Source organism: Tyto alba, unplaced genomic scaffold, assembly GCF_018691265.1.
Source record: "Tyto alba isolate M040663 unplaced genomic scaffold, T.alba_DEE_v4.0 Super-Scaffold_42, whole genome shotgun sequence".
In the NCBI taxonomy this organism is placed as follows: Eukaryota; Metazoa; Chordata; class Aves; order Strigiformes; family Tytonidae; genus Tyto; species Tyto alba.
In genome coordinates, this window is record NW_024881318.1 from 38,668,542 (window position 1) to 38,956,899 (window position 288,358).

The 288,358-nt window shown below is 38.6% G+C and overlaps 3 protein-coding genes across 6 annotated transcripts; 2 read left to right on the top strand and 1 right to left on the bottom strand.

Annotated features, from left to right (window-relative positions):
- Window positions 1–7,362: 7,362 nt before the first annotated feature.
- SNAPC3 (small nuclear RNA activating complex polypeptide 3) lies at window positions 7,363–31,039 on the top strand. The gene is made up of 9 exons (XM_042804894.1): window positions 7,363–7,709; window positions 14,152–14,229; window positions 15,406–15,490; window positions 17,031–17,135; window positions 17,653–17,802; window positions 24,048–24,130; window positions 25,460–25,624; window positions 26,710–26,817; window positions 28,558–31,039. Exons 1-9 carry the CDS (start codon window positions 7,504–7,506, stop codon window positions 28,703–28,705), a joined length of 1,128 nt encoding a protein of 375 aa, XP_042660828.1. The 5' UTR covers window positions 7,363–7,503; the 3' UTR covers window positions 28,706–31,039.
- A 3,363-nt stretch (window positions 31,040–34,402) lies between these two features.
- On the bottom strand, window positions 34,403–71,744 carry PSIP1 (PC4 and SFRS1 interacting protein 1). 4 transcript variants are annotated; one of them, XM_042804890.1, is made up of 17 exons: window positions 71,641–71,744; window positions 70,861–71,045; window positions 69,700–69,776; window positions 64,504–64,642; window positions 59,151–59,252; window positions 57,906–58,013; window positions 57,326–57,388; window positions 55,086–55,197; window positions 53,267–53,342; window positions 49,837–50,059; window positions 49,523–49,641; window positions 45,932–45,987; window positions 44,611–44,681; window positions 39,525–39,626; window positions 38,609–38,822; window positions 37,096–37,204; window positions 34,403–35,150 (listed from the first exon to the last, which is right to left on the bottom strand). In XM_042804890.1, the coding sequence occupies exons 2-17, from the start codon at window positions 70,930–70,932 to the stop codon at window positions 35,087–35,089; spliced, it is 1,707 nt and encodes a 568-aa protein (XP_042660824.1). In that variant the 5' UTR covers window positions 70,933–71,045; window positions 71,641–71,744; the 3' UTR covers window positions 34,403–35,086. The 4 variants fall into 4 exon arrangements, with proteins under 4 accessions (XP_042660824.1, XP_042660827.1, XP_042660825.1 ...); XM_042804893.1 differs by having other exon boundaries at window positions 70,861–71,042; window positions 71,641–71,717; XM_042804891.1 differs by lacking the exon at window positions 71,641–71,744 and adding an exon at window positions 71,512–71,620.
- A 12,867-nt stretch (window positions 71,745–84,611) lies between these two features.
- On the top strand, window positions 84,612–213,759 carry CCDC171 (coiled-coil domain containing 171). The gene is made up of 26 exons (XM_042804472.1): window positions 84,612–84,721; window positions 85,100–85,165; window positions 87,665–87,837; window positions 92,132–92,270; window positions 94,292–94,466; window positions 97,232–97,413; window positions 113,700–113,792; window positions 115,077–115,237; window positions 123,588–123,726; window positions 131,973–132,075; window positions 137,108–137,211; window positions 140,074–140,163; window positions 142,056–142,256; window positions 144,126–144,293; window positions 146,265–146,453; window positions 151,564–152,068; window positions 152,821–152,937; window positions 157,779–158,005; window positions 158,662–158,844; window positions 160,531–160,716; window positions 177,792–177,937; window positions 180,964–181,018; window positions 193,193–193,324; window positions 195,057–195,080; window positions 212,577–212,729; window positions 213,465–213,759. The coding sequence occupies exons 3-26, from the start codon at window positions 87,791–87,793 to the stop codon at window positions 213,591–213,593; spliced, it is 3,648 nt and encodes a 1,215-aa protein (XP_042660406.1). The 5' UTR covers window positions 84,612–84,721; window positions 85,100–85,165; window positions 87,665–87,790; the 3' UTR covers window positions 213,594–213,759.
- Window positions 213,760–288,358: the final 74,599 nt, after the last annotated feature.

Genomic DNA, 288,358 nt, shown 5'->3' on the forward strand with positions numbered 1-288,358 from the left:
GATGGTACATAGCGGAAGACGGGCACAAGACCCTCAGGTGCTGTCAAGAGCAACCATCATCAGGCTGGAATAGGGAGGGGGTCTTCAGTAGGACATCGCTGCTGGCAGCCTGGGCAGAACACTGTGTCACAGCTGTCTACTCATCCAAACAACTGCGGCCACGTTAATCCTGTCCTCTTTCCTCTCTTTGTTCTGTACATGGCAAAATGGGGTCCTTGCTCATGACTAAGGCTCTTTGGGGAAAAAAAATAAAATAAATTGTTTATCTGTCAGATGAAGAACATACCCTAAAATACCAACAAGGACTTCTATAGGTAGATTTGAGAGTCAGAAAAACAATAACCATAACATCGCCTATAGGCTATATCCATCTCCTTGAGTGGACACCCTGACCATAAAAGAACGACGAATTTATGATGTTACAACTCTTCTGGAGTCATGGGCGTATGTCCTCCAGTTCATTCTCTTCTCACTTGAAAAGGGAGCTGACAAACACTCACATCTTTTTTCAAGTCAGTCTCTGTTCAGGACTACTTTTTTCCTTTTCTTCCATTTTTTTATTGCTTTATTTTGTTGGGGTTTTGTTGTTGTTGGTTGATTGGTTGGTTTGTTTTGTTTTAAATTATGCCAAAGTGTACAGGTTAAGAGCTGGTGATTATAGCATAAAATGACTGTAGCAATTAGCCAATTGGCACACTGAGATACCTTTCTGAAGTCAAGGTGTTTCATAGATATAAGGACTTTATTTACTAATTCAAATTTCAAGGAAATTTAGCTGAAACCTGGCTCCTTTGCTGTAGGTTTCACAACTAAGCTATAGTTATTCAAAATGTTTTTCACATAATACAGTCTTGCATATTTCCAAGCCAGTGAAATTTACGCTGACATCAAATGCATCTGGCTTTTTTTGAAAGATATTAAAGAAAAAACAAGACTTCTTTTTCCCAGAGAAGTGTGCTCCTATGAACAGCCCTGAAAGCCTACAAAACAGAAATTAAAAATTCGATTAATGAATTGTAGTGTTGTGTGACAAGATTTCCTTCATATACTGTAAAGGAGAATTTACACATCATGCAAATGGAAGATTTGTATACTGAGTCTTCAGCCAAAGGGAGCTGATGGATCAGATGAGACATCTTGCAGAAGCTTGGCTATAGTCCTGCTTGGTGTCTCATAAAATCTTTGCATGCTTCAAGTAGAAAATACTTCTACTAGAAGGGAAAAAGTGCCTGGAAGAAGTTGATAGTTTCTTGGGTCTTAGTACAATCCCACTGGCATTTACACTGGCAAACTGCTAAGTAATTGTTGTAGCATTACCTACCCATACAAATCTAAGCTTTTCCTAATCTATTTCACCACCTTATGTACAACTGTACCAGTAAACGTTTTCTTAATCTTTTGTTAGATATGTGACAGAACTGGCAAAGGTTCCCGTGCCATAAGAAAGCTGTAGTTCGGCCTGAAAAAGTGAAGTCTTGTTGACTGACACTGAAACTCAGATCAAATTTTCTGGAAAGAAGACTCCTAAATTTCTTATGTATCTTTTAAATTATTTTTACGGCTATATCTAAGAAAAGAGATGCAGGTGGTCTGGTATGGAGTTTATAGTGTTAAGAACCAAACTCCTGCCTGTTAATAGTCTCAGCTGAAGTTGAAATGTGACACATTTTCATTACATGATTTCACAGAATCATTGCTCGTAAGACTGTATAAAGCATTTTGTAATAGTCCCCAGTCCACAGCTCTCTCTGGGATAAACAGCTTTTGGATCTTGATGATGGAAAAACCTTGGCAATAATTTCCTGAAAGAAGAACCAATATGATCAAAGACTAGTGTGAACCTCAAAAAGAGATCCCATCAAGGTGGATCAAGGACTTAATATATCCTATATCTTTATGTCACAATTCTTAAATTGTAAATGTTCCCATAGGCTGTATTATTCCCCTGATGCAAGAAGCAATTTATGTAACATCCTCTTCTGTTGACTAACATGCTTTTCATCCATTGTCCATGACAACATTCCTTCACAACTAAATCTGAAAACTCCATTAGTTTCACAAAAACTCAATTTTCACAAAATGAAATTGAATAGTGTATCTGGAGAGGGTTTGAGTCTCGGGTACTAGGGAATAAAACCAGAAGGTTTGCTGGTGTGTAGGTAACATGCAAATCATCTTCAATTAATAGAATTCCTTGTCCTACAAATATCACAAACATGTCATGTTTCCTTCTAGTGCATGCCCAAATCCAAGAATGATATCTGTGATGAATTTCCAGAGAAGCTTCTAGTGAAAAGAGCATCCATGATTTGCATTTTTGTATTGTTGAAGTGTTTAATTGTACAAACCACCTTTGAAATGAGAATGCTGGGAAATTACCACTGGAGTAAAAGTTTGGTACAAGTGCAGCAGCCTGAGCTTCTGACCAAAATTTTATTTATGGCTGTGCCCAGTTGTTGCAGTCGAGACAGACAAAACTACAGTTGAGATGGACAAAACTACAAGACAGATTATTCTTTAAAGCAAGTTAACACAAAAGCTAAAAGCCAAAAGCAAAAAGCCCTTATAGCTCTCCTCCTTTGTTCCTTTATACTTTTTCTACAGGGTGTACAGACTTTCCAGACCACCTACCAACACGCCCCTTCATGTATATGTTCATACATCGCATGTTCATGGAAATGAACCCTGGCTCTTGCCAGGACAGAGAAGTTAATATGCATAAGCTCATCACACAAGCGTAGTAAGATGAAAAGTTCAAAAGTTCAGGCTCCCAAGCTTTCTAGTATCTCTATCCACCTAAAACTACTTCCAGGTACAGGGTTATATCAGTCCTTCCGATGTGTTTCTTTTCCTAGTGGTTCAGAGTTGTTATGCTCTCTTACTGCAGTTGATAAGCTTGCTCATCTTGCAGCTCCTCCTGTTCTGGATTGCTCTCTCAGGGATAGTTTGGAATCCTTTCAAGGTCGAAGTCGTTCCTTCCCAGGGCCTCAGTCCAGCTGAGGTCCCAGATCCCCCTCACCTGCTCATGACTGAAAACAACATGTAATATGCTCCACAAATGTAGATGGTGTCCACTCCCTGATACTACTGCTGCTTTGTGTCTGACTTTGTTCCTTATGCCAGTAATATACCCAAATTCAGCAGAATGACTTGGGTCAGCAACATTCAAGGCCCAAAGACTGGACCTCTGTCTGGTCTGGTTTGTATTGTATGCACACCTGTCATCATATTTCTCTTAAGCTTGTTTTCCTCTTACATTTTCAGCTGCTTAAAAGGCAAGCAAGAACAAGCATTAGAGGTAGATGGAAACCCTTCAGGGAAATCATTCTGATTGCTCAACATTCATGAGATGAAAGCATCCTGCATACATTTGACTCACTTGGGTTATATAAAAGCAATATTCACCCATGAGGTAGTTCAGATATTACCAAACACAGGATGTTTTTAAAAATTGTTTCTGTGTACTTTGGATGATAGCAAAAGAACATGCTATCCTTGAGAAATGCTTTCACTTTTGGGGAGAAATGAAAAAATCAGTTTAACTTCTGACTTTGAACATAATTATATTACACAGCTCTCAAATTGCCTGCACAGCTTTTTATATGATGTTTAGACAGAAAGATCTATGCAGAGCCTTTATGAACATATTAACGTGCATTAATGTTTTACTTTATTGTAAAAATAATGTAAGCTACTTTTTGTCCCACCAGTAGCTACATTTTAGGAATTGATCATTCCTGTTCAGGTGCAATAGTGAAAGGTGCTAGTGGCTGCCCTGCCTTTAAGACTCTTTGATGCGAAGATTTTCACAACCCCAGACCAGTGTTCACTGGCATGGGAATTTTAGAAGCAGTGACAGGCAAGACACTGCTAGGCCTCCCTGTTCATTCCTACTCTTGGTGAACACCAGGCTGGCTGTACCGACGCAACCGTGTGTGAGATCATACTATAAACGCTATGGCTTAGCTTAGGTCAAGTTCAGAAGCGCTCCCACAGAAGGACTGGGGGGGCTGCTACTTTCAACTGGGTTTGATCAGTGCTTTGGGTGCTGCCATCCAGAAGACAGCTGCATCTTCAGCACTAAGGCCTACAGTACAGGGCATGGCAAAAAAAACAAACCCTGACAGCTGTTGAAGCCCCAACTCCTAAAATTAGAGCCCTGGAACCTTTCTGTAGATCTCTAATTGCTGTGCTGAGACGGTCTGTGCTTAAAAAACAGTGAAGATGTTCCTTGTCTGCCAAGGTACAGAGGTACCACAGAGCTCAAGACTGAGGTAATGAACAAGGATGGAGAGGATTCTAAAATACTGAATAAAAATAGTACTCAACACCAAGTCTCCAAAGTTTTTCCAAACTACCTACAAACATTAATTTCATCAGTCACATGACACTTCTGTTGGAACGTAAGTGATGATCGTGGTGATTTTTCTGGGTTGAAGCAGAAGCCCAGGGTACTTTAATTTACTTTTTAAAATTGTGATGTGAGCCAGGGCTGAGAATAGCATAAAAACTGATTTATGATTAGGTCACAAAACTACCCTTTCATAAACATTACCATGTCTTTATATTATGACTATGTCTGAGCAACTACTACTCAATACTGACATGGAATGCAATTAGCTTGACAAATATTTATGTATTTCTGAGGCTGGGGTGAATCAAGAAAGGAATGAAGGGTGTTTCTTGTGGTGAAAGACTAGCCTGGAACTAAGGGGTTTAATTAAGGTCTTTGCCTTAGACTTCCTGGACCATTTCAGACTGGCTTTTCAGAATCGTTATGTATTCATAGTGTTGACAGACTGTAGCTGGAGTTGTGCGCACAGGAGCTCTGAAAATCAGTCTCTCAAGCTCACAGAATACCACAGTACTACCAAATACTGATTACTTCAGTAGCACATTACTTACAACTTCTCTTTATTCCTCTTGCATGTAGGGTCCTTTTCTTTGTTTTCCAGTTGTCTTTTGTACTAGCTCCACTTCTCCTCTAACTCCAGTGGTCTTTCAATGCTCTTTGGATTTCAGCACTTTTGTCTTAAAGAATTCATCTTAATACCTGTCTGGTTTACACTGCTTGAGTTCCTCATACAACCTTAATTGCTTTAATGTTGAATTATTAAAGTCTCTCCAGCAAAGAAAGTAAGTATCTCTTGGAAACCTTGAAATGCCCACGTGCCTTGTGCCTAGTATATAATGGGCAGATTAATTCCAAGCTATAAAAATAAATAGCTCTCTTTGTTCTTAAAAGGATTTGGATTGAGCAGAGTTTCTTTCTAAGGATATGACTTCTTAGTATTGAAGTCTGAAAATGAAACAGAAAATACATTATCTACACATGGTTAAAAATTATCAACTTTGGTAGTCTCAATTTAGCTGCTCCTCGAGGTTCTATTTACCCAGTCTTCCTGCATGAGGTTTATGTACTTCATGTTAGGTTTTTTTAGCTAATACAGAAGAACTCCAAAATTAAACCTGTCATAGGGAGAAGAGAGGGCAGTGAGGAAACTTCATATACCTAACTGAACAGCTCAAGGGGATTATTCCAAGTAGCATGAATAATTACAGGACAGCAGTCTCTACCCCTCCCAAACCACACTCCCCTCTGTGATAGTGCTGTGGTTTGCAGTGACTGCCCTTGTGCTGGGGAATTCTGTGATGTTTTCACATGGTCTTACAAAAAATTCCAGCCCACTGATTTCTGCACAGCTTGGCTTGTTTGGTTTACCAGAGAAGGTTTTTAAAACTAGTATCTTATCTCCTTTCTATGAATACTAAAAATCTCCAATAGTTTTCTGGAAGAGTAGGGTTTAATCCTGCTATGCTTCGCCAAAATTCCTCCTACATGTTTATGTCAACGCTGCTCTTAGATCTATACAGCCCTGTCACTTCCACTCTAGATGTGGCTACATCAGATAAGTGATGGGGTGTTTTCAAATTTCAGGTAATGTTGCATGTACACTAAAGGGAAAGGTATGTTCATAACATAAACAGAGTGTAACAGAGATCACAACAAACACATAAAAAGGCAGGCATTGTTTTGGAAATTGTGATGAGAATCCCTGCTGGAACAACTGGTAGGTTTCAGGGAGGATACAACAGGAAGTGAGGGCAACAGCCCTTAATCAAGATCTTCTTTCCGAGTGGGAGATTGTCATGGTGTGCAAAGGTGACAGATGAAGAAAGAAGAGGGTGTACCTGAAGAAGGAAACACGGACTGTCAATAACTATGGTAAAAATGGGCTGAAGCTTAGCAAAACTTCCATAATGAGGAATAATAACTGCAATTAAGAGGTAGAGGTGAGTGAGAGCTAATAAAAGAATTCAGCACTGGAATGCAGTGCAAGTCTAAATATAACTGGGGGAGGTATATGGGCTTTAGACCATGTGGTTATTGCTAAATGAAGCAAAATATGCTGTTATGTCATATGGCTGTGCTATTATACTCTTACACACATACACACACACACTCTTAACTACTTTCCTTTGTGAAAATGGCAGGCAAATGTCATGATGTTCTTCTACTCTTGGCATGCTATCCCTTCCACGCAGCTTGCAAAGACCCAAATCTCCTTTCATTAATTTTTCCTGGTCTTATCTTCACTCTCTGCTCCAACAAACCACCTCTAACACACCTTCTTTTTGAGTATTATTTTCATACTCAAAGAAGTAATATTTTGTCTTGAAGTGAGAAGGCTGTGGTTCAGCTGCTACGTGCAACAGGTGTATCAGATTAGCTCAATCCAGAACTGCTTCTGCCTCCTTCTTAACAGGTTGTGCTCATGGACACTTTGTCACACTGTTCCAGTGGGGCATTCCCAGGTCTTCTCAGGGAAAGAATATTTTGCAGTTGTCTACTGTGGCATTCTTTATGTATTACCTAAAAAGCCGCTGCTGGAGCAACTGGAGTGCATCCTTAATCCCTCATGGCTAGGAAGGTGGAGGTCAACGGTTGTATTTTTTTAGAGTGATGGCGTAAGCAGTGCTAGTAAATTGCTACCCATCTCAGGAAGCCTATTCATTGTATTATTAAACACCCTAACGCTATAAAATAAAAGGTTGGCAAGCATGAAGTTTTCACTCTGGTAGGAGAAAATGCAATTTTTCAATAAAGTGTAATGAAAGACTTTGTACCGCTGTAAAACCGCGAACGCGGCGCATTTTTAACGACCCGAGGGTTTGGTTGGTTGGGGTTTTTTTTTTGTTTGTTTGTTGCTTTTTTGTTTGTTTTTTAACGAACGCTGGCAGGCGCTTCCCAGCACGACAGGAGGAGCTCTGCAGCCGCTGCCCACCCCCAGCCTGCCCTTCCGCCCGGCCCCCGCTCGCCGCCTCCCTCCCTCCCTCCCCTCCCTGCGGGCCGGTACCAGCCCGTCGGGCCGCGCCGCCTCCCCGCGCCCCGGCCTGCCTTCCCGCCGCCGCCCGGGCCCGCCTACGGCGCCGCGGAGCCCGAGGCGCCCGTGACGCGTTTTGGCGGCGGCGGCCTCCCAGGCCCCAGCGGGCCCGGCAGCCATGGCGACTGCCGCGCCCGACTACGAAGCGGCGGAGCTGTACACCCGCGCCTTCGGCGTGGGCGCCCTCGGCCGCTGCTGGCGGCAGGAGCTGGGGCCGCCCGACCTCTCGCTGGCGGTGGAGGGGGCGGCCGGGGCGGCCGCGGCCGTAGCGGCGGAGCTGGGCTGCGCGGCGGAGACGGCGGCCGAGCTGCGGGCCGTCTGCAGGTGGCTGCGGGGCTGGCGGCGGGCGGGCGATGGCGGGGGGAGGCGCGGCCCGCGGCGCCCGGCGGGGCTGCGCCCGCCCCAGGGAAGGGCCGACACCGCGGGCGCTCGCCAGCCGGGGGGACCCGCGGCCCCCATCCCCGCGGGAAGCTTTCGGCTGAGCTCGGCGCCGGAGCGGGGGGGTCCGCCGCGGCCTGGGGCTGGTGGCTGCTGGCGCTCAGGCGCTGCCCCGGTTCCTCGGGAGAGGCCGGAGGTGCCCGGGCGAAACAGCCCCTGAGCGGCCTTTTGCGGGGCTGTGGCATGGGGAGACTTTTGTCCCCCGGGTAAATCTGCGGCGGCGAAGGAAAATACCGTTTTTTCTAGAGCGTAGCGTTCCACTGGCGGAAACTTTATGTTATGGCCTCGAATTCACCAACAAACAGTTCAGCGCTTAAACGTTTCTTAAGTAAATACTTAACAGCATGTTACTAGTTAGGTAAAACTTAAGCTATCTGAATGTGCACGTGGTTTTAGGAGGCCCCAGTTGCAAAATGAAAGGCATGCCTCATTTGAAGAAAAAGAGCCAGGTGTCATTTAGGTGAGTGCTTATAACTGGCAACATACGTCAACTGTTCAGCTTGTTTGGGCCCATGGCCTCTACTAACTTCTGTCAGGGCTAGTGGTGAAGTAAAAGCTGTGCAGGATAGTGCTGTTTGACCAAGCCGCCTGGGTGGCACTCGGGCAGGGAGAGAAAAATCGTTGTTCTGTGCTTGTAGCTTCACTCCTAGTTGCGGACTGTGAGTGAATCACAAACTAGCGTTGAAAGACAGGGGAGAACCACCTAGGGGTTGAAGCAATGGGATCTAACATGCTAAAACTGGAAAGCTTTCGGGTCACATGAATAGCGAGAACCACCTCTCACCTGTAGGAAAGGCCTGATTTCAGGCAGTAATTCCTTCTGGAAGGATCCCAGTTGATGATTTGCCAGAGTTCTGTTGCTATCTGTATAGCTTTGTGGAAGTTCTGTCCTTCAGTTGCTGTTCCCTCAAAGGCACAGAAGTATTGACAAGCTATTTCAAATGCAGGATGGAGGTTGTTCACTTTCATGCACTGAATAGAATGAACATAGTCTCAGAAGTGATGCAGAAGGCAAAACTTGGTAAATGTAGCTAGAAATTGAGCTCTTGTTGATGTCTTTTCCTTCAGTGCAAGTGCAAGATGCAGATAAAGAAATGCAGGTTTTGTGTCATGAACATGTCCTTCTAATGTTCTCAGAGTTATACCCCAAATTATGGGGATAACATGACAGCAAAACCAAGATTAGTAACACTACTTGAGATGAAGTCATTATCTGGACAAAGTTAATTTGATAATTATAGTTCGTTTAAATGATGATGGAACCTCAGAGGAAGGTAGGAGCATTTGTTGCTTTAGTAAAAGGCAAGGAACAAACATAAAGTAAGAATAGGAGCACAGAGTTCAGTGTCTGAGCCAAAATATACCTGCATGAGTGTTGTGTGTGGTGATGAGAGCTCAGTAAGCCATTTGGAAGTCAAGACTTCTAGGGGCATTTTTATTCAGGAAGAAGTCAACACTTACTGAATTATATTTTGCATTGCCAACACAAGAAATTTGCCAGGCATTCTCAGTTTTTCTAATGCCAGTTTAACTAAAACAGTGCGTTACTTCAGCTGTCATAGTTCTGGTGACTAGAACAATTTTTTTACCATTACTAGGCTTAGTAAAGGTAGGGGCTGCTGTTAGTGTTTGAAACAATTCATGTGTTCTGGTGTGGCAGCAACTGTGAGAATTACTCTGTAAGCTTTCCCAGTGCAGATGTAGTCTCTGACTGCTCCAATGCCATGGCATTTTCTCCACAGTGACCCTGTTTCTCCAGCCTCTCTATTGCTATTTTCACTTGAATTCCAAGCAGATTTTTTAATGCTTTCTTTATTTTTCCCTTAATTCATTCTGCTTTTTCTTTTGTTCTGCTTTCTTCAATCTATGACTGCTACGTTTCATCTGCTGTCTGAATTTGTTGGTGTTACAGAGCAGTACTGTCTGTTTCCTGCTGGGTACTGTAGAAAGTAAGTGGTGCTGTGTAGTGGAAAGGTTTGGGAAAGAAAAGAGAAGAAGAGAACGGATTATCTGGCAGCTGCTTGTTGGCTTTGCAGGAGAATGAAGATAAACCTGCACATCCTGGTGTGACCTTTCCCCCATGCAGTCTGGAAATCCCAGTCCCTAATCTCTGTGTGCTTTTGGTTTTAAATTAAATAGTCCTAGCCTCTTGAGTCTCTCCTTGACATTGGCTAACCTCAGATTGCTGCCTCTGATCACTTTCACTTGCCTGCTCTAAGCTACTTGTATTCTTCGCTTGAGAAGAAATGAAAACACTGGACTACATCAAGATATGTTCTGTGGTGTCTTGGGGTCACATTTATTATTAATATAAATACAGTTTCTAGACACTGAAATGAACATATCCTGGATATAAACACATATTTTTCTGACTGTGAACTACTTGTAAGGGAACTTCTGGCAAGATAAGGAGGTTTTCCTTGGGAAGAAGAGAGATGGGAAGATGTGGATACTCCTCCTATATCTATTTTTGAAACAGTAATAGGCTAAGAGAATCCCTCATAGACTCAGGTTGAAGTTTTTCAGTATCCATAGTTAAATCTTTTTTAGAATAAAGTGACATAGTATGTGTTTAAGTATTCTTGCCAATTTAGACTCTAATTGTGAGGAGAAGTGGTATAATGTTTAAATGCTGTTTAGCTTTTTGTGCATCTCAGTGTGTTGTGGCTGATTTTTAATTTTTTTTTTTTTCCTTCTGTTTTCTTCTGGTAAGACATTGCTGCAAACTGAATTCAGGAAAAAAATTCCATCATTACTCACTTGAATTTGACTCCGTAAGAATGCTTTACATGCTGCTCAGGTGGTATGCACACAATCACAGAGATTGCTTGGGATTTCATCAGATTTTAAACACCTGTAAAATTCTGTCCTTAGCTAGGAGATTCCATCAGTACTTCTCTTAAGTAACCAAGGTGTTGGGAGGGTAAAGTTTTAACTTTTGTTCAAATGCCTTAGTGGTTTGTGAGCAAAGAGGTTTAGCTTGGGATTCATTATTGGTGTCTGAGCAATTGAAGTTCTTGAATATTGGAGATGCTAAACTATGTTATACAGTTATGCCTTCCAGGTGATTTGTTGTGTAGATGGAGGGCAAGCTAAGACTCAAATCAATGTGGATTTTAGGTAGGTCAAGGGAGGTGAGGCTTAAAGTCACCTTATTCCACCTCAACCCTAATTCACCTTGTTTTATTAGAAGGGGTAGTTGTAAATATCTCTAGGGACTTGTTATAAAGCTTTATTAATCTAGCATTAGCATCTTAATGTATTAGTATTTAGCGTCTTGTAGCATTAGTGTCTCAAATGTGATGAAAGTACTGCCTTTAAAATATATACGATAGAAGGAGTAATATAAACACGGTATCTGCTTACTACAAAAATATCAGGCAAAATACTAAAGCATCTTCTAATTTCTGAAACTGAGAAAGCTTGTTGTGCGGCCAGAATAATCTGAGAAAAGTAAAGTCATGGTGATTAAAAACTTCACTGATAGTCTATTTACATGTCCAAATTTCCACAGACTTGCCTTTAGCCTTTTTATTTCTAGCTGCCTTAAAATGTCTTTCTAGGGGACATAAATTTCACCTAACACTTTGCATGCTTTTTTCAAGTGAGACCTTCAACTGTTATTCCTTGTCATTCTCCTACAGTTCACTTCAGCATCCATTAAGCAGTATGGCCAGTGTTTTCCCCTCTACCATAACTGAGTGCATGGAGTGTATTTGTCTTGCGTGCAGGGAATATTCTGCGTGGGGACACAGTGGAATCCCATGCTTGTTACTGTCAGGAGTGAGGTGTGCCTGGTGCAAACTTTGTATTGCCTTCACTTTTGTCTGTTAGGGGTATGACACTGACTACTTAGCCTTAATTTCTGGAGGGATTAGCATATACTTTCTATTTGTAAAGCCTTATTTCATCAGAACCATGAACCAGATATTAGTGATGTGGTTCCACTGGCTGCAGTGGAATTACCCAGGAGAAACTCCAGCATGGCCTGTGTAAAAGAGCAAAGCCTTTCAAGGCTTCAGTAGATGTAATTCAATGACATATGTAATGAATTACTAGACTGAAAAACATGTTCTGCATGCAACATTACTTCTAGAAATTGAGGGTTTCCGACATTCCAGGAGTCAGAAATGATAGTATCTGGTCTTGCAAGGATCCACAGAACCTGTCAGGGATTCAGTAGCAGTTTCTCTTTGTGCTGGCTACTTTTCTGTCCTTACAAAGAAAAAGAGGAAGAAGGTTGCATGCCAGCTATTTTACATGGTGTCTGCTTGGAGCTGCTTTCTAGGGAGTGTTAGTTTTTTCCTGCACCAGGTGATCAGTTGGCGTGGTGTGGATACCACAGCCAGAGATCCCTGGCCTAGACCCGCAGGAAGGAAGGAAAGCACAAGTGTTGGTGGTGAGTTCTGGAGTCATATGTATGCATAGAAGGGAGATTGGAAACTGTCGCCTTTCATGAAGGTGAAACTTCACAGTGGTAGGGAATAGAAGTTTTCAGATCCTGCAAAGAACACGTGTGGTGTTTAAACAACAAAATACACAGTAATTTCTTCAAAATGGCAGGTCTTCCAGGTGACTGGGGGCTTTCTAGTGAGTGGGGTCACTGATTCCTGTGCAGGAAGACTTAGTCTGGGCATGCTGGTGGGATGTCAGTTCCACGGAAGTGTCAGTTATGAATTGCTTTACTTGTCAGGGTCTATACATGGCTATTGTGGGCTATTCATAACACTAATCAATATTGAGTGGAGAACAACCCCATCTGTTTAAGGTCCCTTACAAATGAAACCATTATGTGATTGTATGATACAATACTGACTTTATTGGGTCATCAGAACTGGGCTGCCTACCCATAACCAAAATTTTGTCTTGGACTTCTGTTTACAGTCAGCTGATATCATTTGCTTTCAGACTTCCATTTCTCCATCACTATATATGCCTATGCAGTTCCACTCTAAATACTTATTCATTACTGCAGTGATGGTATTACCTAGCTTAGTATTGTTGACATGGGGGACATAATAAAGTTATGGGGAACATAAGATTATAATGAAAAATAATATAATCAAATAATAAATTATATTAAGAATAAATGGTACACCTCAGAAATTTTTCCTTTACTTCACCAATGATTTGTTTGTCCCATGAAGAGATGGGTTTGCACAAGAGTTTGCTGGGATTCAAACTGCATACAGTCTTAGGCAGTGGTATAAGCCCTGCTTTTATATAGTCTGGAAATAGTAGAGAGACAAAAGAGATCAAGTCTGATTCGAAGCAGGTGATATTTCTGTTTTAAATAATACTTTCCTGAACTATTTTTAAATTGGATAAAATTATTTTGTGAGTAATATAAAAATATTACTGTCTTTGAGTCAGCATCATTCTGTATGTGTCTAGAAAGGGAATTCTTACTATTATGGTATCCAATCTGAAGACTTCAGGTGGATTGTTTGGTCTGTGGAATGGTGTGGAGGAACCTTATGGTATAAAACTGTGGCAGGGTAGCAGATATGGTATCCCACAGGATTCACTTTTTTGTGGTGTCTTTATGAAAAATTCCATCCTCATTTATGTTACGTTATGAAAACCTAATGTTTGTTTGGTCAGTTTAAGTCGTTGCTTCAGCCAAAAGCAGTTACACTTTTCCTTTCCACATCCTGCAGTGATTTGCACTACAGCAAAAACCAGTTAGCTATACTTTGGATTCTGTGCAAAGACAAGAAGAGTGAGGGTGAAAAGGGTCTGAGGAAGGGAAGAAGGATACAGGGAAAAGTGGACCTGTTACTTCTGGCAGAAGTGTTGTCTTATTCCCACTGGAACAAATGTGGTATAAATTAATGCCTTAATACAGCAATGTCATCTCATGTAAATGTGTTGGCTTGCCTGTGTTTGTACCTGAGGGGGCTGTTAGCTTTACTATACAGGCTGATGTTCCTTTTCATTGAACGTTTTGCCATATGTCATCAGAAAATCAGAGTGAGCAGATGAAATTTGAAAAAGTAAAGTGGCATTTTTAGCTTATAAAATGTATTGGACACACATTTTGAATGTTGCTTGTTAAACCTCTCAGACAGATACGCTCAATTAGTCAGAATACAAAATAAAGATAAAATTTATCCAATCTCTGTGAAAGTCAGATATGAACCCCAGGACTCTTTGTCACTTGGTTATCTTAACCGTACTGCCCTTTTGACCTGATTTAGACTATACAAGCTATATCTCGTTTATACACATTTTGCTGTCTTTGTTCCTTTTAAGAATAGCTTAACTGATTTTTGTTGGAAGTAAGTATGAAAAAAATGTATAATAGTTATTTCTTTTATTGTCCTAGCATTGATATGTTAATGTCTTCTGATAAAGACAAGGACCCAGATGTTATTCCTGAAGATAGCAGTCTGCTAACTCTTCGGTATGTCATTACGGTACACTCACAGTACTCTGATATGGGGAGGGGTGAAAAACAATCACAAAAGCATGTCTGGCTCCTTGTTCCCTTTCCAGACAGTGGTGGACTTTCTAAAGCAGTGTCCAGAAATACTCTAAGGGCAGAAACAGTAGTTTATGATAGGATAATTGTTATGAGCCTTCTGATTGAATGTTACGTAGGAATTTTTTATTAAGATATACAGAATAAGTCATTGGAAGAACATAGCATTTCTGGCACTAGGTACTTCTAAACTAGCACCTAAATTTGGAGTGTGCAGGAGACTTATTATTATGTGCCAGAGGTTTCTCCAAGGCTTAGTGAGGTAAATCTGTAGCTCTTACCTCTAGTAACCCACAGTCACATTGTAACACCCAAAGCATAAGTACTGAAGTTGTAGCCAGATGCCTCTGTATCTGAACCCAGTCTTTGTAGAATTCATTGGTACTACTGGTGCATTTCAGAGGTTGAGCAATATATGTTATGTTTCTATTAGTTAGTGACCTTTGAACTCGTACTTGGCCAGTTCAGGCCTTTGCTGTACTTGAATTTCAGTTTGCACTGGTACTAATGTAAAGAACTGTGTAAAGGTTGTGATCAATGTTAAGTCTGTTACTGAAAACCTTCAGGAGGGTTAATAGTCTTGTCCTGGATGTTAGAAGGGAATTGGTGTTCATGCAGTGATTAAATACATGTATCATACATAGAGTATCTACTAAAATACAATTTGTTCTACAAAGGATAGAAAATTATCTTAGAAAAGTCATGGGGTTGAGAATATTTGTGGCTTTTATCTTGTTTTTCACTTGCACATGGATTGAAGTTCTCTGAAGTAAGGGGGAATAGTTGAAACAGCTTCCTCTTCAGACAACATTTTGATGTTTTTTCTCATAAGTGTAAAACTGCCCACAAACAAGCTGTAATTTGCACATAAGTGGAAAGAAAAAACCAAGCTGAAATCCACAAGCTGGCCTGTGTACTACCAGGTTTTATAGGAGTCAGGAGGCAAGAGTATTTTAAGTTGGTTTGTTGTACTAAGACAGCCAGAAATCCTTGTCTTTGAAAGCTGCACTGTAGTAGCTTGTGGCATTTAAAATTATACCTAGAAATTCTGCATGGAAGTTGTTGAATTAAATTTTGTCCTGTGTTCCTGCCCCTCAGAATTAGAAAGAAGGCATTAGAAAGGAGAGACGAAACAATTATTGTGGATCGGGCTTGCAGACAAGAAACTCTTGCCTATGAGATGGTAAGTTCCCTGTCATCTTGTAGGACCTTAAGACAGCGCAGCACAGCCAAAATCCAACTTCTGGTGGAAGACAGTAGGAGCACAGTGGCAACAAGTTCCTAATTCTGAGCTTTGTAACCCAGGTTTCTCATCCATTCTGAGCTGTAAGGAACCAGGAGTGTAGTGATCAGCCCCTCCAAATCCATCTTGTAATTCTTTTAACTGTGCTTAGTACCTCTTTTTTTAAGACATCTTCACAACCATTAAAGTCACAGGAAAAGTTAAGTTGTTAAATTTTGCAGTGCTGGAGTCTGTGGCTTGAACAAGCATGAACTACTGTAAAAATTAGGGAAGGAGGTGTAGAGAGGAAGGAGTGTCACTTGTGACTATTGAACATCATCTCCCCTTGAGGTTTCCCAGTCTATCATGAGGGATCTTGTTTCAGCTGTTCCACACACAGGCACATGATGTAAACATGTATCAGGAGATGCAACAACCTTTTTGGGCTCCTAGCCTAGGGCATATCTAAGAAAATATTTGCAATAGAAATCTTCATAAAGGTTTCCAGTGAGTGATGTCTTATATCTATTTCTGAAGAATGAGCACGCGATCAGTTAGTGCATCCTTTAACCAAGCTGTGGTAACTGGTTTGCGTGTCAGAGCTGGTTGGAACCACAGTGTCCTAGAACAGGATTAGAGCAATAAGAATTGTGAGTTTCAAATGTGTCACATGAGGAAGAGAGATGCAATGGATGGAACACAAGTATTTCTGAACTGAAGTCTTAGAACAGTACACGGTCCTGTTATTAAATCTGAAGAACACTTCGTGCTGGTTGGAAGTGTTTCTGCAGTCAGTATTCTCTCTTGATTTGTTGAAAAAGGAGGAAACTAACTGCCACAGAAAAGTGCTTTCCCTCATTATCACAGCTGGGCTATATCTTAAAGTAGGATGGAAATGTGGAAATGCTTTCACTTCTTTTCTAAAACATAGTAAAGTGGCAAGGGCAGTGCTGGATTTTGGTTTTGGATTTTGGAGAAATTGAGACTTCCAGCTATGTCAAGCTTCCCTAATAAGATGAACTGTTGCACTAATTTTTATTTTCATACATCTCATCCTGTGGCTAGTTTCTAGGTCAGTCTTTCTCAAGTTGAGGGCTGCAGTCCCCCTTCACATTTGAAAGCATTCAAAGAGAATTTCAAAGCATTAAGTGATAGAAGTTAGTAGCAGCTGGGTTCCATGAGGGCAGAGTGGCAACAGGCTTTAATTCCCTTTATGCAGGGACTCTCTGTAGCCAAGAAGTTGTCAGCTATCTGAAATTGCCAGCAATTGCTGAAAGCAGCTCGGCTTCTCCAGTGCTGAGGAATGAAGGAAGATGCTTGAAATGGGTAATCACAGCAGTTTCTCACCTTTCTATCTTGGAAGAACTTGGCTGTTATCAGTTCAGAAGGCTACACAGTCAAAAATGAGTTGCAATTAGAGCAGCATTTCTCAAGATTTTTATCCAGGGGCTATGATATATAAGTGGTTACCATTATTATAATTGTATCTTTGTTTTTCCAGGAATCACATGCAGTTGGAAAGAGGCCAGACAATCCAACAGATCTAATTGAGGAGGGAGAACTACTTTTAACTCTGAACATCTTCTATCCTGTCATAGTTCAGAAGGTTGGTGCAGAATTCTCTAGGTTGTATTCTGGTGTCTCTTCCCTACTTAGGTAATATCTTGCTTTCCCAAGCAGTTAAAATGAGTGAGTCCATGGAGGGAGTGTGGTCAACCCTTCAACTGTGGTAACTTCTTAAGGCTATTTCAGAATCTGGCTTTCATTCTGTTAATGGTTTACAGAAGGAAAGTTTTATGATAATTACTCAGCAGTTAATTGATTTCACAGAAAGCTCAAAATCTGAAACTAAATACATGAAAACTAGAGTATTTCTTGATTTGGGATGTGTGCTGAGACTTTCTTTACTGCACTTTTTGGTGGGGAATGTGACTTCTGGGTTTTTGAATAAAACTAATAAATGACACCCTTAGGAGGGGCTGAGGCAAGATTCTGTTTAAAATCTTGTACAGAGAGCTTATGTACCATATGCTGCCATTAATGACCTCAAGATGTTAACTGAAGAGCAGTACTGATGCTGACAAGTGATATTTATTTGAAGCCATATGCTGTTTTCTTCATAGCATAAAGAACGCAAACCTTATCAGACAGTCCTTGTACTGGGCAGTCAGAAGCTCACTGAACTGAGAGACTCAATTTCCTGCGTCAGTGACTTCCAGATAGGTGGTGAGTTCAGCAGTCAGCCAGATCAAGTACCAGAGCACATCAGCAAGGTAAAACCTTCCATGTGGAATCCTCTATGTGTGTAGGAACTTTGAAAATATACAGGAGAGAGGGAGGCAGAGTTTTGTTTTGGTTTTTCTTCAACAATAAATTCAGCTGCACTGCTTATGCCTGTGGGTTGCACTGCAAGTAAATACTTTCTGGTGGCATTACCAAGTTGACCTGTTTTGTGTGATGTTAAGAAAAACATCATTAATGCTACCGCTGGGAAGCAGTAACACTGGCCATGAGTTCTTGCATAGATGTATCCCCATGGACTGACTTTGAGTTATATTCTAGAACACCAGAGGTAATAGAAAGCTAAATACAGACCATCCCCTTCTGAACTTACATGGTTTGGTATTTGCAACTGGGTGCTGATCAAAAGTAGGACTGAAGATTATTCCCCTCTCCCACAGTTGCCAGGTGTTATCTGTGGATGTGCAAAAGGGGTCAATAAATAAAAAGTATTCTGATTTAAAATACTGAAATAATTTTGATAATATATCACTTATAATACATATCACAGAACGGTTGAGGTTGGAAGGGACCTCTGGAGGTCATCCGGTCCAACCCCCCTGCTCAAGCAAGGCTACCCACAGCCAGCTGTCAAGGACTGTGTCCAGATTGCTTTTGGATATCTCTAGGGATGGAGATTCCACAACCTCCCAGAACAACCTGTGCCAGTGATTGGTCATCCTCAAAATGAAAAGTGTTTTCTGATGCTCAGAGGGAACCTCCTGGGTTTCAGTTTATGCCACTTGCCTCTGTCCTGTCACAAGACACCACTGAAAAGAGCCTGGCTCTTGTCTTTGCACCTTTCCTCGAGGAATTTATATATATTAATAAGATCTGTGCTGAACCTTCTTTTCTCCAGGCTGAACAGTCCTACTTGTCTCAGCCTCTCCTCGTAGGAGAGATGCTCCAGTCCCTTCATCTTCATGGACACAGTACTCCAGATGTGGCCTCACCAGTGCTGAGGAGAGGGGAAGGATCACCTCCCTCGACTTGCTGGCGATACTTTGTTGAATGCAGTATAGGATCCCATTTGCCTTCTTGTTGCAACAGCACATCCATAGAGTCACAGAATGGTTTGGGACGGAAGGGACCTTAAAGACCATCTAGTTCCAACCCCCCTGCCACAGGCAGGAACACCTTCCACTAGACCAGGTTGCTCAAAACCCCGACCAACCTGGCCTTGAACCCTTCCAGGGAGGGGGCAGCCACAGCCTCTCTGGGCAACTGGTTCCAGTGCCTCACCCCCCGCACAGTGAAGAATTTCTTGTCGTGGTTTGAGCCTGGTTAGCGGCTAAACACCATGCAGCTGCTCACCCACCCTCCCCCACTTGGGAATGAGGAGGGAATCAGAGGGGCAAAGGGAGACTTGGAGGTTGAGATAGAAAGAGTTTAATAATGGTAATATAATAATACGGTGACAGTATCAACGGGTAACGTACAACACAATTGCTCACCACCTGTCAGCCAACACCCACCTGCTCCCAGCTGGCGATCCCGAACACAAGGTGCCACGTCCACGCTCCTGGGAGTGAGAGCCCCTCCCAGCCCACTCCCGCCTTTATATAGTGAGCACAATGTCACATGACATGGAATATCGGCCAATCCAGGCCCAGCACTCCAGCTGTGCTCCCCCCGCCCCCACACACAGGCAGGGCACATGGAGCTGGAGAGTCCTTGAGATCTCAGTGTGCTTCAGCATTCCTCCAGCTACCAAAATGAACAAGAACTCTATTCCAGCCTGAACCAGGACATTTCTTCATATATCTAAACTAAATCCACGCTCTTTCAGTTTAAAACCATTACCCCTTCTCCTATTGCTGTACTTGCTGACAGAGAATCCCTCCTTATCCTTCCTGAAGGCCCCATGTAAGCCCTGGAAGGCCACTATAAGGTGTCCTGGGACCCTTCTCTTCAGGCTGAAAGCCCCCAGCTCTCTCAGCCTGTCCCCATAAGGGATGTGCTCCAGCCCTCGACCATCCTCACAGCCCTCCTTTGGACCCGCTTGAGCAGGTCCATATATTTCTTATCCTGGGGTCCCCAGAGCTGGACACCGTATTCCGGGTGGGGTTTCGTGAGAGCAGAGTCGAGGGGAGAGTATCACCTCTCCCAACCTGCTGGCCACACTTCTCTCGATGCAGCCAAGGACACAGCTGGCTTTCCGGGCTGGGAGCACACACTGCTGGCTCACAGTCAGTTTTCCATCCGCTAATACCCCCAAGTCCTCCTCCGCAGGGCTGCTCTCAACCCACTTGTCGCCCAGCCTGTATTTGTGCGTGGGATTGCCCCCACCCGCGTGCAGGACCTTACACTTGGCCTCGCTGAACTTCATGAGGTTTGCACAGGCCCACCTCTCCAGCCTGTCCAGGTCCCTCTGGGTGGCATCCCTTCCCTCCAGCATGTCGACCGCACCGCACAGCTTGGTGGCATCGGCAAACGTGCCCAGGGTGCACTCAACCCCACTGTCCACATCTCCAGCAAAGATGTTAAACAGCGCTGGTCGCAGCACCGACCCCTGAGGAATGCTGCTCATCACTGCTCTCCACTTGGACATCGAGCCATTGACCGCAGCTATTTGGGTGTGACCATCCAGCCAATTCCTTATCCACCCCGTGGTCCATCTGTCAAATCCATGTCTCTCCAATTCAGAGACAAGGATGTTGTGCGGGACGGTGTCAGATGCTTTGCACAAGTCCAGGTAGATGACGTCAGTTTCTCTTCCCTTACCCAACAGCGTGGTAACACCATTGTAAAAGCCCACCGGATTTATCAGGCACAACTTGCCCTTAATGAAGCCGAGTTGGCTTTCACCAATCACCTCCTTATTTTCCATGTGCCCTAACATAGTTTCCAGGAGGATCACCTCCATGATCTTGCCTGGCACAGAGGTGAGAGTAACTGGCCTGTACTTACCAGGGTCTTTCTTTTTTCCCCTTTTTAAAAGTGGGGGTTATCTTTCCCCTTGTCCAGTCAGCGGGACCTTCACTGGACTGACACAACTTCTCAGATATGGATAGTGGCTTAGCCACTTCACCTACCAATTCCCTCAGGACGCATGGATGCATCTCATCAGGTCTTGTGGACTTGTGTATCTTCAGGTTCCTTCGATGGTCTCAAACTTGATCTTCCCCTACAGTGGCTGGTTCTTCATTCTCCCAGTCCCTGCATTTGTCTTCCGTGTCTTGGGCGGTGTGGCTGGAGCACTTACTGGTGAAGACTGAGGTAAAAAGGTCATTGAGTACCTCAGCCTTCTCTGTGTCCCAGGTGACCCAGTCTCTCATTTCCTTCCACAGAGGGCCCACATTTTCCCAAGTCTTCCTTTTATCAGTGACGTACCTGTAGAAGCTTTTTTGGTTGCCATTCATGTCCCTGGCCAGACGTAATTGTGTCAGGCCTTTGGCCTTCCTAACCTGATCTGTGGCTGCTTGTACGTTCTCTCTGTATCCCTCCCAGGCTACCTGTTCTTGCTTCTACCCTCTGTAGGGTTCCTTTTTGTGCTTGACCTCCTTGTTCCTGCAGGCCTCCTGGCGTTCTTACCTGACTTCTTCTCTGTCAGGGTGCATTACTCCTGAGCTTGGAGAAGGTGATCCTTGAATATTAACCAGCCTTCTTGGGCCACTCTTCCCTCCAGTGCTTTATCCCATGCTATTCCACCAAGCAGATCCCCAAAGAGGCCAAAGTACCCTCTCCTATTGTCCAGTGTAACGAGCTCGCTGTGTGCCCTCCTTGCTGCCCTCAGGGTCTTGAACCCCACCATTTCGTGGTAACTGCAGCCAAGGTTGGCCTTGAGCTTCACTTTCCCCACCAGCCCCTCCTTGTTGGTGAGAGCAAGGTCCAGCATAGCACCTCTCCTCGTTGTTTCCTCTATCACTTGGAGAAGGAAGTTACCATCAATGCATGCCAGGAACCTCCTGGGTTGCTTATGCCCTGCTGTGTTGTCCCTCCAACAGGTATCGGGGTGGTTGAAGTCCCCCATGAGGACCAGGGCTTGTGAATGTGAGGCTGCTCCTAGCTGTCTATAGAGGGCCACATCCACTCAGTCTTCCTGGTCGTGTGGCCTGTAGCAGACCCCCACTATAACATCTGTCCCTGCCTTCCATTTAATCCTGACCCACAAGCTGTCAGTCAGCTTCTCATCCATCCGCAGGCAGAGCTTCCCCACACTTCAGCTGGTTGTTGACATAAAGGATGACACACCATCCTTGTCTGTCCTTTCTAAAGAGCCTGTATCCTTCCATGCCAACACTCCAGTCATAGGAGACATCCTACCACATCTCTGTGTTGCCAGTGAGATCATAGCCCTGCAGGTGTGCATGCCTCTAGCTCCTCTTTTTTATTCCCCATGCTACAGCACTAAAGGCATTTAACTTAGGCCCCCAATGAAGCTGATTTATTGGCTGGAATTCCTTTGTGCTGCTTTTCAGGTGATCTCCTGCTGCTCTGTGATCCCTCTCCAGGCTCTTGGCATCTATTGCTGCCACTGGCATCAAACTGGTAGGAGTGTCATGGATTATGGTTTCCCTCTCCCAGCAACCTTTATTTAAAGCCCTGTTCGCCAGTTTGGCAAGCCTATAACTGAAGATGCTCTTCGCCTTTTCTGACAGATGTGCCCCATCAGTCCCCAGTAGACCAGGTTTCTCTGAGTGGGTTCCATCATCTAAGTAGCTGAATCCCTGGCTGTGGCACCAGCCAGAAGTTGGTAAAGAGCTGCCAGAGCATGGCACTACTTACACTTTGTGGTTGGAGAGCCAGTGAGGGTGACACTTGCAGAACCAAAACAAACTGAAGGTAAAACACATTCCTAATGCTGTGCCTTTGTGCAGGTCATCTCCAGTCATGAGTCCCATCTCTGGTCCCACTGTCTGCATTTCCTATCTTTTGCCAGAGTTAATAGCTTAAGAAGACCACAGGGCACAAATGAGCATTCATTTGTTCTCTCTTAATAAAGACATATAAGACTGGTCTGGGGATCTAGAGTGCCTAGTTGTCCATGGCTTTCCCATTTGATTCTTACTTAGTCTGGTTATGCCTCTGTACAGTTTTACAGGTTATTCTGAGTCCCCAGAAGTGAGGTGATTGAACCTCCCAAAATTGCTTATCTGTCTTGTTTATATAGATGTGACCAGGGACTGCTCCCATGTGATTGTCATGTGTGTGTGTGTGTGTACGCATGCATGTGTAGTGTACAGGACTGCAATAATTCTCTATCGTTTCAGCAAAAAGTATTTTTTGTTGTGGTCTGTCCTGATCTGGTGTATTGGGTCTGGCTGGGATGGAGTTGATGTTCCTTACAGCAGCCCATGTAGTGCAGTGCTTTGCATTTTTGGCCAGGAAGGGTTGATAACACACCAGTGTTTTGGCTGTTGATGAGCAGTGGTTGCACAGCCTTAAAGCTATCTCTCCAGATCCCCCCAGGGACAGTGCACTTGTGATGGGCAAGAGACTGGGGGGGGGTGTAGCTGGGAGACCTGACCCAAACTGGCCAAAGGGATATCCCATGCCATATGATGTTGTGCTCAGCAATAAAATCTGGAGGAGGGGAGTAAGAGGATCATTCATGGTTAAGACATTTGTCTTCCAAAGCAACCACTACGCATGGTGAGGCCCTGCTTCCCAGGAAGTGGTTGGACATTGCCTGCTCATGGGAGGTGGATAATAAATCTCTTTTTGCTTTGCTTCTACACGCAGCCCTTGCTTTTCTCATTAAACTGCCTTAATCTCAACCCACAAGCTTGCCCATCTTATTTTCTTTCCACTGTCCTGCTGAGGAGGGGGAGTGAGAAAACAACTGGGTGGGGGGACTTGAAGCCAGCCAAGGCCAACCCACTACATCTTGCTAGTTTTTTAAAATCTTATTAGTCTTCTTTTAAGTCAGTGCTGTGCAGTTACTTGATTTGTGCACTTTGTTCAATGATGCTTTTGTTCTTGTTCTGTGTTTTTGTAGAAATCTGTAACTTGTTTGGTGATGTGGATAGAAATAAGAGAAGAGCACTGACATAACCCGTGGTCGTTTGAGAATACTATCAGCAGAGCAGCTGCATAGCTGATAATCATATAAGCATTGTTGTCACATCAGCATCTAAAACCAATGCAAAGCTTTTCTTAGAAACTTGTAGAATGAGGTCTCTTAATATAATTTAGATACCTAAAATGCTTGGATTTTGACATGTTCTTGTTTAACGTGTTTAATCTTTTATAACACTAGTGCAGACTTATCTCTTTCTTTCTCTCTCTCTCTTAGGATCTCTACAAATCTGCTTTCTTCTATTTTGAAGGCATCTTTTATAATGATAAAAGATACCCAGAGTGCAGAGATCTAAGCAGGTACAGTATTTGTAGATGTTGGCCAAGGAACACCTTAAGAGACAGAAAATTTATTTCATTTTGCTTATGATTTGTGGTGTTTTAAAGACTAGAATGTCTAGTGTATGAAGCTATAATATACTTTCTGTACTATTTTTTCACACTGAATTGATTTTTACATAGATGTTTAAATTTACTTACTCATTCCTTCCACTCACTTCCCTTCTGAAAAGGGGATGAATGTATTTTTTGTCCCCATGAATCCTGTTTTGCTCTGTTGGGATGGGATCACTGTGGAAGGTGACAGGTGTCTGTACTGGCTTTTTAAGTGCCCTCCCTACTTGTGATGACCACCAAAAGACTTGCCTGTGATGTAGAAGGGGGATCAGAAAGACAACAAGCTCAGCTCTGTGGAATTCAGTTTTTCTGCTCAGACTTGGAAATATACTGAATATCTTCATGGTAAAGTCAATAAGGGGACTGTGTGTCTGTTGGGAAAAGAAATCTGAGATGACATTGCCAGGAGTCTCAGGTATCTCTTGTTTGGAACTATACCTAACACTGGTTGAGCACAAGTCATACCCATTTAAACTATACATAGTAGTTCATTTTAAGGAAGTGCGGGCTTGCTGACAAACTAGTGAGATTTAGGACATCAAGATGTTAAAATGGATGATATGGAAGAGCTGTGAATTTGAACTCTGTTCTTGTTATGCCAGACCTGGTGTGTCAATTCTGAGAAATTAATTATTTTTCTCCTTCTCTTTCTGTCTGTGAGCAACAATGATCTTCATGAAAGGGCTTGTGATAACATGCAGTTTGTGGAAATTAAATGCCTTGTATGTAGGAGTGTGCTGAAGAGCCAAGAAATAATTGCAAGAATAACCAGTGCTCCTCCAGTGTTAAAGCTTGGAAATGTAACTGCAGTTCTCATCTTTGTGTTTCTCCTTGGCAAAACCAAAAAAAGCATTTTAATACTTTAAAACAAAGTTATTGACCAAGGAAGCAAAAATTAACTGCTGGTAACTTGAATTATTGGAATACTTGAGAAGTGTTGTGCTGCAAACAGCCTGACCTGGATGGGTGCTATCAGGAGCATACACTGACTAGAAATCCTTGGAAAGCTGCCTGGTGGGGATTTAAAGGCAGGTGTTCCTCAAGAACAGTGCATAGTTCTGTGGGGTTGTGGTATTGCTGTGAAATTACCTTAAATTATTACAAAATGTGAGCTGTTTTGATTTCTGTCTTTTTAACTGTGTCTCAGTGTCAGCTTCTCATGTCCCCAAACTCCTTCCTTTTCTGTACATTCGCAGTTTATAGCATTGCTATGCTGGTCACCTTTCTTTTCAGAACAGTTATTGAGTGGTCAGAATCTCATGACAGAGGCTATGGAAATCTTCAGTCTGTCAGAATGGAGGACTACACATTTAATGATTTGTCCCTCAAAATTGGCTTTCCATACCTCTTCTGCCACCAAGGGAACTGTGAGCACATCATTATCATCACAGATGTAAGGTAAGTTACTGCTTTTTGGGAGTCCTTAGGCAGTTGGAAGCAAGCCTTCCATGGACAGACTTCAGACACTAAATGCTGAACATTTGTTAGACTAACTTTAAGATTATTCTGTTGCCTTCTTCAGGGTTTATTTAAGATTTTATTACATATATACATATTCCACATATTTATGTGACTACCACTGCAAGGAAGAAAGTAATCTCCCTTGCTATTTTTTTTTTTTTTTGGTAATATTTTGTCTGCATAAAATCTTTCTAACTTTATTTCTAGCTCTCTAACCAGTGTGAGATGATTGTAGTATGGGAGGAATGGTACCCACAGTGAAAAGCTCTTTCTTTGCAGAGCCAACGTGTGGCTGATTTACATACTGATTCTGGAGCACCAGGGAGCAGAATGCTGTTAATGGCTCTGGCTGGAGTCAACTGGACTTGCTACTTTAGACTTAGTGCTATGGGGAAGGAATTGGAAAGAGAACAGAGGAATGGAAATAGTGGGCTGAGGTGGACAGGGAATGAAGAGATGGAGGAGATGGTAGTGGCTTTGAGGTGGCAACCACATCAACAGTAGCACTATTGTGTATGTCCCACTCAGTGCAGAGAGGGCACTCTCTGATTGTCTGTAGTGGGTGACAGATTATTTTCAGTTCCCTGAAGCCTGATGAACCTACGCATTAGTAACAAATGGTGCTTCCCAAGAGGAATACAACCCAAAGAATGGCATAGATGCTGCAACTAGCTGATCTCAGGATTATGAGCCTCTAAACATTCACCTGGTGATGTTTTTGCCTGTTAGTCTATGTAGGAGATCAAAGCTTTAAAAAAGACCATCTAAAGTAGATAGTCTGGAGACTCCTGAGTTACTACACAAACTGAATTTACTCCTGGCCATAAAATCCACAGCTGGTGCAACTAGCAGTCTATCTCCCAGTCTTCATCTGTGTTAAGAAATGCTAAGCAGAAGTCTAGTCATAGTTTACACAGAAATTTAAATCATGCCTTTTCTTCAGTGTCCATGCTTATGTTCAGATAAATTACAATGTGACAGAGTCTTTATTGTATTTTATGTATTTATTTATTTCCCTCAAGGCTCATTCATCATGATGACTGCCTGGACAGGAACCTCTATCCCTTGCTAATCAAGAAACACTGGTTATGTACCAGAAAATGCTTTGTGTGCAAAATGTATACAGCCAGGTATGCACATTCTCAATCCTCTCAAGTTGTTTTCTTAAATAAGTCTTCCTAGGTGCTGCTAGTAACTTTAAAAAAAAATAAAAAATCAAAGCTCTGTATGTATTTGGTAATGTGTGTGAATAATCTTCATGCAAATATTCAGAAATCTTATTCTTCAGGCAGTTGGAGGAGATGATTCAGGATGATCAAAAGAACTGAATGATGAAAAGGTTAATTATTTGGCTCAGGTTCTTTTGCATACATAGAACTCAGCTCTCAGTCAATTACTTTTGAAAATCTTGCTTTTTGGGGAAAAGGCTGCGTTTTGCCCCTGTGACAAGTGATTCAGATTAATTTGTCAGAAGTTGTACAGAGCTTTCATTAAATCTAGCATCTAAGTAGAGGAAAACATGGAGCTGTCCAACTTTAATATAGTAAAATCTAGAGATTTTTAAAAGGCATGTAGCTTACCCCACAGGTGAACTTCTAACCTCTACCTGAAAACTGCTGTGCAGCTGCACTTGAAGGAACCTTTGGTGATGCACAGATTGTCTGCAGTTAAGACAGCAGAATGTGAATTTGGTGCTCTTCATACACTTCAGTGCTGTTTACTTGGGACATGAGAAAGCCTTTCAGTAGACACAGTAGAAATTTGTCTAACGGAGTTCTACAGACTAGGCTAGGCTCCTTGATTTTCTAAGTCTAGATGATTTAATTACCAAAACACCCACTGCCTTTTTTTCCCCCCAGGGCAGTTTACACTCTCAGTCTCAGGGCTCAGAGTCCAGCTCAGCAGCTGTGTCCTTGTTATCTTGCTTGTTTTGTCTTAGACTTCCCTGGAATCAAGCAAAGAGCCCATTACCTTTGTGGTAAGAGCCCATCTAGTGCTCCTAGCAGAGCCCCTAGAGTGCCTTCAGAAGTGGCTATAATCTGTGAGGCATTTGGCCATAAGGGGAGGTGGAGCCAAAGGGTCAATATGGGGGAAAGATGGGATGGGGAGGGCATTACCAGAGGTGATGTAAATGCATTAAATTAAAACCAGGATTAAGCACTAAGCTTAAGTGGGGAGATGCTAAACCATGGATAGCAGAGCTGCTTTGTCTGGCTGTCCTGCATGTTCTAATCTGTGCAAATAGCATCTTTAATCACTAGAGGCCTTGAGCTGTCATGGTCTCTGAGTGCTACCAAAAATTAATTGCTTGGTGACATGGCAGGGCCTCCTTGTACTGGCAGCTGTGTTCACGTTAACTTCAGTGTTAGCTAGAATTTGCAGCAATCCTGTCCTTGTCTTCTCTGCATCATCCGGGCCCTTCTTTTAGACCTATAAATGGGTTTGATTATTACTCAGAGTACTTTGGGTCAGTCACGTGTCTGCTCTGTATCATAGTTTCTTATCTTAAGGGAAAACAGATTTAACTTTCATGACTTAAATGGACATAGGGTGGACAGAAGATTCCTGTTAATTTTTTTTTTTTTTTTTTTTGTTATGCACTCACTTTACTAGCTACAGGTTTGAGGAGTTCCTTAGGAAATGCTGCTGTAGCAGTGTAAGGTAACAGCTGGGATTGACATTGAATGGGTGCGGAGTTTGGAAAACAGCTATATACCTGGAGCGGGAGATAGGCAATATAGGTAGTACCTGGTCAATATAACATTATTACTGATCGTTGCTGTCATCCTCAACTCTGAGTAAAATGTTGAGATGTTTGTCACAAATGTGTTGAACTCACATGGAAAACACTTGTATTTTGTAACGTGCAGGTGGGTAACGAATGAAGACAGTTTGGCACCAGAGGATCCTTGTTTCTTCTGTGATATCTGTTTTCGGATGCTCCATTATGATGCAGAAGGCAATAAACTGGGGGAGTTTCTTGCATATCCTTATGTTGATCCTGGGATTTTCAACTGAAACTGACATGACCCAGAACTCTGTGAACTGTGTTGGTGAATCTGTTGCTCTGGCTACTAAAAACACCAGACAGCTTGAGTTTTGAGCATATTCCTGGGTTTTGGGTTAGGTTTATAATACTCTCCCCTGAGATGGAAGGAGCCCTTTACACTTGAAGTCTTTCTGGTTTGTTTTTCTGAGTAAGTATGGTTTAAAAGGTAAGTTAAAATTGAAAAATACACTTGGACACTACTTTACTTTACTCAGTTTATTAAAAACTTTGACAACAGTACAGTAGTTTGGAGACTGTGGACTCTAAAAATACAGATTTTTAAAGAGAGAATACCTTGCAAAAACAGATGTGATTTTTGAGAAGTTCTGTGCATCCAAGGCTCTGTTAACCACAAAGGATGAACATTGTCTTTTGGCATCTTAGCTTGAAAACTGTGTCAGTTGTCATCTCTGAATAAAGCACTGAATAGTGAATAGCACTGAATTTGTGGGGAAGAGAATGGTGTCTGAGACAGAAGCTCACAGTGCTTGTTAACTTCTAAGATCTTTCCTGCAAACAGAGGAGTGCTTGCATCTGTAAGCCGCTGCTGTCCTTGCATTCTGACTCTGAGTACTGAATCTGTGAAGAGTAAACTACATTTCACCTATTACTGAATTGTAGCCTGCCTTTCAAATAACTTTGTTAACTGTTTACAGTGTGTGCGGTTTTAATGCTTCATAGTGTTCATTGTGCACTTCTTTTTGTAGTACCATTCTGTTATTTTAAGTATTGTTGGTTTTCATTGAGGTGTGGCCAATTTGTACTTGTTAGTCTGATGTTGAAACTCTACTTGCCAAGACAGAATATACTTACCTAGTGCCTTGCTTTTTAAAGTCATGTGGAATTCAGAGGATTTTAGTGGAGATCTTTGCTGTTTAGGAAAGCTAGTAGTGCTAGCTGCTTTTCTTTTGAAAGCTTCAGCTAGTTCTCAAAAAAAAAATCTATTTCTAGTTGGTGTAAAAGACAGCCAACTTTGATAACCTGATACAGAGATGTATCTGACAAATCTAATTCTATTCAGGTGATGTGGCTGCAGATTTTGCAAGTGCTTATTTGAGTATCTTAGATGTCTTCAAACAAAAGTGTCTTAAGCATTTGCAGGACTCCATTCATCAGTCACATATTTGACTGCTTTCTGATGGTGTATTAGGTCATGTGGATATAAATCTGTGCTTTTTTTTAGGACAAAAACCAAAAGGTGATTTTTTTTTTTGTCTTTTAAGTCTGCCAGCTGTTGACCTGTGTATTTTGAAAATGGAGTAGTGAAGGAAGGATTTTTAACAGCAGGTGGTGATAGTTCTCTTATCCTTCAGGAATGTGCAGAAGAGGGAGTGCTCTGCCCACTGTAATTGTCACCAGTTAAACTGCTAGGACTGGACTGCTTTGTGGTGCTGTGGCAGCTGCTTCAAAGATCTCCCACAGGACACCTCTGGTTGCACCTTCAGTATTTGCCTCTTAAGTTGTTACTCTTCATCTTTCCCCAATCTCATCCTCTGTCAGCTGTCTCCTGGTAACATAGGAGCTTCCCAGTCCTCTTCAGTATTGGAACTGAAATCATGTAGACAGCTGGTATAATTTCTAAAGATACTGTATGTTTGTTTGTTTGCTGGCTCCTTATGCTGAATTCTAAGGTGGCAATCAGTAGTGTTTTTGTGGTGGTTTTTCTTTTTTTTCTTTTTTTTTTTTTTTCTTTAGCAGGAAGGAGAAGGGAGTGGCCAAAATGTGAATTTGTTCTTTCATTAAACTCATTCTGCTTTGATATGCTATCTTACACCCAACCCATTTACCTACTTCGCAGTAAAAAGTTATGGTCAAATATATTTCAAAATTGCTGTCCCTGCAGATTAAGGAATTTGGTAGGGCTAGTCCCATATTTCCAGCTAGGCAAAGAGAAGCTGGCCACAATCTGGGTGTGAGTTGAGTGCATCCTACAAAACAGAAAAGATCTCGTGTCAGGAGCTGCTGTTTGTGTGCTCTGGTCCTATTTAATATTGAATGATTCAACTTAAATGATGAATGGAACAAAAAGGTTGCACTAAATCATAGTTTGTAGAGATACTTTACTTCCCAAGAGCTGTCATAGGACAGCTGGGTCTGGTCTTGATTTAATACGTCTTTCTGAATGAATCCTCTGAGTGAAATCCAGCATTGTACCCAGCTGCCAATTTGTAGTTAAATTTCTGTAACACCAGTTGGATATTTGTATTTGGGCTATTTGCTAAATGCTGTTAGTGTTTCAGTGATCAAAACTTCCAAGCAGATTTATTACTTAATGATGAAAAATGAGAAAATTTTTTTAATAATCCCTTGTCTGTGTGTTCTTTTTTTTTTTTTTTTTTTTTTTTTTTTGTTAAAGCAAGACAATCAGCATTTTTTTTCTTATGAATCCTTGTTATAGTAAACTGGATATAAGGGTGTGGAACGTGAAGATGATTTGAGTTATATTTAAATGAAAATTTAAAGGCCCTGCCTGCTGACATGTTAAGACTTTTGCCTGTACTTACTGAGGAAAGCAAAAAGGCTGCAGTATTAAAAACTGTAGTTGAATCTGTTGAATCGAAAGAGCATTAACCTGAATCTGTGGTTGGCTTTTTGCTTTGATCTTTTTAAAATACTTCGTGATTTGGCAGTATGAACCATTATAACTTATTTCAAACTTCCAAAATGTCTTGGAGATTCTCTCCCTAATGAAAGTTTTTGCTTTGCGGACAAGATGGTGATACAGAATGTGGTTTCTAGTGTTGAGGAAGAAGAGAGGCCCCTCTGATTTTACTGTTAGTGTAAAGTACCAAAGCAATATGGAATTCATAGATGGTCACTTTCCACTGGTATCTGGGCACTTGTAACACTATCACAACAGCGCCCTGTGTGCTTGAATGATGACCAACTCAACAGGGCTACACAATATTTTAAGCTGTAGTAAACTTGACACTTGAAGTAGGGATGCTACTGTCAAAGCTAACTCTGCTCTAAATTTTTGTGCATTAAAAGGTTTGTTTCCTTTCTGCAAAAAGAATCAGCCTTATTCCTTGGGAGACTTAAGTTTGACTGCCTAGTCAATTGTCACCTCAGAAATTATTATTGTATCATTCAAGAGACACAGTTTATGGACAGTCAGACATCTTAGAGGGTGACGTGACCATCTCTAGTCAGTGAGATTCTGTGAATTTAGGTTACTTGTGGTTTGTAAATGGGCGTTAACTTCAGGTAGTAGAAGCCCAAGCAGCCGAATGGATCAAGCATGACTTACTTCAGTGACTTCCAGCATACAATCAGGAGCTTCATCTCTGCATCCATCTCAGGTAACCCTTTGAAGTAGTGGCATGGTTGGCCAGCAGTTGTGAAAGACAGATGTGTGTTACCTAATCAACATTTGTCTGAAAACAAGGTGGATTTGGTGTACTTACTGAATACATAGTACCTTTTTTTTTTTTTTTTTTTTTTTTTTTTTGGTTTGAGGGGTTTTGGTACAAAGGAATGGTCAAAATCAGTAAGTGTCTATATGAGAATTCCCATTTTGAGTTAACATCTTTACAGAAACACTTTTGAGGGTGAAGGTGGAAGTTGTTTTAATTTCCTAAGGCAGTAAAGTACATCTACATGTACGTAGAAATATGCAAAATCCAGTGTACAGTAACTACCTGTATTTGGAAGCTGAATGAGAATGTTGCTGTCTGATGGTCTAGCTGTATGGCCATGTTAGTCTCTGCCCTTAACAGTTTGTTGTGAAGATTGCCGAAACTCAAGATCTGCGGAGGCCAAACATCATGGCCATCTGCTGAGGACAATTTCACACTGGGAGCTGCTATGGCTATTCATCTCATCTTCCAGGTTTAATTTGAGGTACTATTTTCAAAATTTAAAAGCTGTTAGGTTTTGGCCTATAAACACCTTCAATTTCATTACATGATTATGTACCCATTATGCCCATTGCTTTGCAAGCAATTTTAGCATTTAGTAACTACTTGCATGTTTTTACTTTTGTATGGGAGATTGCTATGTTCAAAACTTTAACTATACTGCTGCAAACTAGAACTTCTTTCCATGCTGAGTTTTAACTTAAGTAATCACAAAAGTGGATTGTGCTTTGTAAATACAGGCTTTGGTATTTAATCAAGCTTTCCAAATGCCTGTAGCTTGCTACTTTAATTTCCTCAGGCAGCCAGCATGTTACTACAATGTGCTACTGTAACTGATTGCTACTATGTTTTATGTGAAAATTCATTTATGAACTTGCTTTGAGCAGCAATGTGGAAGCCTTCCCCCAGTCACTCTTCACATTGGTCAAACTACTTCCCAGCAGGCAGAAGCAGAAGCTTAGGTGTAGTGACTACATGTACACAAACGGTCTTCGAGTGGTGTATTTATCAGTGAAAAAAAACATTCACTGTGTGATAGATTCTAAGAAAGTTACATAAAAAAATAACTAGAGCAAGCTAGCAAAGATGAGTGAATGGCAGTTTTGAACACAAACATAATACTGCTCGTGCAATGAGTGTCAGATACTGGAGTTGTAATTGGAGGCTTTTCATGCTTTTTTCTATGCCTCTGGTCATTAGTGAGGAGGGTTGTGTTGTTACTTAAACCATGCAAGTGAAGAGCAGGGGAGATTAGGGCTGTGATCCTAAAACTAGTATGTAGTTTATTACTCTAGTCTGTTAGAAGTAAGAAAAAAACCCTAAAGCCAGCAAAAAGGCAGTGCTAGGGAAAAAAACTTTTCATCTCTTCAAAATTAAGACACAGAATATGGAGGAATTACTTCAGAGTAGTGCATTATTTCAGTGAAAAAAAGCATTCTCAAGGTAAGTCTGTCACTTTCAGATTCTGGATAATGGGGAAGTTCAAAAGCAGTGCTGACATTACTGACCTTCACCTGGTTGTGATGTGTTGAATGTTGAAGTTGCATTTTCCTGTTACTGAGTAGCTGCTTAGCACTACTGAAGAGCATAACTGCAAACAAAAGTAAAGATTGTAGCAAGTTGAACCTGAAACAGGGAAAAGTTGTACACCTTGTTTTATATATTAGAAATCCATTTTCTCTATACTACCCTGGGTAAAAACAACACAGAAAACCAAGGTGGGCTGACTGAAGAAGCCATAACAGCAGTTTAGAAGGCATATAAACAAGAAATAATTTGACTTCTCAGTATTTGATACCATGCTGTTTTGGTCATGCTGCAGTACTGAAAACTCTTCCTTGTTGAATGGTGTGAGTTAAAGTTTCAGAAGTACTGGTCTCCACCTTGATGTAATCATGTTTTTCCATTGCTGCCCAGAAGGTCACAATACAAGGCAGTATGTATACCTGGAACACTATCACCTTCCCTAATATCCCCCTAACAAGTTTTACTAGGACTATAAAGCTCTAATTTCTAACCTGGCTGGCCTCTGTCAAATACCATTTTCCAGTCACATAGAAGTCATGCCTAGTTCTGATGTCAGGCAAAGTGTGTAAGGGAGTTTCTCAGAGGAGCTTGTAGCTGTTTCATTCCATCACACCTTTAGGCATTTTTCTTAAAATACTTTACCACCATTTCTGCTAAAATTCAAGTTAGAAATCTGCAAGCTAATACTAAGGCAATAAAATCAAAATAGTACTAAAACCAGACACTTGCTGTTTCTATGAATGTCTTCATCTATACATGTTAGTATTAAGAACAAGTCCATCAGTTTCAAATGCTTTAATTTCATTAATTTTTCAAGACAGTGTTTTCCAAACAGTGTTCATCAACGGGTTCTGTGAGAACAACACTATTCATTCTAGTATACTTAATTAAACCAAATGCATATCATAGAGTCACATTGCAGCAAATTGGCACAATGAGTTTTGCAAGAACAGAACTAAACTGATTAAGTATACTTGTACATTAGCATTTTAACAGCTATGAAAACACTGCTTCCATTCTTACAAAACACAAGTTAAAAGACATCCCCACAAGAGTTGAAAAACTATGCACAGAGGTCAGTATCCTAGGAAGAGAGCAGGCTTTATACAGATGAAGCATTTGGGCAGTTAAAAGTATTTACACTTTTTCCTGCAATCAGCTAGACAAACGTAACAGTAGTCAGGTAACAATATACTACAACTCTAAGTCCTGTGACATGAAAGCAGTTGTTTTCTAAGTGGAATTTTAATCTTTTGAAATGTGTTATCTGTTAATACTGGACCAAAACTATTGGCAAAAGTGTTTAAATACTTTGAAACCAAAATTAGAAGGGCTTTTATTCCACAAAATTTAACTTTACAATACTATGCTTATAAAATTATTTAGAACTTTCAGCAGTCTATAGATTTCAAATGCAAAACTTAGCCTCTTTTATTTGTATTTTAGAAAAAGACTCCAGTGGTATCATTTGCTTTCAAAGGCAGAATCTTTTGCTGGCTTCTCAAGCTCTCTCTCTTCACCATGTGTCCTAGAAACAAAATAAAGCAACATTAATGACCATATAAAAATGCAGAGAGCAAGACTTATTCCACATGAATTTGTGCAGTCTAGAGTAAGTAGAGTAAGTGATGCTGACATACATTCAGCAGTAGATGAAGTCTGGAGAACTGAAGCAGGTAGTGATGCCAGCTATCTATCTCCTCTTAGGCTGACTGCCCCCAAATGTAAAGCTAAGCTGGTGGTGATTAACATCACATTAATGTATATGACTAGTTGGGGGCAGAATGACTGCCATTCACAAGTAGCCATACAAGACTTTGTAAAGCAGGTTTATTTGTTTAGGCAAGTCAAAGAATGTGTTGGGAGTATAGAGTTCAAGCCCATAGCAAACACTGCATGTGATTAAAGAAATAAATGTCTATTAACAGAACATTGACACCCCACTAGCTCATTCATGGAAGATATATTTGCAAGTTTTACAGATACAATCACAATTACTGATGTATTCAAAATATAAATTGTCTCGCCTCAAAGTTGCTTTTTTGAGACACTCTTTATATTTGACAGCCTTTTTCAAGGCATGTTGTGCAACTGCCTAAAGTATCTGCCTTAAATTTCTTCTGACCAATGTCCATTGAAGTGTCATGCATGCACCCAACTATTCTTGTTCTTAATTCTTTTAATCACAAATATAAAGGGCAATCTGACTGAGATTGTCACTCTGCCACCCAAAAATCCAAGTGTTGTCAGGTTCTGCAGGAACAAGGAAAGGAGCTGGCCATGAAAAAAATTCTACCTTAGAGAACCAGTTTAGTAATCTTTTATTTTTAAATACTTGTCCAAGTATATTCTATTATTACTGAACTGTCTTGATATTAATTTCAAGTGACTCAGGTGTTGCACTTGGTTAGTACCATGCTGTGATTTGACCAAATTACCTATTTAAGCAGTGTGCTAAACTTTGTAACCTGTTAGGAACCTACACATGTGCCTTCACTATGTTCCGGTATTGTGCTGCTTACTCAGACCAAATGAGAATTTGGCATCACTGGCTGAAAAACTCCCAGATGTCACTTCTGAAAGCTGGGTAATCAGAAGCCAGTAGTTCTGAGGCTACCTCTCAGCACGTATCAAAATCATTTTCATCTTAAGTAGCTTTATGGTTTTGTTCTGTTTATCTTCCTGTAAGTAACAGTCAATATTCCACTCATTTGTACAATTTTAACTAGGCAGAGAGCTAAAAGAATGCCAAGTAACTGTCATTTCTCCTGGCCTGCATGAAGACAGTGATGAAAGGAAAGCTTGCCTCCGTACCTGCTGCTGGACAGAACGGACCCCTGAGCACAAGGTGCAGAAGTGCCCAGAGAAAACCAAGTGGTACTTAAACAGAACAACTCAGCTCAAGGACAGTTCTAGGCTTTTTCCTCATTGTTTACTAAATTCTACAAAGAAAGCAACTGCTGCTCGTTCTTGTTTATAAAACAGCATTTTTCAGTGAGGTTAAGGTTTAAATACTTACCTCCTTACAAATTCAAGCATTCTTACAGCTTCTTGTTTGAAGAAGGTAAATGCACTGACCTCTATAAAGCCTTCAGAGTTCTGAAATTTCACAGGTCTAAGTTCTATCCTGCAATTTACCTGCAACTGGGCAATTCTATAGCTACACTATAGAACACTAAAGTGGCTTGGCTGCTGATTAAGAGTACGTGATTTCACAAAAAACTTGATAAACACAGGACATCCTATAATTTTTTTCTTTGAGTCTCCACCACAGTAGTGAGTGAAGTAACTAAAAATGTTCATTCAAAACCAACAGAATATTTGCATGCTATTATTCTCTAAAGCTGACAGAAAACGCTGCAAAGAAAACAGTACTTCAGCATGGTTAGGTAACTTCAATCTACTGGTGTTCTATTTTACATCATTTTGCTAGAGCAGAATAGATCCTTAGCTCAGTAAGGTTAACAACTCACTTTTTCTTACTGACAGCTTGTCTAACTTTCTTCTCCTCAGAGTTCTCTCCATTGTGCTGTGACTGCTTGGTATCTTGAGCTTCAGACCCTCCATTCAGAACCTTTGAACCTTTAAAATGGTAGAATAAGAAAACAGTACTGCAGGCAGCAAAACTGCTATAAAAAGTCCCAGATAATTTCTTTACCTTCATCAACTCGAATGCTATGTTTTCCCCTTACCATGATACCCAGCAGCTGAAACACTACAAAAAGCAGTAACTTACACTGCTTCAACTTCTGAAAATTCCACACAATGAGCCTCATCCCATAATTTTAATAATGGGAAATGAACATTGTATATATATCTATTTTACGTGATTTCAAGATCTTCTTGTGCTTGCTAGGTGACACATAATAGGACTAATTCTTATTTATATTCTGAGCAGTGACAGAATATACTTCAGCAGTAAATTCAGTTTACCACTCTAACCTGGTCAGACAATTTGGGGAACTTCTGATACTGTAACTGGAGAAGTTACTAGTTCCTTGGATTCTCATTTACTCTCAACTCTAACAAATATGTATATAATTAAAATATGACAAACTATATATAAATAAAGTTTTTAGTTACAGCATGCAATTGTCAAGCAGAAAAACAAAGCACTAAGTAGAAACTGTATTTAGTGAAGTCAAAGCAGAAATATTTAACGTCTTTAAAATTTCTGTGATGAATACATGTTTTGCTCTGGTATTATAAGCCAGTGAATTTTGAGTGAATTGTTGAGGAATGTCACTTTAAGTCAGAATTGACAGTCCATTTTATTTGAAGTTTACTGAAAAACCTCTATTAAACTACTGTGCTACAGCAAGAAAAAAATACAAGACATTACTCATCTGAATACTTACAGGCTAAGAAATGCTAAAAAGCAGACAAGATTGTTTTAAGATGACATTCTAGTCGTTGATCTATTTAGATTTGCTCAGAATCAGTTCTGAACTGGAATGCCAATGGAAACTTCAATGAAACAATGAATGCTATAATGCTTTGTTACAAATTAGATACTCTGAAGCTGTACTTCAGCTGAAGTACAAACTGCTGTAAATGTCTGCTTCCTGAAGACAGTAAGAGTTCAGCAGTTCAGCTTTTAAGATGGCAGAAATACAAACCCAGGGAACCAGAATTTCTTTGTAGCAAATAAAAAAAAAAAAAAATCCACTTGCATGAAATTTCCCCCTACTCTGATAGAATCTCTTACCATTCTCCATCTGACTGGGCAACGACATGTGTTTCAGTGTGTTCTGCTGAAGTCTAGTGTTAGACTTCCCTGGAGTAGCTTCATTAGTCAGACTGTATAGGAGGTCTTTCAGTTTAGATTCTTTATTAAAGTATTAGCTGTGTTGATCACTGAGTTGCAGAAAGATCTGTGTGGAACCTCTACTACAACATACATTTTCTGATTTTTTGAAGCTTGCTCAGGAAGTGATGAAGGCTAGTTCTTTTGTATGACAAGAAACTAAAACCAAAGTAACTTACCTGTTTGGTCCTTTTCAGTTTTTTTGTTTGCTCCTTTCTTCCACTGTTCTTTGGGTTTGTTGGCTTCCTCGTGCTGCTTCTGCTCAGCAAGTGATTTATTTAATACTTGGGAAAGAACAGAATCTCCTTCCCCAACCAGAAACATGGTCTTGAACTTGTTATATAGCATTGTAGATTTCTCCATGATAACTTGGCTAACTTTGAATTTCCGTATCTGAAATCAAAGTAATCATCAATGAGGTCCACTTAGGTATTCAAATACCTACGGAATTTCATCATGTGCAAGATTAAATTTTCAATTCAACCTGAAATGGGATCATAGACGTTTACACTCTCTGAAATAGCACAGAACCACAGAATAGGCCAGGTTGGAAGGGACCCCTGAGAGACAGATAATCTGTCCAACCCTTTGTGTGAAAGGGAGCCTGGATGATATTATCAAGCATCCTGTCCAATTGCATCCTGAAAACCTCCAGTAATGGGGACTCCACTGCATCCCTGTGGAGGTTGTTCTAGGGAACAACTGTTCTCACTGTTAAAAAAAAATTTCTTTGTCAAGATAAAACCTCACCTGGTGTAACATGTACCCACTGCCCCTTGTTTTCTCTATGCACTTCCTTGTGAAGAAAGATCCTCCATCCTCTCTGTAGCTGCTCTTTAAGTGCTGGAATACTGTGATGTTTGCCCTGAGACTACTCCAGGAAGAAGAGACCTAACTCCAAGTCTTTCCTTACAGGGCAGGTTCTCCAACGCTTTGATCATCTTCATGGCTCTCCTGTGGACCCCCCCTCTAGTCTGTCCACATTGTTCTTGAATTGTGGGGACCAGAACTGGACACACTACTCCAGTAGTAAATAACACTGAGATCAACTTAAGAAAACACCCAAGCTACTTAAACTAACATTGCAGATCTCACCTTCTTTAGAGTCAGAATCATCTCTGTATGTTTCTGAGCTTGTTGCATTGTGACTTGAAGGGATGCAAGCTCATCGAGAGCCTCAATACACCTGTTCACATCCTGTATATAAACAAGAAATTAGTTTGAAGACATAACTTAAAGGTTAATAATCCTTACTTAGCCATACTAAATTAATTTCCATGCTCAGTGATACCTTCCCATATCATCTTTGGCTATGTACTTTAGAACATTTTATACAGTCAAACTTGCAAACAAAAATTACTCTCAGTTGCCTTTTAGCTACTTCCGTAACAAAAGGCTCATGCTATCTGAATAACAGTTTTTAATAGTAATACTATACTTTCAAAATACAAACTCAAGCTTTATGCCACTTTCAAAATTCTAGTACTTTGGTGCTTGAAGCTGTTCTCCATAGTCAGTCTTCTCCATACACAAATCTTCCCAAGTGACTTGTCACTGAGAAGTTAGCAAAGCTTCTTAAGTGGATGGCAGTTAACACACAGAACTATATCTTTGTAGATTTTTCAGTTAAAAGTTTGATCAAAGACACAGTATGGGGGACACCCAGAAGTAATGATGTGAACTTCTAATCAATTTTCAAAAAACACTGTAGTAAAGTCTCCTTCCCATGATACTTGGTTCTCAACTTCCCTATCTTCAGCTACTCTTGCTTATGTTACTTCCTATTTAGAACTAACAAGATTCATCACCAGCATAAGTCATAATAATATTCTGCATCTTGTATAGAGTTGTAGCTCCAGTTCTCAAGGGAAATTAGTAGTATTAAAAAAAAATAAACATATCAAGACCATGCTCATCAAAAATCTTATCAAGTTTACTTGATAAATACAAGTGTGATAAACCAAGTGTCCCTGCTGTAGCTCTACAATGTTCTTCCCAGTATTCTAAGATATTTGCTCCATTACACCTCTGAATCAAAGGTTTGGTGGGGTTTTGGGGCTTTTGATTCTTTTTTTTTTTTTTACTCATTTTTTTGAGGGGAATTTACTATCTGGCTCAAGACAGAGCAATTTACTTAAGCCAAACTATTATGCTATTATGCTGTGAAGTAAAAGCTTTCTAAATTTTATTTAAGGTGAACCATATTTCTGAGACAAAGTATTGGCATAGACTTAAATAATTTAAGAATAGGCCACACTGTAAATGAATGTTTCATATTGAACACTGTGGTGGGTTAGCCTCGGCCAGCAGGCAGCTGCCCATGCAGCCACTCCCCTCTCCCTCCTCAAAAGTGCAGGGGGACGAAATAGGACAAGAAAGCTTATGGGTCAAGATAAAGACAGGGAGGTTGCTTAGCAGCTACTGTTGTGGGCAAAACAGACTCTGTGTAGGGAAAATTAACTTATTACCAACTGAAATAGATTTGGGTCATGAGAAACAAAGACAAACATTAAATCAACACTTTTCCTTCACCTCTTCTCCCCTTCTCAACTCCACTCCAGACTCCTCTCCCCAGCCCGCCTCCAAGCAGGGCAGGGGGGAGCGGATAGTCAGTACATCACAGCTCCTCTCTGCAACTCCCTCCCTCCCGCTCTCCACTGCTCCAGCTTGGCCTCTCCCCACAGGCTGCAGTCCTTTGGAAGTCTCCCACATAGGCTCTCCACGGGCCAGTGTGAACATCTGCTCCTTCCTGGTCTCTTCCACTGACTGCAGGGAATACCTGCTGCAGCAAGATGGAACACCTCCTCCCTTCTCTGACCTTGATGTTCCCTCTGCTGTTTCTCACTCTTTCCTTCCCTCCTCCTCTCTCTGCCCACTGTGTTCTGCCCTGTCATAAATGTGTTCTCCCAGTGGCACCACCATCTTGGCTGAGGGGCTCAGCCAGGCCCTGCGGTGGGTCCACTGGAGCGGGCTGGAACCAGCTGTGTCCAGCACAGGGCAGCCCCCTGCCCCTACTACCAGAACCTTGCCACCAACACGACGCTGAGTTCCTGGGCTGGAGCAGCTTTCTACTTCTCACGCTACTGTACTTCTTCACTGACACTCATATTTTCTCACTATACAAATGGCACTCACAAAATGAAGATGCTAAGCCAAGGGCTGAATCTCTTTCAGCATCATCCATACAATGGTACTCTGAAAGTTAGGCAAAGTCCTCAAACTGATGTCACTCTTGCAGCTCTCCTTGGCCAGTTAATCATAGTGAGAATTTTCTTGTCTTCAGCAGTAGATAAAGACAGGGGTAGAACTAAGTCTTTTACTTGCCTTTTCAGTTGTGTAAATGGAAATGGATTTCTGAAGACTTGCATCCCCTCCAGGACTTCAGATAAGAGACTGGTAAAGTATTTTTGGTCTGGTCTCATGATTGCAGGTTTCAGTTAGAGAAAAAAACAAACCAAAACCAAAACAAACGCACAAATAGCCCTGAATTCAGAAAACCTGGTACTGTTCTAAAGCACCAAAGGCATAGACATTAAAAGAGGCTTAAAAAACCATACAGCTCTGGTCCTTCCTTACCTGTTTTGACTACCCAACCGTAATAGTAGATTCCAAGGTGTAAGAATTTAGATGAACATATGCAAGTGCTTGACAACCTGCACTGTAAAAGAGCTTTTTCTTATGTTTAAGCAGTATTTCCTGCAGTGGTATCAGTGTTCATTGCCTCTTGTCCTTTCACTCAGAAGAGTCTGCTTTGTCATCTTTCCACACGCCATTCTAGTATTGAAACACATTGAAATGATCCCCCTCTCAGCCTTCTCCAGGCTGAACACTCCCAGCTTTCTCAGCCTCTCCTTCTATGGCAGATGATCCAAGCCCTTAAATTCATTTTCGTGGCCCTTTATTGGGCTACCTACAGTATGGCCATGTCTCTGTTGTACTGGGGAGCCCAAAATGGGATCCAGTGCCATCACCTCCTTCCATGTTTTGGCATCTCTAACGCAGCCCAGGATGCTGTTGGGCACCTTTGCCACAACAGCACACTGCTGGCTCAAGGTAAGATTGGTATCTACCAGCACCCCGAGGTCATTTTGACAAGCTGCTTTCCAGCCACTCAGTCACTGGCCTGTGCTGATGCGTTCGGTTATTCCTCCTCAGGTGCAGAACTTGAATCTTTTTTGAACTTCATAAAGTTCCTGTTGGTCCATTTCTCCAGCTTATCTGAGTCCCTCTGGATGTCAGCACACCCATCAAATCTTTCCTTTCAGTTTTGTATCACCTGCAAGCTTGCTACAGGTGTGGTCTGTTCCATCATCCCAGTTATTAGTGAAGATGTTTTGACAGTATTGACTACTAGTGATTGGCCTTTACCTAGAGTCACTACCACTGATCGCAGTCATGCCCAGCAGTTCAGCCAGTTTTCAGTCCACCTTACTACCCACTTACTTCGTCTGGAGTTCAACAGTTTGTCTATGAGGCTGTTAGACAGTGTGGAAAGCCTTTTTTAAACTTAATACAGACAACATCCACTGCTCTCTCCCCAAGCCAGTCATCACACCGGAGGTCAGTTTGGTCAATCAGGATTTCTTCTTCACTAACATCCCTAAAAGTGAGACAGATGTCCTGGTCCCTTCTCTCCAGCATGGTCTCTCAGGAGAGACTTCCAAGCAGATCCCTGTGGAAGCGAAAGTCTGCTCTCCTGAGTCCACGGTTGTGATCCTTTTTTCCCTGCTCCTTCCTACCAGGATCCTGAACTCCACCATCTTAATCACTGCAGCCAGGGTTGCCCCTGACCAGATCTTCCCTATTTATAAGAATCAGGTGTGACAGAGTGTCATCCCTTGTCAGCTCCTTGATCACCTGTGTTTGGAGGTTATTACCTTCCAGAAGCTTCCTGAATTGCTGTATAACCCCCATGTTGTCTCTTAGCAGATACCAGGATGGTTAAAGTCTCCAATGAGGACCAGAGCCATCTCCCAATGGCCTTAAGATGACTTCATTCTCTACTTCTGCCTGATCAGGTGATCTGCAGTTGGCATCCTCAGGATGTCACCCATATTAGTCTGCCCACTAATCCTGACCCATAAGCTCTCAATTAGCTTATCCTCTGTACCATTGCAGATCTCCACACATTTCCACTAGTCTCTCACACAAAGACTTATCCCACACCCCACTAAATCTGTGATGCCAATGAAATCATAGCTCTGCAACTGCAGGTGGATGTCCAGTTCCTCTGGTTTGTTCATCATGCGGTATGGATTAGTGTACAGCCACTTCAAAGAGGCACCTAGTTGTGCTGACTTTCCAGAAGGGTTATGAGAGCCTTCCTCACCATGCTGCACTGCCAGCACTTCCTCATTTCTGTGCATATGCTTGTGGTGATGCCATTTCAGTCCTGTTCTGTTGAAGAATTCTGTTGATTACAAGGCTACTTATGTTTACATCACACCTTGCATCATTTGATTGCCATCCTGATCCACCACTTCCTCACCTTCTCCTCTGCTACTGCTCCTAGTTTAAAGCTCTTTCACCAGGTCGGCCAGACTTTTGGCAGCAGTACTTTTGAGTGGATCCTGCCATCTCCTAGCAGATCCATTCCTTTGTAAGTCCTTTCCTCAAGAAAGAGACCACCATCTGGGTCCCCATACCTTGACCACAACCCTCAGAGTCCCAGAGTGATGCTTTGCAGGACTCCCTTGACCCTGTCATTGGTGTCCAACATAGAAGAGCAGCAGCAGTTAATAACTAGTCTTAAGGCCAGACGACCCTCAACCATCTGTCAGTCGTGTTCCAAACCTGAGCCCCCAGCAAGCAGCGGACTTCCATTGGCAATGAGTGGGGTCAGCACGTGGGGGTCTCCATCCCTTGCATCAGGGAGTCTGACACGATCCCACTCACTGTGTCCTTCTGGCGATTCTGCACAGCTCAGGCTGAGCTGTCACAGATGCTTCATTTGACAGAATTCTGTCTGAATGCTACCAGTAAATAAATTGTGAAGGACACTCAAACAAAACCAATTTTACTTGCTGACATTGATCTTTTAATGTCCACAGTAGCTGCTGTTATCTTTCAAACTGGAAAAGCGTAATTCTCTCTCAGAACATGAATTAAAAACAAGCACACATGCCAAGTATTTCCTACTGGTATTATACATATAAATCAGTCTTAAAAAAAGAATACTTACAAGATTATCAATTTTCAGGGAGTTCTTGATTTCTGCATGTATCCTTTGAAGCCTAGAATCCACTGATGTTTCTGAAGATTAAAAATAGTATGCATCAATATTTGATAATCATTTTAGGTTTGTTTTTGTAGAAACCTTTCTATACATCTGAACTTCACACAGAGTGCATAACATGGACAGGCACTCCATATAAGATAATGATCCAGGTGCACATAAATATACCACAGGGCTTTATCAGAAATAAAGTACACAGCTTTTTAAAACTGGACACTATTAGCAACCTCTCCTAAGGAGTTACAAACTGAAAACAATTTGCTCTTTCGATAGGCAGCTATCACCTTCTACTTGTGGGCCAGGTTAAAAAGAAGTTTCAATAAATACTAAGAGTTACACAGCTGGAAAACCTTTAATGACAGGACACCTAGACATTGATGGTTTTGTTTTCAATAAATTGGAAATGATTCAAGTTCCAGTCCAAATCCATCCAAATAAAATGCTCCTCATACACATGCTCCAGCAGGTGTGCAAGAAGAATGAACACGCCTGTCTCTAACTCATGTGCTGAATGCCTGTTTGGATTTTTTCACACTGTGTATGTACTGTGCATGTTTTCTGAACAACACTGCAAGCAAACAGAGGTTCTTTCAAGTCTAATCTACCTTGAATGGGTTTGGGTAATTTTTTGTTGTAGCACCTGTCAACACTGGGTTGGTTGGAGTCCATGCCACTGGATCTGTACTATACTACATATTACAGCCAGTGGTTTGGATTGCCTTGAGAGATGGGAGTACTAAAAAAAGGAATGACTTATCCCTTTGAAGGACAGTTTGCAAGTATGCATTAGTAGACAAGACTACAGTAATCCAAATCTAAGCCTCTTGCTTAAGAAGAACAAGCCTCTTGCTTAGCAAGCCTCCTGTTTAGTAAGAGATAGTATCTAAGTACTTCACGATGTCCCAGACTATTGTGTTATGAGAAAATAGGAAGGAAAAAATGAAGAGATGAACTAAAGTGATTCAGTTCAAAGAATAAGACCTTCTGTTTGTTGTTCACAAACAGAAGGGATCATTGAGGCTTAAAAGCTCAAATGACAGTAAAATGGGAATAGCAAAGACCTGTTCTAACGTTCTAATGCACTGAAGAAAAGGCATAGAAGAACAAGAATGCACTGTTTCACAGACCTGAAGGCAGCAATCACGGATCAAACATCTTGGACCGAGACCCCACAGCCACCCTTAGCAGTAAATTACCTTATCCAGGCAGATAATTCTGTTCAAAAATTAAGATGACCAAAAATAGTGTTTAGCTTCTTTAAACCAACCTCTCTTCTTTTCCATCTTCTTAACTTCTGTTTTCTTGCCTTCTTCTTTACTATGCCTATCAAAAACATCATAAAGTGTTGTTAATATGTTGTAAAGTCTGTTTTTCTATCTTTTTTTATTTCTCATTTTTAGACGAGGTGCAAGGTTTTGGAGTTACTGTGTCAGTAAAACATTAGTATGCAAAAACCCCGAAGAGCCAAACTCTAGTTTTCAAAAACTGAAATAAATCAACAAAATTTGTTAGCTGAGATACTGCTGATAAATCTTTCATACTGACAGAAGGTTTTCCCCTGAGGCAGCAAATTAAAGGATTTTAAAAGTAAGTCACATTTCCAAACTGTATTTTGTTTTGTTTCCATGTACAAATTGGTAAAATGGCATTGTACAGAACTAACTTATGGAAAACTAAAGTATTTTTATTATGATGACAAAAAGATTAAAACTATTTAATGTTACCATGGGGGATTATGGAGAGATAAATTAGTCACAATCAGTTCCTATGTGACTTACTTTTCTCATGTAATTAATTATAACAGTGTAAATATCCTACAACTGACCATAAATATGTGAGTAATAATTTAAATATTCTTGAAGCAAACAGTAATAAAGGAAAAAGACTTATTACAAGTTAATTGAGATATCCTGGCTCTTTCTAATTGTATGACTAAAAATAAAGCTGGACTCAAAACCAACAAAAAAATCATCTCCATCTAAGTTACAGAATGAATACAGGCAGAAGCCTTTCAAACAAGCTTTTGAACTCTTCATTCAGAAAAGATCATGAACCCTGTTTAGCAAGTCCTTGGTCCTGTCTTACTAAGGGGGTGCCTCATTTTAGAATTTCCATATTTAAGCACATCATGATTAAAAGTTCTGTCACTAATTTTCTTCCCGTCATAGTAGTATGCATCCATAAAACAACTAGGCCTGCGTGTCTATCATCTTCCGCGTTCCTGTCATACACTACCCAGTTACAGATTCAAGAGTTTTAAAGTATATAAGACTATTTTACTGCAACTAGCAGTACAACCTCATGCCATTTAAACAGTATGTGTAAACTTTTTATATGTACAGAACAATGTACAAAGCACTGTTACTAGGCTTAAATAAGTATTAATGAAGTAGCTACAAAGACTAGAAAACGAAAACTATGCTGATGAGAAAAGTAACCAAAAAAAGATATCAGCCTATATTCAGTGTATCAGTAGAGGAACTTCAAGACAGATAGCATAAAAATAAGTCTTTTTTCTTTTTATCGATATTGATTTTTGTTGTATTAGCCATCAGCTATAATTAAATTAATTATACATTCATTAACTACTACTCCTTTATCTTACTGAAACAAAGCTCTGTCTATCCTCCAATGCATAAACTATGACAGCTCTTTAAAAGTAGAAGAGACTTTATTATTATAACCAAATCAATATATGACAGTTTGATTGCAGAAATCAGTCAGCATATGTCAGATTTAGATAATGATACATTAAGAGCTGCAAAGATGCTAAGGACAATTTAGTGTCTCAGGTTGGAAATGCTTCTATTTGCTACAGGCAAGTAATCAGATTATGTTTCCAGAAGCGTGACAGGAAGAAAAGGAGAAGAAAGGGCTAGAGGATAAAAGCCCCCAAACTAGATTCTTGTTAATGAACATGAAAAAGGTAGAATTATGTTGTTATAGATGAAGGGGACCATCATCATCCTCCTCCTTCCAAATTTTTGCCTTTTTCTTCTGCCTTCCCAGTAGCTGTGGTGTCCAGGGTTTGAATGGTGTTTTTTTTTTTTTTTTTTCAGTAGCAGGGGAGGGGGCTACAATGGTGGCCCCCTTGAAGAGCTTCTCAAAAGCTCCCCCAGCTCCAAGTCAGACCCACCTCTGCACCAAAGCCGAGCCAATCAGCTGCGCCTCTGTGATAGCATATTTAAGGCAGGGAACCTGGTGAGGAGGAGTTGAACTTGTGAGGAGTTGCAGCAGCTGCCTGAACACCAAGGTCAGTGAAAGAACAGAGAAGGAAAGGAGTGGGGAGGTGTGCCGGAGCAGAGACCCCCCTGTATCCTGTGGTGAGATGGCAGAGCGGCCCCCCCCGCCACCCATGGAGGTCTACAGTGCAGCAGAAACTGATTTATGGTCTGTTAGGGGCCTTGCGTGACCAATTAAGGGGGCTGCAAAGGAGGCCAGGATCTTGTGGGAAGAAGCAGCCCCTGCTGTTGTAGTTTGGTGCTGGGAGGATTGCAGCATGCGGGGGTGTCCCACGTTGGAGCAGTGCAGGAAGGGCTGCAGCCCATGGGAGGGAATCCAGTTGGAGAAAGTTGGTGTCCCACGCCAGAGCAGCGAGGGAAACACCGCGGCCTGTGGAAGGGACTTACATCGGAGAAAGTTTGTGGAGGACTGTCTCCTGTGAGAGGGGGACCACAATGGAGCAGGGGGAAGAAGTTCCAGAAGCTCCCCCCACCGAAGATGGAAGAAGAGGCAGCACTAGCTGCACCCCCCGTTCTCTGCCCCTGCGCCACTGTGGAGAGGAGGTAGAGATACCAGGAGCAGAGCTGAGCCTGGGAAGAAGGGAGGAGTCAGGGGAAGGTGTTCTCTAGATGTGGCAATGCTTCTCACTGTCCTACTCTGTTAAGTGGTGGTGGTGGTAGTATCTGTAATAAATTTATGTTATTTTTTTCTTTCCTAATGATTCTGCCTTTTGCCTGTGACCATAAAGGGTGATTTGCTCTTCCCTGTCCTATCTCAAATCCCAAGTCTGGCTTCTTTTCCCCTTCTCAGATCTGAGGGGGAAGGAAGGAGTGAGCGGCTGCATGGTGCTCAGTTGCCCTCTGAGCTCAAAACACAACATGTGGGAATAACATGTGGGAATAGGAACTTCCTACTCTCATGGTGGCAGCTTGTTCACCCATTTGCAGAATAGCTCTTGAGAATGAGTCAGATATCTTCTTATTGTCCCACCCACCCCAGGTTCTGGTAGGATCTTCTCTCCATTCTAATACTTCATTCATTTGTGATAAATTACCTTCCAAATGCAAAGTGTTCTTGGTATCACTCAACTGGCTTTGTGGTGCTAAGTAGAATTGTTAATTTTTCCCGTGTTCTGACAGTGTCTGCTCTAGCTGCCAAACATAAAAGGAAATGTTTTCCAGGTAACCCTATGCGTTCCACAACCTGACCAAAAATCCATAACCATGGATAAACAGGGCCTACCAGTTTTCAATCTAATATATCCAAAACAAAGAAAAAAATATATTGTTATCCTGACCAGTTTTTCCAGACTGATCCCTTTTCACATGGATATTCTTAGGTTACTTCTAAACAGAACCCACCAGCTGTTTTCTGCTATAAATTCTAAGTCACTGAAAAACTGACATCACTTAATTTCTAGGATCAACTCTTCCCACACTCCCATAACAGAACATAGTGGTTTAGAGAAGCTTTTTACTCTCTCTTTAAAAAGAAGTTGAAATAGACAAAGAAGGGGTGGGGGGAGAGAACAACAGAAAACAGTGCAAACCAGTTTGGAATTTTTTCAGGAATCGCCTCCTGTTTGTTTCAAAGCACTCCTACAACTTGTGGACACTGGATTTCAAAATATACTCACAATTCAGATTCTGTCTGTTCCTCGTGCTTACGCTTTCTTTCTGTTACTTCTCTCTCATGTTGGCCTTTTACAACGTTCCTCCTGTGTGCTGCCTGAAAGCCTCTTCCCCCTTTTTTCTTCTGTTTTTATTTAGGATTTTAGAATTGGAAAGAGAAAAGTAATATTATAAATTAGGTTCTGCAACTTTTGTTCTATATATCTGTATTAACCACCCACAGGTCTCCAACCTTTAAGATCTAGCATTAACTTCAAGAAAGATGTTCAGTGCTACAACTTTCCTCTATAATAAATATATCAAAAAAGCAAACTTATACCTTGCCACCTTCATGTTCTTCATCATCTTCAGTATCAGAAGCTGATACAGAACCCAATTTTGCAGCATTTTTCCTTTTTGGTTCAGACTCTTTCTTTGCTTCCTTTTTGTCAAACTCCTTCTTTAATTTATCTTCTTCCTTGTGACTTTCGTCATCTTTTTTCCCTTGCTTTTTCGGCTTTTCTTCGAGTCCTTTTTTCTTTGCTTTCTCCACCTCCTGAGTACTAAAACACAAATAAGCATCATAACCATTATTAGGAGTGCATTTAAAACACCACATTCTTCTAACTTAGCAAGTTGTTGTGTTTTTTTTTTTTAACCTCAGAACATGAAAAATGAGGAAGTTGATTCACTCTCAATTCATTTAATGACTCCTCAAAAAATACTCTGTATTTTTCTAAAATTGTAGCTGAGTGCCTAAGCAAAAAAAAAAAAAAAAGTCAGGACACCCTAATGAAGCTAACGTTAATATATGGGCATATATCCAAAATCAAGATAATGCTCCAAAGTTTGACACACATATGTATGTCTGTAGGACCAACACTGCGTGCAGTATAAACTAGTTTTATAAAGTATACTTATTTAAGGTGTGCATTGAATCAGGATTAAAGGGAAGGCAGGGACAGATGTTATAGTGGGGGTCTGCTACAGGCCACACAACCAGGAAGACTGAGTGGATGTGGCCCTCTATAGACAGCTAGGAGCAGCCTCACATTCACAAGCCCTGGTCCTCATGGGGGACTTCAACCACCCCGATACCTGTTGGAGGGACAACACAGCAGGGCATAAGCAACCCAGGAGGTTCCTGGCATGCATTGATGGTAACTTCCTTCTCCAAGTGATAGAGGAAACAATGAGGAGAGGTGCTATGCTGGACCTTGCTCTCACCAACAAGGAGGGGCTGGTGGGGAAAGTGAAGCTCAAGGCCAACCTTGGCTGCAGTTACCACGAAATGGTGGGGTTCAAGACCCTGAGGGCAGCAAGGAGGGCACACAGCGAGCTCGTTACACTGGACAATAGGAGAGGGTACTTTGGCCTCTTTGGGGATCTGCTTGGTGGAATAGCATGGGATAAAGCACTGGAGGGAAGAGTGGCCCAAGAAGGCTGGTTAATATTCAAGGATCACCTTCTCCAAGCTCAGGAGTAATGCACCCTGACAGAGAAGAAGTCAGGTAAGAACGCCAGGAGGCCTGCAGGAACAAGGAGGTCAAGCACAAAAAGGAACCCTACAGAGGGTAGAAGCAAGAACAGGTAGCCTGGGAGGGATACAGAGAGAACGTACAAGCAGCCACAGATCAGGTTAGGAAGGCCAAAGGCCTGACACAATTACGTCTGGCCAGGGACATGAATGGCAACCAAAAAAGCTTCTACAGGTACGTCACTGATAAAAGGAAGACTTGGGAAAATGTGGGCCCTCTGTGGAAGGAAATGAGAGACTGGGTCACCTGGGACACGGAGAAGGCTGAGGTACTCAATGACCTTTTTACTTCAGTCTTCACCAGTAAGTGCTCCAGCCACACCGCCCAAGACACGGAAGACAAATGCAGGGACTGGGAGAATGAAGAACCAGCCACTGTAGGGGAAGATCAAGTTTGAGACCATCGAAGGAACCTGAAGATACACAAGTCCACAAGACCTGATGAGATGCATCCATGCGTCCTGAGGGAATTGGTAGGTGAAGTGGCTAAGCCACTATCCATATCTGAGAAGTTGTGTCAGTCCAGTGAAGGTCCCGCTGACTGGACAAGGGGAAAGATAACCCCCACTTTTAAAAAGGGGAAAAAAGAAAGACCCTGGTAAGTACAGGCCAGTTACTCTCACCTCTGTGCCAGGCAAGATCATGGAGGTGATCCTCCTGGAAACTATGTTAGGGCACATGGAAAATAAGGAGGTGATTGGTGAAAGCCAACTCGGCTTCATTAAGGGCAAGTTGTGCCTGATAAATCCGGTGGGCTTTTACAATGGTGTTACCACGCTGTTGGGTAAGGGAAGAGAAACTGACGTCATCTACCTGGACTTGTGCAAAGCATCTGACACCGTCCCGCACAACATCCTTGTCTCTGAATTGGAGAGACATGGATTTGACAGATGGACCACGGGGTGGATAAGGAATTGGCTGGATGGTCACACCCAAATAGCTGCGGTCAATGGCTCGATGTCCAAGTGGAGAGCAGTGATGAGCAGCATTCCTCAGGGGTCGGTGCTGCGACCAGCGCTGTTTAACATCTTTGCTGGAGATGTGGACAGTGGGGTTGAGTGCACCCTGGGCACGTTTGCCGATGCCACCAAGCTGTGTGGTGCGGTCGACATGCTGGAGGGAAGGGATGCCACCCAGAGGGACCTGGACAGGCTGGAGAGGTGGGCCTGTGCAAACCTCATGAAGTTCAGCGAGGCCAAGTGTAAGGTCCTGCACGCGGGTGGGGGCAATCCCACGCACAAATACAGGCTGGGCGACAAGTGGGTTGAGAGCAGCCCTGCGGAGGAGGACTTGGGGGTATTAGCGGATGGAAAACTGACTGTGAGCCAGCAGTGTGTGCTCCCAGCCCGGAAAGCCAGCTGTGTCCTTGGCTGCATCGAGAGAAGTGTGGCCAGCAGGTTGGGAGAGGTGATACTCTCCCCTCGACTCTGCTCTCACGGAACCCCACCCGGAATACGGTGTCCAGCTCTGGGGACCCCAGGATAAGAAATATATGGACCTGCTCAAGCGGGTCCAAAGGAGGGCTGTGAGGATGGTCGAGGGCTGGAGCACATCCCTTATGGGGACAGGCTGAGAGAGCTGGGGGCTTTCAGCCTGAAGAGAAGGGTCCCAGGACACCTTATAGTGGCCTTCCAGTACTTAGAAGGGGGCCTACACAAAAGATGGGGAGGGGATCTCTACCAGGGAGTGTAGTGATAGGATGAGTGGTAATGGTTATAAACTAGAAGACAGTAGATTTAGAATAGATATAAGAAGGAAATCCTTTCCTGTGAGGGTGGTGAGACCCTGGCACAGGGTGCCCAGAGAAGCTGTGGCTGCCCCCTCCCTGGGAGGGTTCAAGGCCAGGTTGGACGGGGCTTGGAGCAACCTGGTCTAGTGGAAGGTGTCCCTGCCTGTGGCAGGGGCTTGGAACTAGATGATCTTTAAGGTCCCTTCCAACCAATACCATCCTATGATATGCGTAGAATCATATAATGAATTCTACACAGATTTTGCAAGTTAGGAAGTTTAAGATCTTCTGTCTCTTGTTCCAGAAATGTACGACCTTGAGCTGCTATGTATTAATTACCTGAGCTGTAAATAACAACATCAAAGCAAACAGTAACTCATGTGGAATACTAGAGGGGCAAAAACCTGTCAGGAACTCAGTACTAATTATGAAATCTTAACATAAGGAACAACATGTTTTACATTAAAGAAGCTTTATATTAAGAAACAAACCAGAACAACTTACAAGTCGGTCTCTGCAAGACAAGATGGTTTCACCAACTTGGGTCTCCCTCTTGGTTTTGGAACCTTTACTTCAGAAGCTAATATTTATACAGAAATAACAGGTTACTCCACAACCACCATCTGCTCCTTGTTTATGATGAAAGATTCTTACTCAACAGACAGAAGCTACCCTTAAGTGGAAATATATACCCTAACTTTGTAATTACACAAAGTTCAAGTGTTAAGTGAGTACCAAACTTTAATCAAGATCCCTTTGAAAAATTAAAGTGTTGATAGTTTTTTTTAGCTGACTGGTAAATTGAAAACTTTGGTGTTTTTTTAGCCACAGGTTCCAACTATCAATTCTTGTTGTTTTTGCACTCTGGTGCAGTTAGAATTTGTTTCACATTGCCTAACTAATATGAAAAAAATCTCAAATTACAGAAAGTATGAATTAGAGAATGGAATGAAGTCATTTAGTGTCCACATTTATACAGTCCATTTGCCATTATTTTTAGATATATCATGGGGCTCCCATCATTCTTCTTGATAACAAACCACTGTCAAGAAGTTCTACCACCATGCTACAGTACAGAGCATGGTGGCTTTGCATTTCCTCGATTTTACCATATTGCTAGGAGTAAGACAAATAGCATATATGCCTTCTTGGCATTTAAATCCTTCAAATGCTTGTCTGGTAACACAGTGAACATGTGGTTAGGAAACCTAATATTCAGTGTTTCAACTCTTGTTGGTGTTAGCACAGAGCACTGTTAAGCAAGAGATGCATGCATCATATCAACACCAGAAAAGGCTGCGTAGTACATATTATAAAAAGGTATTTTATAGAGGAGATGACAGCATCTCTAATAGATCCTTTCCTGCTATTAGACAGTAATTAGTAAAAAAACCCTGAAAATTTGTAAAGATAAATCCACATACAAATTTTTAAAATGTGTATTTAGTATATGTAATGAAATGGGGGGGAGGTGCAAGGGGGAAGGGAGCTGAAGTAACACTATTTCCTCACAGCTTCCAGGGAAAAAATAATTAAGTCCAGTTAAGTGTGGCTGTACTTTCTACAATTTTCATATTGTCAGCAGATACAGATGAGTATAAATTATCTTTTACTAGACTAGATACACACACAACGCTCTTAAACTGCTGCAAGAACTGTTTTCCAATGTAGTAGTTAATGATCAATTCAAGAGTATCTGCAAGCTTACCACAAAAATTCCAATAAATTAGACCACTGCTACTTTGAAAGAAACAATCAGTGAAGAATTATCACCAAATGGCTCTAACTATACATATAAAAAAAAGCAATTTTATCTTCTTTTCATTTACCTATCAATATACACAGACTGCCTTAAGCACCTTTTTAAGCAAGTTGATCCAGCTCTTTGTTTTTACTGTCCTCAGAGCCCCAACTGCAGGTTCTGTGTCCCCCCCAGTTCTCTTCCTTGTGTTTTATGGATATTCTAACACAGTTAAAGTATTTTATAGATCTTTAATGAATATAAACCTTTGTGGAGCAACAGTGCACAAAGAGCTATCATATATCTACATTTAGCAGCATTCTACAAAGAAGGCTTTTCTAAAAGTGATACTTGTACCCAAAACCAATGAGTCTTATTTAGAAGACTGAGCAATAATGCTAAGAATTTAAATCCATCTATATCTTAAATTTGTCAGTTTGAGATGAGATCTTCTCTCATTACAATCTGTTAGCAAAGATTGCCTTTAGCATGAGAAAATACTCTACTCTTTAGGGGAAAGAGACAACTCCACAAAGATATTTCTACAGTAAAAAAAAAAAAAAATCCTTCTTTTGAAGTTACCTGATGGTTTTCCTCTTTTGGGGCTTACTTTCGGAGACGCTGGCACAGGAGCTACTGCTGTCACTGCTGTTGCCGCCGCTGCTGCTTCCTCAGCTTCAACTTGTTTTTCAGCCTAATTTAAAGAATGAATTTCACAAGTGAGAAAGCACAGGGCACCAATATTAATTACTCTCTTAAGTTTTAAACTTCTAGAAATGCGTTATTATGGTATTGCTACTACACATGAAAAAAAGAAGTTTCCAAATTAGTAACATATTGTATTTAAATAGCACTAATGCCAGTCTTTCCACACCATCACTACCTGATATTGTAATATTTCATATAATTTCAACCAGCCCATTTGTTTTCAGAACAGTAAATGATCTTGGTCCAATAAATGAAAAAGATTATTTTTAACATCACCATAACAGCATGCTAAACCCCAGCTTTAAGCAGGTAAATTCAGGGGTTTTTCCTCCCATATAAAAATAATCTGCTTTTAGATGTAATCTCCCCTAGCTGCATCAAAGTATCAAGGCAGTAGATGGAGCTACTCAGAAAAACACTGGCTTCTAGCTCTGTAGCCAATTACTCAACAAAAAACCTGTACTGCACATAATGACCTTCATCTACATAGTCATTTTAGGGGGAATGTGTTATAAAGACAGATGGAACTTACAACAAAAGAATATATTGATAAAAGGATACGTATCTGCCTGCAGAAACATTCCATATCCATACATACAGATAAAAAGAATTAAGAAAAATCCCAACTGGAGAAAATATTCACATAATTTAGTGTCCTGGATACAAGAGCATCAGCTAGCAGCAACAGAAAAGTTATGGGCAAATATGTATTTATCTTAGTATTTTTTGTGGGCACTTACAACAAAAGACAATTTTAAAGAACAGAGACAAACTTAAATCAAGAACAGAGTAGAGGTACATCTCTCATTAAATGTGCTTTCCATCAGCCTACAGAAAGACTGTGACTGATGACAGCAAAATTCTTTTACAATCCCAGGGGAAAAAAAAACCACCATGTTTCTTAAGGCAAATAAGAAATGCATTCAGTCATATAACTGCATAGCTAAGCCTCTTCTCTGACCCACAAGCACACTCCACATCCCTTGAAGCACTATGTTTCTCTGTTCAGCAATGGCCTGTAGTAATGCACATTTCTGGTTAAACCCCTTGCCACACACAGCACACACCGACATAAATCTGTCAGCTAAAGCTAGTAAATGTGACAGAGGAAATTTTAGGCCTTATGATGTCAAAAAACCCCTCACCTCAAACAAAACAAAAGAAAAAACACTACAACCATGGGATTTGAGTGCTTTTTGAAAGAGCAAAGAACAATATCGTTTTGTGTGTCATCTGTGAGGCTTCTCTCCCATTTACAAGCTGAAATCACATGTATGAATAGTCAGACACTTTCAACTTCTTGCTGTTTCAGACTAGCAGCTTTCTTTGAATTTAAGTTTTTATAAAATACAGGTTTTTTTTTTTAAAAGTATTCTTTAAATTACAATTTTAAAATATTAAAATAATTTTTGTATGAGCATCCGAACTCCTATCTTTCTTTTTTGTGAAGCAAACAATACTCAGCATGATACTTACCTGTGACAACCATACTAAGGTCACAGTAACTTCACACTCATCCAATCCCTGCTGTCCGCACTAATATTACAAGCTAAATGGTTTCGAATTAAAACTAATCTTTGCCCCAGTTTAATCTAGTTTTGAGTTGGGTTAGTGCCCTGATCTGGCTTGCTGTATGACCACATGAACATTAAAGGATGTAGCATGCCGAGCAAGCAGCTGGTACTGCCTTTTTCAAAGCAACTCCAACTTTTCCTAGGTTGAAGATACCACAAAATCACAACCTCGTGAAAAGGGGGAGTATTTCAGGTGTTAGTGCAATGTGATGAAGAAGTTAAAAGAATTTTTTCAGAGCTTCAAAACAGACTATTTTATTAGCAGTCTAGTAACAGTTTATATAACAGCTTCTTACATGCAAGGGAATGTTTGGGAAAAGATGGGAACTCCCTACTCTACATTAAGTTTGAACAGAATTAAGACTTGTAAAACACCCTCTGGGAAAACTTTCATTCCTACACATCTTTCAGCCATTTGAAAAGGGGGAGAAGAGTGTCAAGCACTTAAATTTATGCATAATCTGTCATTAAAGACAGTAATATCCAGTATCATCACATCCAAAAATTCAAGTAAGGTGAAGTAATTAAACATATTGTTACCTTTCTTTTTCTTCCTCTTCTAGCAACTTTAAGAACAGAAGCATCACTTGTTTTCACCACATCCTGCGAAAATTAAAAATGGTGCTAAGGGGCTTAACAAAACAAAGATATATTTTAAATTATTCTAATTTTTTCCACAACTGAAGCCTCTGGCACATGATTTAAACAAGAATCCTGTAACACATATGAAGACACATCTGCTTTTAAATTACTGAAATCCTGATTAGCTGGTAATCAGTATAGTATGATTTTAGTCTGTTTGAATTGTTTTATCTAGTCATTTAAAAAAAGCACATTTACCGTACAGAGTAAATTATAAAAACCACACTGTTCCACCTATTTTAATGGATCTTATATAGAAGCCAGACTAAGTTTCCACTCTGATGAAAGCTTCAATTCCTGTTCACTTCAGTAAGTGGTATAAACACAAGTGAACACACAGAAAGTTTTATGTAATTGAGCAGCTCCCAAGACTGTCACAGTAGTAATAACTGTAACTTCGTAATACTCAGTAATAGATTTATATCAATCAGCATAATACTTGGATGTTCTTTGGTACATAGAAAAAGCATTCACATACTTCTTTACTATTTTTTTCAGAAGGTAGATCATCTTCCTTTGAAGTACCCATCCCCTTTTCTTTTGTTTCAGCTTCTGTAGGTACGTTATTATTCCCCTTTCGGGCTAACTGCAAAGCGAGTCAGAGAGTAAAAAAAGGCATAAAGAAGTATTTCATAGTGAAAAGAGAACAACATGCTAATAACCTTCAGGTTGCTTTTCACTTTAAATGGTTTAAATCTGTAGATACAATCCTTTCTTAGGTACACATTAAAAGCCTAAGGCAGGACCACTTTCTCCAGTACACAACTGGAGACAGTTGTCAGAATAGGTCAAAATACAGCAATGTACTATGGAGGAGTTTAAATTCCACTTCTGTTCATGATAACATAACTACACTTTTTCACTGTTTCACCAGTACATGAGTACTTCTAAGTGTTTGTGCCAACATTCAAGATTCATTAATATCACTGCTCATCTATTACATACAGAAGGATATCCAAGTCATAGACCACATTTAGCAAAGAGCCTCTTTCTATTAAATTAAGACTTCATGTAATAAACAGACAACAAACAAGTTGTTTTATCATGTGAGAGAGTAATGAGTGGTAACTGGTGTCATCTAATTTATGCCTTTTTTCCGATTTTGTTGGGGTTTTTTTAAACCTTAAAATACTAGTTTTCATTTTAGGTGAGCAGTTAAGACTTGAAAAATTGTTTCTAGTAATTTACTTGAAAATACCACACATTTTCTTGTAGTCTATGTATGTGCACATTTTTTAGATCTTCGGCTCATTCTCTCAACTTTAATGCTATTGCCTTGTACCATTTCCAAGCACCTTTTGTGAAATTCCCTTTTAAAGTAGCTGCAGCTTTTAGAATTTCAACATTGAACAAAGTAGCTCAGGCACAAGGCTATCATGCAATATTGCTAATTACTTGAAGACATGTTGTCGTGGTTTAACCCCAGCCAATAATTAAACACCATGCACCCACCCACTCACTCCTCCCCACTCCCAGTGGGATGGGAAGGAAAATAGAAGAAAAATGTAAAACTCCTGGGTTTAGGTAAGACCAGTTTAATAGCTACATAGAATAAAATATTGTAAAAATATTAATGAAAAGGACCTTAAGAGAAATACAGAAGGACAAAAGAAGCAAATGCAAGGCAGTTACAATGATAAACCACTGTTAGTTTAAAATATTTCAGTACAAACTTGGAAATACAGTTTTGACTGGTAGATCACACACAAATACCATCACTTACTTTTGAGACAGTCTTTCTTCTTTTGGCTCCTGTTTTTTCTCCACTCCCCTCACCAAGTTCCTGAACAGTTGATTTGCTAGGAGTGTTAATGGCTGGATGGGACTTCAAGATAAAAACATCAAAAATGAGATCTAAATCCCTTCCTGAACTACAGAGTAATGACAGTGAGAGGTGTTCTGAATAAAGCATCATGCTAAGGAACCCCTTATTAGAACTACAACAATATTAAACTACATCTTCCTTCATGAATATCCACACTTTTTCAGTTTAAATTGCATTTTCACTATCAAGCTTTCAAGCTCTAAAGCTGTAACAACTTATTTTCACAATAAAAATGCTGCAATGCAAGTTGGTTTTGTTTTTTTTTTTTTTTAATTATACATAAGGAGAAGTTTGGTCAAATACAACTTGTGATGCAACTGCATTTTTCAATGAGCTATCAATCTTAAGTGAACCAACTAACCACCTGTTCCTGAAAACATGAGCAGGAAAAAAAAATCATAATAAAGGCTAAAGAATGAAAATTAAACATGGAAACTGAGAAGGTGAATCCAAAATTATGTTTGTGGTTTTTTTTTTTTTTTTTTATTCATTCCATTCATTGTGGATAGCATTCTCACTCTTAAATATTAGCTCCTTAAAACAAAGCTGGCAAAACTCCCATCTCTTTAATTTTTTCCCCCACTGAGGAAGTGGTTTTGGATTTAAGCCCAAGCCACAATGTCCCTTCTGCCTTCCACCTCCCTTACTAACAGTTACAAGAAACATCTGCAAAGTATAAATACTGCTTTCAGAACATTCCAGCCCATTCTGGCAGTTAAGCAGAAAATGTGGCTCTCAGAAGAACTTACCAAGATAAAATATGCCAGTAAAAGGACCGAAAACAGGAAAAAAAAGCAAGTCAATCCCTCTATATGAATAGCTGACAAGTATGTCACTTTATCTTGTATCCAGAATAAAAGCTTGAGTTTGCCAGCATCTCCATGTGATTACCCACTCCCTTCTGACTTTACCCGCTGTGTGGCCAAACACAAAATTATCTACTCACCCTGAATTTTTAGGCTCTGCAACCAAACTGTGCTTCAGTAACTGTGCTCCAGTAACTGTGCTTCACTTAACTCTGAGAATCTTTTTTAAAATCAAGTAATTGTATGTAGAGCAAATATAGAGATCAAGAAATATCCTGAGATACATTCATTCACCTCCAAGACCCCAGCTAAAAAATGTGGCCATTCAACAATGTGTACTGAATACCAAAACATATCAATTGGCTATGATATACTGCTTTAAAAATATTGTTTGAAAAATAGTGTCTTTGCTTATCAATGAAGGTAACTTACGTTACCTTTACTCTCATAGTCTTCATAACCAACTACTTGTCTTTACTTTCAAGATCATTCACTGCCTACACTGATCCTCACACACACACTGCACTGGAGAAAACAGCTGGCACCAGCTGCCGGGAACCTGAGAGGGCAACCTGTGTGGAACCTGGTCTGGGACTGCCCGGGGCTGGTCACAGCACACCCCCCACTGGCCCGGCAACCAGCAAACTGCCCCGTCACACACACCAAACTGCACTGACTGGAAACGGAATGGTGCCTCCGCCAACATGGCTAGGGGAAGAGTTGCTGAGGAGAAGAGCAGCTGCCTGCAAAGGGCTGGAGATGCTGCACAAGGGGGACACTGGCAGACAGACAAGACACCCACGCAGGGCACAAAGGACAGAGAGGCAAAAGGTGCCAGGGCAGGAGGAACAGTGGAAAGGGAAGGCACACGAGGAGTCACACATGCCAGGCTCCAGCACAAAGGAGTTGCCTGAGCAGGGACAGAGAGGGGACAGAAGGGACAGCTCTGAGGGGACTGTGGCCCATGGAGCAGCCCATGCCGGAGCCAGTAAGAAGCAAGGAACAGCAAAAGTAAAGTAACCACCACACATCGGCCTCTGTCTCCTGCACCACCATCACCTCACCCAAGGGACTGACTACGATGTGTGGTGAGGGTACTGGAGACCACTGAGGCGAGAGCAGAGATGGCTGGAGGGAAGTTGAGGCGTGTTTCTCTATGCGTTTGTTTGCCTTTGTTTCTCATTATCAGAATCAGTAACAAAAAGCTTATGTCAATTGGCTAAATTGTGCCAAATTCCCCGACAAGTCTTTTGTTGCTGTACCATACCCCTCTTTGCCAAATATGGGAAGGTGGAGCCTCAGAAGCTGATTTCAACCACTCTGCTACCCTTAAATCAGGTATCAGCTTCCCTGTAAACTCCCAATAAAACCGCCTAAATATCTACATCAAGCACTCTTACACTTCCTTTCTTTCCCTGACTACAACATCCAGAAGCTCTACTCCTCAGAAAAACCTTAGCTGTTAATCAAGTGACACAGAGACTGTTATCAAGCAGATAAGCATCCTGCCCTTAGCACTATGAGCGAGAAACTGTACGCGTTTGTTTCTACAGCTTTGAGAATAGGATGCTAAGGCAACATCTTCATGAACAGGAAAGCTACAGTGAATGTAAAGGAATTAAGAACATGAAATAAGATTCCTCTGAAGTCTCATTGCTATGAACTGTATACTATCCTGCAAAATCCTGAAGAAATAAAGCTCATTTTAGCACATAAGCTGAAGCAAGTAAAACCAAAACCAAAAACAAAACATCACACTACAACTTTCTTATTCTTGGAAAAGTGGGATGTTCCACCATCGTATCTGTAGTCTTTGGCAGAACAGTGACATAATATTTCAATTCTAAGAATTAAATCCAAAAGGATTTTAAAAATTTTGTGAAAAACTTTGTGAAAAAAAACACGGAATATCCATGACTGATTGACTTGACATCAAAGATATTCAGAGAAACTGTCTCTGAGGCAGATCCTTACTGGCAGATTTATTTCAGATCAGGTAACACTTACTCTGCCTGTTTTACATCCTGATCTATTTTACAGAATGTAAAATCTAGTCAGACGTTTGCAGATCTATTCCTTTAGCACCAACAAGATCTGCCTGCAAGTAAAAGCAAGAGCTGCCTAAATCCTAAGGGCTTGATTTGCTCCAAATAAAACTTGCTTTTAACAATCCATAGCACAGGATAGAAAGAGAAGGCTATCAAAAGAAAGTCTTTCTAAAGTTAAGGTGTAAATTCAGAAGAAAATTTGTACAAGTCTACTGCATTACTTCATTAATTCTCTAATTCAGTCTGGTCCAACCCTCCTGCTTAAGCAGGGCCACCCAGAGCTGGCTGTCCAGGACCACATTCAGATGGCTTTTGAGCACCTCCAACAATGGAGACTCCACAGCCTCCCTGGGCAACCTGTGCCAGTGCCTGGTTACAGTCACACAAAAAAATGCTTCCTAATATTCAGAGGGAACCTGTGTTTCAGTTTGTGTCCCTTGACTCTGGTCCTGTCACTGGGCATCACTGAAAGGAGCCTGACTCCATCTCTTTGCACCCTCCCTTCAGGTATTTGCATACATTGAGGAGATCGCCCCTGAGCACCCTGGGGCTGAACAGTCCCACCTCTCACAGCCTTTCCTCACAGCAGAGATGCTCCAGTCCCTCATGTTCTGGGCCCTTCATGGGACTCTCTCTCCAGTATGTCCATGTCTCTCTTGTACTGAGTAGCCCAGAACTGGACACAGCACTCCAGTTAAAATACCCCTAACTAAGAAAAGTTTATTCTTCCAGACATTTTTAGGGTCACTTATAGAAACAGATTTTAAATACAACTTGGGGAAAGAAAAACTTGTTTTTTTATATAAATAAATAGTTGGGAAAAAAAATGACAAAGAATAACCCCGTGGCTCTAGACAGAACCAGAGCAGTTCACAGAAAGACCCTTTGAAAGAGCTTATCACCAAAGCTGAAGTGAAATATCTGAATGGAACTCAAAAGGTGGAAAGGACTACCCCACAGAAAAGCTGCTAGACTAAGATAACAGTCTGTATGTATCTCTTGGCAGCATGTTTTGTGTATTTCCAATTGGAAATGTATTTACGAATGTCTGAGATGCTATGAAAGCAACGCAGAGCACTGCTTAATTGAAGTTACTGACTCATTCTGTGAAACAAAAATATTAGACAAGCTTATTTGTGCTTATTGTTTATACCCAATTTTCACCTTGTTAGAATGTCTGGTAACATACACCTCAGATATGGTTCACAACTGCCTCAGCCATCCACCAAGTAGCTCTCCTAAACTGTCAAAGAAAACAGCGAGAAGGTGTACTGACTCACATTTTACGGTAGCAGAAAGAATCTGTCCCTTATTAATACAATCATATTTACACTGTGATGAGAGGATTAGCATCCTTCCATATCCCAGAGTAGAAAAAGTGTACATCTGGAGTACATCATCTTACCTCTCAACTCTACTTCAGAAACTCCTTAATTCTTTATCCATGTTCTCCTTCAAACTAGAAACACAGTAACTTGGGATATTTTATGAAGCAGGGATTAACTGGTGCTGAAATGGCAATCTGGCATGTTGTGCAAGAGCAGCAAATAATACCAAAATATACTGATTATTTATTATTACTGCAGCATTGCCTAGAAGACCCAGTATGTGATCACAGTCCAGTGTATGTCCAGTGTACATGGCAAAACCAAGAGGCTACAGAATGTGCAGAGCAAGCAGGCAAAGACAAAAATGAACAAGACAATTTATTTGTCTTCAGATTAAATTTGGATCTTTTTATTGGTAGCACTTTATAGCTCTAGTTTAAGCTTGGAATGTTTACCAAGAGGTCAAGAAACGAGGAACTACCGGTGGACAAAAACCTGAATCTAGCTAAAGTCATGTGACAGTTTAGGGCCAAAAGACAAGCTTCCCATTACTTCCAACCACTAGAAGAAAAATACTGTATGCTAAGAAAACACGTACTAAAATCTTAAAGATACTTGTGGAGAAAAGCACTTGAGCTTAGAGGACAGAAAGAAGTAACATGACTGAGTTTCCAAAAATTCTAACACTTTTCAAGCACAGCTGTACAGTTCCAAAAGTAAGTATCTTAGGAGTATATATAGTTATAAATAAGCATATACAGCTGTAAGTAAAACCTGATGTGTACTGTAAAAAGTGTCAAACATTTAGGCTTGTGCTCTGAAATTGTCAATATGTTCCCTTGTGAGCTTACTATAATTAACAGACATCCCTAGTTAAACAACACCCTCCCCATTTCTTTTATGCTATTAATACCAGAGATCAATTAAAAAAAAATGCTAAAAAAAAAAATTGGTTTCATCCGCAGGTAAACGACAACAATAATTCATTACCCTACAGCAGGGAGACACTCATTGCCTTTTTAACCCCAACAGTATTGTAATAAAGATTTGCAGACTCCACATAACTTACCTGATGATGAGAGAACTTCACTCTGGGATTGTTGTCGATTTCCCACAACCCTTCATTAAAACCCTTTCTTTTATTTGGTTTGCCATATTTCTCTTTATTTTCAGCATAAGGGAATATGTCCTTTGGTCCCAAAAATGCCCTTAAGGAGAGAAAGAACAAAAAGAACAAAATTTCGCATTTTAAATGGTTAGTCTTTTCAAAGAAGCACCAAATGTTGTTAAGATATGAAATTCATTACTACTGCAACTAATTCTGCTATATAAGCGTCTTTAGTTCTCTCAATTTTTGCCACCAAAAGTCCAAGTTTTCCATTACTACCACCATATGTACGGACCCAACTTCTACCCAGGGTGTTGAGTGTCTGTGCAAGAAACAGCCAGTGCTGCACCTTAAGATGGCAGCTGATAGGACAATCAGCCACGGTGAACCAGAGCAATTAAAAACTGAGTAGTTTGCAAAAAAACAGAAAAAGCAGTTCCTTCCTTAGGAAAAAAGATCAGGCTTAAATGTTAAGAATAAAAAAAAAAATCCTTGAATCTGGACAACATAAGGCAAGAGAACAATATAAAAGAGAAGGAATAGCTTCAAGCTAGCAAAACAAATCTTTCAAATTTATTAGATTAAAAATAAGCCAGTTAAAATACAAAATTTAAGAATTTTTAGTGTATTGAACACAAAGAAGCAGCACTTGCATACACTGACTGCCCAAATCTTTGTAAGAATGCTATGTAATTCAGCATTAGTTCAGTAGTTTTTCAGAGTGACAATGGGACCTTATAACTTGATTTACTAAACATAACCAATAAAAACTTTAAACTGTTCCTTATTGCAAGTTTCTCTTCCAATCCTTTTCTTGATGAAGTAAACAAAAATATTTGATTTTTCTTTAAGCTACTCTTTTAGTAGATGCCTGCATATCTTTACAAGACAGACAACGCTCCTGCATAGCACTACCCCTACTGTAAGCTGTGTAAGTAGCGCTTTTAGCCTAGTAGCTTCTCTCATATGTCAAAGTCACAGTGTCCACGCTATTAGCTTCTCTAAGTTAGACTTGAGAAAACTAGTTAACATAGTACTGACAACCAATATTTTGGTTTATGCCAAAGAACATCAAAGATTATTTAATTCCTGCTCTACTTGCATGACCTTTCAAGTTAGGATTTCACTGTAGCAATCCATATGCTGCTAACAGAAAAACACAACACCTTGGTGGTACATTCTTACTTTGACTCGTGTCTAGACACAGCTTTGTCTGTTTGCATATATGTTAGATCCAACTATTTGAAAAGTTGCAAATACTTGCTTTCTAAAGTGTCAGCTCATGGAAAAGTTAAATAGATACTTCTAAGCTCCACTGTCCTATTCTCCTCCTCATCTTTAAAACAGAGCTCTTAGAGACTTACACCCTACTGAACAAAATGAAACAAACAAGTAACATAGTATCATCTAGAAAGCTTAACCATTTCCTACTCCAGCAGTAAAACACTCACCTATGTGTACAAAGTATTAAGTAAGCCACTGTAACAGGTCAGACTGCAAATCAGCCCCCTCTTTGCAAGAGATGGTTGGAGAGGATTCAGCCATTGGGGGAAACATGCACCTGCAAAGCCTACTTAACCAGACCAAAAGGATTGGGAGGGAGACAAAGAGAAACTGGAAGACACAAAAATAGGAAACATTGCCTTCCTTCTTCCCTATGGCCTGAAGGGAAACATTTTTCCAGGGTCTGTAAACCTCTCATATTGCTCAGGCTTTGAAAAACACTAAACACCAGCTACTGTGAAAAGGTCATGTAGCTTACTGGGTTGCTGTAGTTAAATCCCCATGTATTAAAAGGAAAAACAAACAAGAAAAATGAATGAAGAGAGATTAATATATAGGGTTCGGAAACCAGAGTTCAATGTGACTGACTTTGTTACCATCCAAAATTTGCAAAAATACTGGCACAACAGATCCAAATAAAGCTTTTATTTAAAAAGTATCTATTTTATTACTCTCTTTTAGGATAGGGTTGCTACATTAAGACAGTATGGAAATAAACCAAACCTCAACCAAATTCCCAGAGAATATTTTAAGAAGCACGTACCTATTCACTACACACAGGCAACAACACATTTAGTTGTGTTTTGACAAAACTGAGCTAAAATCAACAATAGCAACCAAAGTACAAGTTTGTACTTGTTTACAATAATCTGCAAAACTGAATTAATAGTAGTCCTAAAAGTCAAGTAAGAATTATTCCCAAGCCAGTCTTGTTTTTGTTTTCCCCATGACTCCTCTTTTACAACTAAAACCATCCACACAGCTAGAAAATATCACCCTTTGTACAGAAGGACTTTAGTGTGATTAAACTTGTCATCTGGATTTTCAGAGTTGACAGTACTTACAGTAAGATAGGCTGTATACATACAGCCTACTGACATGCTGAAAGTACATAGTGTCTAACTTCACAGGCGTGTAACTCTGTGAGAAGTACAGCAGAGAACAAGTTTACCAAATCTATTTTGATTCACATGAAAAAGTACATTCCCGATGAATCACTAGGTCACTATTTACAGCTACAAACCTAAAGAAAATTACATGCTGCTGAAGAGCATTCTCATTTTTTACCTGATCTGCTCCTTACTATTCTCATAGATATCTGCTGTAAGCAACAATAAGAACAAACAAGAAGCACGGGAGTTTCACCTGTTACCACTTTATGGAACACAAGGTACATGACATGCTTAAAGAACAAATGCCATGACAGCTGGGTCATGGAACATCCTGTACTTTGCAATGGGTATGAAACAGATCAAGATGTTTCTCATACATTGTATGGAACTCTGAAACATAGCAGCCTTGAATCTACAGCCTAACAAAACCCAGATCACAGTAAACTTTGTTTTGCAATAAAATCAGAGTGAGGAATAGACATTTCAAATTTATCCATGTAAACTACAGGAAAAAAAGAAAACTTCCAGGTTATGTCTTAGGAGGCTAAGCTAAATTTAAAATTGGTCATGATGCTTCTCAAAATTTGCAAAGGTATTTTTAAAGCTTTAAATAAGGAGTTATTTCTGTCTCCATTATATTCAATCTGCACCCCTGAACTTATTTACTTACAACTGCACAAAACCCCAGTACAATCCATAACGACACACACATTACCAAGGGCAAGAGCAAAGCAATATTGTACTTTCAGCTGCCAAAAAAAAAACAAAACAAAAACAAAAACACTACAACAAAAAAAAACAAACAAACAAACAGCTAGGGAAAACATAAATTAAGAGAAATATAACCTGCTGTATTGTTTAAAATTATCATTTAAAAAATGGACAATATTCAAAACTTGCAACCCTGAATCAAATTACAGGAATGCCTCTTTACCCACAAAACTACACACACACAAAAATATAAATTAAAAAAAAAAAACAAACCAGCCATTGAAATGAGAACAGTCAAAGAAATGCATGGGTATATGAGCCAAGCATATAGAAGTCTTTTTCACAGGGAAATCACTTCTTAAAAAGGAACCCAGTAACAAGTAATATCAAAGAGAGTAGAAGATGCTTACTCTTTAATTCAACAGGGCAATGTATCTTGTCTTATCGTGGCTTACTAAAAGATAGATGTAAAGTACCAGATTAAAGCAATTTCAATAGATATTTAGTAAGATGAAGATAAAAAGCAAGGCCTTTCCACAAAATACATGAAAGTACTTGTATACACAAGTTTTCTATCTCTGATCTGCTTATGTACCAATTGCCATTTTATTAATAAAACCAGCAGAATTAAAAGCACACCATTATAGGTTTTGGTTCCCATATCCTGCTGACCCCACCACCACCCCCCCGCCCCACAACAAACAAATCAGACAACAAATGTAGCACTGAATTTGAAGTCTGTTGGGGTTTAACTTGAGCCAGCACCTAAGCACCACACAGCCACTTGTTCACTCCTCCCCCCTCCCAGTGGGATGCGCAGGAAATTTGAAAAAAGAAAAAAAAAAAGGTAAAACTCATGGGTTAGTATCAGCTTAACAACAAAACAAAAAATAACAAAAATAATAAAAAAGATAACAATAGTAATGATTAGTGGATTGAAAACAAATATAACAAAAAAAGAGAGAAACAAAACTCAAGAGAAGGCAAGTGATGCACAACCCAATAGCTTACCACCTGCTGACTGATACCTGAGCAGTGATCTGGCCCCCCTGACCAACTCCCCTCAGTCCATGCACTGAGCACGATGCTCTATGGCATGGCATATCCCTTTTGCTAGTTCAGGTCACCTGTACTGGCCATGCTCCCTCCCAGCTTCTTGTGCACTTGCTTGCTGGCAGGGCACAGGCAACTGAAAAAATACTTGATTTAGGATTAAGTGCTACTTAGCAACAACTAAAACATCAGTGTGTTATCAACATTACTCTCACACTAAATCCAAAACACAGCACTGTACCAGCTACTAGAAAGAAAATTAACTCCATCCCAGCCAAAACCAGGACAAAGTGTTAGAAATCTACACTAGGACAACCGGTCATGCTGTAAACATGATAATTTTCGAAAAGACTGAACTGCATAAAACCCAGAATATTTACAATCAAATTTAGAAGTGGAAGAAATACAGTCCCTCAAAGCAAATGCTGTATGACTGCCAGATGCTAGCATTGCTGAAACTATCTAAAGATAAGTATTTTGCAGGTTGACAGGTATAAAGCTAACTGCACTTCCTCATTTTTCTATCCAGGTCTTATAAAAAAACAACACCCACAACCACAAGACTCTCCAGAAAAAAAAACCCAAACCCCAATACATGATTATTTGTCTGCTTCTCAAATTTTGCCTATTTCATTGTTCTCAGCCTTATTTCACTTTCTTTGAGAACATATTGTTGGGAATTTTGAGGATACACAGGACTATAAAGTCCATTACTGAAGAAAGAAAAACCTATCAGTCATACCACTGTGGGTAGGAGTTTTTTTTTCTTTTGAGAAGGAAGGTGTACATGGTATGGTTATGATCTACCACTCCCCTGAATAGCTTAAGCAAATGTTAGAGAAGCATGTCTTCTCAAAATAGATTTACTTAGGAAGAGTTGGTCTGCTACTGAATACTATAGCTCAAAACACAGTACATTCCAGCAAGCTGTTAACTTCTTGTTATGGCATTCTGCAATGAAAAACAAAAAAATGACCCTCAAATATAAAGGACTTACGTCTCATGGGTGCCAAAAAAGAAAATAGGCAATTTATTTGCAGGAGACTTTACTGCTCCTTCGGGAACTTCATCCACCTAAGGAAAAGAAAGACTATAGTTTAAGTAACAGTTATGAACAGTCTAGGGAAAAATAAGTAAAAGTGTTAAATGTTAAAAAAAAAAAAAGCTACAGAGAAGTAAAGCAGGTCTCAATATCTCTTTTTAACTGTATGTTAAAAAATACAGCAGAATCAAAGACAGTATTAGCAACAACAGGAAATGACAATACTGCTTGTGCTACAGCCACACTTTCCACATAACCATTTTCTTCAAAAGGAGAGACATGATGTGCTACAGGTAAAAGGCACAATTCAATTCCATCCAAATATCGCCCCACCTTCAGCATAAGCAACAGCAAGATTTCCTACCCTTATGCTAAGCTGATAACTTGCCCAAGACCAAACGTCAAGTGCTACAAAAGTGAAAGGTCAGTGAACTTTAAAAAAAACAAACAAAAAAAACAAAACAAAAAAAAAACCCAAACAATTCTTAAGACTGCATCTTAGTTTTAGTCTTTTATCTACATTCCCACAACTGTCAAATGACCTACAAGAGTCACAGAACTTACCCTGTGTCTTCCAAGGGAGCAGGGAGAATGCAAAGGGGGACTGGACAACTTATCACATACACTTAGCTCACTCTGTAGGAAACACTCTTTAGGAATAGATGACTTTAAAAGTAAAGAGTAATCCTGCCATAACTTCGTGCTTCTCTGTTATCAGGAAAGAGCAGTTATCTAGGAAGAGTATTTTTGTACAGTGGGGTGCTTGCACAGCCTCACTCTACCACCCAGCGGTCTTCATTTCTAAAAGCTCAGTTATGCAAATTAGGACAGCTAACGGCTCCCGGAGAGGGCTGCTTGTTACAGCCGGAGCGACTTTTTCGGACACGCGTGAGGCAGCGGCACGCCAGAGCACGGGACCCTCGGTGCGATCCCGAAGGCTGCTCCCAAGAGGGGAGCGCCCCCCTGCCCGCCCTCCCACGGGAGGAGGGGGGCTGAAGGGCCAAGGCGGCTCAGCGGCACGGCTCCCCACAGGTGTTTGAGAGCACTTCTTGCAACACAAAGCCCGCACGCTGGGAGGGGAGGCGGGGGGGCACGGGGGAGGAGGGGGTGCCTTACCCTGGCCGGCCAATGGGGATAACCTTTCATCTTGGCGAAGATCAGGTCTCCGGGTTTGAAATCTCGGCTCATGGTTTCTCACCGACGGGACGCCTGTTGCCGCCAAGCGAACTGGGCCGAGGGGGAGAGGGCTGCAGCTCCGGCCCCCACCACCGACGCGCTGCCAGCCGCCCAAGGTCCCGCTGCTGGGATAAACACACCGGGACGGGAGAGCGGAGACAAGGTCAACACGGGGGAGGGTGGGGGGCGAGGGTGTGGGAACACAAGCGACATCAACAGCGCGCTCCGCAAGCGCGGGAAAGCCCCCCGACCGCTAGCCGGGGGGCACTGCGCCGCGCCTGCCCCTCACCCCCGCCGAGAGCCCTCGGGGGAGCCCAACGGCCGCGCCCGCAGCCCCCCACCCACCGCGCCTTCGCGACACCGACACCACACACATACCCACGCGGGCCAGGCCGGGGCCGGTCGCACGCATCCAGGGGGGCCCGCCCGCCCGCCTCCACGCACACGCGGGCCGGCCGGGCTCTCGCTTCGCCCGCTCGCCGCGGCCGGAGCCCCCCGCTTCTCCAGCCGGCACGACTCCCGCCACATGGACGCACCGCCCGCCCGCCCGCCCGCCCCCCCCCCCCCCCCCCCCCCCCCCGCCCCACATACAAGGCGCGATCGCGTGGAAGCGAAACTCCACACGCACGGCCACCGGCCCTCCCTGCTGCCCGCCGCCGCCACCCCCTCAGCGGCTTGGCGCCTCGCCCCCACCGGGCTGGCGCCCGGCCCGCAGCCCACCTCCACCTCCAGCAGCAGCAGCGGCCGCTGCCGCCGCCGCCGCCGCGGGTAATACGGCCGCGCTCCCCGCTCCCACCAGGAGGGGCGGTAACAACCGGCGCACCGCAACGGGGTGGCGGGGGAGGAAGGGGGTGTTGGGGAGCGGAGGAATCAGAGCGAACCCCGCCGAAAACGGAGGGCTTGGCTCCCGCCACCGCGTCTGAGGGAGAATGGGGGTACCCACGAGAAGGCGCCCGCCCTCCTCGAGGCGGGGAGGGAGAGAAAAAGGAATCGAGCCAACCTTAGGCACCCCCCTCTCCCCCCAGCCATGGAAGTGGTTCGTTCCACCTTCCGCGGGGGCGGGGCGGCCGCGGCGCGGCCGGGGCGGGGGGAGAGGAGGAGGAGGAGGCGGAGGCGGGGTCGGCGGGCCGCCCTCGGTCGCACCGGCGGCGGGGCGGGTGGGGGTTGCCCCGGGCGAGTCGGCCACACGGCTGTGTACCCCCCTGCGTCCTGCGCCGCACCGGGCGGCGGCCGGCCACGCGGGTTCAGCATGCTGCGCCGTGTCACGCCGGGGGCGGCGCTCGTCGCCGCGGCCCGCCCGGTGACAGGCCAGGCCCGGGGCCGCTCGCCGGGAGTCGTGTTCACCAGCGCTTAAGCCTGTGGCCATGCGCGGCGGCCCGTCCCAGCCGTGACTGCCGCCCCGTTCACGGGCTGGAAGTCGCCGGCACCACCCTCGTTTGTAAAGCGGTCGGGTGTGTCTGTCCCCGAGGGTGCTTTTGCGTTTCTGCCACCCCACGTGCCCGGTTACAGATGCTTGCCTTCCCCAGACTTACCCCGTGTCGCTGCCGGCTCCTGAGCCGTTCTGTTCCCCACGCACTCCCGCACTCCTCAACTACTTTTCTTGATGCTTTGATTTCCCGCAATGTCCAACAAACCACGGTTTCGGTCTCTTGAGTCTACAGAGTTCTTACTGTAACTTGGTCGCCATGAACTCCTGTTTTGGGTTGGGTCGGGTTGGGTTTGGTTTGGTTCATTATTTTGGTTTGTTGTTGTGCTTGTTGTTTGGGGTTCTGTTTTGTTTTCCTGGCATTACTGTTAATTCATACTTCACCATACTCCCCTTGTCCTCTCCATTCTCTCCTGGCTTGTTTACCTGTCAGTATTAAGCTCACCTGACACCTGCAAACTAAGACTATTAGAAAATACATATTTGTGGAATAGAATTATTAAGATCAATTTTTTTTTTTTTTACCATTTAACAATTGTGCTGCAGAACAAATACTGATCTTTTGAGGAATAGTTGGAATAACTGTAGGATAAGGCACTCATAAATAATCTTATCAGAGACGGTTTGGCCTTGTAGTGGCAGGTGCAAAGAAACATAAAGAAGCTGCAAATTAGCAACAAAACCAAACCAGGCCAGCCTTGAAGGACAAGATGTATGTGAACACAGGACTGAGTTTGCACAGAAGTAAGGGTCAGCTGGCAAACACAGTGAAGACGACTACCAGCCTTCATCTGAGGACCCCCAACGACCACCCGAAGACTCCAACAGACATGTGCAAGAGACATTAACATATGCTAAATGAGTTCCCAGAAAAGTTATGAATATGATAAAAATACAATGAATATATATGATTAAGGTAGTATAAATGGTTGTTGATTTCATTCTCACATACACACATTAGGAGGAGCTATACCCTGTGTGTCCGGAGCTGTAATAAAGAATGCCTGCTCTCTAAAACTCAAAAATGGATTCTTAGAGAGTGAATTAATTACCACTTTCTGGTAACACACCCATCTCTCAGCATTTCCACCACTGCACCCTCCTCTCCCGTTTCTGCCCGTCAGACAGGCTCCTTGCTGAGTGCATTGCGCACCTCCAGCCTCCTCATGCTGTTGTCCCAAACTCTGGCTTCTTTTACCCATTGTGCAATGAGCCAAAAAAACACAGCTGAAATATTTGTTTAATCCATATCTGCACACAGGGATGAGTGCCTGGTGGTAACTCCATAAAACTAGCACACCACAGATCGGCAAGTGACATATTTATACACTTCAAACTACACAAATATACATCTAATGTAATGACCTTTGGTTGGTTTCTTACCACTTTGTTCCTCATCGGCTAACAACAGGCCTGGTCTCGATTTAAAGTCACACTGTCTTTTTATTACTCTGAAGAAATTCAAAAGGTGCGAATCTTATCTGAGTAGGGGGCTTCTTCTCTTCAAGAGGTGTGGCTTCCACATTATAATGAGCTAAATTCATCTAAAAGACACATCTTGAGCATTCTTTATGGTATCTCTGAGCACATGAGCAAGGGAGGTTTTCTTATTCCTCAATTCATGGTTTCATCTGTTTTTCTCTCTTTGTTTTGAAAGGCTCTACTCTCCTTGAGCCAACTATCCCCTCCCAAGATGTCCTGTGAAATGTTTCTTTTTGTTTTAACCTTTAATCGCTCATCAACGCTTTCCCCCACAATTATCTTTCTTGAAACAGACGACCTCAGATCCAGATTTTAACTGAACATCTCTTTCTCCTCGCCTGCCTGTCCTGTGGGGTCTCATCCTAGTTCTTTTCCCTTTGCGTTGAAAATTAGCCAGCCTGCCAGCACTCTATGGCTTTGGCCTTATCTGATGGTCCCACACAGCACCACCTGCAAGTCACAGTGCTGTATATTTGTGCTAAGACAGGTGCCAAAACTGGCAAAAAGCTGTGAGAGTAGTGGCACACAAAGTTACTGCTTACACAATTACATTGTCCCACAGGGATAGACCTAACCATCTTCTGCTTGAATGTTCATCCTCTACGTGTGGCCTGATGCACAAGTTTTACAGGCTAGTTTACTGCCAGCTGCCTTCTGTGTTACTTGCACACAAAGATAAGCCTTTGTGCGAAGAACCATCTTACTGCTTTCAGTTTTGATACTGAAACTCAGTGTCAGGCCCAAAACACCCACTGCAGCTGCCACAGAGTAAGTTGTGCTTTGTTCTAGGCGCTCTGCTCAAAAGCAAAACAGTCATTTGTAAATGTTAACTGCAAAGCTTTACTCCATCTGTGCTGAGCAGGAACAAAGTGCAGTTTCTCAATGCCTTAAACCAGTCCAATTTGGTTGATTTTCTTGGAAGTAGTGAGTCTCATATCCCTGACATAAGTACCAAGTTTCTACAGGGATAGAAAAGAGCTCATCAGAAAAGACATCATCATCAACATATTAGACAGGGAAAACATTTCTTCCGATGCACAAATGGATGGCCAATTCAGGCAAAAGTTTTTTAAACAAATTAAGACTGAGGTAGACTGAACATCTAGAATTCTTTAGAGGAAGATAAAAGTTTGACAATGGTAGAAATTGTATCTGCATTGGCAGTTATGTAAGTCTTTTTTTTCTGCATTGAATCATCCCTATTTCAGCAATAGATAAAGTTTTATGTATCTTCCTAAATGAAAAAGTGTTGAATACTGCAAAACCTGTGTATGTTAATATTTTGTTATGCAGGAAATGACAACCTGCAGGTATTTCCTTAGCTAAATCACTACTGTGTTTAATCATATAGTTACGTTTGTCTTCCATATCAGATTAAATAAGTTCATATTTTAGTTTTGAAGCAATGTCTTTGGAGTCTCTTGACGCCATGATAATTTCCTCAGCCTTTGGAACCAGTCTTTTGAATCTGACATTTCTTAGGAATCAAAAGCTTTTCACCTTGTATTAAAATCAACAAAAAGCATCTGAATATACTTACTTTTTTCCTAATTAAAGAAACAATTTGAGATGACTTAGTTTCATACAAAAGCAGCGTGTTCTTCAAAAGAGACTAATGTGACTAAAGCATTTTAGAAAGGTAAACAAAGTAAAATGCGATTTAAAGAGTGAAAAATAAAACTGAACAAATCATATTTTGTGTGTAATTGGCCTCATTTGTACATGTTAAGTAAACATAAGATTGAAGACAAACTGTTCAACTACAGACACATCAAGAGGAAAAAAATGTGTATTTTGCAATCCAGACATTGTACTCCTACCACATGGACGCGTGATATGCCATACTGATGCTATATAAACTTTAAGGACCATATCAGCATTTTTAAGCAAATAGTTTAATTTTGAATGACAGATTCTGTAGAGCTTCAGCCAGACCTGCCACCTGATGATCAAGTAAGCAGTTAGTACACCAATACACATTAAGTTGTTACAAGCCATGAATGAACCTCAGAAGTGAAAAACAGTTTTTCCTGGGAGGAATTATGTGTTGTGAGCTTGCCTGTTTGAAACAGCTGTTCCAACTGATTTCCTGCAGGTCTGGATAGGTCCCATTGGGAAGAAGGGTGCTGGCATCCTGTCTACAAACGAAACAGTTGCTTCTTGCTCTGCCACGGCCAGACCCCCAATGAACCACCATGTTCTCCTTTTTCCTGAACATCAAGCACTCTTTCTAAACCCATCATGAAGAGGTTTCTCTGAACAGTGATAAATAAGATAACAAATAAGTTAACGTTGAATTCTATATGCTGGGTTTGTGTGGCAGAGTTTTTGGTAGCTGGGGAGGGGGCTATAGCGGTGGCCCCTGTGAGAAGCTTCTCAAAAGCTCCCCAGGCTCCATGTCAGACCCGCCTCCAGACAGGGCTAAGCCCATCAGCAGCGGTGGCTGTGCCTCTGTGAGAAGGTGCTGAATAAGGGGAACCTGGGAGGAGGAGTTGGAGTTATGAGGAGGATACCTATGTGAACACAGATGTTAGGGGAAGAAAGAGGGGGAGGTGCTCCAGAGCAGAGAGTCTCCTGCAGCCCATGGTGAGTCGGCAGAGCTGCCTCCCTTTCCACCATGGAGGTCCACGGTGGAGCAGATGCCTGCCTGTGGAGGACCCCCATACTGGAGCAGGCGTCTGTGCCCAAAGGAGGCTGGGACTCTGTGGGAAGTCCCCGTTATTGTAGTTGAGCACTGGGAGGACTGCAAAACGTGGGGGTGACCCATGCTGGAGCATCTTGGGAAGAGTTGCATCCCATGGGAAGGACTCATGTCAGAGAAAGCTTGTGGAGGACTGTCTCCCATGAGAGGGGAACCACGCTGGAGCAGGGGAGAATGCGAGGAGTGCCCCTGCGAGGAAGATGGTGTGCCAGACTGACTGTAACCCCCATTCCCTGTCCCCCTGAGCTGCTGTGGGGTAGGAGGTAGAGAGATCCAGAACAAAACTGAGCCCCAGAAGAAGGGAGGTGTGGGGAGAAGGTGTTTTTAAGATGTGGTAAAGCTTCTCACTATCCTGCTGTCTGTTAACTGTTGTTGTTGTCAATGTTTGATTGAAGTGATGTTCTTTTTTTCTTCCCCTAATAAGTCTGTCTTTTGCCCATAACTCATAATGGGCGAGTCACCTCTCCTTGTCCTTACCTTGATTCCGGAGCCTTTTGCTTTCCTTTCTCCTTTCCATTCCTGCGGGGGAAAGCGTGAGTGAAAGTCTGTATGGTGCTCAGTCGCTGTCTGGGCTCAAACACAACATGTGTGACACAATTCTGATTTGTTTCCACCTTTCCAAAAAAGCCCTCACATATCCTGAATATATGTAGGTTTTAGACCAAAATACTCCTTGAACTGTTAAGAAATGGCTAAGACAGCATATATATAAAATTTATTTTTCAGTGTGGAAGGAAGGAAAGGTGACTGTTTAGCTATATGCATATGGCAGCAGTATTGTGCCTAAAGTAATTTTCATTATTCAAGTTAAAAATGATACATGTGTTATTTTGGGCAGATTAATCTTATTGTTTCAGTATCTGGTAAACTGTTATGATGCCAAAACACATCAGAACCTGCAGATATGGTGTTGTATCTCTATGATTCTTTCCATATTATCCAATCATTTGTATTTCTTCATTAGCCAAGGCCATTTTTCATCATGTTCAATTTTTGACTACTCACCAGACAACAGCAGAGAGGTAGCCCTGTTAACTATTGTATTTTTGATCAGTAAAAAAAAAAAAAAAAAAAATGCCATGATGTTATTAAAAGAACTGCAGCATAATAAAATCTTCCAATTTTGTGCACCTGGGCAAATAACTTATTTCATTTGGCACAAGACATCTGAAATAACTGCATGATGTAGAAGCAAGAAAAACCACAGGTAAAAGCCAATTATACAGATCAGGTCACAAATGAGAAATGAAGTTTTGAGACTTCTATCTCAGAAGGTGTAAAATATTATGGAGCTTTTTGTGTCTTGGAATTAAAACCTCAATCTGTACCTTGAAGGACATCACTGTCAGGCTATGCTTCACCACACGTCTTGGAAAATCTTAGCCCAGGGTGGTATGTTTGCAGCTATAAGCAACAGGAAACAATTTTGGAATAAAAAGCAACAGGGCACCTTAAGTGTTATGACAGTACTTGCAATGAGGAAGTCAGTCATGCTGACCTGTAAGCTAAAGCAATTAGCTGTAATTACTTAATGAGCAATTAGCAATTCAGTATAAGTCTTTTTCTGCGTGAGTACCAACTGCAGCTCTGTGGTTAATATAAGCTGATTTTAACTTCATAAATAACTCTCTTTAGTGTAATTTTGCTCCTGTTGGGGAATTCCAACTAGAAGAAAAACCCCAATGATTTTTATGTGTTTTTATAAATATAAACTATATTTTAAGTTGCTAATAATATTTCTCTGTAGTGTTTTTGAAGTTATAAAGTCAGAGATTTTTATATTCAAAAGTCTGAATTAAAGAAAGGATAAGACTACATTCTGATAGATAAGACTACATTTCTGTTTCCAGTTGTTGCATCCCACTTAGTCACACTAAAGCTGAAGAGGGGGTTACCAGACCAAATACAACCTAGAAAACCTGGGAATAGGTAATGCAATACAGCTCCCTGTAGTGATAAGAAAACAGTACTTACATAATCAGCAGCCTGTCAGACTGATGGGTGCTGTGTATCCAGTGCTGAAGAAACACAGCACCTTACACAACTGAGTTGTATAACCTCACCGGAGTATTATATACCCAATCTTCATGGGTCTTCACCTATGATATTACTTGGGGTCAACTTTGATTATAGTTAAATTATGTAATCCCTTCTATAGACAAGGATAATTTAGTTTCCCACAGAAGATTTATTTTTTTCCTGTGCTTCCGTATCTGCCCATTCTCTGCACTATCCATCATTATATTATTGTCTAAGTGACTTGTTCATCTTCTGGCCTGTGTGTTCTCAGATAACTTGGTCATTTTTGGACTGAATATTTTCCAAGATTAACCTGGTCGTTTGTAGATTATATATTCTCCTAGATAACCTGGTATCTATGGACATCATGATTCATTTTTTTCTTCAGATGCATGCGGAGCCGCGGACGAACGACACGCCGAGACGGGTTCAGTGTGGGAGATAGAGCATCAATCAACGTGTGTGATTATTGGTCCAGGGTACATAGATTTATACAGACAATGATAATTATTATGCCTACTAGTCACTAGCTGATTGGCTTAAGCTCTAAAGGTCGTATTCGCATGGTCCACCTACTTGCAATTAGTTTACAGCACAAGCTTCTCATAACACTAAGTTTCTCATGCTACTTGTTTTCGATACACGACAGTACCGTAACACAATGTTTCTCAGACCACCGTTATCATAACACTAGGTTTCTCAGACCACTATTCCTAATTCCCCTTAACCTGTTTTCGACACACCACGGTACACAGGGCTGAAGCGTCCTTGACATTCCTCCTGTATCAGCAGCTGCGAGCAGCTGCAGGCAAACCCTAGTGAGGCTCAGCATCAGCAGCTAGAGCAGGCTCTGATCATACAATTGCTCGGTGGGCTCAGGACCCTTGTCTCTGAGCCATTCTCCAACAATTCCCCCTTTTTCTTTTTGTATGAGCAGAGCCTGCGCCAACGTTCGTTCAAAGATTTTCTTAATACATGACAAGGCACAACTTTAGCATGCAAGCTTACAATGTGTTGGCTAAAGGCACTTATCACGCACCTGGAAGTGCTGTGATAGGTCTGCATCGTTAGTACGCGTGAACAAACTAAATCTACTTTATGGTTAGTGCATCCAGGCATTCAAACAGGGAGGAAGCACTAGATTGACTTCCTCCTTCTTGCCCTTCCAGGTGACCCCAAGGGCAGGATTACCACGTGGCAGTTTTCTGCTCAGAGACCCAGCCTGGATTGTCCAAACCTTGTAGGATCAGTGCATAACCCTGATCCCCCCCCCAAAAATTCCTACCAGGTTTTCCCCCTTTTTCTTTTTTGGACAATCCAGACTCCTTTTAACGTTTGAATCATAGCATTCATAAAGCATTTCCACACAGACCCCAATATCATCATGACAATCATAATGACAATCAGCATTGCCAGTCTATGCATCAACAAAGCTTTCAGCCACCCAGTAATTTCCAAGTTTTGTAGATTTGCAACCATCATCAGTCCATTTTCCAAATTCCCAAGTCTCTTAACCAGTCTGTCAGTCCATGTTCTAATCTTATGCAGTCTTATGTAGCAAGAAAACCATCCTTACAGTTTTAAGAGTGTCAGCAATTGTAACAACAGAGTATGCAATACAGAATGTAATACAGGTTTCACCATGCTATGTTCTAAACATTGCAACGAACCCACAACATACAATGAACCTGACACTACATGAACAAGTTTTTGATACCAGTGTTGATGTTGAAACACCCAAATGACAGTTCAGAATTGTAAAGTTCGTAAGGAGTCTCCAGACCCCCCGAGGAGAATTTTGTGATCTTGAGTTCCCAGGTGTCCCCCATTCGTTGTCACTACCGGGCAGGCCAACGCTCCAGCAGCATGCCTGTCCACTTTTAACAAGGCATCACGAATCACCCCACTCCATCGGGACTGAGCTAAAAGCAGAGCTGGTTCTGATAAAGGTGATGGGAGTGGGTGTGGGGGGCTGCCGGCAGCGCTTCCTCTTCTTGTAATTGTAAATGCAGAGTTCTGTTCTGTAGCTCAACTTCTGTAATTTTCTTTCAAGTTCTTGGACTCTGTCCCTGTCCCTTACCGATGTGTGACCCTGTTGTTTTAATTCGGACAGAGCCGCCGCTTTTCTCTCTGAGCCAGACGCTGACGCGCTGTCAGGGGCGGAACAATCCGCAGGGCGGGGGGGCAGGCAGAGTTTATGGTGGCACGCCGCTCCACCCGGTACCCCCGCGCCGCCTGATTTCTCTGCCGCTTCTTGCGCGGTGGAGCAAACAGGAATACTTGGTGACATGCCCTTAATAGAGCAGAGCTGTTGATTACACCCGAAGAAGGTGGCTCATCGTGAGGGACGGTTGGTTTTGGCAGGGACCGGTGGAGATGGTACAGCGCCGACAGCCGCCATAGCAGCAGCAGTTACTTTCTTTTCTGCTGGCATCTCCCTCAGGGCTTTTACGGTCGTTCGCCAGACCACCCCTTGCTGTCGTGCTTCACTGCCTTTATTGCCTCCAGTGATAGTCTCGTCCCACAATAAATCACCTACTTCGCGCCACTCCTGTTGGCTACATATTAGCGAGGGGCCATCATCCCTCTGCCCCTCCGCCTCTGAGGTGGGGGGGGTGGGGGGGGGGCATGACTCTAAAGATACTGAGGGGGGGCTGGCCTCCGGACTTTCCCTATTCACATTAACTGTAACTGGCCCTCCTGTTGATGGTACAGGAATACGATCACTGTCAAAGAGCATAGATCCGGATGCCTCACTATCTGGGGTAACAGTGGAACTTTCCCCCCCCAACTTTGCAGTTGCCACAGCTGCAAGGTTCTTTTCAAGCTGACACCGCTTACTATTATTCACCACCTCCCGCCGTGGTTTCATCATTTTCCTTGCAGCTTTATCCTCATCAATTACCATATCCCATAAAACATCACCTAACCGTCTCCACTCGTCGACATCAAAAAGAGAATTAGGGTCCTGAAAACATCCTTTGACCCGTCCTAATGCTACTAAACCCGCGAGTGATTTTATGCAATCCACTCCCCGCTTTTCTAAAAAGCGCTGTAATAAATCCAGGGCTACCTCTTGTTCCATCTCGTCAACCTGGTGCTCCTTGGTTAAGGCACCTCCGGTCCTGTGCTCCCTGGATAAGGCACAGTACCGTTACTGCCGACCCACCCCTGATTAAGGCACCGTCGGCCCTTTGCTCCCTGCTTAAAGCAAAAAAATATTCCCGCCGGTTTGTGCTCCCTGTTTAAGGCACTAAAAAATACTCCCGCCGGCTTGTGCTCCCTGTTTAAGGCACTAAAAAATACTCCCGCCGGCTTGTGCTCCCTGTTTAAGGCACTAAAAAATACTCCTGCCGGCTTGTGCTCCCTGTTTAAGGCACTAAAAATACTCCCGCCGGCTTGTGCTCCCTGTTTAAGGCACTAAAAATACTCCCACCGGCTTGTGCTCCCTGTTTAAGGCACTAAAAAATACTCCCGCCGGCTTGTGCTCCCTGTTTAAGGCACTAAAAAATACTCCCTTTGATATGTTGCTGATGCTCCATGACTAAGGCACCAGGTGCAGCTCTTGCCAGCAGCCCTTGCAGAGAGCGACCCTCTATCTCGGTTCAGGTCCTCGGAATGACCTGTCGGAGGCCCACTGTGCGATCGTACTTGATTCGGCTAGACGCTGCTGTCTCTGATATTTCCCAGTGTTTGTTTCTGCCGCCGCTGTATGCAGCACCTTTCTGTGTCAGCTTCCGTCGCCCCTCTGCGTCAGTTCCGGCGCCCCCCCGCTTCCACTTCCGGGGCCACCCTGGGCTCGCCTCCAGCGCCCCCTCGCGTCCGCCCCCGGGGCCGCTCAGTGTCCACCTGTGGCGTCCCTTCGCGTCCACCCCCGGGGCTGCCGCAGTCGGCTCCTTACCACGTCAGCTCCGGTGTCTTTCTGCTTCCATTCGTGGGGCCACTCACTTCTGGTCTCGGGGCCGCTCTGCCTCCGCTCTCCGGGGCCGGTCACCTCCGTTCTGCGGGGCCGGTCTGCCTCTGCTCTGCGGGGCTGGTCACCTCCACTCTCAGGGCCACTCCACCTCGGCTCTCGGGGCCGGTCCAGCCGGCTTCTCTCCGCGTACTCCCCCGGGGCTGCTGGGGCTGCTGCCTCTCCGTCTCAGCTCGTGGACCCCGGACGCTGCTGTATTTGGTGTTTCTCCGGGTCCGTTCTCAAATTCCTCGGTCGTTGCTGTTTTTTTTTTTCTCTGGGTCCGCCACTCCATCTATGTTATTCTTCTATGCAGGTCCCTGTTCGGGAGCCATCTTGCGGAGCCGCGGACGAACGACACGCCGAGACGGGTTCAGTGTGGGAGATAGAGCATCAATCAACGTGTGTGATTATTGGTCCAGGGTACATAGATTTATACAGACAATGATAATTATTATGCCTACTAGTCACTAGCTGATTGGCTTAAGCTCTAAAGGTCGTATTCGCACGGTCCACCTACTTGCAATTAGTTTACAGCACAAGCTTCTCATAACACTAAGTTTCTCATGCTACTTGTTTTCGATACACGACAGTACCGTAACACAATGTTTCTCAGACCACCGTTATCATAACACTAGGTTTCTCAGACCACTATTCCTAATTCCCCTTAACCTGTTTTCAACACACCGCGGTACACAAGGCTGAAGCGTCCTTGACATTCCTCCTGTATCAGCAGCTGCGAGCAGCTGCAGGCAAACCCTAGTGAGGCTCAGCATCAGCAGCTAGAGCAGGCTCTGATCATACAATTGCTCGGTGGGCTCAGGACCCTTGTCTCTGAGCCATTCTCCAACAGATGCAGACCAATGTTCTTTTAAGACCATTTTACTAATGTTTTCCCAAGTGTATTTCATGATAGCTTTAATACAATCTTGCTCATGCAGGGGGACCCAGATTTCTGATGGTCTGTGGGAATTCAGGTCACATATCAACACTAAAAGAGTATATCTGAAATGTACCTTTCAAATTACTTTTTCAAAATATGTTCAAAATACTTGAATGATGTTAATTCAAAACTATGCTCAAATGTTCAAAATACTTGAACATCTTAGTGCGTACCTACTTATGACGTCAATGGTAGTTAGCGAATGTTAACTGAAAATTGTTTTAATCCCTTTCAGACTGTGACACACTTCCCAGAACACCTTGTCCACTTTCCTAGGATGCTGTAGAGTGGATTTTATTCAGACTCTTGTGCTGTTGTTATTTGACATCACATATACTTACATCTGGGGCTTAGTAATTTCTCAGTTGTTTTACAGGAACTTTTCCATTTGTGCAGTGACACACACAGAAGGGGATAGGTAACCTTGTTACCAGTCTCCTCCATTGACCCTGCTATGATTTTGTCCCACGGTCTTTCAAATTAAATTACCCGTTTTTTTTTTCATAATCTGGGTGAATGTGCCACCCTGTGTTTGAGGACATCCAAGCCTCAGCCTCTCTTTCACCTTAATTGGTTATTTTAATTTCCTCTACATACATTGTCCTTTACCTATTTTAGGGATTCAGATCCCTAACATACGGCTGGGGTTGCCCAGTGGCAAACACGTCCACATGCCAGCACGTCTAGGAAGGAGGGTACAGCCACCCTGCTGTCCACAAAGAGCAGTGTCTGGCAATTCCCCTCTGCACGGCCATTAACCGCCCCGTCACGACGTTCACAGGGGCGACCCCTCGGCAGGCCAACACCACAACCTGCGTTGGGTGCACCATGACGCATGCCCAACCCAATGCAGAGGGTGCGGCCTGGCTGGAGGCAACCCGCGCTGCCTGAGGCGACTTGCGCGCACCCTGCAGTCCCGGGTTGCCTCGGGGCAACTCCTAAATTGGATGAGGCGCAAGTCCTCAGGAGGGTGGCAGAAACCGCGGCGCCGGCCGCCGGGGCGATGGGGAACGGGCACCGCGCCACGGCTTCCCAGCGGCCTCCACCCCGCGCACGCGCAGCGCCCCGCCAGCGCCGAGCGCCGCCGTTGCCAGGGACCTCCGCGCGCTCGGCCGCGCGTCGCCCCCCCCGGCGTGGGCGGAGCCGCAGCGCCACCGCCGCCGGAAGACGCCGTTGAGAAGGCCCCTGCGCGCGGCGCGGCGTGGCGTGGCGTGGCGTGGCCCCATACATCTTCCCGGGCCCTTACTGCCGCGGGCGGCCGTGGGCCGCCGAGGAGAGGTGGGATGGGGTCGGCGTTGTCGTGGCTTGGGGGTCGCTTGGCGCGCGGCTCGGGAGCGCCCCGGGGGCCGCCGGCCGTCACGACGCGGCACCGGGGCCGTCCCTCCAGCAGCGGCAGCCTGGCGGCGCTGCGGAGGGGGGGTTGTGGGGGGCTTCGTCGCCGTTGCTTGGTGTCGGCAGTTTTTGCGTGGCTCCCCGCCGTTGAAGCCCTGTCCCGCCGTGCCGCCCGGCTCGCCCCCGGCGCCGCCGCCCCTTCGGCCGCCAGCACGCCGCGCTAAGATTTCGGCTTGCCCGGGGCACCGTCTGAGCGCCTGGTGCAGTCTGCGCTTAAACAAGTGGCAGCGCAGGAGAGTGATACTGTTGCTTTGTTTTTTTTAGTTCGCATAAAGTTTTTGGGCTACATAACCGAAAATCTAGGGATTCTGTCAGCTGAAACAACGGCTGGTGAGTTTTGATAGCTTCCAGTGCATGTATCTTAGTTACGCCTGACTTTGTATCTTTTCAAGTAATACATCTTAGGATCATGGTTAGATTTATTTTGAGTAGCCTCCGTCAGAGAACGGCTTGTGTTGGACCTTCGAAGACCATCTAGTTCCAACCCCTCTGCCAAGGGCAGGGACACCTTCCACTAGGTCAGGTTGCTCAAAGTCCGGTCTAGCCCAGTCTTCAGCACTTCCAGGGAGGGGGCAGCCACAACTTATTTGGGCAACCTGTTCCAGCGTCTCACCTCCTTCACTGGAAATAACATGCAGTCAAAATCAGTGGCCTCGCTGAAGTTAGTTAAACATAGTCAGAAACTAATGAGTAGAATATGACACAAGTTTTGTAGGTAACACCCATCAAATGAAGATGCTGTTTTGTTTCATTATGGGGCACCTGTGAGCCATTCCATGTCCTTTAAATGCTTTTTTTGATAAGCGAAACTGCATGTTTGTGGAGTATATCCATTTCTGGTACATATTTTAACGGAGGAATGTTGCATATTCAAAACAATAAGCATTCCCAGAAGACATTATTCAGATTTTTTTTTTCTTCTATGTGACTTCAGAGTAATTTCAGCAAGTTTTAAAACGGCAGAATGATGTGGATGTGACAGTACATTTTGGTTGCATTTTGACACTAAATTTTTTTTCACTGCAGCTATTGGTTGTTGGGTAGAGTTAATGAATTCTATTCCTGAGATGGAAAAACAGATTTCCAAGAAAGCCTTTTAGTTGTACTTTTTTTTTTTTTTTTTCTACTGTTTATGGTGATATTTTGGTGTAGGTTGCAATAAAGTTTAAAAGGGTGGTATGAAAAACTAGTTTCTCAGTTCCTCAGAGCTACATCTTAATGTGGAAATTGGGCACAATTAACAGAGGTATAGTTTCCCATACCCTGATATCACATTTTTTTTTTTTTTATCCAAGCAATTGATCTTTGTTATGTACTATACTACAAATGCTCTCTCAGGACTGTTCTCTTTTGTGAAGTTAGAGTTGTTTGCAAGTTACTAACGATTTAATGGACCTTTACATGTGACTAGCAATTTTACCACAGACTTGTCTATGCGTTGAAAATGAGGTGTTCAACTGTTTTCTCAACTGAGGTGGAAAGAAAGCTGCATTGCTTTCTCTAGGAGTGAGAGTGACCGTTGTGTGGTAATTACCTGTTGTGGAGCTTATGAACACATGTACTAAGGTGAATTCTGATGGGTAGGTCTTAAAAATCACAGATAATACATCTAGGTATTATTTAATAATAAACAGAAGCAAACTGTTGGCCTCCATTGTACTTTTCTTTCCATATTACTCCACTTGATTTTGAAGATACTCTGGACTAGCTGCATGTTTGAATGTAAAGCTTCATGATAACCCTGGACACCAGTTGTTATGGTTTTCTGTTTAAAAAAAAAACCCTTAGTTTTTGGAAATGATGGGCTTATTCTTGCTGGATGTTTTGTTAAAATTTTTGTTTGAGGCAGAAATGCATTTTTTTCTTCTCCATATTTCTAGTGCAGATTATTAGCTACTAGAATGAACAAAATCAGTTTATAGTTAATATATTGCACCCAGTACTTCTGTATTCAGTCCAACAGAAACAGATTGTGGCAAACGTGGCTGCAAGCCAGAGGTGGTAGAGATGGAGTCCAGTCTAGTTTCTTGCTTTGGACTTTAGTATGGTTGTCCATCCACTGTGGAGTTCAAACGCAAACATTCATGGCTCATTAATCTTGAAAGTTTCATACAGCTTATTCTTCATGTTACTTTGCTTTAATTAATAGAACTCATAAATGAGTTTGTTATTAAATTTGAAGTAAATATTGGAGGGTTTTTTAAAGTTCTGTGTTATAACTATATCATCTGCATTGATTTCTTTTTATCAGTAACACTAAATTAGTTCCTTCCCAAGGTGAGCTGAGTTACAGTTCAATTTTATGTTCTTCCTGTACGGTCCTAAATATTGCTGATATATCTAATACAATAAAAATACATTCAAGTATAAAATCCCAGGTTTATGAAACAGAAGGCTTGCAATGTTAATGTTTGCTCTTTGACAGTAAACCTTGGATATTGACCTACTTAAAAAATCATAGTACATGTATTTATCTCCCTTAGAATTATTTTGAAGAGGAGTTTGTGATCCAGTTAGAACAGAGAATGTAGGGGAACAGTTTACACGAACATAACATTTTGTATTGGCATCCTTCTGAAAACTCTGGCAGCAGATACTGTACAAAATGTATTTACTTTTTTCATCTGTGATATTCAAGCTCAGAGGACTAGCAGCACTTTGTTGACTAAACTCTTTGTTGACTAGTAACTCTTTGTTGACTAAACTGATGTCAAATTACTGTTGGTGGTAATTGTTCACATGACATAGTAGTAACACTGTTTGCTGTGAGACTTAACAAATGATTTTTCTGTTATGTTGCTAAATAAACTAAAGCATGTCTCTGTACAGGTTTTAATGTTTTTATGATGTGGAAGAAGAGTAATCTTTGAAGTTTGCCAAGTAAAAGTATATATGGTCAAAGATGATGTTCACTCTCTAGAGTTCATAGACTTGAAAAGCTGCATATAGGACATCATGAGTTTGTCCTCTCCAGTCAGCTGTGCTGTCATGGAAGCTGAATGGTAAGCTTCACTTCTTTATTTTTAAGTCTAGGAGTATGGTTCATGTGTTCGTGGTTTATTTTCTAGATCCCTGAAATTATGTAATTCAGACTGAAGAAGAACCAGATACGGTGTGATACATCCAAGCTGTGTCATGTCAATATAGTCATTAGATGCAAAGATCTACTTGAAGGTGTGCATACTGGCTGTCCTATGTGCAAGAATTCTCACACGAACATAGGAGATGTGACTTAGAGAAGAATGAGGTTCCTGTCTTGCAGTTACGAACGGTGACCTGGAGTTACAGAATGGTTTCTGCATTAGCTGAAGTGGTAGAGATCGGCTTTAAGTCTTGCACGCAGCTCTTATTTTTTTGTAACCTAATACATGTTTGATCTTTGGCACAATTAAAATAAGCATTAATTTGTTCCATTTATCTTAGCTGTGAGAGCTATTTATCACTATTTAAACTCTGATTATACAAAACTGCCAATTATATAGGAACAGCAGAATTCAGTCAGTATGAGCTGTGGTTTGGAAATTAGACTACAGACTACTCCTTCAGCTGGGGAAGTTTAGCAAAATTCCACTGCTGGGCAATAAATAAAAATAAATTTCTCTCTGTTACAAAATTACTATATGTTTTTTGCCAGATATGGAAGAAAGGCTAGTGAAATACTGGTTTTTTTTGTTGTTGTTGTTGTTGTTGTTTTTTTTTACAATATTCTATATTCACTGTAACTAGCTGACTTGTGAAGTGAATGTGAAATTAAAGTAATTAAAAAAAGTCATTCTGCAGTGTAAAACTCAAGCTGTTTCACCTGCTTATATGCTTTCTTGAAGAATATTCAAGTACTGCTAAAAATGGTGTCTTAGATAAAAGCTGTAGTTGCCAAAATACATATTTTAGTTAAAAACCAATGCTTAATGAACTACTAATATATGAAAATAGAAGTATAAAGCATTCTCTGAATTCCTGTTAGACTTCATATCATACATGCTGTGAAACTTCCCAGGGATTTTGTGTTGATTTGTCTTTTCTTTAAGCTTCCAAGAGCTTTATGCTTGTAGCACTTCTTGTAATATGAATACGGAAGGAAGAATCTCCTACAGTATGCAATATGAAGTTTTTATAAAGTACTGCATGTGCTGGCAACACTGTGATGATTAAAGAAAATATCACAGAAAGAAGAATTCTTAAGGCCAATCTTGATTTTATTTGAAAATGTTTAAGTAGTCAAATAAAATAATGAAGTGGTTAATATAGTAATATTCCCTCTTTTTTTTTTTTTTTAAATAACTAGCTGATTCAGTTTGATTCTGTACTAAGAACAAAAATAGGGGTTTCTGTTTTGTTTTTAATTTTTCAGTAATGGCACTGTGAGCATAGAAGCTGTGCAGAAAATAGTATTTTAAAAAGGTGCTTAATGCTTTTTTTTCCCAGTAGTTACTGTTATGCTATTGTGTCATAATGCTCTTACCCACGTTTTTCATTTCTGTGATGTCCCTAGTTTGCTATTACTTGTGATGTTTTGTAACTTGTTTTTTTTTTTTCCTCTTTCTTTCTTTTTTCTCACTAGTCTGGTTAAGCAGAACAGTTAAAAATACAGTTTATTTTTTCTCTGAGTTTTATTGTGTAGATATCTCCATTTTGCCTTTTTTTTCCCTGGGTCATCAGTAGAGGAAGGAATAATTTTCTTGCAAGCTGATTGCCATTCAAGCCAATAAAGATTTAAAGGTGTTTTTTGATTTACCTTACAAAAAGTGCTCAGCCCTTGTTTACATTCAGTGTGCTCTCCATGCAAGAACTACTAAATATCACCAGGTTTGAAGAAGCAAAATGACCTCTCTGCTGTCTGCAAGCTACCAAAATGGTTGCCCTTTCTATAACTTTTGTTTCTTTGCCCTAGTCTTCCCCAGTTTTCGGTTTGGGTTCTGTTTTTCTCCCTATCCCATGCTTTGCTAACTTTGATGCACTCTGGCCTTTAGCTGTCTTTAGTTGAGATTGATACTTCTTGCATCATCTCTGCATAAGATGACTTGCCTTTCTTTTATCTCTGTTTTTCCCAGTGTTGTGGTTTAACCCCAGCCATCAGCTAAATAGCACGCAGCCACTTGCTCGCTCCCCCTGCTGCCAGTGGGATGGGAGAGAGAATCTGAAGAAAAAAGTAAAACTTGGGGTTTGAGATAAGGACAGCTTAATAGGACAGGAAAGGAGGGGAAAATAATAGTAAAATATACAAAACAGGTTATGCACAATACAGTTGTTCACCACCCACTGACTGATGTCCAGCCAGACCCCAGGCCACCGTGTGCCTCAGCCAGTTTCCCTCAGTTTATATAGTGGGCATGATATCGTATGATATGGAATATGCTTTTGGCCTGTCTGGGTCAGCTGTCCTGGCTGTGTCCCCTCCCAGCCTCTGCAGTCCCAATCTTTGCTGGCAGGCCAGCATGAAAAGCTGTAAAGTCCTCAGCTTAGAATAAACACTGTTTAGCAGCAACTAAAACATCGGTGTGTTATCAACATTGCTCTTATCCTAACTCCAAACTACAGCACTATAGCAGCCACTAGGAAGAAGATTAATAACTTTATTCCAGCCAAACCCAGGACACCTAGCCATGGAAAACTAAAGGTCTGCCAAAACCTATCCACCATCAAGCTTTTACACAGTTTACAGGTGCTCTGGCTGTTCAGATCCTTCTTATTTCCTGCTTGATTTACCACTGTATCTTCTTATTGCTGTAGTTAAGAGCTTCATGAAGTAATGATATGTGTTTTCACTTATCTTATTGCTGATCTTTTGCCCTTCGAGTCGTGTTGGTTCCTTTGGGTATGGCTCCCGTAGTAAACACTGAAAGCTAATAATGTGCTTGTGGTTTTCTTGCAGTACATGTAGATTTTAATGATCCTTATCTCCTACATTTATTAAATATATAAAATGTGTTAAGTACATGGCACCCTGTGGAACAATTACCGATGACATACAATTACTCTGATCTCACAGATTAAGTCAGTCTTGTTTTTAAATGGAAAAAGACTATTTATTAAATTATAAAATATTATAGGCTGGAGCTAAAAAACTTAAATTTCATCTTTTGTTATTAGTAATGTCTTTAAAGGCAACACTTAATCTAAATTACAGTTCCTCTTGTTGATGACATTTATGTCTTTTTTGCTAGTCAACTTATGTGAGAAAACATAGATCATCAGGTAGAGTTCTTGGTCGTGGAAAATATTAATGATGCCAGTGCACAAACCCAGGGGTAAAGTGGTTGTTTTTTATTTAGAAAAAAAAAAAGAAAATTAAATCTCTGTAGACTGTAATTTCTGTAATTAATACTTAAGACTTCATGTAGACAAAGGTAGGCTATTTTAGTATTTTCAGTTCTGTATGAAGTGATGCCAACTTTGTGGTTAATATAATAATTTCTTCTTACAACATATTTCATATTTAGTGGTCCTGACAACTTGTGCTTTTGTGTGGAGCAACTAATTATTGCAGCCACTCTTACATATATAAAATAATGTGAAAACCGATTTTTGAGTCATGAAATAATTTAAAAGTTGTCTGGTGTGAAGTTACAGTAATTGCATGTAAGATTATTAAACGATTTTAATTAAATATGTATTTTTATACTAATTTTTCACTATATGTATGAAAGATTTTTTTGATTATTTTAGTATTGCTTGTAGTTCTCAAGAGCTGATCCTGCTAACTGCCAAGTAAGTTTTCTTTTAACTGAAATAGCAGGGGAAATTAAGATACTGGGTATTGTAGAGGACTAAGCCTTTAATTTGTATTGTGTTTGTAATAAATTGCTTGTGTGTAGTTTAAATATCTTTGAAAAAAAATGTGGAAAAGAGATTTTTGTTGCATACATGTTTATTTGTTTGATGATATGTATTTTTGAGATGGCAATCCATGTTAAATGAGCCTTACCACAGGAGACAAACAAAAACATTCTAATTCAATTGATTGGAATGATGGTTTTTAAGCATCTGAAAATTTATTAAATCAGTAATAAAGATAACAAAAAATAATAAAAACCAGGTTATGCTTAAATCAACTTTGGGAAATCCAAAGTGCATATGTGTTTTAAGTTCCTGCTGCTACATCTCTTATAGCTTGCACAATAAGCAATTCTACATAAGCCTTTTTTCAAAGAGCAATAGTATAATGATAACTGTGTGGCATAATTTTACTGAAGTGAATGTTTAGAACTTTGGGCTCACAATCTGATCACTGAAATAAGGGAGCATTAAAACTTAAAAGGAATACTCATGTTTTTTAAAAACGTTCGTATTTTGCAGCTTACAGAAGGCCAGATGTGAGTCACGGTTACTACAAGATAGCAGTGAATCAGAATTGGACACTGCTGAAGATCTGAGGAAGAAACTCTGTCAAGCTAAAAAAGAAAAATTGGATTTAATCATTAAACACAATCAAGAAGTAAGGACTTTTTTGTTTGCTTTGTTTTACTGTTGGAATAAATCTTGCTTCATTACAATAATGCTCTTGCATGGTGTATCAAAAGCACAGTCATTAGATGAAAAATAACAAGGAAGGTGGCACTGTACAGACCTCTCATACATGTTCATAGGAACTCTTAACACCTCTGCTGGCATTGTTAATAGTTACACCAAGCAGAGTGCAAATTTTCTGCTTGGAAAGGAGACACTGCCACTACCAGTAGTTTGTTAGATAAGCTTCTCTGGTTACACAAATAAATAAAAGCCACAGTTTGAATCTAGCGTCATAAAATATCTTATTTGGTTCTTATTTATATCTTTTTGCAGGATATTAGAGTATCATTTTAATTTTGCAGAAATCATTTATAACTCAAACCTAGTACAGTATTTTTTTTTCTGCATTTACACCAAATCCAGCTGGGATATCCTTTAGCAGTCTTGAATGTCTCAGTTTGTGAAAATTTGCAGTCTTCAGTAATTATATCAATGTACAGTGCACAAATGTGATGATGTGTTTGTCAGTAACTATATACTTGTTAATGAGAACTTCATTCATAGGGAGATGGTTCATCCTAATCATTACAAAGGTTTTCCCAGATGCTGTTGTAGCAAACTAGTATTGAAATGAAGTAGTAAGAGAATACTTTATCTTTTCTTTAGCTTGAATACCAGCTTTCACACTAGTATATGTAAGAAAGGGTGGGCACTCACTGCAGTAGCAGTTACAATGGTCTTCGGATTTGATGTTACTAGGAGCATTTCCCATGGTTGCTAATGCCAATCTGGCAGTTGATATCCTGGTTCAAACAGTGCTGGTGCAGAAGTATGATTACTACTATAGATGACAGTTCTGCCCTTAGCAGTTTGCTGGGGGCAGTTGATGTGGGTGCTTATGCATCTGTTTTGGGCTAAATCCAGCTGATAAACCAAGCTTCCTGTTCCATATATTATTCTATATATTGTACCATTTGTTACTGGGTGTGTACCCAAACTAAGAGAATCCTGCTTCTCCCTCAATGACCTGCTCTTGTGCTTCAGTTAATTTATTTTCCCACCACCCCATCAACTGTGGGCTGATTCTATAAAATACATCCCTGGAATTGTCTGTATTTAAAAACCCAAAGAAACCAGCTCTTACATTGAGAATTTGGAAGTTAGGGGTACACAGGGGTCTTCTGCACCATTTTGATGTTGTGGTTTGCACTACAAAGTCAGGTTGCATTTTAAGTAGATAAACTATTTGAGAGACTGTTTTTCCCTATCCATTTACTGTGTACTTGCAGATAATGGAAGTGCCCCAGTTACCTACATGTGAAATTACTGAAGTCGGGGGCTACTTTGTAGATGTTCTGAAGAAATACATATTTTCCTTTCCACCTTCTTGTTTTGAGATAGCTTGAACTCGTTTTTCTGTATCCAGTTTTTGGCAGCAAAGACTAGACTATGTTTCTTAATCTGGATAAGATCACTTATTGAAGCATGTTCCATTCTTTGTTGTCTGTTACATTTAATAGCATTCCATTTGACTACTGAACATTATTGGACTGGATTTATGTTCATATGTATACTTTTGATTTATTAGGTGTCTGATAGTTTAGAATCCCAATCTGACTGTTTTTTTAAGTGCTAAATTTAAAGAAAGTTACCATAAAATTGCCTGTGGAATATAATATTTCTGTTGTTGCAGTATTTCCTTTGAGGTGCAGGAAGGTGCCAGTATTATGACTTGTATTTTCTTAAGGTAGTGTATGTTTTGAAGAATGGGGAGGTATGTTTAAAGTACATGTAATTTATCTAGGAATGAAACCCAGTATAAGTACTTAAAAGCTGCATAAATGTACATTTGCAAGACTATATTTCAAATTCAAGTGAAATAAGAAGGCAACTGTAAATGAAATTAAAAATATTTTTAAAAAATACTCTGTATGTGTATTTCTGTAATGTTGCATTTTTTTCAAGGGAACATTGTTGCCAGTTTTCTGAAACGAATTTATTTTCTAGCTGTCCAACTATGAAGGTCAGATAGTCAAATTACGTTTGGAAGTTGAGAAAGGAGAAGCTGTTCGACAAAGCCTGGAGTACGAATTGGCAATTGCCAGAAAAGATGCCCGTCTGAAAATGTATGCTGCAGAAGAGGAGTTAAGTGATGCAAAAACCAAACTTGTGGAATTGCAAGGTAAGTTTCAAAAAAGCAAGCATGGAACAAAGGCTAAGTCAGATCCAAGTCAGGCTGACAAGTGAGAAGCAGTGACTTAATTAAATTTTCTATTTATTGCTGTTTTTCTTTTTGGATCTCTCTTATCTTTCGAGTCTTATATCCATCTGCTTTTGTAAACTTCTAAGATTTCTGTCCTTCTACAGAATTGTAATCATGGTGGTTGTCTCCACATTATCACTATGTCCAGCAGTGCTTCTTTTTCCATTTCAGGGGAAAAAATAGAAAAGAAAAAGTGCATTCCTGTTCACTTGTTTGCACTATTTCCAAAAACTTTTCCCAGAATTCCTCATCATACTGCTTCTGTCCTTCAAGATTTTAATTGCTCATGTATGGTTTCTTCTCATCATCGTGTTTCTCTTTTTACAGGTAATGGGACATGTATGTTGTGACAGTAGTATGTGGAAGGGAAGGTTTTTACCTCGACATTTTTTTCCTACTAGTTTTATATTCAGAAACTCAGATTTCCTTGATCCTTCTCAGCAGGGAGAGATTTCTCATTCTTACAAGTAAGTGAGGTGCATTATTAGCTACCTAAATATGATACCTTTTTAATCTAGTACAGGAGATGCGTTTTTGAGTTTGCTGAGCTTTTGATGTTCTATGAAGAATTCAGAGCACTCTGGGTGGAGATTTTATGCTTCCAAGAATGGAAGGAGACTTTGAAACTTGCAGATACTTAAAGTACCAGGTGTTTTTAGGATAATTAGAAAGCTGAACTTTTCACTCCTTTGGAGAACACAGACAAAAAATAATCTTAAGGATTGCAAACTGGAAGCAGGCGTTTTTTTTTTCCATTTGGAAATTCCCTTGTGATTGCAAGCTGAAGACTTGAACTGCTAATTTCTCACTTAGAGGAAACCTATGTTTCTTTCTGTGCTTGCTCACTGTATTACTAGTTTGCTTGCCAATTTAGAAGCAAAGAGTGTGTGAGTGTGTGTATTTTAAAATATGTCAAATCTCATTTTGTGATTCACTTTATGATTTTAAAAACTCCTTGACTGCTGTATCAGGCACAGCTGGCAGGTGTCAGTGGTGGGTGTAGGTCTGCAGGGCAACCTCTGCAGGAAGAAAGACATCTGGGTCTGCCTGGAGCTGGTCCACAGTAGGCAAACACACCCACCACTGTGTGACAAACTGCTCTCCAGGGAGTTTGTGGCACCTCTGCCAAAATGTGTTTCAGAAAGGTGGTAAATGCTGAGTTGAAGAGAAAAAGGAGAGAGAGATAAGACAAACAGCAGGAGAGAGAGGAGCAGAGTAGTAGCCTGAGCAGGGGGCTGGGGTGAGAGTAGTGACTGCTCATGCAGTCACCAAGAGGTAGGATTCAGAAGGGGCTGTTGCTGATGGAGGAACTACAGCACAGTGACCCCAGCCTGCGCTACTGCCTGTCACTTCCCTGAAGGCACTGGGCTCATATGTCGTGACGGGACTATAGAACAAAAAGGGGGTAGAATAGGTTTTGCAGAGGCAAGGGATGTTTTCCTAAATGTGTGTCTGTGTTAGTTTCTTTCAGTGCCAGAATCAGTAATTAAAAGTCTGTTAACTGATGGTAAATTACATTGGCTGAAATTCTTCAAACTGTTTTTTTTTTTTTTTTTTTTTTCTGTGACAGGTGCCAAAGAAGTCAAATCATCATGGTGTTGCTTCTCAATTCTTTTGCAGTTTATAATTTACCACTTGTTTTCCGTGGTCACTTGGAGCCTTCTTCACCTCATTTGGTGCTGTGACCCTGACTTAGCTCCTTGAATAGATAGAAGGCCTTACTTGTGGCTTATCCTCTTCAGTATTTCCTCCAAATTATTTTTCTGCTGCTCTCAGTGAGGCTTGGCTTTCTGCTGTCTGAGAGTCCTTTCCCATCATTATGTCCACCAATTCTCTATGTAGTCTTAGAGCCTCTTCTGTTTGTTTTATCCTTCTTTGACTGGGAATAAATTTCAGAAAACTGGGATGAATTTGAAATAAAAATCTGTTCAAGTGGGGATCACTTACATGCTGATGTAGCTAGTTGTACCCAGCAAAATGACAAGCTTATACAAAGTACTTTAATCTGAAAGTCAGTTTGTAGAAATTCCTAGTCAAACTGGTTAAAAAAATAGGTCTAGGTAATGAAGGTTTCTGCAGTGTTTAAGCTTTTGCAGAAGAGTATATGCAGTGTTCTCCTATCTCAGGGCATTTGCTGGGATGAAGTTTTAAATCTATTGAGCAGCAGTAAATTTCCTTGGAAAAAGTTAAGCGTTTGCTCACTAGCCCAACCTGCCTTAGGTTTTCCTATAGTCCTTCTCATGGGGCAGGTGCCTATCTTTACTGTCACTTAAACTGAGCTCAAAATTTATTAATACTAATATCTATAGCAAACAGATATTTGAAAATAATCTGGCCAGATGTTGTAGAAATCTGAAATTAAATTCTCCATGCTATAGAGACCTCACTTGAAAGAGTTATCTCATTTTTATTCTTTTCTAAGGTAAGAACAATTTTAATTTATAAAAATCTCTAAAGCATTCCTATGTCCATGTGCAAAAGATGCTATAGGAACACAGAATTTGATTGTTTCTTTGTAGTGAAGATGTTCCTCTCTGGTGCTGGTGATGTTAGTGTTCCAGTGTTCCACAGGATATCACAATAAGCATGAGAACTGACAATCATTATACATTTTTTTGTGAACAGGCTTTTCAGTGCTACTTGTTTTATTTATTTCTTTTTGTTTTTTCTTTTGTGAACAATAGTTTTGAATGAAAAGCTGCAGCAGAAAGTGGCAGAGACTGAGAAAACTTTTCATATTGCTCAGCAGAGGTGGAAAGAACAACAGCAAAGGCTTGTAAGTGAAAAGGATGATATCTGCAGAACGTGCAACAGTGAATATGATTTGCTTCTTAAGGAAAGAACCAAACTAGAAAGTGTTTTGCAGGTATGTATTAATAGTTGGGAAGTTGCATGAGAGGATGGTTGGAGCATTTTTGGTGTAAAGTGTGTGGTGGGCTGGGCTTTTTCTGGTTTAGGGAAAAAAAGTCCCTGAAATAGTGTGGAATATTTCTGAAGAATATGGCTTTATAAAGTTACACCTACAGTGTCACAGTCTTTCTTGCTTTGATGGAATGTATTGTGGCTGATTTTCACGGTAAACACCTAAACCAAGTTATCAGTGCACAGTGGTAGTGAGGCCCATTTGCATTGTCATGCAAAGCTGAGTTTGTAAAATCAGGGACACCCAACACTTAGCTTCTGACTCTTATTTCCTTCTTAACCTCCCCCACTCTGACACCTAATAGCCTGTGAACATGAAATCATTTGTGTAATACAGAGGCTACACACTGTCAGGGAACCCAAACAGTGATGATGTGATTTCCAGCTGTGCATTGTACATTATTCACTCCATGCCCCATATGAAAAATGACTGTTTTTGGGAATTCTGCCATTTGGTTAGAAAAAAAATAAATAGTAAGAGATGGCCTTATGTTCTAGAGTGTGGGGTTTTATTATTCAGGTAATAAATTACATTGTATTTCATGAAAAAAGTAATTTTCAATGTTGAGTTGTGCTGGTATGCATAAATCCCTTAGGCGTTAAATGTTAAAAAAAAATTAACTTTTTTTTATACTTTTTTTATACAGTCAAGCTATTCACAACTGAATTATGTTTCAAAGAAATCTAGTTGTATTATGGTGTGGAAGTGGTGAGTTAACATACCCAGCTTTTATCTGCTCCACAGGGACATAAACAGTTACACACCTATAATTTGATAATTTTAATCTTGTTAATTGACAACTGAATTACCTTGTATTTTAGCAATGTGATAACATCTGAGGAAAGTTGGGAATGTATTCAGCTCTAGTTGTCCATTATGCTTTTAAATAAGTATAGTGCAGAGGCTCTGTTAAGGCTGATAGCCATTTACTCATATGCATGATGTAGGCAGAGAACAGAATGCTACTAAGAGATTCAATTTCTTTTATTCAGTGAGACTTTTCTTATACTCTTCTTTTTTTATACCACCCTCTAAGATGTGGCAGACTTACCTCAAGTGGTCTGGGCATTGGTCAAGCAGTAGGAAATGAGCCGTGCTTTCTTTCCACCTGGTCAGCTCCAAGCCTGGAACAGTGCCAAACTGTCTTTCCAAATGTCACAAAGCAATCGTTATCTGTCAGCATGATAGCCAAGTTCTGACAGCAAACCTACCTGTTGTACTACTTACGGTGCTATTGGTGAGATTCTATATGGCACCTGTAGGAGGAGCTCTTAAAAAAAACAGGGCAGAGAGAATCCCTTCATTAGATGTATTCCAGAAGTCCAGTGTACTGACTCTTCAGCTGTTTGTTTGAAGGCAAGATCTGTAAATGGAGGTGCAAGGAGACCTGAAGTAGAAATTGAGTAGTGTGTGGATATATAGTGTTTCTGTTCATGGGCTGCAAAAGGACTTGTACTCTGTTGTTATCTTGATGACCAGGAGCCCTGATGGTAGAGAGAATCCCACTGAACTAGATTTTCTCTGAAGGATGAAAAGAAGAAAAAAAAAAAAAGAGAGGAAGCCAAGGAAAGAGAATGTTTCAGAGGAAAAAAATGAGTTAATTGACAGGTGATACCCCAAGGTCCTTCTCAAACCAACAGAAACATGGTTCAGTTTCCATTCAAAGCTGATGCTTAAAAATGTAGGGTTAGGTATAGGCTATGAAGAAACCTGCTTTTAGATACAGTTTTCTTTTTTAAGTTGCCAGTTGCTAAGAGTAAATCTTTGACTCTGTGTTCTGGCTAATAGTAGGCTGAGTTAGGTTGAGGAGGCTTTGGAATGGCCATGTCTTTTCTTCTATACAGTGTTGTATAGAAGCCACATTCAGGGAGTTTAATATTGTGTAAAAAGAGCAGTGTTGGAGGGTTATACTCTCTCACATGATATTTGACCTGAGACCAAAAGGACCAGTGGATTGCCTTGGGACATTGTGTTCTCTGTCAATGGATGTACATTCAGAAGTAAAGGTGATCTGCAGAGGCAGGAGTTTGGTTGGTAAACGTAGTAAAACTAGAAAATTATTCCCTTCAAAAGTAAACGTGATTCACTAATAGATGTCAACTCCTAACCTGCTTTCAGTAGTAAAAACAGTCTATTTTCCCACTTTGAGTTTGTGGCTGTTCACCTGCCCATTGCCTTAGTTATAAGCTTTATGTATAAAGTTCCAGCAAATAAAAAGTACATAAATAGATGTTAAATATGGACTTGGTAGCTTTAGTTGTTGCTTGAAAGTTGATTTTAACTTGTCAGATAAATGTGGGAAGGATCTGTGTTTATAAATTATGACTTCAGATGTGTTTCAGTCTTTCACATTGTGTATTTACAGGCCTGATTTAAATATTTTATAGCTATTCTGAGTTATGAAGTGAAAGCTAGATAAAGTGGATTTAATTTTGGTCTTCATATGTACATAGAAATGAGATACTAAGCATGTATGCAAATCCTCGTTGGAAAAGCTGCACTTCATGAACTGTAATTTTGAATTTAGCTCTGAAAATGCTGAGGTAGGCATGGAAATGAAGTCAGCTTAACCTCTTGAAATGTGTCTCTAAGATAAGGAGGGAAAGTAATCCTCTGCTTTCTAGTAGGTTTCTAGTGTGCTCTATTGAATGTGCTTAGCATGCCACCTGCTTCATAGTAAAAGATGTTGGAGTTCAATAAGTGCAATAGCATCACCTTGTGGCTAGTAGGAATATAATATTCCTTCACACAAGCACTCAGTTTTTCCTTAGACTACTTGTGAAATCATGTTGTTTATACATACTTGTGGTTTGAGCCTGGTCGGCAGCCCACCACCCTGCAGCTGCTCACCCACCCTCCCACCCTACCTGGGAATGGGGGAGGGAATTGGAGGGGTAAAGGGAGACTTGCAGGTTGAGATAGAAAGAGTTTAGTAATGGTAATAAAATGAAAGCAATGACAGCAATAGAAAATATAAACGGGCAGTGCACAATGTGATTGCTCATGACCTGCTGACCAATACCCAGCCTGTTCCCAGCTCGTGATCCCGAAATACCAAGATCTCACAATTGCAGTCCTGGAAGTGAGAGAGAGAGAGAGCTCCTTCCCGACCACCCCTCCTCTATATAGTGGGCATGACGTTACATGACACAGAATATTTCAATGGCCAGTTTGGGTCTGGTGCTCTGGCTGTGCTCCCTCCCTGCTTCTTGTGCACGGGCAGGACATGGAGAGTTGGAGAGTCCTTGAAATCTCAGTAGCAGCTGAAAACATCAGTGTGCTGTCAGCATTCTTCTCATACCAAACTCAATGCTGATTCTAGAACACAGCACTATTCTAGTTACCCGAAAAGGAACATTATTCCAGCCCAAACCAGGACAACACTTTTTAGAAAAAATAAGCCATGTTTTTTATAAGCAGATATGTATAGTATGTGTGTATATGACATGCAGGTATACATGTATATGTGTGTATATATATATATATATATATTTTTTTTTTACATGGTGAAGTATGTTTCTCTTTGGACCTTCGAAGTGCAGGTGACTGCTGGGATACTCTTTCTCAGTTTCCTACCAAGTCTGAAAAGTTAGAAGACTTCTTCAAGATTCTGAAATCCTGCGACTCATCTTGACTTGTATAACAAGCTTGATGTACTCATGTTAATTTTAGTCTGATTAATGCCAACTACTTTTCCAGTATAAAAAGTTTTTAAGCCTTGATGTAGTATTTTCCAGAAAACTATGTATTACTTATTTCATGCATGCTTTTCCCAGCACTCTTTTGTGAATATCTGGAAGGTATACCTGAAGAGATAAATATCTCTATCTTTCCAGTGTGGGCAGAGTGGGAGTAGTTGTATATTTCTGTATCCTGATGGGAAGAAACCGGTGCATTGGCTTGATATTACAGGCAAAGTTAGAGAATTAGCTTACATTTAGTCTGTGTCCAGGTATACTATTTTTGCAATATTTTGATTTACCGAAGTTCCCATTTTTTTCTTATGTGTTTCACATGCATGTTCCTTGTTATCTTTTCAGAGGGTGGCAAAAAATCGTTCTGTAGTGCCTGTGCATGAAAGAGGAGACAAAATAAACTTAATTTTTTCAGTTACGAATTGGTAACACTTAGCACTGTAGGAGAGTCATGATTCCCTTATTGTCATGGTTGAGTGGCCAAAACTTTCTACCTTCAGTCTGGAGTAACTTCTGAATTTTGTTTTCCACACTTTGGAGAAGACTCCTATTTCTTTGATCTTCATGTATAAACACAGTTCTGTCAGACTTCAGTCTTCTGAAGAATCATTCTGTATGAATAATGCATTTTCTCCTCCTCCTTCTCCATGCTTTGCAGATGATTTATGATTAGTAATTTCTAGGAACAAGATTATGTGATGTAAGAGTAATAGCACAATTTGAAGACCAACTGGTTTGTTTTCACAAAATGTCTCTTGCCATCTTATTGAACAGGAGTAAATGAACAGGAAGACTTACTGTAATCTTTCTGTGTTTTGCACAGAAAGTAATTTTAACAAATTGGGTCTCCAAAGATCCTCCAACTAAATCACTGGGTTTATAGCTTGTTTCTGATACTAGTTACAGAAAAGCTTATTCCTGTTCACTAGACCAAAGCTGTTCTTTTTGAGTCTTCTGGGATCTCCAGCTAAAGTATGTGCTAGACTACTGGGTGTTCATTATTTGGCTACTTTCCTCCGAGTCTGGTGGGGTGCGAATGTGGATTTTGCAGCAGTGACTCCACAGAGCTGCTGAGTCCGATAGTGATTATTGCAGCCTGTAGCTTGGTTCAACTTCCGAGCGCAGAAATTGAAGTGGGGAACAGCTTGGTTATTTTGGTCTACTGAGAACTTTGTAGTTCATGTAGATACTTTTTAAAACTAGTTAAGTTTCTAGACAAAAGAAAATTTTTCTCAGAATAGCAGAAATTAAGATTATTTAGTCTATGGGAGTAACTATTTATAAAAATGTCTGATTTGATTTCAAGTTCTAATAATTAAAACCGGAACAAAATAGAACTTATGTTCCTATGTATCATTTCATCAAGTGCACTTAACTGTTTCCATCTCCATCATTGCCACTGAGCTGAAGGAGAGAAGAGATTTGAAGGGCAGCCTTGTACTCTTTAGAGAGTAAGATTTCCTCTGGGGAATTGGCTCTGATTTTAATATTACCACAGAAGGTCAGGTTCATAGTGATTTTTGAACCAACACATTTTACATGATGGTGAATGAAGGGCATGTCTGTTGTTGGGTAAATGGTTCTGTTGACATGTGCTAACGTGTTAGATTTTAATAACCTCTTCTAATGCAGTCTCCATTCACAAAATATTCCTCTTTTAAACTCTTTACTGTAACACTTTATTGTAGTAAAAGTGTCCCTAGTGCTTTGTTTTTATTAGGAACAGAATAATGCACTGCGAAATGTATGCAAGAAAATGAAAGAAATGGAGGTGGAACACAATGGCTGTACTGAGCTGCTGAGGCACCAGGCTAGTGAGCTGGAATACAGTGCTGAATGAGAGGAGCAACTTAAAAAAGAACTTCAAGTGAGGCTTTTTGACCACTGCTATTAGTTTCAACAAGCACTGACATTATGAGTAATTTATTTTTTGAGGGATGGAACCTCCCAGTTAGGCTGTGAATTCTGTGTACTAGATTAACAAAATGTTGAACATCTTTGTAGCAAAAAAGGCTGAATGTCACTTACACTATGTGCCTGACTTGAGACTGGTGTTTGAACAGCAGATGGGAAAAGATTTATGTAAGCAGGAAAACAAGGCTAACTTTACTTTAGGAAGTCCGTACATTTTCCCTAATCTCTTAATTTGTCTTTTTTGGTTTAAGATTTTGAGAATTAGTGAGTTTGTGATGAAGAATCTACTGGAGCTGAGAAAATCGCCAGATGTGCTAGGTAGAGAGGATAGCATACTGGAATATCACAGTGGTGTTATGGCAGCCTGTTCCCATCTAGCCTTAAATGCTACAGGTAGTTTTGGTTTGCTGTCCATTGGGTGACATCTGTTGCTAAGAAGTCTGAAGTCTTTAAGCCTAATATCTTGCAACTGTGCTTCTTTTACTAAACTGCTAGTTCTCTCCTAAGTTTCAACATTTTGTTTGGCCACTGATAGGCTTTGTAGTACCTGTGTTGTCTGTATGTACAGTCTGGACCAAGAATTTCTTAGTAGAACATTTGTCACTGCAGAAAAGTGTAGTGACTGGGTAATTCTTTATCCTGATACAAATTTTGTACCAAAGGCATCTTTGAATACTTTCTGCAACAAATTTTAGAGAATTGGTGCTTGCAGAATACTGAGAGCCCTTAAAGGAACAAGTGACTGTTGGGGTTTAACCCCAGCTGGCAGCTAAGCCCCACCCAGCTGTTCACTCACTCCCCCCACAGCAGGGTAGGGGAGAGAATTGGAAGAGTAAAAGTGAGAAAACTCATGGGTTGAGATAAAGACAGTTTAATAGGTAAAGCAAAAACTGCGCACAGAAGCAAAACAAAACAAGGAATTCATTCACTCCTTCCCATTGGCAGGCAGATGTTCAGCCATCTCCTGGAAAGCAGGGCTCCATCGCGTGTAACTGTGACTTGGGAAGACAACTGTGATAACTCTGGATGTTCACCCCCCTTTCTTATTCTTTCCCTGACTTTATATGCTGAACATGACATCATATGGTATGGAATATCCCATGTGTCAGTTGGGGTCAGCTGTCCCAGATGCAAGAGGCAGAAAAGGCCTTGACTCTCTAAGCACTGCTTAGCTGTAACTACTGTTACCAATCCTGTTTCCAGCACAAATCCAAAATGTAGCCCCATACTAGGAAGAAAGTAAACTCTACCCCAGCTAAAACTAGCACAGTGACCTGCAGTTTTCAGCTGTGTTCTATGTTATTTTTCCCTTAAAGGCAAAAGAAGTGTTTAAAACATTGATTGCTAGGTAGGTAGAGCCCTGCATTAAAGGTGAGGTACAGAAGAAAATTCCTACAGGGAAGATCAAAGCTCATCAACTAAAAACACTGACTTATTGACCAACAATGTAGACTTCTGTGCCTTCAAAGAGATCTACAGGAAATCTATTGTCAGGTATTACAAACTGCACATACTGGCCTAGACAGAATTACCTGCAGTTAGAAAGTGCTGCATACTGTGAAGTGCCAACAGACCTTTTGAAAGCAAAGATTTTTGCTTCCAAGGACGTGAACCAGGGCTTTTTTTGTGACTTCACGGCTTTTAATATATTAACATAGGAATCATAAGCTGAAAGGAAGAGGAGCAAGGCAGCAAATTATTTATCTTTCTAAATATTTTGATTTGGTATATTCACCATCCGTAAATTTTAAAAGGAAGCACTCAGTTCCTTGAAAATCTGTAACTGCTATGCCCAGGAGACACTTTTATCAGGGAATGCTATTAACTGCAATCAGTTAAGATATTCTTATTGCTGCTTAATTTTTATTAAATTATATTAACTTATTGAATCTCTTAATGTTGTGAGAAAAAAACATTCAGACTACAGAAAAATCAATCATGTGGTACTTGTTATAATTACAGCTATTTAAGCAGTGATTAGGAAAATCATGTGATGAAACCTCTGTCATTTGAAAGTTTAAGCAAGTTAACACAAATCCCTGTGAATTAAAAGGAAAGTCTGTTAGACTGCAATGCATATGCTTTAGTCAGCTTGCATCTCACTTCACCATCTCAAAAGTAAATTGTGTGTGTGTAAATGTCTGAAAGGGCCTACAGTAATAACTTTCCCATTCTATACTTGAAGTCAAAGGGGGATTAACTAATGAGCATCTCTGAAATTAACTTTATTCTTTAAGGAGCAAAAGCAGTAGGTATTTTAAGCTTTCAAGAGTGATTACTGTAGACATTATTGATTACTGTAGACTTCATACTGGATAGTGGACTTAAACTCCAGACTTTGACAGCAGCATCGTTTGCATATTTCAGAGTACAAGTATTCTGCATCACTGTTTGTGGAACAAAATTTGTTCTGCCTTTTCTGTGGTCATGAAAGGCTGTAGGGGTTCTGAATTTCAAAATTCAAGTTGATTTATTTTAAGTTGCTCTCTCACCCATAATCCTCTCCCCAAAAAATTGTATACTAAGGTACAGTTTAGTATTAACAGAATTTGAAATCTAATTGCAGCCATTCTTTGATCTATAAATTATCGTTCCTCTTCCTTTCTAACATTCTGGAGCTCAATCAGGTAGAATTACCATCTGTTTTTCATTCTGAAACAGAGTAGAAAGACCTCAGCCAAAGGGACCAGATAAACTGCTCTTCACCTCTGTAGCTCAGTTATTGGAACTTTGGTCTTGGAGGCCGTAAGGGAAGAAAATGGGGTAGTGTTCAAAGACAGACTTGTTGCATAAAGGAGGGGAAATGGGCACAGTCTTCCCTTCTAATTAAGTTTGAAAGAAAGGACTGCCCTTTTAAAAGGGAATGTTGCATTACCAAGTAGAAAGAAGTGCTTCTGTGAAGCCTGGAGATTGTTCGGATTTAGAACACATTGCTGTGAGTAGAATTTCCTCCTCTCTATCTTACAGCTGCCTCACTATCATGCTAGCTTCTGGGGATCACATTCTTAGTTGCCAAATTCTTCCCATACATTGTGGAAGGGCACAAAAGCCTGCACAGTAGTTTTCATGGTGTGCCAATGTGTCAAAGTCTCTTTGTGTTTCTGCCCATCTGGTATCACTTTCACATAGTTCTGTGGTATTCTAGCTATCAGTTTAAAACTCCTCAATGTATGGCAATAACTATTACCCATGTTAGAAATATGGATAAAGTTTTTATAACCAGTCCTGTACTTCCTGCTGTGGTTATGTACAACTCTTTTTTTTTGCCTATGATGTCAGTATTTGAGAGATTTCTGTTTAGATGGAGAAGCCTGAAACTAGCACACCCCAGACAGAATGGTCTACATTTTTTCGTGAAGCAGCCCTATGTTTATGTCTCTTAATGGAATTTTTAGCATATAGATTGAAATTTGGTTTCTGTGGTAAGATGGACACATGAGAGAAGTCTTACTTCAGTTTTCATGCAGAGTACCTTCTGTTAACAGGCATTTGATTAGAAAAGGTGTACTTAAGTTCTTGATGATGGCAGCAAACTTCTTAAGGTGATTTGTGTGAAGAGTAGTGTAATTCTAATTAAAAGGCAATCTTATAATCTTTTGTTCTACACTATTTCTTGATATGCAATGTGGATGATCTTTTTTTGGAGTTCACAAAGCTGTTCCTTTACTACCCTCTGCTGGATGTAAGGGAGAAGTCCATGGGAAAGTACTTGTGTTTCAGTAATGAAAGGAAATGATAAATTTAGATTCCCTTTCTTTTTGTATGGTGGCACTCTTAAGAAGAAATATATCTAATAGTCTATGTTATAAAGAAAGGAATGTGAAAAAAGTCTGCCCCTCCCTTTTTGCTTTTTAATTTTAGTCTGGTTTTATTCTTCAGTCGTTATACTGAGCATAGTCTGAAAGAGGACATTTCTAGTTTCTGGAATTAGAAATTAAGAGAAAGAACAATGACAAGTTTCTGTGGACTCTTCAGTTGAAACATAGCTGTTTGTCCAGTGTGTAACCTAGCTTTCCAGTTTGCAGTGATACCAATGGTGCATGAACATGTGGGCCTTCTGAAGTGGAACACATACTGTACCAGAAAAATGTAGATTGAGAACCTTATAATCAGTCTGCCTCTTTAGCCTAAGATTCAGTAGTCAAACAATTCTTGATGTATTTGTATTGAACTCAAGATACTGCTATTTATGATAATCAGTTTCCTGGAACCAGTGTCTTTTGTTTTAGACTTCAGCTCCATTGCACTGTAAAGATGACTTTTTGGGAAATATAGAGCAATTTGTGTATAAAAATAGTGTTTCTTGTGATGTCTAGCTGCCAAAACAATGGGTGGGAAAGCTGTTTGGCAAACCATGGAGGAAAGGGGAATGTGGATTTTACCATGAGAAACAGAATTATTAGTTCATACATTTCAAACCCTTTGTCTTGTTCACAGAAATGTAGTGGTTTTCTATGGTTTGTTTTATGTGTTAGATGCTTTCAACTCTTAGTAAGCTGGAGCTTAAGGTCTCAGAGTTCTTAAGCCTTTCTCACAAGATCTGAAAAGTGTCCCATAACTTGGTCCATTTTACTTCTGAGACTGAGTATGTTGCCGTATTTCTGAGACTGTGAGTTGCCATTTAAGGACCACTGCCTTAGCTTTCATGCTGCCTTTCCGGCTACCCCACCTGTAAGTATATTGACCTTTTCATGGCTGCTAAATATGTCATCCTGTGTTAGCTTGGTGATGCTACTGTGATGGGAAGATAACTGCAAAGAAGACTTGAGTGATGGTCCATCTCTGTATTAGTAGAAGGTATATGTACATGCAATAGTTTAAGGCTGTGGGTGTATTAAGTTTCTTACTATATCTAAGTCTCATCTTCCTTATCTAAAGCCAAGCATATGGCTTATCTTGTAGCCCCCATGCCAATGTAGTTGTTTATCTGGTGATGTGCAGGTCAAGTATGGCTCCTCTGTCAATGAGACGGGTTAGTCTAAACTTCTTGTACAGGGAATGTTTGTAGTGAGGGTTTACTGCACTACTTCAGGGTGAAAGTACATTTACTTTAGTGGTTAAGAATTGTTTGTAGGTAAGTAACTTGATAGTTACTAAGAGGTTGTTTATTATCTGGACAGGAGATGGCTCCACCTTACCGTGATCAAGAGGCATCAGCACTTCTAACACTAGGTGGAAGTGATCAGCACATCTTCCAACGATGTGTTTAGATCTGATCTCCTGATTGGAGTTATGAGTCATAGGGAAATGCTTTTAAGTAGGAAGATGCAAAATCTTAATCTGAATATGGGAGCACACGAACAGAGTGGGTGTATGATGATCCAGATACAGGGTACATTTGTGTCCTCTTCACTTAAAACTTCATCTTGGCTGAGCATTTTTCATAGGGATTGGGCCTCAGCCATGGGGAAATGTAAATATTCTGACAACTTGTTAGCAAAATGAAACTGAAAAATCTCACAGAAGTGGTCTAAATAGAGGCAGAAAAGTGAAAAATTATTTCTGATACTGTATCTAAACTTGGTAATTGTTTTAAATGTACTTTTCTCTTTTTTCCTGTTGTTTTCGTTGTTGCTTATCTGATAAAGAGTATTTTGATGTAAATGCAAATATCAAACAATTACATTTCTGTGGCTGTGGCATTTCACCTATGTAGGATACTAAATTATTCTTCCAGTACAGAATGCCTCAGTGTTCACAAATATTGCAGTACTTAAAGCAAGTGTGAGGGGCTAAGAAAAGTGGAGGCCACCAAGGTCAGTTTGGAAAATGGTATTGCAGACTGTTAGCGTGCAGAAAATGTCTCCTGGAAACCACATTGGCATTGACGTGCAATAGGACACTGGAAAAAGTGGCTGAACCTAATGGTATTAGAGTAAGCATGTAGCATGGTTGCTCACAAGTTCTAAGGCTGACACTGAAGTTTTCTTAGTAATTTTTATTCGTTGTTTCTGAAAAATCACAGTTCTGTCTCTGCTATCATAAAAACAGACCCCAGATATCTTTGTTCTTTAAGTTAAGACTGAAACAGACTGAGCTTGAATATATAAGGAAATTGTGGAGATCCAGTGAGTTTGTGTGGTATTTTACTTAAGATGTCTGCCTTCATATATCCTGTGAGGAGCACATAGAAGTAATGAGTGACTGAATCTTACTGAGTAACCAATGTTTTCAGTGTTGGCTAAGCAAACACTTTGTAACCTCCAGAGGACCCACTTTTTTGGATCCATCCTTGAGATCAATCTCTGACTTGGACCTGACAAGAAGCTTCACAGGCTAAAGCAGAAAGTGTTCTCATTTGACTCCCAGTTGAGAGGCTGTCGTCTGGGTGTCTGTGGCCTGCAACATTTCTGTATAACTAGTTTTCACACAGCTTCTTCTTTCTAGACAACCATTGTGTCAAATTTTTGGACACATATGATTCAGTAAGGATACTGATTCTCACCTTTCGTCTGGTTCAAAGAGGTTTGTCTGATTAACATGATATGGTACCAGTGTCTTTTTGTTAGTCAGACAGGAACACAAAACTTCTTTCTTCCCATTTGTCTTTTTGGAATTGGTAGTATGGTGTTACAGGTTAGACTCTTCCCTGACATTTCTTTCTTTTCCTCACAGGGTGCGTAATGGATCATTCTCACTGGCAGAGCATTCAGCTTCTCGCTGTGAAGGGAAGTGCATATAAATATCAGTAGAGGCTGTTTGAACCTTCCCTATCAAAATAGACAAGATCTTCTGTGTAGTGTTTTTTTTTGCATCTGTGTTCTTCCCAAATAAAACTTAAGACTCAGTTTGGAATTAAGTGCAACTTCTGTGGCTGATGTGCACTTACATAAGCAGCAATCCCAAGAATCTTTTCCTTAGAGCAATCTGAGCAAATGTGAATTTCTTCATGCTTAATAACTCTGTATTGCTTAACAAGGCTTATATGCTAATGGAAGATTAGATATCTCTCATGAAGTTTTTGTTTTCACACTGATTTGCTGGCATCTGACTGATTTTGCTAGATGTATGGTGAACCATAAGCTTCAGCAGTCAAATCATAGAACGTAGGAAAAAGAATATTAACTGCTTCACCAGACACAGACAGCATCTACCTGACTCCTTGATTTACATATGTAATTTTTCTGCAATCTCTTTTAAACATCTGAATCTCTTCTGGATAAGACAGCTGTTTATACTGATGAGCTAAAATTAAGGTTTACTTGAGTAATCTGAGACTTCTGAGGAGCACATTGTTCACTCTTCATCTTTGGCTTCTAGCGATACAAGAAATTAGTAGCAGTTCCTGTCAGGTCCCTGACAGTGACTTGTCTTGCATGAAAAGACATTTTATTTCTCTCCCTAGGTCTGTTTTCTGATGGTCCAGTGAACTATTTTAAACATGGTTTCAAAAATAAAATTTGTAACAAATTACTGGCATGAGGCAAAGCTTTAAAGAATTAAAGTCTTATAAGAAGATGAGCTTTAAAGGCAAGAATGGGGCATTGCAATTCCTAACGTTGTGAGAAAAAAACACTTTTGAACAAGTCAATTTTCTCATGCCTTTTTATGGGGGCATGATCTGTAAGGTTATATTTGTCTGTCAAACAGATACTTTGATTTCTAGTTTCTAATTTATTTTCCCTGTATGTACTGTCTTGAATCTCATTGAATACTTTCCATTGGATACTTGTCAGGTGCATCTAGGGCTTATTTGGTTGGTGCCTAGGGGTCATACCTCTTGCAGTAGGCTAGACACAGTCCTGCTTGCAATGAGGAGCTGGTTTCTTACATTCCAGAGGTGATCAGGAATGTCTGTAGCTGAAACACTAGTTTTTCCAGTGCTTCTCTTTCTATAGGAATGCTGATTCTACAGGTTAATTCTTCAGTGACTTGTGACAACTCAAGCAACTGAACCATTTGCAAATATGTCTATTTTTAGATGGAATTGCTCATATGTTGGACAACAGGAGTGATGGCACTTCTTACAGGTGTCTGCATGCTCTTGCCTCTCTTCTCTCATTGTGCCACGATTTTCTTAGGACTGAAGTGTCTTTATTTCTGGGAGTCTATGTTTCCTTTGGACCATGTCTCTTGTCCTTGCAATTAATGTCCATCACGCCAGCTCAAGGAGATAGACTTTACTTCTAAAGAACAATACCAAGAGCTGATACCTATATGTTCTGTTTGGGAGAATGTGATTGCTCCAGTTTTTAATTCTTGCAGATGATCTCACTCAAGCTGTTATGTATTAATCTGTTTTTTTTGTTTTTGTTTTTGTTTTTTTTCCCCTTCTTTGGGTTCCATTTGAGAGGATAAGTTAACCATTTTGATAGTGTCTTGCACCTCTTGTTTCATCTGAGGAGAGTCTGGGATGAAGACATAGTTCTACTTTGGACTGATGCTCAGGAAATAAGGCTTAGAAATCAAATGCAGTACAGAGCTTGTGAATTAGTAACTTGTGCCTAAAAACTTTACTTGCAGAATCACTTTTTCTTTCTTTTTCCATTTCAGTGTTTGCTATGAGAATAGACACTTGAACAAACTAGCCAAAGACAGAAAAGCATTTTTTCTCTGAAGAGTGTGCAGTGAAATATTCTTAGTGAAGTTTCTATTTCTTCATTTTATTTTTAAAAAAATACATTTCCTATTCTAAATGTTATGATAAGTACCTTCCTTACTGCTTTCTTTATTCTTCTCCTCAAACTTAAAATAGAATTATTTTCAGGCTGACTTTTAAAATGCTATTAAAAAAGAAATGAAATCCATATCACTTAGATTTATTGTTCACTGACTACTTTTACTAGGTTGGCAGTATTCTTGTGTAAAACCATCCTGTTGGCAGGTGTTGACCTGTTGGAGGATGCTGAGGAGTCCTTCCAAACTGAAGCAGGAGGTAGTTTGCTAATTCTTTGTTCAGGGCGAAGGCGTGTAGGAACTGACGTTTGGAAGGAGTAATACTATTAAGAGTCTAAATCAAGCTATTTCTGAGAATAATCCTAGCAATATAGAAGTACAGTGGGATTGTTTGTGTAGCATTTATGCATTTTTTTTTTTTTAAAGTATGTTAAGCAGATAAAACTCCAGTGAAGAAGCAAAGTTTAAGCCTTTTGACAGACCTTACTGTGGAGTAGGTTTGGTAAGCTCTGTGCAGTTGCTGCTTTTCTCTTTAGTAGGCCTTCAATGGACATAAGTTTCAAAAGTCTGTCCTTTGGTTTGTGTGTGTGATTACACAAGCATAGTTTAAATTTATTGCCAAGAGCTTTTATTTTCACATCTATTAAAGTTTCTCTCTCTTCTTTTAAATATTCAGAATGAAGATACAGTCTTCATTCAGTACTTGCTACTCTGTTTTACTTTTCCAAAATGAATAGCTTCAGTAGTATTTATATAACATTAAATGTGCTTATGTTAAACAACTTATTGATATTAATTCCTTTTTCTTGATATACCTTATTTAACTTGAAGCCAGTAGACACTTTGGGATGAATTTTTCTTTTCAATTCAGTTATTGGTCAAAGTGAAAAGATTTTATTTGATAGAAAATAGTGTAGTTAAAGTTGCATTTGAATTTCCATTATAGCAGATCTTTAATTACTCCATTTGGTAAAAGTATTTATCCAGATGAAATTCTGTGTCCAGGCCTTTATCAGGACATATGTCTCTCATGATTGCTTTTGTGTTTATTGTAACTTGAAAGAAATGTTTTCAGCTTGGATCGCTTTAAAAAACCCCTGAAGTTTAGTGAAAATGTAGACTACTTCTTGAACTTTTTATAGGCAATCCAAATTTCTGAGTATATTCTTAGCATAGACATTTGCATTTTTGTGCTTTTCTAAACATTCTAAGAGTGGATAAGAAAGATGCAACAGTTTAATTTGGAGAATCCCATTTTGCTTAAACTACACATGCGTGTACAGATGTTCTTCGTAGTAACTGATGAAAGTAGTCAGGGTATTTGTTAAAAGAGATCATGAACATCCTGGTAATTGCTAGACAAAAGCATAACAAAATAGTTGCAGCTTAAGAAACATAGAAGTAAAAAAGTACTAAAATAGTGCTATAAAATTTTATGCGTTTTACAGATTTTTGTTGCAGGGAAGCTATGACTAGTCTAGGGCTGCAAAGAAATCTATTCTGGACACCCTAAATGGAAATTAGATGCCAGTGCCAACATATTTTTGAGGAATTCTCTATCTTCTCTTCTTCATCTGTCTCATCAATGAAATTGTAGCTAATCTGTTGATACCCCATTATATTTTGGAACATGTAGGGTATGGTTATGTTGCCTCAGGTGACAACCTTGGTGAAAAGCAAATAGTAAGGGAATAGGTGGAATATTTAACTTGATCTTTCTGCTTTCTGACTCCAGCTGCAGTTTTTTTGATTGTAAAAAATGCAGCAATAACATAATGCTACATAATTTTATTTAAATAGAAAATAATTTAATATTCTAGATATTTAAAAACTGTTTTTATTTCTTGGTTTATTTCTTGGTATGAGTTCTCACAGTTCCAAAATGCAAGTAGTTCCAATACATCAGGTTGGTGTAAGGTGTCCTAATATACTGAAGGAAGGAATAGCCATTGTGTCATGTTTGTCATCTCTCTGGACTTAAATTTCTTCAAAATGTACTTTTAGGCAGCTACGGTGAGAATAAAGAAACTGGAAGAAAACATTGAAGCAGAGAGAGCAGCACATTTGGAATCCAAATTCAATTCAGAGATCATCCAGGTAAACTTTTTGTTAAATATTTTGTAGAAGTTTATAGTGAAACAGTTGATGAAGTTGTAAAGATACAATCTTCCAAAAATGTTAAGACCACTTTACTTGCTTCGGTGAAAACACTAAACATTTTTTTGCAGAAAGTGTCGAAATTGTAATAGGTAATACATAAGAGGCGGTAATAGAAAAATATCTGCTTTTCAGGGAACATTAACATTATTAGAATAAATAATAAAAGAAAATGTCACTTCTGTAAGTTTGAGAGTTCCCACTAGTACTTAAACAGCAAGGGGAAAAATGTTTCACAAAGGGGAGCTCTATACAACTGTTTAAATATCCTGCCCTGTATTTTTTGAATGGGCACATAGAGTTATTTGGAGACACAGTGCATATGTCCAGCTTCTATTGGAGTGAAAGCTTCATGGATCCTGAAACTGCAGATCCAAATATAATTACTCAGTAAATTGCAGCTTCAAACAAAGTTATGATATCTGCAGTTAACAGTAAAGATTGATTATATAGAAAGATGTAGCACATATACTTGAACATTAGATCTTTGTATTATTAAACTGTGTCACATGGAGTTTGACCCAGTAAGGCAATTACGGTTTATTTTAAAAAACAAGTGAGAAAAAGCTAAACGATGAATGCTTAGTTAACTAACTAACAAGCCCTTCACACTGGACTTTAGAAAAAGTAAGCAAAAAAAAAAAAAGGTAATTTCGGTGTCTTTTTTTTCTTATTTTCTGAATAACAAAAATAAGTACTGCTGTTCTTCAGTCAGTTATTTTTTCATTCATGATCTTCTCGATATACAGGCACTTAAATTTTTTAAACTGATGATTAGACTAGTAGAAAGGAAGGATTTAGTTAATTTCCTCTGTTTACTTTTACAACACACAAAGGAACTGGGAGGATAATGTTACTTAGAGACTTATCTTTTATGGGTGAATGACTGGTAAGGTTTTATTCGTTGTTCATATACATGAACAAGCTTCCACTGTGCTTTGTGCTGAGCGGAAGTGTAGCCTTTACTGCTATTCCCTCACATTCATGAAAAAGGAAAAATATAGATACCACCAAAGGAGAAGAAAAGGTGCTTTTGGTCAGTGTACCTATTTATTTTCATTTTGAACTGTAGGTATTCATACATTTTTACATGTGTTCAATGTTTTCTGTTTATATACTTCTATAAATATAGTTATCTGTAAAGCAGAACAGAACATAGAACAGCATTAAAGATCATGATGGTTTTTCCTAACTTGCTTTAACTGATTTCTTATCACTTGCTAGTTAAGAATTCGAGACCTTGAAGGAGCTTTGCAGGTGGAAAAAGCCAGCCAGACAGAAGCTCTTTCAAATTTAGAAATGATGAAGAAAGAGTTCAAAGAGGTAGAAAATGCATATGAGAGAGAAAAACACAATGCTCAAGAGAACTTGGAAAAACTCAATGTGTAAGTTACCTTTTAAATTAATTGTAAAATGGCAGTAGACAGCTTGAGTACCACTTATATTTTACGTTCTCTGTAGGTTTCAGTCACTAGAAAACGACACAATCTGATGCAATTAGCCAAACCAAGTCAAGGTTCAGAACCTGGCATTTCACTGATAATAGGTCCATATCAGTAACCATACATATTATTGGTAGGTAGAGGAGATAACTGATTTGCTACAGATTATTTTCCAAAGCAAAGATGTTGATAATAAGTTACAATAGATTCCTGTCGCCGGTAGAGTTTGAGAGTATTGTATGAAAACACACATGGCAGATTTATAAGAGATTTGTTCTGTATGCACTTATTATGAAAACATTACTTTTCACTTCAGTGAGCTAGACGAATCTTCAAGACTTCTGTTTAGAAGTTGTGTATAATTTATAGTGGATAATCTTTGTTTTCAGCTTTTGAATAATTGTGGAAAATTTTAACTTGGTAACGAAAAATGGAAAAAGGGTGCAGATGAAATTACCTGGGATTCCTTTCCTGTACAGCACAATGTGCTGTGTCTGTGGTAACACACAGTTTTTGGAAGAATGGCTTTGTTAAATTCCCCAGGCAGATAGAGGATGCATAGTACTGAGTCTTCTCTGGCTGAATCAAGTATATATCGGGGTGAGAAAATTTCGGGAAGAAGAATGGTGTTGGAAGACAGAGAACTGAAGAATATGTGAAATAAAGGATAGTAGCAGGTGAAGTTTAGGAGAAGAGGAGGTTTAAGAAGACTAAAAGTGAGTACTGCACAGTGAGGGTGTGGGAAGAGCCTCAAGCTAGTAGAATGGGTTGTAAAAAGGTATTGCTTTTTGGCATCTCTTTCAGTCTAGGATTATGTGGGTCTGTACACATAGGTATTTATGTTGACTTATTCTCACAAGCAATAGTGGAGAACAAAAAAACCTGGTTTTCCTACAAGTAAGTTAGTTTGTGAGCCTGAGAGTGTCTTTCTATATGCATGGTTACAGAGATGTTTATAGTAACATAGTTGAAACCTGTGCTGTATTCTAAGCACCTTAGAGCTCTTCATTAAAATAAAGCTAAAAGAAGTCTGAATGTAAGATTGTGCATTTAGGTAAACCAGAGTCATATTATAAAATTAAAGCTTTTTTCTCAAAGGAAATAATTTTTGTGCTAAAAGCTTCTGAAAATGTGTGGAGTACATTATGATAGTAATCTAATGTGATGCTTCAGGAAGACTGCAGTCTTCACGGCTGAAAAACTTGAATAAGTGTATTTCAGAATTCTTTATGGTCCTAAAATAACATCAGTTAGTTAAACTATAATCTCATCCTGCATGGTTGTTTATTCTTTGGACATGTGTTCTGTGGCAGCAACATACATGGCATTAAACTAGTATGAAGTTATTTTCCTTGAACTGGAGAAGCCTGTACCACTGATGTGACATTTTATTTGTTTTTTCTTGTTTGGTTTTAAAAAAGCTCATTTATGTTCAAAACAGCCTTGTTCAGAGGAGTGGCTGTGGGATCAGGCGTTCTATGTAACAAGCTACTTTGCACTGTCTGAGTTTTCTTCTTTTCTTTCTGGTAGGTTTCTGTGTTCACGTGGTCCAGAAAATATGGAAAATTGATGTTACAGATAAAATCTTTCAGATTAACAAACTCTTCAGACTTAAAAGTTTTCTTGAACTAGTGTTCTTCCAGTGCTTGTTCTTGAACCATTTCTTCAGTGCTTCTAAGGTCTAATATTCCAAGGTCCATCTTTTTATTGAGCTTAGACCAGCCAAATTTACTATTCTCAAGTGAAACATGGGCCTTTTTTAGTTTTCAGTCTAGAAAAATTTCTCTTCTCTTGTCGACATGACTGTCATAGCATGGCTTTCTGTAATCAGTCAGGGAACTGCTAACTTTCCAACAATCTCCAGATACCATTTACTTATTCCTTCTGGAAGTTTTGGGAATTCTTCTCCTGTTATTTCTGTCCAAGCTCATAAACTAGCCCTTGAATTGTACAAGCAGCTCACATCTGACCTCCTATCTGTTATTATGTCTCTTGCATTCTTAGAGAAAACAAGTGAGTCAGAAAAAAAAGCTACAGGTCAGAAGTTGAAGGTAATGAGGTTAATGAGCCACAGGTACTATCAAATTCAAGGGTGCAGTGAGTCTACCTGGGAGTTAATAGACTTGTAGAAATTAAATCTATGATTTTTGAAAGTACTTAACTTTTGAAATGCAGAACTGCACTGTTTTTTATCTTTGTAAATCTTTAGGAAATGAATGTGTGTCTGAACACATGGATCATGTTTAACTTTGACGTAGTCATAAGTAAAGGGTTAAAATTACAGAAGATTACTTGTTCTGATTTTATTATTTGATGTGAAATAAGTGTGGAGTCATGAATTCTGCATAAATGAATTTTGAAAACACAGTAACATATTTACGTGATACACATGCACCAAAAACATAAAACCCACATCCTGAAGGGAGTGTTAATGCTTTACACTGGGAGTTATATATCAGTAAAATGATTTGATTCTGTTGTGGTTTGAGCCTGGTTGGCAGCCATACACCATGCAGCCACTCACACCCTCTTTTCTTCTGGCAATGGGAAGGGACAGATGAGCCAGGCTTGGGATTTGAGATAGGACCAGGAGGGGCAGATCACCCCTTATGGTCACGAGCAAAAGGCAAGCTCATTAGGGGAAGAAAAAAAAGAACATAGATTTATTACAGACACTAACAACACTTAACAGAATAAGTTACTTAACAGAGTAGGACAGTGAGAAGCATTACCACATATTGAGAACACCTTCTCACCACCCTTCCCTTCTTCCCAGGCTCGGCTCTGCTCCCGATATCTGTACCTCCTCCCCCCAGTGGTGCAGGAGCTTCTGGAACTTCTCCTCCTGCTCCATTGTGGTCCCCCTCTCACAGGAGACAGTCCTCCACAAACATTCTCCGACTTGAGTCCGTCCCACAGGCTGCAGTGTTTCCTTACACTGCTCTGGTGTGTGACACCAAGTTCCTCCAACTGGAGTCCCTCCCTCTGCAGCCCTTCCCTCGCTGCTCTGGTGTGGGAAACCCCCACATGCTGCAATCTTCCCAGTGCTGAACTACAACAGCGGGGTCTATCTTTTCTCACAAGACCCTGGCCTTCTTTGGGCACAGCACCTTGATCATCCAGGTGGAAAACACAGGCTATAAATCGGTGTCTGCTCTACCATAGATCTTCATGAGTGGCAGCGGGGGCCGCCCTGTTGTCTCAACACGGAATACAGGGGGGTCTCTGCTCCAGCACACCTCCCCCCTCCTTTCTTCCTCCGTTCCTCCACTGACCTTGATGTTCACGCAGCTGCAGCAACTCCTCCTCACAAGTCCCATTGCTCCTCACCACGTCCCTTCTTAAGTACGTTATTGCAGAGGCACAGCTGGTTGGCTCAGTTTTGGTGCAGAGGTGGAGCTGACTTGGAGCTGGAGGAGCTTCAAGAAGCTTCTCACAGGGGGCCACCCCTATAGCCCCCTCCCCTGCCACCAAAAAAACTCACCACTTACTCAAACCCAGGACATATTCCCAGAATTTCTAGTTTGTTTGGCATTTTAATGCTTTTATTTATCTATTTTAAGTTGTTCTTTTTAACTTTCATTGCAACTGTTCTCTCACATGCTCTTCTATTTTGGCAAATTCTTATTTTCATGTTGCCACAAGATGTTTTATCTTAGATATTTGTGTTAAGTAATAGTTTTCAGTACAAGATGCTCTCATGAGGATTCCTTTTGGCCCCACAGAATGTTAATAAAATATGAGTTCCTTACCTATACTTTTTAGAACAATTTTGGTTGCTTTATTTTATCGTGCTAGACCTCAGTCCCCCGAAGTTGTATGCATGTACAGTTAAGTTTCCTTAACAGAGTTTCTCAGAGCATTTAATTCTCTGAAATATATTAGTTTCTCAGATGAGCAAAGACCTTATAGCTCAAGAAGTAGTCTTAAGTGGAGTACTGCCTGCATGTGGACTAATGTTGTATAATTGTTACCATGTGGAGCTCCGCTCTCCCTATAGGTGTTGAATGTGGGCGCTCTTTCAACAACTCTGTATTTTTGCTAAACACTTAAAAATTACACTCCACTAAGTTAGTGACGGAGATGTGAGTTATTCTGTTATTAGGATGAATATGTTCTGAGAATCAAGGATGATAATAGAGATAAAATATAAGCTAATTAGAAGCATTTTTGATGGTGGCTGAAACATCTATTTAGGAATTTCCCAAACTATTAGAACATGAAATCTGCTTTTTAAATTTTAAATTAGTCATGTTAGTTAAAAATTGTGAAAATCCATAAGTAGTAATTTTCCAACTAAGTCTTTGACCTCTTAAAGATACTCTTCTGCATTAAATTGGTCAGACTACCATAAGGATAGTGGTTAAATATGGAATTACGTTGCTGCATTCAATAATGTTTTGTTCCTTGTGAGAATCTTTTATATAGACGTATGAAGTTATTTCTTGGAGAAGTGAAGGTTTTTGTATTTAGGATAGTTCTGGTCCATGAAAATTGCATTTTGGAAAAATGGGAGGAACTCTTAAACATAAAACATACCCTGAAAAAAAAAAAAAAAGAATTGTTTTTTAGTGAATATACTTTTTTGTCTGGAATTGTTGTAGGAAATACCTGAATATATGTATATGTTGTAGCTAAGACTAGGAAATACAGTTCTTACAGTTATGATACCAGTTGTATGAGGAACTTCGGTATTGGTGTTTACAGAGAAGTAAATACTTGACTTACTGAAATGCAACGAGAACCTTAAACAACATTTCCCTTTTCATCTAAGCTGGATAATTCTGTTCAGTGCTTCTCCAGGAAAGCAGATTTGCACTATTTTTTTTTTTTTTTTATACAAAAAAGAATATGTGCCTACTTAAAGCATCTATTCTGGATATCATAATAAACTTCGTCTAATATCCAAACAGTACTTTTCTCTATTTGCAATAATGTTTTGATTCAGGCAATTACTCCAAGCAGCTTCTACCAACTGAGTTTTTTGAAAACAAATTATTTTTTGTGATTTCAGAAAATGGAAACCTTTCCATGGAAGTTAACACAGTTAAGCAGTTGGTGGTTTTATTATTAGAGCTTGAAGAAACAGAAACAACATATCCTTACAATTTTGTTAGTCCAGACCCCTAAATATCCAGAGCTCCATAAAGATAGGTAGTGAAGGTCAAGATTTATCTTGGATGGATATCAATATACTCAGTTCCCTTGAGGTAATTACATGAGTTAGGCATGTATTGCCTCATCTGTTTCCTGTGTCTTCTTTATTCTTTGAAGTGTACAGGTATGGGTGAGTATCAGTGATTGGTTTCACAGGATCCCTTCAGAGAGAATACAAGACCTTTTGATCTACTTACCGTAGAAGGCTGTGGTCCTTGGACTCCAGACAATGATAGGAGCTTGGCTTTTTCTTTTAAGCCATGATTTGGTATCCTAACATATTTTTCCTTTTTCTGGAGAAGTCCCACAAGTTTGTGTTTAAGCCTTAGTCTTTGTAAGGTCTTGGAGACTTTAATTTGTTTTGCTAGAATACTTCTATCTCTTTTTAGCTGAACTTGATGTAGGATAGATGATACCAAAGTTTGAAGCTATACAAAGCTGTGAGAATTTATTTTCTCAAAAAAGATGGTTGTAATAACTGAAACCACCAAACAGGCTTTTCTGGGTTGCATAATTTATTAATTAGCTCTGAACCCAGTAGGACTATGTAAATTGGAAGCAACATGGGATTTGGGTCTCTATGTGAACTTACTTTACTTGAAGAATAAGAACATGACATAGAATAAATTGGAACTGCTTTTGCTGTGTTTCTGAAAGCTGTGGGAGTAGGAGCTACTTTGGGGGCCTGAAACAGGCAAGTTCTTTCTCTAAGAATAAGAAGTAACCATCTACAGCTAAAAGGAAAAAATACCAGCAAAGCTGAAGCAGAAGCACGTAGGTATTTGGAGGACTGATAGAGTAGTCCTTCATCTAAAAAGCTCTGTTCATCTATAAGAAAAAGCCAAAGTCACAAAGTGACAGTATTGATTCGAAAGTCTCAAAGTTGGCAGAACTTGTGAGCCCTTTGCATTACTTTTGGTTCTAGTGAGACAGAAGTGATGGAAGAGACAAAGAAATGAGAGACACCTGGATGTTCCCACTGCTGAGTTACATCAAATAATAGTTCAGTTTGTAAGGGATTGCAGGAGAATCCAACCTTCTGCTCAGACTGGGATCAGGCATGAGATTAGGTTGCTCAGGGCTTCATCCAGTTAGGTCTTGAAAACCTCCAAGAACGGAGATGGCACAGCCTCTGGGAACCTGTTCCACGGTGTGTCGTTACGATAGAAAAAGCTTCTCCTTGTTGGAACCTCTTTAGGTTCAATTTGTGACTGTTATCTCTTGTCCTGTAGCCATACATTGCTGTGAAGTGACTGGCTGCATCTTCTCGATAGCTTTGTTTTAGATATTGTGGGCCCTGTTATACACTGTGAAGTTCTCCAGCCTGAACATAGCAAGTTGCCTAAGTTCTTATATGTATTTCAGCCCCTAGCCATGTTGGTGGCCCTTCCCTGAGTGCATTCCAATGTCTTTCCTGTGTTAGGGTGGAGGTGTGTGCTTAAAACTGGTCATTATCATTGATGTAATGAGTGCCAAATAAAAGGTGATTAATCACTTCCCTTGATCTTCTGGCTATGCTACTACTAATAGAGCTCAGGATGCTGTTAGCTATCTCTACTTTTATGTCATGCTGCTGGTACATGGCTAGTTGTTCCTTTTCCTTGTCTAGGTTCTAGGGAATGGCACCCTTCTCTTGAGTGCATCAGTTCTGTTGTAATTTATGCCCACTGAGTTCACTACAAACTTGCCTAATCCAGGTGATGGATAAAGATGTTAAACAGATTCTAATGCAGAATCCTACTGTATTTCACTTGTTACCAGCCACTATCATCTAATCTTTAACATCAGACTATTTTTATCAATGTTGTAGTTCACATACCTAGACTGAAGTCCTAACTTGGCTATAAAAATACTGTGTGAGACAGTGCCAGAAGCCTTGCTAAAGTTGAGTTATATTTAATCTACTTGATATCCTTTTGTCCAAAGATCTGGTCATTTTACCGTGGAATATAGCTGAGCTGGCCGGACATGATTTAGCTTTGATGAATCCTCACTGGCTGTTCCCAATCACTCTTTTCTCCTTCATGAGCCCAGAAATTTGTTCCAAGAGGACTTGCTTTGTGACCTTCCTGGGACTGAAATGAAGCTAACTGTTCTGTAGTTCCTTGGCTTGTCCTTTTCCTCTTTTCTGAATATAGGTGTGACATTTGCCTTTCTCCATTTGCCAGGGATCTCCCCCAACCTCTGTGACCTTTCAGAGATGATAATGAGCAGCCTCACTGTGACATTAGCCGGCTTTGACAGAAAGTTTGAGTGTAAGTGAGCTGGCCTCTTCAATTTCTATGGGTTGAGTTCTTACAAGTAATTGTGGACTCAGTCCTCACCTACTGCTAGCAGTTGTTCTCTTTGAGCCCTTTTACTGATCATAAAGACTTGGAAGATCTTGTCAGGGAAGTCTGAGGCAAAAAAAGGCATTGAGCGTGGTGACCTCTGTGTCTGGTCTTGATAAATTGGCTGGTCTGTGTTAGAAACAGGTTTATGTTTTCTTTCTTAATATGGTGATGAAATCTCTTCTTGTGCCTACATACTCGGGCAAGCTTTCTAAATTCTTTCTTGTGTTTCTGTCCCTGCTTCTGTGTCCTGTATGCTTTCTCATGAGTTTCCTGTTTAGCCATGCCAGGCTCTTTATATATCTGTTTTGCTGAGTGCCAGGAGGACTGATACAGTACAGGAACTGTTTGAAATTTTGGGAACAGTCTGCTGATGGAAAAATATGAAGTCATGCCATTCTGAGTAGAATATAGTCAAGTACAGGGAAACTTTAGGAACAAGCTTTCTACTTGAAATCAGGTTTGATTATGTGAGATGTGACACAGTCTTTCTGAGGAGAACTACTGTGTTAATTAAAATATGATTAATTCTGTTTATTATATGTAATTTTAGGCCATATCCAAATGTCCAAACGAATTTATGACTGGAAGCCTAACACAAACATTAGTAACTGAAAAGAACATAACCACTTCTTGAAAAGCCTTTCCTAGAAGGAATATATAACTTTTTTCAGTTAAAAAAAGCAACTTCAGAAGCCATATGATGTGTTAACATGACATGTGCTATTTCCATTATCTTTAAAAGTATAGAGTATACTTGACAAAAGTATTTTTGATAAAAATGTTCTAATGCTGAAACTTTTCAGATTAGAAAAAGAGTGTTTCTCCATGAACCAGCAAATGAATGAGAAGATTGAGGAAAAGAAGAAGGTAATTAAAAACCTCTCTGAGAGATTAGGGATTAATGAAAAAACCTGCAGAGAGTTACAGGATGAACTTGGAATGGTAAGACAAAAAGCCTGTGGCATTCATTCACTGTTCAGTGTTTTTTTTAAACATAACTGTCAACATAATCTGTATTTGCTGTGCTGATCCGTGGAAGAGCTCTGCCGTTGCGTTACTCCAAGTTTGTTACTTTGTTTTGTAAATCTTGAGTAAATACAGCTAATACACTGAAAAAGCTAATTTGAAAATACATTTTAAGTGATACACCATGTATTTGACTGAAGAGGTATTTACAGAAAACAGTTATTTTAAAACTATGGCTCTGAGAAAAGAGTAACTTGTGTTTGCATTCCTAGCAAAGAAGGCAATTTGTGGATATGGATTATGATTCTTTCTGGAGAATGTTCTGTTTTTCTACCCAGGTTTTTCTTCTTCAGGCTTTATTAGCTACTATTGTAGGCTTGTTTATTTCTATTTTATGTAATATTTTGTTTTTCATGCAAGCATTTGACTGTAAAAATTGCTTTAAAATTGCTTGTTTGAAGGTGACGAAGCAGAGGGACTTTATTTTGGTGTGGACTTGGCATGTTGGATGTATTTTACTGGTTTATTTTCTGAAAGCTTTCTTCTCTTATAGGACTATTTTGGGGCCTTCCCACTGTTTCTATCCACCTCAACTTTGAATAACAATTTTGCTATCCTCTTGCATAGTAGCAGGACAAAGCAAAAGGTCTTAGTGTATCTAGAAAACCTTCTCTCTTTCCATTGTTTAGTATCATTTGCAGTATTTCTATACTTAGCCAATGTAAACTTCTTTTGATACTGGCTTGCAAATTTCTTCTCTTTCTCTCTCTTAGAGCTGTGAGTATGGAAGGTAAATGTGGTCTGTTCCCTGCTGCTGACAGGCATTGTACTAACCAGTGAGCAGGAGCAGAGAGCTGCATCAGAGGACCTTCAGACTTGTTGGTGTCTTTTGTTCAGTTGATGGAGTTTATTTCATACATTGTCTTAGTATTACCCATTTCCCAGACAGATTGGTAACTAATAAATTGAAGAAAAAAGAAATCAGAAAGTCCTCTTCCCTCTGGCAGAATCACAGCTTTTAATACATTAACATTTGCATGGAAAAAGACATTTGCTGACCTAGTTAACCTGAAATAGTGATCTTATCAGGCACAAAAGGAATATGAAGAGACAAAATCAACTGTCTCCTCTAACTATAGTCAGTAATGATTGCTATTTATTAATACAAAATACAATTCCAGGCTGAAAAATTTCTACGAGGAGCCTTGAGTGCTTGTTAACTATTGCTGTGATATGAGCTTTCCTTTTCACTTTGTGTTCCTTAGCAAAATTTATATTATACTTGACAAGAATTCAGGTCCAAATTCTGTTCATGACCAAGGTTCCTGGTAAGGGCAACAGTATTAAATGGTGTACTCAAAATGAACATTACATTGCTGAAAGGTAAAAAACAAACTAGATTGTCTCAGTTAAAAGAACTGTTTTATTCATAGAGCTGGTTGTTTTAATTGTTTTACTGGAACGATTTCAAACCACAAGACTGTCTTGAACAGGTAATAAAAATACTAATTTTCTGAGGAGTAATATTAGTGGTCCCCTATGGGATTAGATTTTTATCACCTTGGATGGCTTTGTGTTTTTCCTGAAGACTTTTGTATTTGTTTGGGAAGCAGGAGTGCCTGTGTGTGGTCTTGTTTACTTAGTCTGGGCAGCATTTTGTTGTTTTTCTTCCCAAAATGAAAAAGTGACAGACTCTAGTGGGAACAAAGTATAGATAACATTTCATGTACTGTTATTAGGCTTCCCTATACCCATACTAAAACTGTGAAGATGTCAGTGTTCTCTTCCCTTCATTTCACCCTCCTGCTTTCTTGATCTATTCATTACTTTCTTACGTTTTATACTGTTGTTAGACATCCTGAATATGTCTTTTCCACTCCAGTCTGATAATATTATATTGGTTTCTCACTTTACTGCTAAAAAACAAGTTAATGTTATTGTTTGTAAAATATTTGGGAAATATAACCAAACTAGTGAAGGCTCTTTGTTTTTAAAAAGCAGACTTGTGTAGGGAAACTATTCTTTGGAAACTGTATATAAAAAAGAACTTTTTTAATGGTTCAGTTGAATGTATAGTAAAGCAGTTATGCTGCTTTTAATTTTAAATATCAGCATGTGGCAGAAGTTTGCCAGAAATTTGTATGGATCAAATGTGATAGGATTTGTTGGCATCAAAGAAAACTGTTTATGAATGTTCAGCATGAATAGGCTCTCAAGATTTCCATTATGTTTTTCTGAGGAAATTGGTCTCAAGCTTGTCATTATTTCCAGATAGGGTTTTTAGAAACTTTTAGCTTGAAGAATAGCCATTGTGATTCAGAACTTGTTTTAAACTGAAACAGCCCCAGCTGTATTCCTGCCCCATGGAAGGAGTAAGAGGTGTCTTTAATAGTTTTAAAAGTTACTTAGGATATTTACATTTCTGGCACCTAGTAGTAGATGATCCGGACAAGTGGGAGATGTTGAGCCTTTATATTATGAGAAATGTATATTGAAATATGGGGAACTTGCCAGTTCACCAGAATGCATATTAGGAAAGTTAAGTCATTAAAAATAGTGTATTTTAGTATAAATTCCTGTAATTTTTAAAAACTGTTTATTAATTTCTTCCCTTTTGTATAGATACTATCAGGAGTAGGACAGTTAGTATATAATAGTGCAATAGCTTACACCCACAGCCTGTCTTTTTCTGTGTGGCATATAATTCTTTCTTATGTTATACATGCAGTCATGTGCTCTATACATCTCTGCTGTCTTTAAGAGCCTTGTACGTTACTGTAAACTGAAAGTCAGAACAGAAGTGTCGACAGTCTAATTCCTAGACATAGGCATTAACCATTGTTCTTAAACAGAAGTGTCTTGTCTGAACAGACAATTAAACACTCTGAAGATTATGATTCTGTTCTACAAATTCTGTGGAGTAGAATCAGGTACTCAATGGCAAAGATGTAAATCTCATCTAGATGAATTACTGTGAACATAGCTTTTTCTTTCAATTTAAAAAAACTGAGACACAGTTTTCATTAATTTTGTGCTAATGATTGTTAAATGTTATGTTACATTGATTCTTATTTTGCTTGCATTAACTTAGGGGTGGAACGTTGCTACCCAGATACTACTTCTGTTGTCCTAATTTAAGAAGACCGGTCAGTCTGAAGCATATGCTTAAATGATCTTCTACAAAGAAACCTATTTTGTAATTTTTTCTTGAAGCGGAGAGGTCACTCAAGCTGTGATGTCCTATTGTTTGAAGACAGATATCTAAAAAATGCTATTAAAGTTGACAGTTCTCGAAAAATTTTCTCTGACTGAAAAAACAAATCCAAAAAACCCAAAGAGATACTTTATAATATTCTCTCCCACCAAACAGCTGTTACAAATCTCTCTTTAGGGGACTAGAATAGTTCCATATATAATTTGTGCATTCTTGATTTATTTCATTTCAGATTATTAAAACCAAGACACTAAATTTCTTGAGAAATTGTATTTAATTTACACATGCCTAGGCACTTTTTAAAGACCTCTTTATAGACTTTGGAAAATTCTGGCTAATACAAGAAAATAAACCTTATTAAGTATTCAGTAGTTAGATAACTTGAGCAAAAATAAATAGGAGCCAAACAAAGGAGTTTGTGAGTAATGATTTTGTTCTCTTTGTTACACTGCAATTTATGCTTTGTTGTTTAAAATTTGTGCCACTATTGTGCCTGCTATACAGATATAACTGTGGATCAGTCATTTGGAGCCTGTTTCTGTAAGTGCTTTGATTTGGTTCCCCCAAAGTCATACCTGGTAAACATTCTGATGCTTTTGTAAAGAATTTACCCAAATACTTTTCAAGGAGTATCTGAACATACTGCTTTTTGCTGGCTGTGTGGATAGTTCTGTTTCTGACACTTGCTCTGCTATTGTCAGATGGGATTTGGTCTGCAGACTGAGTGGATGAATTAGTCCGTATGCAAGAGAGTCACACAAGAAAATCCCCGTAACTGTAAACGAAGTAGAGAAAATTATTATTGGAGTAATGGCAGTTCATTGCAGGACTGGACCCCAGTTTTCTGCATAATACTACCAGGGTTTTGATAGGTTAGTTTTGAAAAGGCCTTAAACCCCTGCCTACATGTTTATTTTTTAAATGTTACTGAACTTGAGATACAGATGCACATTTTCAGAATCAGGGCATGCAGGCTATTCTGGAAATGTGTGTAGAGTTTGCATTTATTTTATTCAACAATGGGTTTTGGAAGATGTTGAAAAATCAATGAGACTTCATTTCGGTCCTTGAACAGGTGATGGAATGATACCAAAATCAAATACTGGCAGTTAAGGAAGGAAAATATCTCTGCAACCAAGGTAGTAGGGAATTGCCCAGATAAATGCAAATACCCTACTTCTGGAAGATTAACGTAGTTTTGACAGTGGGTGGAATAATTTTTATAAGTAGTAAGGTGTCCCAATGATTATGGTTATTCTTATAGGTAAAGGATACAAAGCATTTGGAAAAAAATTTTTCTCCTGGTTGGAGCCTGTGGTACTTGTAATGAAAAATATTTGGCTTCTATTTAATTTCTTTAAAAGTGCAGTTGTGTTTTAAAATTGATGGTTAAGTAAATATACTGCCAACAAAATTATGTACCAAAAATTGATTTGTCCTTAAGGGATATTTTGTGATAATCAGAGCCTTCTTAAGGATATGAATTTTGGCATGGGGAAGCATTGTATATGCTATAATTCAGCATATATTCTGGGTTCAGAAAGTATGACTTTGCTCTCATGTTGTTTGGTTTCTAGCCTCCTATTTTGTGAAAATTTTGATAGGGGGGATGTAGGAAATTCTCCTAACATATTTTGAGAATTTTAAATTCTGAAGTGTTTGTGTGAACTTTACAAGACAACTGATCTCAGGGACCTGGGATTCCTGAGAGCAAGTTCTACCAGTAAAAAAATGGGGAGAAAAAGACATTCAGGAGACCTTCTCTGCATCCTAATCACCAGATCTCCTGCCCCATTCAGCATCAGACCCACATTTTGCCTAATCTTGCTTTTGCTGGTGAAATACTTGAGGAAGCCTTTCCCGTTGCCCTTCATGTCCCTTGCTAGAATCAACTTTAGGTGGAGTTTGACTTTCCTAAGCGTATTCCTCCATGCTTGGACAGCATTTCCATATTTCTTTCAGTTCACCTATGCCTCCTTCTACCTCCTTTATAGTTCCTATTAATATTTGAATTTAGTTAGGAGCTCCTTGTGCAGCCATACAGGCCTCCTGCTGTCTTTGACTTTCAGGAGCCACCTCCAAGTTTAAGAATGGTCCATCCTCATATGCAGGAAGTCAAGCAGAGTTAGCAGAAGGCTTACTTTACAAGTGTTCTTTCACCTTTTTGTACTAATGTGGTCTGGGAAGGAAACTCTCTTTAAGTAAAGGCTTTAGCACTTTGTCACCTAATTTCCCTTTTGAAGTAATCTAAGGAACACTCATACCAGTACCTTTCCAGTAGTTCTACAGGAATGGCATTCCCTAACTCAAATATGATGATGGATGGAGTTGCTGAGGGGGAAGTAATTTAATCTTCTGAAATAGTTGGACCTGACAGAAGATATCTTTCAGAAAGCTGCAATTGATTATGTTTGAGTTTTACACTTGTAGACTCCATTTTCCATTAAAAAGTAGAGTTATGTATACTTGCTGTGTTAGTTCAGACTGAAGAAAACAAAGGGGGTTACAGCTGCTACCATGAACTATCAAATGGGTCCTTATGGAGAAGATGGAGCTGCACTCTCCTTAGGACTGTGCAGTGAAAGCATGAGAGAAAACAGAAGTTTTAGAAAGGAAAATTCTAATTACCTGTAAGGGGAAAAAAAACCCCAGTGAGGATTGTGAGATATTGGAGCAGGTTGCCTGGTGGGGTTGTTGAAACTCCATCCTTGAGGATACTCAGAATCTGACTGGACAAGTCTCTGAGCAACATATCCTGACTTCAAGCATGGCCCTGTTTTGAGTAGGGAGTGGGACCAGATGACCTTCAGAGATCCTGTCAGCTTAAATTATTCCATGATTTTATGACTCTACGTGTTCTTAGATACCTGTCAGTGAGACATAAGAAATTAAATCGATACGTTCAGACCCTTTTGGACTCTTAAATTGTGCCTGGGTTTTCAGCACTGTAGTTTACAGTATTTTTCTTCAGTTTCTCATAATGGGGACAGTAACTGAAAGTGGGTGTTAGAAAGATACTAAATACTTTGCAACTGAAGTGCTTAGAAACTGACTAGTCTAAGGAATTTCCTTTTGGTCTTTATTGCTGTTGAAAAAGGGACTGAAATTGACTTAGGATGTATAGATGCAGTTAGCAAATAAAGCACAGAGAAGTGAAGCTGAATAGACTGGAATATATTGACTAAATTGTGGTAAATTAACTAAATCAAATGAAAAAATTGGATGAGGAGATTGAAAAAAAAGTCTCACATTTGACTTTTCCATGGGAAAAGGTTTTTCTGGGAAGATTTAGTCTGACCTTGTCTGTGCTAGAGTGGTTTATGTAAAAAGAGTATTTATTACATTGTGATGCTGATCATATTGTTATATTTTCTTATTTGTAATATATGAGGTCTTTGAGATAGATCAGTACACAAGAGTAAATTTTTTTAATGTGTTTGAATCCCATGAAATACTTTTACTGGAGCTCCGCAATTGCAAGCTCTATATAGATAATTTTATAGAGTAAGAATGAAAACTTACTTATTTTTGAGTATACAGAATTGGTTTGGAAATTCTGCATGAAACATAGTACAAACTCTCACACAAGGAAAGGCGTGTAAATGCTACAGGGGACCTAACATTGAAATACACATATGAATAATATATTAGTTGATATACAGTACATATAATTAAAATTGAAAGAGTAAAGCAAATTTATAAAATATTTAAACTGAATAGTGAAGAACACTGCAGAGAATTAAATGCATTTCTTGGGTTTTTTTCGGCTTGACAGTTATATGCTACCAGTATGTAGCAGTTTTTCTGGGGAGAATGTTTCCCACATTTGAGAAATTGACTGTATTCTTACACATGCAGTGAAGCATAACCAAAACAGTAGTTTATAGGTATGATAGAAAACACTGGGATTTTTCTCAATGCAAAAAGGGTAACCTTCCATCACCAAGTAGAACAAGTAGGTGTAAGAATTTAGAATAAAAATAAATTGAGTAATTATAAATAATGAGACATCTTTGAGCATAACCTTTGCCATGAGAAAATGTTGAAGTTATTTAAATCTGGTTTCCTCTTGATTGGAGGAGAGGGATTGTTGGGGATTTGGGTCTGGTGTTGTTTATTTGTTTGTTTGTTTTTTTTCCCTGAACTGCTGAAATGTATTACTTTTTGTCAGTCAGCTACTAAAATAGTACATTTCTTTGCTAACTCAGAACTACGTATGTCCAAGAAGATCTTGATCTTGTCTGAAATTATGGATGCATGTCTTTGAAAACTGCAAGTTCTAATATCAGATACAAATTCAATGAATGATTTGATATAGTCTCTCTATTATAGTGATTAAAAAATCTGCTGTAATATCGTTCTGCCCTCAGAATAAAGCCAGTGTCTTGATTTGAACAATAGACTGCACTTGGCAATCAGCTTCTTTTAAGAAAATCAGTGACAGAATCTGAAGGACTCTGCTGGTTTATATTCCGTGTGTTAAGGAGGAGTTTTTGATGCTGAAGGAATCATTATCAAGCATGGAAGATACTAACAATTAAAGTAGGCAGATCTGCAATGAGAATAGGTGTGGGATTTGACTGAGTGCCAGACCATGAATTTCTAGCCTGTCTGCCAGTAGTTTGGTGCCTTTCTGGATGCCCTTGTAGGGTGTAACAATAGATTTAATTGCTTGCATATGTGGGCAGCAGTTAATTAATGTTCTTTAAGGTATTTTTAAAGCAGCAAAAGAACAAGACTAGGTTTTAATACAACCATTTTTAATTTTTCCTTTGACTACCTGAAGCTTTTAGTTCTATTTTAAGTGCGTTTCAGGGTTCTGTGTTACTTATTTGTGATGTTATGTTATGTTTCTTGGCTCAAGAAGAGGAGTAATAAGAAATATAGCAAGAATTTAAACTTAAAGTGGAGCAAATATACCACTGTGATCTGTATTTCTTCTGCGTACTATTTTAATGGGTTTCTTTTTTCCCCCTCTTGTCTTGTCTGTATCTCCTGTCAAATAAAGGCCAAGAAACACCAGGTCTTTCTAACAGAGACGTATGAAAACAACATGAGAGAGCTGGAGTTACTCTTGGACAGCTTTGCTATGTCAGGCCAGCGGACAGCAGGTTAGTTGAAGGTATAAAATGACAGATGCATCTGTCAATGTTCCAAAGTCACTACATTGTGGGAATTCTGCAGATGCCTTTTGCATTCCCTCTTCTCAACATGCTTTGATTTGATGACATGATAAGAGCAGTTCTCACAGCAGTCAAATGGCCTTGCTAGCTGAGAAAGGGTGACGGAATGTGGACCTGCTGTTGTCAGCCCAGAGCTTGATTTACAAATGCTGGGGTGTATATGATCGGTCAGAAAAGGGCTCACTTGCTGTGCTCTAAATCCAACTGAGAAAAAAGTCCTTACAGTATACCTGCAAAGGGAACAGATGTTTTGCCTGAACTGAGCCAAATTCTGAGGCAACCTTCAGCAACTTAAAGGTCATATATTCAAAAAGGTTGTGTAGGACACATGATACAACACAATACTTTTTACCGTTGGTTGTGGACTAGTACTATATTGCATTCATTTCATCTAATACAGAACAAATATTACTCTGTTTTCGTTAAAATAAAATGTAAGTCAGTGGCTATCACTCTGCTATCTAGCTTTATATGTAATTACTGTGTGTCAAACTCAGTAAACTGTTGCCTGTTTAAACATTTGAAATAGTGGCAAACATAAGCTGAATTTTAACATCAAAGCTACTAATCTTTTAAAAAATGAAAACAGTATACTTTTTAAAGTACATATTTAAAACTATCTATAAAAGTTTTCTCTGTGTGGTTCCTGTTAGAAAATCACATACTAGACACAAAATGCTTCCAACTTGCAGTGCAAATAAACTGGAAGAAAACAGACAAAATGTTGCTTAAAGAGCAAATGAGTTTATTTTATTTCAATTGGGATGACATGTTTCTGTACATTTTACCAACAGTAGACATGAATGGGTTGTATAACACTTTTGAATGAAGGTGCATTTTTTTGTATCTTTAGAATCTTTTGTATCTTTAGGTTTTTAGGGCCTGGTTCTGTTAAAATTGAAGAAAGGTGCTACTTGAGATTTCTCTTGCCCTTAAAAGCCTAGCCTCAAATCTGTGATGCACTGATTTCCTCACATGGGCTATGTGATTTTTTTATTTGGGAACTGATAACAATTTTATTCTGTAATTATAAAGGTAATTCCTGTGGGTAGTAACTGTAGTTTTACTGTGGATACGTCAGACTGAGAAGCTCTTCAAAACTGTATGTTTTCTTCAATCTTGCAAAGTTCCACATGACCAGAGGGGCTTCAGCAATTCTGGGGGGAGCTGGATGCTGATGCTAAAGTGCAATTTCCAAAGCAGTAATTGTCTTTTGGGTAGGTTTTCTGTTCTCTCAAGTGGTAAACATTGCAGAGAACAGCTTTGACCTGTTATATATTATTAGGGATTCCATAACTGTAACTTCAGTATTAATTTGCATTGTTTAAGGTAAACTTTGAAAGCTCTTATTTAAAGAGATACTTTCTTTAAGCTTCACTATCTCTTCTGAGGCTCAGTCAAGGCAGAAAGTCAAAGTTAGCTCTGCTGCGGATTTAGTCTTTATGTCTAATATTAAAATGGACATTGACTAAGACGTTTGTTCCCCATATTTACCTTGCTTCTGAGCATGAAACTCAATTTCTTAATGCTATTGCTTTATTGTGTTTTACTTATGAATTTATTATGTAACTATTTCTTTCAATTTTCAGAAAAACATTTAGTGTAATCGTATTTGAAATGGGAATACCTAGATGGCAATAAAAATAAAAATCTTAAATAAATCTTTGTAGTCTAATTAGTAGATAAAGGACTACAAGCCACAGCTGGCTGGGCAATTTTTCTTCTTTTTGTTTTTAACTTTCAACTCAAGTGGTTGAGAGATCTACTTAAAAATCTGTCAGTATTAAAGGTCCAGTCCCTTCATTTAAGTGCTGATTGGGCTGTGATTATTGGGCTGCACAGGAAAAAGAAGATAAGATTTTATATTTTTAAGACTAAAAGCTATAGTATTTAAAAAAGTTATTCTTTTCTTTATACATTCCAAATAACAAGCATAAATCCACATCTCCTTTTTGAGCAACCTTTATAAGTTTTCACCAGCATTGATGGTGTTGCTGGTAAATTTGCATGATTTCAGTTTGTTCCTATTCATTTTATCATATTTTGCAGTAGTTTAGCAACAGGGTTTGTGCTCAGGGAAGTTTGCCTTCATTTCCGGAAAAAAAAAAAAAAAAGTGATTGTAATAATCTGAATAAAAAGTGAACTGGGTATAAAATGCTCAGAGTGTTATCCGCTTTGAGTTAATGTCACTGTTTAATGCAGGCCACCGGTACTGTTTTGCTCAAAAATCTAAACCACAGCACCATGTGAGCTGATATGAAGAAAATTAACTGTATCCTAGCCAGGCCCAGTACTATTGATAGAAATTGTGAAGCTGCAGGTTTAAGAGTTTTGTATACCTCTTATCAGAATCCTATTGAACCTGGCATTTTCCCAAAATTCTTCCCCTAAACTCATATGTGATACTGGGCAAATGCTTCAAGTATTGTGTTTTGGTTTGTTTTCTCTTTTTCCTCACTGTTGAAGTAGGGCCTCTTCAGCAAGAGTGCCATTTGTATTACACTGCATGTTTCCTTCATAGTTGTATGAAGACAATTACTGCTGGGCCAGTATTAAAGACATAGGCTTGTTTTCAGCAAGTGCAGTAAGGTGGAATCTGGTATTTCTGTTGGCAGACTGGGCAGCCTAGAAAATAGGGTTGCAGCAAAGGCACGGAATGCCAGCATGGAAAGTTTACTGACAAAAGTCTGATTTTGGCAAACGTGATGTAAATTAAGATAGTTCAGAATCATGTTTCGGTGATGGCATTGCAGATTAGAACTTTAGAAATGAAGATACTTTATTTAGACAACTGGATGAAAACCATGGCATTGGAGACAACTTCTAGATTGAGTTAACAGTTACTACTTTAAAATGAATGAAAATGGTGAGTTACAACTTTTCTAGAGCTAGAAGTATGGAAGAGTAGTACTTTAATTTTGTCTGTGCAACAAGATCACTGCAAAATATTCCTACAGTGGATAATAGTAAGAAGTCACTCTTGTAATTGAGAAGGAAGGACTGGAGCCCTGTGCATCCTTAACTAGAGCTGTGGTGAAGTGATGAAAATGATAATAAGGTGTTACAAGTCTCCTTCTTAAATGTGAAATCGAAATGTCTCACAAAAGGCCAGATCTTACCAATTCTTTCTTAGGTTGATCCTAAGTGTAACATTGCTATCTGGGACACCTCTAGGACTCTAAGGTTTGGTTAAGGGCACTGGAGCCTCATTAAGAAGATTGAACTTTTCCCTGATGCTGTAGACCTTTAGAAACTGTGGTAAGTAGGTGTCAACTGGAGTGGGACTGCTGATAACACAGAGCAGAAGTCTGTCACTGGGACTTGCGTTCTTTTTAAATTCACTTGGGTGCTGTAGAGACGATCTTGGTCCTTTTACTGAAAGAAATCTTGAAAGGCTGCATTGGTTTGAGTAGATGTGACTTTGACAGTAACAGTTGGCTGGCAAGTCAAAGTGAAAAGTTAGTGTCTGATCTGAATAGTACTGTACATTTTATGGTATTATCAGAAGGTTGGGAGAGAAGAGGCTAATTAATTGAAAAATTTTCAGAATGGCTGTTGGCAATGCTTTCTGACTTGTGCATGTGTGTAAGTTTTCCGCTGACTACCATTGGTGCATTATGTATGGCCTACAGGACAAATCTATCATTTTTGTATAATGCTTTGAATAGAATATTATGCTCATTAGATAACACTAACCATAGGATTTTTTAAAAATTCCCAACCTGCAAGTCTGTAAGTGCATCTCTTCTAGCTGATAAAGTTTTTTGGAGAGACAAAGAAAAGGCTTAGAGTTTAGTATCTGATTTGACTTTATGAGCCACCTTAGGTAAATTGCTTAGTGACACTGACCTTTCAGGGGTGATAAATACCTGTATCATCATTTAGTTCTGCTGGGAGTTATGATTGTTTAGCCTCTCTGGAATTCAAATGCCACAGATTTTTTTCACTTCTTTTGCAAAATAAGGATGCTATTAGTGTTGGTAAAGTTAGTTTTGCTTATAGAACATGTTAAGACTTGTGGAAAAGATGATACTATGATTTGTTACAAAATAAATTTATAAATGCTACGTACCAATATAAATTGAAGTGAGAAGAATAATCTGTCAATAACCTGGTATTTCTCTCTAACACCAGAAAAAAATGAATAGTTTGTTCTTAGAAATTTAATATCAGCTGACATCTTGTGACCTCTTGATCAATACAGTGTTGTTTTGCTTTCTTAGCACATTGTACTACGGGCTTTGGAACGTTCGAACTTGTTCATATGTCTCTAATTAAGGCAACCAGATCAGAAGTCTCTGTCTAAAGGTTTAATAAATAAGTGTAGTGTGTACATAATGGATTTATCAGCTTTAAGATTTATAATTGAAACGTTATGTAGGACTCTGCAGACAGATAATAATTTTTTTTTATTATTTCCTTTGGAATGAAATTCAAGATCATTTAAAAGGTTTGTAAGACCTTTCCAAGCATAATATAGTCATGTGATCTTTGGCTTAGTAAAACTTTGAGTAAATGAAGTACTACATTATAACATGCATGCTTAGTCACAACAGCAAAATAATGTCAGGAAAAGTGTAACATGCTTAACTTTCAGGGAACATGTTTTTCAAAGCATGTTATTGTGTGGTTTTAAAGTTGGCTGGTCTGACTGAGTGACACAGACTTGACCACACTAGAAATTACATGCAAGACTGCATACCAAGTACATTAGGTAGAAATATAATCGTGAATGTACAGTTCTGTATCTTGTATTAAAGCTTTAATACAAGTGTTTTTCAGCTGTATTTGCTGTGAAAGTATGGCTGTTCGGCTGCATCTCTTGTGGCAAACAAGGCTGCTGTTCAGTGTTTTGTATTGTCACCGAAGCCCTAACTAATTTTAATACCTCTCATCCAGGGTGTGTAGTTTTCTCTCTGTGGCTTTAAGGCTTAATTTTTATTCTGTATTTTTCTTCAGGCACTTTTAAGGACAAAGATAAACCTCTGAGTCTCTCTGTCCTTGAGACTTTGAGGTGTACCTTGACAGCTTACCAGAATGAGCTGGAAGATATGTCTAATGAGGTAACACTTGCACTCTTTGGCTCTATATGTATTGCCTTCGGCCTGCAGCAGTACATACGCTTTGCTTGTAAAAAAGGTCAGAAAAGTGGGAATGTTGAGTTGACAGCTTTACGTATACCTAAAGAAATAATCTCTGTCACTTCTATTTCTCTGAGCTTGCCCTACAGTATAGTTTCACTTACATTGAAGGGGACAGGGAGAAGAGTTTTTTTCTTTTTAGTTTAATTTGTTTCTGTTTTCTTATTAAACCTGCAGGGTTTATTATTTTCAAGAAACTTTCAGGAAAATGAGGCATTCATATCTAGGATTTCAGTTAAAAGGTGGTGATTTAAGAGTTCAACAATGTATACTGCAATATTCCTAAATATGCAAAACCTGAGCCTCAGCAGTCATTGGTATTGGTTATGTAAATGTGCATGCCCTTGTACATTTAAAAAGTGGCATAATTTCTTATGGGATGAGTGTGTTTATGATGAAGTCTCTTGGTGCTGTTTTAAGGTCTTTTCAGGTAAAATAGGACTACAATAATACTTTTTTTAAGTTATCTAAGACAATAATGGAAGTATTTCAATTTTGTGAATCTTACCCTTGAAAAAAAAATCAGATGTTTTCCGTGCAGTCCTACTAGCCTATTATTTCATTGATTGAAAAATAACAATCCTGCATTTATTTTCTCATTTATATTGCTAACGTGATTAAATTAATCCTCTGGGGTATAAATGTTTTATGAATTTGTGGCTTTAAAGGCTTTAGAAAGAAGGTAACTGCACAGTTAAAGCTTTCTGTACAAACCTGTAATTAGCTTGTCTTTGGATAAAATTGGCAAATACAGAAAGGCAGAGTGTTATAAGATTGTAGAAATGGCAGTGCTGTTTTTTCATTCCTAGGTTTTGTCTTTTGTTTTGACAAATACATAGTCTAGCTAGTCACTCACATTTTTTAAAAAAAAAAAAAAAAAACAAAAACAAAAACAACCCCCCCGAAAACCTCAGAAGATAGTGTATCGGCTTTGCCCCTTTTATTGGGAAAAGAATGGTGTCCTGCAAGACCTTTGAGTTTGTTCAACGGGCGCAAAAATAAGCGGCCATGGAAACAATTATACTTTTGTAAACAGCAAGCACTGTTAGGTCTCTCCCAGTGAGATAAGAGAACCAATGTGTATAGTCATTATGAAACTCTTCTGAGACCCAAGTCTGGAAGCTGCAGAGTAACTAGGAACATATTACCCACAGCGAATTGTTATTTGGGAGGAGGAATGTCACGTGACAGGCAGTACAGTTGAAAAGTCGACTCAGCAGGCTTTGGCTTAGTGATGTGCTTTGTTGTGAAACTGTGCCAGAGACAGCAGTGGGGAGACCAAGGGGGTGGCTGCTAAGAAAGCAAAGAGAGTATTCTGACAGAAAGAAGAATGAACTGTCAAGGAAAATAAATCGCAAGCAGAGCAGGACCAACAGATGACCTGCCACAATACTTCCCAGTAGGACTGCGTGTGACTGACCCTGAAGTTGTCGTATGGAGCCAGAGATCACTGAGCACCTTCATGATGCACAGAAAGGGCAATGCTCTGTCCTTCTTGATTACCCCCTCCCCTATAGATAACGCCGCTTTTGGCTTTTTATATATTAGATATGTTTAGTAATAAAACTTTTTAATAATACAATAATGCACAAAGGGACTATGAAGGGCACTGTGCAATAAAACCAGGATGTTTTAATATACAGCAGTAAGGGTTTAGTTTTGAGTAATTATGCAGTGGTTCTTTCTATAAAGAGATTTTCAAAAGACCCCACACATCGATGGAGTTATTAGTGTATGTGTACACCTGTATGTTTAAGTGAAATATAGTGGTAAGCATGTCATCTGTCACCTTTAACTTACCGTGTTAAACATTAGATTAAGCGATCTAGTTCATTTGTGTGACTGAAAGGTGTGTAAGTGTTTTGTTTTTGACAGATAACAAGTTTTTGGCTTTCTGTATAGTGCAGAGTCTAGAATATGTCTGAGGAGAGAAAGAAGGCTAGTAAACTAACAAAAAGACTGGAAATATTCCAGTAGCATTCTGTAATTTACTGTAATAATTTCTAAGGGTTCTGCCAGGTCTCCTGATGTGAGATCAAACAAAAATATAATTTCCAGAGTAATTTGTAAATTTTGTAAATGGGGTATCTTACTTCGGAGTTGCTCCTTAATGCTCAAGTGCCAGCAGTAGCCTGCACTATAATGCATTTCTATTCAATACCTTCTTTCAGACACCTGTATTGCTAACCTCATCATCAGGTAACCAAAGATACAGGTTATAGTGATGTCTTGTTATCTCTTCTGAAAGTGGAGAGCGAAGCTATTATATATTATGGTCATGAGCTACCTCTAAGAAGGTTGCTTGTAACACCACAAACAGTTCAGTAGTCATCACGCGTCTTGGAAACATTACTGCTTTTTATGGATATGTGAGTACTACCCAGCACTCAGTAAAAAGTAGAGATCATGTTCATAGCTGGACAATTTCTGCAGATGGCCACTGACGTTGAAAACTTACTTTCTTAAATAATTTCTGAGGTCATAATCTGAATTTATTACATTTTCAAATACGTTTCAAAGTCTGTGTCAGTTATTTTGAGTGTTAATGGGCAAGTTAGTAGTGGACTCAGTTTGGGATTCTAGCACTGCTCTTAAGTCATTATAAAAGAGGTATTTAGTGCTTTCGTAATGGCCCGTTATTTAGACTGTATGGAGTATGAATATTGTCAAATGAATTGAAAACAATGGGTTTTTTTTACATTTAATTGCAAAATTCTTTCTTTATGTTGAAGTGATTTTGTAGCCTTTCTGTAAAAGCCTGTTTGACCTCCGTATTTTATACAGCTTGAGAAAATGAAGGCTTTGTGTGAAAAGATGACAAAAGAACTTGAGATATCCAAAGAGAAAACGTGTGCTTTAAGTCAAGACCTTAAGGTATGGTTTAATGAACTTAACATAAAATTCGAAAGCTCTGCAAAAATATCTTTCTGGATTTAAGGTATCTTTTTTTGTTTTATCAGAATAATTCTCTGTATCATTGTATTCTGTTGAGCAGACTAGTTTACCTTGCAAGCTTGTGTGAAGCCATGCTGCTTTATTCTGTTTACCATCTTAGACTACATAACTGATCATTTCAGTGATTGCACTTTTGAAATAATTTGAAATAGATTTATCAATTTGCAAAGTTTTGTTTTATATTGAAATCAGCATCAGTAATTATTTTTCCCTTAACTGTTTTTTGTAAGAGATTTTAATTACCTCTGTTCATATGAAAGCCCATTTTATTAAAGATGTCCTTTCCTTTGTTAATTTTTTACTGTTTGTGTTTATCAGACAAGTTAATGCATGTATGAAGCATCAGATCAGCCTTAACAGTTGCACAATGTGCAGCCCAAAATTCCTTAGATTAAAATCTACCTGGGAATTGAGAAAAACACTTGAGAACTCTTTTAGTTTCTGAACAAGAATTTTTTTTGTCTCTGTTTTTGGCTGACACACCATTTTTGTAATGTCCCGTCTGGTTACATCAGTGGCCAAGGGAGTGAGGAAGTCTTGAGGTCATGGTTAAACTTAATCTCCCAACTGGCGGTGTATTATATTACTGCCAAAATAGAATGTCTCTGCTCCCAGTGTTTCTTAGATTCTTTTGTTGGGGATGTGCTGCTTTATCACTTTGGTTTAGTTACAGATACTTCTGCAACACTCATCAAATCTTCATATTTATTGATATTTGCACATGATCTGTCATCTGATCTGAACTTCCTTTACTAATTTATGTTCAGAAGACTCAAGACTTCTGTTGCTCTTGCAGCATCTTTGTAAGGCACCTAAAAATTTTGCAACCCATTGCAACATGTGCTTGTATTCTTCATGCAAAAACTGAGTTTGCTGTACACAGATGGTGCTGGTTTTTGTGCAGTACACCAGTTTCTGATCTCTTTAAATTTTTGGTAATAAAATTGTATATATGCGTGAAAACTAGATCCAGTCTGAAAACATTTGTGCTAGATACTTAATGTTGCTTTAATATTTTAATATTTTCATTAGGAAGAATAAAAGTTATCATTGATGAATTTGGGAGTATCTTTCCTATTATATTTGCTATATAATCAGCTATGATTTTATGAAAAACAAACAGTGCTTTCAGTTTGACCTTTGGTAAACTTTAGCAGTGCTGAAAGGCCAGTGCTTGTAGAAGAGGAAGGCATGTGCATCTGTCCACTCCATCTCAGCAATCCTTTGGCTGAAAAAGGGTGGGGTATTAAGTTCTTTGTTTACCTTGTGAGATTTGGTACTGGTAACATAATGATTATATTTATGACCATTTCTGGTTATTAGTTTCTTCTGATGGTCAGACTTCCAAAGAAGAGTCCTCATGTTTTTTTATCATGCAGATAAAGAATTCAGTGGGTAACAACAGCTGTCTGTTTTGCCTACCAACTCAGCTGTAACGGATCAGAGATTTACTCACAAAAATAATGTATCTTTTCACTAGCTCTGAGAGGTCTCCAAACTGCAGAGGATAATTTGTGTCTATGCGTTCTCAGTTGTGGGGGTAGAGGGGACTCTGAAGGTCACTGCATCATGGAGTTTTTAACGCTCAGAGGTGGATTTTTGATGCCATCTAGTTACAAGCTGTGGAGAAGGACTGTTGTCAATTTTGAAATTCTGTTATTGATAAGATACAGTCAACTTAGCCTGGAGTCTTTTGAACATATGTGGCTGTATGACTGTTTACTTCTTCAGATGCTGAGCACTGGATTAAGGTAATATTTTGTAGAGTAAAATTCTTACCAGCCTTTCTGTTCTATGCCTCTGTTCTACAGGAAGCTCAGGATAACCTGGCTGTTGCCAATAAAGAGTTAAATCATCTGCACACTAAGTGTGCAGACAGAGGGACTTTAATAGGAACTTTAAAAATGGAACTACAGAATGTACGGGAGTGTTGGGAGAAGGAGAAAGTACGTGCCACAGAATCTGAAAATGAAATCCAGAAGCTTACCAGGGCTTACCAGAAGGATATGGAGGTATTACCAGAGGCAAGATGACTGTCAAAAAGAGTCTTTATTTAATCTCAACTTTATTCATTTACATACATCAGGTGGTTACTCTTAGGCTTAACAGATTTATCCCCCAAATATGATTTTAAGATACGAATTTTGAAATATGTATTTAATATCTAAAAGATCTCAGGGTATATTGGTTCTCGTTCCTTGTAACCCTTCTGGTATTTTACATTTTTGAACAACTGAGTTTATTTAAAGAGCTACACCTATGAACAGTTATTTCTTTCTTTCAGATCAAAAGTTAACAAAAATCATTTACAATTGGAACATACAATAGCATCATCATCATATGTTGTTAATTACTGATTCACCTGGCAATTGATAGATAACAAATGTGGAATTGAGGTAGTTTTGCCTGTGTGCCACAAGACCTAGAAATTCTTATATGTGACCTGTTAGCTCATTGTGCTGTGCTATATATGGGAATTGCTGCACAAAGTCTTATTTCAGAACTATTATCTTTCTCCTTATATTTGTTTACAGATGTTAATTTTGTTGGTTTTTGCTCCCAATAAAGCACTTATGTACTAGCAATAGCAATGATATTCTTTATCATAGTTGTTGTGCATATTGAGCTTATTACTTCCACAAATTTGGACATGGATGCCAACTGAGTAAAAAGGAAACATTCTTTCCACCTCTCTTACAGTCTGGTATTTAAATAGTGTCCACATGAAGCAGCTGGATTTGTTACACACATCAGATAATGATTAAAGTGAAGGAAACTAGAAGTCTGGCTATATTGTAAAGTCAGCATGTCTACAACAGTGTGGTTGGATTCAACATGTGTGAATTGATTTTGGGTCTTGGGATCCCTTTTTTAACACCAAATAGATAATTATCCTTGGTTTATCACAGCTCAAGCAAGAATGTATTGATGGTGGCAGACTGTTTTCCTTGGGGAATTAGGGGATCTGCTAGAAACAAACTAAATTGCAAATTTTGTTTGCCTAAAGTACCATGAAATAATCGTGAGAAAATGCACCTAAGTATAATGGAAATGTCTCAGAAAACACATAGTTCCCCATCTCAGCCATCCCCAATTTCTTGATGTAAAGCCTCATCCAAGGCCCCTGGAAAACAGTGGGAACCTTTACAATGGTTTACTGATTTGGAATAAAGGCTCTGTTACTTGTGGCTTTTGAGGTGCAGCTTTTTATTATTGTCTTAATCGAAGTTGCTAAGCTACATATAGGTACTAAAAGGATGAAGGCTGGAATTTCTGTTGCGTGCTATTATTGCTAAAGTTTATTTATAACTTACATCAATTTATTATACTACTGACTGACAGTGTAAATGAATGAGGCATGGCTTGTAGAATTTAACTGATGAAGCTATAAGCCTATTGTCTAGCTATTTAGTCACACATAATCCACGCGAAAGCAATTTTTAAGACTTCAGAGTGATAGTTGTATAAACAGTGTTGTGCTGCCAAGCCAGTCAGACAATTTTCTGCGTGCTGTGTAGAAGTGAGTACAATTTGCACATACCTGAAAGTGTTAACACAAATGATTAAATTGCATCTACTAATAGCATGGAAATTTTTATCTGTATCAGGTCATGATTGTGACCACTGCAAGACTGGGCTTACTGTATTTATATACTATGTCTAATTAGACAAATTTTGTAAAAACTCTTTTCTTACTCTGGCTTTAGTATGTGTGACTGCAAATATATTAACAAGGAATTGAGAAATTTTGAAAAGGTTTGAGAATGAGCTCTATGTTTTTTCTTTCAGTTGCATGCAGCTCACATTACTACACATATGATGCATCTCTTTGGATTCTAACACTGTTCAGATACAACAGTTAATTTTTCTTTTTGTCTCAGGAGAAGCTAACCTTCCTCCATAGTTTATACCAGCATTTGGTAGCAGGCTGTGTGCTTATAAAACAACCAGAAGGCATCCTAGATAGATTCTCTTGGTCTGAGCTTTGTGCAGTCTTGCAGGAGAATGTTGATGCCCTGATCTTAGACCTCAACAGGGCTAATGAGAAGGTAAGTGTCCTTAGGCATCAGCTACCTCTATTAAATTCAGTGACATTTGTCCACATCACAGTATCATTAAAAAGGACTGACATTCATCTTATTTCAAAAAGAATTTGGATGTTAATAATTCAATACCATTAATTATGGCTTGTCTACAACTCAGTTTGATGCCATTGCTATGGGCATGTAAATGTGACTGAAGTCTGTATGAAGTCTCTAAGCTCCATTTTCTGTGCAGGACATGCTAATAGTACTAGCCAATATTAGCCACAGGGACCTAATTAAAAGAAAATAAATTAATCTTACTGATGAAGCCATTCAAAGAACTTAGTCATTTACACTAATAAAGCAAGTCTTTATTTTAGCATAGAAACGAAACAAAATGCACTTACTCCAAGAACATAACCTTTAAATTATATGTTTATGATTCAGAGGTACTGTCTGAAAAAATGCCAGTGTGATTTTTTTTTTTCTTATTTATTGCAACTTTTGGATTATGAAATTTGTATTCAGAAATGCAATACTTGTTTTATAAAACCTGTCAATATTTGTTCAAGGGCAAAGCTGTATTTCTCTGAATGATTTTGATGTGAATTAGCTTATGTGGCCTTTCTTCCCAGAAATCCCTGCATTTTTAGGAAAGAAAAGACCTCTTTTTAAATAACTGAAACAGGCTTCACAGGCTAGCTAACATATGCCACTCTTTGGGATTTAAGTTCATGCTTTGGCTCTGTTGATCAGGCCAGTCCTACAGTCTAATAAAGTAACTCCAGATCCCGACTGCCCTGATACTCTGTTCTTGAGGCATAGGAAGGGAAAAGCTCTTCCACATGTTTCTCATCTGTTGGAATTGTGACCAGTGTTCTGGCCAAGTAAAGGACAGGGCTGGTTACAGTGAATTGTTTTGATGCTGCCCATCATTTAGTAAATGTACCATCAGTTAATGGAAATTACTAGAGAGGGATAGTATAAAATCTGGATTATGCAGGTTGTATGAACATTTCTGTTTTCCTTTTGAAGTGGGGGAGGAAAGAGAATGGAAGGGAGGGGATCAAACACTGTTGGCAGTGTTTGGGGGGGATTGTGTCTTACTCTTTCTTGCTTTCTTATTTAATATGGTCATTGAGATTGATTATGGGGTCACTAGGGCTCTTTCCACATACTTGCTAGCTTTTCAAAGATTTGGGCCAGTTTTCAAAGATTTTTTAGCTGTATTGTACCTGCTTTCTGAGAACAAACTTATTTTTAATTTTTTTGTGATCTATTTGGAAGGTGTCTTGCAGATATTCTCTAGTAGCAAAGTGTAGGCATGTGTATTTAGAGGTCATTGTTAGCTTGCTTTGTTCCTCTGATTAGTTTGCATGGGAGCTGTAAAGTTAAACCACAGAGTGAATACATTCATGCTTGTTAAAAACACATCATAAGCTAATGAGCTACTTGTGAGAAAAACATTCTGTATGCTAAAATTTCCTGACAGTATTTTAATACCAAATATATGGAATGTCTTTGCTTTCCACTGGAAAAAAAAAAAAAAAAGGAAAATGTAGGGCTGGATTTTCATTATTACTTGCAATCCTTGCAAACTGCTAAAGGACTGGTATACTCAGATTACTAGTTTTGCAGCACAAGATTTAATGCGTTTGTTTCAAAAAAAAAAAAAAAAAAAAAAAAAGGAAGAAAGGGGAATGTCCAATTCAGGTTTCCAACAAAGGTGGCAAGAAATATCTGTAAGGTGGTATAAGGATGGCAAAACTGAAACCTAGGAAAACTCATTATTCCAAAATATGTTTCAGTTTTGTTGTAAGATTCAAGTAAGTAATCTGTCATGAAAGGCATTTACTTAGTTTTAATAAGTATGTTGAAGAAATTACAATTCAGATTTTATGCTGAAATAGTTTGTGCTTAAATTAGTATGTACAATTAAAGCAAAAAGGTATTTTGAGAGGTAAAAGAATTTATTTTTAAATACTTGTCACACAGATATCCCACCTAGAATATGTTTGTAAGAACAAGTCCAATTCTATGAAGGAGCTTCAGCAGAGCCAGGAAGATGCTTTTAGCAAAATGGCTGAACAGATGAAAGCACAGGAAAGCTGTTGGCAGGAACAGAAAAAGTATCTGGAGCAGCAGTACTCTGGTCTCCTTGGGGAAGTTCATGCAAGGGCACAGGTATGGTGCTGTCAACTTACAATTTTTTTTTTTTCCTTTTAAATATTTAATGGATTATTTCAGTAGTTTAAGCTCCTAACCAATTTCATATTGTTTGGGAATTTTAATATATCTTTAAAATAAAAAACCCTAACACTGTGCCAGTATTAACTTCACTTACAACAAGAAATAAATTTGTTAAAACATGCCAGAAATCATTTCCTTAATTTGGTGTAGTAGTTACTACTGATTTTTTTTTTTCCGAGAACATTAAATATGTAAGATTGAAATTGCTTATTTTAAGAATTACATAGGGCAGCAGTTACTTTTTCAGTGTCATGCTTTGCCAAGTCTCTGTAGAGTAACAGTAATGTGGTGTCATCTGGGGATAAATTTAGGTATGTACATTCTGACCCTAAGAACCAATTAGCAGTTACAGTGGTGGATTTCAACAGCATTAAAGGACTTTACTGTACAGATACTACAGTGAGCAGTGGTTCAGAAGTGTAAAACTGCCATCACTGATTGTTAAAACATTATTTGCAATCTAAATTTTTCACTGTTATTCTACAATCAAAATTCATTGTCTTCAGAGTCACATTCCCTGCATGTGTTTCAGTTAAAAGTGTTGTGAAATGGAGGAAACAAGATATGTCTTGTTATTTGTGACTGCTATCTGAAATTTACTTAAACAGAAGAATGCTGTACTTGACTCAGATTTTGGGCTTGGAAGTCTTTGCACTTTGAAAAAAGTATGAAGTATTCTTTAGACAGAGAGATTTATGGTAATTTATTGGGAATGAGTTAAAATCTCGTATATATTTTTTGCTTGATATTTACATTTCACATTGGATTGTGGCAGTGCTAAAAACATCCCTGTGAATTCCGTAAGTGGCATCCAAGCTGGCAGTGTTGTAATCTCAGCAGCACTGTGTCTGTATACGCTTAGATGATTCAACAAAATGTTGTCTCATCTTTTTTCCATCCCACGTTCCAGTTCATCTTCCTTACCATTCAGTGTCAATCTGGGAAGAAGACAGTCTAATTTCTTCTGGATTTCTGATTTGTGACTGACTTTGGACCTGCAAATACCAGATTAAGATTTTCCGTTTCTGGGGTCCACATCAGATAGGATCTGTGGGTTTTTGTTTTTAGGACTGTCCTAATCATGATTGCTTGTTTTTCGTAACACTTAACTGTCTTTTACCTGTTGCATTTTGAGCCTGTTAACTGTATTTGTCTGCAAGATTACTGCTCTGTTGGATCAGAGGTGTGCGGACAGACTAATGTTGTAGGCTTGTTTCTATAGGAAACAAGGAAAAATGTGCCACAAGTTACAGAGTGTCTTCAAAGGGTCTTTCAGATGTTGCTGAGTGCCAGTGTTTACATAAAAATACAGAATGCAATATTTAAATTTCATTATTTTAACATGCTTTATTAATTAGATGTTATAGGAAACATATAGTCAGTGTAAGTGGAATATAATTTGCCAGTATTCTATATTTCATTGTAGAACTATGGATCTCATCACTCTAGGACATTTATTCTAGCACCACAAGGAAACTGTAGCAATTTGTTGTATTTTCCATCTCAGGATCTGAGTGTTAATTACAAGCAGTTTAATGAACTAATCCCTTGTATGTGTTAGTTCCTTTCTGGAAAGGGAAGATGAGTGATTTTTGCTGTCCTGAACCAAACTAATGATACATCATAGGATACATCCTTTTGTTTGTAATTTTGTCTTCAACCAGTGTTCCATGCCTCCCCCTAGACATTTTCTCCTCAGAACTCCTAGATTGAGATTTATTTATTTTTTACACTTGTTGGTACATGTGTGAAAACAAACTGAAGACTGTCAGTTCACACACTCAGGAGTTAACTGAGCGCTAACTGCAAAGCAATATGAGTCATGTATCTTGGAAATTATTGTTTTGGTTTCTTAGACCTGCATTAGAGAGTTAGGACTTTTCAGAATGGTCGTCTTATGATTAAAATGTGCCATTGCAAAATCTGGAGATTATAGTAGCAAGGACACCTGCCACTGCTTCTGTCCCCAACCAGTACTGTTCAGGCTCCCTGACTCCCAAGATAGGATCTATGGATGTTATTAGGTACTACTTCACAGCTGTTACTGTAGGTCAGATGGATGGTGTAATCAGTAAGCCGTTTTACTGTTTTTTTCTGTAGAGCAGAAACTCTCAGAGTGGCCTTGTCACAGATCACCAATAAACAAGGCACTCTATAGATACTACTCTTTGTCTGTGTTCTCCATGTTTGGAGAGTCAATGGAGTTTAAAATGCATATTATTCTTCCTTGCATTTTGTAGCAGTAGTGTTGTCCTCTTGTTTGATAGTGTGCCATTTTGAAAATACTAATACGCCTGTTCCTTCACCTCACACAAATTAGTTATTCTACTGTGCACAGTCTCATAGGAAATGTCTTCTGAATTTTAACTATCAGTTGTTTGTTTGTTATGTAGACATTTATTAATCTGTCCCCATTTTTTGTGGCAACTACTTAAAATAAAAGGGTTTTGTTCTGATATGCAAAAACATGTTGTAAGAGAAAAATCTTGTAACTACTTTAAAAATGCTAATTTAAACAGAAAAATAGAAGGTTTGCTAAATAGGAAAGGGATAAAGTCCTCTAGGGAGAAAAAAATGGGGTTTTTTAATTTGCTTTTGTTTTTTTGTTTGTAAGCCTTGCTTTTACGGCAAGACAGGTGAATTAGCTGAAGTCCGTGGTATCTTGCAATTTTATCATAAGTCAGTGCAATCAATGAAAAAGGAGAAGTTATATGTAACTGTACTGTTCCTGACCCACCATGTGTCTTTGATAAACATGTCTGGCCCATGACTTAAGACACAGAAAAGAAATGGAGGACAGTGGTGTTGATGTTGTTTATTTAGATGTATAGATGCATATATTTAGTAAAATAAAACAGCTGAAGTACAGGAAAATCTTTTGAAGTCATGGTGTTGTCATATTTCTAGTTCCCAGTTCTGTTTTCATGCTAGAATAAAGGGTAAGGATCCAGTAAGAAGTAGTATAAAATAGTGTTGCTAGTAGCACTTGATCTTTTGTTAAGAATTCCGGGAATCCACCAAGCTCTGCAAACCAATGAGGTGTCCCTCAGAGATCAAACACCAAAGGAAGTCAGCTTGCCAATGTTTAGGAAGACAATTCTATGTCCCTTTCAAAAACTGTGCTTTTAAACTGCCAAGAAAACACTAGAAACAGTGTGGGGTGAGACAAAAGCAGTTATTAGCTGGTAAAACAAGAAGATGGGTTTTCTTACAAAACTTTTACATTTTTCTAGTCAGAGACTGTCTTGTTCACTTTTGCATATTGCCATATAACCATAAGCATAAAAATACATAAGCTTTTTTAAAAAATAAACTTTAATTAAACAGAGCACTGAATGTAACTATTACTGCCCAACAGTCCTGTAGGGATCACACTTTGTTTACTCAGATACTGGCCTTTCACCTGCGATGGCCAGAAACCATAAATTGTTTTCTAAATTCAGATTACCTTTTCAGTTCCTTCCAGTCATGCTATCAGGGTTTTTTTTTCTATAAAAATCAAACACTGTAAATAATGCAGTAGCACTGAAAGTATTGTACATGTTCATACTTAATATTAGAGTAGTAAAGTGACATATGAGGCCTGTAAATTGTGTTTTGTAATTAAATCTTTCAGCGACCTCATTTTTTTTATCATTGGAAGTATTTTAATAATACTAGAAATTTTTCCTCTTCCAAAAAAATAATAAAATATTTATTTGGTTCAAGACATTCCATCTCTATAGAAGTATGGAATCTTTTATTTCCATTCTAGGAATAGCTATGTATTTTTTCCCCTATTGTGCTTGCAGGGTGGAGGAGGGAGAAGAAACTAGGGTGCGCCCCTCACCACTTGCTTGGGACCAGTACCACACAGAACACATGGAAATGTGGCTGGATGACACCAGTTTACTTCTGTTTTGGCCACTGTTAACAGGAATAACTCCACCCCATTTTTAACAAAATTTCTTATAGCACTAAGAGAAGTAGCTGAAATCTTCTCTTCATTGTACAAATTTGTTATTTCATTCGTGTTTGCTTTTTTGTGTCCATGTATTGTAACTGGAGAGTAAGTATTTAACTTGAGCTTGTGGCTTCTTTGTGAACAGTGCCTAAAATTTATTATCTCCTTACACCACTGGATCCTGTTTAATGTAGCCTCAAGTGATTGTTCCAATCACAGACGGCTCTCATGCATCAGGAAGCCACTCGAAGTCTCTGAGGTCCCAGCGTAGTGCCTTGATTCCTGTACAAGAACTGCATTTTACTAAAAACAACCAGTCTGCACGGTCTCACCTTAGTCCTGGCATTCCCTGTTTTCTTACTGTCTTCATTTTGTTACACTGCTGTACTGTTTTAAATCTCTCACTTCCCCTGTTTCAGTGCATATAGAAGAAAAGAAAAAATGTTCTTCAAGTTGAAAAAGTCTGTAATGGTGCTAGTCAAAGTAAAAATATCTGTATTACACTCCTCTTTTGAAAACTCAATTCTGTATGAGACCTAATTAATCTGTGAATATATAAGTAGGGGGTTGATTACAAAGTAATTAAGAGATCACCTTTACTTCCCCTTTCCCAGCTGCTACCAATCTGTCTAGGTTTATCTTCCAGAGTCTTCCTTGGTTTTTTCCTCTCTCTTACACTAACTTTGTTTTCTGCTTTGAAGATCAATGTTATTTCTGAAATAGGAGCGTGTAATTGCCTATTGTTAAGCCAACTCATAAAACTACTGTGGACAACCAGGTACTGTTGGGCCCTCTGTGGCCTATTGCAATACTAGTGGATTTTCACCAGAAATGTGGAGTCCATTTGTATTTGAAGATTGTGCAAATTTTCCTCATACTATTGATTTGTTTTCATATTTCTGTTTCTGTAACTGTTTGCTAGGAAAGATACTTTGACAGTCATTGCTAATAATTTTTGTTCCTCCAAAGTGTTATTTGAATCTGGAAAAAAAAATTAAATTTCTTTTAGCTTTTATCTAGGTAAGAATGATTTTGTTATTTTAAAAAACATGTTCTAGTTAATATTTATTCTGGTTTTGTTTGTTTTTCCCCTTATCCTAGGAATACCAAAAAACAGCAGAGAAAAACAAGGAAAAAATTTATGTCCTTGAAAAAAGAGAGGAGAAATTGGCCCTTGAAAATGTATCTGTGAAAAATATGTTAATGCAGGTTCAGAAGGAGCATTCATCTCTTCTGGCAGCCTGTGCACTATTGGCAGGTGCCCTGTATCCTCTCTATGGCCGATCATGTGCAATGTCTTCCCAAAGAGACCTTCTCCAGGATCAGGTCAACATTTATGAACTAGCGAACCAAGAGATTAGGACCCTAGTTCATGCTCTCTCTGATGTAGAGGAAAACAATCAAGATGAAGCAAAACTGAAAAAAGGAAAATTCAAAGGCCTGATTCATGTGTTCCGAAGAGGTGTGATCGCAGTTCTGGCAGCTAACAGACTTAAAGTTTTAGGCCAGTCATCTAGTTCCCTCTTCTCCTGGGTAACTGGCTTCAAAGAAGGCATTGGAATTCTAGTTTGTATAGGAGAATCCAAAGGCAAGCATAATCTCTCAAGTAAGCTTACTGTTTTTTTTCCTTTAGAAGCGTTCTGTCAAGTTACACGGTTAGTGAATAACAAATAGTAATGTTATTATTAATAGAGTGTAAAGACATTTAATGACATTTTGACAACTGTAATTTATTGATTTGTGATTTCTGGATTTCTTGACAAATGCAGTTTCTTCTAAAAGGAAATGCTTAGTCTGTTAGCTATTGAAAGAAAAGTTATGATTATAAATGTGAACTCACACTATTTCATATCCTTGACATTCGTGTTACGGATTTTAGAACTAGATGCCACCGCATCTTCTCTGTAGTGAATATGTTGTATTGCTCCTAAATGATTAACTGTCAACATATTTTTGAAAAGACATTTTATCTTCTTTTATTAATCACTATTAATATTTATTTCATACTAAAAATGCAAAAAGTTGCTTTCTGATTCAGGTAAAATATTAGTATAGGATTTCAAAATTTTTCTTTACAGATTATGTAGTCTTCCTCTCCCTTTCTGTTACCAGACCAGCTCATGCTTCCCCCTACAAGGATAAATGGTATCAAAAATGTTTCCCAAACTGGAAGATCCATCTACCTTTCTTTTTTAGTAGTTCTGGAAGCATATTTAATGCAGTCTAAATTGTCCTGAAAGAAGAATTAGTTTGTGGCTTATATACTTACATTTGGTCAATTTCTGAAAGAGCTGGAGATAGTAGCATGCCTTATCTAAGTTACTAAGTTTTATTGCTAGTTACAATTCTGTTTCACAGGTCACAAAGAGGAGCAAAATCACTGTGTTGAAGCACTCAGCTGGTTTACTAGTTCTAACCTCCTCACTGCAATAATGAGTTCTGTCACTGAATTACAGGCTGTTGTTAACAGAACAGGTAATTTTAAAATTATATTCTTGTAGTAAAAGATAAAATAATCAGGGTGGCTACAGCATTTCCATTTTTAGGACTTTTGTCTAAACTATTCTGGATCAAATCTCTGGAGGTCTGTATTGTTGGAACAGATTCATTTTCTTTAATTGGTGATATGATACTTTGGAATTTCAATATATAGAGTCAAGGAAGCTGAAGGCTGGAGAGTGCTTATAGAAAGCATATAAACAGTTTTGTCTGCTTTGTTGTGAGATAGAATAAAAATGTCTACACCATGCCAGCATATACTTGGCTAATCTGTTCTTAAAAGCTTTCAGTGATGTAATATTTACAAGCTTCCTAATTATCTTGTTCCACTGTTCTAATATTCAACAAGTATTTTACTGAAACTCAACCTAATTTTTTTCCATAGAGAAAATCTCCATCATTTCTGTCTATTTGATCTGTGTATTTCTTAAGCACAGGCTCTAAAAGTTGCACATATTCAACCTGACATGTTACTGCTGCTGACTTAAAGGAAATAATTTCCTAATTTCCTACTGTGTTTTATGAGATGAATTTAGAAATTCCAAGTCTGGAAGCCAATTGAATTTTATTAATACTATTTTCATCTGATTTACTTGCTATCTTGTGGCTTTTGAGAGAGAAATAAGATGCCCTCTATTTACACAATGTATAGCAGTACTTATTTTATGCCTCTGCTGTGTTCTTTCCCTAAGTATATGCTTCATTAGATTTGTGTCTACATTTCCTAATTTTCTCAGTCTTTCCTCATATAGAATTCTACTATGCCTATGGAAAATTTTAGTGGCAGTCTCTGGAAGTGTCACCTCTTGTGTCCCAGCTGTTAACTGTGATTATTTCTTTGCAGTGAGGACTGGTACAAGATGTCACTTGGTTTCTCTGTATTGCTGTCGTATTTAGTTCTTTGGTACCTGGTAGGTTCAAAGTGCCAACAATCCTGTCAGAGAATAAGGGATATTAAAGGAAGGATAATTTATATGAATAAAGGGAAATAGCAGAACAGAAAGAAGGTGATACATTTCCCAGAAGCCTGAACAGTAAACTGGTGACAGAAATCAGCGATTGAATCAAAAGTGTTTCGATTCAGTATCAGGTGCTCTCTTCTTTGATCGTCCTGTTTTCATTAACTTAAATTTACATCCTTATAAAACAGAGTTTGAACTGTTTCACAATATTTACAGGGTTTATACTGCAAGTGTTCCTGTGTATAGTGTTGAGTAAGAACAGCAAATTGAAAAAGAATCAAGAGCAATTTTACAGCAGCATTGATGTGCTGAAGTGCCTAGTTAGAATAACGTAAACCTCATGATATTTTGCCAGTATTGAAGTATATGAGAATACTGGTGGACTCTGTTTACTTTATATCTCTGCACTGAACACAGTTTTGATTTTGAGAATTAGCAAAAGCCATGGTGAGAATGTTAGGGCCACAGTCAGTTTGGTGATTCTTTCATAGCTTATCTCTATTTTAAGTTATTTTCACAGAACCTCAAGATCTAACTTCTCATGTATTACTTGGAATTCTATTGCTCATGAGATCAAAAGTCTCCCAAGAACCTTTGGTTCAAAAAATAGTAATAAATAATTTAAAGTTTGACGTGAAATTTCCAGAAGTATCGAAGTGATAAGGCTCTGAAGGAATATACTTGAACGAAAGCTTGCGTACCTATGAAATTATTTTATGTTCTGTCATACTTCAAATAGGATTTAAACCTTCAAGCTGACTTAAATGATTTTGAAATTTTTTTAAGTGTAAATAGTCAATCTGAGAGGTATCCGATCTCTTCAGATCTTGAAATAATGGCCGTTCCAGATTAGACTGTGCATCACAGGAGAGAGTAGGCTCACAAAGTTGCTATCTGGATCTATAATATGGGATATTTGGTGTGTTAAAAACTATTTTTAAAGACGGCTAGGTTCTGAGGAACCATTTGAGGCAGTTGAAAGAAACCAAATCCACATCACTCAGATAACATAGGAACTTCGGGCTTTTGCATTCTGGTGATTTGAGACACATGTATTTAGCTTTTAACTTTTTAAAAAGTGTTCTTATTTTGACATTCATGATCATTCCTTTCACACTGTTCATTAGTTTGGTTCTCATTCTGGCACGTCTTGGAATGATCTCTTAGCTTCAATTTGGATATGAGTTTATTAAAGTGTTGGGGGGTTTTGTTTTGGTTTGGTTTGGTTTTCTTGTAAGGTTAGTTTTGTAGGTTGGTTTGAACACAATCTGTACTGTGATAAACCAGAGAAAGTAAAGGTCAAACTTTTAAAATACAAGTATCAACTCGTATACACAAAGCTTTTGAAAATTTTAGTCTTCTGTAGTACTACAGAGTTCCTCTTGCTGACTGTTCTGTCTCATTGAAAGAGTAAACAGTAATTCTTTCTTCATCTGTTAGTGAAGTAAGATTTGTCACTTTTCATTGTCTTTTTTTTTTTTTCATTTGTTTAATGTAAGAACTGCTCTTTGTGATATACCTGTATTTCTGTTAATAATTTCTTATACACATCACAGTGTACATCATTTAATGCTTTTATTATAATCCCTTGATCCTTCGTGGGTAATTACCCTAAAATGTATATATTTAAACTGTATATTACCTTCTCAATGATTATAGAAATAGTTCCTTGTGGAATTGCGTTATGTTCTCATTTCATCTTTCAAAGTGGTCAGTAACTTGCATCAACATATTTCTATGTATTTACTCCAAAGTGCTCTTCAGAAAAAAAACACAGAACAACAGAGGTGATATTTTTTTTTCCCTCATCCCAAGAAATTGCCTTAAGTTGTGGGTGCTGAACTGAACTCAATAATGGAAATCCTGGTTATATAGTGGAATGATAATTTCAAAATGCTACAACACAATCACCTGAACTATTATTATTGATTTATTTTTAATACAGTTAAACTGAAGGTTCTAGACATATGGAAAGGGGCTGCCATCCTAGGTGCAGACATATGGAGAAATACTGTGTTTTCTGGCAGGCAATCTCATGTAGAATGAGATACCAGGTAGAAATACTAGGAAAAATGAAGGAACAGTAGCTCATTGACAGGATGCATGTTTTGATATTTACCAAAAATCATGGCAAAGGAGAATTTTTTTAGAAGGTTTTGATGTCATCTTACATGAAAGCCAGTACAAACGTTCCAATTTTAATGTTAGGTTAATTTTACTAAACATTCAAATGACTGAATGCATCATGACTGGAGAAAAGAAACTAAAAGACAGGTAGGACAGCATAATCTATAATAAGAGTTAAAAATATGAAGGTAGCCTATTTTTTATGTGATCAGTAATCACATCACAGATCCAATATAAGGAAAAGAGAAGATACTTGGCCAATAGCAGTTTCTTCTGGGTATGAGAATAATGTTTTTTTTTTTTATTTCAAAGGATGTTTTGTTAGTTGAAATGTGGCATAAAAATCCTGGCTAAGATTTTCATCTTTAAATGTGAATAGAAAGAGTGCTATCCTAGACATGAAGAAAAGACAGATTTACTACTAGCTGGGCTTATGGAGAACTTGTACTCAAAAATGGTACTCCAATAAAGTACTGGAATCATTGGAATGGTGATATTTTGAAACCAAGCAGGAGATTTGATCTGAAAAAAGAATATTTGACTTTATCATGTGCTTTTTTTTTTTTTTTTTTGCTTACAGATAAATTTCATCTCATATGTGTGAATGATACAGTTTTTATGATGAGAATAGTAATTTTAAAATATCAATAATCATGTTTTGTTTGCTTTAAACGTTTGGCTTTATGCTTGCAATGTATAAAAGGAAATTATTTAATTTAAAAAAGCTATGGTTATTTTTTTCTGTTTATGCTGTTAAGTAAATATTTGAATTCACTGCAGCAACAGGAGATCTGCTGTACTACTGAATGTAAATAAGCTCTTCCATGCTTGTCATCTTACACTGATAGTATCATAAGACAAGTAATGACAGATTAAGACCTGTCTAGCAGAGGGAAAACTAAATTACAAGACTTTTATTAAGGCATAAATAAACCTATTAACTGTTATCTGGAATACCAATTAGTGGAAGGAGCACTGACAATTTTATTTATCAACATTAAACACAATTATTAATTACAGACCTGACGAATCTAGCAGTAAGCAGGACATGTTGTGTGTGCTGGGGCCTTAAGTCCATTATATGAGAAGGATGATTACCAAAATCCTGTGGGGAAATAAGTAATTGTAGCTGTAAAATTTTAATTGCCTTGGAATAAGGTAAATTATATTCTCTTGTCTCAGAATATAAATAGTATGGCATTAAGGTACTAAGCCTCACTAATTTTCAACAGCAAATGATTTAGACATCTATAGAGGGGAGGGAAGAGGAGTCAGGAAACCCTCAGAAATTTGCATTGTAAATACAGCGATAAAGTGATTTACCATGTGCTATCACATATGACATACTTAACCTGGCTTGCATTTGCTTGCATCCATCTAAGATGTTTTCTGAACTACAAAATTAGAACACCCAACAAAGACTTAAAGTATAGTAATCAGAGGAGAACATAAAAACAACTGAAAAATTATTCTTTTACAAAAAAATACTATTCTTTAAAATCCTATCCTACCTTTCTATCCGAAGATTGATAGGAGTAGAGTATTCATTGCTGAATACAGAATTTGTTTCAAAGTCTCTGAGATAATCATGTGAGCTCAATCCTCCACTCTTTAATGGAAATTTCCTACTAAGTATTTTAAAGATGGTATTTGTGGTTGTTTCTTTTTCCCACTGAAAAAACCAAAAACTAATAACCTACTTGATTTTTTTGTTGTTGTTTCTTAAAGATGTAAAACCCTGGCTTTCTGGACACTTACTTGTAAGTGCAGCTAGGAACTCCTTTTCAAAACTTATGGACAAGCTTAATGTAATAATGGAGACTGCTCCACGAGACAGCAGCAAGAACATTAGTTGTCTGGAGAACGACTCCTTGGTACAGAGGCTGGCTCATGGACTTCATAAAATAAATACCCAGGCCCTGGAAGCTGGATTGTGTGACAAACTACCTATTATGGTATGCATCTTTATAGTGCTACTTTGTGTAAATAGTAGGTTCACAGCTTAAGTGTTACAGTGAAGCTCTCTTGTTAGCAGCATTAATTTTGTTTCAGATTGTTTATGAGTCTGTTACATTGAAGTCAACTGTATAGAGAGTCAGAACTGTATTTGCAACACCCAAAAGCATTAGAACATGAATAGATCTTTTTATTGTCAAATAATTTTAAGAAGAGATTTGATGTATCCAAGAAAAACATTTTTTAAAAGTTCTATCAAGATTGTATTTGCTTTATAAGAACAAACTTAATTTTGTCTTTAACTAAATGTTAAGGTTTGTTCTTTTTTTTCCCCCTTCTTTTCTCCAAATTACTTTTTCTATCTTTCAGTAAAGATAACCTTCTTCTCTAACTAAAATGAAAGGATAAACTCTTGCTCACATAATCTGTCTTTTATTGTGGGCCTTACATGAAAACAGGCACTCCCTTGAAAGCAGAATTTTCAGTAATCATCGACAGTAGGTGAAACAGATTCATATTTTTGCACTCGTGTGTCTTTTAGAGCTGGAGGACAAATGACAATTTTGTCTAATTTGCCTAGGTATTAAATGTGATTGATTTTATTGACAAAATAGCCCATTTTATAGCACATGAATTTGTTTCTGTTTACTAACAGAAAAGCATAGCATCCTTGCAGAAGCAAATATTTGAATTTATACAAAGACTTCATACAGCAGAGGTGGAACGTCGCTCACTGCGTCTAAAACTTGCAGAATTCAAATGGAATTTCAGTGAGATGAAAAAAGAAGTTGATAAAGCCCAGAGCCTTCAAGAGCAATTAAATATGTTTAAGAGATCTGTAAGTATATTTGATTTAGAGGAGTCTGCTTACACAAGATCCTCCTTTTTACACATTTTTTTTTGTGTTCTTTTGAAAACAAGTATAAATTCAATCTACTGTTAACAGAATTCTCCAGAAAACTTGACTTGTAAACATCACTGGACTATGTCAGATGTACTTAGAAGTATCTCCTTTCCTCAGGAGTTTCTCTTTCGTTTGTAGAATGAGGTATTCTATGTAATTACATGTTTGGTCTTTGGCAACCCAGGTTTTCTTCCATATTTTGAAAATGGTGTGATTTATACACTCTAAAAGGATTTATAGACCTCACTTCAGCAGAGTAAAGTCAGCTATAATGAGGGTATCCAATAAGTATGTTCATGAGAAGTTCATAAAGCATAAATATATTATTTTAAAATCTGCATGGATATTGCTGAATATTAAGATAGACATTTTACTGTGCCTTTGACTATGGATTATATCCTGAGCTAGTCAGTGCAAATTTTAGTGTGGCTGTTTCTTTGAAGGAGTGAGTTTATGGCAAGTTTAAAAAAAAAGCCCTCTTCTGCATTCTCAGTAGCACATAATCACCAAATTTCTCTGACCCCTTGCTGTTGCTGATGAATTTACTTAAACACTGTGGGTTCACTAACCTGTAAATAGCACTGTCTGGCAGGAATGAGAAGAGACACCATGATGTTTCCTTAACCACTTGAAGCCACAGTATATTGACTAATGGACACGCATTTGAGGGATTGATGCCGTTTTGTAGGTTGTTGGTTTGTTCCCTGTCATAGTCATGGAACTGTGCCTTCAGTCCTTATTGGAGGGGAAGAAACTTGTCTTGCTTTGGTATGCTGGAGGCTTACACCTTTCTTCCTATGCTTATTTTCTATAGATTGCATTCAGAATTGAGCTCACATTTGAGCTGTTTGAGAAAGTGAATGGTTAATGATTCTCACACATCACTTGCTTTACAATTGCACAGTATAACTGAAACGGTCATGACCCAGATTGAGCAGCATTTTCTGTAGCTGTGCCCAGTGTCGATCCTGAGGCCTGGTTGGTAGATCTGTCAGTGTGTCCCAATCAAAACACTTCCAAGCAGAGAATATTTAATAGATGATTTCACATCCATTCTCTTTCTTGCTTCTAGCTGGTAAAATGGGTCCTTTTTTATTCAGATGGACAAGGTTATATCTAATAATTTTCAGTTTTGTTCTTAATGGGTTTTATTCCCTTACAGTTCTGGGATTAAATTGTCACATTTTAGATTGTCATTCAAGTGTAGATGATGATTTTCCTTGAAGAATTATTTCTTCCTTATGGAACATTTTGGGGATGGGAGAATGAGTCTGGGAAGATGTTTACAAGGGTTAATAAGATGCAATGAAATGTGGGACATTGATCTGCATATTTCCTCTAAATGTTGAATCTTTACAGCCTGGGATGCTAATTTGAATAGAATAATGAATGCATACTGTTTACAATACCCAGAATGTTTTTTTTGAAAAAACATGGGGAATAAAGTTATCTATGGTTTTACTGTTTGGTGATCTGTCTTCATGTTAAAAAACCCTAAATATTCATCTTTAGCACACTTTTGTTTTAGAATTTGATATGTTTGCAAGTGCAACTGAAAATTAAGCATGTAGGCAAGTGAGTACAGTCACACAATCAAACACAATTTATTTCCCTTATCAGAAATTAATCACCTGTGAGAGATTTGAAAGTGCATGTGAAGAATTAAATAATGCATTACATCGGGAGCATCAGGCACAAGTGCTTTTGAATGAACAGGCGCAACAGCTACAAGTGTTAAATAATAAACTAGAATTGCACTCCAGTGAAGAAGCAGATAAAAACCAAGTCTTAAGTAAAACTGTAAAGGTAAGATGATTATCTTTATGAAATAGGCACCAGAAATTTATCTTTTGGTGAATAAGCCAAATCTTGCAGTTCTTGTATGAATAAAATTATAAAAGTAAATGCACACATATTACTCAGTCCATTGGAATTTTAGGGTACTCAGAAAACACTTTCAAGATGAAGCTTCAAGGTATAACTTCCCTTTTCTGCTTTTGGGACTGGGTGATATACACCAATATCTGTAATTGGTGAAGTGTCTAGATTTTACATGGTGCATGAGACAGCAGTTCTAGCTATCATGAGGGATTTGCAAACTATAGGAAAAATGAAGGAAGTAATGCAGTAATACTTTGGTAGAGCTCATAAGAGTATTTTAAAACCTGGATTAGCTGTTTCCTGAATATAATCTTAGGGTAGAGAATGCATATGTCAGTTTGGAATATGCTAGGTGAGAGTAGAGAAAGATCCTTTTTCATAAGGATTTGGAATTTTCCCCAGACATAACGAGTAATGATGAAAAAGATGTTATCCGAGTAATAGCAAATATGATAGCAAATCAAGGAGCAGAGAGAGAATAAGAGGTTTGAAACAAGGTGGATATCTACCACGTGACAAGAAGAAACGTTGTTATGGCAGGCCAGTAATGTGTTGTGACCTGAGCTCTGCAACTTTTATTTTTTATTTAAAGCAAGATTTGCTGCTTGTGTCTGTTCTTCAGCCTTACTACTGTCTTGTGAATTGGGAGTTGAGAAAAGAGACTGCTTCACTGGTATATTGAGAACAAGGAGCACTTGTGATTCTGAGGAGGATTTGGGAAGGAAGTGATAAGAAGTGTCAAGAGGCAGGAGAACCAGAGGTGCAAGCTGCAAAACTAGTAGCAATGTCAGAAACCACTGTTGAAAATATATCAGTGAAAATGGATGTCAAGGAAGATGCCTTGCAGCAGAGTTGAAGTTTGAAGCGATGTACAGTGGAGTAATCTGAAAGATGATGTTCAGTTTATTAAGGAGAGTCTTTATTAGCAGTGTTACCTGCTAAAAATGCCTTACCTCATTAAGGGTGAAAGACAATGACATTTCCAATTTACCTGTTGTTTTTTTTTTTTTTTCTCCTTCCCAGTCCCCTAACTTAGGGTGTTTTATTTCAGTGTAAGAATAAACTTGTCTAATGTGTAAATCAGGTTGCTTGTTAATACTATTGCTGTTTTGTTTCAAATATAAATGTATTATATGTAAGTCATTAGATTTATGTTTACTTTCTTTGGGAAATACTTGATTCAAGATTTTTAAATGGATATTAGGATCATGAAGAGAAGGAATAGAAGACAGATATTATTTGAAATCTCCATTAGGGTCATTCTTTATGCATTAATAAATGGTATTTAACCATGTTTTACCTTACATGTAAAACATCCCTTTACATTTATTCAAAGGAAATGAAACAAAAAGTCAATTGTAGACATTTAAAATACAGGGTAGAGTTTTAAACAAATCTGTTACATGGATTATTTGATACTGAATTAGGTTTCACAGCTTCTGTTTTTTATTAATTAAAGGCTAGATACAAACTTTTTTGAGATAGCAGTGATCCTAAAACATACCCTAATTCTGCAACCCTGTAGCAGTTTTTTGCTACTGGAACAACTTTATATAGTGTAAAATTCTTCATTATAGCTGAAAGCTCTAAGGATACAATACAATGTAATAATATAGCTGCTGCACTAGGATGGAGGCTAAGTTGACATTATAAGCCTTAGAGCTGAAATTTACCACTTAGTTACACTGATTTGGTTTTCTAAATCTATTGCTCCATAATTCTCAGTCCTTTCCATGGAGGAGGTTTGAACCAAATTTAAGTTGTAGACTTGCTGCCAAGTACTGTCCCTAAACTTCTGTTTAGCTACCAGAAGGTTGATTGATGTCTCTTAATTCCTCTGTGATGTTTACTACAATAATCAGCACAAAATTGCATTGTGGTTGCAACGGCCTCCTGTATCTGTGATTGTATCAGGGATGGAAAAAAGATCAGTGGCAACAAATATTCATGATACTGTGTTTCTTGGGGTTTTTTTTAATCATGTGTATACTCCCTAAATCATAATCTCGCCTTAAATTTTATAATTGCTTTTTACAGTTCCAAACCTGTGCTGAATGAATTATTCCTAAATTCAAGTACCAGTTTAACACAAACTACTTTGATACCAAAGGCCAAAGGGACTTTTTTTATTTTGATCTCTACATGTTTGGGGTTTTAAAATTTAAGAAACAGTCTTTCATAAGCTTTTTTTTCTCCCACAGTTTACCACAGTTCTGCTTTATTCATGACTGGCAAAAATGGTCTCTACTTTTGCCCTGATATTTTAACTGACAGACCTTTTTCTCTTGACTAATTGTTTTTTGTGACTCAAATTGGTTTTTTTTTTGTAGCTATTGGTTTGGAGTATAGTGGAACAATCTCATCTCTGTAATAATCAACCCTGACCTGGTAAAACAGTGTTCTTACAATTGCATAACATTTTAAACTCTTAAATAGTACAGAAGTAGGAAAAAAATCCAACTGTTGCACTGAAAAAAAATATAATAGCAAAGAATATGCCTCTGTCTTCATCTTAAGATATAAAATTATCTATCTAGACTATGTAAGTCTATAAAAAGCTGGAGAATGTGGTGGTGTACAAGTGATTTTGGATGGAGTGTCATGGAGTAAAAAAGACTTGCTTTGAATTCTTTATTCATGGTTTTTAAACAGGTGAGAAGGGCGAAAATAAAATATTAGATACTTTCACTTCTGATAACTTATTTTTAAATTTATTCACACTTCAACAGCAATCAGTAAGGAGATATTTTGGTATTCACGTACTTCTATAAAGTAGGCTTATTAGAGGAGTAATACTTAATTTCTTGGCTTTATCGGTTCAGATTTTAATCCTGTATATTTTTATCTTCTTAATGGCATATACCATAGAGACATCCAAGGTAGCCAATTACATTCAAGGTCAGCTAGAACTGAGCAACTCTTTTACACCTCTTTTTTTTTTTTATTAGATGAGGTAAATCAGTAGCTCTGATTCCCCTGTCTGAAGAGAAACTTTTACACAAATGCTAAACAAGCATCTATAGCAGACATAATTTTTACTCCTTATACAAGCATGTTTTAATTCCAGTAAAATACTTTTTCTTTCTATTGGCAAGGCACTCTGTGTATATTTCCTTTACTTAAGGTATGTTAATACCTGTAATAAAAACAATATTTGTTTAAGTTTTAATTTATGGAGCATGTCCTCTAAACTGTTAGTAACTGTACATTTCAAGTGCAACATATGTTAAATCATGTAGCTTGATACTGATCTGCCTCAAAATAGTTTTCAATGCATGTTTTAGAAGAAGGTACCCTGAAGTTTGGGTTTATCTACTCTACTGAGTTTAGTGAAGCTGCCATTGATTTATGACAGCATAAGCAAGAAAAGAATCTCATCCGGGTGCTTCGATAACACTTTGATGGGAAGGTTTAGTGTTTATTTTCACTGGCTATTTCATTTAAATCATTATATGCATATTCTGTGTTCAGAAGGTGCAGTATCCTTGCTAAACAGACACATCTAAATTAGATTCTGATGGAGATAGGGATTTCTAGGTTTGTTAAAGCGAATGTTTTCTGTGAGCAGGCTCTCTGTTCTTGGTGTGGATTTCAGGTGAAGGTGGTACACAATTTGCGACTTTTTCTTGCTTTTCCTCTTCATACACTTACAGCCACATATTTTCCCTGGAAAGTCATTTCAGTTATTTATACAATTTCTTTTATTAATACTGTTGCACACACTTTGCAAGTCAGTTTAATAGTTGGCTATTTCTGCAAATGATGCAGTATTCTAACTTCTGGAAAGGTTCGAAGGGCCCACTTAGATGAGGAAGACTAAGTGATTTTCATGCTTCTCAGTTAGAACAGCAAAGATTACAGTCACTATAAGAACAGAAATAGGTTTTGGATTAATTTTTTTCTTAAACACTCTGACATCTTAAATTGGAAAGACTGTTAGGATTTAGGTGCACTGAGGGATACTGTTGATTCCCAAAACCTTTTCACTTTGTCAAGAAACATTATTCCTGTGCATTGACTGGTTAAAGTAAAGGCTGTTCTTTAAAGGAATCAGTATAACTGATTACTATTAGTATCTAGCTTAATAGAGTATTTGTATTAATCAAGTTTAGCATGTTAAAGAGAAGCAAGCTCCCCTCTGAATAGGTTAGAAACTAAAATTAATAATTCATTAATTAAATAGTTGGGTTTTTTTTTATTCGTTTCCATACTCTCTATGTTCTGAACACCTAAATAATTTAGAAAGTAGGTAAGAATGGATTAGCATTGCCATCTGCACTATTCTTAGTCAGAAGAGGTCATATGTTTTCTTATTACAATAAATTACAGGTTAAACAGTTCTGTCATGTATTTCAGTTTGTGTTAACACTATTTGTAAAATAAGTAAGCCTGCTCATTTCCTTTATATGTTGTGTAACTTCCACTACTGATAACTTCTTAGATAGACAGTCTTCAAAGAGGTAGGTCAACTAAAGACTTGCCCTGGAGCTGGTCCTTTGTGCTTTCTTGTTTAAAGCTTGCAATGCCTTGTGCGTGGAATTTAGGTCTATGGGGAGGGATAGTCTTTTGATGCTTCCTTCTAGCTGCTACTATCTTTACATAATAGGAGAGACACATAAAGAGCATACTGTTGTGGACTGCACCTGAGAGCTTCTCTTCACAGAAGGAAATAGAAAACAACTGTGACAAGGTCTGCATGCTATTACTCAATCCGCACTGCAGATGTTTAAACTTCACCTTAATTTTCTCTCTTCTGTGGTTTGTCCATGAAGTTAATTTGTTTTATTGTCTGTCTACTTCATTACCTTACTTTTTTTTAAATCACAAATTTGTGCATTAAATCTTCTATTGGAGATAAATAATTGTACTCTTTTCTGTTTAGCACTTTGAAAGAAGCTCGTTGTGATGCGCAGCTCTCCTGGATTTGCTTCTCTGGCTAGCCTCTAAGATTCAGGGTCCAAGGACTGCCCAGTTCTTTTTCCACTTTAGAGATCACTTCATTAGGGATATTGATCCCTGCATTTCCTTGCTGAACTAACTTATTTCCAGCCAGGTTGTTAGGTCTCTGTGCTTCCTTTGTTCTGTGTCTAGAACATTCATCAGTATCAGCATGAGTAGTCCGGGGGGACTGAGGTCAGTACATGGCCTTTAGGAAAGTATTGTATTTGCTCTGTAGTCATCAATGAAGCAACCAAGGAACTAGCAGCCAAGTTGTTGAAGGTCTGCCTTAACTTTTCTATGTCAGGCTTTCTGGAAAATATGTAAGTACTGAGCAGAATAGTAGAAAAAAAATAAAATAAAAAAAAAAAAAAAGTTAAAATTTCTGGTTATGAACTAGTTATGTGTTTGCATTAACATGTTCAATACTATTCAAAATTTTGCAGTATGAGTCATACAAACATAATTTAATTAGAAGCTATTATTTTGAAAGGATATTGGCATTACGATTGTGTTACTGTTTCATTCGTCTGCAGTTCTTCTTTTGTCCAGTTTTGCAAATTGATTGTCAGTAATAGTTCACTGTAATTTGAGCAGTGTTAAGATTTTACATTGGAATTTGAACATGTACTCCTACCAGGTAAATATTTTTTGTTACTTTTTAAATTATCTTACTACAAAATACTTTATTAGTTAGTAGTAAGAATATTATTCAGGCTGTTTTTTTTAGGCAAATTCTTTACTAATTTTGTGTAGTAAGAAAAATAATAAAATAATCTCAAATTGCTTCTACTTTACACTGAGAGAAGAGTGAAAGGAATTGTCAGTTTATTACATTTGCATTCAATCTAGTCAAATATAAACATTATCTAATAAGAAATGACATCCCTAAGTTAGGAAAATTCATACTGTGTTTTTAGTGTATCAGGTTAGGGTAACTGAGGAAGATGCTCTCAGCGTTATAACAATTTGGGTGTAATTTAGGCACTGAGATAGAACACTGGAATAAGTCATGATTACATAACATCACTTTAGTTAGTCTTTGTAAGCTGATTATGAGAACAAGTTAATTTCCAAGAATAGGTTTTCCCTTCTATGGAAGGTTATGGGAATAAGTTTGATCATGCTAGTCTGTTAAGTAGTCTGATTTCAGCAACCATTCTACTAATCATGCACTGAAGTGCACTTCTGGTAGCTTTCAGAGGAAGGCAAGTAACCAAGATGGGTAGGAATGTGCCCAGGAATAATGAAACTAATGTGGAAACAGCAGTCTATAGTTTGGACTGCAAGTTACCTCTCGAAAGATGGCCAAGACCTTGATTTTTTTGGTCTAATAAATTAATGACTGACACACAGTGAAATCTAGAACGCTCTAGTTATGTCTTTACGGTGTAGTAACATTACATATTTCAGAGAATACTTTTTATCTTGAGTTTGTTTGCTGCACTCTGGTATTAAAAAAAAAAAAAAATTCTGACATTCTGTCAAAGATTAAATAAAGAACAAGAAAAACTTTAACAAAGTAATTACATGAACCAGAGCATTTTTATGGTCTTTTAAAAGTAACTTCCAATATTTTCTGGGTATCCCATTTGTAGGAACTTTGTGCCTCACTTGGGGTGAGAGGAGAATAAATAGAACAATATCGGGATCTAAAAGCTTAATGGTTTTATTGCTGCATTGTAATTATACTAATAAACACCTCTGTCCATGACCTTGGAATTGATAGTGCAGTGAGAAAGATTTATTGACATGTAATTTGGAAGAAAAATGGGATTATTATGTAATTACAGCATGTGGTTATTAAGCATATGTACTTACATACCGTTTATCCCTGTTATTTCAAGACCTTCAACAATGTTTCAGTTTTCACTCAAAAATACAGAAAGGCTTCTTGGTAAATCCAGTGCCTGGGAGATCTTTGTTATGTTATTGTGTCAACTACAAAGTAACTTTGTTACCTTGAGGTGTGCAGAGGGGATCAATGGATCTTTAAAACAGCGTGTGATGTTTTAAAATAAATGTTCTAAACCCTATTTTTCCTAGTAGTTTAGATATCAATGTGTAGGACTTCCTGCTATGCAGATTCTTGATCTACAAGTTCTTTATATATAGATTTGCTTCTTGCTGCTGTTTATCTAGGATATCTCTAGGGCCCCATCATTTTATCACCTTAGTCAGATTTTACCATGATCTCCCTTTCTATTTGTGTGAAGCTAACTCTGTAAAGAACTTTGTATCTTCTTCTGAAACAATAAGTAACTAACTTTTCAATACCTATTGGAATATAATTAAGTATGTATCTAGTTGGCACAAGGCTAAAGGAAGAGGTTCATTCCTTTGCACTTCGGTCCCCTTTCTTGGCTATATACAGCAACAGCTGTGATGCCAATCTTTCATGTTGTTGGTTTTTTTTTGTTTGTTTTTTTTTTTTTTTTTTTTAAATTTAATTTGGCACTCTGTTTTTATCAACTATTCAATGAATTTCAAGGGCAGTTTTTTTCAAAATGTATACCGCTTTCAGCTTCCAAAATCAATAGCTATGCTATCTTTTAGTCATGGAAAACACAGAAGCACTTCAAGATCATAGCAGAGTAACAAGCTCAAAACAGAAATTGTTTTTCTATGTTGTCCAAATTTTTGTGTTGACTTTTATAATATGTATGTACGAAAATCTCACTGAAGTTCATGGTGCTACATGAATCTTTTTACTGTCTCAGAAGGTCTTTTAAAATTTTTTTTAAAACTTTCTAAAGTAAACCCACTGTAATTGTTTGTTTGGTTTTTGTTTGTAAACTATACAAGAAGTAATTAAGTGATTTGAAAATTATGAACTTAAGATTCTCAATGCTAACTAACAATCTCAAGATTTTATTTATAAATAGTACTTTGTTGTTGTACAAGAAAATTTCTCAGGTGTGAGAATGAAGAAATAAGTATTCTTAATGATAATTTACTAAAATAACTGGTTGTGTGGAATCACCCCATGTCTTTGATAATAAGGTATATTTATTACTGTTGTTTCTATAGGTGAGTGAATCAGGTAATTTTCCTAGTTTTGTACTATCATGGTGCCATTTTATTTTTTACTTAGGAAACATACCAAAAGTGAAAAATACTAATAATAATTCATTTTAACAGTTGCAGTGATTTATCATTGTCAGTGTTTACCATGTCTGTTTCAGTACCTGTGTGTGCCGCACTCAGACAAAACATATACCTTGTTTAAGGTTTGTGCTCTCGGTTGGCACTTGGTATGACACAAAGCATATCCAGAGAAAAAGGAGGCACCCAATCAGTATGGCTTTACAGCACTTCAATATCCATGTTGGATAGTGGGATGTACTGTATCTTTGATGCTTTTTCAACAGAATGATTTAGCATTTGCCTTTTACATTAGTTAAATTTTATTTTACTGTGTCTGTTATTTCTTCTAAGACTGCTCTCCAATTTTTAATGAAGTGAGGAAGAGCAGTGACCTATATAAAAGAATAGACATTGCAGTATGAAATTACATATTTATCAATTCTTATTTTATTGAGGTTTAAAGAGTAAAAGGGATAAGGAGAATCACGTATGTATGTTTTTCCTGCAGGTACTTCATGCAGGAGGATGTGGCTGGCATAATATTAAAATAAAATATGCATACAGTAAACAGCATTTGTTGCTGTCTGTGTAAACACTTATACCTAAATACAAATGTATGGTTTGGTCAGAACTCTTCTGAAGAAGAATATAGTGTTTGAATGTAAACTATATAAAGTGATAAATCTGCCAATGCCCATGTTAATGTTAGAGCCATGTTAAAAAAAGATTTGTCCAATTAGTTAATTAAAGAAAATGAAAAACTCTTACTGAAGCAAGATCAAAATTCTGGGTGGCATAAATTGACATACTTGGAATTGTCCATAACTGCTTAATGTGATGGCTCACACTAATGTGCTGGGGTCTGGTGGAATTGTGCAGCAGTCCTTTCCAAGAAACTTCTGCAGAATGACCTGCAGCACTAAAACAGCTGAACTGGGATCACCAGTATATTGAGGTCATGGACAGTATATTTTCTTATTCAGAACTGAACCTTAAATTCTCTTTAGAATGTTTCTTGAAACTGTTCTGTAGACTGTTAGGATTCTCATTTTTTGAACCAGTGTTTGAAGTGGAGACATACAGCTAGTGTACCATAACACTTGTTTCTTAAATTTAGTTCTGAAGGAGAAAGTTGTGTGATTTAACCAATCCCTGATGATTTTTTAGTCTTTGTCCAGATTCCCACTGACTTCAGATTGTATGTCTTTTGAAATAAACAATGGAAATGAAACAATGGTTATTTAATATGTAGGTAACATTTCATTGTCATTGTTAATAAGTTTATTGCTGTTATTTCTCCTTCTTCCTATACTATCTTTAACTGTTACAATTTAGAAATATTCAAAACAAATGAAGTAGTGCAGATCCAATGGGAGATTATTTTTTGAGAACGTAAAATAGTCTGTTTCTGGGCTTAGAAATGTCACTGGTAATGCAAGATCATTAAGACCAGTAGTACAAGGTCAGAGACAGATGGTTTGAGCCCACTTCACCTACAATGAAATACCAGAAACTGGTACAGTACGTTGTATCATCATAGATATCCAGCTAAATATTTCTGTCTATGTACATGTGATATAGTAGCACTTGTAAACCACAGTAAAGATAAAGTCTAAGTGCTGTTCGTATCTTTATCTTGTACAGTGCCTGCTAATGTGCAGAATTAGGTAGTGTATAGCAAAATCAAGCAACAGTATTGCAGATGTTTGTGTATAGCAGAGCGCAGTGTTACAGAGGAGCATCAGAATTTCCCTGTAAAGTTAGGTGCCTTCCTTACACACAGGTACGTGAGAGAGTTATGAAAAGTTATCTTTTGCAGTACCGGGTATAAACAATCTTCCTGGAATCTTGGAACAGTAGCAACCATAAGGCTGGAGACCTGTCCAGGGTAAAAAGAGTAAGAGGGGAAAAAATAGGATTATTTCTTTTCTGTGGCACTTAAGTAACTAAGTTAAAGACATGACACTGCTAAAGCACAGAAAAGCTGCTGCTCCTGCAGGGCTGGATATCTTGTCTCATTTACAGTTGCCCAGGATTAGGTATTGTGGTGGGAGAGGAATTCACTTTTCTAGGGAGAAAAAAGAAACATTGGTCCTAAGGTAGCACGTCACAGGTGAATGAGGAGTGAATAATCGTATGCTCATGCCACCATGCATGTGATTCCAAGAATTTATTCTCACTTAACATCAAGGGTTTTTTCTAATACACTTAAAGCTCACAGTGATAAGGACTGAGTTTTTCTAAAATTGTCTTTGTTCCATTAAGGTGGTATAATCCTTCTCTGAAGCTTTTCAGTAATGCTGACATAATTCACTTACCTCAGAAGATGATAAAAATATCTAGATTATCAAGTGCATATATTTTATTATGTACTTTAACCTTTTCCAAAACATTGTTTCAAAGTAGGGCTTAATTATGATCTCTGATTGGATTAGTTTATGTCTGGAAGGCCTAGTGCATCTTGGTATTCAAAAGGGTGTCCCTCAAAACTTTTTCAACTTTTGTTTCTGTTTAAACACAGCAGTATACCTAGCTAACACATTTTAACACCGAGGCTTTTGTTTGCTAATTCTAACAGTCCATGAGGATCTAGCCTATGTGTGGGCAGTTTATATTTTGTGATTACTTCATATAGAATCTTTCAAAGTTTTGCTTAGTTTTACTTTGAAGCTGAGTGACATGAACATAGGATGTCTTTCCTGGAAGAATTGTTACTATGTAGAATTTTTCAGGAATAGCTACAATGTTTAAATTATTAAGATCTCTTAATTCACAGTGACTTTAAAAGATACACAGCTCAGTGACTTCATAAAGCATTTTCAGTTGTCCTTTGCTAAACATTTTGATGTTAATGCAGTTGAAAAATGCATTCCTTTCTTTTGATCAGAACAGATTTCCTCTTGAGAAATAAGTATGCAATGTAGCACAGAGATATTAAACCTAGCTTTAAGTCTTTGAGGTACTGTAATCCAGCCTGAACCACTGCAGGTAAAATGCTTGTGGTACCTAAACTTGCTTGGATATCTGATAGCCATGCTTCAGTCAATAAACAGACTGTTGTCTGGGCACACATAGGTAATGCCAGTCATTTTCACAATGGGATTGCCTACAATTTCAGATTACTTTTATAATAAAAATATCTTGCAAGATGAAAACTTAGGCATTTTCCCCATCTAATCCATTGAGTGACTCTCAAATTTTTATTGAAAGGTTCTTAATACTTAGGTTCTAGATCTTGCAGAGTAACTATGTATCACATCTGTTTTTTAAGCTACTTGCACCATCATTTAATTTATAATTGTCTTTGGATGATTGCTTGACTCTTCTTATGATACTGATTTGGCTAAAGCTTTCTGCTATTAGCATAGTTTGTGTTCCAGTATTATGAAGGTTTCTTGATATAAAACAATCACAACCAGTTGTATTTGATACTGTGCTACAAATGTTAAATAAAAGTCTGCAAGTATTCCTTCATTCACTGTTTTTTTTGTTGGTTAGTTATTAAAATCATTAAGCCGAATTGGTGTTACTGTTTTGCTTAGCACACCCACTTGTGCTCTGTGACCTCATTACACAGGACACTTTTAAAGGCATGAAGAGCCATTTTGGACCATGTTAGATACACTGTGATCTGTAAACTGTGTTTAACTGCTTCCATGCTGCATCACATACTTCAGAGAAGAGTCATCAGGTATGTCCTTTTTCAGAATGCCAGCATATGCAAAGATTGCTGCTGTCAGGATGAGGGTCCAGTTGCAAAGAGGTTAAAAAAAAATCGCTTTTTCTGTAGAGCAGATACAACTCATTCACATGCCCTTTTGAGTACTCCTATTTTCCTAGAGAAGTTTAAAGGACACGTGAAAGCATTTGCTATTGAAGGATTGTCATGGGTGGTCATCCTCAGGTTAGCTCTGCTTTCTAAGAGCAGAACAGCCACATGGAGTTCACTTCAAACTGTTTTAAGACATTACTGCAGCCACTATGAAACACACAGTGAATCCAGATATAATATGCTGATACTGCAGTTTGATTTCCAGTTGAGAAGTGTAAATCCATCATATCTGTTGACATAGGTCTAAATATATGCCTTAGGTGTTCTTTTTTCTTATGTATGGATGAGAAGTCTCAGTTATGAATTTTTTTTTTTCCTCATGGAACTTTTTACTGTGAGGTTTTTTTATCTCCCGTTTTGGTAGAAGTTTCATTTTGAGTTTTTCTTGATAAGTAAGAATTCTTTTCAGAAAACATCCTACGGAAATTCAGCCATGTGGTTTGAGCTAATATAATTTGGTTTGCATTGCAGTCATGCACGCTAAAATACAGTTGGCATTAAATATGTATGTAACTTTTGTATTTGTATGTTTTGGATTTGGACCTTTTGAAGACACAAGCCTTTTCTAGGTTATCTGTAGACTGTCTTTTGAGGGACACTTGGACTGTCCTGAAGATTGTATTTGCCAACAGGGATAACGTGAAGTGTGTTTCAGCTGGTGGAGGAATGAATGCTGGCTAAACTTTGTTGTTTTGTTTTGGTTTGGTTTTCTTCATTGTGGAATTTTATTAGTTATGTGTGTAGGACAGTTTTCAGGATGTATTCAGTGTACAGATCTTTTAAATAATATTTTTGCATCTAAATGGAAAGCATGCATATAAAGCTTCATACTGAAGACAAAATCTGTAAATTCACAAATTAGTTCATAATACACATACTGCCATATAGTTGCATATCCTGTAGTGTTGTATTGTGTCTGTGTTACTTAAATGTATTTAGTAAGTAGTTTGATCTAGCTTTAGTTGGTCTTGGAAAATAGGCTCTCAGTGTAAATGTGTCACACATGCTTTGCGTGAATTTAAGCTGTATGACTGTCAGCATTCATTTAGAATGGTAGTCCATCTGTCATCTTTTGAATAGTCAGGGTTTGTGTGTAAAGAATGACAATGTTAAACTTCGATTTTATTTTATTTTTTTTTTTTTTTGTAACTGGTTTAGAAGAACAAGGTTCCTTACTGCAGAGCCTAAGCTTGTTAAAATTATTTGTGGAAGGACCCAGCTGACAGATATCCAATGGGATTTTTCTTCAGTGCTATCAGTTACTTGCTGTTCTCTCCAACAAGTGTTTTTTTTATAATCAGTTTATGGGGAAGAAAAGCCTAAATCTAAAATAACTCTGAAGGGAACTCCTAAGGATTCTGATGAAAACTCAACTGATCTATGAGCTTCTGGTGGACTGTAGAGAAAGTAGTGCAGTGATGTCTGAATTAGCACCTGAATGCCTAAACATCTGAACTAAACAGATAACTGGCATTTTATGGAATGTCAGTAAATTGGAGTTTGGCTTCTAAGTTGGTTCAGAATCACTTGTGCTTGAAAGTGAAAGCTCAGCATCTTCACAGAACTACATGCAGACACAGTAGGTTTTTAAAACCTTCATTCTTCTTATCATATTTAGCCTCAACTTTCTAACAATTGTAATTGTCCGCAGAAAACATTTCAAGATAAATGCATTATCAGGTTTTGAAATTTTCTTATTTTCGTAAATACTAAGACCTGGGGGGCAAAATAAAGGCTATATTGTGGATTAAGTGAAATATCTCAAGGCTGTGCTTTTCTGATAACTGAACCTGAAGTGACCTTTCTCAGACACAATTACAGAGCTGTATGTTTTTCCTTTAATTTCATCAGGGGTTTAATTAGTATACAAATAAAACTTCCCTTATCTTCCTTTCTACCTAATTGGCTTGTCTTCGCTCATATATGAAGAATGTGAAAATGGGCTGTAATTAGGGTGACCGTGTTAACCTTTTTTTCTCAAATGTACTGTTGCCTAAAGGCCTCAAGGCCTAACAACAGTGCTTTGGATTATTGCTTTGCAATCACTATGGCTCTCCCATAGGTTTTCTCATGAGCAGAAGGGCTTTGGGTGCTGCAGGTTCCCACTGCTTAACGGGATCTTCATTCTTCTCCCCACTAAATGTTTATTGATTATCTCAGTGCTCCACACTCAGCCTCCAACAACTTAATATCAGGTGACAGTCAGGAGAGTTCTCCAAGTAATTAGAGTGGAGCATTGAGGGAACAATTAGGAGCAGAGTTATTAAACTTGATTTATCCTATTCTCTCCTGAACACTTTCTTGGATATCAGAACATCACACTTTCACAATCTACCCTGGCTGAGAAATTAGTGGCTAACCTGCTGCTTATCATTGTTGCCTTGCTGCCTAGAGGCACACCCTCTTGGTTTCAGTCACTCAGCTGGAAATATTAGAGTCCATAAAGTTTATCAAGGGTTTTAATTAGATCAATCTGAAGAAGGAAAAAAAAAGAGGCTTAGCCAACCATTATTTTAGAATACTCCACACTGTATTTGAACAATTTCCAAGGCTTGACTTTAACCCACAGCAGTAAGGAGCTTCAAGTGAATGCTGAAACTGCGTTTAGAGAGCTAAAATCTGTTTACATTTTGCTTAGATATTGCAGTATTGTTAGGTGAAGTCTGAATCCTTTGGAGATTTCTGTACAAAACGGTGGAAGTTTTGAATATAATAAAGCAGCTGTTCAGTGAGATATTTGATTTAATAATTTCTTTATTGCTTTGTCACCAGATAGTGTGGATTTCTGGCCATGCCTCTCAAAGAGTTAGGTTTCAAGCTTCATCCTTGTTACTGCCTCATTAGTAGGACTGTGCAATTGGTAAGCAAGATTGGTTAGGAGCTCCCAGAAGATTTTGACACCTGGTGGGTCTCTTCACCATTTGTGGTCAGTGATGAAAGCTTTATGTGGGAGCAGACAACTCTTCAGACCTCTTCAGAAGGATAGCTGTCAAATAAAAATGAAATAAATATGCATAATGTTCCTATTCTATCTTTCTTCACTGATTTAGACCACTAGAATCTTGGAGCCAGATTCTGTTCCAGGAGCCTTTACATCAAAACTTACTTGCATCAGAATATTAGCAGAATTATCTATTCTACATCAGCCAGAGCTCAGTCCTGTGACTGCATCTTAAAAAGAGATTTTTCAATCAGATGGGAAAGTGGAGTGGACAGAGCATTGGCACCAGAGAAATTGTTCTCTGTTCAATAAATTGTCAGAAGTTTGGAATGGGGGGAGGACACGGACATGACTCAACTCAGTTGTCAGAGCTGTTCCTCAATGCTGACTTACCCTAAACCAAACAAACAGTAAACACAATAAATATTCTTTATTTTTAAATTAAACACGTCTGCTTTTGTCCTTGCTAATTCATATCCAGCTTCTTGGAAATAACTTTTCTGAAAATTGGACAAATCACAAATTCAGCTGTTCAGACAGGGCTTTCATAGCTGCTGCTGGCATTAGAGTAGAATTTCTGAAGGCAACACTTCAGGTTTTGGATATCCTTTTGCTAATAAGGCAGTGGAAGAATGAGATCTGTGTGTTTATCTTTTCCTAGGTGAAAAATAATATTATTCATTGAAAATAATGGCAAAAGAGGCAGAATAGAGTTGTTCAACCTGCAGTAATTTGAGCAAGACTAATACTAGCATTTCTGGGGTACACTTTCCTAAATAAACTCCTGTTTTTTTGTTTTGTTTTTTTGTTTTTTTTTTTTTTTTTTTCCTCCTTACAGCAGTGATTAATCTCAGCCTTGATTTTGTAAATTGCTGAGCAGGAGTTCAGATAGTGGTGCTGTATCTTCCAAACACACTGTTTAAATAACTGCTTTTTTGTCTTGAGAAATGTTTGAAGACAATTTACGCCAATCCACAGATTTCAGTTTATTCTACAGGATTCTGCAGTTTTATGCTGTACTTTGTTATGTTATAGAAATTTCCTCTAGCACGCTGGTTTTTGACATGCCTTTGGCACTTGACTAGGTCTGAACCTTCTTCAGATTTGTTGAGTTTTCACTGCCCTCCAAATTTTTATCAGCCTTTTGTATATACTGTTTTTAATACTTATTCACAGCATAATACATATTATCTGGATTCCACAGTCCAGGTCAAGTACTTCTGAGTAGAAATTATGCAGAGCATTCTTAAAACTTTAGCAGAAAACATATCCATAAATTTTGAAAGCAAGGTTCAAGAGCTCAGTCTTGCAAATATGCACCCTTCTTTACTCGTTTAGAATATGTCAGAGAATTTGCATTTTGTAAAAGAAAGTTTATAGCCACCTATTATAATTTCTTTCTAAAAAGGCAATTAAAAGCTATAAGTAAAATGTAACAATTAGCAAACTATGAAGTTACATTATTAATACTTCAGACTGTAAAAGTATTGATTTATCCCCGCAGAAAGGAGCAGCAGCTATCCAGATTCTGTATTAATTAGTTCTGGGTGCTATTTGTCATCTATTAGATTAATCTGAATTGATTTAAAGGATGTTGTGTTAATTCTAAGCTGGAGAGAACCATTAAAAAATACACATACTATTTTGTATATTGGAAAACTAATGTTAAAATAGTGAAAGCACCATAAAACAGCAATTTATTCTTAGCAAGAGTTGCAGGAAAGCTGTACTTAATGCACTAACAGAGAATAATAGATTTTTTTTTTAATCCTGAAATTTCTGAATAGTGCAGAATATTTAAATAAATATTTTGTTCATTCCCCTTCTTTCTTTGTGAGTTCTTTAATGTTCATTTTAAAGTAAGTTTTGAGAATATACTGTTCACTCTTATGCTGTATTTTTATTTCAACTGTGTTTAGATCTCGTATTTGTAAATATAATACCTGTAGCATAGTGTATGTACCTGTTTGATCAATAAATCACCTTATGCTATAAAACATATTTGTGTATAGGCAATATACTAAAACCTGGTGGATTCTGAGTTGGTAATGTTTTTGCTAGAGAAATCATAAAACCTTAAGATGTAACGGTCCAAATCTACTTCCCAGTCAGTTTGTTTTCCACTTTGTTTAATAGCCTGTGGCATAAATTGAAGTTAATTATTTGGGCTGACATGTAACTCTGCTTTCTGTCTGCTTGCAGAGACTCTCCGAGGCAAAGATGGAGCTGAGAAGAAAAGATCAATCTCTGCATCAGCTCAATAGACTTCTTACCCAGCTGGAGCAGGACAAGCGTCGACTGAAGGAGAGCGTCCATGATGCAGAGAGTGCCCTCTGCATGGCAGCGAAGTGAGCGCTGGGACCTTGGGGAGATCACTTAAAACGGACAAAAGATCAATTCCTACTTTCATGCACAAGGCTTTAGCCTTGGCTAATGTAATGCTAGAAAACAAAAGTACATCTGTCTCTTTGAAATTCAGTGATACTCTTCTAAAAAGAAAACTGTTAGTTCAGGATACTAGATAGTGTGGTTTCTGTAGCTACCCCATAATAGTGCTCCAAATTCTGGATCCTGAGATAGCATGGGCATTTTTGCCAGTTACCTTACCAATTTGACAATGTCTCTTTGACAGATCTTCAATACTTTGTTTATTTAAGAAATGACTGCTTGTTTTCTCTACTTCCATGTCATCTTTTTATAGAGGGATACAATTTATTTATAAGAAATACAGAAGCATCATCTAGATGACAGGTCTTATCTTCCAAAAGAGCCATTTGGACCAAGTCTTATCTGTGGAACAGGATAGATCTTTCAGCTCAGTTGAGAGAGTTTTGGATTTACACATAAACCCCATCCCTTTTTATACTATAACCTGGAGAGAAGAAGAAAATATTCAGGGACTGGTCTTGAAAAGATTGGTAGTCAAAAGGCATTCCATTGACTTGAATGAGATTATTTCTAACCTCTTATATAATCAGATAAAAAGATAAATCTTTGCAGACTGTTACCTGCTACTCTTATTGTAGTATGTACCTTGAATATTGTTGATCCATGGCTAAGATTTTAAAAAAGTTTAATTAAAAAATTTTCATTATACCTGCGATACATTTGACCTCTGAAGAATAATAGCTTAGAAGGTTTAAGGGTTTTATGCACAAGTGAAATAATGTAATTAATATAGTTATCAGTGAAATGTTTAACAAGCTAATTAAAATGACAAATGTTATTTGGTATGAGTGTATTAAAGCAGATGTGACCTGAAGAAGGATTTGTTCTGGAAAGCTTACCTGTTTTCACCCTGCCCCAACTTCTTTTACCCACTCTAGTAAAGATCATTCCCTGTGGCCCTTCTTATATTCAGAAGAGGTATTTTAAAGTGAAGTGGTTTTAAAATTGGTTTTATTTCTATATATAGCAGTTGAATATTGACAAAGGAAAAACCAATACCATGTATTGTTCTACCCACTCTTCATAACAAATGTCCTTTTTTCCCTTTGGAGCATATAAGCAAAGTAGGTGAACTAGACTTTACTTTTGTCTGGAAGATCTTATTTTAACACCTTTTCCATAACGAGAGTGGCTCTAAGCAATGCATGGGTGTCTGTCAAGTTATTTCCTAATCTATTGTACAGCTTTAAAAGATAGCAAGATGGCTGGCTTATTCTGAGAATGGCGATCTTGGTTTTCTTGCAGTGGTGGCCAGCAGTTCTGTTTCACTTTCCTCCAGAATAGGAAGCAGTATTAATAAAAGTGTCTGATAGCAATGAACTTGACAGAAATTTAGTAGCCTTTTGGTCATTTCTCTGCTGGATGGAAACTCTCTAGCAAACCTTCAGCCCAGCTGCTGTGTAAAAGATGATCGAAAGCATGTTCCTCATGCCTGAACTACATTTCTGGTTAATAATCCTAAGGAATATTCTATGATCCAATTCCAATTTCCATTACCCCTGTAGGATTTGATGAATGGATGAAATAAAGATTGAATGAAATGTGGATCCTGGCATGTAGGGTTATAACAGATTAATTGTTTAAACTTTTTTCCTATGTGCCATAAACAAATATTACCGGACTTTTGGTTTAAGATGTTATTTATAGTAATTAATCAACTGTAGTCAGAGGGTTTTTTTGTTCACAAAAATAAGAATCTAAGAACCACCTACTAATCTGGGTTCTAAATTCCATCTAAAGATACTTTCTATTTTTATGATGAACACCTGAGAATATGCGAGGAACAGACTGACTTCTATGTCAGTAACTAAGTTAGAAATTAATGTGTTCAACTGGCTCTCTAGAGCTGACTTCACCCAGAGAAACAGCAATCACTACATAAATGAGGCCAGCAGAGAAGGCGAACAGCATGTCCCTGTCAGTCTGGTCCAAAGAAAGGCAAGATGCTGAAAAGAGAAAAATCTATGTGACAGCTTTACTAGCAGTGTAAAAGCCAATCCCACTTCTCTGGCCACCTGCCTGTATTTGCCATTAGGATAGCATAAATCAAGAAATGAGGAAGTAGTGGTCATTCCAGGCAGAAGAATACCATGGTTTTGATTTCTGTTTCAGAAACTGTAAGAGCCCAAACAAAATATTCATGTAGCTGATAAGGTACAAAGCAGTCCTGGAGTATTAAGGTATATCTGCTTTTTTGACATATATTCCATTTGATTTCCTATGGTGTTTTGTTGGTCACACTGTCCTGTTCTCCTTAGTCATACAGCATTATGCAACTTTAAATCAATTTTTGTCAGTGCATCAGATGAGACCAAGGGTTATAATGGCAACATAGCTGATTAAAGCTGTCTTTCTTGCAGAGGCCCTAATCTACAAAAAGTCATGAGAGTAGTATTTCATTCTCCAAACTTCTGTTTTGTAAGGATAGGATCCTTGACTGGACTTCTTTGGAAAGGAGCAGTGAAAAGTTCAGGCTTAGAGAAGTCAAAGACTTATATGCATATAAGTACATAGCTGTTAGGCCCATATATTTGATGAAAAATAAAGAATTTGTCACTGTTCTCCAATACGAGAATGTAAGCTCTTCCTGCTAGAACCAGGACTCCATGCAACATGTCAATTTTATCCAAGACTGCAGATTTCTTCTCTGAGAACACAGTAATTGCTCATTGATATGCCTATAAATACAGCTAGTTTACTTGCTTATCCGCATCAAGCATCTTCCATATGGAAATGTGCCAAATAGTGGTCCATGAACTATTTTTTAGGGTTTGTACTGGAGATACAAAAAGGAGAGATACAAACCTACGTTTGAGTTATCAACAATTTTTTTAAAAGATGTGATGGTTATAAAGTAGCAGAAAATTTTTACATCAGTAGAGCTACAGTTCTATTAACTACTCTGTTTTTTTTCCTCTTATAACAGAGACAAAGAATTGATTATTAGTCATATGAAATCTGTGGAAGCCATTCTTCATAAGGTGAGCATTTGAAGTGTTCCCTCTGCATTTGTATTTCCAGACACGTGGAGGTTTTACAACTGCTTATTCTCAGGGAAAGAGGGGAATAGAAGTTGTAAAGCAACTTCCTTTGATTAGTTTAAGTTTCCACCTTCAACTTCTTTCATCTCCAAAAACTATTCATATTTAGTGAAATAAAATACAATTTTGTAGCACACAGACATCTTATTTTTAATATAAAACTTACTACAAAATTCATCTTCCTTCTGCCAGTCACTGAGTACTATTTCTGGTTACCAAGTGAAGATGATTGATCATCCAAACAATTCATAATTGCTTCTGAGTTAACTGTCTCCACTGAGTAAGGCCGAAGTCATATGGTGAGGTGCTATACATGGTGGCTGTAAGACATTTGGCTTTGTGCATGCTACTTTAATCTTTGATACATGATAAATAAAATAAGGAAAAGACAGTCAGTATTAGTCTGTAATCAAAAACTTTCTTTTTTTTTTTTTTTTTGTTTTTTAAATTGAGTAATTATCTTGTCTATTTGACTTGTACTATATTGCCCTGGTATAGTATTCTTTGAAGGTGCCGTGGTTTGGGCCTGGTTGGCAGCCAACCACAATGCAGCAGCTGTCTCTGCCTTCCCCTCCAGCAATGAGAAGGGACAGAGAGCCAGGCTTGGGGTCCAAGATAGGACTGGGATGGGGAGAAAATTCCCCTTTATGGTCGCGAGCAAAAGGCAGACTCGTTAGGGGAAGGGAAAAAGAACATACATTTATTACAGACGCTAACAACACATAACAGAGTAGGACAGTGAGAAGCATTGCCACAGCTTGAGAACACGTTCCCCCCACCTCTCCCTTCTCCCGGGCTCAGTTCTGCCCCTGATATCTCTACCTCCTCCCCCAGTGGCGCAGGGGCAGGGAATGGGGGGCGCAGTCAGCTCTGCCACTTTCTTCATCTTCGGTGAGGGGAGTTTCCAGAACTTGTTCCTCTTGCTCCATCGTGGTCCCCCTCTCACAGCAGACAGTCCTCCACAAACTTTCTCCGACATGAGTTCCTCCCACGGGCCGCAGCGTTCCCCACACTGCTCCGTCATGGGTCACTAACTTTCTCTGACTGGTTTCCCTCCCACGGGCTGCAGCCCTTCCGGAGCTTCTCTGGCGTGGGACACCCCCACATGCTGCAATCCTCCCAGCACTGAATTACAGCAGCAGGGCTACCTTTTCCCATGAGACCCCGGCCTTCTTTGGGCACAGAACCTTGATCATGCAAGCAGAAGCCACAGGCCATAAATCAATGTCTGCTCCACTGCAGATCTTCATGGGTGGCGGGGGGGGGGGGGGGGCCGCCCTACCATCTCACCACAGGATACAGGGGGGTCTCTGCTCCGGCACACCTCCCCCCTCCTTTTTTCCTCCGTTCCTCCACTGACCTTGGTGTTCACGCAGCTGCAGCAACTCCTCCTCACAAGTCCGACTGCCCGTCACCACGTCCCTTCTTAAATAAGTTATCGCAGAGGCGCAGCTGATTGGCTCAATTTCCCAAACAGAAGTGGAGCTGACGTGGAGCTGGGGGAGCTTCGAGAAGCTTCTCACAGGGGGCCACCCATATAGCCCCCTCCCCTGCCACCAAAAAACTCCACCACTCACTCAACCCAGGACGGAAGGTCCAACAAAGCTGTATTTATTAATCATTCTGGAGAAAGGGCTATTTTTAACTGTTGCTCTAATGGCTGGTTGTTCTATAACTGTTTTTAGTCCAGAGCAAAATAAATGTTTTTATTACCATGGAGTGTTAATTTCCTTTATCGTATCTTGAATTCCCTGCAACGTGGGAATCTGTTCCTTACTTTAGTTTCTGTGTCCACCAAAACTGTTGTTAATTTAACTTTCAGATACCTTTTTCAAGTAAGATACCTTTCAAGAAAGATACCTTTCCTTTAATGTTCACAAAAAATGACAGTACCTAAACTGTGTTTTAGCTGCAGCAAACTCTGCTGATGGGTACTGTCTTCTTTTGTGGCCCCATCTTCATACTGGCTTCACTTAAGCATGGGAAATTTGTGTAATGCAGAAGGTGCTTTGTTTTTACAGTAACCTGTGTGTAATGTCCTTGGCCCTGAGAATTTATTGTTCTGGATTGTAAGTTTACATTTTGATTTAGAAGGCAGTGCTGTACATGCACAAGGATTGAAATGTTTGGGGAGAGGTCAAAGGCAAGGTCACATGCCTAGTACTGAGTTTCTTGATGCAGTGAATGGATCAAGAAGCTGCCATCTTTGGGAATTTTAGTTGCCACATCTGTTTCTTGGTTCTTGACTTACATAGTTGCTAGACCCAAGCAGCATGTTACTGAGAAGCAGAGTAATTTATCCTTTCTGGTTTGTCAACCTAAAGAATGAGGAAAACACAAAAATTAGAAATGTCAGGATGTGCCTTTCAACAGGAATTAAAAAGAATTGATTGTAAATCATTCATAATTTGACATACCGTTTCTCCTAGAAGAACAAAAGGAAATTATTGATCTTTCTTTGAGAAATGTCTGAAATGTTAAACCCTACATCATAATGGTAGCTAATTGTCTAACATTAATGAACATGGCTTATGTGTAAACTATCAAGTTTACACTGTTGTTCTTAAAGGTTTTCTCATACAGTGGGAAATCAGAACATGATGAAGTAGATGAACTACTAATAAAGGAACCACAAGCCTGTCTTCTCCCTCATAGAAGTTCTGGGAACTGGTTTTGTTTTAAAAAAAAGAATCAAAAGAAGATGGATCAAGTTCAGAATCATCTGGAGTTGAACAAGTATTACTATTAGGTGCAGATATATTTATGGGAGTTTGAAACTGAACATTGTGGTATTTATACATTGATATATTCATGATCAAATATCCACAAAATTCCACTGTGTTACTTGCAGGATCTGTGTTATCAGTGCATAATGCTAAATTTTTGCCTGTGGAGCTCAGAAGGATTTCATGGACATGCTTAGTAATCTTAGTTAGACTCGGGATAAGATGGTATACACTGATTCCCATTAAAGCAACCTTATTCTTTTATGTACTCTTACCACTAAAATTCCAGAAGGCAGCAATGTAGGTACTAGATCATCTGCCTTTGGGTATACTTGGGTGTAACATTCAGCAAAAAAGCAAGAAGAAGAGCTGAGGGAGCCAATCTCTGTGCATGCTTCTAATACAGCTCCAGACAAGGGATCATTTACAACACTTGGTACCTGCCCTGTGACTGGACGGAAAATCTGGAATCATACATTTGGCTCTGTCAACAAGCAATTGGTCATACTTGTGCCCAGAATGGCTATTTTAAGACAATTTCAGAGCCACCTTTTTTAATTATTCTGAATGTTTATGAAGCATAAATGTTGAAGAAATTTAGCATGTGCTATGCTATGAGAGAAAATATTTTTGGCAGCTAGTTCTATATCCTTCATAACCTCCCAGATATATTTTAGAAGGTTATTTTTTGTCTTATCCTGGGTCTTGTCATGTTAACATCTTCATCTGACTCCTGGAGCTGGATTATTTCCTCAAGAGTTCCTGATACCATTGAAATAAGTGATCTTTCCTACTTTTATACCATCTAAATATTGAAGACAAATATCAAAGTGCATGTTTTACCAAATTAAACAAACAAACAAAGAAAGAAACAAACAAGACCAAAACACCACCAAGGTCAAACAAAGAACCTCAAGTTGTTTTGTTCTGGTTCAGCTTTATTCTCAGAATATTAAAGATGACCAAAAGGTAATAGTTGATTTGTAAAAAAAAATCTAGATTTGGAAAACAGGTGCAATTTTTTTTTTCTTCCCTGGAATCTATTAGATAGTTTTAAATTGAAGAATTTAGCAAAGTAGGACAGTCTTAAACATTGGCAGTTTACAGAACTCATCTCTGTGACTTGACCAGTTCCTTTCAGGGGAAAAAAAAAAAAAACGCCCATGTAAGATGTGAAATGGTAACAGAAATTAATTTTTACTGGAAGAATTCTTAGAAGAAATTCCATCTGCTTGAAGTTCAGTTTTCTTAAAGTCTTCTCATAAAGAGAAAAAGCATTTAAGTAAATGTCTTATTTTAAAACCCATCTGCAGGCTTTTTTTATGTATGAAAAATAAGTGATTTCTTGAAACACATTCCTCTCAAGAATGTTGAGAAGTTACTTTTGTTAGAAAGATACTCGTGTTATACTTGTTGACAAACTGTATTTCATTATTAATTTCTTCTGTACTTCTTAATACCATGTTTGCATAAACAGAGTAAGACACATTAAATCTGTTCATTTTATACAACTAGATTATTTAACATGTGTTAATGACTTATTAGTTATGGTAATCCCATCAGTGGAAGAAACAGTTTTACAGTATCTCTGCTAAAGTCTTCAGCTTTCCCTTTGTATTGCTTCTCAGTTGAGTGCTTGTGGTGGCTTAGCCTTGGCCAGCAGCCAGACGCCCACCCAGTTGCTCTCTCACTGCCACTCAGCAGGACAGGGGGACGAAATAGGATGAGAATGCTTGTGTATTGAGATACAGGCAGGGAGATTGAGTATTAGTTACTGTCACAGATAAACAGAGTTGACTTGGGGAAAATTAATTAAAATAGATAATGAGAAACAAAAAAAAATTAGCAAATTAGCATTCTCCTGCCTACTGGGCTCAACTTCACTCCTGATCCTCTGCCCATGCCTTGAGGTCCATATACAAGTGACTGCATCAGTCAAAACACGCAGTGTAAGTGGCATTAATCATTAGTTTCAGCAAGAAGACCACAAAATTGATTAGGCCTTCAAAAAACCAGAAGAGTTATGGGGTTTAAGCTAGCTGCCACAACCAGACTTCAGTAGATGTGACCCCATACTTTTAGGTGTACTGATCAGCCACATTTATTGAATTAACTGGGATCTGTAGTCTGTCATATTATTTAGTTATCTTAATAAGGATTTAAAAGCTCTTGTTTTAGAGATCCAACTTGGAGATTTTTGTCTAGCCCAATGTCACTCCAAGAGCTGGTTATTCTGTTTAAACACATTAACACAGTGAAGCTGACTTGTGTGTATGTGCTCAGAGTCTGTTCATCACTGTGGTTCTTCGTTGTTCTAAACTGGCCCTATCAGAAGCCTATTGAAACAGTGGGTATGTGTACGTGCAATAAAATCACAAAGAAGACCCAATTAGAATATTAAAATTCTAAATGACTGCTGTAAGAACTTTATTGCAGGAAACAAGCTGTGATAAGAAAAAAATGCAGTAAAAAGATTACTTTTTCTCCTCCTCCACCTCAAATTAGCACATCTTTATTTCAATGTTTTATGAATGACTTTTGTTTCCCCCTCTAGTAATATGACTTTCTTGATCCTTGTTCCTAAAGATCAGTTGTGCAGGACATACAGGTGTTAGCACAGCTGGCTTGCTGATGACAACTCTGTCCATATAGCTGTCTAGTGTGTCATCACTCATATTGTTCAGTGTCATTCTGACCTAGCCAAGCTAAAAATGGTACTCCAGCTCAAGAGGGATTTAAAAACCTTGACAAACCAAAGGTAAGACATTGCCGAATGTCATATCCATGTGCTTAACTGTTTTCAATTTAGACATATCTAAATAACTAATTTCAGGGTGCATTTGTCTTTGTCTTCTGTTGTTTTGTTTTGTTTTGGTTTTGTTTGTTTGTCTTTTTTTGTTTTGTTTTGTTGTTTTTTTTTTTTTTTTTTTTCTAAAGGCTGAATACTTTTGTGTAGTTTGCCATCAGTAAGGAAAAATCCTTGTTTGGAGAATTGTGGAATTACTGAATACATTAACAGTTCTTTTCTTCAGACAGGTTCATTTTCAGCCCAAGGTCACTGAAATCCATTCATAGGGTATATATTATAGTGCACATACTGCAACTACAGTGAAGCTTAGGTGCAGTGGTCAATGTTTGCGAAAAACAACTCTGGATCAAATTAACATCTTATTCAACAGAGCATGTAAAGTGTGTGTGTGTATGTTTGTGTAGTAATATGACAAAAGCTTGAATTAAGCTTATAGGTAAGCCTGAGATGGTATTCTACTTTGAAAATTAATTTCCAGAATCTTGACTAGTCTTCAAGGGAAAAAAAAAAGCCAAGAATACCTAAAATATCAGTTTTATGAGATATGTCTCCTTATGCAAATGCTGTTATGAAATAATTATTGTTCTTTTTAAAACCACATTTGAAATTGTTTGTATTGTAATTAAATACAGATTTGTATGGCAGTAATCAAAAAGGATAGTCACTAAATCTGTACAGTAATACAGAAATTTTTAGTAGATTTTCAAGTAAGAGAACTATTCAGTATATGTAATTATATTTATGTATGGCTACCTGCAGCAGGGTATGTGCAAATGCTATTTAAAACCTCCACTATCAAAAGAAGTTAGATCCTTGGATTTGATCCTTGGATTCCTTCTTTTGATGAAAGAATATGCAATGATCTGCTGGCCTTTAATGAGTGCTCAAACCTAACTCTGACGGCCGTATTACAAGTATCCATTCAACTGTATCATGTACCTCTTTTCCCCTTTCCCTCCTATGAAGCAGTTTTATCTAAGCAAGGTATGTTGTGATTTGGTGTAGTTTCATTTGGTGTTCTTGAGGGTAAGTAGGGGGAAGGCAAAACAAGTTTGAGGGTTTTTTTTTGTAGTTGAACTGACTGGTTTAGTTCCCAACATCATTCCTCACCTGTTTCCCTGTAATTATGGCTACAGTTTTTCAGTTTTCAGATATTTGATTTAAAGTGCCTTCAGTTTAAGCAATACAGTCTTGTCACAGGCAGTCTCTGTGCTTCTGGAGTGATCCTTGTCTGCTGAAACATCCTGATGGAAAATATTGTGTCTGTGGTTATATAGGCTCTCATTCAATCAGCTTCAATGAACACTTTCTGAGTTGTTTTCAAAGCAGACTCAGGATTTGGTGTTTATGAGCAACTGATATTAACAGATTATCTCTTGGATCCAACAGGGTGCAGTGGTATACACTTCTTCAGACGACACACATGGCAAATCCTTCAGAAAATCTTTTGGGGTCTGTATATTCCCCTAAAGGGCTAACACCTCAGGTGTGATCCCTGTTTTCTACAGAGCCCATACTCAGGAACGACAGTATATGGATATATCCTTAGAAAGATCGTCTGTATTGACAACTTACTTGAATAACTACTGTTATCAACACTATTCAGTACAGTTGTTGGTGCAACTTCCTTCGTGTATATTTACTTGTATTTTTTAGTATAGAATAAGAGAACATCAACAATTCATAACTAAATATTAAAAAAATACGAAGAAGTGTTCATGAAGGTTTAATTCTGTTCACCACTGTATATATACATTTTTATTATTCTCCTTAGTTCCAGGATCATTTGTGCCACTGTAACAAAGGCTTGCCTATTCAAATGAGTTACTGTATAACTTATTTCTCTTAAAGTGCTTCTCTTCGGGGAATGCAAAGGACCATGTTCAGTAGATGTGCATGTCCTGGATTTGTGCAATATGGCCTCCATTCTACATGGTGCCCCGGAGGTGTGGACATTATGCAGCTAAATCAGCCACATATTTATAAGAGTAAGATGTGGTTTGTGTCCAACCTGCCCCTGCCTCCATCTGTTTTAAAAAATTTAAGAAACATTTTTGTTAATTGTATGTCACATGTAGAACGCAGCAGTGTGGTAGAAACAATTTTGCTTGCACTCTTTTCGAATTATTTGCATAACATATTTGTAGTTTCTGTAATCTCAGCAATATGGTTATCTCAAAATCAAGCAGATTAAATTATTGTTTGCCATTCATTTATCACCAAATCACTTCATCATTGTAGTTTTTGTTCCACTATTTAAATTGCAGATGATATGCTATTAAAATACTAGTAGGAAATGAAAGTAAAATAAGCCCAAAGTATTTTACTTTTGAGGTACTATTTTTTACATAGAATTGGTGAACCTTTAATTTATAAAAGGTCCTCCTCTGTGGTTTACGTAGTGAAGTGTTTTTATCTATAAATAATCTTACTTTCTTTTCACCATAAGAAAGAATTTAATTTGGCCCAAAATAAGGAACTAAAATCTCAGGCGTTTGTACCAGTCAGACAATAACTGGGCAAAGACATTATGCAGGGGTAAGCACATCTTAATACCGTTTACAACTTGTTATCATGTAGTACCATGTCTCTATTGGCATAACTGGGCATACCAACTCAAACTGTGCAGAGGGAAAACAAAGAAGTGAGCACAGAAGTGGACTGTAGACAAAATTATTGCTATCTCTGATCAGAAAATTTCTAATATCATATTTGTACATGTAGAATTAACCCATCAGATTCTACACCTTGGTTCAGTCAATAGTGTAACTTCAGTTTATTATTCAGTTTCAGCTTTGATGTGAATTCATCAGTACTTTATTGATTTTAAATTGAGTGACTACAGCGTTGTCTTCTGTATTAATTAAAAAGTTGAAAACTGTCATAAGTCACTATGTCCCTTTGTCTTAAGATGTTTTGAGGATTGTAGTAGAATTGTGTGGATCTGTTTGTGATTTTGCTTGTTTTCAGGCAGTATTTATGTAAGGCTAAATCGAGAAACCTAATGGTTGTACTAGCAGCCCATTGTTGCAGTACTTACTATGCTCCATATAAAATCACTCTTGCAACTTCTCATGGTCTCAGCCAAAATTGTTTACTAAAATCAGAAATAGCCAAAATCTTCACTAGCATTGGATATAGATATATGTATATATTTTTTTCTCTATATTAATTTTTGAATATAGGGAAGTGGAACTGGTTTTAGACATTTTTAATCATTGCAATAAGCCTGATTAACTGATTAGGTTTTTTAGATTATAGCATTAAGTCTGTAGCCTAAGGAGACCTCTCAGATCTCTTGCTTTAGATTTCATGTGGGAAAAAAAAAAAGTGTGATTAAACACAAAAAGGAAACTTGTGTTGTAAAGCTTAACTACATAGGATGGTTTTCCTCCCTGTCAAGCTGCCAAAAAAAAAAATTATTTTTAAATAAAATTGATAGTTTTACCTTTGCCTGTTAGTTCTGTAATGTAAGTGTGTGAGTACTGTGCTTTCTTCCTTGGAGAATGAGGAAATAATCAGTCTCACAACTCCTGTTATTATCCTTCAGGATCTCAAAAAGCAAATAGTCAGGAAGTGATGGAATTAGTTCATAACTAAAATTTCATGTAGGTTCAGCCTATCCAGTGTGATTCCATTCAGGCATGACCATTATAGTTTTCCATTCCATGAATAGGTAGCCAGATTGAAGACTTTTTTCACTTTTACTGAAACAGTGTAATTGTATTTGTACAGTATATGCAGTCTTTTGTTCTTATAATTTTTCCTGAACTCTCTGAGTATTTTTCAAGGGAAAACTCTGTCTTCATTTTCCATTTCTCACTATAGATGTTGATAATGAGATTCACTTTTTATTATCTAAGTATTTACGAACAAAAAAAGTTTGGGGATTGTTCTTTTAGCTGGGAATCTTCATATCAAATATCATACTCTTTAAGGAGCTAATATGTACTTTTCTGATGTAATTGTGTTAATGGCATATGTTGACCGCAAATCAACTATTTTAAAATAGGGCTTTTGTATTTTATTGCTCAATGAATGTCAGGCCCCAATACTGAAATAGAGAGTCTGAAACTAATAGGGTTAAAAGGACTTCCACTGTCTGTATTGTGTGTGTGTTATACCTACATTGCTTATACATTGTTTTTTTTCCCCCTAGTATTAGCAATCTGCTTTTGTACTTTGACACAGGGATTTCCCCTGTGAATTTTGTCACAGAAAAAAGAGAATCATCAATATCGCAGTTAAACTTGACTTTCAAAGCTAATAGTATCTCATTTGGGGGCTGAAATTTAATAAATTTTCTTTGATTCTGGGTGAGTTTTTAAACATCAAACAATGAATTGGCCAGGGTGCTGTAAAATATTTAGATCTATTGACTATGGTTCAGAAGGGTAGAAGGCAAAACACTAGTGGTTTGATGTTGATAAATTCTTAGTACCTTAATCCACATTAATGTTTTCTTTTATCTGTGTGCATACTGGCAGCAAAGACACTGAAAAGTTGGGATATATAAGCTATAAAAATGTTAATCAAGTGTATGTATGTGTGTGTGTGTGTATATATATATATATATATATATATATATATATATATGAGTGAATTTAAAGTAATGCATTTTGTTATATTCAGCAAGGTTAACATCTGACTGGAATTACACATGCTGACAGAACACTCCAGAGAGTATGTTTGTTCCACAGGACTGTATATCCTGAACCTAGTGCACTATGTGTGCAAAAAAAGTGTAGAGGACCTTTCCTGTTATAAAAATTGCATCATAGTGCATATGTTTGGCAGCCACAGGTATTGACAGGAATTCTTAGGTCAACTTGGGAAATGTAGGGCTCCTTATTCCCACAGAACAGAGCAACGGATAAAATAAAATCTTTTCTTCTTTGTATCAGTAGATTTACACATGCATACTTCTTTCAATTAGAGCAGATTTCAAAGGCTCTGCTATTATTTGAAATATGTTCACTCATAATCAACATTTTATAAAAATCTAATTTTCGAAGTGCTTACAAAAAAGTAATCTGGGGTTTAAAATGAATGGACATATGTTTTAATTCATGTTTGGTGAGATCTTTTGGTCAAAGGAGAGTCTAAGAAAAAATAAAATTTATTTTAAATAGTATTTAGTAAAGTGTGTTGATTCATATGTATTTAGTAATATATTTAGTGTAATTTTTAGTATCAGACTGTGTATTGTTGTTAAAGACAGTAAATCTTTTTGCAGTACTAGCTATTGCTACTCAGTGGATAACAGTCTGTGCCAAATGAATGTATTTCATCTATTCATTTGTACTAATACATATTTGTATGTGTGTCTATCCATCAGTATTAGAATCTAATCTGACTGCTGGGATCTCTTGGAAGTGGGCATGATAATTTTTGTATTAAATAGAATGAAAAATGGGTGTGTGGCAGCATATGGTATATTAATATAAGTAATGTGTCCATGGAAGTTATGTGTTAAATATGTATAATTTAACATCCATGCTGATAAACTAACTACATGTTGTAATATGTGGAAAAATGTTGCATTTTAAATAATGATAACAGTATTCGTCCCGTGTGCAGCACTAGTAATTTTGGTTGTGTTTAAAGACAAAAGCGTTGATGACTTTACATCGCTGAGAGTTTTTACCTGTGCGTTTGTATCACTCTGAAGTCATGCGAGTTTCTAAATTAAAACCAGTTTATTGCTTAGTCAGCAGGTGGCACTGTGACACCAACGGCCCGTGATTGTGGCCGTGTGTAGAAATGACATTGACACAGCTTGGAGGTTTTGTTTTATCCTTTCGTTTCAGACTGCCTGCAAAACTAACTAAATATCAAACTGTCTGAATTTTGTGCAAATTGTAGCATTTCCCACTCCAGATTGGCATAGTTAGAAACTATAAAAGTCTATTAATACCAATTAGTGCATTATTTCTTATAGTGAGTCCACAATAAGAAATCTAGTAGCAGGGTTGTTTTTTGGGTGTTGTGGTTTGTTGTTGTTTGTTTGTTTTGTTTTGTTTTGTTTTCTTTGTTTCCCTTCTGTTAATTGCAGAGGTACAGGTTGGTTTATTTTGCTTTGTTTGAGGATTATTTATTTTAATCTGGGGTTTAACTGAATTGATATTAAGTGAACCTTACTGTGGAACCTTACTGATACGATCTCCCTACAGTAGACAGAACTCACATTCTTGTTTGTATGATCACATGAACTTTTTAATTTCATAGCTGATGTTTGCTTGAGTCAGATGTACATTTACTGTTTCTTTTCTTATGAGGTTTTTACAGGGAACAGGTCTGTGAAAGTTATATACCAGGTGAGCTTGTGAGCCCTTAGTGTCTCTTCTTTCCTTCTCATATCAGACCAGGGGAAGGATGCTTTTGCTTCTTAACATTCTCTCCCAGCACTCTGAATTAGAGATTTATTTGCAACGAAAAATCAATTAGTCCTAAATTTATTCATGGATTTCAGGTCCAGCGATCAATGCAAGTCCACTCAGTGGGCTCAAGGGGACCCAGTTCATCCCAGTTAATGTGTCTGAAGGGGAATTACCATTGATGCTGGTTTTTTCCCTTTAGGTCAGAGATCAGACCTTGCTGTCATGGACTGCGGCAACCAGGAATGACTTCACCCTGCAGCTACCCAAACTGCACCTAGAGACCTTTGCAGTGGAAGGGCTGAAGGGCAGGCCAGAGGTTGTAGCATTTCAGGTTAGAGTCTAAAATAATCCTGTTTCTATTTTTCCTTTTTTGCATCTGAGACAGAACAAGAAGCAATTCTGCTCTGAATGCGTGGAGAACAAAAAGCTTCAAAACTATTGCAGTCAACACTTGAAAGAGAAATAATTTCCATATATATTCTTGAGTACGGTATTTCAGGGATGATGTAAACTTTCAGTTTTTCAGTTATAATGTTAAATAACTGGCGGGAATACAACCATGAAAAATGCAAATGTTATATTTGAAAATTAATATCACTCTATCCCTACCCCCCATCCATCCTGCCTTAATTTAAGCAAGACAAATAAAATAGGGAAAAAAAAAGACAGGATTTTTATACTGCTTCTTGGTCAGTATCAGATTTTTCCATATTGTAGTTTTAGAAGTAATAGTGATTTTTGAGCATTACTAATTTAAAAGAAACTGCTGTTTGGAATACTTAAATATAGAAACTATTTTTTTCATGTGGTTTTAAAGACTTGTATGTTTCAAAATACTAACTTTGTTAGGAGAAAACAATGGGAAAGAAGAGAAATTAACTGAAATTGTACCCATTTTCAGCTCTGAAAATATATTCTGTGCAATGCCTCTTTAATGTTTTTAAATTTGTTATGTTTTCTTGTACACAAACTATCCCTTAGACACTATAGCTGTACAGAATGACTTCATTCTTGTGATACATTATTGCTAAAGGCAGAACAATTTGCTTTCTCAATGAGAGAAGGAAAGGCAGAGCGAGTACATACTTCTTTCATTGTGTTCTTCTATGTGAATCAGAGAGAGGAAAGCTAGTCATATAAAGTGCAAGGAAGTCAGACAATGCGAGTGTTGCATGGTGTGTGTACATCTCTGTAGAAATACTTTTTAATTTATTGTAGATTTTCTGTTCTACATGCAGTATATAATTGCAGGAACAGGGTCACAAAAACATTCAAGAAAGCTGGAAGTTTTTCACTATTGCCCTCTTACATGCATACATTTCAATGTGATAAAGATTCAAATTATGTGTGTATTATTGTATTTCCATTATAAAGTAGTAATATATAACACCTTGAGATTCCCATGAACTTTAGTTAATGTACAGCTGTACATCTCTAGCAGAGGGTAGAGTTGCAAAAGTTTCCCCAGTACAGTGATGATCACTTTTAAGGCTGTGCAAAAAGTTCCACAGGTGGCATCTTTTCAGAGAGGCTGTCATGAATCACCAGCTTTTAAATACTGCTTTTCTGATTTGGTGGCCTATGCAGTGATAGCTGCCTTTGTTTGTTGTCCCATCCCAGCTCCCATTATTTTTTGGACTCAGAATGATTGTAGAAGCATTTGCAAGACGGTCTAGTCCTTCTTTCTGAGATGATGAAGAGAAACGGAAGTACAAAAAATTACATTTCATATTTGTACAGAACGCTTGTGATGTAACTAACACATAGTAATGTACGCAGTGGGTAGCTTACTGGTGGTGCAGTATTGTAAACATACTTTTTGCTCACCTGTGAGCTCCAGTTATGTGTGATTACTCTTTACGTACACAAACAGCATCAGAGGTTCACAGTCTATCTCACTCCTTTTCCTTTCCCTTTCCCTCTCCTCTCCTCACCTCTAGTTACATAGTGGCTGTTTGATAACTTCCTAAGTACTTTGCAGAGATTTTATTATGAAATTTCCCTTTTATAGCTGGGAGTCAGCTAACTGATTTTAATTTCACTGCATGCAAAACTATATTAAGGGCAATCCTGCAATCTTGGATGAGGTAAGCAGTTAGTAATCACTTTATGGACACTTCGTATTGAAACCGGTAGAATTGTTTGCATGCATGGTCTCTATAACTGCTACTACTACATGTATTTTATAGTTAGTCTGTGACAAGTATGTCCAGTTAAAGGCCTTATGGTCTGCAAGTGTTAAACATAAGAAGTTTTTTTTCCTAGTCTAAATTTATTAATATTTGATGGTTTCTTTTAAAAAATTGAGTAAAAATTGAGTAAAAAGACCTTAAATGAGACCGTGTACTTGGGATGAAGCACTGACAGTCAGAACTGTTGAATACCCATAGATGATTGCACTGTTTTACTTTTATTGTTCCTGCATCCAGTTCATAGTAGGTGGCTGGAATCAGTAATTAATAATAATTTTACATTCATTGGTTCAGTGTGTATAACTTTTTCATTATCTGAGAGGAAGAAAAAACCCTAGTGTATTTGTAGATGCATACACATCTGCATAGGTTATCTTTCTTACAGATTTTTCATAAAGCAAGTGGTTCTTAAAGGAATTTTCAATGAAATCTGCTATTCTTGATTTACTTGATAGGCTCAGCAGCATATGGGATCTATATTCCTTTAAATTGGGATCACAGGAAGTCTGGGAATTTTTAAATAGCTGTTATCTCTATATGAACGTTTCTCAGGAAAAATATCCTTTCTTTATAGGAAACAAGTGCAAAGAAGTTTGGCATAATGAGCCTAAGTTGCTTGACTGTGAACTAAGCTATCAGATTTACTTTTTTGTGGCATATTTAATTAATTGTCTTGTAAAACTAGAAGACTGTTCTAGCAAATGGATCCAACATTCCAAATACCATGATGCAGGGCTGATCAAACAAACATACAAATAAAACTCTTCTTATTCCCAAATTAAATAATTGTTAAACTATATAGGAAGTGGTGTGCATCTTTTAAAGAATGTGTTGTACACTCCAGTGATAGACCTTTAAATAATGAAATTAAGTATTTGGGACACAAAGTTCTCTGTATCTTCTCCAAAGCCTGCACTTTATGTAGCGGCACTTGAATTGCAAAATTACATAATAGATTGAATGCACAAGCATGTCCTTGCACTGAATGTCTTCTAAAAGCCCATGGGACTAGAGAAAGTATGACTTAATTTGTAGGCATTTGTTAAATTATTGGAAACCGTAACAAGAATTACTGTAATAATTCAAAAATGTCACTTGAGATGGATAAGTAATAAAAAAAGTGCAGTGTCTCGAAGAGTAAAATGATGTGATTGGTATAGCTTTGAAACACTCTCACCTGGTATTTAATTGCTGTGAAGGATGTTATAGCACAAAGTTGTACCGTTTGTTACTTAGTTGAGTTTGAAAGTGGAAAATATAGCATTACTTTCAAGCGCCTGAAACACATGAAAACAGGATTTAAGGTGCACTGTTCTGGCCATGCCTGACTGTTCCCACTGAAGACAAGTGGAACTGCATGTGAAGCCTCCAATAAATGCGGATATGGGGTGAGAATGAGCAACTGAAATAACATGGGAAACCTAATTCTAGTAGTCTTGCTTGCAGATGACTATTTAAATTAATCAGTAAAGTTTATCAGCTCTATAAAATAGAAAATTGAATTGTGCTACACCTTTAGGAAGAGGACAACGTTATGTTCACTTTCTCTTCTGAAAGAGGTTATTGGCTCACAGAAAAGTGGTTGTTCAGAAGATTGCTTCTGAATTGTCTCAAGTGCTTTTACATCAAATATGTAATTAATACTCATAACAAGCAATTTGACCTAAAAAACAATGCATAAAGTCACCAGATAAACTAGATAAGGTTTAAACGTTCATGTATAAATAATTAAGCATTGGTATACTCTCATATCACTCTTCTATTTGGAGATGTAGATGCAGAAGGGTAAAAACTGGTATGAAAGAAACTTCTTGAAGCAAATTTAGGTATTTCAGACTAGTTTTGCAATAGCAATAGGATGCATAATGTATACGTGATGTGTAAGTGCTTGATTCTCAAACAGGGAAAGTCTGACAATATACACATTGGTGGCTTTGCCCTGTGTACCTAGATTATACTCTATATACACTATTGTAGGTTGGTTTTACAAGAGGTACAGGAGCTGTTTGAACAAAGTAGAGGAGCACTGTCTTTATGGAGAATGTCCTAGATGTTCTAATACAAAGAAGTAACAGATTTATTCAGGCACTGTCAGTGAAAAACGGTGGCAAAACAAAGCTATCCGTGGTTGTCAGAGTCACGTCCACTGTATGTCTGAAAGAAGTGCATATGGCTGTGTGATTAGACAGCCACTGATGTTCACACATGGTAGCTGCCTGCAGACTTGCAATTAGGGAAAGCATAATCACTTTCTGTGTCATGGGAACTACCTTGACCTCTGTCTTCAAGGTCTCCACTTGTGTATTTTATTAATTGGCCCTATTAAGTTGTGGTGGTTGCTTTTGGTCAGTATTTGGCATGGTGGGTGTCTTCCTCCTTTAATATCTGGTTGCTAAAGGATATGATGTGACTTTTGGATGTTGGTTTGGAATAAAACGGATATTCACAGATGAACTTGTGTTGCTGTTTTACAGGATTTATAAGAACTAGAGAATCCAAATGGGCAAGTTTTGTGAGTGACTTTAATGAGAATGTGAATATTTAGTGCATTTATGTGGTGTATGGAAAAGCAGATGTGAGGATGAGACTACAGGCCAGTGTAAAAGGGGTGCATATACATGTATTTGTCAGTGAATCTGTATTTTTCATAACTAAGCTCTCCCTTAGTTTTGAAATATCCTCTACATTTGTGGTGTGGTTTCTCTCCTCCAGGTGGGTTTGAGATGGATAAGTTTTCACTTTGGATTGCCTCTCTGTCTCTGCCTCCCTCTCTTTTTGTTTCTCTTTCTGACACATGCTCTCATTCTCTGCCGCACGCTTCCTCTCCATGTCCAGCACGCACGCTCTCCACTGTACGCATGCTCTCGCACACTTGTGTGCTTGCACACCCTTTCCCTGCTGTGCTGCTCTCTGTGCCACACGCGTGCTCATGCTTTCCCTCAGTCCTCCTCTGCCTGCTGCTCTGCCACCAGCTCTCTCAGTCTCTGCCCCTCTCTTCTGCTCCCTGTGCCTGTCTTTCCCACTCTGGCTCTGTCTTACTTGCTCTGCCTCTCTTGCTGTCTTCCTGTCCCCACCGTCCCTTTGCCTCAGGCTCTTTCCCTCTCTCTGCCTATCACCACCTCCTCCACCCCCATCTTGCTCTCCCTGTGTCTCTGCCTTCCGCATGTATCCATTTGTTCATGCAGGCTTAGGAAGTCCACTTAGGATTTACGTGTACTTCCTTGTGTTTCTCACGTGTTTTGAGGTAATTTTAACTGAAAAGTGCAATAGTAACATAAAGGCTCCTAGTGGTGGTAGTAATGTAGTCAAGTACTGACATATCTTCAGTGTTAGTGTATAATCATTATAAATTTATGAAAGAGTAGGTTCTTACCATTTATTTTATGTAAATTATGTATTCATATATAATTTAGTCATGCATTATCTGATTGTGTTGTAGGTCCACTTCTTGTAATTAATTGGGCAAACATAAATGTAGTTTAAAGTGTTAGGAGCTTCTTAATTTGTATTTACTTTCACTTGTTCATTAATTTTAGATTTATGTTTGATAGATTAGAAGGTAAAAGATATGCATAATTCTGTTGATAATTTTTCTCAAAATAATAAACATTTCTCATTCCCATGTTTCCTTGTCAATAAAAGAGTTCTTGCCAAATTGAAGAAGCAAGTGATTTCAAAGGTAACATTATAATTCTGTCATTGGATTTTATCCTCTGCATAAGGCAAGTCTTTCAAACATAAATCACTTCTGGTATGAACACTTAATGGGATGAATTAATCATGGGGTAGCTGCTTGAAAACTGAATTATTAGTATTTTAAATCTTGTGCTTCTGTTTTGGTGCCTTTGTCTTTATTTTTTTTTTAATGTTATGACTGTTAAAAGAACAAATAATTATTTTTTTTGTTCTCTTAATACTTCAGAAAGGAGAAAACTTTTTAAGAGAGTCTTGAAGATAGTGTGTTTATATATACATGCACCCTACATACACATACTTCCAGTGTTTTCTTTTTACTTCCACTGTGTTACCTGCAAAAGGGACTATCCATTTCATTTCAGCGGCCAGAGTGCTGCTTCCTTCTCTGAAATCGGACTGCTACTTCTTGTTGGGTAAAACTGGGTCTTCGTTCTCCAGGAGTTCAACAGCTGCTGTCAACAGCATCTGGGCTGCCCTTCCCCTCTTTTATTCTGCTCTCCAAAAGGACTGATTTCCTAACTAGCGTCAAAATGTGCTGCTTCTGCACTGACCATGATCCTGCCTTCCAATATACTGTTTAAAGAGAGAAGTGATTCCTTATTAATATAATGATACTTTGCACCTGCACATTGAATTGAAATACTCATAAATAAGTAAGCGTTTTAAACTCATTAGAGTAGGATGACACCTCTTGCAACCCTGACCTTTTGCAAACTTCAATTTGTCAAAAATGAAGTTGGTGCAGGCTTAAGAAACAGTTAACAACTGAGTAAAATCTGAATGACCAGATTGAAAAGGTGTAACATGAAGAAAGCTAATTTAATCTCCCTGAATGCGTTCAGATGGTATCTGGAGTTATGTCTTCAGGTAGGTTGTACCATGATGATAAATGTTTAGAAGCCATTTTAGCATAATTCATTTTAACTATAATTCCATTAAAATATAACATTAATGTTTGTTAGCAAAATTTAAAACATAAAAAACAATTTAAAACATAAAAAGTGAGACATCTTCAAAATGCCAGAGATGCTGGAAATATGCCTTTTATAATTTGAATTTCAAACCCCTTCCCCTTTCTGTGGATTGTGCTCCCAACTTCCTCTCCTCTTCACAGCATTTCCTTTAGTAGTCTTTTCCTCCCTGTCTTCTATGGGCTTTTTATTGCCCATTCTCCTTTCCTCATTTTCCCCCTCCTTATCATTAGCCGCTTTCCCTTGCTTTCTTAGCCAGCCCTTTATTTTTTTGTTTCATCCCTTGCCTTTCTTCATTATAATAAATGGAGGCTATGTGAAGAACCCTTCTCAGAAGACTTTGTAGTTAGTTAGTGCACTGATTGTACCCCAAGTTTGGTAAGTCCTTGGTGCTGTGGGACTATAAATATCAAGTCAGTATCTGTAATCACCAATTAATCAATTACTAAAAGTTGTCTCTTTATGCCTGTAAAACTACTAGCTCCTGTCCAACCCCTTTTGTAAGTATTATTAGTTTTGTAAAAACTTTTCAGTTAAGATCTGCTGCTGATTATCTTGTATGCCAAAGTTAGTATATAATCATTTAACCTTTCAGTAACCTTTTTTAATGGAAAATTTTCTTTCTTGACCCTGTCAAGCAATTATGTGACTATCTGCCTTTGTCCACTTAGACTTTTTCATACATTTTTATCTGTTTCATGTGGGTAATCTGTTATGAATGATCTGTGCTGATATGCAAGAAAGCTCTGTAAGAACTGTGTAAAATATGATCTTAATTCACAACGTTTATTTATTTAGTTTTGCTTCTGCTTGCAATCTTGGGATGGGTTTTTTCTCCAGCTGGTTACCAGGATGTTGCATGTGTTATAGCATAAGGACCCAACAGGAAGCATCTTTATTGACTTCTAGTCACTATTCTTCTATGAGAAAAATGACTCTAGAGACATGGTGATCTCACTATGAACCCAAAGCTGCCTCAGTGAATAAGGGCAGACTCCTAAATGCTGTAACTACAGAAATAAAGCATCGTTCAATAACAGAAAATAAAAAATATTGTTTTTACAGCATCTTGCTTGTTAGGCAATTTTTCTTACTTCAGAAATCCTGTCTTTTCAGAACTGCATGGGATTATCTGTGCACAGTATCTTCAGACAAGGAGTAATTTTACCAGATAACCACTGCATAGCTTGTATGTGACTGTATTGTGTGATATTGTCTGCAGTGTGTACTGTTGTAGCACAGATAAGATCATTCAGAAGCATAGCTGTAAACTGTTGATAATCATGTGGGTTACAAAATGAATTAATGAAATTAATATCATGATAGATTAGGAACTGTCTGGAGTCTTACTTTTTTTGTACTGGTCCTTTTAATTTCAAAAACTAAGAAGAAATGCCAAGCCAGTGAGTCTAAGCAATAAGGCAGTAGACTTTATTACACAAATACCTTGGTATCAGAAAAATTTAAAAAACTATTTTCTCTTCTTAATTACATTTAAACTAAAAAAAGAAACTTCTACAAATGCTAAGTATTTCATTTAGTCTTTATTCACTTAACTGCCTAGTATTCCACTATTATAAAACATACCTCTATCTGGTTGTTGTTCTTATCAATAGCTTATAGAGCAAGAAAAAATGATTAAATAATGCATTATATTAGTGCCAGAATTTTGTAATGGAATCAAAGGAGACATTTCTGCTCAGATACTGCATTTGGTGGGCCTTGTAGTTGAAGACCCGGAAGAGTAAGGGTTATCTACAACTTGAGCGAGTTTATTATGGCTTAGTGATTTACTGATTGATTTCATTTGCTGTCAGTTAAGGCTCTCTTAATGTCAGCTTTTTTCGCATAATGCCTTGAAATAAAGACTGATGAAGTTTTTTCAGATTGATGCCACTTACATAAACTGACCCTGATTTGCCCTTCTGCATGACAATATAAGTGACAGCAGTTAGATGAAAATACAGCAATGAATATGCAACTTAAAGATTAAAAAAAACACAGTAAACCTTTCAGAATATAAAACTAGGCAAAGAAAACCCAGGCTGTTCTGTTAATTCCACAGTTGTCCTGTATTGAAGGAATAGGCTGGAATCCCGAGTGGTATACCACTGAAGTGAAATTTGAAGAGGACGAGTTTTGAAAGGATTAAAAGTTAGCCTGTTTTTTACCAAATTCTACCAATTTGCCACTAATTTATTTTGGGGTTTGTGTTTTTTTGGAGTGAAGGGTGTGTAAATTGTGGCTCATAAATGGACATATGTTGTTACCTGAGAAATTTCTTTTTTATGTTCTTATCTTGCAGAAATCATAATGAACTACTTTGAAGCTGTTGTCTTGATTTTTCAGTTACTGAATTGATTGATGGTCTAGTGATACGTGCTGCTAGAATCCTGAAGTCACAAGTTCCAACACTTATATTGGACTGTGAAAAGCGTAAATTCTTAGGACTGATAAGGTCTATTGCTATAAGTGTTCCAGGACAAATAAGCTTGAAACAGTGCACTCATTCTTAGCGACTACTTGCCCATTACAGTACCCAGTTTCATTATAGTCTGTGTTAACTCTCTCCATTATCGTCTCTTCCCCTATTATGGTCTCTTCCCATTACAGGCAAGAAGATGGTAAGAAATTAGGGAGTGGGGAGAAAATGGAGGGGGCTGGAGAGTGCTAAAGTAATGGAAAGAAGGTGAATGTGGAACTGTTTTATAAACCCGAATAGTAGGGATACAGAGCCTGTATGTTGGCAAGTTTACCTGCAAAGGATTGAGCCTTTCATGGCTTAAAAAAATTTAATATCCACAGAAAGACCACCATTTGTTTATCCTCCTGGAACCTTGCTAGAACTTAGATTCCTCTGGATTGCTTCTACATTGTGATCTTTATTGACAAAAGTGCAGTTCTAAAGTAAAGATCAGAAGGAAACAAGTCACCCATTCCATTGGTGGGTCAAACTTGCAATGTCTGTTTATTGTCTCAAGACTATTTTAGTTCTGACTTCTCTATGTTCAGAGGTGGACCGGGTGTTTTTTTCCAGTACCATCACCCATTTGTAGGTCCTCCTTTTTCTGATCCTATCATAATTGATAAATACTAAAGGGGGAGATTAGAGAGCAAAGCGTCATGCTGCTGCTACTGTGTATAGTGCCAGACTTTCTCTCCATCTACTTTTGCATTCTCAAAGGATTTATTTTTATTTTTATTTTTCAAATTATTTTAAAATAAATTAATACTGCACGAGGTGAAGATTACAAGTTGAAGTTTAAATTCTGAATTTTTTACAAATGGTTGCAAAGACCACAGGACTGGGTTTTGAGCAGTAAGTCTCCATGTTAAAATGTGATGTTTGTCTGTACCTTGGCAAAGGTCACTATCCTAGATACTTGATTTGTCCTGCATTATTCCATGTGAAACTTGCTGCCAATTTTATTCCTTTGGGAAATAGACTGTGGGACTGAGTAAATATTTAATGCCTAGAGGGTGCATAGAATAGCAGTAAATCTGGTTGTCCCTGCTTAGAAATAGGTTGGACAGGGGAAAGTAAAAAAAAAAAAGAACGGAGTATAAGAAATGTGACTAAAATGTCTCCCAGCCTCCATCATTTTAGTTCAAGGACCTCTTGAAATAAAATTAATATTTTTGTGTTCAACAGCCATTGCTTTTTGAACCATGTAAAATTAAGCATTCATATGACTTGTGGAAAGGACTTTCACAGCTTAACTGCACAATCTCTGAGAAACTATTTTCTATGTTTGTTTTGAAAATGGTTTTTGCAACTTCATTTAAGGTTAATATGTTAATGTTAATAAATATGTTCAGTTTCCCTTCTTTATACTAGTCATGCTTTGGCATCCTATGTCATAATCACCTCTCATTCTCTGCTACTCCAGCAGTATTTGTTTCTTTTCAGGTTGCTTTACTCATTTCTGAACTACAAGAATGTGAAAACCATTAGAAATAATCTATAGTTTCTAGATTTGGTAAGGTGTGGAAGTGATTTCTCTGTTGGTACAATTGCTCATAAATGACCTAACTGCAAGTAGTGGTCCAGCTCTGAAATACTGATAAGGAAGTAGTAACCAGTTAACATCAGAGGTAGTTTGGAAAATGCTGTCCTCTAGGGTGTCTGTAAGTTAGGATAGCCTGGGATCCCTGGATAAGAACCATCTGATTTTGTTGACCCACCATTAAGATCACCACTCAAGCACATGATGTTGTGGTGCCTGCAGCATTACCAAATCTGGTAAAAAGAAAGACTAAAAAGGGCTTTCTCAATCTAGTTTGGATACCCTATGATATGAGGTATTTTACTTCTGATCTTATTGTAGAATATTTTATGCTCTCTAGGCAAACTCATTTCACTAGTGCCTATCCTCAGTTTTCTCCTTTCAGCATTGCTATAAGCATCCGGTTTTAGAAACTGAATTCAGAAAGTCATTTTATCTCTTACGCTTCTAAGGAATTGGATCAAATTGTTGACTGTTGGCCAGACAGAGAAATTGGACTGTAACAGCCTGTTCCTTCCTTCCCAGGCTCCCAGCCTAATAATTAAAATCCTATTCTGCAATCTGATCATAAGATTCCATTTAATGAAAATTCACTTGGTGCTGAAGACAAAGCAGAAAATAAATGTCCTCCAAAATATTATCTAAAAAAATCTCATCAGGTAACAACACGGCTTTGAACTGTTGGTCTGTATGTGGGCAACCAGCGCTCTGCTGACAGAAAAGTTAGTGTCTTGTCTTTGTTTTTCAGGCTGTTCTAAGTGAGCAACTTTCTCTCTTAGCTTGTTGACCTCTTGCATAGAAGAAGCCCAGACTTCAATATAGTGGAGTCTCACTCATCCACCAATTTTTAGCATGTGTTGATTGGGATTTATATCTTTCTGAGTTGAGCTAATCTGTCATCTGTATGACAAATGCCAAAAAGACAGACAAACAGAATCAGTTTTTCCCAACAAGGGTTTTCTTCGGCTGTACATCCATTGTTAGTAGAACTAGATATTCAGAGATGTCAGAGATCATTATATTTGTTCTTCTTCCTCAGATCATGATGGTTAAAAATAAACTTAGGGAGGAAAATATTTTCTTTATTTCATATTAAGCCTAAGAATAGCAAATTGCCACGCTCAGTGTCAGTACCACTTTCAGCAGATGTTGCCAATATTCTCCAACTTTTACTTCAGAAAAAGGGATGATAGTATGTATACTTATTGTGCAGGTCAGTAGTAGGTGTACTGTGCTCTTTAAATTTCATTTGACTCTTCAGATTTTGGAAGAAGAGCTGTTGTCCCTGAAATTTCTAATAAAACTTTTCCATGGCATAAATCAGTTCTTGAAAGCAAGTCTCATTGAAAATCTAGCCATTTATATGTTGGGTTTTGTTAAATACAAATTTTGATAAAGTTCAAGGACATGTAAAGCAAACTAGTTACCTCACTAACATCTGAGTTTAGGCAGAATGAAGGGAGAACAGCTGTCCATTCTATATGTGGCAGTGGAGTTTGGATTAAGGATGTGTCAATTTACCTGAGGAATGCAATTCAGCTTTTCTAGGTCATTATTTTCTCTATAGAAAGTGACTGGTGCTTTTCCTGTGCTGGCATCTTGAATTTGTGCACATAACTGATATTGTGGTAAGAAGCCAAAATCAAAATTTAGTTTGCTATCCAGCCTAACAAGTATACTTTAGAGTTTCTTTACAAAACTATAAAATGTTGCTTTATGTAGGATGAAATATTTATGTTGAGTTAAAATGTTGTGCTACCATGAGCACTTCCTAAGAAAAGCAGAAGAAATGAAGTAACTATGTAACAAAACTTTGTGAGGTTTTCTAGCTCCTGGGCTCCATTAGATTTGAGCACTCACCTAAAATCTGATATGAAGATTACAACTCAGTAATGATTGATTATGTATGAGCCACATAACCGCAGTTGTCATATGGACTAAACCTTCCAGAAGGGACCTTTCTCTCCCCCAAGAAATAGCAACTACAGCATAGATTGTTGTCATCTTTTTGCATGGAAGATATGAAGTGTACGCATTTCCCCCTTCTAAGCATATGTAAAATATTTTATCTAATTCAGTTTGAAAATGTTTTAATCTAAAATTGAAAAGGTGCTTCATGTGGCCAGAAAGGAATAATCTATATCCCTTCATAGCTCTAGTCAAAATATTTAATACATAATCATATGTATATGATGAACCTGGATTTTGTGGGGTGATCATTTTCTTCTGTTGGAGTCAGCGACAGACTTTTTTCACGCTGCTTAAAACTGAATTGGTATTTTTTCATGAGTTTCGAAAAAGATTCATAAAAGCCTCAGTAGCATCTTTTTGTCTGCAAGGCCTATTTCTTTATGAAAAGTACTTGAAATGGGTAATAGTTAATAGAGCACTCTTTAAAACCAATGAAAAAGCTGTGGTTTAGTTTTCAGGAAACTCATTGTTTCTACTACATTGGCAAATAGTTGAGTTAGTTACTTATGTTGGCTAGTTTGTGGACAGCATTTCAGAAGAACAGAAGTGTTTTTCAGATCTCACATTTACCTTCCATGTGAAATTGCTTCAGATTTTCCTGCTTAGTAACTTGATAGATGAATGTCTGGTTCTCACCTTTCCTTAAATTGTTCTCGTACACATGCACCTATAATTAATCCATTAGATTTCAGGCTGTTAAGACTTGGTGTTTATGTGACATTTACTTAGAAAACTTTGTTTGCTTATATGGGATTTCCTATCCAGCTGTAGGAGTCCCTTGAAAATAAGAAAGAATATGCTTTTAAAAGTTGATTTTACTTCTATGAATTTGGCTGTGAAAACAGAATTCAGCTTTTGTGCATCTTTTCAGGTTCCAAGATGTCACTCCAATAGACTAAAAGTGACATCATCCAGATACAGGCAAATTGAACTTTCACATGACATTTCACCTGGATTTTGATGACAAGTTTTGCTCTCTGTTTTCTCCTCAGGACTGAATGTGTGATGGTACACTGCCATTTTTTAAATAAAACCGCATCCTGACTTTTCTGTTGTGAACTGCTGCTGTTTAGTTCCTCTCATTAGTGGTAATACATTGTGCTCACTCCAAGCTGATTTTCATACTCACAGCTGAGGCACTTTAACAGGGACTTTATATTATATTCAGTGACTACCTATCCTTCTTTCTTTCATCCATGTCTTGAATATACACTGCAAGAGAAACTTGAAGGAGGGGAACCAGCCTGAAACTTCTTTAAATTTCCATTTCTTTCTCACAAAAACCATTTACCTGAAAATTCTGTTCCTCCATGACAGACAGAAATGTTCTTTTTGTAGGAAGTCTGCATAAGAAGATGGGTACAATGTATTGCTAGCATTTTCACTGTAGCTGTAGTTTAAACTACAAGTTCTTTAGGGTGATTGTTTTTCTTTTACATTCTGCGTGTAACTGTGCTTGACTTTATGCAACAGACAGTGAGAATGGTCTTTGCATGTAAACATTATAAGCCTACAAAAATCTGCATTTCCTTGATTTTGTTAAGTGGCAATTTGCTTGGATGGTCCAGAGATACTTGTGTAGTCAAGGCTGCAGGTAGCTCCTTTACTATAAAATTCACAGGATGCTTTCTACCTGATCATACCAACAAACACATTGGTCTCAATTTATCACTTTCTAGAAGTTCAGTGTTATTTTTGAAACTCCTTCACTTTGTAATAATTTTCATGGCAATTGTTGTTGCCCATCCGCTGTGGTTTCCAGGAGAAGCACTTTCCTTCCAGTCTCTGTCAATTTCAGTGCTCCCTTTTCAATTTTCTTTTAGGGAGTCATGTCATTACCTCTTGCAGAGAATCTAGCCTTTTATTTAGAGCTTCATTCCCTTGGGCTATCCTCTGAGACCTACAGGGTAAAGTAATTGTTGTTGAAACGTGGTTAGAGTTAGGCTCCATGTGTGGCACTGAGTCAGCTTTCATTGGGGGAAAAAAAAAGTTGTAACAGGACTGACCTGCTTTTTGACACATTTAAATTGTGCATAAGGTGCCTGAATGGAACCCAACAAAAAGTTTAGTGTCAAAATGAGATACAAAGAGAATAGATCATTAAAGAAGTGCCAAACAGCTGCAAAAGTGCAATTTTGCTGAATGCTGTTTCCCTTGAGGGTATTTTCTGATTCCCGAGAAGCTGCTGCATTTACATCTCCACTGATGCCACTAGGTGTTTTGGACTATGGGTCTAGGCAGCCAGAATGGGTTTTCAAATGCTAAAACGTATGGGGGAAATTAGTTTTAATCCTTTCTTCCCCAAATATAGCTCTCTTAAATCTATAATAAGTATCCTATTAATGTCACTTGAAGCAAAACATGGTTTTTTGTTTTTTTTTTTAATTTGTATATATGTTCTCTTTTATCTATTTATGTGCTTATCTGCGTATAATCAGGGTATTGGAGCATTGATAGATGATTCTGCACATACATGGTTTTGCAATGCTCCTGTCTTCTGGCCTTGTTTTGCAAGCTGGGGAGGCAGGCAAAATGGCCAGGTGTGCAGTGCTCAGTATCTTCAGAATCCCATTTTCTAAATAAATAAGGATCTGAAATTTAAAATACTTTGTTCCTTAATCATGTGACTAGCACTTGCCTGAATTTTTTAAGGTTTTCTGATTTTCTTTGATTTCAAAGATAGTTAAAGTGCTAATAGGAATTTTCTAGGTGGGGATACAGTTTTAAATGTACAAGGTGGGGATACAGTTTTAAATGTACAAATACCTATTAAAAAAATCCTTAGAATTACTTAGGCTTAAAATAATTTGTCCATTGAAAGTTAGATTTGAAAATGACACTTGGGCACTCTTGCAAATTTTGTGCCTAGTCCAGCACCTTCAGCGTAAAAGCATCCTTTCTTCATGCCAACCTTATGAATATATTTTTATCCTATAAGTTGTAGCCAATTATCTAAGAAAGTCATGCATCTGTTTTCATGAAGCTGCCTGTGTCTTGACTTAGTGTTGTAGCATGGGTCTTCTCTCACATTGAAGACACTTTTGACATTGAAAACACTCCTACTATTATAATTTGCTTTTGCCATATCAGTAACACGATATAGAACTTTAAATAGTAGTGAAATTCTTTATAAAATAAGACATTGTGTGGAGTAGAAGGAAAGGGAAGAGGTCACTGAAAACAAGCCATTCAGTTGTCTGATTAATTCTTCTTTTTCTTTGATTAATGAAGATTAATTACAATTTCTGCTCTTAAAATTGACAGTGCTATGTAAATTTCAACCATTATTAACTTGCATTGTGTTCCATCGTTAGGAAGTCTTTGTAATCACCACATTACAGACTGGTTGATGTTGGAAGGGTCCTCTGGAGGTCAACTGGTTCAAGCCCCCAGCTCAAGCAGGGACACCTAGAGCCAGTAATGTTTAAAATTAGTATCCTTCAGCCCAACTGTTGCTGTGGCCTCCTTGGTTAAATCTTCTCCCCACTAACTTTCCTATAACACATATCTTTCTGAAAAGGATTTAACTTTTAAAGTGGTCTGAGTTGCAATAATATTGGTGCCTGTAATGTTCAGTGGTCACTACATCTGGCCTTTCTGAACAGAAGTCTTTTTCTGATGTGTATTATTAAAACATTTCTACTTGTAATGGAAGACAAATCTGTATTGATTCATGTTTGTTCCGAGTTTGCATGTCACAGTATTACCAACACATTCAAAACCAGAAGTGCTCGCCTAAATGCAGATCTTGCCATAGTGTATGAATGCCAAAATTTATGCTATAAAAATTAATCAGTAGGGTTGCTGAAGTATCTTATTTCTATGTATACTTTAAAAGTGTGTATACATCTTAACTGCTATGTGTAATTAAAAACAAAAGAAAACACTCCTGAGCAGGAGAAGAAAAAAATTCTGCAGAACTAGATGTGCCTCCTCTGTTAACAGACTTTGTTGATCATGGAACAGTTTCCAGAGCTGCAGCTATATTTGTATCTGTAATGTGCAAATAGGGATCTAAATTAAAGTTCTGAACTCCTTTAGAGATGTATTTAATGATTATGTGGCAGATCTTATAACATACAAGGGACTAGGTTCTGTGTCTATTTCTCGTGTATCAAGCTTTCTAATAAGTGGAATGTTTGTACTGTGGAAAACAGACCTGTGACTCAACTTGTGACTGAGATGAGTTATGTAAAATCATACGTAAATGAATGCCTTTCAGTGGTGATATAATTGACTGAAGTCCAATTTCATAATAAACATACAATTTTATTTGGGTTCTATCAATTTAGGGTGAGAAGCAATAAGCAAAGCAGTGCTGGGTGCGTGGGGAGTCTCAGCTCTGCCACACGCACACTGAGTTCTAACAGCAGTGTCTTTTATACTCTTGCACCTGTGTCTTGACCAATTCCCATTTACCAGATAGTCGTCCTACTCTTCCTCCATTGGATCATTTGAGTTGCTGGGGTACATGTCCGTCCCTTATTGGGTCTTTTGAAAGTCTGGAGGTCTCTGCCTCTTGGCGCGCTGTTCTCCTGTTGAATCTTTTGAAATTGGCAGAGTTTCTAAGAAGCGGTTGCATTGTTCCAAGCAAAAAGCACACTCATTATATTTTATTCTTGCATATTCTCGATTTGATTCCAACATTCATCACAATTATTATACAGGTTACAGTGATCACACATCATTTCAGATCCACATAGGGTACAACAATTACACTTACCACACCATATTTTATTTTGACACGAATCATGCCAATGTTTTCCACAGTGGCATATCTAAAAACCTGAAGTATTTGCCTTCCTCCAGATGGCATTTAGAATAAATGTTTTGCACGCTCATTATCAAGGATTCCACATCGCCCACTGGAAGACACAAAAATGCTGTTTTCCCTAACCTAGACCTGAATGAGAGTAATCTAAACTGACCCTGACGCTTTGCTATGGAGTTGGGGTATACTGGAAGGAGTGTGTACCTACGAGCGTATAAATGCTACCTTCCACATCAGTAATGAATCACTAATAGCTGAGAAATTGTTTCCTTCTGTACTTAAAAAAAAAAAATCTAGATGTCTTAGAAAAAGTAAAGTACTTGCCATGTCTGAAAATAAAAGCTCATGAGGGAATACCTTTTTCCTAGTTTGAAAATTTGCAAACTCATTAAACAAGAAAACAAATGAAACAGTCGAATTGAGTAGTAAGGAATTGATAACTGCTGTTTCAGATAACTGCATGGACTTAGAGTGGCTCTGGAAATGTAGCATGAAACTATAGGTTAGTGGCTTCACTAGTTTTGTGGTAGCAGAGGTAAAAGGAAGAAGGTAAGGAATGGTCTCTATGCATTCGAGTTCAGTGATACCTTTAAATATCATGTGGGAAGTATTCAAAGGATTTTCTTCTGTGAGATTTGAGACACAGTTGGTTATCACACATTGGTATAATCCTCGTTTATGAGTCACAGGCCCAGTCCATAGACCTATTTCAACATGTCTGATTTTTAACATGTGGGCTGTTGCCATATGAAGACTCTCAGGCAGTTTTATATGGGGTGTGAGATATATCCACATTCTTGCTTGGTATTGTTTGTGAAGAGCTGCAGCATTTTAGTCATGTTGAATGTGGACAAAGAATTTTAAAAGCAGGATCAGAGCTGACAGTGGCAGATTTATAGAGCCATGTGAATACACTTTTAGGGCTATCATCATAGTATGTAAAACATTTTGGATATTCTTTCTGGTGAGAAAAGATAAGATGGTGCTAATTTGCCACCGCTGTTCTCTACATTTAATGATGAAATAACTTGATTGATTTCAGCTATGTTAACTTTAATTCTGAAAAGCAGTAGTGTGTTTGAGAACAAAGAAAGGAGAACGGTAAAAATCTTTGTGTATGCCTGTTTGTGGTACTAAATTTATTTTTGCCCATACCAACAGACTTATATTCAAAAGGCCAAGTTCATATTATCTGTAATATGTTCTTAGAGTAGAAACTCACTACAGGTTATTTCAGAAGGGAAGACTATAACTTATAAAATGTGATTAACCAGTCGTAAAGAAGACCAATAATCTCAACAGTGTTACACTATGTAGGGTAGATATAAAGTTACCAGTATTGCCTAATCATTTGTACTCTCCTGTGCTGCTAACTTTATTATCAGCCTGATCAATATTACACAGTTAGGACATTCTTCCACTATATACATGAAAACAATTATATTTTCCCAGCTATATTGTAATCAGATTATTTACTTTCACAGGTCTGTAGGCTTACTGTGTTTCTTTTGTTTCTGACAAATTTTTTTTTTTAACGTGGTGGGAGGATTAATATTTCGACTCATTTTGAAAGTATGAACATTAACCTGAAGCTGTGTAGTGATTCTTTGTAAACAGAAATTGAACTTGCACCGAGCCGAGTCATGTATTTAAACACAATGAAAAATGGTATCAGCTGGTCAATACAGTACTGCATGTTTGAAAACAGCTCATCAAAACACCTTATAATTAGGGTGCACAGTCATTTGCTTTTCTTAAATGCTATTAATATTTAAGATTTTAGAAGGAATAAAAAAATCCTATGCTAGACCATCATAATGTTTAAGTCCTCAGACTGAGATTTAGATTGGTTTGCAATCTTCATTTAATTTCTCAGATTAATAAATTTAAGTCTTCTGTAATGAATTTGGATGTATGCTATTTGGCATTTAAGTATAGCCTGCCTGGCACTGATGATTTATTTTACTTTTTAAAGGCCATGATTAAAACTTTTATGGATGTCTACCAACTTGCAAGTTCCAGAATTGACATGTTAGTGAGAGAAACAACATCTCATCAGCCTCATGCTGAAGCCCTAAAATCCAAGCTCCAAACAGCCTGTCTTCATGAAACTGAGAGCTTACAATTGGTAAGTCTTCTTCTTAAGTAATTTTTGTCATTTGGATGTGGTTTCCTAGCCAGCATCTCCCTTCATGCTGCATAGTTTCTTTTAGGGAAATACAATAATATTTAATTATAAACATAACAGAGGAATTAAACTAGTGTAAACAGAAACCTTCTGAGACTTTTTCAGAAGAGAAAGGGGGTGATAAAAGTTAATGCAAGGGTTAATATTACAATTAAATCTTCTACAAGGCCCTGTTCATTGCCACTGTCTCTGGAAAAGTATATGTTGTCATTTATTCGGTTTTGGTAGTATAATAAATGGTAGAATTTTAGATGTGAAAAATGTAACCATCTAAAGATACAGAACTGTATTAAAACAGAATGTTATAACTGTGCATGAAAACAAAATGTTTATTAGGGGATGTGATTTTATTTTTAGACAACTGTGGTTACAAGTAATACTTCTCACTAAAGTTAGAAGGTTAAAATCCAATTTCAGAAATAATTTCTCGTCTAAAATGTTGTTGCTCGCAAAGATACATAGACATGTTTAAGGCTAATAAGGTGATTCTTCAGATCTGAAATCTCTCTCTAGGGGGATTACTGAATGCAGATGTATATGTGTCACACAGGCAGGAGGCCAGACACATAAACTGTCATAAATATGTAGACAAGAATGTCTAGAATGAGACTGTGTAAGCTGTGCAACTTGCATATACTTGATGTATTCTCTATCTTTCTTTATTTTCCCACAAAGGATAAAGGAGAAGGCTTTGGAGTCTCTTTTTTTTGTTGTTTTTCTCCTCTCCTTCCTCCTTTCTTTTATTTTATTCATGTGAAGCAAAGGACCATAGAGAAAATGAGGATTCTTCGTCTGTCTTTTTGAAACAGAACATCTGTAATAAGAGAGGCATCACTAATGCAAATGCCATAAACACATCGGTAAATGTATATTTGAAGGCTGTGTCTGTGTCTTTGGATGTTTCCAACAGAATTACATTAATTTCTTATCCTGCTTCTAACTTGTATCAGCACAATGGGAAATGAGTGCAAATAGAGAATATATTAATCAGTCCTATATTTCAGTTTTAAAATCTTGAGATGTTAATTGTTGAATGAAAGCTTTGTTTTACTTGTGACTGCACAACCTTTCTAAGAAATGAAATGAAGTTGCTTCACTGAAATTGCTTCTTTTCTTGTCCTATCAGGCTTTCTGTATGTTTTCTACTGGGTTTACATGTGTCCTGCTGAGCCTGTGCCCAGTGTAATTGGGATGCTCCTTTGCCGGTTATGATTGTTTCTGTTGTTTGAATCAAGATGACCACTTGTGTACTAAGGATTGGGAAGTCTGCCAAACCTGCTGCAGTGAGGTTTGCTTTCATTTGGCTTGAGAGAGCTTTTAGCAAAGATTATGCTAGTGTTTTCTATGAAGGGCTATGTGGTGGCTTGATACATTACAGTGAAAACAAGCACCTTGTCCCCCTAGGTCTCTGATGCTTGTGATTAAATGCAGTGCAATTTGTGTCTGACTATAGTATCAGTGTAAAGATGGTACTTTTTACATTGTAGTAGGATCTGTTGGCCCTTCTATAAAACCCTTTGGGAGAACAGTTCTTCCTTGAGATTGCAGTTTAATTTGAACCTAAATATTAATAGAAAGTGTTTTAAAATTTTATTTTAAAGGCAAAAAGAATGATAGATTCTCAAGTTTCCATGAAAAAAATATAACTGTTTATGGTATGTTTTGTAGTATTTGGGTTTTTGGTAAAGCTTGTCACTAATACTCGCAAAAGCTGCATCAAACATGACTTTTAATAACTTCGGGCATCACAGCTTTCTGGAGTAACTTATGTTTTAAAGTTTCAGCCAATACTGTTCTGTTCTGATTTTGAGGAAGAAGTTTTGCACTAAATTTCTTTCTGTATTGAAAAACTAGAACCTATTGTTTTGATTGATTATTTTAAATGTAGTAATGACTCTTTTTGAGTATCTATTTGGTTTCAGAATCGTACAGATTTTGTTGGTTTAAATCCACTGTGTTCAATCACATATCCAGTTCTAGTAACATCTCAGGCAAAACTTTTCATGTAGGACACAAACACAGTAGCTGGACTGTATTAATTGTAGGTCTTCATATGACGTATGCTTGTGTTTCTAGAACAGTAATGTATTGCTCAGTGCTAAAAATACATTTTGGAAAAGTCTTTTCAGGTGTATACCATGTGTGAACTCTCACCTTATAAGACTGGGTTTTATCTCACTATGTTGTGGCTGTCTCATGATGTCTTGTATGCTAGTTGCATAAGGTTCTTGATCTCCCAGCTGTCCACTACATCCAAGTTTCGGCCATTCATCAGTATTGATCTTTTCCATGCTCAGAAGTTACTGGTTTCCTAATTGACCTTTTTGTACTGAAATTTACTAATTACATCATCTTTCTTTCTGTTCACACCACTTTTTTCCTCTTCAGTTGCTTTGGGTTTTGCTGATAATTATAAAAATCAAACTGATGCCATAAGGCAACATCAGCAATTCTGACTTGTCATCTTTTACTTAAGACTCTGAATTGATGACTACATCCTTGTCTGCTTCTAGTCCAACCACTTTCCTTCTAGTCAATAGTGTTTAGATTCTGAGATTGCTATGTGTGCTCATGCTAATGCCACCAGATGCCAACATAGGGGAACAGGAAGGGATATGATTATGATGGACAGAGGTGATATGAACACTGTAAACACTGCTTACAGAGAAGAGAATTATCATGTGGGGTGAAGGGGAGTCAATAGCAGAATGTCGTTGTACTCTTCATTAGTGTCCAGCTATATGTCTGTCATACTCATCTCTGATGATTCTTCTTCTGTGCAGAGAAATACCCTGTGCATTTTTCGTTCTTGTAACTCTTTAAAATCTAGTATGACTGAAATACAGATTATTGGTTTTCTACCTAAACCTTATCTTTTTTTTCTGTTGCTCCCTATTCCTGTATCTCTTTTCTGGTGGTTGTGTTTTCGGTTTTGTTTTGTTGTTTCTTTTTCTTTTTTTTTCTTTTACCAAATGCTTCCGAAATTTCCCTTACATTTCTAAAATGTGTTTTTCGTTTATTTCTGTTATCAAACTGTTAACATTTTGTAATAGTCTTTCTTTGCAACCATAAGAGTTTCACTTCTGTCCATTTGAAATTTAGTTTCTCTGTAGTGCAAGTAACACAGTCACAATTCTGTCCTCCATAACTGGTTGCATTCCAACATTAAGGGTCATATCTATAATCGGTAGAGCTAATAATAATGAGAGTTCAGCTAAGATGTCATTGATATGGCCATAGGTAGTCTTGACTATAAGGATGTAGGTTGCCAGAGGAGGAACAGAGAATCCAGCAGACAACCTCTAGCATGAAATAGGATGGAGAATTATTTCACTGAGTACTGAACTGTCACTGCCATTTTCTCCATGAAATTTAAGAAACTGTATTGTTTCCCTTTATATGTCCCTGCCTTTATGCCTTCTTATGATTTTCCTTAGGAAAGCTTAGTGTGCTTAGAAGGTAGGTTTAGTGGAAGTGCTTTGCTGGTAGTAACTACCTGTACATGATCTGTATGTAAGCGGAGAAAATATAAGCTAAAATGTTCTTGTATTTCTTTTTTCCTGCCTGTTTCTTGTTCAGCAATATCTAGTAATGCAAACATCGTGAACTGGACTGTGCTTTAAGGTTTCCTAATAAATAACATTTGCCACTTGCTTTAACAGTACTGGATTTTGCTGCTTTGATCCATTTTACTTCTTCTTCAGATACATTAGTATATTACTATATTTGCTCTTTCATTCAGAGTTGCAGTAATAAATAGGCTTTGAAATGAGAACTTTTATGTGCTGTACTGTGCAGTAGTCATAAGCAATTATTTTGTGGGTGCTGTCAGGCAACATGTGGCATCATATCCATGGTGTCTATACTGTCAAAGAGTTTGTTGCTGCAAGCACAGTATTGTGGGGAGTGGATGCAGTGTGACCTGACGTATGAGGAACTGACAGAATTCAATTCACTATAAAACTTCTCCAAAAAGCATTTTCATAGCTTTCAGACCTGAGATTTTGTGCCCAATGTGAGTACTGCTGTCAGAATTTTAAGAATTCAAAATATTCTGGTATCAATTTTGGCAAACAAAAGAAGACCTGTTACACCACAGTGGTCAGGTGTTTCTATGGTCCTGAATGTGCAGCTGATCTGGTGATACTCCTTCCTTTTCCTGCTTTCACTTCAGAATCCAAGAAGATTAGAAACTAAAGGTGGAAACACAGTAATTTACAAAGATGATGAAGAAAGAAAAGCTTTGTATGCACTGGAGAAATGGAAATGTGAGGAGCCAAAAGGATAACTTTAACCAAAGGGGAGGGAAACTGAGTTTCAGATGGGTGAGAAAGGTGAAGTTCTCTAAGAAGAGCAGAGTTCTTTAACTAACCACAAAAACAACTGTTGACTTTGGATGCTTCTCCTAACTGGGGTTGAAACTGAAATCACTCATTGTGGCTTTGCATCATCCATCCTTTTTTTTCCACCACAGTTGTGACTGTGTTTGTCCTTTGTCTGAAAATGCCTAGTGATATCACTTAAAGTACTGAAAATACAGGAATTGTAGGTTTTGGTACGGTGAGAGAAAGAAGCAAAATGTTCTTAAGTGTGAAAAGTCTGTGTTTAGTATTGAGATGCTAGTATTTGCTACATGTTCTCATATTTTTGTGTTGAAAAACTGCATTAAGCTAAATCTACACTTTTCTTCTTTGAGCCCTGTTCATGAAGAACAGAGGGAAAATAAATATTTAAAACTCAAACTTACCAGTTAACTACACCACTGACAGTTTCTTTCTACTTAACCAGGCTGATCAGGGCAGTGGTTTTACATGTCTTTCCCCCATACACTTTGTTTCCTTGTTACCAGTTCAATCTGTGCTTTAAGTCTGAGACATACATCCAACAGGGATGCAGTCTTATATTTAGAATTATGGGGATGGAACTAGAGAAAGAAAGAAAAAAAAAAAGTATTTTCCTTTTGACTTGCTGCGTAGGAGAAAGGCACTCACTCCATCGGTGTCATGTTAAATGTCAGAGGGCGTCTTTCATGGGCCAGAGCCATATCTCTTGTGTTAGGACATGGAATGACTGATGTAGCTGGGGGAATTCTTCCCAGATGTTGCAAGAAGCAGATTGGTCCTGGATGAAAACTCTGCTTGGCTTTTCCACTACTTCATAGTAGCCTGATGCACAGTTGAACTGAAAAGATTTTTTGAAAGATTAAGAATTGATTTTGTGAAAGATTTAGAGATAACAATTCTTAATTTGCCTTACAAGAAATAATCAGACTTGTTATTTTTATTGTTACCCTCTGTCTTGCAGTGTTTTCTTGGAAGCAGTCTAAGACAGAATTCAGTAAGATATGGACCTCAAATAATTGTAGCTTTTGCTCAGTATTGTTAATTACCAGTTCATGGTTTATTTACTGTGAAACATATAAACATTCTTAAAGTGTTAGTAAGTAAAGAAAAATCTGACAGGCCTGCAAGGAGAATTTCTCAACTATTAAGATAACAGACATGAGAGAGTAGAAATATCAGTTTGGGCAAAAATAGAAAACTGTATTCATACAATATTTACTAAGCTTAAAGTCTCTATCAGGCTGAATCCACAAAGCAGTAATATCTTCCAGAAACTATTTTTTTACTGAAATATTTGTATTTCTTACCTGATTTTAAGCAATTGGGTGTCACTTGCAAACCTTACTGCATAGCCAAGGAATGCAGGTATCCTAGTGCAAATGCTCACCTTGTTGCATGGTATTGCTTACACAAGTAACAGTTGTAATCAAACAGTATAAATCATGTAGTTTACATTATTTGCTTATTATGTAGTACCAGAAAAAAAAAATATTAAACCAATTCTATAAATCACATTATGAAATTTAGAGCAAGGTGTTCAAAACCAATTAACAGTAAACCAACACCACATTTGCTATTTTGTAAAGAATACTTCCTTTTCTATGCAAAAGATTTTGATACTTAATATTCTAGGTATGTGAACTTTTAACTTGTCACACTATTGTAACATATTTGAAAATTATAGTAATTTGATTAAAATGTTGCCTATAAGGCAAAAGGTTCACTTAATAGAATCCATATGTAATTAAAATGCAGAACTAAATGTAATCATACCCCAGTGACTGGTGCCTTCATATTGATAGTTTTACAATGGCCTCTGGGGTTGAAAGTTTATGTTAAAGTTACTAATGTAGCTGCACTCCAGAAAACGAATGAGACAGTTTAGCCATTTCAGGTATGACAACGTGAAGTGATAGTCACACAACAGAAATAGTTGATAGTCTGAATATTAGGGGTATCTTCCACTGGCAGGTGGCAGAAGCACAAGACTGCTGGAGTGTTCTAGTCAGAGAATAGCATTCAATAGCAACACTGCTACGTAAACATCCTGAGATGAAGGATCTTACTGTGAGCAAGTAGCAGTGTATTTTTTAAATAATATAGTTACTTAATTTCTGTGAATTCATGTTTGAATCATCTGAAAGTTACAGACACAACACTATGTACCAAGCCACAAAAGAAGTTTAAAAAAAATTCCTGAACTTAAAAAAAAAAAAAAATATTTTCTCTGGACAGTTTTAAGAGTCGACATCCTGTGTTAGAGTTCTCTAATCATCACCAGCACAATTTACAATCAGAACACACAGAGAGCCAGTTCAGACCAACTCATCTGTTGACTTTGGCAGAAGCCCTCAATCTCACTGTATGCAGCTGCCACTTGAGAGCTGGGGACTCGGCAAAGAGCCGAAGGAGGGTGGGATGCAGGGTTGGTCAAGGCATGAACACATAGGCCTGCTTCATTTCAACAGCCATACACTGCTTTTTTTATAGTCATTTCATTTTACAGCCCCCCCCCTTTTTTTTTTTTTTCTTAAAAACCCCCTGAAATTAAATGAGGACCTCTCATGAGCCACTGCGCTCCAGGCATAAGAAATTGTAATGTCTGGCTTCCAGAAACTGTCCCGTCAAAATGTGCTTCTGATTAGGTGGCTTAATTACAGCTGTGAAAACAATGTTGATTTAGGCCTCAAGATTCCAGTGTATGTCAGCCGTTATTAGCTAGCCTTGGACTGAAGCCACCATTTTAAAACTCTGTACCACTAAAGTCACACACTGCCTGACAACTTTTTATTTAGGCAGAAATGTTGCCAGAAGCAACACATTTTATGCAAAATGTTTTTCATTGCGCAAATTTCAAATGTGACACTGTTGATGGGCATAAAATGGGAAGCTACGGGTGAACTTCACCAAGTCCAAAACCTAACTTTTGCAAAAGAAAAAACTCCCAACATCCCCCCCTCCGCCATTTCAAATAATTTTTATAAAGTTTGACTGACATAATGCTTAATTTTAATTCCTTTAATTCAGTTTTATTCCAAATCCAGCATGTTGGTTTAACCACCCAATTTTATTGCATCTAAATTTTCCTGACAGTTTCATTTGCTGTTGGGAAATAAAATTGCCGTTTTTGCAACATGGGAAATAATGGCTAGTTTCAAAACCAATATGTTTGAAACTTCCTTTGCCTGAAGCAGGTTAAGGTACACACTCAATTTACTTTAGGGGAAAAAAGCTCATTAAATAGTTTTTAATATTTTAATATAATTTAAGTAACTGCTTTCACAGTGGGAAGGCTTATTAGGCTCATGTATTTACACCTGCAGAGAGGTAAATGTTTGGGTAATTAGGTGGTTTCCAATACTTCAGCTTCTCAGTGTAGTTGCAGAGTTAATGCTGTAAACACTGTAGATGGACACAATGTGTTCACTGCATTTAAATACTACGTTTCCACTTTTAATATTATGGTTTCAGGTGCTTAAGAAAGAGGATTAAGGTTGCTTTTTTTTTTTTGTTTTCGATTTTTTTTGTTTGTTTGTTTAGTTTTGTTGTTGTTGTTGTTGTTGTTGTTTTTCCTGTGTTTTGTCTCTTTTTAAAGTCTCCTTAATGACATGAATTGACTAAGGAATGTGAATGAATGTGTGTGGGTGTTAGCTCTCTGCAGAGGCTGGTGCTTTGGAAAAGCAAGATACATTCTCATTTCGCAGTTGCCATGAAATTCCACATGTCCATGCTGTGCGGTTTAATGGAAACCATGAAGTTCCTAAATGACCGCAGGTTTGTTCAGATGTTAAGCACAAAATAAATCTTTCAAGTCATTGGCTGAGTCAAAAAAAAGGAGGGTCATGTTTTCAGGAAGCTAATCTCCTTTCCTTTTTTTTCCTTCATGGTTTGCATTTCTATGGCATTAGAAATGTGTTTCTAGTGAGGTACTGGAACTACCAGCTAACAAACAAGGGTCCTCAGTTCCCAGGACTGAAAACAAGACACTTGGAACCTGAAGCTGTATTCATCTCTTATCCTAAATGCTCAGGCCTGTGCAACAACCTCCCAAAGCAACTAATTGGAAATGGATTTAGAGAAACTAATGATTTGGATAAGGAAACAAGTCTAAACTACAGGTTCAAGTTTTCCCTATAAAAAATCACCGTGTATCCATTCTCTGCCGGCAGCCGATTAACAGAGGAAAAGGATGTGAATACTTACACTTCATTTTGCTCGGTTTTTGAAGGAGAAATACTGGAATGAGTTAATATTTTATTTTATTTGCAAAATGGTACCTGGGTTTTCCTGATGCTGAATGTTTCAGAAAGGTGCCAGTTTCTGTGGAGGGCAACTGTGAGTTGGGAGACAGCCATGGATGCCAGTTTACTTATTAGATGTCTTTGCAGTGGTCTTTCAAAATGTGTTTTATGGGTAATATGCAGTGAGTTTTATTCACCAGCCACACGATTCCTTCCTGTTTTCTACACACCCCTGTTTCTTTTGCCTTCTTCCCACACCTCTCGAGGTGGCATTTTCAGCAGATCAAATTAAAAGAAACTTTGGTATATTATTACATATACCAGTAATGCTGCGGTAGAAATAAAAGTATTTGGAGTGCTAGACAGGCTGTTATTTTGAGAACTGCATATTATAGAACAGGACATTTAACCCTGGGAAAAAGTTTTCACAAAAGAGCCAAGACACAATTTTACTGGCTTTATAGAAGAAAAGGAATATTCTCTACAAAGGCAAACATATTCACTTCTTTCCTGACTCAAGGACTTTTACTCAGGTCAGAAGGTGCTTCCTCCTCCCTTTTGAAGAAGTTATTTCAAGAAAGAGAGCTGGGAAGCTTCTATTATTCCCTGCTAAACTGTGGGTTAAACATAAAGGGAACGTCTGTTTGTTCTGAGACTGAGAAATTTTTGAACAGGATTAAAGCATAGCTGTGCCTGAATAAGTCTAGCTCAGATAGTTAAATGGCAAATGAATCCAGATTGTCATCTTCCTAATATTTTCTTGACATTTTAAATTTAGACGCTATAAATTATACTGTTGTTAGTAATTGTTTTCTTGATCTGACATCAGTTTGCTTTTGTGTTTCAAGCTAAGTATTTAAAGCACTGTTTATAAGGAAGAGTTTCAGTGCTGATCTTCAGGCATTAGCTTTGATAAACGATGCAAAATGCATAGATGATACCTATGGGCTGCAATTCAACTGATCTTGAAGATAGGTGGAAGGATTTTTGTTGTCTTGTTTACTTTGTACTACTAGCTCACTGCCCAGTTTGCAGGGAAAAAAGACAAGAGAGGAAGACCTAGGGCAGTGTTTGAAGGAGTCTACCTTGTTGTCAGCCACAGAAATGCATATATGTGCAGCACACCCTTACTAACAATGTAGCATGGATAATGCTACATGCACCCATTAAAAAGAAAAAAAAAAAAATTGTGCTGACATTTAACTGGATTGGGCCCGGAGAATCTATTTAAGCATAAAACTACATTTAAAATAGTGGGGAAGTAAGTATTCTCCTCAAAAGATGTACTTCAAGTGTTTGTAAAGCAAAATCTCATGTTTAGATGTTTGTTTCCCTCTGGATGACAGGGAGATGACTGATGCCTCATGACCAGAGAATTCAATGCCAGATAGTGGGCAAACTTTCCTCCACAGGAGATGACTGTCTGATGCTGTATCTCCTCTTAGTCTCTGCTTCTGGTGCGCTTGCTGGAAGGAAGGTTGTGGGAGCACAACACAGGGTATCATCTCTGTCCCTGGTCCTACAGCAGATTTCTCAGCTGTGAGACCTCACCTCACTAGTCCAAGCAGAGGAGGAGTGGATCCTCTGCAGGCCAAGAGGAGATAATGAGAGCAATAAAGAAGGGTAGTGGTAAACCATAGCAATGTCCTTTACTTTATGCCTTACTGGAATTTATAAAATCAGATTATTTTTTCTGTTGGTTTGCTCATGCTCTTTCCCCCTGTCTTTTCCTATATTTGTGCACATTAGCATCCTTTTCAACTGGGAAAAAAAGAACAAATCTCTGCGTCCCTTTCTGTAACATTTTTGCAGTAATGTGTTTTTGTAGACATGCATATGTTTACCTACTTCCATTGCCTGATTGCTTGCATTTTGTACATAAAGCATAAAAGTTAATGTGAGAAATGAAAAAAAAAAAAAAAACAACCAACCAAAAAAACCCCAACAAATCAAACAAAGAAACAAACAAAAGCAGTTTGACCTGTTGAATAAGCTAGTATTTGAACATATTTTAAAAATGTGAAATGAGTACACAGTAGAGTAAATAGCTTCATTGTCAGCTAAGAGGATGTTATCATGATAATAGTCTTCATTTTTCAAATCACTTTTGTTTTCTTCAGTTTGTGTAATGACTCAGTTAAAGATAGAGGTGTAGAAACAAATATGCTTCCTAAACTATCATCTTTCCTTTCCTTTTTTACAAGAATTTGGGGGGTTTTGTTGGTTTGTTTCAGAAATGCTACCTTTTGGAAAGTAATGTCCCTCTTTCTGTTAAGCAATCAATTACTTTTTTTTTTTTTCTTTAATGGAAGGTGGGGTACCTTTAACAGGCACAGTAAGTAATAAAATTTACTAAAAATATAGGCAAGAATAGTGTGGTTAATCACCAGCAGAGTTTCCCTACTGCATGCTATGATATTAAGAAAGAAAACTGACATTATGATGATGCAATGATTTAATTTCATCCTGTTCAGATGGTGTAACTGCTTCAGTTCCCACAGTTTTTTAGAGAGGGCCCCATGGAATGTTTAAAGCCACATTGCTTTAAGACACTACACTTTTGGATCTGGCCCTCAACAGAAATTGGCTCATAAACTCAGTAAATGTCTCCATAAAGCTGACATTGCAATACTTGCCTCTCTTGAATTTCTATGTTCACCAATATTTTGAAAACCTCTTGTCCTATCTAGGTGTTGCAGGTAATGTGACAAAGCAAGCCCTTGGAGGCCAGAGCCACAATAATGAAATAACTCACTACTTTCTTGTTTTTTGTTGAGTACCAAGGGTCTCATTTGACAGCAAAAGGATCAGCTCATATGGTGGTTATATGCTTATGGTCAGTAACTTGTTAGTCTTTCAGACTGTGTGACATCAAGTTTTCTTTCACAGGGTCTAGTAAAGACATTGCACATTTTTGGGAGCCTGAGCATGTATGATAACCAGGACTTTGCAAAGCTTCCTGACACTTAAAGTCATGCAGTTTTAATTTATGCGTGTCAAAACATCCTATTGCATTAGGAATTTCTAGTTTAATTTAATAACTTACTGAAATTTACTAGAGTGTAAATAAGAGATTTTTTAGAAGAGCATAACCTAATTGGGAGTTCTGAATAAAAGAGCTTAAGGTATCATTCTAGAATGTACAAGGCATACCAAATTATTGAAACATTCATGTGTAAAATGACTTTTTAAAGTTTTATTACAGCTTCCTTGTTGTACAAACCAAAAATCTGAAGAAACCTCTCTCCAAATCTCCTTCTGTGTTCTTCATGATTCTTCTGATGAAAATTTTACATGCTTGATGAAAGTTTGTTGTGTTACGTGGTGGTGATGAGTTCTGTTTTTTTGTTGTTTTTTTGTTGTTGTTGTTTTAACTCTTCTGTGCTTTCACAACACACATGTAGCATATATATATGTGTGTGTGTATATATGTATATATGAAGGATGAAATTTCATTAGCATTTTTTTTAATGTTGGTTCACATAAAATATGGTTGGTATGCAGGAGGAATTAGTTTGATTTGTGTAGTGGATTCACTTGAACTGCATGTTCAGCCTCACAAAAAGTGATGATCTAGTACCTGATCTAAGAGCAGTTCTTAGAGGCTGATTGTGCTCAGTAATCTAGTAAGTATCAAAAGTTCTGTTGAAGTAATTATTAGATTTTTTTATTTAATTTCAGTCTGAAGTATAACTGTATATATAAATTTGGCCAAAACCAATAGAGACAGTAAACCTAGCTCACCCACACTCAAGTTGTTTATCACTGATAAGCTTGATTCCTTGCCCAGTTAGTGTAATTTGGATCTTGCATTTACAAAAGACCTACATGTTAGCCATCAACTGAAACTGAGCCTAAAGTATTTTTTTTAGGCTATTCAGATATCAACTGAGATTCTATAAGCAATACTGCCAGAAAGCTGTTTTCTCTGACCATTACTGTTATAAAACTACCCTTTAGAACTCTATTGAATATACACTGCCTCAGATATTGCATGCAGTTTGCAGTAGAAGGAGTAATTCCCTCCTGAAGTTACTTCAACTGTTTTACTGGAGATGAATTAACATTAAAGTACTTGGTTTGAATAAGCAAACAAACGTTTGAAAACTATCCCAAACCTGCAGGGAGCCAAACATACCTCTTCCCAGTGAATCTTTCCCTGAGGTATTTTATGGTGGAGGGGGATGGAGCCCTTATCAGGTTTTTGGCTGGGAGGTAGCAGGCTACACATCTGCAGTGGACAATCCAGAAAATATACATTGCATTGGCCAGTGCTAGAAGGGTGGAACCCTTTGTCCTCAAAATTGATGATTTTAGTAATATACATTAATATTGAACAAATTAAGTTGACAGTAGTAATAGTTCACTTCTAAGCATGTGGTATAAGTCAGTCATTTTTTGCTCTATTAATAGAGGATCTTTTAAAGAGGCTATTCAGTTTAATACAGTTATTTAGATGAACTGAGATTTAGATTAGCCTGTAGCCTAGTGCAAATGCAGATGTTCTTACTCAGCATGCAAGTGTTTTCTGTATTTTGGATAACAGATTACAATCAGTGTGTTTTTCATAGGTGCAGATAGGTTGCACAAACCGTGTCTGTATCCAGTTTATGATCCTAGTTCTGTTTGCTCCTAAGAGCTAACAGCAATCTGCTGTTTGTTAGGGGATGCTAAAGATTTTGAATTCATGAGATCAGCATTTCCCTTCTCACTTCAGGATTATGGACAGCACCGAATTATATTCTCACAACCAAGTGGACCAAAATCAGTTTTTGCTCTCCTACAGGTTTTTGGAGAAATGTACAATAATATTCTCCACTAAAAAGTCTTGCAGGTCCCTGGCACTTCATTTTAATTTTGAGTAATACCATTGTGCTACTTGAAATCCAAGTGAGATGTTCACTACGTTTTTTTTTTTTTTTTTATTGCTGCAAGATTACCCATTTTTGCATCAACATCCTCTGCCAGAGGTGTGCAAGTTCCAAGTCCTTATGACTTGCTTCTTTTCACTACTTTTCATAAAGATAAGTTGATTCTATGTCCTTGCCATAAATTCCTGTTGAGAGAGGTGTCTGCTTTACACCTCGATCAATATGTTGTTTTAGATTTCCTTCCTTTGTGCTTATGGCTTCTCTGGAGCTTCCATTTTCTACAGACTGGATGTCTGCTGCTCCTTCTGAAAATCAGATTTCTTGTGTGAAAAAATGTTTTTTAGAGAGAACTTCAAATGTGTTTGTCCCTGTAGATATACTGGGAAAGTAAATAGGTTATATAACCTATCTGAACCTGCTGTAGTTTAGCAAACACATTAACACAAACAAATCCGAAACAGCTTCATGGATAGTCTTTTGAGTCTTACCTTGCTGGACTTCTGGTAGTTGAAAACTGTAAGGCCACCAGAAGGCATTTGCTACAGTGACTCTCCTAATTCCACTGTCCAAACACCAGTGCTCACCCAGACTGTTCCACCCCTGGTAACAGAGTGCCTCTTCAGCAAAGAGCTCTTGAACATCATCAGTACTTACTATGTATTGAATTTTTAAGGGCTTTTTCTGGCCTACTCCACATATTTAATACAAATATACTTGAGAGAAGTAGTGAGCAAACTGGAGTATTCTCAAGACATCTCTTTGCAAAGTAACAGTGAGTTCCATGTTTGTTCTCATTTTTATACAAGCTATCAGGAGAATCCTAAAATGTTGATTTCCATTTCTTTAATAGTTCATTTGTTTTGTTAGCTACATAGATTTATAATTCTGAATATTATTCCTCAAAAATATTGCATATTTGGCAGAAATGCATAGCAAAAATGAATCTTCTGTATGCCTAAAGATTTTTTTAATGCAAGCAAGCTGAATCATAAAGACACTTTCATTGTTTCTAGCCCTTTCTCCTTCACGTTGTAAAATGTTACTATTAGAATTAATTACTTTTCCCTCTTTCACCCTTGTATCCATATTGCAGATACAGTATAACTTTATTAATTATAAAGTGATTGAAGTATTTTAGTGAATCCTTGTAATTTCTTTTTTGCCAAAATATTTCTGATGATTAGGTTTAGGATTTTGCATTACAATTAGCCTTTGGTAAAAGATAGGCTAATGCCCCACTAGAAAAGGTCTGCTGTCCTTGTCCTATTTAGTAGCAGAATGCCTAAATTGTAGTTGCACCATTTCGGAGCAAACAGACAAAAAGGAAGATAGCTAAGCATTTTGCTTTGCATGAGCAGTTAGAGGGCAAGCAGACACCATGCACCTTGACCACCTATTATGAAGCTTTTTGCTGCAATGTCAAGTGAAAGCGAGTTAATTGGGTGAAGCTGTAGAGCATGTTAGGGGCATGGTAAAGGGTTGCTGTCTGACAGCTGAATGTCAGCAGAAGCTAGTGAAGTGTGGCTGAGAGACAGAGACCTGTCACAAAGTTCATGTGGACTATAGCACAGTTAGGGAGATGAAATGTGGTTCTGTCTCACTTTCTCCCTCATTGCATTCAAGCACCTTAAGATTTCACACTGTATGTGTCAACCCTTGTTCTCTAAGCTGTTTTCTCCTAACACTTCTGCATTCAAATGATTGGACAGAAGATGCTAATGTTTGGCAAAATGAATGTAAATACACTCTTTTCCTTTTTCTGCTAGAGCAGCAGTATACATGCAACTTACACGAAACTTTGAAGGCTTACGTCAGACAGTCACACTGTCTAGGAATTCATCTGATGATTGAATACATTTCTCAAGAGAATATGAAGTTTGACACTTCAACTACTTGGATAAGGACTGTTTTTTTCACTAGCACTGACAGAAGAAAAGTCTTAAGTGGAGAAGACTACTTCATGAGTCACTTGTGCCTCAGCATGGTGTTATGAGAGTTTTAGTCTCTGGTTGTAGTCACCTTCTCTTCTTGCTAGAAGGAAGCAAAGAGCTGAGAGGGAACCATGAGAGAGAGAAATACTGATCTGAGGCAATGAAAAGCTGTGGGAAAACTCACGTAGCAGGAAGGGCTTTCTTGGAAGCAAGAGGAGTGTCAGTTAAAGATAGCAACAGTCTTACACACTGATGCAAAACATGGAGAGGGATCACAATGGTTTAGTAAGAGTACAGTGTTCCTTTCAGTGCTGTTTGCAACATGAAGCACAAAATAAACCAGTAGCCATTTTGGTTTGCTACTCAGGTTAAAAATAAATAAATAAAAGTTGCTTCCATTCTTGAGAAAGTGGAAAGCTGGTGGTAGGCAGCATGGGCAAAAAGTACTAGAGAATTTGGAAGCTTGGATTGAAAGCAATACAGACTGATCATTTCACGATGAAAATAGCGCACTTCATAGTTTGCTTAATGTTTTGGTATTACTGGTGTAGTGCAAAGAATTTAACCTGAAAATGGGAGACTTTCATGTGTATTCCAGTGAAGTATTTGAAAAAGAAACTTACAGTATAGGCTGTATGGTGGATATTGCCCAAAATATTTCTAAATCATCAAAAATAGCAATGCAAAGCTGATTTGTTTGTCTTTAAGCCAGCAAAACATTGAAGATAAGGTGTTCATCTGATGTGATAATCCATCCAATCCTGTACATTCTTCAAACATACCAGATTTGAGTATGTTTTAAGAAAACAAGATTTTCTTTTAGAAAAACAAATACAATATTATGAAATCTTTCTCTTAATTGTTTTTAATTGAGCCTCTAGAGTGTGATTTCACTGAATGCATTAAATGCTAAAGCATTAAAAAGCAGATAAAAAAATATAATTATTTCCAGATATTTCTGACTCATATGTTTGTTTAAAAACTCCTAAAAGTGGAAGAGGGAGTTCTTTGATAATGAAAAAAGCCATTAGTATTGTTGGCTAGCAGCATCCAAACTGTGTTGTGTGTCTACCTTTCTGACTTAATATGTAATGAGTTGGGAGTCCATCGAATTATTCTCTGATAGCAAATTGTTTGCAGAATCCAGGCAGGAGTGCTGACAATTAAAATTTATAGAGAATGTTACTGTTATTCTACTTTGTGTCAGAGCGCCAATTTAGTCCTACAGCCTCAGCATACAGAATTGCAAAATCATTGATGTGGGAAGAAAACTTTCCAGTTTTGGCCAGCATACGTTTCTGCTTTGAAAAGTTAGTTAACTAGCACTGTATTGCACTGACACCCACTAGTAATACTTTCCATTTTAAGCACCCATTTCTAGCATTTTGGTCAGTCTGATTTTTTATTTATTTCACTGAGAATAAGAAATGGTTCTTGGAGCTACTTTTAACAGCAAAAGAATGAGTAGCATAGTGGAAGTCCATTGGCATTGTCTGGCAAAAGGCAAGTTCATTTTGGAAATAACAGTCTGAGAAGGAGGTTGTGAATGATCTGAAAACGTGCATCTTTCTCTATAGCGAAATAGGTTTTCCACATAAGTGCTGCAAAATGGTTATTGAAGACAGTCCTTAGTTCTTTAAAACTTACTGGAATTGCTGTTGCTACAGTGAAATGATGCAAGCTGCAATGATAGCATTGGTGGGAGAAGCTGAAAAGAACATTATTGGCCATTTGATTTGCTGTCTACTGGTATTACTGTGTGTATTTATGTTCTAGAGTTGGGGTGAGAGGAATCAGTACCAGAAATCAATAAATCAATTGTGGAGAAATACACTGTTTCCCACATTCCCCCCATTGCTCTCTGCATCTGAGAGTACCTTGCATTTCTTCCTACTCTTGAAACATGGTGCTACAGCCTTTCTAGAGATTTTAGGGGTTGCTAGAATTCAGAGGAATTCTACAGCTCGCTTCTCTCTCTGCACTCCTCTTTGCTGTCAGGCGTCCTCACATACCTAAGTATTCTGTAATCTGGTGATTTCCACATCACACTTTGGCCTTGTAATTCAACAACTGTCTTTAATTTACCTTGAGATATAACATTGAACTTATTACCACTTCTACATCATCACACAGGAAATTCCCATAACTGTGTATTATGTTGTAACTTAAGTATTATTCTTTCTGTCCTTTTATTTTGTCCCTTACTTACTCATTTTCTGTTCTGATTGTAAGCAGTTTCATTACTTTCTTATCTCAGTCAAAACCGTATGTACAAGCTTGTGATTCACAACCCCTGGACCGTAACTCACAAAAACCTTACTGCTTTTTATTATTCTGATTTTTTTTATCATACAGAATGTTATATGTCATAAGAGTGGAAGGGAAGTTTGGGCTACTGTGTTTTGAAATCGAATATTTGAAAGCAGTTTGAAATGGCTAAAATTAGTGGTGGGAAATCCCCAAATTGGAAGGAGTTATTGTTGTAACATACAAATAAGTAGAGGGCAATTGAAAAGTTGTAATGTGGTATTATAGTGAAAACTGTGGTCCAGTAAAATTATTTTTGTGTAGATTTTGAAGGCTGAAACCATTCGGAGTGATCTGTGGCTTCAGCTCTGGTTATAGATTTTATTCCTACAATTGAAGATAAATAATATACTTCTAACTGTGAATTTATTTATGTAGTTATCTGTTTGCACCACTGTAATAACATGTGCATAGTCTTCTAATTCCAAGATTCTAACTGTGCATATTATTACACAAGTATTGATATATAAAAGCAAAATTGGGTGGTTTTGATCACAACATGATGCTTTTGAGTAGGCTGAGATTAAAATAAAATCATATAAGGATATAATACGTCATGGTATTATAATACTTCTTCACAATATCATAAATAATAGAGCAATCCACTATAAATCGGTTTTAGCTTTGATAAAACAGCTCATGTATCATGAGACAACCTGTAAACTAGATCCTAAATGTGATGACAAATTAGTCACAAAAGAACAACTGTAGAGAAGAATTGTTTTAAAAATGTTTTTCCATGTCTATTACTAAAAAATTGCTTCAGTTAACTGTAGTTTTGAAAGCAATTATTCCATAATATAGACTAACCTTCCATATTTTGGTCTTTGAGAAGCTACATTTTATAAAGTTAGGCTATCAACTTTGAAGAATGGCCGTAGGACAAGACCAATTACTCTATTACATAAATATTTTGAAAGCATATTTTTGCTAGACATACTGTGTCCTAAATATCTATTTACCTGATGAAGTGTAACAGTTTAGATGGAATCATTTACAACATATCGGGTAAATAAAAGTGCTATGCTAAAGATTTACCTGAACCAGACACCTTATTTAAGGTACATAATTCCTCTTTCAAAAATTACCTAAATGCATATTTATATGAGGGATTATCATCACAGCTCTGGCATAGTCATTTGACTTTGTCAATTTAATACATGTTTTAGAAAGGTGTCTAAATATGATAATGTTGAAAGAGGTCTGCTGGGGAAATTATAACTGCCTTTAAAATCCCTGTGTACAGCTATGTGTTCAAACAATGAGTGTTATAACAGTTCTGAGTATTTTTTCTTCCAACCTATAGAATCTTATTTGCTTATTCATCATGAGTGTATATAATGATATTGGATCAAAACAGTTCCTATGAGTAACAGTCAAGATTTTTTTTTACATCAATCACATTGCTATTAGATCCGCTTTCCCTTCTGTTCAGTGATTAATATTCTGTTCTTTGTAAGAGGTACAGCACAGGGTCTGGATAACTAAAACAGAGCTTTTTTCCCCCAACAGTGAAGCTTTTACTGTAACATAGTCTATTGACTTGCTGCCAATCATTAAGTTCCATACTTTTTTTTTTCTTTGCAACTCTCAAAGGAAATCTGATTTCTTATCTCCTTACTGGGATTTTGATGGCATATTCTTCAGAAAAACCCACTTCACTACATCTGGAAAAAGAGTAATATGAGAGTGATTTTTATTCATTGTGATAGCTGATTAATTGAGATGTTGAAAGCAGTACAAACCGATATGTTTAAATTTGTCTTCAGTATTTCTTATCCAGAGTAAAACCTGTTTATATCTTACATCTTATTTATTTCATTTTTTTACTCACATAAGCGTTTTTAGAACAATACAAGTTATTTACGTATTTCAATATTGTCGTAATATTTTTTTCTTATTTTAGAGATACTTTTTTATTATGTGTTCAGCTGATTAAAATGTGCAAATAACAGATTGTTAATCAGTGTAATAGTTGTATGCCTTCACTGAGATCTTATTTCAGATGTGCTGATACAAATGCCATAAATCTTGTTTGTGCTTTGGCTTTTTAGTAGTTTAGTTGTGTGCATAGAGTTTTGCCCAGAAGGACTGAAAAGCTAGAATGTTACAGATTGTACTTGCCAGTTCTGCTGGTTATCTCATCCTCATCACGACCATAGTTTAGAAAAACTCAAGGCACTACCTCATTTAACTATCTACTTGAAGTAGTCATATACATTTGCTACTGTACGGGTTCTGAATGAAGTACTAACGTAACGTAGCTGTTTACATTAGCTGCAATATGGTTTGTGGTAAATCAGGAAATCAAAAGAGTCCATATCAAAGGGAACAGTTGAAGTAGGCATTAGAGACAACCATTGATTTTTCCAAGCAATAGTAACAGAGGAAAGGAGAATCTTTCATGAATGTGTCTTTATATGAATGAGTGAATCTGGATTTGTTGAAATAAGAATATACACATACCCTTCTGCCTCTTTCTGATTAGATGTGAGAATGTATATTGGAGTCTGTGCCTCTGTATATATGGATGTCTACCTCTGTGTGTGTGTTTATATATGCATGTATACTCTTCCTGAAATGCCAAAGTATCTTTCCATATCTTAGATTTTGTCTTTTTCATAGTTATGCTTTGCATGTAAACTTTTCACTTGTTTTATGACCTGATTAAATTATTGATAGTTATTTCCACAGCTATATAGTGCATTGGGTAAAATACTGTGATAAAGGGCAGAAGAGCAATATGGCATTGTGTTTTCTTAAGTTTATGTATTATTATGGATATTTAAGGGAACATGGAGTGTCTTTATTTGGTACCTTAAAAAATATTAATGCTAATATTAATCTTTAAAACTATGATACACAATGTTTTGGTGCTGGAAGTTACTTCATGTTGAGTTTTAACTGGTCTAAGCTTTACAGCTGTTTGACTGAATGTCAAGACACATTGAAATAGGAATCGTGTTCCCCACCAACGTACATTCGGTGTATGTTCCCTGGCCATATTCTAACAGGCTAACATTTGAAGAGTATTAAGTGCTTGATTTCAACTGATGTTAAAATATATTCCATGGTTAGCATGCCATATTTTCCTAATAATAGTGACAGAGAGACTGTAGAATAAGTTTGTTTATTTGATCAGAAAAACCACACCCTAGAAATTATATTGAAGAGTGGTAAAAGTTTTCTGTAAGTATTTGCAGCACTTCAAATAAAGTAGGCTATTGTTTCATAACACTTACTAGTACAGAATACTCTAGCTAATGTCCTTTGTTCCTGCTTATTAAAGATTAGTACATATATATATTCAGGTAGCATATATTTTAAATAAGTGTTTGAAACAAGAAACAGACACTTGCAAATGCCTCATATGCATACCTTTGTGAAAGACATAATGAAACTATTTTTCTTGCTTGTTTAACAGTAGATGCAGATTCTTTTTTGTTTTGTTCTTTATTATTACTTTATTTTACTCCAGGAATCAAGAGGGAATTCAAACATCACCATGGCTTCAAGCTAGGAATTCAGCCTGACCAGAGTTGTATCCCAGATTTTCTGGCATTGCAAGCTGAACCTGACACATCCTACAGTTTTATGCACAATAGAGCCAGTTCTCAGTCTTCAGTCTTTCAGCCTGAATGTCACATCCAGTCCCAAAAGAACAATGGAAAATGGATTTTCAGGTTCTTTGTATTAATAATCTTTTAGAAGGAAAAAATTACATTAATGTAAAATGATGCAATTAAAGTGCAATTTTGTTGTTACCTTTGAATTGTAGTTCAGCGTATGTATTTTTTGACATTAATTTTGTGTTTTTATGAAAATGTGCATTCATATGTTCACATTTCTGTGTTTTTCATTCTTTGCATACTGAAATAGTTATTTTTTAAACTTTTATTTATTGCAGTTGCTCGTTTTTTATGTAGTATATTTTTAAATGTTAAAGAATGACACATTTTGGGTAATTTTCCTCAGTCTTAAAAAAAAAAATCAATAAGCCATTTTAGTCTCTATCTATCAAAGTTGTTTCATACTTGTCTATTTTAAAGCAGGACTGCAATACTTTAATAGGATTGAGAGAGCTATTTGAAATGTATGCCAATGATTCCTGTCATTTCATGGCAGCCCTGCCATGGTTCACTGAGCCCCCTCTTTTCTCTTGTCAGCTCAACTGAAGACAAGCATTTAGTTGCAAACTTTAAGCAGGTTGTGCAAAACAGAAATGATGTGACTGCTTCTCTTCCTGCACAATAATGTCACTGCTGGTCAATGTGAGAAGGTCAGGTTGCTCCTTGTAAAGCTACATGATACCACTTGCCTATTTGAACAAGTTAAGTTAACTGCTGAATCTGGTCCCTGCAGGGGTTGAAAACTCACCCTTTTATCAAGTCTGCATTTCATATGAAAGAAGAACAATTGTGCAGGGAAGATTTCTGATGATATGTTTATGTACCTTATAAGGACAGTTCCCAAACCAGTGTTGCAGGTAATATATTTAGTTTAAGGTGAAAGACTTTAAAGTAATGGCTGTTTTGACCTTCAAATAGACTCCTTTTTTGTTGTTGTTGGTAGGACCCAAGAGTGACGCCCATCTTTGATGCTGACAGAATTTAAAGCAAGGCCATTGCCCTGCATTTTCTGCCTTGTAGCACACAAAAGTAAAATTGTATGTCAGGCCGAGATGTCGGGGAGCTGACAAGATGCCCCAGTGACATTTCAGCTGGAAAGAGCAAGTGTCTTGCAACCAAGTGGTCAAATATCAAATAATAGGTCAAGCAGGAAGGAGCTGAGTTCTAACCACAAAGAGGTTTCTGGTAACTTACTTGACAAGCTTTTGGGTGCTTTGTGGCTTGACAAAGTGATTTTCTGTTGGGTATCGCTAGACAGACTGTTCTTTATCGCCTTCAGAAGATCAGACATTGACATTGATTAAACTCTTTAACCCTTAAAGGTTAAATCCTAGCAGTTTCATTGTTGTGAATGAAGAACAAAAAGAAAATTTGTAATATACCATTTGTTTTCATATTAATCACTGAACTCCCCAGTGCTATTAACTTTTGATGTGCTGTGTAGTTTTTGACAAAAAGATTGAATGCAAAATCTATATAATAGATTGTTTCTCATTATGGGCCAGTGATACATTAGAAAAATAATATTATGCATTATGGAATTTGTAATTTCTTCTAATATGTCAAATATAGGATTTGATTTTAAAGCCTCCTGATTACTACTGAAATTCCATCTTGGATAAAGAACAATATTTGCAAAGGTAGTACACCACTTACAGTGACAAAAGTGTTCTGTATACCCTTGTTTTCAGGTACCAGAAAAGCTAAAATAAATCTCAAATTTATAACAGAAGAACTTTAATCAAAGATGGCTTCAAGTTTTCAGGTATTCTCCTATTGTGCAAGTCCGTTGCTCACAGCCATGATGTGGATGTGTGTATGTATACTAATACAGAGCCATGCAAAAACAAATAATAAATCGTACAAAACTCCCTCTATCAGCCAACTCTGAACAGTAAGAAAACACTCCTTTTCTTTATGATGATGTATTTAGTCTTGAATACTGAAGGAAGAAGTTTAATTTCCCTCCAAAAGTCTTGGAACCCCTCTTCCTTGAAAGTGATTGTTCCTGCAAGTACTGTATTCTGCCCTCCCAAATATAATGTCAAAGATCTGTTATATTTGTATGAAGAATAAAAGAATATATTTTAGTGAGCATTCTTCTCTCTCCTATGTACAGAAGCATGTATGTGCTTTACTTTTTAAAACATATTCTCAGGGTACTCTATAGTTTGAGAAAGTGCCTATTCTTTGCTATATGACTTCAAATTACTGAAGAAAATTTGCAGCATATTTGTCCCTTTCTCATTATTGCCAGTACGTGTGGTATTCTGCATGTAGAGACGGAAGGATTTATTTCTGAAATCTGTTTTTCTTTCTGAAATCAGTACCTTATTGAGACTAGGACTGACCTCTTCTAGTTACTGCTCCAAACATAGGTTCATGTGATATCACAGGGGCCATGGCAATGGCCAACTGAGTATAGTTAATAGGAATAATCTAATGAGCTATAATTTCTCACAAGAACTAGCTTGTACGTTTTCATTGAAAGGAGAACATCTACTTCATTTACTCTGTATAAACATTGACCAACTGTGAGCTGCAGACTATTTTTCTCAAACCCATCCACACTGAAGAGACTTTGAAATATCTTTTGTTATGTCCCATTTGTAAAGGAATGTTCCCCTTTCTCATATTGTGAAGAAGTTGTTGAGTAGTAAACTGGATTATCATTGTCAAATTCTTCTGTATTTCTTTCCCAGGCATCTGGTAAATTGAAGTTTGTGATAAATTCCAAATGACTAGAAGAAATCCAGTTGGCAAGATACCCTGTTAGTAGTTTATAAATGATATCACCAAAGCCTTTCATTCCCTTTTTGGGGGCACAGTAAAAATCATGCTTGTGTAGAATGTGGCAACACAGTTCAGTAAAAGTAGCTTCCAGAGAAGCATCCTGTTTTATACCATCTGCTTTCTCTGTCTTGCTTTGAAAATTGCAGAGTTTGAACCTTGATCCTTACTTCCAGAGTTTTTCATGGTTTGGGCCTAGGATTTCAGGAGGACTGCTTCCACTTGGATGATCTCAGCTCCACCATCAGCACTGCTCCATAAGAACAACCACAGTTTCTTTAGAAGAAAGCCCATGTTTGATGGGGCTAGAATATTCTCTGTGTTTTTGGAATGTGGCACAATAAATAATTGGTCACAGAGCTGCCTTCTGATCAGTTTCAAAATTCATATTAGTTTGTTTCCCACCAAGCAACACATATCTGAAATACATGATTTCTTCCCTGCAGTAGGAAGTTTTACAGCTGTTAGTACAAACTGTGTGTGTGCCTGTGTGCACACGTGTATATACTTCTCAGCAAAGAGTTTGGTTATTGGACTGACTGTATTATCACTCCACATAATGTATGCAATTCCTACTACACCAGTAGTACTGAGGGGCTTTTTGGCTCCCCCTGTCTCCCACACATACTTGCAAATTCAGCACACACTTTACTGCAAGTAAAGTTTGATATACAATTATGGGAGTCTCCTGCACTGCTGGAAAAAATCTTAGATTCCCTTACCAAGTTAATCTAGGGCAGCTGAGTTTGGAAAGCACCTCTAGAGATCACGCAGTCCAGCACCCCTACTCAGAACGCAGACAACTACAACAGGTTACTGAGCATCATGTCCAGTTGGGTTTGAATATCTGCAAGGATGGAGTCTCTCTTGACAACCTGTCTGAGTGTTCAATCACCCTTAAATGTGTTTTTTTCTTATGTTTAAATGGAATTTCATGTCTTTCAGTTTGTGCCCATTGCCTTTTGTCCTGACACAGAGAATAGTGTGGCTCCACCCTCTTTACATAACAGGTGTTTATACACATTGATAAGATCTCCCTGAGCCATCTCTTCTACAGGCTAAAAAAATCACGGCACTCTCAGCCTCTCCTTGTGTGACAGATGCTCCAGTCATTTTATCAGTCATCTTTGTGGGCCTTGTCCTGGTTTGGGCTGAAATAGAGTTAATATTCCTTTTTAGGGACTAGATGAGTGCTGTGTTTTGGATTTAGCTTTGGGTTTGGTATGAGAAGAATTCTGACAGCACACTGATGTTTTCAGCTGCTGCTGAGACTTCAAGGACTCTCCGACTCTCCATGTCCTGCCCGTGCGCAAGGGCACAGGGAGCAGGGAGGGAGCACGGCCACAGCACCTGACCCTAACTGGCCAGTGAAATATTCCATATCATGGAACGTCATGCTCACTATATAAAGGAGGGGTGGTTGGGAAGGAGCTCTCTCTCTCGATTCCAGGATTGTGATTGCGGGATCTTGGTATCTCGGGGTCGCTGGCCGGGAACGGGCTGGATATTGGTTAGCGGGTGGTGAGCAATTACACTGTACATTGCCTGTTTATATATTTCTTTTTCTTCCCTATCATTGTCATTGTTCTCATTTTATTGCCATTATTAAACTGTTCCTATCTCAGCCTGCGAGTCTCCCTTCACCCCTCTAATCCCCTCCCCCATTCCCAGGTGGGGAGGGGGAAGGGAGGGTGACCAGCTGCAGGGGTTGGTTGCCAACCAGGCTCAAACCATGACAGCCCTTCGCTGGACTCACTCCAGTGTGTCCATATCTCTCTTGTACTAGGGAGCTCAGGACTCAAGCCATTACTCCACATATGGCATCACCAGTACTGAAGAGAGGGGGAGGATCTCTTCTCTTGACTTGCTGGCAGCTCTCTTCCTGATAGAGCCCAAGGAGACTGTTGGCTTGCTTTGCTGTAAGGGCACGTTGCTGCCTTGTGAGCAACATGGAGCCTATGAGGATCTCCAGTACTCTTCTGCCAAGCTGCTCACCAGCCAACTGGTCCTGCATCGGTCTTGGGCCCCCACCCTGTCCTGGTGCATGAGTTTATTCCAACTCAGGTAGAGGGCTTTCTCTTTTTTTTTGAACTTTGTGAAGCTTCCTGTCAGCCTGTTTCTACAGCCTATCAAAGTCCCTCTGGATGTCAGCAAACACTTTTGGTCTATTATCCACTTCTCCCTGCTTTGTATCATCAACAAACTTGTGGAGTGTGCACTGGGTCCCCTTGTCCATGTCATTAATGGAATTATTAAACAATTTTGACCACAGTATTGACCCCTGGGTTATACCACTAGTGACTGGCCTCCAGGTAGACACTGCTAGTGATCACGACTCTTCGAGCCCGCCAGTTCAGACAGTTTTGAAACTGACTTACTGTCTATCTATCTAGTCCCTATTTCCTTGCTCAACAGTGGACAATTTTGCTGTATAAAGGGCTCTCCAAATTCCAAACACTGATAAAGCCCTGGATTAAGTGAAGTGCAGTATTTTATATAACCTGTTTGTCAATTAGGTCAGTTTGATCATTTGATCACTTACAACAGCATCTGATCATACTGCTGCCATCCTGTACTTGAAAGGTTTTCCAAGATTTTATATAAATCTGCATGTTCAGTGGTATAACTTAGCTCCTAAACATTATTTAAACTCTCTTTTGAAATACAAAATTGCTTAAGTAGTATTTTTCTCCTGATATTTTTTGTTGTTCTTCGATTATTCTCTGGTGAATAAAACCCAAGAAGCTCTTGGCAGTATCACAGTTTGGAACAAATTTTTATGTGAAGAGCACCTTTCTTCCATTGCTGGTGATGAACACCAAGCTTGCTTGGCATTTCTCTCTCCATCCTTTGTTGATTGGCTTTGAAATCCAAACTCATGAAATGAATCCTTTAGGACATTGTTTCCTATCTTTTCAACTTTCATCTTGCTCAGTATGAAATTACTAGCTTTCACCTAACTTGGCTTCAGCTTAGTCTTCATAGTCTTCACAGTCTGATCCTTTTTGGAGAATCACATCATGTTCTCTGTATGGTCCAAAAATGTACCTCAGTACTTATTTGAAAAGTATTTAAGTGTCTTCTTTCCACTTTGCTGAATATTCACCTAAAACATTGGAATCTACAGTGGTCTTTACATTAAAAGTAAATTATTTAACCCCTTTATGTACAGTGTTTTGAAATTAAAACTGGTATAATTACATTTTCTGATATGTTCTCCTCTACTGTAACTTCAATTTTGCAGATGTAGACCTGGGTTTCAATTAGGTCTCTGCAAATTATCCTTTAACAACAATGGAAGATAGAAGGTAACATGCTAACATGGAGCTGATCACAGTCATGGCAAGCATCATGTAGGGATTTTGTGGAGTTTATATAGTTTTATGTATTGTAGTTTGATGATAATGTTAAAAAAAAAAAGGGCTCTTACTTTATGAACCAGTTATTCATCAGTGCACGTGAAGCTGAACCTTTGCCTCTTCTTGTATCGAGTGACTGATAAATAAAATTGAACAAGTACAGAGAAAAATATGGGAAAGTGTCTAAAAACAAAGTTGTTTCCAAAGAATACTTAGGAGGTAGGAAGATCCACTGAATATTTTTTCTTCGGTTCTTTGTTTACCACTTCTGCTTTACCATAATTCTTGTCTCTTTATAAGATAATAATACTAATAATCATTACTGATATTAGATAGCCTTCTCATGGCTCTACTGTGCCTTATTAAAGCTTTAGAAATTGTTGGATTTTGTTTTGACTAATTCAATGAAAATCATTAAAAAAGGAAGAACATTGGATTTACTTTAAGCACAAGTATGGTGAGCATTATTGTGTAAGTATACTTTCTTTTTCATGGTAAACAGATCTTTTTAATCTCACATTACATAATGATAACAGGGAGATTGTTCAAAATTAAAACAACAATGCTGATTATATTTAACACATAAACATATTTTCATTCCTTTTTTTTGTGATACACAGCTAACCTGTACAGCAGCCTCACTAACTGTTGACTCGTAGATGCTTGAATGGTTTAAATTCACAGGAGCGGTGTGATCCTAAAAGTCCTGACAACAAACATCATAGACTGTGTACATGTGAACAGTAGCCTGTAAGGCAGGCATACACCTAATACACTTTACAGGGAAAATGCTGCTGAGTGTAAGAATCTGGCACATGTGCATATCAGTTCCAGTCTAAATGGTGACAACTTTTGTGTAAGTCAGGCAAGAGTTTCAGTAACTTTCAGTGTATGCTGTGCTGGTTTGCCAGCCCATCATAACTTCATGCATAAAGTCTTTTTAATGTGTGGGATTCTGCTGGCACCCATGGGGAGAGACCCAAAGTTGTATTCCATCCTGTGACATCCAGACAGCATTAGTGATTTTTACTAAATAAAAAACTGCTAATAATCATTTCCAAATTCTCAGTTCACAAGGTAGTTATCAAAAAAAGCAAGGGAATTAGAAATTAAATATGAAATCATTTCTTACCTCTATGCTATGTGAAGGTTAATAAAATTTGTTCCCATAAACAATACCATGGAAGAAATCTTAGTTGCAGTATGTTTGAAGTAGAAGATAAATCCTGGTTTCAGTCTTCATTCTCAATTGACTTACTGATACAAGTTTATGTCAGGCATTTGGGGTGGGAAGCTGTATATATTAAAGCACTGACCTTAACGAGAGTCATGCAGCTAAAATCCTGCGTAGTTCTTTTAAAATGTCAGGGGTTAATGTTATTTAAATGCAGTATTTGGTGGTTTAATTGAGTCATGCTTTGTTGTCTTTTACTGCACATTAATGCCAATGAAACACTGACTGTTGACAGAAAGTTCTCTTCAGCCAAGTATACACTGACATATCATGCTGCTATAGAAAAATAGTGTGCAAGACAGAGCAGTCGTACTCCGTTGGAGTAGGAATCCTATACTGTCTAAATGGTGGCAACATTCATTATACACTGACATGAAATGTGAACTAGTTTTTTTTGGTTGGTTGGTTGGGTTTTTTTTTTCTCATATATGTCCTGAGACTGCCTCTTGAGAGGACTGATAAGACAGAATTGTTGGGTCTTCAAATAAATAAATTAATCTCAAGATTTTTCTGTCGGGTACATCACACGAGTTAGTAAATGTACCTTGAAAAGTACAAAGCCAACTCTAGAAGGTAGATTTGTTATAGAAGCACCTTCTAATAGCTTTTGTAAGCTTGCCCTAGGACACACCAATGGCTTTTCATCTTGCCTTTGTCTAAGTTTGGGAAAAAAAAACTTCATGTTCTTTCTCTGAATGCTTCTCAGTGTTAAGTCTCCATGCCAGTCTAAAACCCTTGAGAGGAAATAGATGCTGGCTTGACAAGTGGGATACAGAAAATACTGTAAATTGTGGACTCAAACAAACAAAATCTTTTGAAGAGGAATATGGGAAGCAATAAACACTGGTGATCTTACAAGAGATTGTGTGTACAATGGGTGGAGTTTATTTCATATTGTGCTTTTGCACAGTAGAATAACTATTCCAAAAGAACTGCCCTCATATGGACAGCTGTTATATACTTCCTTATTTTGGCTGAAGTAGTCTGCATGCTGTTTGTCTAGTCCCATAGGGCTTTGTTATGTTTCTGGGCTCTGTGCTTTCCAGGATTTTTCTCATGACTGCAGGACACTTTCTGGAAGTCATTAGAATTCTGTGTCTTGGAAATGAATTTACAAATGCTCATGAGTTATGACTTTTTTTTTTTTTTTTTTTTTTTTTTTAATGTTTTACAAGCCAATGTCTTTTTTCACATTATTGTCAGCCAGCCTGGTTGAACCCTGAAACTGCAAATGGACCTAGCTTATGTGAAACTTTTGATGCATTGTGTGAACTTCCTGTTTCTTATACTATCTTATTAGGTGACATCAGGACATCACACTTGGGCTCCTACGGGAATAAGTATTTGAATCTTATATAAGTGGTAAATACAAAGAGTTTCTGTAAAAGTTCATAATAGCCCTTGCTTTTTAGAAGCTGCAGCCCATTTAAGTACCTGCCATTATGGGTTTAAGTCAATATATTTAATTTTTTTCTAGTGTCTAAGATATCATGAAAATGTTTGGAACCAGATGAACTACTTCACAGTAAGAATTACTGGTGGAGTTTGCAGATTTGTATTCTTCCAAGATCTACATTGAGTCTCTTGTATACTACGGAGAGATGTATAGTTCAGCAGACAGGGCCTATAGAGCTCTGATCTGCAGGAATTTAGTTGTCATGTCTACCACTCTGTCAGGGGCAAAAAATAAATTCTTCCAGCTTGTGGAAACTCACAACTGTACTGCAAAGAGCACTGAGCAGTACAGAGTGGTGAAGCTATAAGGAGACTGCTGTAGCTCAAACTGTAATTGTCCATGCAATGTTGTTTGTATATGAACACCTGAGTTGGGTGTTGGCATTTTGAACATGTTAATGCTTTATTTTATTTAATTTATTCTTTAGTACTCTATGGTGTGTGTGCTGTTACACATACTGTGCACATTGCACTGAAGTTCTTATTTTACTCAGAAACACTTATAGCAATCAGGTAGAACCAACTGTTGCTTGGTAAACTCTTTAGCCACTGTTAAGGCAGAGTGTATTAAATTGTTAGCAAGAGAGAAAAATAAGCACTGAAGTTCTTATTTTACTCAGAAACACTTATAGCAATCAGGTAGAACCAACTGTTGCTTGGTAAACTCTTTAGCCACTGTTAAGGCAGAGTGTATTAAATTGTTAGCAAGAGAGAAAAAGTAACTTGACGATTACCAGTAAACTGAGAAGAATGTATTGTTTGGCATTGTAAATAAACCACTTTTTAAAAGGGTGAGCCAAATATCACAACTGCAAAGCAGTGCTAGTAATTTGGTCAAAAATCTCTTAAGAAGGAAGGCACATAAAACTGACCAGCTAGAAAAACTGTGCTAATATTTTCCTAATGATATCCTAATTTAGGAAAATAATGTATAAAAGGGGAGAACAGGTAGAAACAGCCCTAATCATGAAGGACCAGAAAGAAAAGAAGACCTGAGAATCTCTGGATATCTTCAGAGGACATCAGGTAACTTGTAGCCCTGTTCAGTGGCAAAAGGCTCTTTATTCCTGAAGAAGGGGTTTGCATGACTTTAGCAATAAATTAGGATTTGGGCACCAAGTGCTGGCTGTGGCTTCCTATAACAAAAAGAGCAAAACCCCCTTTATCTTTTATTTCAACTGCTACTTAAAAAAAAACAATAAAAAACCCAAACAAACAAAAAAATACCTCTCAAGATGGAATCATTTTGTCCAGGAGGCTGACTGTAAATTCTTGTAAATAAGAATTACTACCCATTTTTCCTCCAGTACTTTAAAAAAATGTTCTTATTTTCAGATGAAAAATGTTATCTATCTGCAAATTCTGTTTATTGTCATTGCTACTGTATTGCTGACCTGCAGTCTGTGAAGGTATCTTAATTTACTGAAAATACAAATTTTTTCTGGTGTGAAACACTTACCTGTACAACTGTAACTACATCAAAAGTCTTCATTAAGTGTTTGTGGAATACTTGTTGTTTGTGTTGCACTTTTGTACCTATATTGTTGGCTGATCGCTACACAGGGAAAGGAAAGGGAAATCAATAAATGCTACTACTGGGGTATTGGATTTGCTAGAATTTCAAACAAATTGCTTAAAACCTAACAGAACACCCTGTCTGAACTGAGTCTGTAGTAAATTTAAAAGGAAGTGATAAATAGGACCTTTTATGAATAGCTCAGGCTTGTTTTCCTGTAAACTAAACTTAGAAGCTGCTGGTTTTCTAAATAAATAAAATTAAATACCTTTGTTAATTGACCGAGTGTCCATTTTCTTTTGCAGAGAAATTTGCCTACAGTGGTCCCTTGTGGTCACAGGTTCTGGCCAGACTACAAAAGGATGAAGATTCACAAGCCATATAATGCAAAGAAAAAGTAGGTTTCTTCTCCTATCAGAAGCAGCTAGTTTTACGGTGGGCTGAGCAGAACTGTATGATTCTTCCTATTTCAGCAAAAATGTTTCTGTCTCACGTACACACACAGCTTGACTTCCTGAAGGATACAGATTAAACAGTTGGGGTTATTTGAAAAGTGTCTGAAGTCCTCTTCCTAGCCATAAAGAATTGTGGTATAAAGATTTATAATTTGAAAGGGAGGAGTTTCTTCTTTTTTGGTGCTGCACAAAAAGACTTGGTTTCTTTTAATAACTGAAATGATTTCTACCTCTCAGTTTGCAAGAGTCTCTTACAAAGTTCATAGAGTACTTACAGTTCACCATGTGAGCTAGTTAAATACAAACTTATGTCTTTGAGCAGCTGGTAGTCACCTTTTTCATTAAACCAGTTGTCTAATTCACCTCCAATTTAGAGACTATAATTTTGTAGACAAGTCTGAGGATCTCAGAAAGATATAAATCTTAGGGACATGAAGAAGAAATATGGAGATTTCCTTGGGTTGACATTAGACTGGAATTTGGGCAATAGTCCTGAGGAAAGTGTCCTGATAAAAATTTCTGCATGGCTTCCACAATCTTTTGATTTTTTTTTTTTCCAATTTCTAATTCTTAGTTTCCCGTATGTCTGCTTTGTTCCTTATGTATGTATATTTATTTTCACAGTCAGAATTTTGCCTTTTCCAGAATGAAGGAGTTCTCTGTGAGAATGAAGGAAGGGAGCAAGTAGGTCCAGGTAGTGCAGATTTGAATGTTTCTAGAATTGCCCCTCTATTAGAGCAGAGATTAAACATTCAGTCAGAAATACAGGGTCACTCAGCTGGGCTGTAAACCTGATACCCCCCATTTTCTTGCTCTGACTACCAGCATAAAGTCAGTTCTAAATGATCTTTTAAGACATTTTTTTTTTTCCCTCATATTGTGAGGGGTTTCTCTAAAAAGAGCTGTCCTGTCCCCAAGGACAGCTTTGGTTTACTATTATCATGGAAACATCATAGAATCATAGAATGGTTTGGGTTGGAAGGGACACTAAAGATCATCTAGGTTCTGACCCCCCTGCCATGGGCAGGGACACCTTCCACTAGACCAGGTTGCTCAAAGCCCCGTTCAACCTGGCCTTGAACACTCCCAGGGAGGGGGAAGCCACAGCTTCTCTGGGTGTGCCAGGGTCTCACCACCCTCACAGTGAAGAACTTCTTCCTTACCTCTAATCTAAATCTACCCTCTTTCAGTTTAAAGCCATTGCCTCTTGTCATGTCAGTACATGTCCTTGTAAAAAGTCCCTCCCCACCTTTCCTGTAGGCCCCTTTTAAGTCCTGGAAGGCTACTATAAGGTTTCCTTCTCTTCTGTAGGCTGAACAACCACAACTCTCTCCACCTGTCCTCATAAGGGAGGTGCTCCAGCCCCCGATGATCTTCATGGCCCTCCTCCTCACTCACTCCAACAGGTCCATGTCCTTATGGTGTGGGCCCCAGAGTTGGACACAGTACTCCCAGTGAGGTCTCACAAGGACGAAACAGAGGGGGAGAATCACCTCTCCCAACCTGCTGGCAACACTTCTCTTGATGCAGCCCAGGATACAGCTGACCTTCCGGGCTGCGAGCGCACGTAGCCAGCTCACAGTCAGTTTTCCATCCACCAATACCCCAAAGTCCTTCTCCACAGGTCTGCTTTCAATCCACTCATCGCCCAGCCTGTATCTGTGCTTGGGATTGCCCCAACCCGTGTGCAGCACCTTGCACTTGGCCATGTTGTATTTCATGAGGTTTGCAGAGGCCCACCTCTCCAGCCTGTTAAGGTTGCTCTGGATGACATGTCTTCCCTCCAGCGTGTTGACCACACCACACAGCTTAGTGCTGTCAACAAACTTGCTGAGGTCCCCCATTATTACACAAACTCAGCTGTTTTTCTTAAAACAATCAAATAAATTATGCCATATGCATGTTAACTAAAAAGTTTCAAGATGGGAACTTCATGAACTGCAAAGATGATAGGAAAATGAATTCAAATTAATCCATTCACTTGGCACATATATGAAAAACATAGTGTGCAATGCACAGCAATGTTGAGACACACCAATACACAGGCATACAGCTGTTAGTCTAATAAAAGGTTGGAGGGAAAACTTTATCATTGTGAAAATTGAGGTTTGTGTCCATAGCACATGAGGGGATGAGCATATCCTAAAACTCCATCATTCATTCTCTCTGTCTTTAGCTTACAGTACTCAAGAGTGTTTGGTTTGTTAAGGAGCAGTTCGTGTTTTATGATGATTACTTCATCCATTCCATGATGCCACCACATGAGTGATGTGATCATTCTCATGGCTCACAGCACAAAGTTGTCAAATTTATAAACTGTTGCAGCAAATATCTGCAAGCAAGACACTGGATTACAAATTACAGAATGGTTGAGGTTGGAAAGGACCACTGAAGATCACCTAGCCTGACACCCCTGCTCAGACCAGGGTCAGCTAGATCAGGTTTTCCAGGACTGCTCAGTTGGGTTTTTAATATCCCCAAGAATGGAGATTCCACAACCTCCCTGCACAACCTGTGCCAGTGCTTGGTCATCCTCACAGTAAAAAAAGTGTTTCCTGATGTTCAGAGGGAACCTCCTGTGTTTCAGTTTGCCTTTTGTCTTGACACTGGACAACACAGAGGAATCTGGCTCCCTCGTCTTCATTCCTTCCTGTCAGATATTTCTACACATGGATAAGATTCCCCTGAGCCTGCTTTTCTCCAGGCTGAACAGCCCCAGCTCTCTCAGCCTCTCATACAAAAAGTGGTCCAGTATCTTGATCATCTTTGTTACCCTGCAAAGTTGTTCCAGTATGTCCATGTCTTTTTCTACTGGGGAGCCCAGAACTGGACACAGTAATCCAGATGTGGCCTCATCAGTGTTGAGCAGAGTGAAAGGATCAACTTCCTCGACCTGCTGACCACTTTCTGCATAAACAGTCCACGATATTGTTGGCCTTTTATGCTGTGAAAATGCATTGCTACCTCATAGTCAGCTTATTGCCTATCAGAATCCCCAAATCATTTCCTGCAAAGATGCTTTCCAGATGGGTGTCCAGCATGTGCTGGTGTCTGGGGTTATTCCTCCTCAATTAACAGGACTTTGCATTTCTCCTTGTTGAACTTCTGGAGTTTCCTTTCTATGTAGTTCTCTAGCTTGAAGTCCCTCTTAACGGCAGCAAAATGCTCTGGTGTATCAGTCACATTTCCCAGTTTTGTGTCATCGGTAATCCTGCTGAGGATGCACTCCATCCCATTCTCCAGGCCATTAATGAAGATGTTGGACAGCACTGTGCCTGATTTTTCAGTCACTTTTTTATCCACTTCACTGTCCACTCACCTAACTTCTACTTTGTCAGCTTGTCTATGATAATGTTACAGGAAACAATGTTAAAGGTATTACTAAATTCAAGGTAAATGCCATCTACTGTTCTTCCTTCATCCACCAAGGTAGTCACCACAATGTAGAAGGCAATATGTTTGGTCAGGTATAATCTTCCCTTCATAAATTCATGCTATTTCCAATCACCTTTTTGTCATTTCTATGTCTGGAAACAGTTTCCAGGAGCAGTTGTTCATTACCTTCCTAGGGACTGAGGTGAAGTTGAAAGGCCTGTAGTTCTCCAAATCTTTCTTTTTGCCATTCTTGAAGAGTGGAGTGATATTTGCTCTGATCCAGTCTTCAGGAACTGCTCCTAGCCACCATGACAATTCAGAGACAGTTGAGAGTGGCCTCATAGTGACATCAGCAGCTCAGCACTTTTGAGCTTATGTACTAACACTGTTTATGTGCTTCCTAACCTGGTTCTTCTTCACTGAGGGTAAGTCAGTCTTCCTTGCTCCAGGTTTTCCCTGATTTTAGGGACCTGGGATTACTGAAAGCAGTTTTGACTGGTAAAGACTGAAGCAAAGAAGGCATCAAGTACTTTGTACTTCTTTATGTCAGCTGTCACCAGTTTCCCAGCTCTGTTCTGCAGCGGGCTCACATTTTCCTTTTGTTGTTCATGTACTTGTAGAATACTTCCCTGTTGTCCTTCACATTCCTTGCCAACTTCAACTCCAGGTGGGCCTTGGCTTTCCTAACTCCGTCCCTGCATGGCTGGACAACAACACTGTACTCCTCCTGGGTCACTTGACCCTGCTTCCACCTCTTATCTACTTCTGAGTTCAATAGTGCAAATAAAATGAAAATGAGAGGTCAGTGAGAATTGTTCTCCCACATCTACCTGTAGCTGTTGATTTTGTTGATTAACAGAGAGGGGGACAAATATACAGTCATATTAACTGCCACTGTGTGCTACATGTGGCCAGAGATCAGCAGAAATACAGCTGCTTGTTGGTAATCTATGAACTGCCAGACCTTCGAACACTTTCATTTTGATGGACTTAATCGCCGCCTAGAGCTCCTTGGGTTAAAAAGTTAGACTATATCACAAAATAAATGCTATATTTTCTTCATCCATATTTTAGCGTTTGCAGATAGATATGGCAGTATATCTACTGCTGAAGTTTATTCTTACTGGTTTTTCTACATCAACTGAGAAATTCTGAGAATAGTAAGGAATTTGTATAAAAAAATTTTTGTATTACTGGTTAATAGAACCTCTCTGCAGTTTTTTTAAAAGAACACTTCAGAAACAAGTGGAGAGAAAGAATGGGTAATATAACACATGGATGAAAATGGAATTTATAGAAACTGCTGATGTTCAGAAAATGAAAGGGCTGGTAATTGTAATTAATGATTGTGAAGTCTGCTATTCTGTTCTGTGAGATGTTAAAACCACATCTGAAAAGGGGAGAAGATTAAAATACGTATTGATTGGCTGATGGGCAAAGGTAAGGTTTAAAAGCAAAGAATTGACTAATATGTATGGTATTAATTAAACTCTTCTCATCATTGTGAATAAACAAGGGCTTATAACCCATATCTGTAAATTCCTGAATTGATTCCAGATTGAGTGTACTTCAAAGGTCTATGCCATGTAAACCAGAAATCACCTTCAGAAGGGTCTTTTCCTGCAGCTCAGGGGAACTGCAAGACATGATATTTTCTGCTGCATGATTTTCATTCTGAGTTTTCCTGCTGATTCAATAAGCAACACATAGTGGATGGATTGATGAGGTAGACCCTAAGTGTACAAGTTTGCCAGAAATACCTAATACATCTTCCATGAGGACAGGCAACTCAGAAAAGTCAACTGTGTCAATTTCATCAGCTGTTGATAACCAGCTATGACCAGTTATAAAAAATTTAGATTAAACCTGCAAACATGGAGACATCAGGGTCCTGCTGAGAAAGGACAGTAAGGCTAGTTCTTTGGAAGCAGGACTAATTAACCATATAGAGACTAAGGTAGGATACCTCCTGTGTGAAATCCTGACCATATTGAAGTGAACAGGAATTGTGGCCTTTTATTCACCAAGACCTACATTATGCCCAGGATGGATTACTTGCCTGCTAGGATGCCTGATGCTTTAAGGAATGTTACTCAGAAAACATGTGCTTCTAATGTTTCTCCTGCCTTGAGTGTAGATCTTTTTACTAGGAGTAACAGTAACAATACTCAGCACTACTTTTCTCTCAGACTTTGAAAGCCTTTTATAAAGTGCCTTTATCTCTTTTTAAGACTGCTGCAACTGCAGGCTAAAGAAGTTCTAGAGGTCTTGTCTAAGCTAAAACACTGCCTACTGTGAGATAAATAGAGTCAAGTATTCTGCCTCCTTATCTTATATGGGTCCCATTTCCTTATATGTGGTTCTCAGGTTTTGTTCTCTCATATTTCAATACTTAAAATAATACTTAAAAATTAGAAGAATTAAACCTGAGTTAGAAGAGTTCAGTGAAGAGGACAAAGTATCTGCCCCATGACTACTCAGTGTCCCCAGTTTGTGTGCAGGTTTTCTATATCTTTTTACCCATTTTCCTTTCTATGTCTCTTCTATAAATATGCTTTACTGACATTGAAGACTATCCTGTCATGGAGTGTTGCATGACCAGGAAAGATCTGTAGCACAGATAGCAAAGAAATACAGCAGGAGAAAGTGCGTCACTCCTTGCCATCAGCTGCATAAGTAGAGTTGACTCAGCTTTGTGTACTAGCTAGTTTGGATAGTTGTCTTTGAATTTAAACAAAAATTAGACATTCCAGAATGTCAGAAACTGAACCGCAGCCTGGCCATCTCCACAGCACAGGTCCAGAGAGGGCAGCAGGCCTGCAACCTCCCTCCACTGCCTTTGTCAGTGCCCCAACCCACCTTGCCCAGAGAGCTTCCACCCTGACCACTGAGTTTCTGCAGTGGCCCCTACAGACATTGACTGGTGTTTATGACGGCTATGTTTTTTTGCCAAAATTACCCCTTCTTCATTCAGTCACTTTTCCAGTCAAGCCTTGATGACATTTTTCATTTGGAGATCTTTGCAGGTAGGAGGCTGTGGCTATCTTGGCCAGCCAGTGATGTTCTCTGAAGTGCTGGCTCTCCCATACAGGGTCATATTGCTCTAGTATTGGTGCGGCCAAAAGGGACTAACACCATTGTGAGCTGCAAGTTGTTTCTTGCATTCTCATCACATATTCAGACAGCAGTGCTGTGTCACCTACAATCTTTTTCACCTGATTCCCTTCAGTCGTATCTGATGCCCTTATTAGTTTTCAATTGATTTCTGCTGCTGTGTCACCCAATCAACACTGCACAGTGCAAGGTTTAAACAAGAAAAAAATGCTGTCCTGGTTACTCCCCAGGTAGTCTATAAGCCACTTAGGGTTCCCTGCTGTTAATTTCCAAATAAGATTCAGTGCAGGTTTTGGCAAAACCAATGATAGCAGTAGCAAAGTTGCAGTGGTAGCATCACAATGGAGATTTCTGTTTCTCTTGTCCAAGCCCCTTGAAAAACTGAAGAAGTTTATTATCACACTGATTTCAGTACTTAGCACTGATCTGTATTATGTCAAAATGTATCACAGAGGAGCTTCATACTGAGGGTGCTCAGGCATGTATTTCCAAAGGCATCAATTAGAAAATTAACAACCCTACTTCATGAGACAATTGAATAAGTTTACTGTATTTTTGCTATTAATGACATGCATTATCTGGTGCTTTTCATCTAGAGAGCCTACTACTGCATTACAGCCAGTGGGCTATTAAAATCTATCACTTGCAGAAGTAACCTAAGGGACAGAGTGACTAAGTGACTGGCCCCAAATATTGATCAAGAGTAAATTTTAACATAACTCATAGAGTCCAGGTTCTCAGACTCTTTTCAAGACACCAAATTGCACTAGGGCTTTTGTGTTGCTATCTCATGTGCTTTCCAGTCATTAAAAAAAAAAATAAAACAAAAGGCAACAAATTCAGTAGTAATCTATGGTTGAGACCTAAGAAAACTGAGGCATAAGAAAATTCAGTATTTTCTTCCTAGTCAATTTCAATCCAAATTGAATTGTAGCTGGCCTCAGAGATGAATATTTCAACCAAGCAGATAAATGAAAGGCAAAACCTAGCCCTGGCAGTCTGTTCATGATAACAGTCCCTTTTTCTTCAGTGGTTCAGAGAATCAGGTTCTTGGCAAAACCTTGTTATAATTTCTAAAACATCTTAATTCTTCATTCTTTTTTTGAAAAGTAGTTGTATAAAGGAGGGAACTAGGATCTTTCCTGTTGTGTCTTTCCTAGTTGTCATGGTTTGAGCTCAGAGGGCAAATGAGCACCATGCAGCCGCTCACTCCCCTATTCCCCTCCCAGAGCTGAGAAGGAAAGAGTTAGCCAGGCTTGGGATTCAAGATAGGACAGAAAGGGGAAAATCACCCGCTATGGTCACAGACAAAAGACAGACTCATTAGGGGAAGAAAAAAGAACATAGATTTATTACAGGCACTAACAACAACACCACTTAACAGAGTAGGACAGTGAGAAGCATTACCACATCTTGAGAACACCTTCACCCACCCCTCCCTTCTTCCCGGGCTCAACTCTGCTCCCGACATCTCTACCCCCTCCCCCCAGCGGCACAGGGACAGGGAATGGGATGGACAGTCAATGCTGCCACTTCTTCCAGTTTCGGTGGGGAATGGAACTTATGGAACTTCTTCCCCCTGCTGCAGCATGGTCCTCCTCTCACAGGAGACAGTCGTCCACAAACTATATCTGATGTGAGTCTGTCTCATGGGCTGCAGCCCTTCCTGAGCTGCTCTGGCATGGGACACACTTGCATGCTGCAATCCTCCCAGCACTGAACTACAACAGTGGTGGCTGCTTCTTCCCACAAGGCCCAGGCCTCCTTCAGGCACAATCACCTTAGTTGACCATGCGAAACCCCTCACAGGTCATAAATCAAGGTCTACTCCACTGTAGACTTCCATGGGTGTCGGGGGGGTGGCTGCCCTGCCATCTCACCACAGGATACAGGGGGGTCTCTGCTCCGGCACACCTCCCCCCTCCTTTCTTCCTCTGTTCCTCCACTGACCTTGGTGTTCACACAGCTGCCACAACTCCTCCTCACAAGTCTGACTCCTCCTCACCAGATCCCTTCTGAAATACCTTCTCGCAGAGGTGAAGCTGATGGGCTCAGCCCTGGCTGGAGGCAGGTCTGACATGGAGCTGGGGGAGCTCTGAGAAGCTTCTCACAGGGGCCACCACTGTGAGCTCCCCCCAAAACCCACCACTCACTCAAACCCAGGACACTAGTACATAAGTTCAGTTAGTTTCTTGTGAAGAGCTTCAGGAGGTATGGGCAGAAAACACAAGTGTAATCTGACTTTTATGATAAACTGTCTGAAAATTAAGACTGAATAAGTATTTTTCAAAGTGAGAGAAGTGCATTTACTTGCCCTTTAAATCCACTTACAAAATTGACACCCATTCTCCTTTCTGTTTGTTTTCCTTATCCTGCCATGTTAAGAAGTGGCCTGTGCTGCTAGTATCTGTCTAGCTCCCCCCTTGTACTGGAAATACACTGCAGTTTGTCTCACTGGAGATGTTCAAGCGTATTGTATTCAGATCCTACTTTTGCTGAAGGTATATACCTACAGTTCATCAGGGTAATGGAAGGAATAATTAGAAGTAATTAGGATCGAATCTAGCAAATTATGAAAACCAGACAGTGGTTGTTGTTTTTCAAAAAATAAAATCATTGTTCACAACTGATTTATTTCTTTACAGGGCTTCATGCAGTTCAGAAGAAGAAACCCCAAGGACTAAATCATCTTGCCTGGGGGAAGAGTAGAGAAAGGAGAAGACACACAGGAGTTAGTAATGGACTCTGTGTTTCCTTGCAAAGATGCCATGCATCTAGTGATTTTCTGTCTGAAGATGGGACTCAAGGATCCAGGTCTATTTTCACCTTTCAGTGTCAGGTTCTCAGTCCAGCATGTTGCCATTTTCTAAGGTTTGGAAGGTGCTTTTTGATATCTGTTATGCCCACACAGGAACCAGTCACACTAGTGGGCAGACCTGAATGGTATTCAAAGTTTGCTGTTTTTGTGGGAGGATGCCAAGGCTGGCCACATGGAGTGCAGGTTGAAGACATACCAAAGGGAAACCTGGCCCTAACTTGATACAAATGTCGTCATTTAATGGAAGAATGGGGTCATGCTGTGGCAAACAGTATTCTACTGCAAGGAAAAAGCAACAGCAATGAATTTCTAAAACTGTGTTGTGCCAACTCAGCATGGTTTTTTGACCTGTGACTGTTGGATTTCTGTAGCATTGAACACACCCCAATTATCTGTTTACATATACAAGGTGCTGACAAGATCCACAGTGCCTGGCATGATTTGGTAACAGGGCTTTTACACTCGTTCCTCTTACAACAGAAAACACAGCAGAAGTTTTCAACTGTACAACTTCTTTTCTCTTTTTCCCTTCTGGTCATGTCTAGATCTCTGTTGCTGTAAAGCCTCTTGTGTCTTTCAACTATCATGTAAGAAGTAGCCTGTTTAGCTGGGCTATTCACGCTTTCTATTTTGGGTTTTTCAGAAATATTTAATATCCGTTCTTACATGGACAGGGGAAGGAGAGCTACAAGTGCTGTAAAAACACTCCAAGATAATTATCAGTTGTAAGAGGGTAATTAGGGGTTGGAAAGTCACTATTCAGGAAAAAAAAAAAAAAAAGGTATAAACATATTAAACTGGATTTTCTTCCTCCATGTTACTTCCACATTTTCTTCTTCTCCCTTGGGGGTCCCCTGGCTAGAAGCCACACTTCTAGCAACATAAAATATTGTCAGACACTCTAGATCGCATCAGGAAGTGGAAGACAAAGAATGAACAAAAATATTGAGCTTTCTCTCATGAATACCTTTATTTCTCCAGAAATGCTTGAGAATGGCCTTCCATGATAGGTGCCTTTTCCCATCCCAGGGGAGGTGGATGTAACATCTCCAAGAGGCAGCAGAGCTGCTCCCAGCCTCCCCAGAAAGAGAGATCATTTTGCTGTGACAGGGCTGTTTGGAATGCTGTCTATCCCAGCCATCTTTGAGAAGCACATCCCCAAAATGGTGTTGTCACAGTCACCATTCAGAGTGTTAACATGCTGCGACTTAGAGTTGCTGTAGAAGTGTATGCGAGCTATGACAATTTAATGTTTCTACTACAGTAAATTTTAGGCAGGCTGACACCGCCTCTATTAGTAACTCCACAGCATCTAGCTGATAACGCTGGCACCACAGTTTTTACTACACTTCAGGAGCTCAAGACTTTTTTTGTCAGAATGTTACAAAACTCGGGATAAGTTAATTAGCAACTAAAAGCTGTACAAAGGCTTTAAATTGCAAATATGGCATGGCACAGACCTTTCAAAAAATGTTTCAAGTAGAAGCCCTGGCATGTTAATTCCTGGGAGCTGTATATGACTTGAGAATGGGTTGAAGAGTAAGATAAATGGGAATACATTGCACATCCTAGGAAGATGCCACAGTGCACTGGGGTAAGCAAATGTGAAAACTTGTATGTGTTGCTGTAAATTCACATGCCAATGGGTACAAGTGGATCAGCTCATACATATACCCATACCAGGCCAGTTTGAAGACTTCCTCTGGGAAGAAGCTGCTGTGAACATGTGGCCAGTTTGGCGGGCTGTGATGTGGTGCCCAGGCTGGCAGAAGTGTTGTTTGGTCTGGGGAAGGAGCTGTGGGGCCCCAGCAGCTGGATGCCCCATGCTGCGCCCTGCGTGAAGTCCCAGTGAAGCTCGGCGTGGTGGGTCCTATGATCCTGCGTAAACAGATGTCCATGGGTTGATTCACAAAACTATAATTATACACAATAGTGCAAATGTATAATTAATCAGGTCTCATGTCCTTATTATCCCCTCACTGGGTTTCACTAATAATGACCCAGAGGAAAATTCTGCTCCTGTCTGTGAATTATATTTTATTTACAAGGGCTTCATTTCTTAGACGATTTTTCTCTCTCATTCCTGGGTAGCACTACCAACAAGAAAATACAATTCTGATGTCCTTTACAACTAAAACTTGTGGTTGGCCTGAAATTCAAAATCAGGGAGGTCTTTGTGCTACCTCACATGGTTCCTTTACCAGAATAATTTAGAATAACGTAGCATATAATAAGTCTCTTACCTCACGATCACAGGATGCATAAATATTTTTCTGTAATCCTATCACTAAAGCTGAGAGTAAAAGAGGTCTTGAAAGAAAATCCATTCCGAATGACGAAATCAAGCAACCCCTTCCAAGTTGGTTTGTAACCCATATGAAGGGTTAAATCACAGAACGGTGGCTGGAGCCAAGAATGGAGTTCCACCCTCCTTTGGTGACAATGCCTCTGCCACCCCCAAAAGCCAGCTGATGGAAAGAAAGTGTTAAGAAGGATATCTTTTGCAGACCCTTAAGGGTCTGAATTTTCCACTGGGTAATCATCAGTGAAACCCAGTGAAGGGCAAATGAGGATGGCAGTCCTGATTAATTAAACATGTACTATGGTGCTAAGAGCAAGATTTATGCTATTGGTTTTACAAGAGTCATTGATATTAATATTGCTAGTAGAAATTTTGAGTTGCTGTTTACTGTTTCCATTTTTCACTGCAAAACTGGTGTTAAAAGTACAAATGAGGGCTGTGGAGTATAGCCATAACGTATTTTCGCTTTTAAAGCGTTACTCCTGCTTTACAGAAGAGATCTTGCAGTGCTGCTATTAGATGCACTGTTGCACTATTTCTATTATAATCTCCAAATCTGGAGGCTTTTTAATCTGGTCACAAAAATTTACTTTGGGCTAAAATCCACTTTACAAAGATCTCTATCCAAATACGTATGTTTGCTTACTTGTACACGAGTGCACCCCAGTTTGTACAGAATATTATGTGGAACTTTCTGAAAAAAAATAAAAGAAAAATTATGTTGTACACATTTGTAAGTTATAGGAATGCAAATAGATCTCTACCAACGATCTGTAAAGCTGTACACTTGGTGATGTGTGGCATTGCGTTCTGCTAGAGCCAAACAACATGGTCTGTTCGAGCCTGAAAGAGGCAAGTGTCATTACAAAGCGTGGAGTAGAACAAAATAACATTTTGGGGATAACAAGGGCTACTCTACATGGACACTCACTCCTCTAAGTAAAAAGAGGCTTTTATAAAGCTATTAAGTATTTTCATCACTTCCAGGTTAGTATGCAACTCATTCAGAAGTATCTATTTCATAATGTGTTGGTAGAGTAAAAGCTGACTACCCTTGCACTATAAGCACTGTTTCAGAAATGTGCTTATAGACAATTCTGCTTTTGTTCATTAATATGCCACAGGAAATATAGCAGTATAATCTGAAGTGTAGTTTGTGAATGTGTGTCCTGAGGTAGAAGAGGGGGTTGCCTGTTGCAGATAAGTGTGCTCACACCAGGGAGAGCATGAATGGTGACCAACCAGTTCAGTGTCAGTTCAGCTTTTATTCCTGATAACTCACTCATGTTTATTTTTCCCATTACACTAACGTGGAACATTTTATTGGAATAATGCCTATTCCTCTGGGGTAGTTTTTTTCCTTTCTTGACAAGAAACTCTCAGTAGTCATGTATAGGTCAGTAAAGTCTGTAGACTTTGCAGTAACTTTGCAAGGTCTCAGGACTGAGGCAAGCTTGCCAGGCTTTGTGGGGAGTCTTTCTGGCCTGCCTGGGTCTTTGTTTTAGTTAATTTAGCTGTAACAACAATTCTTCCAGTGACCAGGTGATTGTTGTCTAATTTGTTTTACTTTTGCTTATCTTTGTACAATCACAGAATAGCCATAATATTATACTTCCTAGTATAAAAGTATTTTATGCTTTAGTTATAATTTTGTATTTTATAGAATAGTTACTTTACACAGAATGGAAAATTTATGACCCTATCATAATGATGTCATTATTATGTCATTCCATGAAGGCCTGGTATGACAGCAGAGGCATTGGGAATGGGTTCACAGCATAGAGGAGGTGTACAGATGTGGGGTGATACGAGAGAGAGATTGGGCTGGCACTGGAAACTCCAGGGCTATAAAAAACTTACTGCTGTCAGCTGAAGATGCACAGACCTGGGACCTGAGCAGAACTAGCCACACAAGCAACAAGCAACTGATATCTATCTACTAAGTATAAAATACACCATGCAGAGTAAATTGGGATGTAACATGAGCTCCAGAGCAATGAATACAGAACAAAGTGTACAAGTGTGTCATACAGGTGCTGCTGATGACCTGAGGACACACAAGGGCTGTGGGAGGGTCAGTATAAAGCCAGGGAATGGGAAGAATAGTAGGAGGTTTTGCATAACAATTTTTAAATTGTATTATTATGGAGATTTATTTTGTACTAATTAGAATCATTCGGATGATGAGTATTAGCATTGTTCTAGATGGTCTACTTGTTAGAACTACTTGTTGCTTAGTTACACTGTAGTATTTTAATTATACTAACAAGAAATTCTAGGCTTCCCTTATAATGTGTGCTGCCCTTTTTGCCCCATAACAAGGATTTGAGTGTAACATCAAAGCACTCCTGGTAAATGAGAAATTGCTGTTTGTTTTGTTAAGCATTCTTGTCTCATGAGGGATGCTGCAGGATTTAAGTATTATAGCATAGATAGCACCTACCTTGAAATGGGAAACCAGCTAGGGTTTTCCTATAGCAATGTTCTTCCTATCTTCATCTTCTTAAGGTGAATAGCAAGTGACAGCTTTGATAGAAAATTTATTACAATATATATTTTACAATACTGAGTAGGCTAAGCCAGTAACCTCAGAGAAGTGTCTGTCTTGATCTAAACTGAGGAGGTTTATGGAGTCCTCATCAAAGACTGGATCTTCAAGAAAGCTCTGCAGCTCTAAGCCCATGCCTGCTGCTGGGACATCACATGAAGTTTCTTAAGTTATTGGTAGCCAATATTGATCTGGTAGCAGGTGCTGACCGCTGCAGCCTCCTGGCTCCACAGCATCCTGCAGAGCTCAGTGCTGAGCAAAGGCTCTGTGGTGCTGCTGTCTGGGTAACGTGTGGTCAACCCATACTCTCTGCTAGGGTCATGTCTTCATCTGTTATGTGAGTCATGTGTCCCCTCTTGTCAACACCCATGGGTACAGGGTGCTTTTTGCTAAACCAGAAAATCACTTTTGGAGGAAGACTAGCCTGAAACCAATTGGCAACAATGGCAAGAACTGTCTTACAGTGGTGACAGCTGTTTTTTTGTGGCAGAAGCAATGAGGTGCGTCAAAGCATCTGGTGAGTGCAGACCCCTCCTGACAATAATGCACTTCTGCTGATTGATTATCTGAAATATATGCAGGAGGGATTTCATCTTCCTTGGACCTTAGTCTGTCTGTGTGGGATTACTAGGTCACTAATAAAGCTTTCCCTTTGTCATTTCCACTTATGAAACACAAATGAAATTTTGGAAAAGTGGTGATCTTGCCTAATTGTAGATTAATGCAATGATTTTCATGCAGCAGGACCTCATTTTGCAATTTGTATGGGTATGGCATGCTTGCCTGAAGTCTTGCATCTGTCATTTCACCATTGACATCATGTCAGTGGATAGAAGCATGACTGCTGAGTTCAAGTAGTAGGGAGACCTGTGTGAATTAGTAATTCTTGTCGTGATGGGCTTAGTTTCTTGAAAGGATTTTTACAAATTAAGCTGCTCACTGCTGCAGAGCTGTTCTTTCAGGTGTATTGCCATCTGCCACTGGGGAAATCCAGAACTGCTGAGATCAGTCACAGGTGTGGATTTGTTATGAGTGATGTGAGGACATACTCTCTCTTTATCCACCCTGTTTAGGGTAGACACTAACTATGCTACAAACTAAGCACTTTGCTAAGAAGGTACTAAGTAATGTTAAATTAGATTACACTTTTATGATGTGAATAAAGGTTTTTGGTTTTGTATTGCACATAAATATGGACTGAAAAATTTACAAACCAAACCTGCAGTGTCAATTGCAACCTGGATTTACTATTTATCCCTCAAGGAACTGGTCCTGGTGTATTGTCAACTTTGCATGGTAGAGTGAAGATGTAATTTAACCTTTCTGTATCTTGGTTTTCCTCATTTTCTTATTTTTAACAAAACATCTTACAAACCTTTCACATGACTGTATGAGTCCAACTAACAATTTGACAACAACTTTTATGTTTTCAAAGGAGCTGTTTTAAAAGAGCCTTGCATATGTAAGATTCGAACATTTTTTGTTTGTTTTCTGAGTGTTTGAAGGGTGGTATGTATATTTGCATCTTAGAACAGATGAGAAGGTTCGTTCAGGTAAATAATGCTGCTAGGTAGAACTTCTAAGAATATTTCAGTATCTATTGTCCTGTTGAAAACCATTCCTTTCTGAAATTTTTAATAAAATCTCATTCATTTTCTATTTGCATTTTATTACATTTTGTTAGTTTTCCTTAATTTTTAAAGCTGCTGTTTTCTTCACTGTTCTTACCATGTTCTGCAGATACCAGGCCACTGCCTAGACACCAGTTTCTCTGCACAATGTCCTATCAGCTGAAAATGTACTCAGCAGAGTAATCCATAGTTTTCAAAAGATGGATAAATTGTGTGGGAATTTTGGTCCAGGCAACAGATGCTCACAATGTCCCACAATCTGGTTTTGGAATTTTCAACTTAATATGTGTTACATCCAAGTCCAGGTAGCTTTATGCTAGACTTCATGTTGAAAAAAGAGAAGCTGAACTCAGAACTTAAAATCAGTAGTTTTTTAGATGTGAATTGTCTCAACTTGATTGCATTTGTTATGTGTGAACAGAATGCAATCTGAACCAGCAATACATGTACAAAAGGATGTTAAAAGGTCAGTTTCATAGACCTGAAAACAATTTTAAGTGAGGTCATCTAGGAAAAAAAATCTTGTTATTTGTTATAAAACATTTCAGTAGCAGCCCAACAAACTCACAGTCTAAAGGGCTATTATTATTTAGGTGTTTGAATTATTTTTATTTCTTTAAAGTTAGGCATAGAGGTGAAAATAAACATTTTTTTTTCCCAAAGATGTAAAAATTATAAGAAAAATATAACATAGCATCAGTGAATGTGACCTAAAAGGCAGGAAAACTAGAAAATTGACAAAGGTAGTAAAAGTTCGCAAAGATGGAAAAAGTCTCAATAGACTTTTTTATGGAAAAAGTCTATTGAGAAACAAAAGAATGGGTCTGCAGTGACCCATTACTAGTTGTTATTGTTGCTATTTAGAGTGCAGAAGACACAGCAATTCAATAAATATCTTTGTTACAGACTTGATAAAAGCCCCTACATCTGTTAGTAATGCTAGACACTCCTCAGTTCCAGTGATAATGAAAGATGATATTAAAGAACATATTTGAAAATCAGGTTGTTTAATCACCTACTGAAAGAACTTATAGGAGCAAATTTTAAACAAAATGGCTGAGAACTGCTCTGAGGCACCAACATTGACTTTTTTCTCCTAACATGTCTCGTAACTGTTTCAAGGGAGTAAAGCCAATACAGGGCCAGAATACAAAGGACCTACAGCTTGCTGTTTTGGACATCAGTGCCACATAAAATAATGGAAAATCATCACAGGCCTTAAATAAAAGGGTGATAATTCTGTTAATAGCAGTCAGAATGGGTTAAGAGAATAGGTCTGGGGAAATAACTGCTGTATTTGTGACATTTTAAAATGCTGTTTGATAAAAGCAGTGTGTTGATCCAATAAGCTAAGAAATCTCTGACACATTTTATTTTGTATTAACATGCCATTTGGTTGAAAGCCTAGAATGGTAGCAAACCAACACTGCACTCAGATAATGGACAAGGGGCAGGTCTCAAGAAGATAAATACAAATTCCTCCTTTTCTCAGGCTACAGACGTTTGACCTAACCTTATGTTAATATTTCCCTGAGCAATGACCATAACTGTTGTTGATAAATTGCTGCTCATTCTGCAAATATGGGGGGATAGCAAATAGTGATATTGGTTATTTGGTATATCTGGGATGCAGAAAGATAATGTACATTTCCATGGGTCTTTCATTATAAGTAGTCTTATAACTGAGGGACTCTATGATGGAAAAAATTCACAGTGGCTTGTGGTCATCATGAGCAAAGAGGGTTGTGCTGTGTTCAGCCTATAAGCTACAAGAGGGAGCTGAGATATGGAGAAGATTCAGGGAGAGGCACCAGGTGATGCTGGGCCCTAAGGGCAAGCTGCAGTCTGGATTGATGTGCAGATTACTCTGTAAAAACATTTTCTCTATTAGCCAAAATCCTAAAAAGATTGAGATGGGAAATTGAAGTTAGACAAATTCTGGCTAAACGAAGATGGTTCTTCAAAGTGATAGTCACTGAAACAACAGGGGTCATGCTTTATACCTGGGGGGAATTATTTTGGTCAAGATTTCTTCCTTTATTTTTTTTTTTTTTTTCTAAAAAGTGCACTGTAGTTCAAGAGCATACATTGGGCAGAAGCAGGCATATCTTAAGAGAACTTAGCTGTCTTTTGTTAAGATGAGTCCATTCTAACATTAAACCCTATCAATCTATTCATAGGAGCTAAAGTCAATATTTAGGTATATCAATAACAGATCTGACTTTTCAAAATTCTTCATTTGATTTCATTAACCTTAACTTCTGGTTACTATTCTATTCTCATTGATTACTTGTAAATATAAAAGAATAAGGATACATTAGTGATTTTGACAAATAAAAAAATATTTTTTCTGTACCATTATCACAAGGAAATAGAATTTCATATGGTCTTCATGTTTTTGTATATAACAGTATTGTATTTTATCAATTTCCTAACACAAAAAAATGATACTGGTAGAGGATCTTTCTTTCCCCTGATGAGTTACACCAGTAAATTTAACAGCTGTTTTGATATACTAAGTATTGTTTATTTTTCCAATGGAAGTGATGGAATAATATGGATTGCAAAAAGTTTCATTTACTGATATGTTGAATTGACTTATTGTTTTCATTTTAGGCACAGGCTCTTAAAGCTATCAGATCTCTGATACTGTATAAGACCTATTTAAATCACTCTACTTGAAGCTTTCTGTCTTCCACAGTCAACTTGAAGTTTAACAGTTGCTCATCTCCTGTAAACATTAAGAGGAACTTAGTTGTCCAGTTAAAATGTATCTTCACTTTTTCCATTTGGCCTTTCTCTCAGGAATTATGCTAAAACACCAATTAAAATTAAGTCCATACTTTTTAAAAATGTGCTTTGATTTAAAGAAGAGAGACTAGTTATGTTTCCAGCTTAAATATTACAGTATGATATGTGCCTACTGTACCTTGTCAGGTATCCTCAGATGTTACTAAAATTAATATTCAGCCTGCTCCAGGAGCAGGCGTGTGAATGGCAGTCCTGCAGAGACCTGTGCCTGAAACTCTTCCTGCTGAAGCCAATAGGACTATGAAAGTAATTAAGAGTATTCACACGCCTGTCTTGTAGACATGGCTGTAAAGAGCAGACTTGGTGTTCACAGCAGTGGAGTTCTGGTTTAATTACATTTTCTGAATGTTTTTGTTAAATGACCCAGGTACTGGACTAATTTCACTGGAATAGGCAAACTGCTTCAACCTCTAGTTTAATTCCATCACAGCAGTAATTTGTAATGTAAAATTGCAACATATGTCTTATTTGAGGCATAATGTATACGAAAGGCAAACTTTACATCACCTGCCACAATGAGCGATTTTCCAAGCCATGTACACTGGGTTGTTGCTTTTTAATTTGCTGCTCTTATACTTATGGTTCCTTTCTAATGGCACAACAAAGCTGATGAAAAAACACAGAAAATTGAAATCCAGAATGAAGTATAAAGAATAAATGTATAATGATATTTAATAAGATTTTTTTTTATTTTTCTTAAGCAAGCCACAGGAGAAGTTCCCCGCAAATGACATATCCTGTGGTGGTAGGTACATGTAATCCCCTGGCAATCCAACTTCAGACTCTTGAAAAACAAGTTCAGAGACATTTAGTTATTTTGTCAATCATTTTGTCTACTGTTACATTCTGGAAGTCTCTGTGATAAACAGCAATCTTCACATTAGCAGAAAATAAGACGAAATTTAGCCAGGCTGGGAAATGACTGCAATTTGTGTTTTAGAAGTCTATAGCAGACACAGGATAACAGTTTGCATCTTGGATATTAGCGTAGCTTATTAACCAGAAGAGCTTTGTCTTTTAAATGGACTCAGGTCAGATGTGGCATGATGTCCTCATTAAGAAATGACATTCAATTCCAGGTAGCACTTCAATTTGGGCACATGTGTAAAGTTAGGTACCTAGTTAAGTAATGTATTGCTCAAGGATAGTTGTAACAAGCCTACTGCCAAAAACCTGTGAAAATCTACCCTTCAGTCATAGAATATTTCCATGTTTGTTGAGAGCAAAAGTTCTACTTCCTCTGGTCCTTAATGTCATTGTGCGACCTATATCATTGGTGATGCATCACAGCTAGTGAGCTGGAATATCCACTACAAAGAAAACGCAGGGGTTTCCTTCCTGACATAGGTTATCTCTATATTATATAATATAGAAATTGAAAGATATTGCTGTCAAGGTCAGATACAAGAAGCCCATGGATGACAATGCTATCAGTGTAAAATACTCAGGTTAGGAAGAAACACCACAGGGTTTTCCTTTCAGCCAGTCAAGGTGGCCATATTGATCTCAACAAGCCTTTTGTTACTGCAGAGGAATCCAGCTGGAAATAAAGATGCAATAAGTCAGACTTTAAAAGGGTTACAGCCAATTCTGTTGTTCAGCATATCAAGGCTTGCCTTGATCTTGGAAATTTTTTTGGTGCAATTAAGGCCTTGGGGAAAATCTGCAGCATTTGAAGGCAGCTGTGCTCCATCAAGGCTGGATTCAGGAAAATTTTAGTTTGTGAAACTGGAGGAAATTGTCATCTGACATTAACTATCAATGATATAAAAGGGTATAAGATACATGTAAAATCATATATATATATATATATATGTATATATAATTATATACATAGTCGAACTAGCCTATGTGAAACATAGCTTCCTTATCTGTATCTTAATGTATTAAGCTCACCTAAAAGATGACCAGTAAAAATTATTTCTTTGCATAACTCTGATGAAGACCAAGAAGATACAATCATGGAGCAATCAAACCTTAGCGCCATTTGCCATTATTTGGAAGTGGGCATGAGGAGAGGCTTCCTACACAAGTGAACATAGTCTGAGTCACTTAGAGAAGAAACAAGGAGCTAATGCTTTTTTCTGAATTGGAGTTTTGCCACAGCTCTCTGCTGAACTGGAAGATGTGTTAAGTGAGGTTCTCCACAAATACTGTAAGTAGGTAAAATGAGAGCAGTTTTGGCACAGTTGTTTGCTAAAGGTAGGAAATAGGGTGTTAAAGGCAGTGAACAAAATGTGCAGCCTCTGATGACGCTGTGCTTCATAAGAAAGCTTAAGCAGAATCAAATTTCCTTTTTCAGAGAGTCTGAAGGGAAGCCTTCTATGTTTAGGAGGAATGGTCACTAGCTCCAAGTGACAAGTCCGTAGACCACACTCCTCCATTTTAGTAAGGCTATCTGAAGCTTTTACAGAGAACTCATGAGTGGTCAAGCTGAAAAAAATCCAACCACCTCAACAACAATAAAACCAACAAAAAGCAAGAAAACAAACAAACAAAACTGGAAAATAAATCAGTATCTATAAAGAAATAAAATAAGTAGCAGCAGAAACAACACTGAGGAATATTCAATTAAAATAACAGAATGAATGAGCCAATGACCTTTTCTATGAACTCCAGTATTCAGGTTTTCTATAAACACCATCTACCCATGCAAATATGTTGTGCCAAAAACATTTTAAATGAAGAATAAATAAATAAATACCATTTGGAGACCCAATTGGTCACTGTGCCAGAACTAACCTTTGAACCAAGCTATGATTCTAAATATGGGAATGATGGGGGGGTAGGGGAAGGGAGTGGGGGGAGGGAAGAGGAAGAATAAAAGACCTTTTGTTTTCTTTATGGGAGGGAGAAAGCTCATTGCTCCAGGCAGTCTCAAGGAGAGTTGGCTTTTCCAGGATGCTTTGTCATTGTGGTGGCATTGCTGGGTTCCTGCTCTTTGTCATATTACATTGCAGCCTGGGACTTAATTTGACAGCAGCAAAGGGTTTCTCTGAAATGGATTCAACTGTTTAGCATTGTGTCGACCCACCCACATGCAAAAAGTCCCAAAGTGTCATCAGACACAGCTAATTTTCTGAAAAACATGAACTCCTTGACTCTCTCAGGAACCATGATAAAAAAAATGCAGCTTTAGCAATGACTTAGTCAATGAAACTGTTTTTTTCCATGGACTTTTTATTCTTTTTTTTCCTCTACAGACTGAAAAGAGAAAAATACTCAAATGCTTTCTTGTCTGAAAATCAGTGAAAGTCAAATATTTTCCACCATTTTGTATATGCATGCCACATTTAGGCATCCCTATCCTTTTGAAAAGAAAACTAGGTAACTAAAGGTTACCCACCACTCTGTATTAGGACACGCTATCAGAAACTTGGTGTGTGACAGAAAGATGGATGTGCCTTTTCTCTTGTCACAACAGGATTTTGACTGATCTACCTGACACCATGGTTGAACCCCCTGATGTAGACCATTGCAACCACAAGAATTCCCAGAGACACTGATATTTATATTTTAATATTAGTGGGCTTTATGAGAGTGTGGCAGTCCATGCAAGTTTATCCAGTTGGTGATCACATTATGGATGTAATGGGAAACCTAACTCCACACATTATGTGATAAATGTAATGGGAAATTATTGCCCGGCTTTGTGATCAGGGAAGGGGGAGAAGCTGTATTCTGTTTCTTGGAGTGAGTGCTTACAGGCAATAAAAAAAAAAGCAAACCTCACCTCATGGTCCAATGGAAGTCCTATGTCAAGTAGTTCCAATACTGAAGTGTGTAGGTCATATGCATATATATATATATATATGTATATATGTTAGCAGAGGAAATTTATTCTATATTATCCTGCTGAGTATGAATATGTGAGAGAGAAGACTCTCCTGTTGTGACTGGTATGTTTGTGTGGACTAGAACCAACTAGAGGTGTGTGGAGAAGGGTGAGTGGGACTGAGAGAGAGAACCAAGGAGGGAGCGTCTAGGGACGTTCAGAGAAGTCAATGATTTCAAGAGGTATAACTTCACAGCAAGTATTAAAGATCTAGAGAACAAGTTGACTGATGGAAGGGGAAGATTTAACACTCATAAAATACAATGAACTAATTTAAAGTGTCAGGGGATGTGTGAGCGGATGGACTTCAAACCAAACAACAGTTTGTCTCCTTGTTTGGCAATTATTAAGTTTTAGTATTACTAACTGTTGCTAACTTTTAGGGTGATCAAGGCACTCCTTAGCTGTGTTTATTTGAATTGGTTCTGAGGGGTAAAGTTGCTGGGGTGTATTGTCATACTCTAATGGCCCACTGAATACTTAATAGTGAAAAGTGTTTAGACATGAAGCAATTTTCATTTACAGGACAGATCCAAGGGGGCAGGTGGATTCTTGAAGTTCTCATTCATTTTCCCTTGATCAAATTTTGAACTTCCTGAATTCTGAATGATGTTTTTCTACTGTTAATTCAAAGGAATCTAAAATGTACTGAAGAAGAGGTTTCATTATATGGAATTTGGGTCAGGTGTTTGATAAACCTGTGAATTGTTCAGCTTTGCAGAAAAGGACCTGGGGACCCTGATGAACAACAGGCTGAACATGAAACAACAACACGCTTTTACTGCAAAGAAAGTTAATGGTATCTGGGCTGCGCCAGGAGTACTGCTGCCATCAGGTCAAGGGAGGTGATCCTTTCCCTCTGCTCAGCACTGGTGGGGCCATGCCTGGAGTCCTGTGTCCAGTTCTGGACTCCACAGCACAAGAGAGACATGGACATACTGGAGAGAGTCCAGCAAAGGGTCACAAAGGTGATTAAGAGACTGGAGGAGCAGCTGAGAGAGATGGGACTGTTCCGTCTGGAGAAGAGCATTCTCAGGTTGTTGAGGGAGGCTGTGGATTGAATATCCCTGGAGATATTCAAAAGCCCTCTAGACATGGTCTGGGTAACAGGCTCTAAGTGGCAGAGGGATTGGACCAGATGAACTCCAGAGGCCCCTTGCAACCTCAACCATTCTGTGATTCTGCTACACACGTGAGATTCCTGGATGATTATTTATTTATTGCATAACAGAAAATCTAGTTCAACTGCCTTCAAATCATCTACTGTTTTCACAAGAAAGATGAGTTACATTGGGACTGATATTCTGTCTTTGCGTTGGACTTCTGATCACAAGGTATGCCTTTTGCCTTCTACAACATAGCTTATTTCCCAGATAGTTTATAAAGGATTAATAAATGCTTACTAGAGGTGAAAAAGAGGCATAAGCCTTGTAGTAACAAGTTATAAGCACGTCAAGAGGCTGTGTAATGCATCGTTTTTAATAATGATTAGCAAAATATTGTCTGGATGGATTTTAAAACAATTGATTATTTATTACAACATCTATTAATCATTTATTGTTATTAATCATTTAGTAACTTTCTATTCGCTGTTTTTACAGAGAAACTTGATATAAAATTTTGCCTCCAATTAGAATAAAGAAACCGAAGTAAATGCAGAACATTAAGATCTGACTTCTGTATGAAAAGCTTGTTTTGATTATTATTTTTTGTGCCTCAATCTTTCTATATCAAAATCTGTAGGCCTGATTAATTGAATCATGCAAATATTTACTTTGTGTACAAACACATTTCAGTCTGTCAATTTATAAAACTTATATTGTCCCCAGAAATTGTTCAAGAACCCAATTTTATAAGGGAATTCAGGAATTCTAGATACTAAGAGGAATATTTCCTGAGTCTGAGCAAAAATGTAATGGATGTGTTTGATTAGTATTTCAAGAGGAGTTGTTAATTAAGTGTACCATGAGCACAACCTGAAGCTGGGCCTGAGTTAACGGGAAGCTGTTGCACGGTTCTTTTGTTAATTTTATAAAAGTAAATGTTAAGAAGGACATCTAGGGGGTCATCTGGTTCAGCAGCCACAGCATGGTTATTTGTGTTGAATTCCTACCAGGTTGAAGGTTAGAAGGGTGGAAGGACAAAAGGCATAGTGTGGAGGCTGAACTGCTGCCCAGCACACCTTTTTCACCTTCCTCAGCTCTACCATTGTGGGCACAAAGGTTGCCTGTGAATGTGTTTTCCAGCCTGAAACTCTTCTCTGTTGAGAGTGTTTTGGGTGACATTGGTTCAGCCTTCTCAGTTTGCTTTTAATTTAGTGCTAGTTGGGTAACTACAGTACAAAGAGAAACTCTTTTAATCCCATCTCCTTCCAAATTAAAATGAGAAAACCATGGGAAAATCTTCAGTTGGCCAGGCTAAGCCCTGTGTGAATATTTGGAGAAAGAGGTCTCTTTCTTGCCATTTTCAAGAGTTGCCCTCCCATGGCAGGGGTTTGACTCCCTGAGGCTATCAGACTGTGTCCTGGCTACCCTGCTCTAGTCTGGGATGCAGGAAAGAAGAAAAGGTCTCTTCTGTCCTGAATGTCTCCAGCTGGTTCCTCTCTGAAACTTTGTTTTCAGGCCATAAAGAAGGAGACAAGGAACAGGCTATGTCTGCTTCCTGGATGACTCCTTGCAGTGCTGGGCTGGCCCTTTTCCAGGAGGATGAAGTGCACCATGGGCTGGCTGTACTGGTGTATATGAGATGACTTCTCTCCATTGCTGATCCACCCCCCCTAACTCCTACTACTCATAGCAGTGATTTTGTATCTTCCTCTGCCAACAGGCAACAGCCTCACCAGGACCCTCACCAGCCTTTGTTGGTATATGGGATATTTCCTTCCTACCTCTTGGCACTCAGATGGAAGTTGGGTGTGCATTCCACAGCCTGTGAGCCATCCTGACACTTTAGGCTCAAACAAATGGCACTAAAATATGTTTTCTTTGACAGTAAATGCTGCAGTATATATTCATGTTGCCCAACAGTCATGGTGCAACTCACTGAAATTCCTCATTGTTTCACAGCTTCCTGAAATGTTCTCCATAAACAGCAAAATAAGCTTCATCCTGTTTTTCCACACCACGACCATAACTTTACAAGTGTCTTGTTTCAATGACTGGTATAACACCTCATTCTAAGCCAATGAAATTCCTGCATACTAAATCAGAAGATCTGGTTGGTTCAGCAACTTTTTTTAACAGCAGCAAAAGCATCAACTGTAGCAATGATAGGCAGAAATCCCTGCACAACCACCACCATTTTAGTTTGACACAGGGATCCTGGACTTAGAAACATGTCTGGAGTCTTTCATTTTCCTTTCTGCTTTATGTTCCAGTCACTTAAGACCCCAACTCCACCATTTTACAGTGTTAGCAAAGATGACTTATGTTGATTTAATTAACAGTATCTCCAACATCATGCTTGCTGAAGAGACTATCCATGTAACAGATAGCCTGAATGTATGGTATTTATAATCCAATATTAGTCTTTGACCAGCAGTGAATTATTACCTTCAACATGGACCAATTTTACCACCAATGGTGGACTCTGTAAGACTTGATCCACTGAGCAGTCCTGAGGTGTAGAATGGTCCTAGTTTTTTGACGTGATTTATGCCTGATTGTGGTCTAAACTTTGCAGGGTTAGTCCTCTAATTTATGGGAGAATATGGCCTGAAGGCTCAGAGAGAGAAACAATTAAGTAACTTGATGAAAAATGGTGGCAAACAGAAGTGGCTTCCTGAAAAGGATGAGTCTGACAACTTAACAGAAAAATAAAACCCCACTGCTTCCACCCTCTTAGTAGGATTATGGTTCAGCTGTTTTGGCCTTAGCAGCAGTCCAAGAGCTCCCTGTCAGCTGGCACATCACATCTCATTCATTTCTGCATTGTGTCATTGCTTTCATGGGGAGAACAGGCAACTTGGAGAATTTCCTTTGGTGCTACCTGATATACCATTATTCACCTCTTATCATTTTAACAAAACAGTTACACTGCTGTCAGAGGTAATGGAGACCATGCCACTAAGAAAATTGGCTGTAATTTATTTATCAATTGTTTCTACATACCACAAAAGAGACCATCTACTTTATGGCTGGGTCTAAGGTATCTGAGAGCCCTTGAAGTTCATGGTTTTCCGGTATTCTATGTTCTACTTATGGCTTTTCCTGTATATGACACACAACACCACCCCTGTGGTCTTCAAGGCCAATTTCTTCTTTGCCTTCTTTAGTCACAAATCATTCTGAGGCATCCCTTAAGTGCATTTGTATTGTTAAGTGCACCGGCCTGATTTGGTGTTAATTCAATTTGAGTGCCCTTAATATCTTGCGGGAGTGAGGGAATGCATGCGAGCTGTACCTTGTAAAAACAGGTTCCAGGTCTGCTTGAGAGCAAAGCACCTTTCCCACAGCAATTTACCAAAGTTGCTGATAAAATTTTCATAAGAAAACCTTTTTAGTCTGACCCTATTGTGTTATTCTACCATTAAGAGTCAAGGAACTGAGACTGTATTCTGGTGACAGTTTATCACATTCTCCATTATTTTGGTGTATAGACAGCCTACTGATGGGTCACAGCCTACACCCCCTTCTCTTACAACATGGAAACAGCTTTCAGAGCCAGAGCCCAGAGGCCCAAGTATGCCAGTTGCAGCATGTGTATGTCAACATAACTGAAGTGAACTCTAGATAAACCAGTCACCTCTAACCTTCAAATGATGGGAGATGTGACATTTTAGTGCATTTGGGGCCAAGCAAAGAGAGGGAAAAGTAGGAATAGACTGGAGGAATTGTTAGCCCTAAGGAACTTGTGGAAGAAACAATATCACATTTTGATTAAAGAAAAGGTATCTAACTAACAATGAAAGATGATAAGACAGTTTTAAAGTAATTGGGATAAGCAAATATTACCTTCATACACAAGAACTTATTTTGCTAGGGAGGGAGGAAGGGAGGGAGGGAGATGGAAATGACCTTAGGGTTTTACACTGATTTTAACTGAGACTGAAAAGGAGGTTTGGGAGCTTAGCTGGTGTGACATGGCTCTTCAGCACGGGTATCTAAATACTGAGACTGGATGGTTTGATTATAAGAAGCACACAATGATAAATTTGTTGCACTCTGAAGTGCCTTTGGGAGTCTTGCCCTCCCTACCAGCATGAGTTACTGTCAGTTGCTGGTGGGTGAAAGCCTTGATCCTGCATCCCATGGAAGTCAATGGGAGCACTGCCTTTGACATCAGTGAGTGCTGGATCACACCCCAGGTGAAAAACAATAGCTTTGCTTCTAGTCGGGCCAAATTGATGAATAAATCAGAGCCTTGTGTGTGTGGAGTCAGGGCTGGTTATGAGTGTTCTCTTGCAGAGGCATTTTACAGCCAAAGTATGTGTGACCAAGGCAATCTGATTAATTATTGGATAAAGCTTGAGGCAAGCACAGAGTTACAGATACCAGCCAGAGAAGTGTGTTACAGAGGAATTTATAATACATATATTTATAATATCAACCTCTTCATCTTCAGGGGTATTCAAGGAAGATGGAGATAAGGCAATTCTTTCTATGTGTTTTCAATAGAGTAGGAAAAAGAGACAGCAAATAGTTATAGCTGTTTCTCTCTCTGGCACAGAGTACTATGCTCTAACATTGTGCTCTACTTCCAATTATTTTCAAAGAAGTATGTAAGTTCTCTGGAAAAATAATAGAAGGCTTTTAATATTGCGTACATCCTCTCCACCAAATCACAAAGCTTGAACTGTGGCACTGTGTTAGGCGTTTGCAAACTGCCCTGCCACATATAAACAATGCAGAACCTGCAAAGGGCAGGGTAAACATCACCATAGGCCCTGGGTGTCTGTGGCCAGTCCTGCTTCATCTCCATGTACTACAGAGTTCAGTAGCAAGGTTTGTACTGCAGGGTGTTGTGGAAATGCTGGGCCATCTGAGGGAAGTGCTTGCAACCTTGATTCAGCCTCAGCTGTTTTGTTCTAATTTGAGTCTGTGCTGGCCCTTTGAGTGACCAGTCTCTTCACAGATTTTCCTGAGTTCTTCATAATGGCTTTTTACAGTGTTGTGGTTTGAGCCTGGTCAGCTGCTAAATGCCACGCAGTCACTCCCCCACCCTCCCCCCACCTGGGAATGGGGAGGGAATTGGAGGGGCAAAGGGAGACTCCCTGGTTGAGATAAAAGCAGTTTAATAACAGTAACAGAACAATATGCTGACAGCAGTATCAGTGGGTAATGTACCATACAGCTGCTCACCACCCACCAACCGACACCCACCTGCTCCCAGCTGGTGATCCCAAACACAAAGGCACTGCGGCAATGCTCCTGGAAGTGGCAGCCCCTCCCGGCTCACTCCTTCCTTTATATAGTGAGCATAACATCACATGACATGGAATATCAGCCAATCCGGGCCCAGCACTCCAGCTGTGCTCCCCCCGCCCCCGCACATAGACAAGGGCACTCGACCTGGAGAACCTCTGGAATCTCAGTGTGCTTCAGCACTCGTCCAGCTACCAAAACAAACATTAACTCTATTCCAGCCTGAACCAGGATATTCAGATTTTTGAGGGTGGAGGGAATATTGGCTGCCACAGTTTTTCTATTCAAAACACTGGGAAAATATACCTTTTTTTTTTTAAAAAAAAAAAAAACCAACAAAAAAAACAAAAACAAAACAAAACATTGAGTTGGGCACAGAGTGTTAGTGATTTCAGAAAGAGGAGCTCACCAGGTTGACCTGGATGACCTCCTGACAATTAGGTCTCTTTGAACTCTGTTGAAGTGTCTAGTAAGAGAGGGGTCATGAAAGCAAAGGGTCAAATGATGTGGCACAGCACAGCGGGGCCAAAACCATGTGGACTGCCATGGTTTGAGCCTGATAGGCAGCCAAACACCATGCAGCCACTCTCTCCCCCTTCTCTTCCAGCAATGAGAAAGGACAGATGAGCCAGGCTTGGGGTTTGAGATAGGACTGGGAGAGGAAAATCACTCTTTATGGTCACAAGCAAAAGGCAAATTTGTTAGGGGAAGAAAAAAAAGAACATAGATTTATTACAGTTACTAACACCACTTAACAGAGTAGGACAGTGAGAAACACTGTCACATCTAGAGAACACCTTCCCTCCACCCCTCCCTCCCAGGCTTAGTTCTGCTCCCGATATCTCTACCTCTTCCCCCAAGCAGTACAGTGGGCAGGGAATGGGGGGTGCTGTCGTTGCTGCCACTTCTTCCATCTTTGATGTGGGGAGCTTCTGGAACTTCTTCCCTCTTCTCCATTGTGGTCCCCCTCTCACAGGAGACAGTCCTCCACAAACTTTCTCCGACACGAGTTCCTCCCACGGGCTGCAGTGTTTCCTTACACTGATCTGGCGTGGGTCACCAACTTTCTCCAACTGGAGTCCCTCCCACGGGCTGCAGCCCTTCCCAAGTTGCTCCGGCGTGGGACACCACCGCATGCTGAAATCCTCCCAGGCCCAAACTACAGCAACAGGGCTACCTTTTCCCACAAGACCCCGGCCTTCTTCAGGCACAGCACCTTGATCATCCAGGAATAAACACAGGCCATAAAGCAAAGTCTGCTCCACTGTAGATCTTCATGGGTGGCAAGAGGGGCCACCCTGCCGTCTCACGACAGGATACAGGGGGGTCTCTGCTCCAGCACACCTCCCCCCTCCTTTCTTCCTTCATTCCTCCACTGACCTTGGTGTTCATGCAGCTGCCGCAACTCCTCCTCACAAGTCCGACTGCATGTCACCACTTTCCTTCTTAAATACATTATCACAGAGGTGCAGCTGATGGGCTCAGTTTTCATGCAGAAGTGTAGTTGACTTGGAGCTGGTGGAGCTCTGAGAAGCTTCTCACAGGGGCCCACCTGCATAGCCCCCTGCCCTACCAAAAAACCCCACCACTCACTCAAACCCAGGACATGGAACTTCAAGATGCATAGGTAAATCCCATGACAGCTTCTGCAGTAGCTGCCCCAGACATTACAAGTGAGTGGGTTAGGAGGCCCTTTCTGATGGATTAGCAGCAGGTCAAAGAAAGGCATGAAAACATAGTCTCACTCTCTTGGTCTCACACTATAAGGTGATCTTGGGGGCTCAGAAGGTTATACTTATTTCAGAAGGTTCTAGGGGTTTAAAGAATGAATGCATGTAGGTTATTCACAGTGAATTTCAGGGGAGAAAAGCCTTTGTGGCAAGATTTGTGCTACCCTTCAAAAAACAGAGACGGAATTCTGTGTGAGAGATGGGACACGGGACCATGCTCTGGAGTCTTCCAGCATTGTTGTTTCCATTCCATTGCTTCCATCTAAGGATAAATAAATACCTCTGTGTATGGTGCTTTGAGAGAGAAAACTCCAGTTCAATTAGGGAGATAGTCTTTGACTTCCTAATCCACTGAGAAATGTAAATGCTGTTCTCTCTCCCTTCCTCTTCATTAGTTTATGTACATCAGCTCTCATCATGTTTACCTGAGATGTGGTTTCAGTATGACTGCTATCTTTGTAGCTTTTTCTATAAACACTTCAGGCCCTGTTGTATAACTTAGATGGAAGCTAAATAAGCATTCAAATGAAACAGAAAACCTCAGGAGATCTTGCTGCCAGGACATAAGTTGTGTAGTCAGGAGAAAAATAGCCAAAGTAAGAAGCTATGGGCCATGCCTCATGCTAACAGAGACACAGGTGTTTCCCTTGACTATTTTGAAATAAGACCTGAGCCAAGCCCTCTCCACATGGCTTCAAGTGGGAATGCATCTCATTGCTCAAGATGCTAAAAAATTTCAGTGATTTACACACTTCTAAACCTACTCTGCACTTCCACCATTAATCACACACAATCCAAAACAATGTCACTCTCTTTGTGCACCATGATGGAAGTATCTGTGTATCACATATTCAAATTACATTGTGTGCTTGAGGGAGCTCGTGATCCCCTGAAAACTTGTGTGGCAGCACGGTTTGCAGGCTCCACATGTTACCTGTGAACCATCTATTGCGTATGTGACTGCAAGCTTGAATCCCTTCCTGGGATTATCTGAAAACTCTGGAACTTGCCAGCAGGAAAATTTACAGCTAAACAATTATATTGTTGAAACCCTGACAAATCCACCCCAGTTTATGACTTTGAAAATAGGGCTAGGTGTGAGCAACTGAATATATTATACACCAAGGCATGGCCTCCTGGGGGCTGCAATATAGAATCTGTTTACTTTGACTGACACTTTTCATTTTTCTTTTCTTCCAGATGTTATTGCTGCAAATTATATCTCTGCTCAGTATGGATTTGTTCCTCAAAAAACTGTTTAGATACTTGGATAAACATCTTCTGAACAAGTTCTTTTATTATTATGATGATGATTTTTGGAACAAATCCAGCAATAATGCAGCAGACAGGCAACACAATGGGTAAAAGCAAGCAGACCTGAATTATATTGGTACATCAGATTACACGGAAGTGAGATTTTCAGAACTTCTCTCCAATGTAAAGTAGTTCTAAAAACTCCAAATCTGGACACAATGGAGAGTGGATTTTTTTCCTCCCCATCACTTTTCTGTAAACAGAAGTTTAAATCCCTCCAAATAAACTGGTGACTTCTTGCCAAGGGTGAAATAAATCTCATTCAAGAACAGAATGGCATTCGTTCTACTTAGACACCCATAATCAGGCAGAGACATTCTTGCAAAGTACAACTACTCAGAAAAAGGAACATTTGTTGTTATAGCCAGTGACAGTACTTCCAGATAGACTCAGCACTGGGTCATACAGAGTGGTAGCATTTTTTTCCCCTGCTATATTTGTACCAGAAATTGGAAATTCACTACAGTTCTCCAGTTCCTTCAGAAATTCCAACATCTCTGATACTGAATGCCAAAACAGGTGGCAATTATTGGTGACCATGATGTACACTGGTACATTAGCCTGAAGAGTAATGTTTTTTTTCTAGGTCTATAGGAGAAAAAGAAGAAGAAAATAATTTATTTTCCAGAGCCTTCCCTGATTGACAAATAAATCATCCTTCATCTCACTCAGGCAGGACCAAAGAGCACCTTTTAGATAAAGAGATGGCTGAGAGATGGCAGTTTTATCATTGTGGGCTTGAGTTGTAAAACACGAAGTATACCTTTTAAGTATAATTTTGTGAACAGAAAAAGTATATTTTGGTCTGATGCACGAATCTTTTATCTAGCTTACTCCTGCCATTTGTATTTCCTACCATTTGTATTTCCTGCCATTTGGGAATATCCCAAATGGCCTCTGCTTCTCTGTTGTTTTATAGTTCCTTTTGTACAGCAGACAATGTTAACATTTCTGAGTGTGAAGTTGCTTATGGTTTTGATGTACCTGTACTGTACAGTACTTGCCAAGTACTCGGGGTGGACACTGTGCTTTCTGAGAGCATTAAAAAGAAAATTCTAGCTGGTTCATGTTGAAGAGGGATAATTTCTGTGTTAAGTTCTTGCAAGATGTGAGAATTGCAGAAGAGCTGCTGAAGTAACTTCAAAGCTTGTATTTAGAGGGCCAATGAACTCTCACAATAAACTTCAATTTCTCTAGTGCCTTCATGACTACCAGTAATGGCCCTTGCTGTGCAGCACATGGGGAAACAAGAATGCTGCACAGGGTATTCATCTCCATCTAGACACTACAAAACCTGGTATGATTGTTTCAGAAGATGCTTACAGTGGATCTCAGAGCAGCCTCAGCTTCACCTGCTTCCTATGCTGTGGTGTAGCTCTTCCTTTGGTATGGAAAGCAGGTGTGACATGGACTGATTACTTTTCACTTGTCTTCCTGCTCTAGTTTGCTGTATGCAGGCTCCCTCTGGCAGAGTACCAGCAGTGTGCTCTGATCTGAGAGGATGTAGCCTTTGGGCCGAGGGCACTGCTCTGTACAAATAGTTGGCACTCTATTTCTGAGCCAAGGAATGTTTCCAGTCCTGCGTTGGTATGCCTCTATGTAACCTCTCCCCTTAGGAGGGAATCCCTAGGAATTAAATTAGGGCAGCACTGGTACAAGTGTAGCAAGTGCTAAAGCTCACATTTCTTTATTTATCTGGATTTACATTGTTTACTTATGTTTTGTGATATAAGTGGGACTAGAGGTTTAGGCAATAGATTGTATCTTGTAAATTAAAATATAGAAGCGGGTCATGTACACATCACATTTTCACCTTTATTAGAGATCATAAAACCCTGGAAGGAGAGAACAAGGTGCAAGTCACTCAATGATCTTTTCATGCAGTGTCTTCAGCATATTTAGTGCCGCATGAGAATTTTCAAGGTTGGTCATGCATTCAGAGCTGTCCCTACCAGTGATCAGTTTGTGCTAAATCTGGCTGATTCTTTTCTGAGGACTGAAAAGAAAAAGACACTAAGCAGTTCCTGTGGCAGTAGTGTCTTCCTATTTTTGGCTTGAAGCTTGAGTAAATTAAAGCACAGGCTTTCCAGTAAAGGACCGTTTCACCTGAAAATATTACACTGTCTCAGCAAGTACTCTGTACTCCAAGTAATGTTGTAAGCACCACAGATAATTTACTTCATACTGGAAAGAAAGGTAAAATTGTATGGGAACTGAGTAAACTTGCCTGCTCTAAAGAAGTATATAGTTTGCTGGCTAACCCTGATAGTAATTTTCTTAGAGTTTTCTCTGAAATCTCCAGGTTGGAGAAAAGTGAGGGTACTCAGCCAAAAAGAAGAGACAAATATCCTTTGTTATTCCTGACTTGTGACCACCTCAGATTCCCTACCATTCTTATATTCCCTACTATTCTTTCTTTGCCAAACTGTTGTAATTTGAGCCCAGAAGGCAACTGAGCACCACACAACTGTTCACTCAGCTCTTCCCCTCCCAGGAATGGGAAGAAGAAAATGAAGCAAAATGGCTCAAGAATACAGTTAAGGACAGGGAGGGTTGGCTCACCCATTATGGTCACAGGCAAAAGACAGACTTGTTAGGGGAAGAAAACATCACTTTCATTCAAATGCTAACAAAGACAACACCTATCAGACAAGGTGGGACAGTGAAAAATACCACCACATCCAGAAACATCTACTCCATTCCTACCTTCTCCCCAGGCTCAGCTCTGCTTCTGGTGTCTCTACTTTCTCCCCCAGCGGCAAAGGGGGCAGGGATGGGGGTTACAGTCAGCTCGCTGCTCCTTCCTTCTTGGGGTTGGGGGGTGAACATCACACATTCCTCCCCTGCTCCACGTGGCTCCCCTCTCACTGCAGACAGTCTTCCATGAACCTTCTCTACAGTGAGTCGTCCCCATGGGATGCAGCCATTCCCATGCTGATCTGGCATGGGTCACCCCACAGGTTGCAACCCTACCAGTTTCCTTTAAGCGCAGCTGCCTGCTCTGTTGTGGGCTCCTCCACAGTCTTCACATTGGCCTCTGCTCTACTGCTGATCTCCATGTGTGGCAGGGTGAGCGGCCCTGCCATCTCACCACGTGATACAGGGGACTCTGCTCTGGCACACCTCTCCCCATTCCTTCTCTTTCTTTCCACTGACCTGGGTCATCACACAGTTGTCCTTCTTGCAACTCCTCCTCACAAGGTCCAAACTCCTCTCAGGTTCCCCTTCTTAAATACATTATTACAGAGGCACAAACACCATTGCTGATTGGCTTGGTCCTGGCAAGAGGTGGGGCTGACTTGGAGCCAGGGGAGCTTTTGAGAATTCTTGCAGGGGCCACTGCTGTAGTCCCTCTCCTCCCCACCCCACCCCCCACCCCCCCAAAAAACCCTGCTACAGAAACCCAGCACACCAACTTCAAGCAATAGAAGGAGGGAAGATGGAATTAGGGACTCTATGTAATTATCATTTAACCTGCTTGCATCACCCACAACCCACAGAAGCTCAGGCTTCATGAGTGAGTGGAATCAAAGATGGACCCAGTCATCACTGTCTGGTGGTTTTGAATTTTGTATATGTAATTTATGGCAACAGCTAGCAGGGGACACACTGTGGTGATTTGCTGAGGGTGTATGAATAGTGTCTTGTTTTCAATGTAATCCTGAGCAAGAGGCTACAGAGAACCTACTTAAGACCTAGACAGTATTTAAAACCTGTCATTCACCCCAGAAAGCTCCACCTCAATTTGACATCCTGTGTCAGCTCCTTAAATCAACCCCCTCAGACTCAGGAATGAAGTAAATAAATTATAAGCTTTATTGATTGTGTCTGCTCTGTGAACGTTCTTCAGCATTGACTAAGCCTTTCAAACTGTTGTCCCAACATGGATCAGGCTTCCTGTAAAACCCGAAATGGCTACTCAAAAGGGAGCAGAAACGTTTTCTTTGTTGATCCAAGGTTCTGTCAAGGAGGGTTTTGATGTCTACAACTTTACAACATCCATATGGTCAGGAATGTATTAGCTGGCTCCTTTTAGAGGGATACAGGATCAGAGTTCTCAATTGGACAGAAGCCCGCTGTGATATAGTCTTTTTATGCTTGATTAGTTGGTTGGTTTGTTGTTTTGTTTCTTGCTGTTGTTGTTGTTATTGTTGGTTTCGTTTGGTTTGTTGCTGTTTGTTTTTTTAGTGTTTTTTTTTTGTTGTTGTTGTTGTTTTGTTTGTTTTTTGTTTTAATGAATATCAGTGAATTTCTCATGATTTTTGGAATTATGAACCCAGTTTGTCTCTCACTTGGTCTGTTCTCCCATCTGTATGACTTTGTTGCCTTCAACTGGTACAAATGCATCTCAGACTTCTCTTCCAACTAATGGAGATAGTTCTGGTGGTTGCTGGTTAGGGGTTATTTTGGGGGAAGGGTTTGTTTTTGCCTCTGCTTTAAAGCAAGGAGATGTGGTAAATCACAGGGATCTTTCTTGGGATGGAGATAATAAATCACTCTTCCCAGGTGAAATCTTTTATTTATGCCTTGGGATTCCATTTCATTGAGGAAAGGTATGTTCTTTTGGCTTCATCTGGGCTGCACTTTAGCAAGTGATTCAAATCAAGCTGACACTTATTAGTGAGTATGTTGAACACTTTGCTCTCAGGCACTTCACTGAGCTGCCACCAATCTCTATTCTTCACAGATGTTTGTTCTCCTCAGGTTTCATCTGGAAGCAAAATCACTGCCTGCTCCTCATGTCAGTGGGAAGTCAACTGCAAAGGGCAGCTTGATTTTAGAGACAATGGATCACTCCCACCATAAAAAAAAAACAAAGGGGAGATGAAATAATACAGTCACAGATCAGCTATAATACACTCCCAGATCAGCTTGAGCTCATTCTTCTGGTCTGAAAGTGACCAAGCAAACCTCTTATTATCATTTATTAGGTGTTGAGCCCTGTCACCACATTCAGTGTTGCACAGTACACATTCAATAGTAGTGGCTCCAAAAAGAGTATCAGCAATTTCATACAGATGGTAAACTATTTAATTGAAAATCACCAACTGTTATTGCAAGCTGGTGTTTATTTGGAAAAACAAAACAAAATAAAACAAAACAACAAACACCCACAAATAAAACTTGAACAAAAAAAAATATTACACTGATAAGTAGTTTTAGATGCTGTCCTTTCTCGAGGAATACTCTAAATCCCTACACATATAATTCTTAAATTTTCTTTGCACTGCATGCACTTGCATACCATCCTGAGAAAGGATGATTCAGAGGCAAGGGCCTGCGACTAAGTCCTGCTGCCAGGGAATGAGAAACTCAATGACAGAAACTCATTTGCTTAGCCTCTTGGTTAAATTTAGGTTTATTTGTGTCTAGAAAGAGGTGTAACATCACAACTCAACAGATCACAGATAAGTGTGATGTACTTGCCAAAGAAGAAAAAAGAGGCAGCAAACCTAAAGAGCTGGTAAACTTCAGAAGACATCTTGAGCCTCTGTCCAGATTGGAGGTTCTGGTGATATAGGGCATCTCTGCATGCAGGCTACACGACACAACAGAAGGGTTGTTGCTGCCAGGTATAATAACCTGTGTGTCTCCAGGTGACCCTGTAAGAAGTCTGGGAACTCTGACACCTGGGAAAAACAAGAGTGTGCAGTCATCCAAGCTCATATGGTAGGGACACATTGAGCTGGCTATTTCTTACTGCACACAGATTCCTGCTTGCTTTGTAACGTAGCATAAACAGTGGAAAGGAACTGCAGAAAAATGGAGGCTACCTATTAAAAAGACCTGACTCTTTTCTTAATTCAATTTATTTCATGGCCATCCTGGGGCCCTTTCTACACTAAGTAGAGAGGCAACTTGCTGTTTCTAAAATGTAAACTTTGGCATCACTGTCAAAAATTGAATGCCTATAGTAAGGAAACAAACACTACTTGTAGCAGGAGTTAGTGTGTGCTGGAGTTTGATTGCTCAAGTCATAATTATACACAAAGAAGGATTATGAGAAATGCATGACCTGGAAAGGTGACCCTGCCATTTAAGCAGTTACACATGGCTAAAAAACAATGGAGGAATAAAGTCCCCTTTAAAAAAACAGGTTCTTTTCATTTAACATTATAATAATCATAAAATGGAAACCAAACCTGCAAAGGCAAGGATAGTGTGTTTGTATTTCTTCCTTTCCTTAATTATTTTATTGTATTGCAATATATATCCGACGTCTGTCTAATATGCCAAGTGTTTTAATATATTAATATATCTACAAAATTTGTATAGAACAGTAACTACTAAATCTTTCAAAATAAACTGTCCTTATCCTATAGTGAAGGAGACAAAACACCGAGGCTATGTTGCAGGAGAGAAAGAACACATTCCGCAGCCTAGAGTTTGCTGTGGAAGGTGCCATTCACAAACTCTTTCCCCCATTGACTGCATGTGCAGTGATGTGAACCAGGAGGCGTGGGTTCATGGGAATCTTATTGATAGGAAGCTGAGTAATAGGGAATGCACTGTGGAGATAGTTGGAAACTGATCTGAGGACCTGCTAAGAATGGAGGAAAATGACTGACCAGTTTTCATGAACTTTAATGTGATTCTGCACATAGCTTTAGGGAAAATGGGGCAGTCAATAACCTTTAGGAATGACTGATGATTGGGTGCATGGGTTAATATAAGCCAGAATATCTTTACATATGCTAAAATCAGCTGTGTCAAAAAAGTAAAAGGATTCTGGCAATAAATTGACCTACTGCTTACATGGAGGAAGATGGAGGAAGCTTTTTTTTTTTTTTTTTTTTTTTAGTATATAATATCGTTTTAATCCTGAGAGGTCCTCTACCACTTTCTCACTTCTGTAACAATATATAAACTTATTTACTAGCTGCTCTTTATTCTTATCTTCTTTGCTATCTTCAGACTGACAACATTCAGTTTAAATCAGTGAAGATATGGCACCAGAATAGGTTGTATCCAAGCCATTGGAATATATTGCAAGTAAGAGTCTATCAACTAGAAAAGAATGTACATGTTATGATTAAGCTGCTGAGAGGTCAGTTCCTCTAAATCTTGACATCTGTGGTTTTATTCATGCTTTACCATTAATAGCAGTGGCTGTCTATATGATTGTGTTGATAGCAGTATTATTTAAGGAGGAATTTTTACTACCAAATATAATATAAATATATAATTGTGTTCATTTTTTTTTTTTTTTAATTACGTGTAACATCGAGTAAAGATACATTATTTAAAAAGGTCATTGATTGTTCCCAGGATGTGGCAGTGAAATATATAGTATGTGCTAAAATTAAAACTAATTTTAGAGCAGTGTAGTGTAGAATAATGCAGAAAAAAAAGATGCCAAAGTTAACAATAAATCTATGAATAGAAAAAGGAGCAAAAATGATGCCTTTTTATCTGATGGTAGCTTGACTTGATTCAGAATTGGAGATGCAAACAACTTTTACGAGGTTGTACTTGTTCTCTGTAATGTAAGAACACATTGGTAGCCCGCAAGATGTTTTTAAGGATTTCATGACTGATGAGAAATAGGATCGCTGAGATTATGATCCTACAGAATTTAGTGAGTGCCAGCTCCAATGAGAAATCATTGCTACTAAGTTGATTGCATTGTTTTGGAAATACTATATTAACTGTTTGAGGTTGTTGTGGTTTGAGCTCAGAGGGCAAGTGAGCACCACACAATGGCTCATTTCCCCCTTCCCCCCTCAGAGATGAGAATGGGAAAATAAGACAGGTGTGGAATTCAAGATAGGACAGGGAGGAGCAAATCACCCATTATGGTCACAGGCAAAAGGTAGACTCGTTAGGGGAAGAAAAAAAAGATCATAGATTTATTACAGGCACTAACAACAACAACACTAATCAGAGAAGGACAGTGAGAAGCATTGCCACATCAAGAGAACACCTTCCCCTCACCCCTCCCTTCCTCCCAGGCTCAGCTCTGCTCCCGATATCTCTACCTCCTACCCCCAGCAGTGCAGGGGGCAAGGAATGGGGTGTGCAGCAATGCTGCTGCTTCTTCCATCTTTGATGGGGGGAGAGCTTCTGGAACTTGTTCCCCCTGTTCCAGCGTGGTCCCCCCTCTCACAGGAAACAGTCCTCTAAAAACTCTCTCCAATATGAATCCCTCCCATGGGCTGCAGCCCTTCCCGAGCTGCTCCAGTGTGGGACACCCCCACATGCTGCAATCCTCCCAGCGCCAAACTACAGCAGCGGCGGCTGCTTCTTCCTGAAAAATCCTGGCCTCCTTTGTGTGCAGACACCTTACGTGGCTGTATGATGCCCCTCACAGGTCATAAATCAGTGTCTGCTGCACTGTAGACCTCCATTGGTGGTCAGGCAGGTGGGACTGCCCTGCCGTCTCACCACAGAATACAGGGGGGTCTCTGCTCCGGCACCTCCCCCCTCCTTTCTTCCTCCATTCCTCCACTGACCTTGCTGTTCATGCAGCTGCCACAACTCCTCCTCACAAGTCCCCCTGCTCCTCACCACGTCCCTTCTTAAATACTTTATTGCAGAGGCACAGCTGAATGTCTCGGTTTTGGTACAGAGGTGGGGCTGAGTTGGAGCCAAGGGAGCTTTGAGAAGCTTCTCACAGGGGCCACCTGTATAGCCCCCTCCCCTGCTACCAAAAAAATCCCACCACTTACTCAAACCCCGGACAGAGGTCCTGTCAAAAAAGTAGAAATAATCTTTCCCCCCCCAGATCAATAACATCTGTCTGCTTCAAAAAGTTGTCTTTCAGTATCTTCCCATCCTCCATGTCATGTTAAGGTCCTGATCCTGCAACCCAAGCTACATCAGGATGTTGTACCCACTCAGCAACATGTGTGACCACTATCACAAATTTGATGGGCTTAAGAATTTTTTATGGTGAGACAGCAATCAAGGCATACATTATCTCAAAAGATTTTGTAAGTCTTCCAAAATAGATATGATGGCTCTAAAATACTTTAAAAAAATATTCTACATAACTTCCTAACAAATAAATGTTGAAATCTCTTAAAAATCCCTATACAGATTAGTAGACATTTATGAAAACAAGAAGAAACTCTAAGGTTTCTTCTTTTTGCCTTCTCTTTTATTTCAAATAATAGGTTGATAGGTTGATTTTTTTTGTTGTTTTTTATTTATTTTTTTTTTTTACATATGGCAGATCACAGTTAAAATAACATGTTTCGTTGATTGGCTTCTTTTCTGTCCTTGAGCTGACAAAATCCTTGCCACAGCTACATTTTCTTACATGGGCAATGAATATTCAGAAATGTACCTTTTGCTGTTTAGCATGACCAAACAGCTGGAAGCAAGGAATTAAAGCAGTTCTGTGTGATCAGCGTGTTATCTGCAGAGCGTGTGGATAACACCTGCCAGCTTGCACAAAAAAAAAAAAAAAAATCACATTGGGGAGAGCAGCAGAAGGCCATGGCAGAGGCTACAAAGTAGCTCACAATGCAAGAAAACAAGTGAAATCTTTAAAGTAAGGAATGGAGACAGTAAATCATCTGTTTCTATTTACCCCTTCCCTTGAAAAAAAGAATAAGGGTTTTTAAACGAAGCTGAAAGAAGACAAGATAGTGATGAAATAAACATTTTATTTGGTGGAAGTTCTGATGGCAGCACTATATTGGTAGCTTACTTTGTAAAGATCACTGTTATCTGTTCTGGTTGGGTTTGTTTCCTTTTGCCAGATATGAAGACTTGAAAAATTCCTCCCCAAATCCATGGGCTATGCTGTGGTCCTGAGATTCCCAAGAGAGACTTTCTGGCGAGAGGAGCCAGCTGGCACTGCTGCAGCCACCTGCAAACCTGGCGCGGGCTGGGGGCATACGGACGGTGGGTGACCTGGACACCACGGGGCTTGGCCAAGCTGCAAGACACCTTGATGTCCCCTAGCAAGAATGGGCCTGTGCCACGCAGTGGGGACCACATGGGCCCTGGGAAGCAGCTGGAGGGGGAACAGGGCTTAGGGGAGGTTTCAGGGCTGTGCATAGGGCTGGAGAAAATGGCCTATTGCAGGCTTTGTTCCTTTAATATAATGTTTTTGGGTGGGTGTGGGGAAGTGGAGTTCTTATTTCCACTCCATAAAGCATGAGAGCATGCATCTTTACATGGAAGGCTAGCCAGTGTCTGGGCCAATGCAGTGTATCACTGGGATTAAGAGCATAACGAGCTCTATTAAAGCATCAGACAGCACAGGGATAATTACAAGATCCATCATTATTAGGCAAGAAAAACAAATGTGTCTTATAAACACTAAAGCTCTAGAGCAAAAATCACTCATTAATTGAGTGGGGGGCTAGGAGCAAGCTTCTCTGGAGGTCAGGATATTTGAGGTTAGTCCATTACATGGTTACTGCACCTTGCTCTGAAGCACAAGTACTAGTAAGGTTCATGCAGGATGAGACGGCAGATGTCTCTCTGCCCATAATCAGTGTTCCCACTTCATGCACCTGCACTGAGCCACTCTATGGGCTCCTAGGGTAGCTTTAGAGAATTCTGGTCTCACACTGAAAAGAAGGCCCTTTCCTCTCTCTAATGCTAACTGGTTTATTCCTCTCTACTCTGTCATCTTCTTTGTCAGAGACGCCTTATCCCTGGAAATGATTCAAGTATTTGTGAAACAAATATTCTGCCATAGTAATTAATTGGGTTGCATGAAATAGTAGCTGCTTTGTGACAAATAAATAGAGGGATGTTATTTCTGTGTTTCTCTTGAAGCCTACTGTGCTGTGCACTCACAATCACATTCCTTGAGAATGCTGAAAATCTGTTTTCTTATGTGAAGAAACTAACAAATACAGACTATAAATTCATCACCCATTCTCAGTTTGTGAGGCTTGAACTGGAATGTTCATCATAATTTAGAGCTGAATACGAGGATTGTCAGTGGAGTTTCAGGGCTGATGGAAGAACTTTTTAAAAATTGCTGGCATACACCTGAATTGGTCTTACAGTTCATCCTTCCTCTTGTCTTGGGGAGGCTAGCCAAAGAGCTGAGCAGGCGTACGTTGGCTTTGAAGAATTTTCTATTAGTTTTAGATGAGTGTTTGATAGATTAATACAATAGGTTTTTGGAGTGGGATGTATCACTTGTCTTTCAGATATGAAAGCATATGTTATAATCAGATGGCTATCTGATTCTGCCTGTCAATAACAATGCTGCCCACAGGTCAGATCTGCAGTCATGCAAGGGTCCACCTGCAGTTCCCAAGCACTTGGCTTTGCCTGCACTACACACTAAGGGGAAACACTTCCAATATCCCTTAATGGTCCTCCTCTTTGTCCTCCCTAGAGTGCCTGGCCACCCCAGGGGACTGACATTGCTTTTGCTGTATCACCACACATAAGAATCTATGATTTGTGTGGCTAGGGAGCAGTAGAAGGAGCAAGAGATCCCAGACAAGGAGGCAGGCGATCCTCTCAGCCCAGGCAGAGGTGTTGCTGCACTCTGTGGTCTGGGTCCCAGGAAGGGAGACCCTCATAAGCCTGCATGGGGTACTGTGTGGCACTCTTCTAAGCAAGCAGCAGAGACGCTGGGCTCCTGGAAGTCCTGGCTGTCCCCACTGCCAGGTTCCCTGG

Bases quoted from the DNA above. Each gene is read 5' to 3' on its own strand.
- SNAPC3 (XM_042804894.1), top strand. From the start codon at position 7,504: ATGGCGACTGCCGCGCCCGACTACGAAGCGGCGGAGCTGTACACCCGC. The intron at 25,625-26,709 runs GTAAGTTACTGC...ATTTCCCTCAAG, and splicing joins ATTATCATCACAGATGTAAG to GCTCATTCATCATGATGACT. The intron at 26,818-28,557 runs GTATGCACATTC...TGTAACGTGCAG, and splicing joins TGCAAAATGTATACAGCCAG to GTGGGTAACGAATGAAGACA.
- PSIP1 (XM_042804890.1), bottom strand. From the start codon at position 70,932: ATGAGCCGAGATTTCAAACCCGGAGACCTGATCTTCGCCAAGATGAAA. The intron at 50,060-53,266 runs GTAAGTTGTTCT...TTTGTGTTTTAG, and splicing joins TGTCTTGCAGAGACCGACTT to TACTCAGGAGGTGGAGAAAG. The intron at 49,642-49,836 runs GTATAAGTTTGC...AAATAAAAACAG, and splicing joins AAGAACATGAAGGTGGCAAG to AAGAAAAAAGGGGGAAGAGG.
- CCDC171 (XM_042804472.1), top strand. From the start codon at position 87,791: ATGAGTTTGTCCTCTCCAGTCAGCTGTGCTGTCATGGAAGCTGAATG. The intron at 87,838-92,131 runs GTAAGCTTCACT...CGTATTTTGCAG, and splicing joins GCTGTCATGGAAGCTGAATG to CTTACAGAAGGCCAGATGTG. The intron at 160,717-177,791 runs GTAAGATGATTA...GTCTGCTTGCAG, and splicing joins TCTTAAGTAAAACTGTAAAG to AGACTCTCCGAGGCAAAGAT.